General features: G+C 42.0%; 3 protein-coding genes and 1 long non-coding RNA gene across 7 annotated transcripts; 3 read left to right on the top strand and 1 right to left on the bottom strand.

Moving 5' to 3' along the window:
- Positions 1-8,081: 8,081 nt before the first annotated feature.
- On the top strand, positions 8,082-30,312 carry edn3b (endothelin 3b). Of its 2 annotated transcripts, none has more exons than XM_061681708.1 (5): positions 8,082-8,142; positions 8,282-8,456; positions 8,569-8,785; positions 21,297-21,455; positions 27,845-30,312. In XM_061681708.1, exons 2-5 carry the CDS (start codon positions 8,405-8,407, stop codon positions 27,897-27,899), a joined length of 483 nt encoding a protein of 160 aa, XP_061537692.1. In that variant the 5' UTR covers positions 8,082-8,142; positions 8,282-8,404; the 3' UTR covers positions 27,900-30,312. The 2 variants fall into 2 exon arrangements, with proteins under 2 accessions (XP_061537692.1, XP_061537683.1); XM_061681699.1 differs by having other exon boundaries at positions 8,094-8,193.
- A 34,174-nt stretch (positions 30,313-64,486) lies between these two features.
- si:dkey-178k16.1 (protein 4.1) lies at positions 64,487-133,021 on the top strand. Of its 2 annotated transcripts, XM_061681679.1 has the most exons (23): positions 64,487-64,629; positions 91,030-91,106; positions 91,300-91,449; positions 96,412-96,516; positions 97,917-97,959; positions 98,370-98,445; positions 109,314-109,532; positions 111,705-111,792; positions 111,893-112,045; positions 116,149-116,246; positions 116,667-116,842; positions 117,493-117,737; positions 118,157-118,195; positions 119,614-119,643; positions 120,631-120,786; positions 122,957-123,007; positions 124,316-124,720; positions 126,790-127,005; positions 128,299-128,358; positions 130,843-130,932; positions 131,054-131,134; positions 131,259-131,372; positions 132,865-133,021. In XM_061681679.1, exons 2-23 carry the CDS (start codon positions 91,047-91,049, stop codon positions 132,868-132,870), a joined length of 2,661 nt encoding a protein of 886 aa, XP_061537663.1. In that variant the 5' UTR covers positions 64,487-64,629; positions 91,030-91,046; the 3' UTR covers positions 132,871-133,021. The 2 variants fall into 2 exon arrangements, with proteins under 2 accessions (XP_061537663.1, XP_061537671.1); XM_061681687.1 differs by lacking the exons at positions 118,157-118,195; positions 119,614-119,643 and having other exon boundaries at positions 120,634-120,786.
- LOC133407427 (uncharacterized) lies at positions 77,759-81,542 on the top strand. The gene is made up of 2 exons (XR_009769166.1): positions 77,759-77,857; positions 81,160-81,542. It is a non-coding gene; the product is annotated as an uncharacterized LOC133407427 (long non-coding RNA).
- A 1,937-nt stretch (positions 133,022-134,958) lies between the features above and the next one.
- cntn3a.1 (contactin 3a, tandem duplicate 1) lies at positions 134,959-259,190 on the bottom strand. Of its 2 annotated transcripts, XM_061681658.1 has the most exons (23): positions 258,773-259,190; positions 229,798-229,935; positions 215,126-215,258; positions 205,629-205,804; positions 192,748-192,843; positions 179,738-179,941; positions 175,906-176,008; positions 175,206-175,390; positions 168,383-168,522; positions 164,127-164,256; positions 162,561-162,711; positions 155,426-155,553; positions 152,296-152,471; positions 151,004-151,121; positions 149,902-150,060; positions 149,581-149,730; positions 149,049-149,119; positions 148,497-148,731; positions 146,439-146,554; positions 145,987-146,173; positions 144,842-144,954; positions 140,988-141,156; positions 134,959-138,494 (listed from the first exon to the last, which is right to left on the bottom strand). In XM_061681658.1, exons 2-23 carry the CDS (start codon positions 229,850-229,852, stop codon positions 138,406-138,408), a joined length of 3,084 nt encoding a protein of 1,027 aa, XP_061537642.1. In that variant the 5' UTR covers positions 229,853-229,935; positions 258,773-259,190; the 3' UTR covers positions 134,959-138,405. The 2 variants fall into 2 exon arrangements, with proteins under 2 accessions (XP_061537642.1, XP_061537651.1); XM_061681667.1 differs by lacking the exons at positions 215,126-215,258; positions 258,773-259,190 and having other exon boundaries at positions 229,798-229,858.
- Positions 259,191-288,358: the final 29,168 nt, after the last annotated feature.

Raw genomic sequence — 288,358 nt, 5'->3', positions numbered from 1 at the left:
CCAGCTCGACCGTCAGCGCCTCCAGCAGAAGAGTCTCCGAGTGAACCTAAAGCCTCTGCGAGTCAAGTGAGAGCCTCTCCTCCGCCACCAACGCAAGCCTCTTCGCCTCTCTCAGAAGGCAATGTTGATGAATGTTAATTCCTCTATAATAAATGTTAATTACTGTATAAGGTTTTATAATTAAAAAATTAAGTAAATACGTGTACTGTTGTAATCTTTGTCTCAAATATGTAAAGTATAAATACTGTTTACATATTTTAAACATTCTGGTACCCACATACACATACACGGAAATTCCTAGGGGGGACAAAACCTACTTCGCGTTTTTTCACCTTTCGCGGGGGGTTCTGGTCCCATTAACCGCGAAAAACGAGGCACTCTCCAGCCACCGTATATATTCCCTCCCTGAGCCATCATCTTATCGTGGTTGGGTTGGTGGGGTATGTTTGTCCCGATGATCCAAGGAGCTTAGTTGTCTGGGGCTTTTTGCCCCTGGTATGGTCAACCATGTCGAACAGGTCCTAGGTGAGGGACCAGACAAAGCATGGCTCAAATGGCCCCTTATGATGATGAACGTACATGGACCTCAGTATCCCTTGACTGGATGCGCGTCAGCGGGTCCCCCTCTGGAGCCAGGCCTGGAGGTGGGGCTAGAAGGCCAGCACCTAATGGGTGGGCCTGCACACGGGCCGGGCACAGCCCCAAGAGGCAACGTGGGTTGATCTGAGGCCCTGGTCTGATGCCATGGTCCTCAGTCGGAAAAGGTTGGAGTGCCCTATTAGAGTCAGTGAGGAGATCCTGCCCCAAGTGGAGGACATCAAGTATCTCGCAGTCTCGTTCACGAGTAAGGGAAGAATGGAGAGGTAGATCGACAGGCGGATTGGTGCAGCGTCTGCAGTGATGCGGACTCTGTATCGGTCTGTCGTGGTGAAGAAGGAGCTGAGACGAAAGGCAAAGCTCTTGATTTACCGGTCGATCTACATTCCTCAACAATGAGCACGAGCTGTGTGTCGTAAACAAAAGAACAACATCACGGATACAAGTGGGGAAAATGAGTTTCCTTCCGCAGGGTGCCTGGGTTCTCCCGATGGGGTAAGAAGCTTGGTCATCCGGGACAGGCTCAGAGTCCAGCCGCTGCTCTTCTGCATTGAGAAGAGTCAGATGAGGTGGTCATCTGGTTAGGAGCCCTCCCGGACGACTGCTCATCCATAATTAGTCTCCCAATATACGACCCCAATTCCAATGAAGTTGGGACGTTGTGTTAAACATAAATAAAAACAGAATACAATGATTTGCAAATCATGTTCAACCTATAAATTAATGATTATTTGCTAAAAACAATAAAGTTTATCAGTTTGGACTTTAAATATCTTGTCTTTGTAGTGTATTCAATTAAATATATGTTGAACATGATTTGCAAATCATTGTATTCTGTGTGTATTTATGTTTAACACAACATCCCAACTTCATTGGAATTGGGGTTGTATGCCTCACTCTGTTTAAAGCCTTCGTGTGTTCTGCTTGTTACTCATGTGTAGCATTCAGTCTTGTTTTTTTCCTCATACATTTCTCCCAGGGCATGACCTTTTACTTCCTCCTGTTTCCCTCTGCCTTGTTCACTTCACTGTGTGGCTGACCTCCTGTGAACTAAAGTCAGCGAGTAATTACCTTCATTTTGTACTTCTACCTAAACTCCTGTGTGATCCCTTCATTTGTGTTTTCTTGAAAATGACCGTGACAATAGCACGATGGCTTCCACAGGAATTTCTGGCATGCATTTGGCCAAAATAGCTCAGGTCAAATTTGGGTGAAAGGAAAAGATAAGAAAACACTGCGTGTGCTCTAAAAGAGAGGAAAGACCGCTCTCACGTCTTGCTTTGCTCGCATTTTCTTTTTCTTTTTTCTTTTTTTACAAGATAAATTAAATTATAGGAGTGGTCAAAAGTTAATTATCTTGTCATAGAAATGGCATTTTTATGCAGGTGACAGGAATGAAAGACTGAAGAACAAAAGCCTATCATAGGCATAATTCCTTTCGGGGAGGGGGGGGGGCAACATGTATACTATCAATACAGATTTTTTAAGGTCAAAAATGTAATTTTACCTGTGAAAGTTTATTACCACTCCTCAGCACAATGTACTGGTATCCTTGTTCTTTTGGCTATCTTCCCATGTACTGGTATCCTTGTTCTTTTGGCTATCTTCCCATCCACACACATGGAATGGACTGACGACTTTGACCTCCCTAGGTTAGCGTCCCTGTAGCCACGTAGCTCAAAAGGGGCACGTCGTATCTACCTATTACTATCTGTGCGTTAGATTATCAATTTTCCTCACCGGCCAAGACCACTGTGCAACAAGTCCCACTGTGCAACAAATGCAATCATCAAGAAAAAAATCAAGTGTTCTGCAACAAGCAGAACACTTGAGCGTGTGTGAGTGCATTGCCTAAAGACAGGAACGTTTCCAGATCCCTGGAGAAAAATCTCTGACATGTTCGTGAGACAGCCGCCACCCACTCATAATGTTCCCTGCAGTCCTGAGTCCGCTGTGACTGAGAAACAAGGTGGAGGAGCAGCAAGAGCCAAGTATGACAGACTGTGACATGAAACAGTGACAGCCAGGGAGAGGGCAAGGGGAAGTCTGCCAGGGGAAGCTGAAGTAATAGTTCTTAGCAGCGAGTTGATGAGTAGGCACTCATATCTGTAAAATATCTGTCTATGACCTCTTTGTATTTAAAAGCCTTGAGGCACATGTTTCGCAAAGGTTTTACCACAATACCACTTGAAAAAATACCTGGCCCTCCAAGTACCACCATAATGAGCAACATTAAAATACAATAGCATAAAATAAGGCACAGGTTTTATTCCTATAAAGTATATTTAATATTATAATCACTAATTTTATGCACAGTTGGAACATTAATGCTGTGCTGTATTGCACAAAAAAGTTAAATAAAAAAATTGTACATCAATAAATGCTTGAAAACAAACATTTCTAAATTATTAAATGCAAATGTATTGAAGAAGAATCATCTTTTATTGTCATGAACATGCATGCATGCATGCACACGAAACTTGTTCTCTGCATTTAACCCATCACAGTGAACACATACACATATTAGTGGAACACACTGGAGCAGGGGGCAGCTGAAGCACACGGGGAGCATTTCAGGGTATCAGTGTCTCGCTCCAGGACACCACAGCCATGAGTCCGGGGGATGTTGGCGGATGGTCTAGTCGGGGTCTTGAACCTAGGTCCCTCACAGTGGTTAGCGATGATCTTAACCATTGGGCCACGGCTACTGGATTTAAAGAAAAAAAGTTGAAGCCACTGCTAATTCATTCAGTTTGAACATTTCAGTGATACTTTCACATACCACTAGAGCACAGGTGTCAAACTCAAAGCTCAGGGACCAGGTCTGGCCCGTCGCAGGTGTGTCTACTTCAGGTTTCTTGCTAATTGGATTTGTTGTTTTCATGATTTAATTTTCACTATTCACAGATATAATATTTTTGTTTTAAAACGGTGGCCGACTGGTTAGAGCGTCAGTCCCCGGCCCCGCCTGTGTGGAGTTTGCATGTTCTCCCCATGCCTCCATGGGTTTTCTCCGGGCGCTCCGGTTTCCACCCACATCCCAAAAACATGCATTAATTGGAGACTCTAAATTGCCCGTAGGTGTGACTGTAAGTACAAATGGTTGTTTGTTTGTATGTGTCCTGCGATTGGCTGGCAACCAGTTCAGGGTGTACTCTGCCTCCTGCCTGATGACAGCTGGGATAGGCTCCAGCACGCCCGCGACCCTAGTGAGGAGAAGCGGCTCAGAAAATGGATGGATGGATGTTTTACAACAAGAAATAATAATAACAAAACAATTGTTGTACACTCAATATTTGTGTGCCACAATTTTCCATGACGTCCGATTTCAAATTGAATTCATTTTTAACACAATGTGTAACAATCAATTTCCGGGGCAATTGTGTATATGAAATATGTTGACGTGACAATAAATCAATATGGTTTTCATAGTCATAAGGGCGGCGGCACGGTGGACGACTGGTTAGAGCGTCAGCCTCACAGTTCTGAGGACCCGGGTTCAATCCCCGGCCCCGCCTGTGTGGAGTTTGCATGTTCTCCCCGTGCCTGCGTGGTTTTTCTCTGGGCACTCCGGTTTCCTCCCACATCCCAAAAACATGCATTAATTGGAGACTCTAAAAATTGCCCGTAGGCATGACTGTGAGTGCGAATGGTTGTTTGTTTCTATGTGCCCTGCGATTGGCTGGCAACCAGTTCAGGGTGTACCCCGCCTCCTGCCCGATGACAGCTGGAATAGCCTCCAGCACGCCCGCGACCCTAGTGAGGAGAAGCGGCTCAGAAAATGGATGGATGGATAGTCATAAGGGCCCTCTGACAAAAAACATAACTATGATGTGGCCCACGACAAAAATGAGTTTGACACCTCTGCGCTCGATGGAGCCTGCCCCATACCACACTTTGAGAACCATTGCTCGAGGCTGTTGTTTTCGACATAGTTTTTCTCTGCATGTGACCCTCAAGTACACCCAATTGATGCATTTAAAATTGTGGAAAAAAAGTTGTGTACGCCGTTGTAAACTTTAGTGGATACACCTGCCTGAGTAATTCAGCCTATATATAGCACCATAGATGCAGCTTAAGAGGGGTACACACACATCCCGATCTTTTGAAATAAGAGATCCCCCATGATAAAGGGAAATTTGTATTTTTTTCTGCTCTCATAGTGTGTGTGGTTTACTTGACCAACACAGTACACCACCAATATTGGGTTGCAATATTACGGAGATTTTCAAAGTTGGAAACTTCCATTGGAATCATCTGGATATAAGGGGAATATAAGGGGAATAAATCAGGAATTTAACAAAGTGAAGGTTGGCACTTAATAGGGAAGTTAAATATAGTTGGAAAGTATATTTTAGCATAATCCTTACTAAAACAAGCAGATTTCATGCAAGTACAGTTGAATATGTATGCTTTTCCTCTATCACATGCGCTGATGATTTCTTAAATATAGACTTTTTTTTCAAGGGAGGGGGGGCCTTTTCATTTAAGATTTTGAATGACACTGTTGGTATTTTTGGGAAGGGGATGCGTTGTTATACATTTTTGAATGGGTTGGGTTGGGGGGATGAGTAATATTTAACTCAACATTAATATTTTTGCTGTTCAATTAAATAATTGATTGTTCAATAAAATATTTAAAACTTGAAGTAAGTTCTGCTTACAAATACATCTGTTGAAATGTCATACTTTGTAATTGTATTATTTTGCAATGATACCTGCTGATTATGAAACAAATTGTTTATAATTTATGCATGAATAGTATCATACTTTTAAAAATGTTTCCTCCTCTTTATACAACTCCACCAGCAATGGTGCGTCTCCTCTCCCAAACAGATATCTTTTGTAGTACCATAACTGACCTGTGGGAGGTAGAATGGTGCCACTGGGCGTCCAGATTGCCAGGAAAAAAAAGAGCAGGGTTGTAGTAAAAGAAATGGAAGCTCGGCAACATTGCGGTTGCAAGCTTGTTTTTATTGTGGTGAATGACTTGGAAGACATATTATACAAACACTCAACACAGCCAGTTGCTTCTCTAAATGTGTCCACAACAGTATGAGCTTCAGGTCGCATCCTCCTCAGCTATCGTGCCATTTCACGTCAGATTTGTGATCATAAATATTGAACACGTTTAACTTTTACAAGTGTCGGCCCTTACTGTTTTCTGAAAAGATTTGCTGACTTTGAGGAGAAGGCGAGTAAAAACGCAGAATTTCTTCCATATTATTGGTGTGTGGGTACCGCAATCTTGCTCATAGCAGCACCAAGCATACAACATGCGCCCTATTTATGTGAATGACATAAATCTGGCAGACGTGCACAGATCTGTGGGTGGGTGGGCATCACCACTGTGGGAGTGTTTTTAGCCAACTCAGCCTCACATGGAGAAGTCTGTGTGGAAGAGGATGATGCTTAATTGCAGCGATCTGTACGTGAGTGGAGCATTGTCACGATGTCAAATGACACAGGGAAAAGGTATTGAACACATGAAGAAAGGGAGCTGCGAAAAGGCATGGAAAGCCAAGACAACAGCTAAAATCTATCAAGAATCAAACAGCAATCCAGCCCCTTGTCAAATTTCATGTCAATAGCACCTTTGGAAATATACAGTATTTAGTGAGAAAATTGGTGACGTGTTAAATACTTTTTTCAGCCGCTGTATATTACAGTACAGTTAGATATTGCTGTAAATTCTACCGTTGTTTACCACATACCATGCAGTAAAATACTGTAAATTTACTTTAATTAAATATAGCTTCCACTGCCTCATGAAATTTTGGTTGACATCACACACTATAAACAGAGTTACCATCTATATATTTTTTAAATCACTGTTTTTATTCATTGTTGTGCTGATGAATCAGACAAAGAAAATGTGAGCTCCTTTGGCTGGCAGAAGTAGGCCAAATTGAGTAAGCAAAAGGAAGTTCACATTTCTAATGCAATGTGTCTAATGGAGTCGTAAGTCACCAGGTAATGGTTAGCGCTCCTTCACTTAGCATAAAAGAAAAATTCAATAGTTTGCAGTACAAATATGGATTATGCGCAACTAACCAGTCGGCCACAGAGTCAGTCAGGAATAGATTACTGCATTTATAATTAATTAACACCCATGATCAAAAGTGTAAGCACATCTGTCTCACAGTTCTGAGGACCCCGGTTCAAATCCAGCCTCGCCTGTGTGGAGTTTGTATGTTCTCCTTGTGTCTTCATGGGGTTTCTCGGGTTTCCTCCCACATTCCAAACTCATGCGTGGTAGGTTAATTGACGATTCTAAATTGTGCATAGGTATGAATATGAGTGCGAATGGTTGTTTGTTTATATGAGCCTTGCGATTGGCTGGCGACCAGTTCAGGGTGTACCCCACCTTTCACCCAGAGTCAGTTGGGATAGGCTCCAGCACGCCTGCGACCCAAGTGAGGATAAGCGGTATGGAAAATGGATGGATGAATAGTGAAAAGTGTCCTCTAAAATTGTCCATGGGTATGAATGTGAGTGTGAATTTGTTTATATGCCCTGGATAGATGGGAAAATTATTTTGAAATTGGAAGTCAATCAGGGTATTTTTGGAAGACTCTTCTAAAAATGTTTTAAGAATGACTGACTGACTGGTGCTAAGAGGACTGTGCTTTTGAACTCAAGAGACAACACCTCATATTTGCCTGCAGGCACGCTGTGTTATTTCCAGTAAGCCTCTTTTATACATAACACGCCAAGCACTTAAATTGAAAATGTTACATGTGATCGCTCCTAAACCTTTTTTCCACATGGCCCTGGAGGGCGCTAAACCCTGATAACTGAGATTGTGATGGTGTGCAGGTAGGTAACGCATAAACACATCCATCCATTTTCTACATTTTCATTTACATTTTCTGTACCGCTTTATCCTCACTAGGGTCGCGGGCATGCTGGAGCCTATCACAGCTATCTTCGGGCGAGAGGCAGGGTACACCCTCAACTGGTCGCCAGCCAATCGCTGGGCACATATAAACAAACAACCATTTGCGCACACATTCACACCTAAGGGCAATTTAGAGTCCTCAATCAACCTACCATGCATGTTTTTGGGATGTGGGAGGAAACCGGAGTGCCCGGAGAAAAGCCACGCAGGCACGGGGAGAACATGCAAACTCCACACAGGCGGGGCCGGGATTTGAACCCCGGGCCCCAGAACTGTGATGCAGATGTGCTAACCAGTCGTCAACCACGCTGCGCACATAAACAAAATAAAATGAAAAAGACCCTTATCACACAACACTACAGGGCTCATGCTATATTGTGATGACGGTATAAAGTTAGAAAACATACCCCTCATTCCTATGCCACGCATCAACAGCACCTCAAGTGGAGCACTCCCTTTCATGCACATTTGATAGTGGGAGGGAGGATGAGGTGTGTCGGGGGTGTACCCCAGCCTATCCAAAGCCCATGGATCTTTAGTTGGGGTTTTTAGGGGGCGGGCAGGAATGTTGCGCTTTACTTCAGATGATGTGAAACTGAGACACGGAGAAGAGTTTGGGGCACATGCATTTGTTGTCGAGACCAGTAAGGGCAGGACGACACGGCATATTGCTTATATGGATGTATGACATGAAGGTACAAATATGAACGCAACGGAGGAATAAACGTCCTTCTTTTTTGATTTTTTTGTTTGTTTTGTTTTTGTTGTTGTTGTTGTTGTCAGGATCTGCACATGGACATCAGTGGAGTTTTACACGTGTTGGATTAATATGACCACGTCGCCGCATTGCCACCAGGCTCTCTTTCAATTTGGGAATATTTAACATACGAGACAAGGACCTTTCCTATGCAGCCGACAATCATGCTTTACAAAATCCTTGCTTTAATTCTCTTACAAGGTACGTGCGTCATGTCGGTCCTTTCGTCATACAAGCTGCGCTTCGCGGCAAACCTTTCCCGAACACGATGCTCTTTTCTGAACGCTATCATGTGTTTCCTGTGCAATACAAGGTGTCTTGAGATGTGATGCTTGGGTCATATCAGAGGTCAGCCCCGGAGGTGTCTCGGGCCCCAGCACGGAGTTGAACTCCGGCGGAGTCGCGGCTCTAAAGAAGCCTGACGCGACGGAACCGAAGTCCAGATCCAAGCGCTGCACCTGCTATTCCTACAAGGATAAAGAGTGCATCTATTACTGCCATTTGGACATCATCTGGATCAATACACCCGAGTAAGGCAGCCTTTGTTAAGTAACACGTATACTACCAACTAAATATATCTTTTAGGTTAAAAATGTAAAATACAAACTCATGATTACATAATACATAATACCATAATACTGTCATGGAAACAATTATCACAACACCATTGTTTTTTTCAATTTCTTGTTTATTTTAATGCCTGGTACCACTAGAGTTATGTTACCTGAAGAATACAATGAACACGACAAAAAATGCAGCTGATTCCATCATACTTTGTCCTGTTTGGCATGCTTAAAAGCTTAACTGTATTTGCAGTGAGTTTGGTTACTGTCAAGAAACCAAAAAAATACAAAAACAAACAAATAAAAAAGGGGCCAGGTATCAGCTCTTAAAACTTTTATGAGCTATATTTGTTGTCATCATTGTATTTGTCCAAACAAATGGACCTTTACTTGTAACAGGCATTAAAAATGAACAAGAAACGGAAGAAACAAGGGCGGTCTAATACATTTTCCCATGACATATTTAAAAATTGAGGTAATAATCAGATTCCACAAAATTATACTGTACTACAACTATACTACTACATTATACTATAAATAGCAAAAGTAATTAACATATGGTGATACATTAAAGTCATAATATATGCATACCGTTAGCCTAAAAATGCTAGAATAAAAGAACTAAATTGTATTTAATGGAATTTGGCGAACACTGACAATTACGTATACAGTCAGGATAGTAGTACGGCTTGCAGCCGCCAATTATACTATTATGTAACTGGCTTACTTGTATATTGACAAGTGTGCATAAAAGTTTGTAGCTTGCCTTCACTTGTTACTTTCTATGCTTATAATAACAACATTAACAAGTATATCCTATCTATTGTTACTATTTATTGCCTTATACTAAATTGAAAAGCATGCATAGTACTTTGGTATATACCTGGCCCATAGTTGTTAATTATTCTTAACTCAGTATATCTGTAACGACGATACTTAGCTTTACTTGATTGATAGAGATGGAAAAGTAAGATGGAAAGGTATTTATGCACGCTTGATGGAGATTTGCATACGTTTTTCCGAGGGGGTTTCTGACTGTTTTTCACATATTGCAGCGTCTTTGAGATTTATGAACATCTATGTTAAAGGTTCACATATCTGTTAAGCTTTGGTGATACAATGTCTGAAGTTGTACAATGATGGACTTAAATCTTAAACTAAAGGACTTTGGCTCAGGGGATGAAGGTCGTGGCCCAAGTGGGAGAGAAGATTGCTTCTTGAGGGGCCGTTCAGCAATGCACCAACTGCTTCACTCTGCATTATTTCCTTTGAGGTTTAAGAGAATGCAACACACACAAATAAGATATAGGGGTACTTCATACTTAAAGTATACGACTAAAGTTTACAACTGAACGCACACATTTTTTTCATTTTATTTTTGTGGCTCATTAATAGCTGTCAAGCCTGCAAGGCAAACATTTCTGCAAACCACACCAGAATGCACCAAAACAGGTAATTTGTCAAGCGATGGCAAGCCCAACAGAAATACCTAAAGGTCATATAGTTTGACACAAGAGGCGACAGGCATTATTTTAAATAAGCTCTCAACTTAACACAATTTTCTTTCTCTGACCTCCTGAATTTGTACTACTGGGTTGTACCTCAGTGATTAGGGAACATATATTTACTCTGGATATTCAACTATTGACACTTTCTCTCCACCCATTTTTTATAGTTGGAATATGTATTCAAGATATCTGTGAAATAATTGTGGTGGCACTTGGAGCCTGCCCAACCCCCAATCGTTCGTGTGCACCCCCCACAGCTGCAAGGGCCAGTGGGATGAAAAATATAATAATGATGATACTCCTCCTACTTCTACGACTACTACTACTACTAATAATAATACGTCCAATAAATTGATTTCTACAATGTTTCAGAGAGTTTGATGCCTGCTATTCACACATTCATGACTGAAATGCGCCTGCGATCAACCACGTCTGCGGAGCTCCGAATGTGTTTGACTGTACCCTGACCAAATTCACCAAAATATGCAGTTAGTCAACAAAAGCTGGCAGTTAGACGTGGTCTGAGCAGGCATAAGTTTAAACTGACTTTCTGCCACCAACATGTCACTCCACCAGATGCATGTACAAGGGAACACCCTCACTTCGCTCTACTTTGTGCAAACCGCTCCAAGAGGCAAATTGTGCATAGAGCCTTGCGGTTGCATGAAAATCTAAACTCTCAAGTAATTAAAGCAGTATACATCTGTGTTCAGAAGGGGGGAAAAAAAACAGAAAGCGATCAAAAAATATATAAAAGCTTATATTGAACTGAAGTTAATAGGGAGTCAGCCAAATCTTTTTTTCCTGATTGATGATCATTTCATAACACTCCATTAATCATTCAATGAAACTAGATTGTGGCATGTGATGTGTGATTGAGGAATGAAAGTTAATTTGTCTTTCCTCTACAAAATTCCTTCTTATTCCCACAACGCTTTTACAGTATTCACTTTTGAGAAGCAAATCTAACCTGTGGCCTTAAGCATCTTAATTGGGTGTGTGGGTTTTACAGGAAGCACAGTAATAGTGGCAAGGTTTAGATGGCTCCACTGTATGGGCGGATGATGCAGGAATGGATTGTTTGCCTTGTTTGAACCTTAAATCACAGTGTATTTCAGAAAAGGGTGACAGGAAAATGCATTTTGGTTGACAAGTATGGTATAAATCAGCTGCAGTATGTCCACTTATTGCACGAGAGTCTGTATGTTTTGGTGGTTCAGTGAAATATTGTGTTGTGTTGCACTTACACAAGAGTACTTCGAAAAGCCCCTGAATAGAGCGCAATCCTCTGTTAAGGTGGAAAGAATGTGGTCTGCATTAACATGAAAAAATACTGCCAAAAAGACATTGATCATCGGTAGTAGAGTCCTATTATTTGACAAATAGATATTAGAGAAAATAAATGCCCCTATCTGTCTAGCTATCTTTATTCAGACAATGTAATGAGTTTTGCTCATGTTCCAGATGTCTCAAACTCAGCTAACTAGTTAACTAACAGGGGTGAAAGCAATACGTCTTGCCTTCACACTTGGCGGATGTAATACATATTTCATGGGTCCTAGTAGACTCGGAGGGATGGCAGCTATGCGAGGAAGCCTGAATACAAATGCTCACAGCACAGGATTGAAACTATGTCATTCTCGAGATTTGGCAGCACGGCTTAACCACTGTGCTGCCTCTTTAGATTGAGTATGACAATGGAACCTCTGGAGTCAAACAAAGTCTATTCCTGGTTGCTGGTTGGCATCCCGACTTGTTCTACTTTAAAAAAAAAATGTTACCATAGTAAATAATGGCAAAATAAATAATCCATTCCAGGGTCAATCTGTCGCTAATAAGAATGGACATAGTAATTAATTTATTGATTTTTAATAAATCTGTTGATTGCGTGGAAAAGCAGAGGAGCTGTTTATTCAATACTAATTAGTTTGCTGTCTAAAGAAGCACGACATGCCACGAGCTATGGGAAGCTGCGCTTCATCCACGCAGACCTTTTTCTTTGGGCTGCATTATTTCGACCTGATATGCTGACATCATGCACAATGAAGGTTCGAACACCGAAGTTTCGTTCAACTTGAGTGTTGCCCCCCTAAATTGAGTCATTTGGCTTGGGACTTTAGAAGTTCCATTTGAAAAAAACAACTGGAAGGTAATTTCAGTGTTCTCCATCAGAAAGCAAACAGGTTGTTTATGGGGTAATAAATAACCCAAATAATCAGGGCCATCAAGTTTTGACATGAACACATGATAGGAAAAGTTACGTCATTGCTTCTTATAGCCAACAAAGTCACTGGGGCATTAATCATTTGGTCGGCCACAGTTGTCCCAATCTTGAAAATGACTTTGAAACATAACATCTGAATTGGTAGAGGCTGATACCAAGTGATTACAAGCACAAGAAGTTTTTCACTGGGTGTGCTCAGGAGCTTACCCGTTTGGCTGCTTCTTCTCATCCAATTTTGAAACACCTCTTTCAGCAAGAGATTCCCTTTTCTGTGCTCTGTCTTCTTTTGCCAAGACTGCTGTGGGCTATTTCAGCTTAAAAGAACTCTCGCTTACTGCCTAGCAAGTCAGGACAGATTGACATATTTGAATGTCTTCATTGTATACTGACATATAGTGCAACATTCATGAAAAGGCAGTAAGTGTCATCTCTTTGCCCCAAATGGAGGATAATGAAAAAAAAAAGGTATGTGTGTGTGTGTGTGTGGGCTGCGGTTGGTCTGCTTCAAGTCAAGCTTTTAAACCACTAAGAACAGATTTTCTTGGCATCACCTTGTGTCATTTCTCAAGAGGCCTCTTGCTACTTTAAACCTGCAATCTGTAACTTTTTTTGTGTTAAAAGAAACAAGTCATTTTCACCCAAGCCACTACGACAGGAGATGACACAATGCTGATTAGGCCTGCCAGCTCCTTTAACATCTTGCTGTATTTTTCAGTATTTTATTTTTTATATTAATGATTGCCCAATTCATTTTCCGCGCTGGCGCAGTTGGTGGCGCACCGCAAATGACGGCACGGAAATGAGGCATTTTTATCGAGCAATGGGCGGAGCGCAGCCATTGGTCTTTTGTAAAAGGCTCACTATACATATTATTAATTCATTCATTTCCCCTACCGCTTAACCTCACTAGGGTCGCGTGCATGCTGGAGCGTATCCCAGCTATCATCGGGCAAGAGGCGGGGTACACCCTGTGGGCGCTGCAGTGCGTGTGTGAACCAACACTCGTCTCGTCCTTACTTCATCTGTTTTTATTGTGTTTTTTTAAAATCCTGATTTCATTTCTTGTAACATGTATTTAAGTGATCTAGCTAGCGACCAAGCGATCTGGTTGGCAAGAACTTGTATCCAATTGATTATAACTTTGAGCTCCGTAACGTTGCTGCCATACTTCCCAACCTGTCATGGCAAGGAGGGATGGAGGTCTGGGTAGAGTTTCTCTCAGCCGTAACTTCCTTATCTCCCTACGGACATCGGTCGTCGGTGACATACGAGTAGACATCCCAGCTGAGCTCCAGAGATGTGACACACAAAGCAGGAATCGATATTGGAAAGAGGGAGAAGAAGGGAGCTGCGTTTGAGATCAAGACCTCAGGCTGGACTACCGCCACAAACCTCCTCCACTACGCTGCTATCAAGTGTCAAATGACAGCGATGCCTCGCGATCACCACATTGAGCAATGGGCAATATGGACGCTGTGGACGGTGAGCTCGCGTAGGTGTTTGATGCTGAACATACAGTATACAAGTATTTTGTACTCTATCACATTTATGAAACCATAAAATGAAATATTAATTGTTAGAAGACGCTGTTGCTACAGAAACAGGACGTGAGGGTGTGATACAGTATTTTAAAAATGGTTTGCTTATTTAAATGGCCGGTGAAGTACGGCTGTACTGCGCGGGTACATTTTGGCCACGAACTTTGCTTTTTTTTATCTACAGGTACATAATAAATATAGTTAAGTATTGTTGTAAAACACAGCATATGTATACTTTATAATGTACATTATTTGAATGGCTCGGGGGGGGGGGGCACGTAGCAGCTGTTCTGTGTTTCACTTGCTTTAAACCCGGAAATGCACGTGTGTGTGTCTCGACATTAACTAAAGGTACTGTAACACCTCAGTGGTTAGGGAACGTATAGGTACTCTGGATATTGAACTATTGACAGTTTCTCTGCCCATTTTTTTATCATTGGAATATTTATTCAAGATATCTGTAAAGTAATTGTGACTAGAGGAGACATACAATACAGTATATACAGGTATTTACCGAGGACAAATGACGTCACCTTTGCTATTCAGGTGTATGGGGTTTCTCATTACAAATAGTTGCAATTCAGTTGCAGAAGACTTTTAATGAATTATGGCTATCTGCAACTGAAATATAGATAGAGTATCTGTACCTCCAGTTTAAGATATCTATTAAGATACCTGTTTTATATCTGTCTGTCTATCTAGCTATCTCTATCTGTCTGTTTGTGACTTGGTGAAATTTAATTACAGATACCTGCAACACTGCAACCGGTCTGAATGTTAAATGTTAAAAGGGGCTGTCATATACTGTATACAAACATGAATGGGAAAAAGTGACATATTTTCTCCTGGGTGCAATGACGTTGCAGATATCTATGATTCAGTTTTGATGAGACAAAACAGAATTACAGCGCTCTCTATCCACCATTTTGAATATTCACAATTCTGTTACAGATATCCATCCATCCATTTTCAACACCGCTTATCCTAGTTAGGGTCGCGGGACGCTGGAGCCTATCCCAGCTGACTTCGGGCGAAAGGCGGACTACACCCTGAACTGGTCGCCAGTCAGTCGCAGGGCACATATAGACACGGACAACCATTCGCACTCACATTCACAATGTCACTGAGTGGGAACTGAACCCACACTGCCTGCACCAAAGTCAGGCGAGTGTACAACAACACCATCAGTGACTCTGTTACAGATATCTTGAATGAAATTACTATCTATTCAAAATGTAATTATATGTTAAATGTTAAAGTCCGCTTGCTATAGTGGGCCAGTTCTAATGTTTTGTGACGACCCTCCCGTCCCTCAGTCATCCATACTTCAGCACCATTACTTTATGAAACAACACTGCATATATGCAACTTTTCTGACTTTGTGGCTCACTTTTAGTTGTCCAATTATTTGTATTATGCAAGATGGCGGTGAGCTTTTTGGTCTCCCTCTACATGTGCTTGTGAATGTAATAATATAACATTTTGACACAATAAGATTGGCGTTTACAATAATTTCACATTATAACTTTAAATTTAGGGCACACTATATTCATAGTAAAGTAACCCTGAGAAATCACAGTGCATTATATTTAGTAGCAACTCACGTGATCCTGGAGATGGGCAATGAGAAAGGTTACAAGGTGAAATTTTTATCATAGTTTTCTCTCTCTCTCTCTCTCTGTCTCTGTCTCTCTCTCTCTCTGTCTCTCTCTCTTTCTCACTCTCTCTCTCTCTCTCTCTCGCTCTCGGTCGCTCACTCTCTCAATGGTGTGAAAATGGTATGACCCGACTGCACACAAATCCATTGGTGAAGGGAAAACTGTTACTGACATTTACACATCTTGCCTTTCAATATGAACAACATATATTTTTTTAAAAGCCGACATCCATCCATTTTCTTCACACCTACGGGCAATTTAGAGTCTTCAATCAACCTACTACTCATGTTTTTGGGATGTGGGAGGAAACCTGAGTGCCCGGAGAAAACCGGGAGAACATGCAAACTCCACACAAGCGGGGCATGATTTGAACCCCGGATCCCAGAACGGCCGACATCCAATGCATATTAAATCTTTTTAACTTAGTCCACAACACACTGGTTTATTGCACTATTACATAATTCAGCATGAATAAACTGAATTCGGTGGTACGTTGTACGATTGGTTAGCTCATCTGCCTCACAGTTCTAAGGATCCGGGTTCAAATCCGGTCTCGCCTGTGTGGAGTTTGCATTTTCTCCCCGTACCTGCGTTGGTTTTCTCCAGGTGCTCTGGTTCCCTCCCACATCCCCAAAACATGCATGGTTAATTAAAAACTAAATTCCCCATACATGTGAGTTTTTTTTGTTTAGATTTGCTCTGCGATTGGCTAGGGACCAGTTCAGGGTGTAGCCTGCCTCTCGCGCAGAATCAGCTGGGATAGGATCCAGCTGGCCTGCGACCCTGGTGAGGTAAGTGGTTCGAAAAATGGATAGACGGATAAACTGAATTATTTCTAATACAACCGTTTTAAGACAGACCCTTTAGGTTTAGGTGATTAAACCTAATGTAAAGAAACTCATAAGTCCTCTTTTTGTAATGGAGCGGTTTGCCAAATGCCCTTTGTCCCTTTTAGGCCACTGTACTTTCAATTTAAAAAACATGCAGACCTCATGGGCTAAGTGATTAGAATCAATTATACCCTGTATTTTTTCTTTTTAAATTCCTTAATCTGGAACCTGAATGCACACAGACACACAACGGGAAGGGAAAACTAAACCACCAGGATTGAAAATATTGGTTTGTAATGGATTTGTTTGTGAGGGAATTGCTAACTGCAAATACTGGGTCACACATTGTCATGAAGTAGGATTTATTGTCCTTCTCTGGCAGGTCGTACACATTCACCCTCTCATCTATCTTGGTGCTGATGTTTGGACATCGGTTAACAATGAGAATAAATAAAGATTCCAAAATTATTGCCTTACCTGAAGGCATTGAAACATGCTGCAGGAGCTACACATCTTCTTCCGGCAGACATCTTTTATAATCTAAATGATGTCACCCAACTGCAAATATTAAAACTTTGAGGGTTTCTGGTGTTGGGTTTTGGCCTATTTAACTACAACCTCAATTCCAATGAAGTTGGGATGTTGTGTTAAACATAAATCAAAACAGAATACAATGATTTGCAAATCATGTTCAACCTATATTTAATTGAATACACAACAAAGACCAGATATTTAATGTTCAAACTGATAAACCTGAGAAACTTGAGAAATGCTCATCAAACACCTGTTTGGAACATCTCACAGGTGAACAGGATAATTAGGAACAGGTGGGTGCCATAAAAAGAGCTTCCCTGAATTGCTCAGTCATTCACAAGCAAAGATGGGGTGAGGTTGACCTCTTTATGAACAAGTGCGTGAGAAAACAGTTTGAGGACAATGTTCCTCAACGTACAATTGCAAGGAATTTAGGGATTTCATCATCTGCGGTCCATAATATCATCAAAAGGTTCAGAGAATCTGGAGAAATCACTGCATGAAAGCGGCAAGGCCAAAAACCAACATTGAATGCCTGTGACCTTCTACATCCTTCGGCTGGCCTGGGAAAGCCTCGGGATCCCCCCGGAAGAGCTGGATGAAGTGGCTGGGGAGAGGGAAATCTTGGCATCCCTGCTAAAGCTACTGTCCCCGCGAGCCGACCTCGGATAAGCGGTAGAAAATGGATGGATGGATGGACCTTCGATTCCTCAGGCGGCACTGCATAAAAAAACGACATCAATGTATAAAGGATATCACCGCATGGGCTCAGAAACACTTCAGAAAACCAATGTCAGTAAATACAGTTCGGCGCTACAGCCGTAAGTGAAACTTGAAACTCCACTATGCAACGCAAAAGCTATTTATCAACAACACCCAGAAACGCTTCCGGCTTCTCTGGGCCCGAGCTCATCTAAGATGGACTGATGAAAAGTGGAAAAGTGTTCTGTTCTGTGTCAAATTGTTTTTGGAAAATGTGGACGTTGTGACATAAACCCAATTGAGCATCTCTGGAAAGACCTGAAAATGGCAGCCCACCAACGTTCACCATCCAACCTGACAGAACTGGAGAGGATCTGCAAGGAGCAATGGCAGATGATCCCCAAATCCAGGTGTGAATCATTCCCCAAAAGACTCATGGCTGTATTAGCTCAAAGGGGTGCTTCTAATAAATACTGAGCAAAGGGTATGAATATTTATGGCTGTGTGATATTTCAGTTTTTCCTTTTTAATAAATCTGCAAAAATTTCAACAATTCCGTCTTTTTCAGAATCAGAATCAGAATCATCTTTATTTGCCAAGTATGTCCAAAACACACAAGGAATTTGTCTCCGGTAGTTGGAGCCGCTCTAGTACAACAGACAGTCAATTTACAGAACACTTGGGGACATAAAGACATTGACAAAAAACAATTGTGCAAAAAGATGCAGAGTCCTCTAGCTCTTAGAGCAGTTCAAATGACTAATATTGCAATAGTCCGGTGCAATGACCATTGTGCAAAGGGCGCTGAGACTTCAAGGAGTGTATGCGGTTTAAAGTGACGAGTAGTGCGATCATCTGGGACAATGTTGGTTGTGCAAATGTTACAGATACTCCTCAATCAGTGTGCAAATGGAGCAGATGCTACTCTGGCATGAGTGGCCAGTATATGCAAATAGTGCAGCATGGCGAGACAACTACAGTGAGTGCACGAGTAATACGTAATTGGCCCCACAGAAATGTGGCAACGAAATCAAGTCAAAAAATTTCCAGCTTGTTGTAATGGAATTATAGGTTAGGTGTTTAAGAAGTTGATCGCAAGAGGGAAGAAGCTGTTGGAATGTCTACTAGTTCTAGTTTGCGTTGATCGGTAGCGCCTACCTGAGGGAAGGAGCTGGAAGAGCTGGTGACCGGGGTGCAGACGGTCCGAGAGGATTTTGCACGTCAATATGTGGTGCTGTGTGTACATTAATGTGGGGAAAAAAAATAATTTAAATTATTTTAGCAAATGGCTGCAATATAAAAAAGAGTGAAAACTTTAAGGGGGTCTGAATACTTTCCGTACCCACTGTATGTCAGTCAAGTCAAGTGAGCGAATACCTTTGGCAATATAGTGTACCTGTGGAGGTATGGAAGCATCTAGGAGAGGTGGCTGTGGAGAGTTTGACCAGGTTGTTGAACATTATTCTAACGGGTGAGAAGATTCATGAGGAATTGTGGAAAAGTGTGTTGGTGCCCATTGTTAAGAACAAGGGTGACGTGCAGAGTTGTAGGAAGAATCGAGGAATAAAGCTGATAAGCCACACAATGAAGTTATGGGAAAAAGTAGTGGGGGCTAGACCCAGGACAGAAATTACTATATGTGAGCAACAGTATGGTTTCATGCCTTGGAAGAGTACCACAGATGCATTATTTGGCTTGAGGGTGTTGATGGAGAAGTACGGAGAAGGACAAGAAGCTGCATTGTGTCTTTGTATAATTAGAGGAAGCCTATGACAGGATACCCTGAGAGAAACTGTGCTACTGCAGGCAGAAATCTGGAGTGGCAGAGAAGTATGTTAGAATAGTACAGGACACGTATGAGGGCAGCAGTACAGTGGTGAGGTGTGTTGTAGGTGTGACAGAGGAATTTAAGGTGGAGGTGGAACTGCATCAGGGATCAGCCCTGAGCTCCTTCCTGTTTGCAGTGGTGATGGATAGGCTGACAGATGAGGTTAGACTGGAATCCCTGTGGACCATGATGCTCGCAGATGACATTGTGATCTGCAGTGAAAGCAGGGAGCAGGTGGAGGAACATTTAGAAAGGTGGAGGCATGCACAGGAAAGGAGATACATTGAGATTAGCCAAAGTAAATCATTGAACAGGGGGGGGGAAAGGGGATGGCTGTCCCAGGGTCCTAAGCATTTGGGGCCACCTGGCTGTCCGGAAGGCCCCCCAACGCCCACCCCCTTTGACCAAGGTAAACTCCATCAGGTACGACCAGAACCCCCTCGTCCCGCATGGTGACAAATTATTTTCAAAGAGGGCCACTTTGAAGGTGCTGTATGGGGGCCCATATTCTGGTGCTATGCCCCTGGTCAGGTGTGTTATGTGACAGAAGTGACAGTCTCTGCTAGGATGAAGGGCAAAGTTTATAAGACAGTGGTGAGGCCAGCCATGATGTATAGGTTAGAGACAGTTACACTCAAGAGAAAACTGGAAGCAGAGCTATAGGTACTGGAAGAGAAGATGGTGAGGTTCTCTATAGGAGTGACCAGGTTGGATAAAATTATAAATGAGCTCATCAGAGGGAAAGCCAAGGTTCGATGTTTTGGAGACAAAGTTAGAGAGAGCAGACTTCAATGGTTTGGACACATCGAGAGGAGAAATAGTGAGTATATTGGTAGAAGAATGATGAAGATGGAGCTGCCAGGCAAGAGAGCTCGAGGAAGACCAAAGAGAAGGTTGATGGATGCCGTGAGGGAAGACACGAGGGCAGTTGGTGTTAGAGAGGAGGATGGAGGAGATAGGCTTTCATGGAGAAAGATGACACACTGTGGCGACCCCTAACAGGGTAAGCCGAAAGGAAAAGACGAAGAATGGATTAATGGCAATTCAATTCATTTCAATGAGGAAAAATAATTTGAGCTATAAGGGTTTTGAGTTACGAGCATGTTTACAGGTAAAATATTAGGTAAAATAAAAGGTAATGGAGTAAAACAATTTTGGACTGAAACCCAATGTGATGAATGCCATAGCTGTAGTCTAGTCGACATAAAAGGTGACTCACGTCAGTACTGCTTCTGAGGTACGTTCATGAGTGCCACATGATTGCGGGAAGAGGAGAGTCCTCCTGTTGTAAATTCAGTACAGGACGGATGCATTGTGTAGCTTAACCCTTTTTCATCTGGATGTAAATTAATAAATTAAGAAAGGAATTCATACACTCAGACGTGAGCGTATGCACGATGTATTGTTTTCTTTATTTGGCCAGTCCAAGTTTGATTCACCGGTAATTCAACTTTGATTTTACAGAGAAGTTTTCCATTTCTGAGTTCTGTCAGACACTTATCATGAAGCATATGTTGGCAAACTGTATGTGTACAGTAGTCTATAAATCTGCATGCAGTCTCTATCATGTCATTTATCTTATGATATGCTATCAAATATGAAAACACGTTTTGCTGTCGTTGAACAAAACAGCCTTTCTTTTGTGGAAACTTGCAGACGCACGGTACCCTATGGAATGTCGAGTTACCAAGGAGCCCAGCGAATCCGACGTGCTGTTGCTGGACGACTGAGTGAGCAGGAGAAGAGAGACACTCAGCGCTGCATGTGTGCTTCTCTTGATGCAGACCCAGACTGCCATCAGTTTTGTCAGCCGAGGTCAGTTCCATTTTTCTTTTTCACTCTGCGTTGTCCTTCGGAAGTTCTTTCACCAAGGCAGCCATAGAATGACAAGTAAAAGACAATTGGATGTCACCGCTGGAACTGACTGATCGACCTTACAACATTAGACTTGACACTGACCCCAACTGAGAATGATTTCAATAGAAACAAGAATGTAAGCAAACTTTTAAGTCATCCATTCAAAATCCAAATATTTACATACATTGAAACTAAATATGTATGGAAGGTCTGACATCAGGGATCCAGTTTGATGTGCTCAAGGGGGAATGTTTCTCCAGCACTCACATGCGCCAACATGCACTATTTATTGCAACACAAATACTTTGGAAGCCAACTGTGGTCAAGAACAATACCTAGACCTGGATACATTTTTTTGAATGGTGATTTGACCTTCGAAAAAAAGTACACAAAAATGTAAATGTTATGTTAATTTCTTAAAAAAGTCACGAGCACACCACAATTTGTAACTGCTTTGGAAAGAGTCTAGGTATTTACCTTACAACAACAGTCCTATCATACAAATGTTTGCTAACTTTGCTAACACCACGTGCACATTAAATGTGGGATAGATTATATACAGTATTATAAAATTCCATCAGTCATCGTTTTCCAAAGAAATAAATGAGAGCTATAATGTTGGTTAATTCATCATAGTAATCTCCAGTCACGATGCTAATATGCTTCCTGGGGGCTGTGATCAGACGTCAGACATCACAGGAACTTGATATTGAGAATGCACTTTGAGACAATGCCATGACATTATTGCTCTACTTGCTCTGGCCATAATTTGCCCTTTGATCCTCTTGCAGCAAAAATCTAATATCTCAGAATTTAAAACAATAATAATCTGGAATTTGCTTGTTTGAATCGAAAGAGGAATGATGATTCAATCATGAACCATTAAACTTTACACTGCAATACCCTTGGAATGTTGTTACAACAGAAAAGCATCTTATTTGTAATGGAGTGTTACATTTATGCTAAATGCTATCAATTTGAAGTTTTATTTTTTTTAAATACTGCAGGCCTGTGCCTGAAAGCACGCAAAGATGATTGACACCTCGTAAGTTACGCTTTCTGTCTCTGATTGGTAAATTTTCGTCAGCCACGGAGGTTTCTTGTACACCAAATTAGAGGCACAATTAGAGGCTAACCATGCCTGAATTTTTCACGGAGCATATTTACCATGTACCACTTTCATAATGACTGTTTTCACAAATCTGACTAAAGGTGATTATTTATAATTGCAAACTCACCCTTTCATTAAAGGGCTCTAACACTCTTTGGTCAAAATACACCTGGGTCTCCAGTATTGTGGGACAAATGCAGCTATGGGTTATGTTACCATGACGAATGGATACAGAGCTAGGGGGTTATATTGCATTGTGTTTTCACTCATGAGGCCACACTCCCAAGCCACTGATTAACACTTATCAATTAGTTTGAAGATCACATCCCCAAAAACAAATACTCTCCACCAGTGGCGTTGTTACTTTAAGACCGCCTAATTAATTTGGTGTTTGAAAAAGAAATCCCACAATGACCAGTGCTGGGATCGAAGCAACGACCATCGTCCCCACTGGTTGAACACACTAGCTAGTTATTAGTGTTGGGTAGTAGAGATGCTGTTTTCATTATCAAATAGCTTCAGTTGTGAAGCTACTTTTGTGATCACATTACGTACTAGCGTCCACAGAAATTCCCGTATTTTCCGGACTACAAGCCGCTACTTTTTTCCCGCGCTCTGATCCCTGCGGCCTATTTAACGATGCGGCTAAAATACAGATATATTTTCGCTAAGGCTATCAGGGGGCCCAATAAGTGCAAAAACAAGACAGGCCCAACTTGTTTAAACGTACAACAAAAACTTGTTCGAACGTAATGCTTAAAAGATGACAGCTTCCCATAATGCACTAGGGTTTGGGTATGTGCAGATGCCTCCTGCGTGTAGAAGAAGACGACGCTACTTTTTGTCGCGTTCAACACAAAATGCAGCACGACACGCACAAACGCACATTTTTTTTTTCTTTCACACCCTCATCATGGAAAGTACAAAAAGAAAAGCGTATGGTGCAGCTTTTAAGTTGAAAGCGATTGATCTGTCCATCCAGGAGGGAAATAGAGCTGCTGCACATAAGTGCCCACGAGAGAACGCACTTCACGTGTGTTTTAAGCTGCACCGCTTCCGGACAAAAGCTCCCACCAATGGTGATTTTTAAGCGGACGACTATGCCAAAAGAAAAACTCCCAAAAGGCGTAGTTGTTAAAGTTAACAAAAAGGGTGGATGATAGAAAGCTTAATGACTGAATGACTGACGAAGTCTTACAGTAGGAGTCCGGGAGGATTTTTTTCACCGGAAAAAAGCATTGCTTGTTTTGGACAGTATAAGGGCCCATATAACAGATTCTGTGAAAACAGCCATCAGGAGATCAAACTAAATTCCAGCTGTGATTACTGGAGGTACAACAAAGTGTTTGCAGCCACTGGACATCAGTGTGAATCGTGCTTTTAAAGCGACACTCCGAGGTGAGTGGGAGGCTGGGCTGACCAGCGGCGAGAAATCTCTCACAAAAACTGGCCACATGCGAAGATCATCCTTTTCTGAGGTCTGCCAGTGGATCTTAAAAGCGTGGAGCATTGTGAACGAATCTACGATCACAAACGGATTTTGCAAGGCTGGACTGCTATGTGGGGAGAAGAGCGGTAACTGTGTCTCGAGATGCAAATTACATTGAGAGCGACACAGAGACTGAAATGGCGGTTTATAATCCGATGCGCTCTGTAGTCCGGAAAATACGGTACATTTAGCCAGGCAGTTGTAAACCCTACATGCATCTCTTCATTTGACGTCACGTTACTTAAGTATCCTCCTGCTAATGCCTGACAAAGATAGTGCTCTTGAATGGTTTGGTGGTAGCCGTATGGATTATGTTGAGTGCGCAAAAATGGCAGAGGATGAGGCAGAGGTGTGTACATCTCGTGAATCCCCATGGTCATACCTTAATAAATTCATGTAACTTCGTCCTCACAGTCTCCGAACAGTATACATTCCAGTGTTTATTAGCTTTCATATGATGTAATGTAGGCTAAATGCTATTCCAGGCTCCTCCACCTTCCAACCTCGCATGCTTTCTCCTTTATGTATGGCTCAGTCGACCTGCGCGGTGTCCATATATGGGCCTGCCTGTTTGTAGGTAAAATACATAATTTGCCCTACGTCATTTTAGATCGCCTTCAAGTGATCCAGCACGGGAATGTATAGGACAGTCATAAATACATTAAAATATATATATATTGAAAAATATAGCAAGATGTGTCAGAAGCTTATAGGCTTAATCAACATCCTGTCAACTACTCTTGTAGTGGCATGGGTGAAAATTACATTTCTTTTTTTTTTTTTTTTTTTACAAAAAATAGTTGTTGATCATAGTTTTAAGACGACACATTCAGGTATGTCCCGAAGTTAACGTCCCTGTAAAGTGAAAATAAAATGTCTCATCAACTTGAAATACGACAGAGAAGAGTGTTGTTAACAAGCCTGTCAAATTTGAATCAATAAAAAAATTAGGTATATAAAATGAGGCTCCAAAATTATGAAAACGAGAGAACTCCTCCCAGCTTTCGGACGCCGAGTGCATGTCTGTGGAATGCTGCGTTTTTGTTTACGTACATACATATTGTCACACACTAAAGCTAGCTGGCATCTGTCACACGCACACACACACACACACACACACAGATACACACACACACACACACACACACACACACACACACACACAGACACACACACCTTTTTATTTTATTATATTTAAAAAAAAAAATTACACTGTATTGTATGTTTGTTAAATCTGTCCAAAAACGTTGAAAAGCAATTTTCCAGTCTTTCTCCTGGGCACTTAAGCCCCCCCGTCCATAAACCCTAGTGACACCTCTTCTCCCTGCACCATGTCGATAACACCGCAAAACATTCAAGTATGTACCAGTTCTCAGATGTTAACACCATTAAGGCGCCTAACCGTGTGGTAGCCTCGGTTAGGTGCTCTCTAGTACTGTATATATTTTTGTAGTTTCCGTTCGTATTTGGAGACATTACGCGACTCACTAACAGAAGGGAAGACTTGCTAAACATTAGGGAGTCTTCCCCGGACTTTCTTTCACCAACTTTTATAAAGTTGGTGAAAGTCTGAGATACTCACCGGAGCGGCGGCCGCTGTGTATGCCGCATGGAGGCGAAGGCGACGCCACAGTGGGAAACGAGCTGGAATGCATGTCAAGCTCCGTAATAGAGGATTTCGAATGCCGCTCCCTTCGATCCACCTCGCAAATCTATGCTCCCTACCCAACAAAATGGACGTGCTTCCATCCATCCATCCATTTTCTGAGCCGCTTCTCCTCACTAGGGTCGCGGGCATGCTGGAGCCTATCCCAGCTATCATCGGGCAGTAGGCGGGTTACGGCCTGAACTGGTTGACAGCCAATCGCAGGGCACATACAAACAAACAACCAGTCGCACTCACATTCACACCGGGCAAATTGTCCTCTGGCTGATTGGTATACTGCTCGTTCTCTGTTGGGGTAGGGGCAAATGTTTTTTATTGACGTCACCAAAACGACCAAAACTGTCCAGAACACAGGGAGGAAAAAAAAAGGGGGGGGAAATGGGAGAATGACAGGTCAAGTTGTTGCAACTTTTGGGTTGTCCCATTAGCTGTCATAACAGTCATTACTCGCATAATTTGCTTGGCAGTAACGATAGAGTAATCAAATGAACAAAATGTTCTATTTTATATTTTAAATTGTGTGGCATGTTATCTTATAAATGAAAGCCAATGCGAAAAACTATTGGTATTCGGCTTTTTTGAAAGCTTATTGAAATCATTGAAGGAGGTGGGCTCCTCACTAGGGTCGCGGGCGTGCTGGAGCCTATCCCAGGTATCATCGGGCAGGAGGCGGGGTACACTCTGAACTGGTAGCCAACCAATCGCAGGGCACATATAAACAAACAACCACTCGCACTCACATTCACACCTACGGGCAATTTAGAGTCTCCAATTCGTGCATGTTTTTGGGATTGGGAGGAAATCGGAGTGCCCGGAGAAAACCCACCCAGGCACAGGGAGAACATGCAAACTCCACACAGGTGCGGCCGGGGATTGAAACTGCTCCTCAGAACTGTGAGGCAGACGCTCTAACCAGTTGTCCACCGTGCCGCCAATATAAAACATTGTACTTTACAAATCAATAATTATTTTGACACTGAAGCATAAACTGCATACTGACAGAATTTAGTTTGAGGCCGAACTAAATAGGGGCGGTGGAACAACTTTCAAAGTGGGGAGCACAGTACCTTTAGGGAACTTTTGTCCGCTCTGAGGGGCCTTTTTCCCCCTCCAAAAACAGTCGTCGAGGGGGAGAGGAGCTGAAGGAAGGTTTTACCCTCTGAAACCAATTGTCGATGGGGTTGAGGGGTGATGATGGAAGTTTTTCCCCTCCAAATCTAATCGGGGCAGGGGGGGGCACCACATTTTTGGGGGCACATTTGGCTCCTCGGAGGGCACTTTTGCCCATTCCAAGGGCACTTCCCCCCCCCCGCACACGTAGGGCATATAGGGTAAAAAAAAGGGGCACATAAGGTAAAAAGTGCGGGGGGGTTATGAGCCCCCACGCCCCACCCCATTCAGTCGCCTCTGCACATGCCCCAAAATAAGGTATCAAATTCTGCTAATCAGGAAACATGGATAGACTCGCTCTATTCATTTTTAGTGTGGAGGTTTTCAGTTGAGAAATGAAAGTATATACCCATCCATTCTCTGTACAGCTTATCCTTGTTAGGATCGCGGGTGGGCTGGATCCTATCCCGGCTGACTTTGGATGAGAGGAGGGGTCTGGACTGTTTGCCAGCCAATTGCAGGGTACATATAGACAAACAACCACTCACACTGACTTTCACACCTAAAGACAATTTAACATCTTAGTTAACCTACCATGCATGTTTTTGGAATGTGGGAGGAAAACTTAAGCAGGCATGGGGAGAACATACAAACTCCACACACGAATGCAGCAGCCCAGATTTGAACACATCACTTCTGAACTGTGAGGCGGATGTGCTCACCAGTCACCCACCATGCCACATTAACTTCTGCGTTCTTGTCAGCGTCATAATGAGCAGGATAATGCTGCGTAGTTAATTATTCCCAACCCTCGTAAACGACAGCACAATCACACACTCCTTCAGTGATTTGAAGCAACGTCATTCTGTCTTCATTGCATCATTGCTTTTCTGTCCAGAGAGATGTTTAACTTAGTGGGTAGCCAAGCAAATTTTTTGTATTAATTCAATTTTCTGTTTTTCCCGTTAAAGTTCCCTGCAGACTGGGCCAAAACCAAGTCTTCACAGAGTCCCAGTGCCTGGCTGACAGTTCGATGCCTCTGCATCTCCAGCTGTTTTCTTCAAGGAGTGGATCCTTCCTTCGTCTTCAGCCCCATCATTCTCTGTTTGGCACTCTTGCTTCCACAGGTACACTCCCGTTCAAGGAAGGAACTTTGCAGATTGACACTGCCGACATTCCTGAGCATCATAATTCTGGGAGCAAGTTCCATCAAGCCGAGTAGTTTTAAGAACACTTCAGCAAATTTGATACAGATCTCTGAAGGTTATTCTCTTTTTTGTTCTCTCCTGAGCAGCATAAGGATTTCTTTCACCTTGAAAATATCTTGTGACCTTACGCCATGCTTGATCCGACTCCCTCTTTGTACTCATAAATGCTAAGCTATTGTGGACTAGAGTTGAGTTTTTTTTTTTTTTCAAAACAATGAGGTGAGCTGTATTATGTTCAGTCAGCGATGGACGACACTGATGAAAGTTCTGAAGCAAGGCACAAATTCAGAACACATAATAAAGAATAATAATAATTTGATAATGAGGCACTCTATCGCTGTGTTTTCTGATATTACCTTTATTGACAAAATGAATTACTCGTTTTGTACATCATTTTTACAGAAATAATATAAAAGTATATGAATAATATTATGTAAAATGTGCTCTGTTCTGCTCTGTAACACTAACCCTAAACCGAGATAAATGTGATTTTATTTTACCTGTGTACATATTATAACTAAGCTTTATTCGGAGCTCCAATTCGGCCAGGAAGAAATAAGCACCATCTAAAAAAAACACTCACAAGAACACTAAAAGAGGCCTTTCCCCTTTCCAAAATTTTGTATGATTCTTATATACTGCATATATAGTTTAATTAGAAATGGTAAATTAGAATGGGATTGACTTCCATCGATGGGAAAGTGACAACATACTGAGATATCAAGTTGAAGTTTCAGGGTGGAGTTTTCGATACTGAGAAAAACATGGAATAACACCAGTGAGAGCTTGTATGTGCAATGTGTGTTGATTTACTGGAGGGCATTATTAATAATTCCTAACACCTCAGTCGAGATGGAATCTTACTCTGAGGATAGTGAAAAAATGTGTTGCCCAAGGCTTCAACAGACTGTGGTTCTCTAGACTTTTTAAATTATGAGTATTGAGCTTATTCAAGGGAAGTAAAAAACTAACATACAGTGAAAAGCCAAGTGACTTGCCTCTTGCCCCAGAGCCTAAAGGAAAAGCCTTTCTTGCCTCAGGGGCAAGAATTCCTCTTTCACTGACCAATAATTAAATGCTTCCTCTACTGTGCCTTACTACTATGTCTCCCTTGTTCACTTTTCTAAATAGCTCCTTGACAAATACAAAGCAAACAATATTTGCTTATTTATTTTTGACATTCTTTAGTGCAGACAATTCTTTATATATCTATATTAGTCATGGTTACGATAATGTCTTCGTAATGTAGTCTACTGGACAGAGGAAAGGAGCACGACGTCAATTTTTAGTGGGTCCTGACACTCATACTGGGGTTACAGTGTTGTGTATTTATGATAATTTACAAATATCTTGAAACACTTCCCCCCCACTTCCATCCTAACATTTGGGAAAGCATTCAGTGTAATGCAAAAATAAAATAGAGGAAATAAACTAGTTGCTGACTGTTGCTTTTTTGTGTGTCCCTCAACTTGGATCAGAAAGCAGACCTAAACACATTCAAATTCATCTTAAGTGGCAACACTCAAAAGAAAAACAAATCTACAGTGTGAATGAGAAAGTGGAACTATTACCGGTACTCAAAGTTGTAAATTGATGGGAAAAAAGCAGTATTATCAAAAACCTAGATGACCCCCTCAATTTGATCTCCCTCATAAGTCACTCCACAATTTAAAGTTTATTTTTAACTCAGTCACTCCTTTTTATCACCAGAATCACCTCCATCCACCAAATTCACCTGCAGTAACTCCGCTGGCTCCATCCACAATCCCACATCAAATTTAAAACACCAAAGTCATCTTGATTTGTATGGTCATCAAAAACTTTGCCCTGTCAAATCTCTCTAACCTCCTCCATACTGCCAAATCCTCTCACACTTTATATCCTCTTCCTCCCTTCTCCACGCTCCACCCTCAGGAAAAGAGCTGTGATCCACCCTGCCACCAGCCTTTGAAACTCATTAAGACCTTACCTGATCTCCCCAATCCCGATGCATTTACTCTTTTCATGTCCAGGCACAAAACACACATTTTACAAACATCTAACTCCGTTTAACCTCATCCATTTATTGTAGCTCATCCTTGTTGCCTTCCCCTTGTTCATTGATCATTTCAATTGACCTTCTATTTTTCATAATTATTTGTTGTAGTGCTTTTCTTTCTCCCTTGCTTATTGTTTGTATTTTATGTTTTGTATGGTATCCTCATGTGCCCAAGGCACCTATGAATAAAATTAATTATCATTATTATTGTTATTATCCATTTTCCAAACTGCTTATCCTCACTAGGGTTGTGGGTGCGCTGGCACCTATCTCAGCTGACTTTGGGCAGGAGGCAGGGTACACCCTGAACTGGTCGCCAGCCAACTGCAGGGCACAGCCAGACAAACAACCATTAACACTCACTTTCACACCTACAGACAAATTTGTCTTCAGCCAGTTTTTGGAATCCAGAGTACCCAGAAAAAACCCACACACGCACGAGAGGCGAACATGCAAACTCCACACAGGTGAGGCCTGATTTGAACCCAGGTCCTCAGAACTGTGAGGCAGATGTGCTAACCAATCGCCCACCGTGCATGATGATGATGATGATCTATAATTTTCGCAAACAGCAAAACGCCCAATGTTGTTTCACAGAAGCCATCCAGTGTTTTTGTGTCATCATTTTTACTTTTGTGCTCTTCTGGGCTTACCTTCACCCTTGCATGTAAAAAAAACGTGACAGAAACAAATCTGGAAAAAAAAATAACTATTAAACATTTCAATTGATTCTGTGCTCCAAGTGATCCATGGCCTGGTACTGGTCCAAAGCATGGTGAATGTGGACCCCTGCTTCCTGGTTTAAGTACTTAATTCTATTTTGTTTCACCCATGTAGCTCACTTTGGAGACCCTCCCTCCCCACATACATTGAAAAAAAGGTCATTTGAATTTACTTATTTCGAACATGTTGGACATGATAAAAATGTGTTAAACTACGATTATTATTTTATTTTCAAGAAGAAGAAGAGAAAATTACATCGGTTTGCCACATTTTAATCAAGTCCAACTGATGTACATGATCAAATTAAGCACTGTACTTTTTTTCAGTACGTAATCATATACCCTCAGATCTGAATCAGGCCTTGATTGTATGTAAATAAAATCTCAACATTAATGTAGGTATGTGCACTATGAGTGCTCCAAAGTGGATGGATTACTCAATTCAGCTCAGCTAGATACAGCAAGAGCTGGACTTTATCAAAATACACAAATCAATGACATATTTACACACAGAGATTTCTACATGAGCAAGACAATCGTACAGCAAAACCTCAGTGGTGCAAAGACCATTAAAATTGGGTCTAAATGTTGTATATTGGAGGTGCATAGACCATGGAATATGGTCTAAGTATGGTGAATTTGATGTGCATAGACTATTACATAGGGAAAACTATTGCAGACTGTGAGTAATTACAAGGCTAATCTCCTTTTGAAACGATGTAGAGAGTCCAGGCCGAAGTAATCAGTATGTCATGTCAAATATAATGGCAAGTGCTGTCAGGTTGTATGAGGTGTTTCGTAAATGTAAGTACAGTGATATCGGATGTGGGTTATTTGAAGGTAAAGATAAAGGGAAAGGGTAAAATAATGGACATAGGCAATAAATGTCAATTCAGATCTGCAGTGGATATCCAACCAAAACCTATTTTGAATGAGAAAGGTTAAAATGAAACGGAAGCTTTCACATCTTTTGTTATATTTGTAGGGGAAGGGTTGGTGAACATGAGACAGTCTAAAACCATAAATGCTTACTTTTAGATTTGTATCCCTCATTGTGATTAGATTTGACTCTATTTTACTGTCATCTATTTTGAAGAAGTCTCAGACAGAAACAATCAAATTACAAACCAAGCCCAGGGAGGTATGATTTTATCGTACTGTCTGTAAGATAAAAACAAAAGTACCATCACTTGGGAAGGTCCCGTGAGCAGCACAGTTGGCTAGCCAGGTGTTTTGTTCTCTATGATTTTTATATATTTATTTATTTATTTGTCAGCTGCTGGCCTTTAATCTCCTTCTGCGTCCTTTGCATCCTCAGATAACATTATTTAGTTTGCTGAACTCCCTAACATGCCTTCACTTGCAGCCATAAACAACTCTCATGCTAATCTAAACCATCCATCCATCCATTTTCCCTACCGCTTATCCTTACTAGGGTCGTGGGCGTGTTGGAGCCTATCCCAGCTGACTCTGTTTGAGAGGCGGGGTACACCCTGAACTGGTCGCCAGCCAATCGCAGGGCGCATATAAACAAACATGCAAACTCCACACAGGTGAGGTCGGATTTGAAGCCGCGTCGTCAGAACTGTGAGGCAGATGTGCTAACCAGTCGTCGACCGTGCTGCCCGCTAATCTAAACCAAATAAGTGAAGGTCTTTGAGACACAGTGAAATAATTAATGACTGTAACAATTATGGTCAACAGAGGCAAGAGCACAATAAAATAGTTGAACAAATATACCGTACATCGAGCACCAAGGTCAAACACAAACATTCACTTGGTTCAACCACTGATTTGTTTGGATTCGGAAACAATTTTACCAGTTGAAGCACTGGAAACATAGTAGAGGGTCAAACAGTTGTCATCTTAAAGCCTTTAACAGGTAAGTGACAAATAAACATACATCATGTGTTAAAATAAATGAACTAGGGTTATAATAATAAACTGTACAAACAGAAACACTCAGCGCTCAATTTTCGTGGACAGCGCATTCTTCAGTGGGGCCCAAATGCTGGCGTATCTTGATTTTCGTGCAAGTGCAAGGTTCGCTACGCATTTGGCAATTTGGCAGACCAGTCTGCAACAAGCTCGGCATTCCGGCACAGCAAAGGTGTGTTCTTGGAGATGCACGGTGGAGTTACAATTTGGTGGCAGTAAGTTGATCTAAACTTATACCTGCTCAGACCACGTCTAACGTTTGGCGCACCCTCGACTGCTGGTCTAATGCGATTTTGGTGAATTGAATCAGGGTGCAGTCAGACAGAAATAATAAACAGCCATGGGAGTCGGATACCTGACTTGACAACTTGACGAGATAACGAGCGTCGCTGACGTGTGGGGAATGTCAGACGTATTCCATTCATAAATACAGTATGTAAACTGTGGGCATACAACCCTCTGAATCATTGTCAAAATCATTTAATTATATTATTATTATTATTATTCCATCCATTTTCAATACCGCTTACAGTATCCTGTTCAGGGTCACGGGGTGCTGGAACCTATCCCAGATGACTGGGCGAAAGCCAGACTACACCCAGGACTGGTCGGCAGTCAATCAAAGGGGACATGTAGAAACAGACAAGGATTGACCCTCACATTCATAGAGTGGGGACTGAACCCATGCTGCCTGCACCGAAGTCAGGCAAATGTACCACATCAGTGACTCTGTCATCATTAGTATGTTTTTTAAAACATCCTACTGGCCAGCACGACTGTGAGGGTTTGGGGGCCCCGAACGATTGGGGTTGGGGGTCGGTCTCACCTGTCCCAGCTTTTTTGGAACGTGTTGCAGCCATAAAATTCTAAGTTAATGATTATTTGCTAAAACAATAAAGTTGACCAGTTTGAACATTAAATATCTTGTCTTTGTAGTGTATTAAGTTAAATATAGGTTGAACATGATTTGCAAATCATTGTATTCTGTTTTTATTTATGTTTAACACAACGTCCCAACTTCATTGGAATTGGGTTGTATATGTGTGTGCATGCATTGACAGTAACTGCCAACAGCTGTGATTGTGAGGATTTCCCCTTCATTACATCATTTTGAGATAATTATGTTGTTACTACCTGTTTGTATGCAAAGATTACAGCAAAACCGTAAGTGGCAAAACAAGGGATCAACACAATAATTGCCATTAATTACAAATTGTATTTTGGGGGAAAAACAAAACAAAACAAAACATTAAGTATGACGGGACAAAAATGAATTTGTTATGTGTAGCTTCATACAGGATTTTTTGTTGTTGTTTAATGTCCTGCCAATTTCTACAACACAAGGTTAAAGTCAAGCCCCACACATCTTTTCCTGCTAAGAAAGGGTGTGAGGCTGACTGCATCCTTTGAAGCTCAACAACTGTATAACCCATCTTCCTTGGAATGTCACGCTAAGTCTAACAAAGCTCTTCCCCGGAGCTTCAGTCTAAGGCCTGAGCAGAGAGCACCAATAATATCATCCATTCCCATTCCCACACTCAATCCTGGGAAATATTTGTGCACACAGCCGATCCTGCCAGGATCATAGCCCCTACCACGGCTTATGGTTTGTTGTTCATGTTTGGCTTCATTTGACCTCATACATTAGACATTAATTGAAAAGGGACTAAGGGGTGCACCTGTGATAATTATTTCCCAAGACAATAATGTGTTCCTTTTTCCAGTTTGGGTTCACCCAACGACTTCACCCAACGGCTTTCTTTTCGCCTATTGGCCAGTGGCCACACAAATGCTGTATTTTAGGTCATTGAAAAATAACATTTGTGAAAACTTTTCAGAGGATCGTGTGGACACAGAAAGCCAGACCTTTTCTTTTTTGTTGTTGTTATATATTTCCTTTTGCTGTTAGTTAAAAAAAAACAAGTTTGCATTTATTGTTCATTTTTGTTTACATTATAATCAAGTCAAACACACTTTACTATCAGTCCAAATTTATTTATCGGTTTGGTATTGTTGTTATTGAGCCTCTTCCAGAAATAACTTTCTTCAGGCTTGTGATTGGCTAACATGGCCTTCTGGTTAATAACGGTAGTTATAATGCTAGAATCAAGTTTGTAACAAAATGTTTTCATGTGGTTTTAATTTTGTAGTTTTAACGACCCTGTGAAATGATTTCAGTGATTTTTTGATTTGTTTTTAATACGTTGAATATGTTTGAAGATATGCGCTGAAAACGTACAAAGACAGAGAAAAATTTAGTACTGAATATGCGGCACGGTGGCCGACTGGTTAGAGCGTCAGCCTCACAGTTCTGAGGACCCGGGTTCAATCCCCGGACCCGCCTGTGTGGAGTTTGCATGTTCTCCCTGTGCCTGCGTGGGTTTTCTCCGGGCACTCCGGTTTCCTCCCACAACCCAAAAACATGCATTCATTGGAGACTCTAAATTGCCCGTAGGTGTGAATGTGAGTGCGAATGGTTGTTTGTTTGTATGTGCCCTGCGATTGACTGGCAACCAGTTCAGGGTGTAGTCTGCCTCCTGCCCGATGACAGCTGGGATAGGCTCCAGCACGCCCGCAACCCTAGTGAGGAGAAGCGGCTCAGAAATGGATGGATAGTTGAGATATTGAGCCCTTTTTGTCGTGAACGGTCTAAATCCGGCACAGCAGTGTGCCCAGGGGTGTGATCCGAAAGTAGGCGGAGCCCACGATTCTGTGGGAGAGTTTATAGACGACCGCTCATTCCCTCTAAATGCAACGCACTTACAATCTCGATGGAGATATCTCTGTGTGGAAGAGGACGATGCGTAATTGCAGCGATCTGTGCAACGAGTGGAGAATTTATGCTGTAGCAACACACAATACTTGTGGGTATACAGAAAGAGCTGGTGAAAACCGCTGGCAACTTAAATATGTCTGCACAGCTCATTATCTGTCCGCCTGTGCCTCAATCAAATTAACCAAAATCACATCAGAGCAGCAGTCTGGCCTGCACTGACAGTTAAACGCGGTCCGAGCAGGCATACGTTTAGACCGGCTTTCTGCCACCAAACTGTCACTCCGCCAGACGCATCTCCAATGACACACCCTCGCTGTGGGGGAATGCCCAGCTTGGCGCAGACTGGCCTGTCAGATGGCAAACGCACGATGAGCCTTGTGCGTACATGAAAATCAAGATCCAACATGCAGCATTTGCACCCCGTCGCAGATGCGGCGTCTAGATAAAATAGAGCCAATAGCGGTAAAGTCGTTTTCAGCATTTCAGCTGTCCGGATTTTTGGGGCCAAAACCCAGGCACAGTATCAAACACACTTAGGCTTTCTGGCGTGAGTTGGCCCTCCCCCACTATCTAAATACTGAGCGCCGTCATTCCAGACAACCTGGACACCAGTCTGCTCAGTAGCCCCATACACCTCTATGTTATGTGGACCCACACATGATTGAAAACCGAGTGAGGCGGTGACTTATTGAGCTAGCACTCGGGTCGGCGTCAACGTTTTCCAATGATTCACCGCCTCACTCGGTTTTGTGTCGTGTGCGTCCACATAACAGAGACACTTCAGGCAAAGTTAACTGTTTATAAAAAACACAGCAGCACATGTTATTGAGCATTTGGCTCACACTACAGACATGCCCACAGCATCTGGCAGCTGGGAGGAGGTCAGTCTATTTATTTATTCAAATTTGGCAGGCATGTTAACAGCATTCTTTTCGGTTGTGTTTCCAAATTTATAAGATATTTGATTTTTACATTACAGGGACTTTAAGGGATTGTGTTAATATCTCAATTGTTTTTTAGATGCATGATGATGACTACATAATGTTTTAATTTAACTATATATTCTTGTTTAATAACAAGATAATCATTTAGCTGGTATGCTCACAGTGTAGAAGTATATATACATATATATACACACACATACACACATTATTTCATTTTTTACTTATTGAATTTTCCACCTTTGAGATTAACTGTTTCCTGTTAAACCTCCTGTCATTACATAGCAATTAAAAAGAATCTGCCGCACACATTTTAACCTACCTCAAGTCAAGCAAGCGTGCCTGATGGGCATCAACTGTGGGAGGTCTGCTGCTTTGTCTTTAAATGCATGATGAATGCCCTGTCACAATACAATTTGACTGATGCACGTTAGTGAGTTGGGCTGAAGCACATCACGAGTGTGTAAATCACTATTATTGGCTGCAGTAATGTCTTTTTTGAAACACCTAATATTTTCCAACATTGAACGGAACAAGTGGAAAAAAAAAGATAAAAAATACAATAACTAGCCATTTTGAGATTATTCATGCAGAGAAGAAGACTAAAGTTGTTGTTGTTGCTGTTTTTACTACAAATATGGAGTATAGAGAAGGTGTGATTTTTAAGAAAAAGGCTCAATAGGCATGATAGCCAGCAGTGGTGCTCTGAGAGGCTGTTGTAGCGTACTACTCCACAGTAGCAAAAAAGCGAGAGCAGGAGTATTGCATGTTGTTGTTGTATGTCTTTGCACTACGAAAATAAATGTAATTGCCCAGGCCAAACCACTGCCCGAGTGTGTGTCATATTTCAGCATTGTAGGGAAAGGGGGGCGGGGGGATTAGCCCACAAGTAAAAGCACCCCTCCTTAGCCCAAGAGTTTCAGACAGAGCTACTTTGCTACCACCTGGAGCTTTCCAATTTCACAGAATTCAGAGGTCAGTTGTTAACATTTTTTTCCACTTTCAGTCCTCCTAAAACGCACTCCCACAAAATGCATTTTAGCCAAATAGTCTAATTTCACGTCAATTCAACCTTTGTCACTAATAAAAACCAAAAACAACAAAAATTGAACGAAAACAACAATAAATAACATTTATTTTCCTGGGGTGCCCTTGCAACTGCATGTAATGAATTATGGACGACAGAAATTTTCGAGGAATGTTCTAGAAGTGATCATTTGAAAATGTAAACACTTCATAGACATGGTGTAGAAAAAAGATGGGACTATTTCTGTTATCGATTCAGCGGTTGTATAGACAGAATAATGTTGTCATTCTGTATGTATGAGGTCTGTCTGAGAAAGTTGGATTTTCAACCAGCACAAGATTCCAGTATGCTTCAAACCTGGTAACCCCCTTTGACAAAGTACACCCCAGAGACCAGAATCCCACATACCAGGAATCTGGTATATGTGATCAAGTGCAGTAAATAAAACCAAGCAACCCCTGAGCAGGTGCATGTCACAACACAGATGGGCCACCTCCTCAACTCAAGACTGCACTGTTTACCTGCACCTCAAAAAGAAACAACAATCTTTTGAGGACAAAAAAGTGCATATTCTGTGTTTTGGTTTGGATTGTGTTTGGTTTTGTTTCATGTTTTCCTGTTTCCCATGTTTTTCATGTCTTGTGTGCTCATTTAGTTATTGTGTCCACCTGTTCTCATCAACCGTCTACCTTCTATCGACCAATCAGCTCCCTCCAGGCACTTGTCCATGTTTTTCTCGTTGTCTCGTCAATTCATTTGTATTTATTTCCCTGATTTATTTTAGTTCCTGTCGGTTCATTGCCACGTTGTAGTCGCCTGTAGTTTCAGTAGTCATTGTCTTGGTTGAGGTTATTCAAGTGTTTCTTTGTTACTCTGATTATCAGTTTTGGGAATTTGTTTAGTTAGCTTTATCTATGATCCTTGTTTGCCTTTGATTTGGAATTGAATATAATTTTTGAGACTTCTGCCCTGCCTCCCTGCTTCCCTGCACTTGGACCCTTCACGTTTTGCCTTGCCTCCAGCACCTCAAAACCCCGTACGCGACAACAATTGGTGCTGTACAGTATACTGTAAATATAACTGACTTGACTTGAAGTCTTGCATGTTGATTGCTATCTGTTTCCTACATGGTTAAATCAGTTCAAATTATTGTGAGAAATCAATAACGTCATCAAGAATATAATTAATTATTAATAATAACATATATTTAAAAGTATTCTGAACACATTTGTTTCAGAAGTGTGGTCTGTGGTGTGAAGTGTGTCAAACTGGTGGCCCTTTATATTAATCAGTGCCCAAGAAGTATCTGTGTTTCAAAAAAGTTGATGACCCCTGATCTACAGTGACTAAAAAAACAACCGAGTATTTATGTCCTATTATTATTACTATACCAGAAAATGTGTGGTGAATTATATTTACCACAGATCCTCTTCGTTTGGATTAACATAGGTGTTTTTTTCCCCCATCTACTGTATCAGTCTCTCTCTCTCTCTCTCTCTCTCTCTCTCTCTCTCTCTCTCTCTGTCAAGACATCCATCCATACCTTGAGGCATGGATTACTGGGATTCTTCATTGACTTGAAAGGTAAACCACAAAGCCCAAAATGCAAATGGTTTCCATACACTTCTTAGTCTTTGTCTTCTCAAGTCGATATAGAGTAGCGCATACTCGGTGGCAGTGTCTTGCAGCAATGTGTGACAGAAATGTTATCCATCCATCTGTTTTCTATGGGCTCAAAGTTTACCGATTCCCGATTGCCCGGGGCAAGTAAAAAATAGTCACGGGCAGGCTAACAAAACATACAACATTAAGTATGCCATTAACTTTCTGTCAAAATGACGGATGGCCGGACGTGACATCATAGTTTGTTGCGGGAAATAGAGCAGAAGTGACATTATCGTTTGCTGTCGGAACCCTGAGTCAAGTGTGTGACTAAACCTTGTCTTGTTGGCCTGTTTATTGACCACCCAGGTGGCTTGGGAAAAAGGACGCTCCACACAGGCATATAATTTTGTTTTTTTTTGTCAGACGTGAACCCTGGAGATCTCCAGAGAATTTAAAGCGCTATATTTATGATTGTAAGATTGTAAGAACTGAAGAACTAGGATGAAAAAAATATCCTACTGGGGTAAAGTGAGCAGAATAATTGCTTCAGGATTAGTTTATATGAAATTGTGCAGATATATACATTGAGAGCAACAAAAGCAACATCGGTAATTTGTTAAAGAACGTGAACATAAATATGTCTAAATATTGTGTCAGCAGTGTGTTAGGTTAAAGACTGTGCATGCGTAGACACGCCTTTGAGGGCGGTCCTGTAGAAAAAATAATTTTGCTATGCTGTATAAGAAGATGGAATACAAGTATAAAAAGTCACTCAGTCATCACACCTGGAGACAGCCTGTTGATATATTGGTTTAGCCGTATGGCCATGGGTGAGTTTCAAACTCTATCAAAGAATTGATAGAATGTAAACATTATCACGAAATTTCGAGATACATATACTATGGATTAGCCATCAAATGGGGTATTTTTTAAAATTTAAGAGTATGGTCTTTACCAGTTTTATATGAAGAGTACCATCAGAACATGTTGATGTTAATATTTTTCTTGGTTGTGTTTTTTTTTAATTTTTAACACTGTTAAAGCAACAGCTTGATACGAACACAATCATACTGGGAGAACTAAAGAGGCTAAGTTGTTTGCATACATTACCGTGGCAATATTTTGATGATAATCTCCCACTGTAGTAATTAATTGGTCTGAAGAAACTTGTGATCCAATGTTACTAAAGTCAAAATATGACTCTAAAAGAAGTACAGAAATACTTTTAAAGTAATCATTCTATTACAATATAATGTATCAAGTAACAGTAATTCAGAGACACTGCCTGTATAATGGAAATGTATTGATTTGAGTTGAAAGCGATGGACTATGAACTTCATGTTTTGTTTAAATATTGTAAGATCGTACTGTAGTAAAAAAAGAATGGTCTAAATGTAGCAGCAGTCATGTATATGCAGTAAATTGTGTAGAAATATGCATAAAATGTCAAAAGGTCACAACCATAGTTAATTGATTAACATGAAAAATGATGAAATATTGTAATAGCTTGTAAAGTGAATGGATTAAATGGTGCAGCAGTCAAGTAACTCACATTTCATTCCTCCGTTATGGTTAAATAATGTAGTCTAATATCGTACTGGAATAAAGTGATCTTAATAATTGACTCAGGAGTAATGTACAAGAGATTGTGTACATTGAAAGTAGAGAAAGCATAACTTTCTTAACTTGTTAATGAATATGCGAATAACTATAATTAAATACTGTGATATTAGTGCGATAGATCAAGAGTACACATGCGCAGACACACCTTCGAGGGCGGTCCTCTAGAAAAATTAAGATGCTGTATTTGCTGTGGATTATAAGAACACAAAGTACAAGGCTGAAAAGTCACTCAGTCGTGTGCCTGTTGACAAAACGGCCCTCCATATGACCCTGGGTGTATTTCAAATGAATTGATAGATTGTAAACATTATAATGATATTTTGAAATGCATATACTATAACCAGTCGGCCACCGTGCCGCTCTAACCAGTCATTGGATTAAATGCAGCGAGAGTGAAGTAACTCACACCTCATTCATCGGGGTGTGAGTTACTTCACTCTCGCTGCGATTGGCTGGCGACCAGTTCAGGGTGTACCCCGCCTCTCACCCGAAAATAGCTGGGATAGGCTCCAGCACATGAGGATAAGCGGAACGGAATGAATGAATGTAATATCATACTGTAGTCAAGAGTGACTGACAAGAAGACAGTCTTCTTGTCTTGACTGACAAGAAGACTGACTGAGGATGTGCAGACATATCTTTGAAGGTGGTCAGCTAGAACATTTAAGATGATGTATTTGATACTGTTTATAAGAACACAGAGTACATGGCTGAAAAGTATTGTTGTTTCTAAAGGATGACTTCCTATAAACATAAGTAGAGGAATCCCCTGTGTTTATCAGTTTTCTATGGCATGGCAAAAAGCCTCCTGTAATCTTATGGATGCTAACTGGAAATGTGACTAATACGCCCATCATGTGAGAAATGTAGAGGTGCAGGTGTGTGCTCTGTTTCCATGTTTCCATATGCATAGACAATGACATCACTGTGAAGGTTCAGGACAGAACATTTCTAGAGATGTCTTTAGTGGAGTTGAGGTGATTGTATTTACAGTGGCTTCTAAGAATATATGTTTATTGACATAAGCAGACCCCTTTCTGATGTTGTGAAAAAAAAGGACTTTGCACAGGTACAAAATTAATCTTTCTGACACGAATCTTTAGATATACAACCCCAATTCCAATGAAGTTTAACACAACATCCCAAACATAAACATAAATCAAAACAGAATACAATGATTTGCAAATCATGTTCAACCTATATTTAATTGAATACACTACAGAGACAAGATATTTTATGTTCAAAATGATAAACTTTATTGTTTTAGCAAATAAAATAATCATTAACTTGGAATTTTATGGCTGCAACATGTTCCAAAAAGCTGGGACAGGGTCATGTTTACCACTGTGCCACACCTTTTCTTTTAACAACATTCAATAAACGTTTGGGAACTGAGGACACGAATTGTTGAAGCTTTGTAGGTGGAATTCTTTCCCATTCTTGCTTGATGTATAGCTTCAACTGTTCAACAGTCCGGGATCTCCGTTGTCGTATTTTACGCTTCATAATGAGCCATACATTTTCAATGGGAGACAGGTCTGGACTGTGGGCAGGCCAGTCTCGTACCCGCAGTCTTTCACTACGAAGCCACGCTGTTGTAACACGTGCAGAATGTGGTTTGGCATTGTCTTGCTGAAATAAGCAGGGGCCCCATACCATCACAGATGCTGGCTTTTGAACTTTGCGTCCATAAAAGTCCGGATGGTTCTTTTCCTTTTTTGTTTCCCCAAAAAAACTTAAATGTGGACTCGTCGGACCACAGAACACTTTTCCACTTTGCATCAGTCCATCTCAGATGAGCTCGGGCCCAGAGAAGCCGGCGGTGTTTCTGGGTGTTGTTGTTAAATGGATTTTGCTTTGCATAGTTGAGTTTTAAGTTGCACGTACGGATGTAGTGCCGAACTGTATTTACTGACATTGGTTTTCTGAAGTGTTCCTGAGCCCATGTGGTGATATCCTTTAAACATTGATGTCGGTTTTTGATGCAGTACCGCCTGAGGGATCGAAGGTCACGGGCTTCAATGTTGGTATTCGGCCTTGCCGCTTACGTGCAGTGATTGCGCCAGATTTTCTGAACCTTTTGATGATATTATGGACCGTAGATGATGAAATCCCCAAATTCCTTGCAATTGTACGTTGAGGAACATTGTCCTTAAACTGTTTTCTCACGCATTTGTTCACAAAGAGGTAAACCTCGCCCCATCTTTGCTTGTGAATGACTGAGCAATTCAGGGAAGCTCCTTTTATGGCACCCACCTGTTCCCAATTATCCTGTTCACCTGTGGGATGTTCCAAACAGGTGTTTGATGAGCATTCCTCAACTTTCTCAGTCTTTTTTGCCACCTGTCCCAGCTTTTTTGGAATGTGTTGCAGCCATACACTTTTAAGTTAATGATTATTTGCTAAAAACAATAAAGTTTTGCAGTTTGAACATTAAATATCTTGTCTCTGTAGTGTATTCAATTAAATATAGGTTGGACATGTTTTGCAAATCATTGTATTCTGGTATTATTTATGTTTAACCCAACGTCCCAACTTCATTGGAATTGGGGTTGGAAGTTGAGAATGTGTTAGGTTGTGACTGGAAGTGTGGGGGGAGGGGACCCGCTTGGGGGCTCATTTGAAGGGTTGGAGGCAAGAGGGTTGTGGCGTTTATGGTGGGTGGGGGTCAAGAGAAGTCTAGGACTTGTTCTAAACTTGTTTAGAACATGTCTGGACATGTTGAAAAATGGTGGCATCCTTTCTGATTTCCGGTCACAACATTTCACACCTTCCGCACTTCCAGCGGTAACCGGTCACTTTAGACAACAACATAACTACCGGCAACAACCGCAACGTCCTGCAACAACCGGTGTCGTCACACCCGCTAAACCGATTCCCGGTTTAGATTTCCGTCAAAAAACTATGACGTCACTTCAAACACACTTCCGGCAACAAACAATAACGTCACTTCCGGCCTACTTCCGACAGCAAGTGATGACATCACTTCCGTTTATCTCTGACAACAGACGATGACGTCACTTCCATCCTATTTCCAGCAATGAACGATGACGTCACCCCCGCTGTATTTCTGGCAACAAACTATGCCGTCACTTTTGCTCGGTGTCGTCACTTCCGGCCAACTTTTTAACATTCCATGACAATCATATGAAAAAGATTATTGTTGTGTGTAGAGATTTCACAATAGTCACGATTTTGTGAATTTAAAAATGCCTCGATATCGTCCTGGCCTTGTCTCGGCATAAAATAATGAGCTGTTGTGCGCAGACCCACGGATCAGAATCAGTTGTCGTGGACCTCCGCTTCGCGAAGCCAACATCGTGACTCGCGGCAGCTGCCACCGGGAAGCCCTGCGGATCTCCGCGTGTCCTCACCTCCCCCTCTCCTCCGCCGAATTGTTTAAGCATATTGTAACAGTATCACTGTTTAGTGGTGTACTAGTGAATTGAGAGTCATGGGTGAATGAGCATCACACGGACAGGGAATAACGATTCTAACTCCTTTAAAACATATACCTCCACAATTACATTCCATTAGTCCCAAAATGATATAAAATAAATAGGTCCACTCCATATCACTGCACAAATAAATCACATTACATACTTATCTCTCGTCAAATGTAATGTCTACATTTAAAATACAAATCAGAAAAAGCTACTCAGAAAAATACATCATTTTACAATATCACTACGCGGAGGAAAATAAACTATGTCGGAGTCCCATGATTTTTTTACTTGGCTGTGTCTAAACCTGCCTTGCCTTTAAGAGTGTTCCTGCCCTTCTGACTTGATCTGAATGTTTGGACTCAAGCAAATAAATAACTGTTAGTAGCATCCATGATTATTGCTGCAGCAATAATGGAATTTTGGAGGTACTGTATACGAATGTAAACATTGGATTGACAGGGATGGAAGTGCACGGTAGTGGTAATATATGATGTGAAGATGTCTTTTTCACAAAAATCTGGGGGAAAACGCATAGAAACTAGTAAAGCTTATTGAGAAGGACTCTGCGAGCAAGACAAAGATTGGCTTACCTGGATAAATAAAATAGGGTTATGGTTGTGGCGGCACGGTGGACGACTGGTTAGAGCGTCTGCCTCACAGTTCTGAGGACTGGGGTTCAATCCCGGACCCTGCCTGTGTAGAGTTTGCATGTTCTCCTCGTGCCTGCGGGGGTTTTCTCCGAGCACTCCGGTTTCCTCCCACATCCCAAAAACATGCGTGGTAGGTTGATTGAAGACTCTAAATTGCCCGTAGGTGTGAATGTGAGTGCGAATGGTTCTTTGTTTATGTGTGCCCTGCGATTGGATGGCAACCAGTTCAGGGTGTACTCCGCCTTCTGCCCGAAAATAGCTGGGATAGGCTCCAGCACTCCCGCGACCCTAGTGAGGATTAGCGGCTCAAATCAGAAAATGAATGGATGGGTTATGGTTGTGCTGGTATTCCATTAACTTCAGGCATAAGGTGGGTACACCCTGGACCGGTTGCGACCCCAGAAACACCCAGCAATATTATGTTTTAACAAATTTCCAGAGCCTTTCTAATAAGGAGCTTGCATAGCAATGGGTGGCGCTTGGAACTATCTTGCACTTCAACTGTCATTCTGATCTAGATACCAAAGCGCTTGTGCAAGAGAAAAATAATTTCCCAAACTTGCCACCGATGGTCCGTTACATTGAAGCATTTTTTTTCAGGCCTTATGCACCCATGTTACTGTACACCAAAAAAATTATTGTTTGTAGTTTTTTTAAATTGACTAAAATGCCCAGTACTGTTCAAAGTTACACATTTTCACATTTTATCCAAACTTACCACGCCGGTGTGCTTGGTCATGGTGACATTGTTGGCGTACAGCCCTCATCCTAGACGTGTCGCTTTCATGAGCTGCAAGGAATTAGTGTGCTTCCTAGTTCCAAATCGGTTGCCAAAGGCGAATGGCTTGACAAAAACTAATTCTTACTGTACCAAAAATAGCATGTTCCAGACTACAGAGGCTTGTGTTTGTATTCCTAAGTGTTAACACTGCTGCCATGCCGAGTCTGTGTACAGTAGACAATAGATACTGTACTTTCATCATGACATGTCTGCCACATCAATGCCCCGCATTCAACATGGCCGCCACATAGGCACGGCAGGCACGTCTTTTGGAGTTGGATCTATTTTTGTGTTTTATCTGTGACCCGAACATACTGCATGTCAGTCCCATTCTATACCTACCTGCATTGCGCCACAGTATATGCTTGATATTCTAACATTCACTCACAAGATCTCTCAGAAATCTACGCCAACCTTTGGACTGGTCTTAGAATTGCTCTCACTATGTCTGACACTGTGGCCCAAGCAGAGAGGAAGTTTTCAAAGGTCAAGTAAATGAAAACCTACTTTAGGTAAACAATGTCCCAGAAACATTTAACTGGCCTTCACATCACAAGCAACAACCACACAGTTGAGCAGTTATCATGCAAAGACATCATAGACGATTTTGCATCTGTCTCTGTTTGTTTGCTCTGTTTCACGCTTATTCTTTGCCTTTGCTGTATTCTTATTTTTTTATAATATATTTTTTTAAAGAAAATATAAAATAAGGTCCAATCAAGTGTGTTTTTCAACTGTGTGTGTGTGTGTGTGTGTGTCCAATTGCTGTATTTGTATACGAGCAACAAAAAAATTTTTTACACAATGTCCCATTTTGAATAAAGATACTCTCAGCATTACGCAAGTGCTCCCCAGCATAAATCATTCTCTTTATCTGTGCACTATTAATGTATCAAATTTAGACCCTATTTGATGTTCTGTGCTTTTACTGTAGCTTTGATTTGATTCTGGGTAGTATATGATAACAATAGACTCACACTTTGAGTATAACTGCTCTGTCTATTAACCCTGCGGTTATATTGTCAGATATACTATGACTAATATTGGATTTTTATCCACCTATGACCAAATTCTTTGAAAGTGAAGCAAGAAAAGGCAAACTATTAGAAACATTTCTCACCTTCCAAAAGCTTGAATCCAATAATGATAGGATACAAGGTGCTCAGTGAGTCAGTCATGAATGTATCAGGCCCATAGTAAGATGTCATGTTGCAAACCATGAGTTGCCAGCGAACAAGGCAAATAATTTAATTCACATTCTTTGGGAGCTTATCAGTTACTGTTAAGCACATTATGCAGTCAATGTGATGCTACATGCACAAATGGTGTGGCCCTGCAGGCATGTCATAAAGACGGCAGACAAGCCTGTTCAGATTGGTGTGAGTCCCACAGCTGCAACACAAACAAACGAGTACAAACATTTTATTATTACTTTGCTTGTTTTCTTCTGTGATTTCCTTCTATTGCACAACTCCAAATAGGAAAGCATTTTTTGGTTGAAGTTTTGACATAAATAACTTTAAAAAGTGAGTAATTTGAAATCCAATGCACAATGTATAACATAGGCCTATATGGAATTAAGGTGAACTGGATGTACTTAATCTTCCATCCACATAGACACAAACAACCATTCGCACTCACAGTCATGCCTACGGGCAATTTATTGTCTGTACTTAATCTTATTTGATCAAAAAACTGACTGCGGTCTGACCTTATCCATCATAATAAAACACAAATTTGTGTGGTGGCAGTAGAAAATGGTTGCTAGTCAAATGGTTAATACAGCGGTATGGTAACAATATTCATTCAATATTCATTAATTCATTCATCTTCCGTGCCGCTTATCCTCAATAGGGTCGCGGGCGTGCTGGAGCCTATCCCAGCTATCTCCGGGCGAGAGGCGGGGTACACCCTGAACTGGTCACCAGCCAATCACAGGCTAAAAATATTGTTTTTGTTTCCATTATTTTCTATTTCTTAATTGATTGTAGAACAAAAACATGAAAAGATAAAATACATTTATAGTTATTTGTCTTCATTCTTGAAAAAAACATGTTTTAATGGCTGAATGTAATGCTTCATTTAAAATTTGAGGAGAAAAAGTTTGAAATTCCGGATTCCAAGAGCATGTGGACTTAAGATGCATTTGTAGCAGATGTTTTAGTGGCAGTGTGAATGAGCCCTACATAAGACAAGACACAGTGACACAGTACACAAGGTCAGGAAGAGAGCTGATTGGATGAGGATGCTGTGAAAACGAATGACAACGCCTCATATCTCAGACTCATAGGCTGTATTGACACTACAGTATACCCTTCCACTCTGGTGCTTTATTTATTTTATTTAAATGAATTTTAAATAACCTGTATCTGATATCACTGTGTTTACATTTACTAAACACCTTAAAACAACCTCCATGCACATGCGCCCAATATGCATGTAAATAACAACAAGTGATGATCGGGAAGTGACAATGTAGAAGTTAACAATAATAAGTAATAAAAATATAAACGTTAGGCACTATTTAGTTGGCCTTGACCCATTGTTTTAAATGGGTAACCAGCAATTGTTGCATTTATGTAGGTTTACCATTTTTATTGCTTTCGCTGTACTTATGCACTAGTGTACATTATCTGCCATGACAGGGTATATCCTTTTGGTCCATTTTACACTGCAGTCATATTGGCAGATATTTGATTCCAATCAGATTTTTATATCCACATGAGCAGAGGCCTGCTTCCGATCTGAGGCTATTCAATTCCATGTGTAATTTTTGCCCCCTTTGCAATCATTGATCCGAATTGTGGTTGTTTGCTGACTTTTTTTGACGCTGGTATGACATCTGTTTCTATTCGTAAATGCTCTAATCACATTATAATCCTGATGAAAACATGACAGACGGATGACCACTCCAGGGTGTAATGCGCCTTTCATTAGGTGGGATGGAATCCATCCCTTGCCATGATCCTGAACAGGATAAGCAGTCGAAAGTTTAATTCTGGTTCTGAATAAAACTTTTTAACATCCTTTGCTTTGCTTTGGTCGAGGAGTGTGTTGAATTGGATGTGATTAAAAATCATTGACTATCATTGGCCAGTCCAGGATGTACCCTGCCTGTAGCTCAAAGTCAGTCAGAGTACGTTCCAGCTTGCATGAGACCCTAATGAGGACAAAACCTGAGAAACCTTGATCGATAGAAAACATGCATTGTATCACACAAAAAAATTAACCACTTTGCAAAAAACCTCCAAAAGAGTCCTGAGGGTCCTCAAACCCTAAAAAACGATGTCCTATATGACGAATGACAAGGGAGACCACAAAAGAAACAAGTACATCTAAAAATACATACCTCTGCCTGATCATACAACCAGTAATTGTGTCCTGTACTCCTTAGAATGGTACGCAGAAATGACAATACATTCTTATTTTTTGGATCTGGAAACATGTCACTCGTGTAAAGAACCATTATTGAATGGCAATCATGGTAAATGCATGTATTTATAAAGAAATTATGTGCACCGTTCACCTAAAAAGCACAAAGAAAATGTTACTGTTTTGGTTAGGGTAAGTTAAATCACCATGTCCATCACCATGTCCAAATAGCTAATAAAACGTGCCTTACCTCAAAGCCTATACTTCGTTGAAGACAGTGTGAATGAAAAGGCCAAAATACAAAATGCTTGGGGTCACTGATGGTGTAGTGGTACATTCGCCTGACTTTGATGCATGCAGCATGCGTTCAGTTCCCACTCAGTGATGGTGTGAATTAGCGTTTCGATGGTTCTCCGTCGCTGTGCCCTGCAACAGACTGATGACCAGTTCAGGGTGTAGTCGGCTTTTTACCCAAAGTCAGCTGGGTTAGGCTCCAGCACCCCACGACCCTGAACAGGATAAGCAATAAATGTAAACACGGATATATGGTACATGGTCACTTGAAATGTACATTTAACTATGTGGGAAATATATGGGGGGAAAAAAATCTTTGGAAAGCAATGCATTCATCTGCATTAAAAAAAAAGCAGTTTTGCAAAATATAAGTCTGCAGTTTCCTTTGTTTCCTACCCCGTTTTTCAGAATGAATCGTTTCAGACAGAGCACTGAGTTCATAATGTATGTCCCCCGTGTTTCTACGTCAGAGTAAGAGGGAAAAAACATATCACAGATTTTATCCCTTCAAACGTTCCAACTTTCGCACTTTCCAATCTTTAATGCCTTGAGACAATTCAGTAAAAAATGAGAAGATATGTTGTACATACCAGTACTAGCTTTTGACCACAGATAGAATCCAAGTAATAATAAAAGGCAATGGGATGTTGGAAGGCGCTATAACAAAGTTATGCAACAGAATCGAGAGATACAGTAGATTATCACGTGAGGAATTCAATACAAACTGTCAACAGCTCAAATTGACTCCAAACACATTTAAAACAACACGAAATACAGAATATCCAACATGCAAACCGGCATGACCTCCAAAATAGTTAAATTGCCTCAGTTAACTGAAGTAATCCGAGAAACAAGTCAGTCAATTGTATTGTCAACTTGTCAGTGCAACAGAGTGAATGCTGGGAGTTCATCCAACAGGTGAATTTAAGAAGTCGCCTCAGGACACCTGTTTTGTCATGACTAATGGAAGACACAAAAAGCTTTCCATGTTTGTCATTTTCATTATTAATGCATTCCACCGGGGTTTATCATCATCCTTTTTTACATGCAAGTTGTCAGACATGACTTATGAGCATCAACCTAATCGTTGAAAACATTTTCTTTTTAACTGCCGAATTAGAGCCTCAACAGAAGGTGCCACAATTAGCCACCTTTGTGTCTTTTTACTCAGAACCCAGCAAAGGGAGGATATTGGCACAAGTGAGCCAAGATCACAGAGCTTTCTCAGTGTGAAACATCACAACCCTGTCCTGAATTTGTCATTTACACCAATCTCAGGCTGCCTCTGTTACGACCACCGAAAGCAGACGATTACTAGGATAACTTGGTTGCCACCTTCTGTATCTGTGCCATTAATACCGAAGAGTGATGCTGAAGAAAGACAGATGTGATCCCTCCCTCCCAGTGTAAAGGACTTTAGTGACATCATGATCCAGTAAGCAAATGATTTTTAACTCAATGCAGCTGGCCAAAATTGGTGACGCAAGGGCGCGGCACCACCACTCACCAAGAAATTAATTCTAAATGTTCTAAATAAAAATTTAAATATTTCAAAAAACATGTATCTATTTTTAGATGAGCGTGATAAATATTACTCTAGTACTGTGTGTCCCAATGATCCTAGGAGCTAAGTTATTTGGGGATTCACGCCCCTGGTAGGGTCACCCATGGCAAACAGGTCCTAGGTGAGGGACCAGACAAAGCACGGCTAAAAGACGCCTATGATGAAAGATACGAATGGATCTAGGTGTCCCTTGCCCAGACGCGGGTCACCGTGGCGCCCCTCTGGAGCCAGGCCTGGATGTGGGGCTTGAAGGCGAGCGCCTGGTGGCCGGGTACCCATGGGGCCCGGCCGGGCACAGCCCGAAAGGATAATGTGAGTCCCCCTTCTAATGGGCTCCCCACCCGTGGGAGGGGCCGTAGGGGTCGGGTGCAGTGTGAGCTGGGCGGCGGCCGAAGGCACGGACCTTGGCGATCCGATTCCCGGCTACAGAAGCTGGCTCTAGGGACGTGGACGTCGAGAGAGGTTGGACTCTCTTCCACGCTGGAGTTGCCCACGGTGAGAGGCGCCGAGCAGCTATGGGTATACTTATTGCCCCCCGGCTTGGCGCCTGTATGTTGGAGTTCACCCCGGTGGACGACAGGGTAGCATCCCTCCGCCTTCGGGTGGGGGGACTGGGTCTTGACTGTAGTTTGTACCTATGCACCAAACAGCAGTTCAGAGTACCCACCCTTCTTGGAGTCCTTGGAGGGGGTGCTGGAGAGCGCTCCCGCTGGGGACTCCATCATTCTGCTGGGGGACTTCAATGCTCACGTGCGCAATGACAGTGAGACCTGGAAGGACGTGATTGGGAAGAATGGCCCACCCCGATCAGAACCCGAGAGGTGTTCTGTTATTGGATCTCTGTGCTCATCACGGATTGTCCATAACGAACACCATGTTCAAGCATAAGGGTGTGCACTTGGCACCAGGACACCCTAGGTCGCAGTTCGATGATCGACTTTGTGGTCGTGTCAACGGACTTGCCGCCGCATGTCTTGGAGACTCGGGTGAAGAGAGAGGCGGAGCTGTCAACTGATCACCACCTGGTGGTGAGTTGGAAAAGCAGTGCACCATCAACACTGTGTATAGTGGGGATGGGGCGCTGCTGACCTCGACTACGGGATGTTGTGAGCCGGTGGGGATAATACTTCGAAGACCTCCTCAATTCCACCGACATGCCTTCCCATGAGGAAGCAGACTCTGGGTTCTCTGAGGCGGGCTCTCCTATCTAAGGGTTGAGGTCACCGAGGTGGTGAAAAAGGTCCTCGGTGCCAAGGCCCCGGAGGAGGATGAGATTCGCCCAGAATTATGAAAGGCTCTGGATGTTGTGGGGCTCTCCTGTTTGACACGCCTCTGCAACATCGAGTGGACATCGGGGACAGTGCCTCTGGATTGGCAGACTCGGGTGGTGGTCCCCCTTTTTAAGAAGGGGTACCAGAGGGTGTGTTCCAACTACAGGGGGATCACACTCCTCAGCCTCCCTGGCAAGGTCTATTCAGCGGTGCTGGAGAGGATGGTCCGTCGGGAAGTCAAATCTTAATATAATATATCTCAAATAGACCTTAATATTGAAACAAGAACAGTCAAGTTGCCTTGAATCAACCTTTGCAGATTACCATGACCTGGATGACTGAGACTCTACACTGATGTTTTGAACAAAACCCCCACCCCAGTCAAAATCTGACATGAGATAATTATGAAAATCCTGGCAGGACAGAGCTATAGCTCAGTTCTATACCTGAGCAAAAAAGGTGGGGAAATTGAATCGAAGGGGGGAAGAAAGTGAGCCTCTTAAACTGTTCAATTGTAAGATGTACTGTATGACATAAAAATATGTAAAATTGGTTGAGACTGATAGTGAACAGAAAAGGGGAGAAAAACTTTACCTTTATTTAATTTTTCTGAAGCTAAGCAGTGTTTTCACTTTTTATTTACTTGGTCTTATTTTAAATTGCAGCCCCTAGTACTTTTATTTAGTAAATGAGAAAAAAGTACACAGTTGTGCTCATAAATTTGATTACCCTGGCAGAATTTGTAAGATGTTTTATTTTGAATGGGATTAAAATGAAGCTATTTAGGCATCTAAGAAAAGCAAAACTTTTGACCAAAACATAGCATTAAAGAAAAATAATGAGATGGTCCCTGTTCAGTCATATTAAAAACAAAATTGCCAATATTTCACAAATAGGCCAGGTTTATGTAAACGTATGTGCACAACTTTAGATACCGGCAGTAATATGTTCAATTCTGTGTTACTTGACAGTAAAGAAATGCTCAAAGGGTTTTGAATTGTACTGAATTAATTTGATTTGACGAAGATATTGATTATATGCAAATGTACATACAACGACTAGGCTATATACTGTACAGTGTTGGGGAGTAACTAAATACATGTTATGAGATTATGTAGTTAAATATAAAAAAATTGAGATGTAATCAATTACATTACTGGGAGGAAAATCAGTAATTAAATTACAACTGCTTTTCTAAATTTCCATGTTTACAATTACAGTTACATTTGAAAAATAACCGCCAATGCTCTGATTTCTTTTACATATCACTTCCTCCTTCTGAAGCCGACGCTTATAATTGTCTCTCTCTGGACATGTGCCGCTCTGGCATGGTCTCAATCATGACATTCATTAATTCATCTTCCATTCTGCTTATCCTCACCATGGTCGCAGGCGTGCTGGAGCCTATCCCAGCTATCTTTGGGCAAGAGGCGGGGTACACCCTGAACTGGTTGCCAGCCAATCGCAGGACACATATAAACAAACAACCACTCGCACACACATTCACACCTAAGGGCAATTTAGAGTCCTTAATCAACCTACCACGCATGTTTCCGGGATGTGGGAGGAAAGCGGAGTACCTGGAGAAAACCCACCCAGGCACAGGGAGAACATGCAAACTCCACACAGGCGGGGCCGGGATTTGAATCCCTGTCCTCAGAACTGTGAGGCAGATGTGCTAACCAGTCGTCCACCGTGCCGCCCAAACATGACATATTTTTTACAAATATAACCTCAAAGCGCCAATTTATGGCGCAATCTATTAGTTTGACTGAGATTTTGAAAAGGTTAAACTCAGAGTTACACTTGAACACATAAAAGAACACTGACTTTAGAGCAGTTTCATCTTTATAATTTTGGAATTTTTTTTATGGAACATTTTCTAATCTGGGTTGTCATATGAAGTCATATTTGTCATTAGGTCAACATGGTATGGTATGGTGGTTTTCCACATGCTGCACACAACAATGCAACAAAGAAATGGCCAATGGTTTTAATGCACTTTTTAGAGGAAACATCCAAAATTCAAAATTAAGAAGTGATCAAAATGTAATATGTTAGATTGGCTGGCAACCAGTTCAGGGTAAACCCCGCCTCCTGCTCGATGATAGCTGGGATAGGCTCCAGCACACCCGCGATTCTAGTGAGGATAAGCGGCTCAGAAAATGGATGGATGTAATATGTTATATTACTTTGAGAAAGTAATTGAAAGAGTAACACTACTATTACATTTTCTGTGTAACTTGTAATTGTAACCAACTACATTTCCAAAGTAATCTTCCCAACACTGCTTATATAGCACAATAAATAGTTGGACAGACATTTGCTTCAAAAAAATTGGATCTCTTTAAATTTTAGGTGAAGACCCCTGATTTAGGCTAAACCAGAAAATTGAGGGAGTTGTATGATATCTTTCTACTCCATACATAAATTAGGACCAGTTTGGACAGACCAAGCTGACAGCAGAATTAAGGTTGGTGTCAATTTCAGAATTTGACAACAAATGCATTATTCTGTTATAAAGAGAAATGATCATTGGCAGCACAGCACTCTTGCAACATGGCTTATTGAAACTGATAAATGTTTGTTGTTTTGCAAACATTCTCTCATTTTGAATTTGAAGAATAATAATCATCTTTATCGTCATGAACATGCATGCATCCACACAAAATTTGTTCTCTGCATTTTACCCATCACAGTGAACACATACACATTTTAGTGTAACACACTGGAGCAGGGGGGAACTTAAGCACTGGGGAGTAGTGTTATGCTCAAGGACACCATAGCCATGAGTCCAGGAGATGTTGGTGGATGGTCAGGGTCTTGAACCTCAGTCCCCACGGTGGTTGGCGATGATCTTAACCATTGGGCCATGGCTGACCGGCTGATTTGATCCCTTCAGCATGCGCCAAAAACCAGGGACAGGCACATAAAACCGGAACATTCCACAGGTAAAGAGGTTAACTAGAAACAAGCGAGTATCATGATTGAATAAAAAGAGCATCCCCGAAAGCCGCAGTTGTTCAAAAGCAAGGATGGGCGACAGCAAATAGTCCAACAGTTTACGTTTCTCAACCTAAAATTTGAAGGGATTTCATCATTTACTGTCCACAATACCATCAAAAGATTCACAGACTCTGAAGAAATCTCTGCACATATGTGGCAAGGCCAAAAACAGCTTTTTTGTTTTTTTTCCATGAGGCCTTAACCTTCAGTATGGATTCCATTCATGATTTGTTGTATTTTTTTTATGATTCGAACATAAATGGACCAATGCATACCTTTCGGTCTTTTTGTGTTTGAAATCCGTTGGAAAGCTACATGAAAGGAACACGATTACATTCCTCCATTGGACTCATGTTACATAATAGGTTCAGTGGACCCTTTGTAGCATTTTCTGTTCATCAAATGTAAGCTGATTATACCCTGCAGCTGTATATCCTCATATGTCACAACAGTGTTTGGGTTTAACGATCAAACGTATCATCTGCCAAGACTAATAATTCTATCCAGTAGCCCATTTAGTTTGTAAGTTTTCCTAAATCCATCCATCCATCCATTTTCTGAGCCGCTTCTCCTCACTAGGGTCGCGGGCGTGCTGGAGCCTATCCCAGCTATCATCAGGCAGGAAGGTGGGGTACACCCTGAACTGGTTGCCAGCCAATCGCAGGGCACATACAAACAAACAACCATTCACACTCACATTCACAACTGAGGGCAATTTAGAGTAGTCAATTAACCTACCATGCATGTTTTTGGGATGAGGGAGGAAACCAGAGTTCCCGGAGAAAACCCATGTAGGCACGGGGAGAGCATGCAAACTCCACAAAGGTGGTGCTGGGGATTGAACCCCGGTCCTCAGAACTGTGAGGCAGACGCTCTAACCAGTCGCCCACCATGCCACCAGTTTTCCTAAATCTAAATTCATAAATCTGCCTGACCTGGCCACTAAACTTCTAAACCTTTCAACTTGGTTTCAATCAAGAATGTTGACCGAAATTCCCAAATATAGTCACCTTTGATCACAAGAAATTCTACGGTACAAAAGGTATTCTACGGTACATCTACGAAATATGAAAAATGTCTTATGGGAAACCATCATTATGCTTTTCCTAAAAATCTTAAGTGTGATTGACAGAATGTTGGAAGGCTTTAAGTGTTTTAGTAAACAAAGCAGAGTAAACACACCACTTTAATAAGAGGTTAGCAGCTAGTACTTAGGATTTAGAAGCATGATGACCACTCCATTTGTGGCAACAAGTGCAAAGGAAAACAACACACCTCAGTGTTCACTAAACCACTGAGGGATGTCTCACGAGTTGTTATTGACTGGACCCAAGAGCAGGCGGAGGCTGAGAGGTTGTGATGACATGTTTATTGAAAAAAGGGGAATGGGGATGGTCCTTGAGCTGTGCTGGCAGGTTGTTGAGGCAGAGAACGTGTGGCAGGTGGCGACGAGGACAGGCAGATAATTTAATGATAAGTCACTGATGGTGTATTGGTACACTTGCCTGACTTTGGTGCAGCCAGCGTGGGTTCAGTTCCCGCTCAGTGACAATGTGAATGTGACTGCGAATGGTTGTCAGTGTCTATGTGTGCCTGCGACTGACTGGCAACCAGTTCAGGGCGTAGTCCACCTTTCGCCCGAAGTCAGCTGGGATAGGCTCCAGCACCCCGTGACCCTAAACAGGGTAAGCGGTGTTGAGAATGGATGAATTTAATGGTAGCCTGGAATGGCTGACACATTAAACAGATTTTGCTGAAGTCATTAAATGTGTGCATTTGCTTGACTTTAGTGCAGGCATTGTGGGTTCAGCTCCCACTCAGTGATGGTATGAATGTGAGAGTGAATGGTTGTCTGTCTGAAGGTGAGCGCCTGTTGTTTGTTTGTTGTTGTTTGTGACTATGTGCCAAACAGCAGTGCAGAGTACCCGCCCTTTTTAGAGTTTTTGGAGGGGGTGCTGGAGAGCGTTCCCATAGGGGACTCCGTCGTTCTCCTGGGGCACTTCAATGCTCATGTGGGCAATAACAGTGAGACCTGGAAGGGTGTGATTGGGAGGAACGGCCCCCCTGATGAGAACCCGAGCGGTGTACTGTTATTGGACTTCTGTTTTCATCACAGATTGTCCATAACGAACACCATGTTCAAGCATAAGGGTGTCCATACATGCACTTGGCACCAGGACACCCTAGCTCACAGTTTGATGATCGACTTTGCGGTCGTGTCATAGGACTTGCCGCATGTCTGACACTCGAGTGAAGAGAGGGGCGGAGCTGTCAACTGATCACCAGCTGGTGGTGAGTTGGCTCCGATGGTGGGGAAGATGCCGGTCCGACCTGGCAGGCCCAAACGTATCGTGAGTGTACGTATGACAGAATCCCCTGTCAGAAGGAGTTTCAACTCCCACCTCCAGCAGAACTTCAACCACATTCTGGGGGAGGCGGGGACATTGAGTCTTAGTGGACTATGTTCCACGCCTCCATTGCTGAGGCGGTCGGCCGGAGCTGTGGCCGTAAGGTGGTCGGTGGCTGACGTGGCGGCAACCCCTGAACCCGTTGGTGCACAGCAGCGGTGAGGGGTGCCGTCAAGCAGAAGAAGGAGTCTTATTGGGCCTTTTTAGCTTGCGGGACTCATGAGGCAGCTGCCAGGTACCGGCTGGCCAAGCGGAATGCAACTTTGGTCGCCGCTATGGCAAAAACTTGGGTGTGGGAAGAGTTCGGTGAGGCCATGGAGAATGACTTCCGGACAGCTCTGAGGAAATTTTGGTCCACCATGCGGTATCTCAGGAGGGGGAAGCAGTGCACCATCAATACTGTGCATAGTGGGGAGGGGGCGCTGCTGACCTCGACTTGGAACATTGTGAGTCGGTGGGGAGAATACTTTGAAGACCTCTCAATTTACATGATACGCCTTCCCATTAGAAAGAAGAGTCTGAGATCTCTGAGGTGGGCTTTAATATCTCTGGGGTTGAGGTCACCGAAGTAGTTAAAAAGCTCCTTGGTGGCAAGGCCCAGTCGTGGATGAGATCCACCCGGAGTTCCTAAAGGCTCTGGATCTTGTGGGGCTGTTCTAGTTGACACGCCTCTGAAACATTGCGTGGACATTGGGGACCGTGCCTCTATATTGGCAGACTGGGGTGGTGGTCCCTCTTTTTAAGAAGGGGGACCAGAGGATGTGTTCGAACTTCAGGGTGATCACACACCTCAGCCTCCCTGGTAAGACCTACTCAGGGGTGCTGTAGAGGAGGGTCCGTCCGGAAATTGAACTGTCAGAGTCAGGAGGAGCAGTTTGGTTTTCGTCCTGGCTGGGGAACTGTGGACCAGTTCTACACCCTCGGCAGGGTCCTCGAGGGTGCATGGGAGTTCGCTCAACCAGCCTACATGTGTTTTGTGGACTTGGAGAAGGCAGTTTGGTCCGCAGTAAGTCGGATTCGTTTCCAGTGAGGGTTGGAGGGCTATCCCAAGGCTATCCTTTTTCACCAATTCTGTTCATAACGTTTATGGACAGAATTTCTAGGCACAGCCAAGGCATAGAGGAGTCCTGGTTTGGTGGCCTCAGTATTGCATCTCTGCTTTTTGCATACAATGTGGTTCTGTTGGGTTCATCAAGGCATGATCTCCAACTGTCACTGTAGCGGTTCAAAGCCGAGTGTGAAGCGGTTGGGATGAAAATCAGCACCTCTAAATCTGACGAAAAGGGTGGAGTGCCCATTCCGGGTTGGGGATGAGATCCTGCCCCAAGTGGAGGAGTTCAAGTATCGTGTTGTTCATGACTGAGGGAAGAATGAAATGGGAGATCGACAGGCGGATCGGTGCAGCGTTTGCAGTGACGCATACTTTGTATCGGTTCGTTGTGGTGAAGAAGGAGCTAAGCTGAAAGGCGAAGCTCTCAATTTACCGGTCAACCTACGTTCTTACCCTCACCTATGGTCACAAGCTGTGGGTCGAATACAAGAGGCCGAAATCAGATTTCCTCTGCAGGATGTCTGGGCTCTCCCTTAGAGATAGGGTGAGAAGCTCGGTCATCCGGGAGGGCCTCAGAGTAGAGCCACTGCTCCTCCGCAGTGAGAGGGGCCAGATGAGGTGGGTCGGGCATCTGATTAGGATGCCTCCTGGACGCCTCCCTGGTGAGGTATTCCGGGCACATCCCACCGGGAGGAGACCCGAGGGACGACCCACGACACGCTGGACAGACTACAGTATGTCTGGACTGGGAATGCCTCGGGATCCTCCCGGAAGAGCTGCATGAAGTGGCTGGGGAGAGGGAAGTCTGGCCTTCCCTGCTAAAGCTACTGACCTTAGATAAGCGGAAGAAAATCAATGGATGGATGGATGGAAGGCAATGCTGTAAGACCATAAAAGGGCACCCTTGATTGTATGCACATTCCCCTTCTGCCTTTACACTTGCATTTTGATAATACGGCTCAGAAACAGTTGGCACTGCAAATATAAGAACATGCATACAGGAAGAGCCTGTTATGCAATTAATGACAGGAGATAAGTGAATGTACAACATGTGTGTTTTCACCAATTGTGTGTTAATATGGATGCTGTGTGACTGCCACCATGTGGACAAATCTCTGCAAAAGTGACCTCACTTCTGGCTTCATGTGTGTTCTGGTAACCATTCATTGATATAATAATGAATCAGTGAACTTGAGGCACATGCATACCTCAAGAGTTAGTCAATCCACACGAGGGTACTGAATACAAACACACTGCAGTAACAGTGAGTTACATTCCGAAAAGCTTACCAATATGGCAATTAAATCATTTTGGATCTGTCACCCACACCCACTGCATGAACAGGACGTGATTTGAGCTCTAACTTTCCCAGATGCCATTCCATCGTTCAGGCCTTCAGATGGTTAACTAAACCATGAGGAGAAATAAAGTTATGAAATGCAATAATTAGATACAATTGATATTTTTTATTATCCTGTGGGATTTTCAAACAGAAACCCTAACCCAACAACACAACATATAAAACGACATCATGAAAATAGATAAATCACCTCAACACACTGAACCAAGTGATGCGAGACACAAGCCAGTCAATGGTGTTGCGAACTTGTCAATGCAACAGAGGGATTGCTGGGAGTTCATCCAAAGGTGAATTCGATAACAGAAGTTTTTGCATTATTCATGGGAAAAAAACTTTCCACGTTTGCAGTTTTCATTACTAATACATTCCACCATGGAGTTTATTCACTCAGAACAATCAACCTAACCATTGAAGAAGATTTAAAAAAAAAAAAAAAAACTGAATTAGAATCACAACAAAAGGTCCCACCATATAGTAACAATAAGCACCTATTCGTCTTTTTATGCAGAACCCAGAAATGGCAGGACATTGGCAGAATTTGGCTCATGTGAGCATGGATCACATAATCTTTCCTTCCCCTTACGGTGCCCCAGAGTGTCCAGTGTGAAACACTTCCTCTGTTCATATTCTGTTAGTAGCACTGAAAGCAGAGTATTCTAGACCAATATACTACAATACAGTAAAAACCTCAGTCCTGCTCACCATTATTGGTACCCATTAATTTTTTGCATAGCCTGTATATCTTCAGAAACGAATGGAAATGTACTAAACTTATATCATCAAGCTCTTTTTAAATTGAGGTCCAAAGTCATTTAACAAAGAAATTTGTTTTGTTTTTTTAAACTCAGATATTCTATTGTCACAGGACAAAAAATCAGAAAACAGCATGTGCAGCAATACTGGCACCTCTCCTTAACATTTGGTTGCACACTCTTGGCACAGAAGCATACAATTATTGTATGCTTCTATAAGCTTTTTGCAGTTTTAAGGTGGCATTTTCTCCCACTCTTCCTTTGCAATTTGTTCAAGCTCTTGAACATTTGCAGGGTTCTTTTTCCCAATGGCAGATTTCAGTCCCCCCCCCCCCCCAAGGACTCACTGCTGGCCATTTTAAAACAGTCCGTTTTTTTTTTTTCCCTTTTCAACCAATCGTGTGGTTTGCTTCCTTCTCTCGCTGGAGGACTCATGATCTTCACCTCAAGTATTGAACACATGAAGAAAGTGAGGTGCAAAAAGGCATGGAAAGCCACAACAACGCCTAAAATATATCAATAATCAAAGAGCAATCCAGCCCCTTGTCATTGCAAATGAATATCAGTTGGTTCAGTCCTTATTGATGGCCTACAAAAAGGTCTAATTGCCAAGGTGTGAGTCAAGTAACATCTCATGATGGGTAAGAGCAGAGAGCTGCGTCAAGACCATCGCAAACTAATTTCTGCAAAACATAACGATGTCATTGGTTACTGGCGCATATCTGAGCTTCTGAACGTTCCAATGAGCACAGTTGGGGCCATAATACGGAAGTGGAAAGCCAATCATAAATTTGCCTCAATCAGGTGCTGTTTGCAAGATTTCTGACAAAGAATAATCAAAAGAGTTGTCCAAGAGCCAAGGACCACCTGTGGAGAGCTTCAAAAAGACCTGGAATAAGCAGATACTGTTGTCACAAGAAAAACAGTGAGGAATGCACTCTACCACCGTAGCCTGTATGCACGCTCACAACGCAAGACCCCATTGCTGGAAAAAAAAAGCATGTCGAAGCTCATTTAAAGTTTGCTGAACAATATTTTGACATGCCAGTTAAAGACTGGGAGAATATAGTCTGGTCGGATGAGAGCAAAATTGAACTGTTTGGAAGCCATAATGCACACCACATTCGGAAGAGAACTAGCACTGCACATCACCCTGAAAGCATCATATCAACAGTGACGTTCGGAGGTGGGAACATGATGGTGTGGGGCTGCTTTTCAGCAAACGGTACTGGTAAACTTCACATTATTGAAGGAAGGATGAATGGGCAAATGTACCGAGACATTCTTGACAAAAATCTGCTGCCATTTACGAGGATGATGAAAATGAAACGAGGGTGGACATTTCAGCAGGATAGTGATCCAAAACATATTGCAAAGGAAACACTCAATTAGTTTCAAAGAAATAAATAAAGCTGATAGAATGGACCAGCCAATCACGTGACTTGAATCCAATCGAAAATCTATGGAAAGATCTTAAACAAGAGGTCCATAAAAGAAACCCACAGAACCTTCAAGATTTGAGAAGGTTTCCCCCTCCTTGTGTGGAGGAATGGGCCAAAATCACAACAGAGCAATGCATGCGACTAGTTTCTCCATACAGGAGGCGTCTTGAAGCTGTCATTGAAAACAAAGGCTTTTGTACAAAGTATTAAATACCAGTTGGCGTGCTCAATACTCCCCCCCTGTGTCATTTCACATTATTACACAAAACATAATTTCTGATCTTATTTGTTGTACTTTCTTTGTAAGTATGGATTACTTGGGTTGTTCCCAACCTCTGGTGAAAGTTTCATGTCAATAGCACCTTTGGAAATATATTTAATGAGAAAAATGGTGACATGTTAAATACTTGTCTCAGCCCCTGTATATGCAAGCGTAGCTTGAAACATGTCTCATACTTTTTAAGGCAACATAAGCAATATGACCAAGCTTCTCCTGTGTTTGTACCCTAATGTAACGCTAGCTGGACACACGACACTCGAGCGAGTTAAAAAGGTAACACCGGCAAAACTAAATTGCTTTGTCTTTCTTTAACATTTCCAAGATGTCTTAATAACAAGTTTAAAATGACCCAGGATCACTTTTCACCCTCTATTTAGAGACTCGTGGAAATTATCCAGTTATTATTATTTTTTTTTTGGAGGGGGGGGGGTGTCTGTCTCTGCAAATGACCCATTGCTCACTCTCTCTACTCCGAGGTTTGTTTACACCTTAAAGTCCTAAACACGAGTTTGGCCCTGTTGCCAATTTAGCCCCTTCAGACCTCTGTAGTGACTATTTTCTTTTTCCAAAAAGAGAACGGCAGAAATTGGGTGACTATTTCTGGTCTTATTGGAGACTTCTGGAGACTCTTGACACTCCCTCCCAAATGCAGTCAGAGCAGGCGCATATTCATATTCGTTCCCGAACAAAGCTGCCGCTGGCTGTTTTTTATTGATTCTCACTCTTCAGGGCATCACTTCATCACGAAGCCACAGAGCTGTACTTTTAGTGTATTTGGCACACACAGCAGACACATTGGCAAACATTTATCAGCACATTTTCCATAATACTGGAGTCAGTTGCTGGAGTCAAAAGTTATCGTGCTATACCGTGTATAAATGGCAGTAACTTTGATTACATTTTGTGATATTTGAATGTATTTGAAAAAACTGCAGGCGGCACGGTGGGCGACTGGTTAGCACATGTGCTTCACAGTTCTGCGAACCTTGGTTCAAATCTGGCCTCGGCTGTGTGGAGTTTGCATGTTCTCCCCGTGCCTGCGTGGGTTTTCTCCGGGCACGCCGGTTTCCTCCAACATCCCCAAAACATGTGTGGAACATTGACTGAAGACTCGCCCTGCGATTGGCTGGCGACCAGTTCAGGGTATACCCCGCCTCTCGCCCAGAGTCAGCTGGGATAGCCTCCAGCAAGCCCGCGACGCTAGTGAGGATAAGCGGTACAGAAGATGAATGAAAATGAATGAAACAAGTGCTCAGCAAAGATATTCACTCCTGTTTCAAGCCAAGCGTTCCTGAATGTATAACTGCACACACAATGCCTGGTTGTTTAGGATGGGTTTAATTGGTTTCGTTTGTGAACTGACAGCAGTTTGGGTTTGATTTTGGACTGATTAGCTCACAACATATGCTCATTTCCCATTCAAATAAATAGTGCATGCTCGGGCATGTGTTTCATTCATTTAATTGTTGTCATTGTTGACTGTTATTATTTATTTAGATTTTGTTCCAGCAATTATACACGAGCAATACATCGGTAGAAATTTCACTTTTGAGGCCCACAATGAAAATATACAAGTGTTGTGACTTGGGCAGTTTTGTTATGTAAAATGTTACAGCATGTGAAACGTTGCTGAATACGTTTAAAGTAATTAATCAAAGTTAGTAATAATGATTATGACCGCATGTTCATTGAATAAAGGCAACTATTTATTCAACAAAACACCAACTTGTAACTGTTTTTAAAAGATATTGAATGCAATTTGACTTGCTGATAAGAATTTAACGTTCAAATTCAAAACACTTTTTTTTTTCAAGATTTGTGTGTATTTTTAATTGTTACGCCGGACATTTCCAGGTTTTGCGCGCAATGTAAAATTAGTCAGGTTAAAAAAAAAAAAAAAAAAAAGGAAAGGTAAAAAGACGACGTGACGTGCGCGTGAAATGCTGAGTCTGCGCTCACGCACATCGCGCACGACGTTAGGAGTTCCGCTCCTCCTCCTCCTCCTCCTTCTCCTCCGTGGTTCGGCGAAACCCTTCACGCCGACTCGTAGCTGCTTGCTGTCCCCGCCTGCAGGGCTGCATCTCCCGGGTCAGAGGAAGACGCTGTGCGGGGCGGCGCTCTGTATCCTCCCCGCCACCTCCATGTTCCGCATCCGGAACTGACAGCGACGCCTCTGACAACCGAACGTGGCTCCACCACAGGTACGACTTGCGAATTGACTGCTTTTGTTTCGTGCGCTCGCCGAACAGGTGCACGCCGCGTTTGGCCGCCTATCAATGACATGTTCGGGCCAGCTGCGTCCCAGAAGGGAACCAGGCCGTACAAAGGCAGCGCTTTGTCTCATCCCTTGCAAAAGGACAGAGGGCGTTGACACGTTTAATGCGCCCACTTTGCTGTGCATCACGGCGTATCGGTGTAGATGGAACCAGAGCATCATTATATTGCATGCATTTTAGGCCCAGCGTCCAGAAGCCGTCAGCAGGTGCTCATTTCTTATCGTAGCATCGCTCCTCTCCTCCATCTCCATCATCATTCCGAGACGAATCATGTATTTCTCAATCGTGTCACTTCAGGCTTTGAAGCCGGTGATCACGTAATGAGCTCCTTGAAGATGGTGCGATTTATCGTGGGTGTGGCAGAGGGGGCAGGCGTGGGCGCCTGGCAGACATCGGGAGGGCTGTGCACGCTGTGCGTTGCGTGCAAGTGGAAGTGCTGGCTAGTGAAGCAACACGTTTATCTCAATACAATCATCGAAGGACTACGAGTTGAAATGCGACCAGCTCACTTCCATTAAAATCAGTGCATTCGGCTTGTATTGGCTTTGTGATATTCTATATTGCAAGTTTATTTCCCAACGTTTATTGAGCCGCAGTACAGTACAGCAGAAAAGCCCATATTTGACAGGACAAAAATCTCAAGGCACACCACCAAAAAAGAAAAACATGTATAAAAAAGTATGTATTCAGAAATAATAATGATCTTGTCTCAATTCACTTACAAATTTACTTAGGTTGTGTTAAGAATCCTTCGTCCCTAATCGCTATATACAGATTTTTTATATAGTGGACTGTATAGTTGACTCAAATTTCAAATTAAAAAAAAACATTTTTAACACGAATTGGATGCGCCGTTAATTACGTCTTTGCTATCACATAAATACAATGTACCGGGTCAAAGTCAGCCCTTTTACGATAAATATTATTTTCAGCGTACTTATTTATTTCATTTGTTTATTTATTATATGTGACTGTATACTTTCAAATGTCTCCATTTGGGGAGTAATAAAGGTTATCTTATTTACAAAATTAATACAACGTACTTTGTCCATCCGTGTTGTGATGTGTTGCTTTTTCTGTACCGTTTGTGTCGTATGATGTTGTAAAAGATGGTAGTTCGATTCTAGATAGAACTATTTATTCCACATTTTATTGTTGGAGAAACTCAGACATTAGCCAAAGACACTTTTTATAATCTTCATTTACATTAAAGAGATGACAGAATTACACATTTGCAGGCATTGGTGATACTGGCAAAGAGAAATAATATCATAGAGAATACCAATTACTACTTTCCTTTTTAGCCATTTTATTCCGTTTTTGACTCTCATTTCTAAGATACATATAACGCAAACAAATTTAGTCTTTAGTCAAGTACTTATTGAGCTGCTAGCTGGTACCAGCTGACCCACAGTTAACTTCCACCACAGCCAATGGCTAATAGGAAAGTAGTAGTTGGTGGGCTTTATGATATGTTAGTTCCCTTTCTCTGCATCCTTTTGAGAAGTTTAATACCCTGGTTTCTCTGGCGTCAACCACACGTGGAGCCCCATACAGGAGTCTTCCATCAGGCTGCAAATGACCAAGCGCAGCAACTCCTCGAAAAGAAGGAGCAGGGTGTTTGGGCGGCATCTTTGGGCATTACAAAAAGAGTAATGCCCAAAGATGCAGTTCTCTGCAGTCATGCTGGGAGTGTAAACAAATAAAATGGCAAATAGAGGAGGAGAGCTTACTAAAAATAAAATGCAGACTTCCGACTGTCTAAGTTTAGCCATCAAAGTGTCTGTTTCCCATTGGACTATGTTTATGAATTGTGCCATCCAGCAAGTTTTGTATCACCACCTCTGGATTTGTCCGATTATAAGAGTGAAGAGTAGATGTCTGGTTTTGCTTATTTTGTGAATGCCTTTGATGTTCTTGTGGGCTGCAATCATGCCAAAGGCAGCAGTACGTCTCAGCCACTGAGTTTGTGAAGGCCAAGTCAGGAAGGGGGCAAATTAGATCCACGGTCCATCCATCTGTCCACTCATGCATCATCGAGTCTCATTCTCTAATTATCTCCTCCAATCTCAGTTGATCTGGTGTGCATTTGAGGATGTTCTTCAGGCATTCTCCTTTTTGCTTTTTTAAAATGGAAACATTCAACTCTCAATTGCCATACTGGTTAACAGGTTGTTGCCAAATTGTTGGCCTTGGGCTTACTTACAATAATGGAACTGCGTTCTATTTGAGTATTATGACTCCTCAGTTTAAACAAGGTTATCCAGCAGCTTGTAGATGGAGACAAGCAATCACTCCATCAATATAGCCTTCGGGTCAGGCTGTTCTCTGAGACTCACGCCAAGTGTAAACATTAAGTCACATGCAGCTGTGTATATTATGCACCATGCACACTCATGAACAATTTCCCCCTTGAGTCGTATTGAAGATTACTCCTTTGCTTGACTCATAATAGCATATTGATGCAGAGCCAATTGGTGTCGTCCCATCCGACCACAAGATAATCACGTGGAACCGGCTTTTAAAAGGTGGATTAAAGATGCAAGCCTGAAAAGGATAAATTGCCAAACTGCACATACCATTGAATATTCTGGTGTATCTCTCTTCTGACAAGGCTTTAAAGTTATGACTTTACTGTAATCCTTCGGTTTTCACCGGGTAGCATTGACTCATAATGTTGGATTTTATTCAGTTTTGTTTTTGTAGCCCTGGTGTCAACCTGAGTGTTTCAAAACACCAACATTTTGCAACTTTAAACAATAGGCCTACCATAACGAATTTTTTGGGGGGCTTGTTTTCATTGAAAGATTTTGGTCTTGGCGGCACGGACGACAACTCTGGGTAGCACATCTGCCTCACAGTTCTGAGGACCAGGGTTCAAATCCTGGCCCCACCTGTGTGGAGTTTGCATGCTCTCCCCGTGCCTGCGTGGGTTTTCTGCGGGTAGTCCGGCTGTAATGTACAGCTTGGTTGAAAGTCGTTGGAAGGGTCTCGGGTGAAGGAGGAAGGAGCAGAAAACAGAAACGTGTGATTTTAGCATTTTTAACGTATTCAAAATGTAAGCTTAAAATAAAATATACACTGTTGTAGAGCCACAAATACATCAATTATATCACCCTGCTAAAAAATCCAACATCAACCAGCATGCATTTTTGTGCTGGTGTAAGCTGGTTAATGCTGTTTTGTGCTGGTCAGATGTTGGTGTTACTGGTGGACCAGTCAAGTTAATTCGACCAGCATAGGATGTTAGTAGACCAGCATGGGATGCTTGTGGTCAAGTATGGAATGTTGGTGGACCAGCAAGGAATGTTGGTGGATTAGCATGGGATGTATAGTGGAACAGTATGGGATGCTGGTAAAACATATTTACCAGCACAGTTGTTCCCATGTGACCGAATGGGTCTGCATTGCCATCATGGTTAACCAGTTGGGTTTGAGATTTTGATGTCCTGAGGCAATCCTTACCATCAGAGCACGCCTCACAGTTACAAGTGCTCTCCAGGGTAGGCGTGTAGTCAGTGTTGGTAAAATTCATTTTCTATGCGAACTAGTTCAACGTTCAGTTCATCGGTGTACCCCTGCCTCCTGCCCGATGATAGCTGGGATAGGCTCCAGCACGCCCGCGACCCTCGTGAGGAGAAGCGGCTCAGAAAATGGATGGATGGGTGTTGCTGACGGGCTATTCCCCTTAAAATACTGACATTTAATTTTCCCATTGTTGCCACCCATTCAGTCCACACTAGTAGCCAGCTGCAGCTTTCATCCTAGAGTCTCAAAAACATGAGGAAAATCTTTTGTCCTTAATGTGCAAATGTGCAAACAAAAACACGCAACACAGTATGACAGGAACGATGGTGAAAGGAAATTGATAACGTCGCATTCCTCGCAGGTCCGACTGACCATATTAACAAAATATTTGTGAATGTTAGTGCGAATGGTTGTTTGTTTCCATGTGCCCTGCGATTGGCTGGCGACCATTTCAGGGTGTAGCCCGCCTCTCGCCCGAAGATAGCTGGCATAGGCTCCAGCACGCCCGCGACCCGTGTAGGCGGTACAGAAAATGGATGGATCGATATTATTTGATCTATTCTTATATTAGTCACTGATGGTGTAGTGGTACATTCGCCTGACTTTGGTGTGGGCAGCGTGGATTCACTTCCCACTCAGTGATGGTGCGAATGTTTGTCTGTGTCTATATATGCCCTGCTACTGACTGGTGACCACTTCAGGGTGTAGTCTGCCTTTCGCCTGAAGTCAGCCGGGCTAGACTACAGCACTCCGTGCACAGAATAAGCAGTAATGAGTACGGATGGATGGATCTTCTGAAATGACAAAACTAAATAAATTTCATATCATGACAGTGTGATCGTACAGTTTTAACAACATCCTTCTGATACTAATAACTAATAATACTAATAATTTTCCTAGTAATAAATGTACAATTATGGACTGTATTACAAAAGAACCACGAAGAACACATTCACTCCCATTTACGCAGTGTACTTGAACACAACTCGCGTTCTCACACAGCTGCGATGTGCTTACGATGAATGGAGGCTGTGGGTGCACCGAATCGGTTGCCAAATACAGCGTTTATCCGCCGACATATGAAGGCTCGTAAGTAGTGTATTCAGATGGGTTTTTTTGTCCTGGAAGTCCCGAACAAAACCTGCCACTCTAAAATGAAAATGAACTTTCATTCGAAAACCGTTCTTTGACATCAGAATGAGCGTGTTCTCAATTACGTTCATCAGGCAGAAGTGAACTACGTTCAGTTCACGTTCGCACAAAATATGAACTAGTTCATGAACACCTTCGTTCAGGTACAATACTGGGCGAAGCAAAAAATCCCACACATAAGACTCTTGAAGAGTTCTCCCATCCCACCTAATATTTACCTCCACTGCTCCCTATACACACACTGTAGTCTATCCTTTACTTATTATGTTTTGTGACTTGTGTTGTTTTAGGTTTGACCTCACAATATCATATATCAAAAGGCTGGCCCAGCGGCGTGCAAAGGGTGGGGCGAATGGTGTGGCATCCACCTTGAGGGAAAGGGGGGGAGGGGGAGGCATCCAAACGGGTTGGGGTGGGCATCGATGTAACCCCCCGCCAGCCCCGCTGAAATGTATTTTTCAAAGGGGTAAAATCCTCGGTCCGTTCTGTTGAACGTAACTGCTGTGAAATAATCTTTAGAAAACGTTATATTGATCTGCGTCACCGATCGCTCACTTCATTCGCTCTACCACAGCTAACACAACACCATCCTGTATGATAGCTGTTTACCGACAGAGCAAGTTCGTCCCTCCATCTGTCTGGACCTTTTTACACATGATGATGATGCAGAATAGTAGTACTTTCGCATTCAAGGACTCCTGTCTGAGAGCAAAGGAAAGCGTGACGAAAAACGTGGCATCAAAACTGCTTAGTTTTACCCTTCTTTCCTTTTGTCTTCTGGCACCCTGATTTTGTCCATGCAGGGAACATGACACCGCGTGGGGTGGAGACGCTAGGTAAAATTAGCAACCTTTAAAGCACCTTTTTTGCCGGTGTATTATGGACTGAATCATTTTGAATTGTTTTTGTGGGTGTACTTAGTCTCACACAGTCTTAACATGATGCAAGCAACCTCATTGAACCCATCCATCCATTTTCTGCTGGAGGCTATCCCAGTTATCTTCGGGCGAGAGGCGGGGTACACCCTGAACTGGTTGCCAGCCAATCGCAGGTCACATATAAACAAACAACCATTTGCCCTCACATTCACACCTACGGGCAATTTAGAGTCTTCAATCAACCTAGCATGCATGTTTTTGGGATGTGGGAGGAAACCGGAGTACCCAGAGAAAACCCATGCAGTCACGAGGAGTACATGCAAACTCCACACAGGCGGGGCCAGGATTTGAATCCCGGTCCTCAGAACTGTGAGGCAGATGTGCTAACCAGTCGATCACCGTGCCGCCCCTCATTGAACCCTACACGCAAAATGTATTTTATCTTTACATTTACTGTATGTTGTTGTTTTATATTTGACATTTTCTAATATATGAAAAAAAAAATCTTCAAAACTTTACAATTCCCCCCCCCCCCACACACACACTTCGATGGGGCAGAAGCAGGAACTTAGGTCAGCACCACATAGATGCAGGTCTGAGAAAGACAGGTCACCACGTGTGAATAAACAGCCTCAGTCTACAATTACACTTACAATAGTGATCCCTTATTCGGTGTACATTCACACTGTTTAGGAAAAAAGTACTGTACATCTTCTTGTGTTAGTTATTTGTTGCAGACCATGTCTCCTTCAGGCAACACCCAGATGTAACAATTTTTGAGTGAAATCTTTTTTTCAATGCATTTTCAATTCTTTTGTATCGTAGCCACATGTCAGTGTTTTCTAACAAAACAAGCCGGATGAAAATCACTCAGCAAGTTATGTTTTGTGTGTGTGTGTGTGTGTGTGTGTGCCCAAAGTGAATTCCATCCATCCATCCATTTTCTGAGCCGCTTCTCCTCACTAGGGTCGGGGGTGTGCTGGAAACTATCCCAGCTATCATCGGGCAGGAGGCGGGGTACACCCTGAACTGGTTGCCAGCCAATCGCAGGGCACATACAAACAAACAACCATTTGCACTCACATTCACACCTACAGGCAATTTAGAGTTGTCAATAAACCTACCATGCATGTTTTTGGGATGTGGGAGGAAACCGGAGTGCCCGGAGAAAACTCATGCAGACACGTTGAGAACATACAAACTCCACACAGACGGGCTGGGTATTGAACCCCGGTCCTCAGAACTGTGAGGCAGACACTCTAAACAGTCGTCCACCGTGCCACCCAAAAGTTAATTCTCAATTGAAATGAATGGAGTGGAGGGCCGGGAACATAACGGTACTCCCTCATCAAGATGGCGGCCACTCTGCATGTCACTCCAAATCGCTCTCGAATGACAACAGATATCTGTGTATAAAAAAACAGCAAAACTGAAGGTGCGTAAACGAAAACCGGAAGTACATTATACAGATAATATTTTCCTTTAAACTTAAATCATGATTCATCCACACAACTTCTAATCACTTTTTTAAACATAGAAATATTTTAGTCAAACCAATAAAGCTTTTATTTTTCGAGCCTGTAAATTATGCCTTTCGACCCATCCACACTCCAGTCCGGTTCGTGGCGGTAATGCGTCTGACGCAAGTTTGCCTACTGCCAATCAAGAAGGAGAATTCAGAATCAGAATCGTCTTTATTTGCCAAGTATGTCCAAAAACACACAAGGAATTTGTCTCCGGTAATTGGAGCCGCTCTAGTACGACAATAGACAGTCAATTGACAGAGAACACTTTTGAGACCTAAAGACATTGACAAAAAAAAAAAAACATCACTGAGCAATAAAGGTTTGCTAGTTATCTGGTAATGCCGGTAAAAAACATTTTTTGACAATTGTGTAAAAAGATGCAGAGTCCTCTCGTACTTAGAATGACAAATATTGCAATAGTCCGGTGCAATGACCATTGTGCAAAGGGCGCCGAGACTTCAAGCGAGTAGTACAATAATCTGGCACAATGTTGATTGTGCAAATGTTGCAGATACTCCTCAGTCAGTGTGCAAATGGAGCAGATGCTACTCTGGCATGAGTGGCCAGTATTGGTCAACAACAGATATGTAAATAGTGCAGTGTGGTGATACTACTACAGTGAGTGCACGAGTAATATATAATTGGCCCGACAGAAATGTGACAACGAACTCAAGTCAAAGAATTGTCATCATGTTGTAATAGAATTGTAGGTTAGGTGTTTAAGAAGTTGATTGCAAGAGGGAAGAAGCTGTTCGAATGTCTTCTAGTTCTAGTTTGCATTGATCGGTAGCGCCTACCTGAGGGAAGGAGCTGGAAGAGCTGGTGACCGGGATGTGGCGGGTCCGAGAGGATTTTGCACGCTCTTGTCTTAGTTCTGGCAGCGTGCAAGTCCTCAAGGGTGGGTAGGGGGGTACCGACAATCCTTTCAGCAGTTTTGATTGTCCGTTGCAGTCGGAGTTTGTCCTTTTTTGTAGCAGCACCAAACCAGACTGTGATGGAAGAACACAGGACTGATTCGATGTGTAGAACTGCCTCAGCAGCTCCTGTGGCAGGCCGTGCTTTCTCAGATGCCGCAGGAAGTACATTCTCTGCTGGGCCTTTTTGAGGACACAGTTGATGTGGATCGCCATCTGTGCGCGCCAAAGCACCGCTTTTAAAGGAGGATTCACACGGTAAGCCTTTTTCTTGAAATACGAGGCGGTTTTTTTTGTCCAGAAAAAAACAGTTAATTAGGTTAACTGAACTCACTTGCAATTGTGATAAGCTACCGTTAAACCTAAAATAGTCTTTTTTTTTGTCATACAAAAGATTACTACAGTCTACTGGGGTTAGTCTGCTAATTTGTTTCCTCCGTGCTGTTAATATGGGCAGCTAATGTCTTAAACTTAAAACTTGCACGGACTTCTTATCAAAGAAGATAGCTGAGCTAATGTTAGCTGCTAGCGCTAACTAGCAGGCTTTAGGATATTTTTTTTTTATGCTGTTACGTTTTTTGTTGGAGGGTGAGGATTTTTTTTTGTTCCCCCTTGTGATTCTTTTGACTAATGCGATTTGTACCCTGGAGCATTTTATAATCCAGAAAATACAGTACTATACTAGATAAACTGTATTTTCCAAACTATACGTCACACTGTTTCGCAGGTCCTGTGATTTATATAGAGGACAGACTTTCTGACTGGTGACTTATGTTCTGGAGTGCTCCGGAAAATACAGTACATGTGTTTGTGAATGTATGCATATGTGTTAATGTCGTCTATGTGTCTCAGATGACCCCATGCCCAGAAGCTTTCAAGCCGAGGCACCAGAAGTCATCCTTCACATCTTTGACAAGTACCAAACGCCCGACAAAGTTTGTGTGTTACCTTGAGCTCCGTGATTCCTAATTCTTTCCCTCGATATTTTGTTATATATTTAGACATTCTTTTGTGTATCTTTTATTTTTTTTTAATTGTTTTTTGTCAGCGGCACGGTGGGCGACTGGTTAGAGCGTCAGCCTCACAGTTCTGAGGACCCGGGTTCAATCCCTGGCCCCGCCTGTGTGGAGTTTGCATGTTCTCCCCGTGCCTGCGTGGGTTTTCTCCAGGCACTCCGGTTTCCTCCCACATCCCAAAAACATGCATTAATTGGAGACTCTAAATTGTCCATAGGCATGATTGTGAGTGCGAATGGTTGTTTGTTTCTATGTGCCCTGCGATTGGCTGGCAACCAGTTCAGGGTGTACCCCGCCTCCTGCCCGATGACAGCTGGGATAGGCTCCAGCACGTCTGTGACCGTAGTGAGGAGAAGCGGCTCAGAAAATGGATGGATGGATGGATGTTTTTTGTCACCTGTTCTGTAGCTTGCTGACGCAGACTCCAGCACAGCACTCCTGCAGCAATATCCAATGGACAGAATGCCAGTCTTTACTCATGTTATTTCTATGGGTGGGACAAAATTAAACTAATTAATTAGAGGTTTTGTAATCAATTAATCTCGATTCATCACATTTGAATCGTTTAACAATATTTGTCCTAAAAACCAACATTTAATTTAAATGGATTTTAGTGGATGACTGAATCAAATAATTAACACAGACAGGAATTGTTGACTCTGGAAAAATGCCTCTAATTACATTTCAAAACAAAATGTTATAAAAACTAATGGAAAATAAAACCTGGCCAAAATTAAACAGACTTAAGGTTAAAGTGTCATTTTAGAACAGTTGTTTTTTTATTAGAACCGTGTTGCCTTTAAAGGTCAAATGACAAAGATGTTATGGGGTCAGTTAAAATTCATATTTGCATTGTTTATATGTTATGTGATACATGCACGTAACTTCCAGCGAGTTTTCAACCATAGTTTAGCTAAAAATGAGGTTTTTATGATGCATATTGAGCCCTCCCCAAACATAACTGATGCTCAAGACACCGGGATGCTCTATCCACCACAAGGCCTACCAGAAGTGACGTTGCAATTGCCAAACACAGCGCGCTACACACTATACGCAATGGCGAGCAACGTGTTAGAATATGAGGAGGAGGAGGATTCCGACGTACAGGAGCACCCAACTGAACTTGTCATCGTAAAACCGTACATGTTTGAGCCGATCAGGAGGTCGGAACAGTGACGACGACGAGCAGCCAAGTAGCAGCTGTACAACAGAAAAAGAGACTGGCTACTGGCTCGATGTGACGGAGGTCAAAAGCATGTCTTTTTATACAGTTATGGCTTGATCCCAGGGGTACCAATATTATTTAGCACGACTATACATATATATTCGTATATGTTTCAGTGACACGGCACAGGCTTTTACATAGTATGCAGTATTCCTATATATTGTGTGTCCTTCGCTCGAGTAGTGCCGTACAAAGTCTTTGCCGTGTCTGTCGGCTTGTCATATAGGCAAATGTACTGAAAAGTACTGCGTGGGTCTTTTTTTCCTACTCCCCAGTGCATAGTAATCATAATAGAGTCGTAGGTATATACAAGGAAATCCTCACCTCTTGTCTGCACCGCTTCACCGCGGCACCGTGGCGGCTGTGAGATTTAGTTCTCTTGCTGGCGGTTGACATCCCGATGGCCGTAGGAAAAATGGTTGGCACCGCAGTTGGTTTCAGCCTCTTCCTCTGTATCCAATGCTTTCTGCTCAGTCTTTCTCAAAACACGCAAAGTGATCAGCACAGTTTGGAATGCTTGCTAGGCACCCATAGCTGACCATGTTTCTTCCCCTGTCGATTGACTTTCCCTATCCACTGGTCACGTATTCCCTTTTCACTTGGAAAGCCAAAAAAACCTCTTGCCACTGCCTGAACCATTTGTACAACCAAATGCCATACAATAAACCATCATGACATCGCTAAATCATACGACAAGATATACAAGGACGGGAACGACAGCATGGAGCAATAGGGCACAACGCCGAATGAACAGGCTGTTTGGGTGGTGTGACGTCGCAGTGCCGGATAGAGCCTAAGACCGGAAGGCGCTAGATGCAAAAAGCAGAAGACACATTCTGCATCATATTTATTGATTTAACTACTGTATGTCTGCTATATAATCACTTCGAAATGGCAGATGTGGTTTGTATTTTCTGGACCGCTTATCCTCTCTGGGGTCACGGGCGTGCTGGAGCCTATCCCAGCTATCTTATCAAGAAATTTTTTAAAATCTTTGTATACTCAATACTCCAACCACTTTAAATGGTTTTTGCGTGGCAGTTGAAAAGTTAGATAACATGTTGGAGTATTGAAGTGCTTGGTGGTATGAAAACTCTTTTTTGCACAATTTGCACAAAACCACGCTTATCAAGGCGATCATCGGGTGGGTTTTCTTTTTTTTTTTTTTTTTAATTAAATTTGCCTCCCATCAGTCCTCGTAATGCTGTTTGAGCCAAGTCCTCCATTTTGGTAGCTAAGCTGTGACTTGTGCGTCGGTGTAATCGCACTGACAAAGGTTTCACGTTTGGAACACAAAATGTGATTAAAATCTGTTAATCTTTTTCACTATTTAATTTTTTGTAATTAATTAATCAGAATTAATGTGTTGAAGTCCCACCCCTAGTTATTTCTCTCTGTGTTCAGAGGTTTTACGTAGGAATTTAAAACATATAAGTGGAATCCTTAGCTTGATGCAAGTTGATCTACACTATTTTGTCTAATTCAACTACAATGCTTGCTCATTTCAGCTTGTGATGTTATGCATGGGGCTATCAGGAACTAATACCGCTAGACGCCTCATACACTATATTGGTACCTATCGTTTCCTTTGCGTCAAGCACAATTAACTGTGCAAGCATGAATGTGGATTGACAGTCCAATTTGCCAAGCCACAATTCAAGGGGCAGCACTCAGTTTTGGAAGTGAATGCCTTCTTTCAGTTTTATGAATAGTTACATATTTCTATTAGATTCTGTTGTCAGGTGCACAAGTACGTCTCAGAAGGGAGGATCAGGGAGGTTTGGTCATGAAACAGCACCCATACTAAGGATTCACTGCTTGTCAAAGAGTTAGCAGTAGCTATTTGGGATAACCTTGGCTAACAGGAGTCTGACGGGGATGGTGTGCCCCACCACTAACACTTTCAGATAGCCTCTGACTCAATATAAACTGCATTCACTTAAAGGTATGTGGATACTCTGACTATTATTATTACATTATTATTAACATTATTATTACAGCCTACTGCAGTGAAAAATACTAATCCATTGGTCGATGCTTGAAATACTACGCTACTCTACTGACGTTGCAAGGAGACAGTTTCCCTCAATCACTGAGTGATTTCAGTGGAAAAGTATGGAATTTGATTTAATAACCCGCCTCTCGCCCGAAGAGAGCTGGGATAGGCTCCAGCACGCCTGCGGCCCTAGTGAGGATAAGCGGTACAGAAAATGGATGGATGGATGGAAATTTCCAGGTCTGGAAAAGTATGGAAAATGGAAGCTATTATAGTATAGAAACATAGTCATCTTTCCAAACAAAAACTCTTTTCTAAAAAAAACTGTTTTATATATATATATATACTAGACTTTACACCAATTTTATTGGCCTGATCGATATCGGCCGATAATTAGCATTTTATGCTGATCGGCTTTAATGTCATAATTCGCCGATCCGATCAATGACATCATTGATCGGCTCCGCAAAAGACTCTGCATCGCCATCCTGCACAGTATATTAGAATTCAAAAGTTAGTTTATTTTTAGCCTTGTCGTGTGTCTTTTGACATAGTACTGTAAATATCTGACGGCTAATAAAGTTATTAAAAAAACAACAAAAAAAACATGTCGGCGGTGTGGAACAGATGACACGTCTTAGACAGAAAACACGTAATGCCCGGATCAGACTACAAGACAAATTTGCTCTTTCACGATTGCACTGTCAGACTACTGAAATAAAATCTTGTATTGTATTCCGATGAATCGTTTTTTATGATCATTAGGCTTTATCTTGTCAACTCAAATGCGACCGGATACACTCGTTACCATGGCGACAACAACAAGAGTGGATTATAAGGACTAAATGGAGAAAAACGTCTGTTGGTGGTCACCGGTGCTCAGGACAGGAGAGGACGTTCGTTTAAGGCTTGCTTGACGTATGTTCGCGTACCTTTAATACGATACGGCTCGCAAGCAGGCAACAAACATGTTATGTAGCCTAGCAAGCTAGTGCTAGCACTAACGGTTGTACGTAAACATGCCGCCATTCTGTCGAATCATGCTCTAAAGTTTGGGTGTGGGTGAAGTAATTTAATTACAGTAAAGTAATTTAATTACAGTAAATTCGCACCCATTATTTCTGTCACGTTGTAATGTTGGTTTGACCTGACTGATTAGAATACACGATCTGACGAGAGCAGTGATTTCCAACCTTTATGGCACCAAGGAACATATTTTGCAATTGTAAAATCTCACTGCACACCAACAAACAAACATGTCACAAAAAGTGGATACATTAATTACCGTTTGTACTTCCTGCCATCGAATAGAAGACCATTCATTTGTGCTGTTTGTCACTACGCCTCACTGGCATAAATAGATGGACAAAGATACATTATTTATTGTAAATGTAATTTTTTAAGCAATTAAGTGCACAAGTATATGTAGTAAATGAACAGGTCAATTAAATAGACACATTGCTCCATCTTGTGATCGGATCGGTGATCGGTTATCGTTTTTTTAAACTCGGTGATCGGTGATCGGCCCCTGATCGTGTAAAGCCTAATGTATACAGACAGACCCTTTCCAAAAAATTTTAATATCATGGAAAAGTTAATTTATTTCCAGAATTCCATTCAAAAAGTTAAACTTTCACAGATTATAGATTCAGGGCCCACAGTTTAAACAATTTCAAGTATTTATTTGTTAATTTTTGCATTATTTGGGCTTTCAGCTCATAAAACCCACGAAATCAGGAATTCAAAAAGTTAGAATATTGTGAAGAAAGCAGTCCAATTTTTGCAGGCCATAAATGTTTTCAACTGAGTGTCAGACACGAATCACCTACTAAACTCAAGGCACTTGCACAGGTTTCCTCAGGTTCCATTCAATTTCTTCAGTTTGGTTCAATTGTTTCAGTTGGATTCAATATGGGGAAGACTGCAGACTTGACAACTGGCCAGAAGACCATCATTGATACCCTCCATAGGATTGGTAAGCCACAAAGGTTCATAGCTAAGTAGGCTGGCTGGTCACAGAGTGCTGTGTCCAAGCATATCAATGGAAAGTCTAGCGGAAGGACAAAATGTGGCAGGAGAAGATGCACACGAAACAAGATGCACAAGCAAAAGAGATGACCGTGGGCTTCAGCGGATTATCAAACAGAGAAGATTCAAGAATCTAGCAGAGATCCAGAAAGAGTGGAACGAGAGGGGAGTCACAGCTTCAAAAAATACCACATTCAGATCATCCAGGAGCTGGGCTACAACTATCGGGTTCCTCGGGTCAAGCCACTTCTGAGCCTGAGCCAACGTAGGAAGCGTCTCAACTGGGCCAAGGAGAAGAAGGACTGGACTGTTGGCCAGTGGTCCAAGGTCCTCTTTTCCGATGAAAGTAAAGTGTACCTTTCATTTGGGAATCAAGGTCCAAGGGTTTGGAGGAAGACGAGTGAAGAACAGAACCCAAGCTGCTCGATATCCAGTGTGAAATATCCACAGTCAGTCATGATTTGGGGTGCAATGTCCCGTGGTAAACTCTGCTGTCTTAAATCCAAGATCACAGTCTACCAGAATGTTTTAGAGGACTTCAGAATTCCTTCTGCTGAGGATCTGTATGGAGATGCAGATTTCATCTTCCAGCAGGATCTGACCCCTGCCCATACCGCCAGAAGCACCAAAACCTGGTTTATGCCCATGCCATTACAGTGCTTGAATGGCCCTAATGATGTAAAAATAAACAAAGAAATACTTGAAATTGTTTAAATTGTGGGCCCTGAATCTATAATTTATGAAAGTTTAACTTTTTGAATGGAATTATGGAAATAAATAAACCTTTCCATTATAAAGGGTCTGTGTGTGTGTATATATATATATATATATATATATATATATATATATATATATATATATACACACCTATATATATGTATGTGTATATGTATATATATATACTGTAGATTGATTTGTTTTTTATTAAGGCGCTTGGAAGTGCAGCTACAATGTTTGCGTAAGAGCACATACTATTTATACCATGGTCTTGATGAATACTCAATTCTAATTCCATCGGTGTACATTATCAGCTGATATAATATGTACCCTTCTCACATCTCAAGTACTTCCTATCAAATCATCATTACATTGCCCCAAATTCATGCGCAGCACCCTTAGCCATTAGATTATACTAGCAAATATAGCAACCTGACACAGTCAGATTTGCTGATAAGTAAATGTAAAGTACTTTGCAAAAAGAAATGAGCAAATTTAAGACAATAATGAGTGATTAATCATTTACTTTATTTGGTGATTACAACACCTTGGATGACTGGGATGCTGCTGAGAAATTGAGTGAAAAAAATTAAGAGACAGAAGCAGCACAAGGAGTCAATGCCGTAAGAGTTCACTCAACCCACAGAGGAGAAGGATGAAATCAACGCAAAGAAAACAAAATAAGCGATTAAAATGCTGAGACACTTTCTGGCACAAAAACTGACAAATACGAACTCAAAACTGCTGTGGATGTTTTGAATGACACCCTGCTACAATTTTATGCCTCCGTCAAGTCAAATGTGTAATAATAAAAACTGATTTTATCGTCATAGCTGGTAATTTGACACTGTCAAAATATATTTTCTGGATTACTGAATAGCTTTTACATTCCCTTAGAAAGTTATGGTATTGGAATGAGTTTTCATAGTCAAGCCCTCAGGTATTGCAGGGGAAAAAAACATCTATTTATTCAAATGTCACAAAGTATTTGCAATTTGGGTGTGGAAAAAGTATGGAATTTTGAAAACTAATGTGTAGGAAGCCAGACTTTTACCATCTTGGGTTGACTGGGGCAGAGTAGGTTAATTATAACTCAAAATCAGAGATTTTCAAATCATTTCAAAATCAGAGATTCACACTGGAGGCCAATTCTGATTATTTTGCCCAATGTGACATGTATATGATTATTTTTTTCATATCAATGTAAACAGTACAATTTCAATAGTTTTCAAACCTGACCCGGGCTTCCTTAGTAATAAATGAATAAAAAATAAATAAAGTGGCTAATTATCCAAATGCAACAGCAGTATGGACGATCAGGTCACGCTCGTCAAACCTGCGTCTTCAAAAGGCAAAACAGTTTCAACAAAACTGACGCACGAAAAGCAATGGCGGATGAAGGAGCAGAAAACAGTTACAAAAACAGTGCTGAAAATAGTTACAAAATACACTCATTGTGTATTTGTCTTTTTCAGCTTCCTACAAAGAGTGGCTCCAGGACAAAATAATGGACAATGCAGCAGTGGTTGCTCGAGTCGGGAAATGCGGCTGGTACATCATGGAAAAGATCATCATCATAAACTAAAAAATGGACTCTCAGTCAGAGGTTTGCAACCTCTTAGTGTCCCCCGTGACATGTAAAACCCCTACGATATGTTAATTGTTATTTAATGCTGTTATTTTTAATGTTGTTGTATCAGTTTTGTTTGATAAATTTAATCTGCCTTGTTAAATAACGTACTGAAGTAATACTACCTAATTGTTACCAGATATGTATTATAAGTATTAATAAATGTGTAGCCTAAATACGATTATTTTTTTAAATAAATAATTGTTGTCATGGACAAGTGCAATAGTCTCCAACTAGTTCAAAAATGGTTTTTTTGTGTTTATATTACTATCAAGATGGGATGTTGGTCAATGCTGGCTGACAGATAACTATACCAGTTGGGCATTCTGGTCTTGGAGGTGTCACCAGCTACCAGCAGGCTGGAGCCCTGCTGGTAGTTGGTGACCAGCAAGGCCAAGACCAACACCAAAACTCAACAAAAACAGCATATGCTGGTTTTGCTGTTTTTCACCTCTGCTGTTCTATGCTGAATTTTTTTTCTCCCTGTTATAAGCAAAGCCCGGGTGTATCTGTTTCCTTCAGGAAAAGGTACCAGGCAACTTCCTGTTCGGTATCTTAGTAACCAGTGCCAAATGTGGTCAAGCTTGCAAGGCCCGCCATCTTGCGTGCTTTCCCCGTGGGAGGCACCGTGAAAACCAAGGGCAGTGTGTAAGCTGTAAGAGCAATTATATTTTCACTAGAACATAAAAATCTGAGTAGGCACAGAAGTCTTAACAAAAAACAAATAATCAAATACAGCAAGACAAGACAGCTAGGAAACACGCAAGGAGATGATTGGTTGGCACACAAGGAGAATAGAGAATACAACCAATGTCCAGTGCAATGTCAGAGAAACAGAAAGAAAAGCACACAAAAGAAGGAAAATTATTCAAAACATTGTCAACAGTCTGTCCACATCATCCCCAAAAGAGAAGTATAAACTGGCTCCATGTGTGAACTCTCCTTGAGTGAAGGCTTCACTACTTCCACATTTTTCTACTTCTTCCACAGAGCCCAGCTTCCTCCTGGTTGCATTCTCCCAGGGAGGATGATGTTGCAGCCTCACTGCTTCAGTAGTTGAATCATTTATCGCTGTTGCTCTGGGATGTGAATTGCAGCAGACTGAAGCTGTGCTATGCAATCTGTCTCCAACAATGCACAGTGCCAAAGGTCTGAAGCATGTGTGTGTCTATGTGTGAGTGTGTGTGCTTTCTCCCTTGGACAAGGACATCTTGCCACTCTCTTTCACCCAACCCCCACCCATCATCTTGTACTGGTTTTCCAGAGCCACCCTCAGCTCAATTAGGATTGATGGGCTCGCTGGATGCACCATTAGGAGACCAGCACTGATTTCTAAACTAAGAGATGGGAGGAAAGGCATGATGGCAATGATCATTGTAGCTTGTGCAGTGATTGGTTAATAAACAGATTGTGTGGAGAGGTCAGTGACGATACACCAATTTATTTCTTACACAGCATACAGTTTTTCCTCTTAGATACAGGACACGCAAACGTACGGTCACGCAAATGTCATGGAAAGCTGTCCATGACTTAAGACAAAATGCATGTTTGTCATAGTATGTGCATACTCTCCATTTATTTATTTATTTTAACTGTAATTCCTCAAACAGTGGAGCAAGCATTTTTAATTCATTATTCAATGCAGAAAGTACCAGGGGTCTATTTGAAAGAGGCTGTCATTTTTGCAAATGCAAGTGTGGTTACACTCGCTACTGTCCGCTGATTGGTTGATGGAAAATTGTTTCTTCAATGTTAAAAATGGGACAGGAAAGTGTAGGCGCCTCACAGAAGGCAAGTGAAAAGGCTGTAGTGAAGTCATTCCAGTTTGTACAGCTGCAGGACTGTAAGACCACGCTGATTTGTACTTTGTTTCATATTGTTGCTGTTGGGGGAAATCCTCACATCTTCAAAATCAATACTTTTTCCATCCATCCATCCATTTTCTGTACCGCTTATCCTCACTAGGGTCGCGGGCCTGCTTGAGCCTATCAAAGCCATCTTCGGGTGAGAGATGGGGACACCCTGAACTGGTCGACAGCCAATCACAGGGCACATATAAACAAACAACCATTCGCACTCACATTCACACCTACGGGCAATTTAGAGTCTTCAATCAACCTACCATGCATGTTTTTGGGATGTGGGAGGAAACCGGAGTGCTCAGAGAAAACCCACGCAGGCACGGGGAGAACATGCCAACTCCACACAGGTGGGGCCGGGGATTGAACCCCGGTTTTCAGAACTGTGAGGCAGACGCTCTAACCAGTCAGTCACCGTGCCGCCGGTCGCTGTATTTTTATTACTATTACTATGGTTACCAGGTCCCTGACTGGCAACCATTATCCCTGTACCGTGTTCGTGTGTGGTGGGGTTTCGTGCATGAGAGGGTGACAAGTGGGGGTGAAGCGAGACAGTGACGGGGCAATGATGACCCGCCACCGTCACCCCTACTCAGGCCAACCCGCTCCCCAAAGGATGTGCGAATGTATCTGGTGCATTAATTGTACTTTTCTATTTCTGTACTCACACCTTTCGTCAGTGCCCCAAATCCTGGCGTACTGCTTGAGGACTAACCAACAGAGCCAACTTATTTGTCGTTTTTGTGCAGTGTGTATGCCCCATACCTATTGAGCATGTGCTCACCTCAGGCAGTGCTGACAGCTATAACTTTACTCTATTTAATCGGCACAATGTTAAGACACCGTTGAATACAAACAGATGTGACCCTTTGGCTCAGAGGTGTGTTGATTTGGAGTTTCCACGCCCAAGTGACAAACCATTCACTAGTGATGTTACAAATTATGCCGAGGCTTCGAAGGGTGTGTCGAGAACTCCAGGAAGTCAGTCATGAAGTCACCGATGATGTATGAAGACTGTTTTGAGAAGTGGTTCACATGTTGGTGTGTTCTTCCACCATCGGGCCAAATCTCACTTGTTTTGTCACACCCACAGCTATACTTCCTTCACATAGTACCTTACTCAAGGGCACCTCAACACTACTCAGGAAGCAGACTAGCATCTTTCCAGCAATGAGTTGCTTTTTTGTTTTTTTGTCAGAAACAGATATTGAGCTGTGACTCTCCAATGCCAAACCTCAAGTCCTTGCAGACCATGACTGCCCAAGTTGACAAATAATCATTTTAAAGCTTGCATACAGCCAACTGTAATTCATGAGTTAGAGCGTATATGTCAAACTCAGGCCCGGGGCCAAATTTACCCCATGTTGTAATTATATTTGGCCCGCAAGACCATATCAAATATGCATTAGAGCAAGCCCGCCAGTATATAGCACATGTGCCTCGAATATTACAAATCCCAGAATGCTTTGCTAGTGTGTTGGCCCATCAGTCTCGACCGGCGAGCGCCCCTTCCCTTTCTGTTCAGAATCAGAATCATCTTTATTTGCCAAGTATGTCCAAAAAAAACACACAAGGAATTTGTCTCCGGTAGTTGGAGCCGCTCTAGTACGACAACAGACAGTCAATTGACAGAGAACACTTTGAGACATAAAGACATTGACAAAAAACAGTCACTGAGCAATAAAGGGTGAATAGTTATCTGGTAATCTGTTGCTGCTATGCTACCAGTCTCCTCAGGCAAATTTACACTTCCCCTTCCCAAAAATGGCCAAATGAACGATGGAAAACAGTTAACTTCCAAGACAGGTGGGAGGCAGATCATCTGTTCACTAAAGTAAAAGACAGACCTGTTTGTCGTGTGCGGAGCAACGTGGCTATAACAAAGAATATAACATGATTGAATTAATGTTTTTTTTTAAATGCCCTTTATTAACTCTTAGGCAGGGACTGTCAATAGTTTGAAGTTTGGCTTTTTGGGGTTGTTTTGCTGTTGGCCTTTGAAGAAAGATTTACATAAAAAAGAAAGGTAGTTGAAGATTGATAAATAGAAAATAGAGAGACAGACGAATTCATGTTATCTATTTAAATACAAAACAACAAACAAATACCACTGATGTATTTTATCGCAAATTTGATTTCTCGTGTTTATAATATTAAAATTTGTTTATTCCAGATTCAGTGTTTAAGCAAAATTTAAGTTTGTTGTCATATGATAAACTTTAACGCTACATTTCTGCAGAGAAGGGAAAGATGCACATCACAGTGATTTTTCATTAAATATTGAGTTTAGCCCGGGACGTTGTCCCAGTTTTTAATTTTGGCCTACCGTGAATTTTAGTTTGACACCCCTGTGTTAGTGCCTCCTGGTTATCGTCAGCTCAAAATTAAGCTGGAAATCATATTCATTTGATCGCATTTAAAAATTGCACTAATCTGATTTCATTTGGGCGGCACGGTTGACGACTGGTTAGAGCGTCAGCCTCACAGTTCTGAGGTGCGGGGTTCAATCCCCGTCCCCGCCTGTGTGGAGTTTGCATGTTCTCCCCGTGCCTGCGTGGGTTTTCTCCGGGCACTCCGGTTTCCTCCCACATCCCAAAAACATGCATTAATTGGAGACTCTAAATTGCCCGTAGGCATGACTGAGAGTGCGAATGGTTGTTTGTTCCTATGTGCCCTGCGATTGGCTGGCAACCAGTTCAGAGTGTATCCCGCCTCCTGCCCGATGACAGCTGGGATAGGCTCCAGCACGCCCGCGACCCTAGTGAGGAGAAGCGGCTCAGAAAATGGATGGATGATTTCATTTGATGTAGCCTAATGGAAAATAAACATTTGTGATTAAATCATACTGTATTTGTTTGTCAACCAAAATGATAACTGAAAAACATTGTTTATTTTGTCATGCATTTGTATTATTGATTAAAATGTGATTATTACAATGCAAAATAAGCCTTTAATATTTTTTTTTTTTTCCAATTGAGTCCCACAACAAATTCAAATGATCAAAGTCAAATTCAAACAAGGCCCAACAGTACACCATCTTGCATACATTGTAAACCCAGATTTGTACTGAACTCAAACAGACGAGTATATATAATTTAAATGTATCTAATTTGTTGACATTACTTGTTAATTGAGATTAAACTGAACTTTGTCATGTGGAATTATTGGAATTGTGTTTTAAGTCCAATCAACAGTTTTTACTCAAACCAACTGATTTTGTATTACTAATTTACCAAAAATGCATTTGATTAAATTGTACTTTTTGTAATTATGTGTTTGAGTTTAAACGATGCAGGTACTGTACATTAGGCCACGCACCCGCCCATACACAGATCTGCCAAAAATCTAGTTTAAGCCAGTTTTGACAAAGTGGCATCAATCAATGAGATCGGATTTTGAATTTTGTGAGACGGAGCACACTCTTAGACATTTCTATGAACTACTTTTTTTACCACATACTGCACCTGACAGGGAAATATTTCAAAGTGATTGTACAGTAGTGGTGGTCCTGTACCGAATGGTCCCCAGTGCGATGCCTCGCAGGTTACCTGAGTTAATAAACGCTACTTATCCGGGTTTATAGTGTAGCATTGCATGGTAAACAAAAGTTACATTCAGCTGGCCAGGATAAAACAAAATAGTAAAAATATGAATATAAAGAGAATCTCATCAAAGTTGCTAATGAGATTCAATACATCAACTTTAACATTTTACTGGTTTTAGTCTATGGTAGGTAAAATAATAGAAACAATTCTCAGTATGATGTGGTGCAGTTCCACACCACCGCAAACTATAACCAGAGAAATAAACCTTCAGGACCACTTTTGAATATTTTAACGAGGTTTTTTTTCTTCATACAGTTCTTTTATGGCATCTTATTATATTGTACAGTACATTCTGTATATACATACCTGGTTTCAAACAAAGACTGTTTTGACTGCAGCATAGCTTTGCAACAACTTTGATTCTTATAACAAAACAGAGCGAGAGAAGCTGCAGAATCTTGTTTTTTTTTTTTGTTTTTTTTTACATGGACAGTCTGGTTACAAAGACGACAGCACAACATAAGCCACATTTAAATACGATAGTGGGGGTTGCTTGAGCGGATGATGGTGCTGTTTTTAGTTTTGACAGGATCTGCCAAAAGCTATCAGCTCAGTTCTACCTCTTTACTTGATTAGAAGGAGGCTGCGCTGTGATCTGAGAGATGTGAAATAGAACAATCAGCAGAATCAGAAAGCAGAAAGTGGCGGGCTTATTTTTAGGTTTCCGCTGGCAGGTTTGGAGGGACAGTGTTTGGTGACAGGTCTTAAGAACATCACCCATTGTTTCCCTCAGTTATTCAGTCATTCCAAAATCAGGAGTTCTGCCTCACTTGAAATTGGGATTTCTTCACAGTTTTTCTTTTTTCTTTTTTTTTTTTTTTTTTTTTTGCGTCCCCTTGTGGAAGAAAAAAAACCCAAACACTTGTTGCTGATAGCACAATGCACCACAACTTGCACACAAGCATTGAGAGACATTCTCAAGTTGTGTCTCCTCTGCACTGATATCTTTTTGTGACATTTCTGTTGGACACATATTTCCTGCCAACTCGTTGAAACAAAGTGGGATATCTGAAATATACTCATTGAGAGATGCTATTAAAAAAATATAATGAGCGCAAGCATGGTTAATAGACTCCCCATCAGCTTTGGTATTTATCATATATGTGCTGCCTTTGGTCGAGGAAAACTGTTCAGGGGATCACATTTTACGTCCTTTTGTTGGATTCCAGTTTGACATATGTTTCCACTTTAGTGTGTGTGGTTTCAGAGTCTTGCAGTTGGACTCACACCAGCTCGTGGTGCTCAGTGTAATGATTCCTGGGGGAGATATCACTGAGGTTGAGAGCAAACCCAGGGTCTATTGGAAGGCCTGACCAAATCCCAAGTGACACCGAACAGGAAATCTTTCGCTGAACTACTAACAGCAGAACATGAACCTTGATGCCATTGCAGCATTTTGTAGTGATTATTTCCACAATGTTGGGCGCTACTATGGCTACAAAGGGTACGGACCTGTACTCTATATTCACATCCATCTTCAGTAGGGAGCCCTGGTATCCAATTCTTATGTTTGTATAGGGCATGGTAAAGTATATATACTTTATCAAGTGTAAGAGCATTTGGTCCAGCCCACCACCAACAAATAATTCTGCAGATAAACTGTTATAGAAAACTCAAAAACATTAAACCCACAAAGTTCCAAAAAAACAAAAGATTTGTTTCAATTGTTGCATCATATTTTTCATATATAATAGCACATCTGCCTCACAGGTCTGATTCAAATACGGCCTCACCTGTGTGGAGTTTGCATGTTCTCCCCGTGCCTGCGTGGTAGGCCTACATCCTCCCACATCCCAAAAACATGCATGGTAGGTTAATTGAAGACTCTAAATTGCCCGTAGATTTGAATGTGAGTGCGAATGGTTGTTTGTCTATATGCGCCCTGCGATTGGCTGGCAACCAGTTCAGGGTGTACCCCGCCTCCCGCCCGAAGTCAGCTGACATAGGCGCCAGCAGACCCGCAACCCTAGTGAGGATAAGCGGTACCGAAAATGGATGGATGGCTGAATAAGACTGCTGAGGATTTAGGAAAAAGGTTCCCCTCCCTTGGTATTAACTTCACTTCATGGTAAAGTAATTAGGTTTTCTCTTGTTAGGCTTCTGATATGGCATTAACTGCATGCAGCGGAGCATAAAAAACAATTAGTTGCTGAATTTATCGTTGAGTGTTTGATGAATTGGATCTTGAGGCCAGGGAAGCAACTGATAGCTCAGTTTTTACTGTGATGCTGTTTTTTGTTTTTTTTTCAACTCAGGCTACGCTGTTTACCTTTTCAGTTGCTTAACTAAAAGACAGAACCTTCTATCCAATCTCTATCCAAGTATTTCTTTCTTTTAATTTCTAAACAGCTTCTTCTTCTCCCATTGGGAGTCATCACAGTGAACCACCCTCTTAGCGTAAAAATTGTTGTTCATCTGGGCTTTGGACCAGTACTGGAGATTTTTGCCACTAAACATCTGACATGTTGGGATGTTAAGTCTTCCATGCAGTCCAAGAGCTCATTTACTGTCTTCCAATTTTAACCACAGAAAATACAATCGTAAAGATATTTATTAATCTGTGTGTGAATGAGGCATAAGTGGAAAGCACTTTCAGTGTGGTTGATGTGGAAAAGTGCCATGGAAAACTCGCCCATTTACCCCCCCACTCACATATCTGGCAAATAAGCATTGTGTTAAGATAAACAGATTTGGGATTCTGAGCAGTATCTTTCCTAACTGAGGCGAATGGACTGCAAAGCATCCCGTTTATCAACATGAGTTCGACCATCAGTGTCTCAGCAATACTGAAGAAAGATCTTGCAGAAATGGTAAATTACTTGTTTCAGCTGTTAGCTTTGTGACTAACTGCAATGCAAAAGCTAAAACAGAGAAAACAGTTGAGGAAGAGAAGCAACTAACAAGGCAATGAATCCAGTGCTTTAATTGTTTGTTTGTTGACATATGAATATCAACAAGGTTTCGAATTAACATCCTACGAGTGCTAAGAATGGCACAACTGTAGTACACAAAGATTTAATCTCTTTAGGATTCTTGAAAAGCAGAGCTCCACGTTGTAAGAAATCAAAATTGAATAAAAAGAAGAAAGATCAATAATAGAATAATTGTAGAAGATAACATGTCTTTTTGGTCTTTATATTTATCTTGCATAGGTAAGTCCAGAAGTGATGTCGAAGGGGTACAGTCGTGCCTAAGTGAATCAAACTATATCATTGTTGATTGGTCACCATTAGAGTGAGCTGAACCATACAATTCTACTGCCTCTTAGTGATGTCTTCAATTGTAGTGTTCCTGACCCTTACAAGGGGGGGGGGGGGGGGGGGGGTCATTCCAAAAAACAAAAACAAAAAAAGCAGCCAACTTGGAAAATGGAATACCGAATAATAATTAATAATTCCCTTTAATTTTCAACGGAGTGTGAAATGTTGCACATATATTTACAGAGAATTTCAATGCTTCTTTTTAGTGACATGCAATATTTGTACTATGTGCCAATTCACACACCGCAGTTCAAAAGAATAGTTCCAGTGTTATCTTGGGCAAGTTCAGCTGACATATGAAGAAAATGTTAAAACTCTGACCCTGTGCTCTCTTTTTAGAGCAAAGCCACTGACTGACTCGGGGTTTTATCTCAGATAATTCGTTTCTCTTTGCCATGACGCCTAATGTGAATTTCAGCTCTTTAGAGAAAGAGCACAGATAGGGTTTGACCAGAGTGGAGGGCTCACCTTCAAATGACATGAAAGTCTCATCCGTCACCAGTATATTGCATTATTGCTTTTATGTCCATCACCCACCTTGTTGTCATTCTCTTCATAACCCCTTTTACTTGTGTTCTATCAGCTCTCTTCATAACCTCCCTCCACATCTTTAGATAACCAGCCCCTTCCTACGTCCTTCCCTCTATCTGGGTTGTCTGCTGCGAGGCTGGCCTGCTGATAGATTTTACGCTATCTGCTTGAGAAGACAGGATACTGTAGCCTGCACTCTGCACTCCTCTTTCTCAGTTTCAACATCCTTTCTGTGCATATAAAGCCTACTGGATGTGAATGGCAGCTGAGATTAATAGAGCATGCCATGACTCAATTAATGTGAGGATAGCAACAGAATGAGCGAGTTTTGTTAAAACAATCAGGACTTTTTTTTGCCATAGTTGACATTTAGGGCCAATAATTATTCCAGCCGCACTGTTCTTTTGAGCAAGCAGGATAAGACTTGATGTGAAATGACTGTGTTTATGTGTGCTTGCAGGTCTTTAATCTGTTTCTATGACAACAGAGAAGGCTTTGGCAGAGGAAATGGAGGGTGACTCCAGGGGAACCAATCAGGTGGGTGTACTGGGGAAGTCGCAGCAACTCATTTTACTCGGGCATCTCAATCATTCTGCCCACCTCGACGAAGCATCTTTAGATCGTACTCCAGTGCTTCAACCAATTGGACAATTAATCATGTAGTGTGACCAGCAAACACATCTGAATAAGAATAGTAGGACAAAGAGACAATCTGACTTTCTCTGTCCAGGTTCCAGAGGACCACCGTGATGCGGATGAAAGCTCGGACAAGACTCCGAGCAAGTCTTCCAAATCGCCCCAGAAGAGCAACAAGAGGCCCAAGACCGTCCCTGTTAAAGTCAGTTTGCTTGACGGCTCCGACTACGAGACTGCCGTTGAGGTACGCTGTTCTATTCTGTGGCCAAGGATCCATTCACATGGTAGACTGTAATTACGTGTTGGAGCGAAGTAAGAGTGGAACTTTTCGGAGTTGCACTTATTCACCCTGTCATTTGTTGACATCTGAACCATTAATAAAATGGACCAGACTATTGCGGGTGACCCCAGTGGTGACCAATTCGATGAGCATAAAGAGCCAAAAGAACATCCTACGTTTTTCTGAGTTTAATTGGAACATGTTCACTTCACATCACATCAGTCATCCTTCTCAATATTAAATGATGCTCCATTTTGAAGCAGAGAAGTCTGGCATAGTAATCCTAATCCGATAATTGTTTGTACTTTGCTTTATGGTTTTCATGACGCCGTCTTTGTGGTTCCCACAGTGGTGATGGCAGGCAGCTAATGGAAATACAAGTCATGTCAGAGCTTGGGCTGGCTACCAATATGCCTGAAAATGTACTAATCACACTGAGAGAAAATTCTGTTTTCTTTGGAAATGTTTAACAGTCAACTGTTTGTTGACCCATACATACTGCTTCAATGCACTATGGGATGATGGGAGTGAGACATTGCAATAGTGTTGTAAATAGTTAATAGTAAATAGTTAATAGTAAATAGTCTCTTTCTCTCTCTGTCTCTCTCTCTCTCTCTCTCTCTCTCTCTCTCTCTTTCTCTCTCTCTCTCTCTCTCTCTCTCTCTCTAACCAGTAGCCGACTGGTTCGAGCATCTGCCTCACAGTTCTGAGGACTGGGGTTCAATCCCTGGCTCCGCCTGTGTGGAGTTTGCGTGTTCTCCCTGTGCCTGCGTGGGTTTTCTCCGGGCACTCCGGTTTCCTCCCACATCCCAAAAACATGCGTGGTAGATTAATTGACAACTCTAAATTGCCTGTAGGTGTGAGTGTCAATGGTTGTTTGTTTGTATGTGCCCCGCGATTGGCTGGCAACCAGTTCAGGGTGTACCCCGCGTCCTGCCCGATGATAGCTGGGATAGGCTCCAGCACGCCCGCGACCCTAGTGAGGAGAAACGGCTCAGAAAATGGATGGATGGATGGATATATATATATATATATATATATATATATATATATAGTCTATGCTCTCAAAGGATCAGCCTAGCGGATGGAAGGAGGATCTTCCCACACGTGTTTTTTTTTTCAACTTGAAACTGCGTTACATTTGTCTCAAAAATAAATGCGCGTTCCAGCATATCCACAAATGCACCTCCAACAATTCACAAGCAAAATTGACTATTTATAAATGATAAGTAATGATAAATACACACACAACATTAAAAAAAAAAAAACACGTGTCAATCACGGATATATTTGTGGATTTGAAAAACACGTGTGAATGGCGGATATATTTGTGGATTTGAAAAATATGCGCAAATAATTTTGAGACGTAATTCTCCCCATAGGAGTCCTAAAGCTTTAGAACTGGGTTTGTAACCATCTCTGTTCTTGAATTTCTTTAGATCGTGGCATTTTGTTGCAGCTTTTTGAGATGTTTTGGTCAATTTCATTTTGTCAGACAGGTTCTATTCAAGTGATTTCTTGATTGAACAGGTCTGGACAAGGTAATCAAGATTGGGTGTGGTCAGAAAATTTAACTGAGCTTTCCAAAAAAATTTAATAGCCACAATTCATGATTTCATGACAAGGGGGACAATTACTTAATTAAGGCCCGGTAGCTTTGAATAATCCCCAACCCCCAATAAATAAAAGCACCATTTAAAAACTGCATTTTATGTTTACTTGGGTTATCTTTGTCTCATGTTTACATTTGTTTGATGATCTTAAACATTAAATTGGAGAAACTATACAAAAGAAAGTTGACACACTCTATACAGTATACTGTATTTTCAGTACATAAATACATACATACATGTATGCATGAATACATCCATCCATACATACATGCATACATACCAGTACATACAGTACAAAGCACATTACACACACAATTACAACCTAGATGAATTAGTAGTAATGAGTAATTCTTGTACTGTACTTCTAAAAAATAACATCCGTATATGTATTATGCATTGTTTTAGGTAATTTTATAATTTCACCCCATCCATCACTTGCTGCCTGCTCACATGCGCGCACATCCATTCCTTCATGGCACCTGGCCCACGACATAAGAGGTATTTGCACTTTGACAAGAAATCCATAGAGGGCATTTGACAGATGAGCATGTTGATGACGTTTGACCGGAGAGAAAATAGAATGTGAGGGCGAGAAAGGGGGAGGAAACAATAAAGATAGGCAGGGGGAGGAGGTGCAGAGACATACAGTATAGTAGTAGAAGTGAGTCACTGTTCAGACACAATGATGAATGCTGTAAAGTCCCAACTGTAATTCCAGTCATAAAGTGCACTGAGCAAGCAGCTTTGAAGCTAAAAACACAGAAGAGAAGTCTTAGCCTACCATTGAGGTTTGCTTGGTAAATAGGATATTGATCGAGCCACACAGTCAAAGCAGGGATTCCATTACCTTTGTACTGGGTTCAAGCTTCCACAGGAACTATTTTTTGTTGTTGTTTTCAAATTAGTCATAGATTTCACAATGTTTTTTTTTTAAAATCTTATCGTTTTGAGCCAATTATTGTACCTGTGTTTGAATGAGGAGAACTTTGGTTGAACTTTTCTGTTCAGCTCATGAAATGCTAAATGATCGTTTCTTCACCTCGACTGGTTAACCACATTTCAGTGTTAATGTTTCATGATGCTGTTTTAGATGTCCCTTCTATGTCCGGTGGGTTTTGAGCCTGAAACATGTATTACCATAGAAACAACCAAAAACAATGCAAAATTGGTTTCTTCAGATCAGTTTAAAAATGTATTTCTATTCTATTTATTTCAAACAAATTAGAAAGAAGGTGGAAAAAATAAGCCACTTTATTCACATGCGTTTTCAGTCTCCACACTCATTTCATTTAACAAAAAAAGGATTAACTTTTGCTCTCTGAACACATGTACCATTAAGGGTCAGATTGTTACAAGTAACATTTTAGAGTAGTTTATTATTTTTTGTTAAAAAAAGGCATCAAAGCCACGTTGATGGGACACTGCTGATTTACTGCTGTTGCCATGGCGACCCGGTATCCTCTTAGTTTAGTGGTCTGTAATACTGGTGGATCAGCCAGGACACACCTTATGCGTTAAGCACATGTTGTCGCTGTTAAGTGATCCAAAAATGTTTCTTGATTATTTTTTTTCCCTTTAATTTAATACTGGATAATTTAGCTTTTTTTCATTTCATGTTCATTTAAATAGGTATACAACCACAGACGATTGAGGAAAAAAATCTCTAATGTACAGCATCACAACATTTGTAGCTAATGCAAATTTCCAATGCCTTTCCCTAGAAGATATTTTTGAACAGTCATTAAAAAATTATTGAAATATAGTCACAATAGAAATACAGGTATTGTATACGTATTTAAAAACAAAAGGACACAAACACATGCACCATTCCCCCACCGTACCTCTATGTGCCTGAGTCTTAGTTAGCCATTTTATCAATTTAGATTTAAAAAGTTCATGATTGTATTGTTTCTAGTTGAGTGGGCAGCTCATTCCATGTCTTTGCTCCCCGAACTGTAAAAGATGTCTGGCCAAAGGAGGTTTTTCTATAGGATATTTTGCAGTTCTCTGCAGCTGTATTTCTTGAGCCATACAAGTTTTTACTTCAGTAGTAGGTGCGAGAACATATTTTGGAACTGCTGTTCTGTTTTTTTTTTTAAATAATAATTTTGCATTTAGCACGAGTTAATAGTGCTGTAATACTGACTCCTCGGTTAGAGCGGCATATTTATTCATTCATTAATCTTCCGTACCGCTTATCCTCACTAGGGTCGCAGGCATACTGGAGCATATCCCAGCTGACTCCAGGCAAGAACTGGTTGCCAGCCAATCGCAGGGCACATATAAAGAAACAACCATTTGCACTCGCATTCACACCTACGGGCAGTTTAGAGTCTTCAATTTACCTACCATGCGTGTTTTGGGGATGTGGGAGGAAACCGGAGTACCCGGAGAAAACCCACGCAGGCACGGTGAGAATATGCAAACTCCACACAGGCAGGGCTGGGTTTGAATCCGGGTCCTCAGAACTGTGAGGCAGACGTGCTAACCAGTCGTCACCGTGCACTGCATATTTACTGCTGTCAAATTGTCGCTTCAAAATAATGACATTTTAAAACTGCTGGGGAAGCCCAAGAGCAATGAAGCCCATACTTCACTGCTGCTTTGATTCAAAATATAAGACACACATTTTCAGCTTCTTTTTCATTGTATTCACTGCTTTAGTCTTTTCGTACCAAAGAGAGAAGGATGGAGTGGGAGAGGGCACAAGGGACCAAGTACTTCTGTTTCTATGGTAACAGCTGCTTGGTTGCTTTGTCACCATAGGAGCTGGATTGCCCAAGGAGATGCATTTGTGTGTGTGCGTGCGTGCGTGCGTGTGTGTGTGTGTGTGTGTGTGTGTGTGTGCACCCAACAGCGCGCCTGTTTTCACCCCCCAAGGGATGCAGTAATAAAAGGTGTGGCCTGTTGTTTCGCCACTGATGTGTGTTTCCTCGCTTGGACCCATACAGCGTCAGTCTTCCCACTCAACAGGGGGCTGTCGTTGCTTGGGACTTTTATGGTTTTAAGCATTGGTTTTTACTCCTTTGTGTTGTGAGATGTCAACGATGACTAAAAATCTGTAAATGACAATCTTATATTTAAATTTGACGTATTGAGAAACAACCATTCGACAAAGTGGGGACCATCTTATATTTTTTATGGGTGTTACTGTTACCTAGTGGATATTTCACAGACTGTTTACTCCCTTTTTAGTTTATTTTTTGCCATAAGATAATCATATTTAGCCAGTTGCATCTGCATTGCATCACCTACCCACTCACTGTGTGTTATTGTACAGTTATTTATAGCTATGTGTGTGTGTGTTTGATAGAAATTTGCCAAAGGCCAAACACTGCTGGACATGGTGTGTGGCCATCTGAACCTACTGGAGAGGGACTACTTTGGCTTGACGTTCCACGACCCCGACAACGCCAAGGTCTCGCCATCACATTCATGCACAATTTTGGAAAGATTTGGAAAGACTTGCCTAGCGCATTTCCCTCACGATCAATAGGTTCTCCATTTGAATCTTGACTCTGTTTGCTCTGGCTTCCTCCCACATTCCAAAAACATCCAATTTAGGTTAATTGAAGACTTTAAATTATCCAAAAGTGTGAAAGTAAATGTTAACGGTTGTCTTTCTCACTATGTGCCTTGCAATTAAATAACCAACAGTCTGGGTGTGCCCCACCTCTCGCCCAAAGTCAGCTGGGATAGGCTGCAGCTCACCCACAACCCTGAACAGAGGGTAGAAAATTCAGTATATGAATTTTAGGACTATGCAATACTACAATTTGTGTGAGCTTATAAATGATTTGTTGTTGTTGTAAATTATGTTGTTCTGGAGTCGTTAACTAAATAAACAAAAAACAATTTATTTGTTTGTTGTTAATCTGTCAATGCTGTGAAACACATGCCCTCACCCTAAACCAGGGCTTTCCAAACCCATCCATCCATCCGTCCATCCATCCATCCAGCCAGCCAGCCAGCCAGCCGGCCCATTTCCTGTCACGTTTGTCCTCATTTGGGTTGCAGTTAACCTGGAGCCTATCCGAGCTGATTTTGAGCGAGACGCAAGGTATACCCTTGACTGGTCACCAGTCAATCGCAGGGCACATACTGTATAGACAAACAACCAATCTTATGTGTCACTCACATTCATACTTATGATCTCAAATTAACCTAACATGCATATTTTTGGAATGTGGGAGGAAGCTGGACTACCCGGAGAAAACCCACGCAAGACCACAGAGAACCTGAAATTTGAACTAAATCTACTGTAATGAGGCAGTGCTTGAGATTGCAATATATTTTTGTGACAGCAAACATTGGTATGTGTACTAAGATGTTAACATGATTGATTATGCATGGCATAGTCTATAAAATAGAGATAGAGTTCATGTAAAGACCCTGATCCAAATCCGATCTCGATTAGAACAAGATCAATAGTCAGGTTCGTGCTGTCCATTAAAATTTTCAATCAAGTTGTTTTTTCTTTAACACAATTTAAAGTGATTAACAACCTAAAGTAAATTATGTAGACTTCAGACTTAACAATACAGCCTCTTTGAAATAACATGCTCGGACTCTACAGAGACCAATAAAAGCTGACGGTGACATTAAACAGAACAAGCTGCATTCAACTAGCCTTCATAGCCCCAATATTGATGCTTCCTGTTAATTATTGAGACCATATTTTGCACTTCAACTGGGGAAGGTATAGGCAGTCAGCAAGGAGCAGCACTTAATAAAGCTCTTAAAAATAAGGCTGTGAAGGATTATGCTGAGGTCAAATCTCTCAAAAAGGCATTGTCTCTTTTTTTCCATTTTTATTAGCATTGGATGGATCCGTCCAAGGAGATTAAAAAGCAAATTCGGGGTAAGTGCACAAGACAGAGACTACATGTACACATTATGTGTGCGTGTGTGTGTGTGTGTGTGTGTGTGCATGTGCGTGTGTGTGTGTGTGTGTGTGTGCACGTGTGTCCGTGTGTGTAATATCTGACTTATACTTAATTATCAAACAACACAGACTTACTGGCAAAGAAAACAAAGGACTGATAGGAAGATGAGGGGTGACAGGGTCAATTCACTTAAGTGGAGGTGAACAGAGGGCTAAGCATGCAATGCTGATTTCTCAACAAGTGTTAAAGTTCTGTTCAGTTTATATTAGGGATGGGCATTTATGTATCATGGGGATGTTTATACTGTAAATGCAGTGCTTTTTGGAAATTGTCTCTGCTGCATTTAAAAAATTGAAAAAATGATTCGGTGCTAATCTGTTCACAGTTGGCTCCTGGATTTTGGGATTCTCTGTTAAATTCTACCCTCCAGATCCATCAGTACTCATTGAGGACATCACCAGGTGGGTCTGAATTCTACAGCAGGTCTTTTATGGCTAAGTCCATTAATAATAGTTGAGTAGGACAGTTGCACAAGACAGTTTAAGACTGTACAGCACATGGAAAGGATGATCATCTCACATTGTGGAACCACATCTACTGAAAAATATTAGCATAAATTCAAAACATGGACAAAACCTAATCTTCAGTTCCAATGATCATAGTTGATCTTGAATCCAATTCTCTTCAGATGAGGACAGTCAAATGAATGATCGAGCCAAAGCTTGATTGAGACATTTCCTCTGTTGGTGTTTCACGTTGACCAGCGCATGATTTTTGGGTTCTGCAAAGCAGAGGTTTTAGGATTTGAATTGGTTTCAGAGAGGTGTTACTTGTTTCAATCCAATTCTGCAGAGATAATTTACAATATTTTGGATCACACAACTTGCAGAAATATTTACATTGCTGATTTGATGTACAGCAACATGTGTGGCTAAATTTCACATTCTCTGTAACACTTTCTAATTGCACAGTTAAGCATATTTGGTGTTCAAAACTGACCTTACATGCTTAATTAATCATGTGCAACTCGAAATATGTGCTGAAGTAATTAAACAATTTTTGAATGAAACACGGTCAATATATTGTACTATAGTACAATTAAATTTTGAAACAATACAATGTTGTCATCTACAGTGAAAACTTGAAAGTCAAATGCCTGTGAAGTCATACGACTTTAAATCGGACCAAGATTTCCTGGAAAAATATGTCACAGAATAGGTTGAACCACTGTCATGAGACCTCTACATATCTCACAGGACTTGAGCTCAGTGACCATCTCAATCAACTTCACACGTTTTTCTTGCTCTTGGTTTTATTGTGTCTGTGATGATAAGCATATGGGAAATGGAACTTGGAGAGCAGTGCATGCACATCTCTGCCCTGGCTGCTTAGTACAAACATTGACAATAAGTCATCAATAATAGCCCCCCCCCTCCCCCCACCTCTGCAAAAAAACAAATCCAGCATCAACCAGCAAGGCTTTTTTTCTGACGTAAACTGGCGCATGCTGGTTTGTGCTGGTCAGATGTTGGTGTTACTGGTGAACCAGCATGAAAATGCCGGTCAAGTTAGTGGACCAGCATAGGATGTTAGTAGACCAGCATGGGATGTTCGTGGACAGGCATGGAATCTTGGTGGATCAACATCTCCTGCTGGTGGACCAGCACGATATGTTGGTGGACGAGTACGGGATGCTGGTGGGATGTATCGTGGAACAGTATGGGTTGCTGGGAAAGTCGATTTAGCAGCACAGTTGTTCCCATGTTACTGAATGGGTCCGCATTACCATTATGGTCAACCAATTGGGTCATCTTAATGGTTTGAGATTTTGATGGGGCAATCCCTACCATAAAAGCACATCTCACAGGTCGACCTACGAGTGCTCTCCAGGGAAGGGGCGTAGCACGAAATCCTTGGCCGCCATACATAAGACTCTTGAAGGGTTCCCCCACCACACCTAAAATTCACTTTCACTGTGCCCTGTACACACACTGTAGTCTATCCTTTTCTTGTTTTATTCTGTTTCGTGACTTGTATTTTAAAGGTTTGGGCATAAGCACACACTTTTTTTCAAAGTGAAGTCTCAATAGAAAGGAATGGAGTGGAGGAGTGGGAACGTCGCGGGACTACCTCATCAAGATGGCGGTCACTCTGCACGTCGCACCAAATTGCTCTCGAATGACAACAGATATCTGTGTATAAAAACAAACAGCGAAACCAAAAGTCTGTAAACAAAAACTGCGAGTACATGATACAGATATTTTCCTTTAAACTTAAAATAAATTGTCATTATCCACACAACTTGCAATCACTTTTAAAACGTATTTTTTAGTCCAACCGATGAATCTTTTGCTTTAGCGCCTGTAAATAATACCTTTCGACCGATCCACACTCCAGTCCGGTAGGTGGCGGTAATGCGTCTGACGCTAGTTTGCCAACCGGCAATCAGACTCAAGAAGGAGAATTCGAATTTGTTTCCGGTCCAAAGCTGCCAGCTGTGCGCCAAAGCGCCACTTTTCAAGGAGGATTCTAAGGGTAAGCCATTTTATTGAAATACACGGCCGTTTTTTCATCTAGAAAAAAAAAGTTAATTAGGTTAACTGAACTCACTCACTATTGTGATAAGCTAACGTTAAACCTAAAATTGTCATTTTTTTGTCATACAAAAGAATACTACAGTCTACTGGGGTTAGTCTGCTAGCATGTTTCCTCCGTGCTGTTAATATGGGCAGCTAATGTCTTAAACTTAAAACTTGCATGGCCTTCTTATCAAATAAGATAGCTCAGCTATCGTTAGCTGCTAGCGCGAACGAGCAAGCTTTAGGGTAATTTATTATCCAGGTTTTTTTTTTTTTTTTGGCTGCATGTCATGTTTTCTTTTCTTTCTGCTTCGTGACTCTTTTTTTGACTAATGCAATTTATATTCTGAAAAATACAGTACGATACTATGTAAACACTATTTTCCAGACTATAAATCACACTTTTTAACTGGTCCTTGCGACTTATAGTCAGGTGTGATTTTTTTTTTTTTTTTCCCTTTTCATTATGTATTTTTTGTCTGGTATAAAATTGTCGACTGGTTAGCACATCTGCCTTACAGTTCTGAGGACCGGGGTTCAAATCCTGGCCTCACCTTTGTGGAGTTTGCATGTTCTCCCCGTGCATGTGTGGGCTTTCTCCGGGTACTCCGGTTTCCTCCCACATCCCAAAAACATGCGTGGGAGGTTGATTGAAGACTCTAAATTGCCCTTGGTGTGAATGTGAGTGCGAATGGTTGTTTGTTTCTATGTGCCCTGCGATTGGCTGGCGACCGGTTCGAGGTGTACCCCGCCTCCCACCCGAAGATAGCTGGGATAGGCTCCAGCAGCCCGCGACCCTAGTGAGGATAAGCCGTAAAGAAGATGGATGGATGGATGACTTATATTGTGGAGTGGTCCGGAAAGTACATTACGTGTTTGTGAATGTGCAGATATGTATTAACACCCTGTGTGTCTCAGATGATCCCATGCCCAGAGGCGCTCAAGCCGAGGCAGCAGAAGACATCCTTAACAAGTACCAAACGTCTGACAAGGTTTGTGTGTTGTCTTTAGCTGTTCGATTTATCATTCCCCCCCCCCCCCCAAGATACCGTTTTTGGGGTCATGTCTGTTTTTTTCTCAGTATATTTAAAAAATTAAAATAAAATTCACCTCAGTGCCTTCCGTAGCTTCTGATGAGATACTTGAACTCCTCAACTCTCTCATCCCTGACCTGGAGATGCAATACTGAGGCCATCAAACCGGACCCCCTCTACGTCTCGGCTGGGCCTACAACTTCTGTCCATAAAGTTTATGAACAGAATCGGTGACAAAGGGCAGCCTTGGTGGAGTTCAACCCTCTGGAGTTCAACCCTAACATTCATGCATTATATCTTAATTCACCGGTTAGGGTTAGCGGACCAAACACTGACACTTGTCGTACAGGGACTAAACAGCCCATAGCAGGGCGCCGCCATCTTCAAACAGGAGGTTCGGTACCCCATACTCCCGAAGCACCTCCCACAGGATTCCCTGAGGGACATGGTCGAACGCCTTCTCCAAGTCCACAAAACACATGTAGACTGGTTGGGCGAACTCCCATGCACCCTACACCCACCCGGCCGCACCCCCGACCACAATCACACCTCTGACTTGTGAGTTAACCATCCATGAACAGGATGTGAGACGCATCTTCAAACAATAAAAGATTAACAAAGCGGCAGGCCCAGACCATGTTTCCCCATCCTGCCTCAAAGTCTGTGCGAACTAGCTCGCTCCAGTCTTCACACAGATCTTCAATAGATCTCGGGAACTGTGCGAAGTACCATCCTGTTTCAAACGCTCCACCATCATTCCAGTCCCCAAGAAACCTGCAATCTCGGGTCTAAATGACTACAGGCCTGTCGCCTTGACATCTGTCGTCATAAAGTCCTTTGAACGTCTCGTGCTGGACCACCTCAAGAGTGTGACAGGTCCCCTGCTGGACCCCTTGCAGTTTGCCTACCAAGCGAACAGGTCTGCGGATGATGCAGTCAACATGGGACTGCACTTCATCCTAGAACACCTCAACAGTGCAGGGACCTACGCGAGGATCCTGTTCGTGGACTTCAGCTCAGCGTTCAACACCATCATCCCTGAACTCCTTTCATCCAAGCTTCTCCAGCTCAGCGTCTCACCTGCCATCTGCCAGTGGATTTACAGATTTCTGACGGGCAGGACACAGCAGGTCAGGCTGGGGGAGGCCACCTCATCCACACGTAGCATCAGCACTGGGGCGCCCCAAGGTTGTGTCCTCTCTCCGCTGCTCTTCTCTCTCTACATGAACGACTGCACCTCAGCGCACCCGACTGTCAAACTCCTGAAGTTTGCAGATGACACCACTGTCATCTGCCTCATCAAGGACGGTGACGAGTCTGCATATCGACAGGAAGCGGAACGGCTGGAGCTGTGGTGCGGCCGACACAACCTGGGGCTGAACACGCTCAAGACTGTAGAGATGATCGTGGACTTCAGGAGGCATCCTTCGCCACAGCTGCCCCTCACATTGTCCAGCTGCCTTGTGTCAACCGTCAAGACCTTCAAGTTCCTGGGAATTACAGTCTCTCAGGACCTGAAGTGGGCGACCAACATCAACTCCGTCCTCAAAAAGGCCCAGCAGAGGATGTACTTCTTGCGGCTTCTGAGAAAGCACGGCGTGCCACCGGAGCTGCTGAGGCAGTTCTACACAGCGGTCATCGAATCAGTCCTGTGTTCTTCCATCACAGTCTGGTTTGGTGCTGCTACAAAAAAGGACAAACTCCGACTGCAACGGAAAATCAAAACTGCTGAAAGGATTGTCGGTACCCCCCTACACACCCTTGAGGACTTGTCCGCTGCCAGAACTAAGACAAGAGCGTGCAAAATCCTCTCTGACCCTCCACATCCCGGTCACCAGCTCTTTCAGCTCCTTCCCTCAGGTAGGCGCTACCGGTCAATGCAAACTAGAACTAGCAGACATTCCAACAGCTTCTTCCCTCTTGCGATCAACTTCTTAAACACCTAACTTACAATTCCATTACAACATGCTGGCAATTTTTTTACTTGAGTTCGTTGTCACATTTCTGTGGGGCCAATTATATGTTACTCGTGCACTCACTGTAGTTGTCTCGCCACGCTGCACTATTTGCATATCTGTTGTTGACCAATACTGGCCACTCATGCCAGAGTAGTATCTGCTCCATTTTCACACTGATTGAGGAGTATCTGCAACATTTGCACAGCCAACATTGTCCCAGATTATCGCACTCGTCACTTTAAACCGCATACACTCCTTGAAGTCTCGGCGCCCTTTCCACAATGGTCATTGCACCGGACTGCTGCAATATTAGTCATTCGAACTGCTCTAGGTGCTAAAGGACTCTGTATCTTTTTGCACAATTGTCAAAAATAAATAAATAAATGTACCAGCATTATCAGATAACTAGCAACCCTTTACTGCTCAGTGACTGTTTTTTTTTTTTTGTCAATGTCTTTATGTCTCAAAAGTGTTCTCTGTCAATTGACTGTCTGTTGTCGTACTAGAGCGGCTCCAACTACCAGAGACAAATTCCTTGTGTTTTTTGGACATACTTGGCAAATAAAGATGATTCTGATTCTGACCCTCGACAACCCTACCGAGGGTGTAGAGCTGGTCCACTTTTCCACGGCAAGGATGAAAACCACACTGCTCCTCCTGAATCTGAGATTCGACTTCCTGACGGACCCTCCAGTACAATTTCAAATGTTTTAAAATCTGACCCAGGCTTCTTTATTAATAAATAAATAAATAAATCAGATAAGTATCCGATGCAAATGCACTATGGACGATGAGGTCATGCTCATGCGACCTGTTATCAAAAGGCAAAACAGTCACAATTGTTCAGCAAAACTGATGCGAGAAGAGCAATGGCAGACAGAGGAGCAGAAAACAGTGTTGAAAATATTTTTTTTTTGTTTTTTTTGTTGAAAGCCTTGCACTCATTGTGTATTTGTCTTTTTCAGCTTCCTACAAAGAGTGGCTTGAGAAGAAAATCCTGGACAAGGCACCGGTGGATGCTCGAGTGGGGAAGTGCCCATGTTACATCACGCAAAAGATGATGAACATAAACCAAAAATTGAACTCTCAGTCAGAGGTTCGCAACCTCTCAATGCTCCCCTGTGCCATGTAAAACCATTACAATTTTGTAATTGTTATTTAATGATGTTATTTGTGTTATGCTATTAGGTTTGTTTGATATATTTTATCTGCCTTGTTAAATAAAGTACTAAAGTAAAACACAACAAAAACAGCATATGCTGGTTTTTGCTTGTTTTCACCTATGGTGGTCTATGCTGGGTTTTTTAGCATACCTGTGTGCTGGCCAGTGGGGTGATTTAAGAAATCAAAATGGGGTGATAATAATGATTATGCGTTCAATGAACTGGTTTCTACAATTATTCATAGGGTTCGATGCCCGATGTTCACATGCATGAAATAGGTCTGATCCACCCCACACGTCCGTGAGCTTTTGTATCAACTGTATATGTCCACTCTGCAGGGGTGGAGCTACGTGATGGCCAGGAGTGGCCGGTGACCATCCAGACAGAAATTCAACCACTGGCGGCCAGTGTGTTTTTCAACGTGGAAAAGTTCGATCAGCAATTCCAAATCATCATATGTAATACAAAATAATGTTGAGAGATAAGATTTTGTTGTTGTTACCAAACCCCTTTTTTCAATAACTTTGAACAAAAGTTGAACAAACTGTTATCCCTGACTTCTGATTTAAAAGCTAGTTATCCATCAATTTGCATATATGTAGTACTACGATGAGGGAATGAAACATATGGTCTATTGTAGTGGTATTAGATTACAGTTGACAGTTGAGCGCGGCGTGATTTCAGCACATTCGGCGGACACGCCCACAGCACTTAGGAACTAAGGCTTGATTTATTTATTTTTTTTACGATTCTAAAGGCTCATTTTACAAGGTCTTTTTAATAATTCCAATTTGGCAGGGTTGTTAAGAACACTTCTTTTGATTACTTGATTGTAAATTACTTGAGTTAGGCAATCCTCTGTGATGTAGCAAAAAAACTAAACGTTATTCTTGTAACGTTATGACTAACTTTGAATATATATAACCTTTTAAGTTGAAGGTGTTTTGTTTCTATATGTACCCTGCAAGTGACTAGCGACCAGTCCAGGGTGTAGTTTTCCTTTTGCCCAGTCACATTGGATGATTCCATGTACATGGCTCAAGCTCACCCATGACCCTGAATTGGATAAGAGATAAAGAACATGGAGGGATGCATGGAATTGAGAGTTGTCCGCTGGCCCTATAATAAAGTGAATCTACTTTCTCTGTAGTTTATTCAGTAATAATTAAATGTAAATACAGTACCTGCAGCAGGAGCAATTCAGGTTTGGAATTTATGCAGGCTCTAACCTCATCTGTGTGTTTGTGTGTGCATGTTCAATCAAGTGCATACCATAAATCTAATATGCAATCCATATGTAGAGTTGTGCATCAATCCAAAAACATCTCATGAGTGTGTGTGATCCAGAGGCGTGAAGGGTAAAGATCAGATCAGCTTGTTTGTGGCCACCAATCATGTAGGCCCAAGTAAGAGCAACTTTTTGGCATAAAACCACAAGACTCCAAATTCTCCATTGGATTGATGGAGCAGAAAACAGTCAGTGTTGAAATGTATTTATTTATTTATTTGTTTGTGTTTTTGTTTTCAGTATTGAATCAAAACACAGAACAAGACTGAAATGAGGAGCATCCGAATGATTAGTCATAATAAATGATAAACTGCTTAAATGACTGGTTATTCAAAAAGGGAATAAGTGAGACATTTCTGAAATGCTCTAACACCATGCTGCTTGAATTAACGACTGTGTTTATAAAAGATCGTTTTTCCAAGTGACCCAGAGAGCACGTTGGTTATTTGAACACACAGGAAATCTCACTGGAGTTGTTTCAAACCCAAAGCAAAGGTTGGTTAGGATTTTTTTCCCCCTGAGCTGAAAGCTTTCTTGTCACCAAGACAATCAGTATGAATTACTGTGAAATTGTTTTTGGACAGACATTTTATTAAAAACTTCACAGACAAATCAACCACTAGCTGTAAGTCCTATAAAAGTGTTCCGGTATACTGTCCCAGATGATCGCACTACTCGTCACTTTAAACCGCATACACTCCTTGAAGTCTCAGTCATTGCACCGGACTATTGCAATATTAGTCGTTCGAACTGCTCTAAGTGCTAGAGGACTCTGCATCTTTTTGCACAATTGTTTTTTGTCAATGTCTTTATGTCCCCAAAGTGTTCTGTAAATTGACTGTTTGTTGTACTAGAGCGGCTCCAACTACCGGAGACAAATTCCTTGTGTGTTTTGGACATACTTGGCAAATAAAGATGATTCTGATTCTGATTCTGATTCTGATCTAATTAATATTATTGAAACCAGTTACTTGTGTTTTTTCGTTTGCGGCACAAGGAATCAGTAATTGTCTTTGAGGCAATTTCTATGGGGCCGAACACCAATGTTTGCAATAGTCCATGCCTAACAATTTGGTTTTAATTTACAACCCCAATTTCAATGAAGTTGGGACATCGTGTTAAACATAAATAAAAAGAGAATACAATGATTTGCAAATCATGTTCAACCCATATTTAATTGAATACACTACAAAGACAATATATTTATTGTTCAAACTGATAATCTTTATTGTTTTTAGCAAATAATCATTAACTTACAATTTTATGGCTGCAACACGTTCCAAAAAAGCTGGGACAGGTGGCAAAAAAAGACTGAGAAGGCAGCGTGGGTTCAGTTCCCACTCAGTGACGGTGTGAATGTGAGTGCGAATGCTTGTCCGTGTCTATATGTTCCCCGCGACTGATTGGCGACCAGTTCAGGGTGTAGTCCGCCTTTCGCCCAGTCAGCTGGGATAGGCTCCAGCGTCCCGCGACCCGAACCAGGATAAGCGGTGTTTAAAATGGATGGATGGAGCGTTGAGGAATGCTCATCAAACACCTGTTTGGAACATCCCACAGGTGAACAGGCTAATTGGGAACAGGTGGGTACCATGATTGGGTACAAAAGGAGTTTCCCTGAATTGCTCAGTCATTCACAAGCAAAGATGGGGCGAGGTTCACCTCTTTATGAACAAGTGCGTTAGAAAACAGTTGAACAGTTTAAGGACAATGTTCCTCAACGTACAATTGCAAAGAATTTGGGGATTTCATCATCTACGGTCCATAATATCATCAAAAGGTTCAGAGAATCTGGAGAAATCACTGCATGTAAGTGGAAAGGCCGAAAACCAACATTGAATGCCTGTGACCTTCGATCCCTCAGGTGGGACTGCATCAAAAACTGACATCAATGTGTAAAGGATATCACTACATGGGCTCAGGAACACTTCAGAAAACCAATGTGAGTATATACAGTTCGGCGCTACATCCGTAAGTGAAACTTGAAACTCTACTATGCAAAGCAAAAGCCATTTCTCAACAACACCCAGAAACGCCACCGGCTTCTCAGAGCCCGAGCTCATCTAAGATGGACTGATGCAAAGTGGAAAAGTGTTCTGTGGTCCGACGAGTCCACATTTCAAATTGTTTTTAGAAATTGTGGACGTCGTGTCCTCCGGACCAAAGAGGAAGAGAACCATCTGGACTGTTATGGACGCAAAGTTCAAAAGCCAGCATCTGTGATGGTATGAGGCTGTGTTATTGCCAATGGCATGGGTAACTTACACATCTGTGAAGGCACCATTAATGCTGAACGGTACATACAGGTTTTGGAGAAATCCATCCAAGCAACGTCTTTTTCATGGACGCCCCTGCTTATTTCAGCAAGACAATGCCAAACCACCTTCTGCACGTGTTACAACAGCGTGGCTTCGTAGTAAAAGAGTGCGGGTACTCGACTGGCCTGCCTGCAGTCCGGACCTGTCTCCCGTTGAAAATGTGTGGCGCATTATGAAGCGTAAAATACGACAACGGAGACCCCGGACTGTTTTCCACCTACAAAAGCTTCAACAATTAGTGTCATCAGTTCCCAAACGTTCATCGAATGTTGTTCAAAGAAAAGGTGATGTAACAGAGTGGTAAACATGACCCTTTCCCAGCTTTTTTGGAATGTGTTAGCGCCATAAAATTCAAAGTTAATGATTATTTGCTAAAAACAATAAAGTTTATCAATTTGAACATTAAATATCTTGTTTTTGTAGTGTATTCAATTAAATATCGGTTGATCATGAGATTTGCAAATCATTGTATTCTGTTTTTATTTATGTTTAACACAACGTCCCAACTTCATTGGAATTGGGGTTGTACTTGATCATGACATACAGTGGACACTCTAAAGGCCACATTATGCTGAGATTCAGCTGGTGAAGCTCTGATTTAAAAAAAAAAAAAAAAAAAAAGAAAAAGAAAAGCATCCCGAACAAACATCTGTGTCATTGGCCGCTATTGCGATAGTGGGCTCATGGAAAGCTGGCAGACCAGCACACCTTTGCCCTTTGTGACCCTAAAAAAAAGTTTTTATCACACACTGGAAGTTTTTATCACACTTTCCTCATTGGCATTACTTGTGGTTGCATCACACATCCCACAAATATCAATTTATTAAATTAGCAAAAAAAGGTTAATCCTTTTAGCTTCAGTCTAAAGTCTCCTGAGATTTGCTACAATGACAGTAAAGGATGATGTGTAGCACCAGTTTTATTTGTGACGTCACGCTAGAATTAAAAAAAAAGACTAAACCTAACAGGTGTTCGTATGTTTTACTCTTCAGGTATTACCTGTGCCTGCAGTTGAGGGATGACATCCTGTCTGGCCGTCTGCCCTGTTCTTTTGTTACGCACGCCCTCCTGGGCTCCTACACTGTTCAAGCTGAACTGGGTGACTATGAGCCTGAGGAACATGGGCCGGACTATGTCGCTGACTTTCGCTTTGCACCTAACCAGACACGGGAGCTGGAAGAAAGGGTGATGGAGCTGCATCGTAACTATAGGTCGGCACACAAATTTACCTAATTGCCAGTGATACTTTGTAGGGTATGGAAGAGTCTTTTTTTTTTTTTTAAACTGTCCTATTGAGCTGCATGGGCTTGCAGGCTTGCAGAATGGTGGGTCTGTCGGCCTTTTGTGCTGGAACAGTTTTGCTGCGCAACAGGGGAGTTTGAAATACTCCCTCTGCTTATTTTTTTAAATGTTTTTATTATTCTGATGTTTATTGAAAATGCAGCCAGACAGAGAGAGGGACAGAGTGGACAAGGGGAATAGGGGTGCGAACCACAACAGAACAATTGTTAGACAGTCTAGATATTTGAGCACAAGTAACGTTACAACAGTCAAATCGCGTTCTTATTTGTGGATAGGGGAGGGGGCACCTGGTGAGGACATGCAATAACTAACCAAGAGAACAAGATGAGAGAGGACAGAAAAGGGCAGGACAGGAGAGGATGTGGGAAATGGCCAAGGCAGTGCTACTGACGAGTGGTGCGGTGGGATTCTTTTTTTAGTGTCTAAACACCTGTAAGAACCTGTGAGTTGATATTTAAGTATAACCTCTGTTGTTATTAGTGGTCCCAGCACAAGTAATTAAAGCCTATAGCGTGTCTATGGAATTTATTAGTGAATGAACACCATATCACATGCATGTTAGTCAGCTGGTGTACCGAGTTGCTCAGCTGGCACATTGAAGAAGGGTGGGCCTGGCCCCCTCCACCCACAAGGGGGGGGGGGGGGGGGGGGGGGGGCAAGCCAGCAAGCCCATCCAGAGGGGGAACCCAACCAGGGGGACCCCACCGACCCCCCCCAGGACCCAGGGACGTCCCGAGCCCAACCGAAGCACCCTGACCAGTCCCAAAGGGAGGGGTACGGGCATACTTATGCATACTTATATTGCATAATGTGTGATCTATGGAGTACTTTCAACTGGATTAGCTATAAATTACTTTTTTTTTTTTTTGTTATTGAGAATGTATTTCTACAGATGTGTGCCCAGTAATCAATGTCAGTAGACACTGAGAGGTATTTTTCCCATTTTGCTATTGGTAAGTGTATTGAATTAGTACTTGAGATTAATTGTGTACTTTTGAAAGGAGTTTTTTTGTTTTGTGGGAGTAGTTCTACTATTTTCTGAACAAAAAAGGGTAGTTCTAAAGGATCCACGTGTGTTGAGAATCTTTTTAGGATTGTTGTTCTTACTTTATCGTATTGAAGGAAGTTACCACCTCTAATATGCAATTCTTGGAATAAGCTTTCATGTGACATGAATACATTTTTTTTGAATAGGTGATGTAGGCGGTCAATTCCACATTGTTCCCAGGTGCTGCAGTAAAGGGATATTTTGTTAATCGCAAAATCGGGCTTGTGCAAGATTGGGCAGGAATGATATGGTGCTGACCGAGATTGCGTGGTTTTTAGACTTTTCCACCAAGCCGATAAAGTGGATGCAATAATCGGACTCTTAAAACATTTGTGGCATTGGAGAATTGTGCTGATAAATGGGAGGTTTGGTGCTATTGCAGTCTATCTGTTCCTTTTCCAGCCAAGATTGTTGTTCAACATTTGGATGTAACCATTTCATGAGGCACTGTATTTGGCTAGCTAAGTAATAGTATTTGAAATTGGGTGCGTCAAGTCCCCCTTCTGTTTTACCTTTCTGAAGGGTAGCTAGGGTAATTATATTTTTGTTATTTTTTCGAGTAAAATTTTAAAATGGCGAAGTCCAGCATTTGGAACCATTTTAATGTGAGTTTGAAAGGGATGGTTGAAAATGAATAGTTAATTTGTGGTAACGTTTTCATTTTTACTGTAGCTATACGCCCTAAAAGTGAGATAAGTAGGCTGTTCCAACGTTTTAAATCATCACCATTTTTTTCCAATAGAGGTACGTGATTTAAATTATTTAACTCTGTATGTTTTGCTGATATATTAATGCCTAGATACTTTATACTGCCTGTCGGAATAGGAAAGTCTGGATTTTGGTCTGCAAGATTCCATGAGTTAGTTGTTATAGGGAATATTATTGATTTTGACCAATTGATAGCATATTATGGTAATTGTGAAAATGTCTTAATGAGGTTAAAAACTGTTGGAAGTGATGCTTTGGGTTCTGCATAAAGATTGATTTTGATTTTTGATTCAATGATGTGTCATTTGTGATTATCGCACCATAGGGGAATGAGTCCAGCAGAGGCCGAAGTGAGTTTTCTAGAAAATGCCAAGAAGCTCTCAATGTATGGTGTGGACCTTCATCACGCTAAGGTACAGAGACAAACTATTAGGGCTGTTACATGTACAGTACATGTAGCAGCATACTCTTAATACAGGGATCTTTCCACGCACTGTTGCCCATGCTGATTAGGATTCTGAGGGGATTGACATAATGCTGGGTGTCAGCGCCAACGGTCTGCTCATTTACCGAGACCGTCTAAGGATCAACCGCTTTGCCTGGCCAAAGATCCTCAAGATCTCCTACAAGAGGAGCAACTTTTACATCAAGATTCGTCCTGGAGAGGTAGATAAAAACAACCCTTTGGATGTCTTTTTGCGAGATGTTTGGATAACAAGGTTAGATTCCAATTTTTCATTTAAAGGCCCAGTGAACTGACCAAAAAATGTCTGCCAAATTTGAATTAATTAAAAAAGTATATAAAATAAGGCTGCCAAATGCTGAAAAAGAGAGCCCACCCTCCAGTTGCAGGATTGTGTAGTCATGTATACTGAGTCCACTCCGCGGAATCTTCAGCTGTCAATCACATAGGCGTCTGTGGCTCTTTGTGGCTCACACAGCCACACGCATCCACTTTGTCGATTAAACAGTTAACTTTCCCTGATACATCGCTGTTATGTGGATGCATATATGATACAAAACCTAGTGAGGCGGTAACTTATTGGACGAGCCGACGCCGTACTGCCAAGCTCGCTGCCTCATAAGCTTGCTAGCCAGTTAGCTCGTTATCTCGTGAGCTAGCGCAAAGTTATATTTCCCGAAAGTGTCCCATTTGTGAGGGGCTTGTCTGGGGAGCGGCTGTGGCAATTTGGAGGGGCCTCAACACCAGTGCACCGGACTCTGGTAGGCTGCTCTAGCCACTGGTGGGCTGGCGTGGTGCAGGGAGCCGTTCCGTTTACCTGCTGCCTCGCTATCCGCCACATGTGGGGGCACACAACAGAGACACTGTGGCCCAAATAAGACATAACACTTCAGGAAATATGTATTTTTTTTGGGTAGTAGGCATAGCTTGATGGCCCATTGTACACTGTAGTGGTAGAAAAATGTCATGTTATTGTCATGAACATGCATGCATGCACACAAAATTAGTTCTCTGCATTTAATCCATCACAGTGAACAGATACACAAGTTAGTGGAACACACTGGAGCAGGGGGCAGCTGAAGCGCCCAGGGAGCATTTCGGGGTATCAGTGTCTTGCTCAAGGACACCACAGCCGTGAGCCCGGGAGATGTTGGCAGATGGTCCAGTCGGGGTCTTGAACCACGGTGGCAGGCGATGATCTTAACCATTGGGCCACGGCTGCCCAAAAAAGAAAAAGAGTTTAATCCAATATGTCGGCAATCCGGTACTATATTCTCAGTATTTGCACGTTTTCAGCATTTATCTTCAAACATATTTAATCTATTTAGAAAAAAAAACATGAACATGACTTTACTGGGTCTTGAATGGTTTCCCTGCTGGCAGCACATTGAAAGACAGGATAGCACGTCTGTCCCAGCATCATGTTTTCCACATGCTCGTTTGGCTTTTGTCAGGGGTGAATGTGAGTGTGAGTGGTTGTTTGTCTATTGCGTGCCCTCCGATTGACTGGTGAGCAGTCCATGGTGAACCCTGCCTTTCGTCAGGATAAGCTTCAGTTATAGAACATGCCCGGATGGTTGGAATAATGGAGTATGATCCACTATTTTGCCAAAGGTATTCGCACACATACTGCACCTTGACTCACATATGAATCAAAGTGACATCCCATTCCTAATCCATAGGGTTCAATATGACGTTGGTCCACCCTTTGCAGCTACACTATAACAGCTTCAACTCTTCTGGGAAGGCTGTCCACAATGTTTGGGAGTGTGTTTATTGGAATTCTTTACCATTCTTCCAGAAGCGCATTTGTGAGGTCACACACTGATGTTAGACGGGAAGGCCTGGCTGTCAGTCTCTGCTCTAATTTATCACAAAGGGGTTCTATCGGGTTGAGATCAGGACTCTGTGCAGACCATTCAAGTTCATCTACACCAGACTCTGTCATCATGTCTTTATAGACCTTGCTTCATTTTGGAAGAGGGAGGAACTAGCTCCAAACTGTTCCCACAAAGTTGGAAGCATGGAATTGTCCAAAATCTCTTGGTATGCTGAAGCAGTCAGAGGTCCTTTCACCGGAACTAAGGGGCTCAGCCCAGCTCCTGAAAAAAAGCCCACACCATATTAACCCCCTCCACCAAACCTTACACTTGCCACAATGCAGTCAGACAAGTACCATTCCCCCGGCAACCGCCAAACCCAGAATTGACCATCATTCGTCATTCTAGAGAACCCATCTCCACTGCTCTATAGTCCAGTGGCGGTGTGCTTTACACCACTGCATCTGACGGTTTGTATTACACTTGGTGATGTATGCCTTGGATGCAGCTGCTCGGCCCTGGAAACCCATTCCACGTAGCTCTCTGCGCACTGTTCTTGAGCTAATCTGAAGGCCACAGGAAGTTTGGAGGTCTGTAGCGATTGACTTGGCAGAAAATTGGCGATCTCTTCGCACTCTGCGCCTCGCATCTGCTGACCCCACTCGGTCAGTTGACTTGGCCTACCGCGTCGTGGCTGAGTTGCTGTTGTTCACAAACGCTTCCACGCTCATACAATACCGCTGACAGTCAACTGTGGAATATTTAGGAGCAAGAAAATTTCATGACTGGACAAGTTGCACAGGTGGCACCCTATCACAGTTCCACGCTGGAATTCACTTAGCTCCGGAGCGTGACCCATTCTTTCACAAATGTTTGTAAAAACAGTCTGCATGCCTCTGTGTGTGATTTTATACACCTGTGGCCATGGAAGTGATTGGAACACCTGATTCCGATTATTTGGATGGGTGAGCAGAAAACTTTGGCAATTTAGTGTATGATGCCCAAAGAAGTGCCAAAATCAGAGATGATATTGAAATAAAATATATCTTTTTCTTTTTCCCCTTTTTGAATTTCCTGTAACACTATTAGCCAGTTATGGATCTATAATTATTATATATAACTAACCAAGGATGATAGCTGTGACACAGTTGCTTCCTGTTTGCTTTTTTTCAGTCTAAAAGCAAAGCAAATGTATTTATATTGTACATTTCATACACAAGATAACTCCATGTGCTTTAGCTGATTAAAAGCATTAAACAATAAAGGAAGAAAAAAAACCTCAAAAACATTTAAAGACAGTGGAAGAAAAGATCATTAAAAAGTGGAAATGCTCTATAAGTCATGAGGAAAAAAAGAATAGTTTTTTAACCTGGACTTAAAGACATTGACACTTGGGGCTGACTTCAATTCTATTTGCAATTTATTAGATTTGCATGCAGCATAGCACCTAAAAGCTGCTTCGTCATGTTTGCTTTGGACTCTGTTTCCAGTTGTCAGATCTGAGTTGGCAGATCTCAGAGCCCTACTGGGTTTATAGTCAGGGCCTAAACCATTTAGTGATTTATAGACCAGTAGCAGAACTTTACAATCTATTCTAAAGCTGACTGGGAGCCAGTGTAGAGACTTTAGAATTGGTGTAATATGTTCTAAAGTCTTAGTTCTGGTCAGAACCCGAGGTGCCGCATTCTGAATGATCTGCAGCTGTTTAATGCTCTTTTGGGGCAGTCCCTTACAATAGTAAATTCTACTTGAGATAAAATCATGGATGAGCTTCTCCTGGTCTGCTTGGCACATGCAAGGCTTCATACTCTAGATATGTTCTTCAGATGGTAGAAGGCAGTTTTAGTAATTGATTTGATATGACTGTTGAAAGTCAGGTCGGAATCTATCAGTACACCAAGGTTTTGGACTTGGTCTGTGGTGTTTAAAGAATGTGACTCCAGGTATTTACTAACAGCAATCCTCTTCAAGCCTACTTCAATAATGACATTCTGTTTTATCTTCAGTCTACATCCTTAAGGGCATTTATAGTGTTTAATGCCCATTATATTAATATTTCTTGATATCATCATAGTGAATATCATGCCATCTTGTGAATTTTCTTCCGAAACTGTATATCCTCAGGTCAGTGGTAATTTTCCTGGACAGTCAGGGTTCTGTTTTGTGATAGGACTGTCAGTGTGTTGATTAAAGACCTATGATATTGCGAATAACCTATTGATTGGACAGATGCTACATCTGTTCACATCACTGAACATCTGTTGCAGTGAATGTTTATTTGGAGGTCGGTTGGAGTTGTACCATACGTGTCAACAAATAAAATATGTTTGAGGGAACAAAAAAGATATTGATTCTTCCATTGCTCTGGAGTGAACACAGCTCACCCTCACACTGTGTCTTCGTCTTTCCCCGCACTTGCTCCTCTCACCCTTGTTTTCTTTTTTCCAACCTCCACAATCCATCACTCTTTCCCTATCACGGCTCAGTATGAACAGTTTGAGAGCACCATTGGCTTCAAGTTGCCCAACCATCGGGCCTCGAAGCGACTGTGGAAGGTTTGCATTGAGCACCACACCTTCTTCAGGTAGGACTTGGTCACTCACCTATTCTGCACTGTAGCATGGAACAATACAAGTTTTGTAGAGATGGGCCTGATCATAGATTATTAAATCATTTAAATGGTTAAGAGTCCTGCTGATTGTGTGGAATCGATTGTTGATTAATTGTGTTTAGAAGCAACTGAAGCAAAACAGAGTGTACTATGACTATAACAAGCAGAGGTGCTGTTGATTCAGTCTCAAACCATACCTTTAGCTGCTCCGTCTACTCTTTAAAAGATATTGATTGGTTCATTCATGGTTTGATTGGCCACAATCAAAAGACAAATCTTGACAGTATGGATTAGGGAGCTAATTGTATCCTCTGGAATCCAGGACTAAAAGACGGACATCCACTTCTTTATTCTCTCCTCATTTTCAACATTATATATGAACCGCTTTTACAGGTTGGTTTCTCCAGAGCCGCCTCCAAAGGGCTTCCTGGTGATTGGATCCAAATTCCGCTACAGTGGGCGAACTCAAGCCCAAACCAGACAGGCCAGTGCTCTGATTGACCGGCCCGGCCCTCTGTTTGACCGCTCTGTTAGCAAGAGGTACCTGCTGTCCCGAAGTATTGACGGCTGTAAGTATGCAAATTAGTTCTCAATTCCTCCAGAGTGTACCCATGTATTTATGGTCTTGTGAAGAAAATAATCTACTGTTTTACGGCTTTATCCTTGCCCTTAAATAGGGTTCCAAAGTTGTAAGAGACTACTTTGCATGTAATTGCTGTACTGGCATTTTCGGTGGTGCACCTATCACCTATAGGTAGGCTATTGAAAAAGGAAAACTGCACTTGTATCTTAGAGAACTTTAAATTTCTTACAACTGCAATGATATAAACCACACCAATGAGAAAAGTAATTTGTGACAAAGTATAGAAATGTATCAAAAAGATCAATCAAATTGCTCAATTTCCCCCCCCAGTCAGATCATGTTTGTGAGACAGAGTTCACAGGTCTCAGAAACAATGCCCTTTTGGTGAGTGTAAAAATGCCAGCTGCAGTACACCACACAGCATGGTCAGAGAACTGGCAGGAGCAGGAATTTAGAAAGATGTACACTAAAGGAATAAATATACCCTCCCACTCCTAATTACTTTATTTCACAGAATATCTGGCATGAATGCCTTCAAATCCAGATTCATTCAATGCCAAATAGATTTTTGTTATGTGTGATTATTAAAACTAAAGACTGCATTTTTTTTTTTTACCTCCACTGGCACCAAACCAGCTTCAGCTTTAGGTAACAGTATGGACCAGTTGTCTCAGCGGAGCTCGAGTGAACGAACACAGTTCATGTCCAGAGAAGACCTGGACCAAGAAGGCAGCCTGGACCTAGACCATGATCACTACCACTATCCGTACCAGGACCAAGACCAGGGTCATGACACTGACGAGGACTTAGAGCTGAACCGGGGTCCAGAACACATTCATGGTGCAAGCAGCTCAACATGCAGCAAAACTTTGGAACTCAAGGTACACGGCAAGGGGAGACATTGCTTCTCTGGCATTGATGAGTGACTGCTGATCAAAACGGATGAAACTTGTACATTTCATTTGATACAATACCCACAGTCTTGTACTGAGCCACATCCTTGACTTTAACAAACATAAAAAAAAGGATAAAATAATCATATCTCCACTTCACCTTCCTTTGCTTTTGACATTGGTATTCACAATGCCTTCTTTCCCAATCGTTTCACCCAATTGCCTCCGTTTTCAGCTTCTCTCAAGACATTTAAGACTTGCTCCTTAATCTCCTTATATATATATTTTTAAAGCCTGTAAACCGTTTCCAGCCTGCCGCTGCTCTAATGCCATCATTCCCTCTCGCTAACCACCCCCTTTCCTCTTCTCTAACCTTTTTTTGCCCTCCGGCCTGTGCTGTCCTGCAGGCGGAGGAAGCAGCCTCGCCTGTAGACTCAAAACCAGAGGTATTTTGGCCACTTTGTGTGCGTGTGGTTGGAGTTGTTGGTCTAGTACCGCACCTCGTGTAAACTCCCTGTGAAAATGCAAATGCCTGCAAATAGTTAATGTTCAATTCCGATTATGTCTGTAAATAAGATTCTATGCAATGCAAAAAACCTCACCTCAAGTAGTGCTGTATGGTGGTTTTGACCTCCAAATATTTCCCCCCCCCAAAATGTTTTGTCTGTTTTTGATTTTTTTTACAACTTTGGCAAAGTTTCAGTCTTAAGGTCCCACTATGGATACATTGACAGACAGCCAATACACATACTTTAAATCAGAATTCTCAAGGATGCTAGGCATCCTAACTTTTGCTGCTTTGAAAAGAATGGCAAACAAATAATTCAATGCATTTAACACATAAAAACGTATATAAAAGTATATTTCAGTGGTTATGAAACTTTTTACACCAAGTACTGCCTAAAAAATACTTGGCTCTCAAAAGTGCCACAATCATGACCAATATGAAAATACAGTAGTATAGCAGGTCAATGTGTTAATCAAATTGAGACAGAGGTTTTATTCCAAAAATGTATGAAAAAAAAACAAGATTTAAACTTATTATTGTTAGCCACTGTAAGTTTATGCACAGTTTGAACATTAACACTGCGCTTAAGTATAAGAAATTGAAAACAAGTACTTAACTAATGATTTAATTAAAATGTGTTACACAGAAGAGTAAAAAACAAAACCTAATTAAAAGTTTAAAAACAAGTTAAAATTAATTAATTAAAGTAATTAATTAAAACAGTTCAAAATTAAATGCAAATGTATTGTACTAAAAAGTTAAATACAACTGATCAGCACTCAGGCAGTGATTCTTTTGCGGATCACGACAGGGAGCCGGCATACCACACTTTGAGAATCACTGTTGTAGAGACCAGGTGCATACATTCAATTATATTAAAGGGGCTGATTTTTTTTTTAAATTAGCAATAGAAATTGATGGCCATCAATTACTGCTGATCATCCAAAAATTTTCCCTAATTGACTAATCTCTTGATGCTCCACTTTCCAACAGCTAAGCGTTAAATATGATAATATTTGATCATCAACATTTATTTTAATTGAACCCACTACACAAGACACACTTATTTAAAATGCCTCATCCACTCAGTGATGCGCAGATACAATCATTTATCATGTGGTTAAGTAGACCTCACTGCTCATGTTGTCTGGTAATTAGTCCATTAATATTCAATTGGCCAATCTTGGAAAGCATTGCTTGATGACAGTGTGAATGTTTGAGTGCTTCCCTTCCTCTTTTCCCTGAGCTTTTGCATCTTTGCATGAAAATTAACCAAACTAATGAAATAAAATCACACCATCTTCTGCTTTGCTTAAAACGCCTCATCTCACTTGGCTCACTCCCCACTCGGACAAGGATCTGGCCACGGCTCGGCCCAAGCAGGAGGTATTGGCCTGTCTTGTTTACTTTGACGTCCATCACTTACTCTCGTGCAAGAACACAACATGAAAACAGTCTATTTTTACTTCAGTCTACAATATTCACAAATACATGCCACTGTAAAGTGTGTCAAACAGCTTATTTTACTGTTGCTACTGACTCATATTTAGAGCTTCTGGTACTCTACCCTCCAAGATGATGATATTCACCCTCACAGAGTAATGTCTATCAGAGTCTACTCTTTGGGAGTAGAAAAAGTGGAGTGGCCTGCGAACAGTCCTGACCACTTGTAGCATTGGCTTGGACATGCTAGAATGACCAACACAACCAAAATGACTGACTTGTGATGACTCCCGGTTGAGGAGTGAAATACCATCCCGAAGCAATGTGAGACCAAGATGGTGACCAGCTTGAGGAGGAGGTACAGTTCTATGCTGTTGGTGCTGTGTATGCTACTGAGGCTCTTTGAATGTTCATCAAATGAATACATAGGAAAACTGCCAATGTCTTATATATTTTAATGTGACAATATGAGATTTAATTCATCCAACCCACCAAAGAATATCAGACAGTCAACAGCAACAACAAAATAAGGTGTTTGGTATAGGCAGTGATGATGTGTCCCATTTTACATGGGCACAATGCACATACTCGGCTGTGCTACTCATCCCACAAATGCATGTTCCTTTAAAAGAGGCTTCCTATTGGTGTAACATTATTGCGAGAAGCATTTTTTGAACTGTCTAACAGAGGAACACCCGCTTCCAAACATTTTGTTAAATGTTTAACTGCAGGTTTGTTAATGTTGTGACGAGATAGTATAAACAAAGCCAAAAGAGACCAGTGTAATGTAGCATGGGGAGAAGTATTAATGCCTGAGAGAGTACAACGAGATCCTGTTTAATTTGGACCTTTTTTGAAGATGACATATCTGGAAAGTATCTATTTTTATTGGTGTTTGTAACTCTGCCTTGACCTCCACTGTGTCATCAGCAGTTCTTAGACAAGCCAGAAGATGTTCTACAGAAACACCAGGCTAGCATCAATGAGCTGAAAAGGGCTTTGAGGCAGCCCAATAGTAAGATGACACAGCGGGAGAAACGTGCTGGCTCTGCTACTTCTCTTGGAGGAACCCCAGAGCGGAAACCAGTAAGAATGAGATTTGATTCCTGGGTAATGACATCGTTATTTTCCCTTTGTCTGATCTGTTTGGCTTGGCCAGATGTCTCGTAATGTCTTGTGCAGCCATTCCAAATTTTACTTACTGAGATGGAACAAAAAAGTGAGAAAAACAGATCTTGACGTATGAGAGAGGAATGACATGATTTGCATTTCCTCTTTGACTTGTCTTGAAAAATCCATTTTAGTGTTTCGTACGGTAACATCGGATTGTCACGCTAGGCTAACGAAACTGTTTACTCTATGTCAACATAGGCGACTGGTGAAGCCAAACTGATTGACAAGCAGGATGCTAATGGACGAGCGCTGGATTGTGACTCTAATGTGGCTAGAGCCACATTGACGGTCACACCTTGGGCAATGGAAAATGGGGGAACGTGGAACTCTCCAACTGGGATATCTCCTAAAAACTATTTAAGAGCAATAGGGCTAACAGTTAGAAGCCCCATCGATGCTCCTTTAACCACTAACAATGGAAATGATTCTGTATTAACAAGGAGTTACAGTCATGAAAATGGATTCAGCTCCTCTAAGGAAAAACAAAGGAACGGAACACAGAGCAGAGATGTGAAGCTTTGCCAATATGACCAAAACATGCCTCAAGCACTAACAAAGAACTTTAAAACGGTCTCAAAGGGAGAAGGAGGCAGAGCGTCGAGTGACACACAGAAAACCGAGGGCCCGACTCTTCAAGATTTGCCGAACGATATCGGCAAAACTTTGAGCTCTGAATATGCTGAAGTCAGCAAAGTAGTTCCTCTCAAGCCACAGAGATCAAAAAAATATTTGACTAAAGATACCATAGTTTGTGTGCAGTCTCCAAACCAGTCTGCGTGGAGCATTGTTGGGGATGCAGTATTGATACAATCAGAAGGTGGATCTGGTGAAGCAACAAGGAGAGTGGGGGATGATAATAGACTGCACTCTTCCACAGATAGAGTCAGTGATAACTCAGCAGCTAGAAAATACCACAGCGGTGCTGGTCCGTCACATCATCATCAACAAGAACAACAACAGTACTTTAGAGAATTCAGGGAGGCAGGAAATTCAATGACCAGTGACGAGCAACAGGAAGATGCTCAAAATAATGCAAACTTGAACGCAGAAAGACTCCTGTCTAGGTTTCCAACAGTTCCCCCACGAACACTTCCTCTGAAAAAGCAATGGTCAAGAGACCGCCACAGCAACACCGACTGCAGCCACATCCACTACAGAACCAACCATGACACCACCAAGAGGAAGCAAGCGGTAAACCACCCATGCGTCCTGCCAAAATCTGTCTGTCCATCATGGGGAAGTAAAACATTGCATGAGCTTGACGCAATGACTTGCAAATCTTGTGTTTGCCATCTGAAAAGTAAACCGAAAATCACACGCTCATTCTTCAGAACTCATGTGATTGAGAAAGCAAAAGCCATTGATCGACTTAACTCTTGTCCACAGTCCAGCGAGCTTTTTGCTTTCCTTTTGTTGCCCTCTGCAAAGCTTGACATCTGCTTGGCCATTTCAGAACGTCACTGACCTTTACATTAAGGTCTCCTTTTTCCTTTCAACATCCTCACATGAATAAGGTGGCCGCTGTTGCAAGGAGCGCAAGGCCTTTTCCAACCATTCTTTCGTCAAAATCAGTTAGTAAGTGGCTAAGTACGGCTCTGAGACTAAATGTCCTGCCTTGGCACTTCTGTAGCAACATTAGACAATCTAAAAACATCAATTAATCACAGTCAGAGGCTGCAGAGCTGCCAAATCTTTCAGGGTTCAGGCATTCATACATCCCATTTGCAAATGAATACCTTTCACCTGAAAATTGTTTTTGTTTTTTTGTTTTTTAAAAGTGCAATGGTCGAGTGCATGGCATTACAGTTAATTTTGAAGTGAAATACAGCATGCTTCTGACTAAAGCTTTAGTTAGGAATTCTGTTGTTTGTTTTTCAGCCTGAGTAAGAAACCCCAATGGATGACTTGTCATGCATTACATTGAGAACTTCAACTGTCAAAACTAATGTTTGAGTTCATTTTTCTAATGAAATCCCATTATTTGGATACCATTAGGTACAATGTCATCTGGGTGAATTTTAAGATTTGATTCATTATTGGCTTCATAATAATGTACATTTGTGCTTTGTTTGTTCTTCTGTAGGAGACACCTTCGACACCTGCCATTCATGAGGAACCTCTCAGCGATTCCGTGGTGAGTAATCACTCAGCTTCATACTGGATGGTGTTTCTATTACAGGGGTACCTTGAAGTTGTGTTCACTGTGTTTTAAAACTACATTTCAATTTTATTTGGAAGATTTATTTCCGGAGTCCAAGCTGTCGTCATCATAAAATCTTTAGAAACTGTACAGGCAATGTAAGTTAAGCATTTTAACATCTTATATGATTATGTTTGTCTGCGTAGTTTCTCAATCATCATCTACAAAGGTTGAATGAAGGCAACTGGACTGTTCTTGTTTGTTGAAGACGTTTCACCTTCTTCTGATCATTTTAATAATTGTAACCAATTTTTTATTAATGGACTGTATTTTTTTTAATTTCTTCTCAGTAACACTTAGATCATTGAATGTAAAGTATAATACAAATAAAACATATTATTTTTATTATTATTATTATTATTATTATTACGGGTGATCATCTCAGACACCTAAACACTTGCTAATTTCATGCTAATTTTTGCGAGCTTCTCATTTTCTTGCCTTCTTCATCATCCATTTGGAAAAAGTGTCAGAAAAAGTCACACAAATTTAAAGAAAAAGAAAAATCACACTCAGTTAATCATTTAATGCTGGCTAAAATGAGATCTGCTGGCACGAAGGACGACTGGTTAGCACATCTGCCTCACAGTTCTGTGTGGAGTTTGCATATTCTCCCCGTGCCTGGGTGGGTTTTCTCCGGGCACTCCGGTTTCCTTCCACATCCCAAAAACATGCGTGGTAGGTTGATTGAAGACTCTAAATTACCCGTAGGTGTGAATTTGAGTGCGAATGGTTGTTTGTTTATATGTGCCCTGCGATTGGCCGGCGCCCGATTCAGGGTGTAACCTGCCTCCCGCCTGAAGATAGCTGTGATAGGCTCCAGCAGCCCGCGACCATAGTGAGGTTAAGCGTCAAGAAAATTGATGGATGGATGGAAATGAGATCTAATTAAGTGCATAATGTTGTGTTTTTAAGATTGAAAAACTCAAAATGCTATTTGTAGTATTTCACCTGAAAATGTTTTTAATATTTTGACAATAAATACATACGTTTACAGGAATAACAGTAACTGTCAAGTAATTACAATTACATACTAGTAATATAATTCCAACAACTGTTTTATAGGCCCTAATATTATAACAGGAATAGATAGCAAATGATGTGTGTTTGTGAAACTTATACTAAAGCGTAAATTCATCCACAGTCTTCACCTAAGAACAGGTATACTTTATGCTCAGAGGTTAGGCTAGTAGTTAGGCTGGTTATTTTTTCTCAACTGATATCATAGATCCTCTCTTGTAGCGGGAGCCTTGGGAGCGACGTCTGGGGTCAGTGTCCGAGGACGATCAAGACCACGAGATCTTGTACTTGAAGGAAACCCACTTGGGCATCGAGCGCAAATGTTCCAGTATCACAGTCAGCTCCACTTCCAGCCTGGAGGCCGAGGTTGACTTCACCGTCCTCACCGACCTGCACACGGGGATGGAGGAGTTCTCCCGGGGCATGTCCGAGCTGGGCGAGCGGGACTTGTCGCCCGACGGGGGTTTGCGGTTCGGGATTGACTTCCTGCAGCAGCAAGGGCCCTCAGAGTTATGGCCTCCTTTGGTGTCTGCGCCTCCTGTGTCCGGAGGCGTGAGCAGCAGTCCTCCAGCTAAGCACATCCAAGCTGAAGAAGTCCGGACAGAACCCAAGCGGAATGATGTACAGGTACATCACAAGTGTTCTTCTGGTTCTTTTGGGTTTGGTCAGGCTGTTCGCTATTTTTGGACTGGTCTTTCCTTTAAATCAGTGATTCTCAACTGGTGGATTGGTACCCAAAATTACAGACCCTTTCCAAAAAAAAATTAATATGATGGAAAGGTTTATTTCCCATAATTCCATTCAAAAAGTTAAGCTTTCATAGGTTATAGATTCAGGGCCCACAATTTAAATAATTTCAAGTATTTATTTGTTTACTGATTTGGGGTGCAATGTCCAGTGCAGGTGTTGGTAAACTCTGCTTTCTTAAATCCAAGGTCACCGCAACAGTCTACCAGAATGTTTTAGAGGACTTCATGATTACTTCTGCTAAGGATCTGTATAATGCAGATTTCATCATCCAGCAGGACCTGGCCCCTGCTCATACTGCCAGAACCTGGTTTGATGCCCATGCCATCACAGTGCTTGACTGACCAGCCAACTCGCCAGATCTAAAACCATTGAGAATCTATGCGGTATTATCAGGAAATTAGGTGTACCAGATCCATTCTAATTTTTTGAATACCTGATTTGGTGGTTTGTATGAGCTGGAAGCCCAAATTATGTAAACATAAAGAAATACTTTAAATTGTTTAACTTGTGGTGCCTCAATCTATAAACTATGAAAGTTCAACTTTTTGAATGGAATTATGGAGATAAATAAACTTTTCCATGATATTTTTTTTTGGAAAGGGTCTGTAGGTATCGGACATGAAAAATATGAGGTAAGGGACTTTTCTAGAAAGAAGAGATCAGTGCCAAACTATAAGTGAAAATGTGTGGTTGTATTTTGCACAATTCTATCCACTCATTCATCTCTTCATCGCTCCATCGCTTATCCTCACTTGGGTTGCGGTTGTGCTGGAGCCTATCCCAGCTTTCTCCAGGCAAGAAGCTGGGTACGCTTTGGACTGTAGCCAGCCAATTGCAGTATTTTGTGCAAATGTAATATTTAATTTTATTTTCTCAAATTAGCAACCATCAGAAAATGCCAGCCTTGTGACAACAATTGCGTGCCAATGGTTTCAACCATATCGATGCTTGCTGATTACATAAAATGACAAATTTAGTGGTGTTATGCAAATAGAATTAATCAAAAACAGAATCAGAATACTTGAAATATGCATTAGCACATTAGCATGTTAGCACTAAATGCTAACATTATTACCACATAGAGCACATCAGACAGCGGACAAAACAAATCATCAATTAATTTGAGTAACAAATCAATGCATCACATTACTACTTTAATGATAAAAGATCAGCATCAAAACCGTTCAAAAATAAATACAACAGGAGGTACGTTTTCATCGCTCTTAGTTAATTTCAATTGCTAAGCCTAAAGTGCTCATTACTGCCAACTTTAGGACTGGAGTGGAACAGTATTACCCGGAAGAAAATGACTTTTGGCTATGGTGAAGGACAAATGGTATTATGAAATGACACTTTCACGAACATGCTATTTTTGCTGGATCTTTGGCAATTAGTCATCATAGTCACCTGTCACTCAATATTAACTGGACAGACCAAAACAGGTATGACTAAATAAATACCTGTAAATAGACAGCAAAATAGTAAAAAGCACACATGCCTTACAGTTCTGAGGTTTGGAGTTTAGATTTGTCTGCGGCCTTCCTGTGTGCATTGTTCACCCTGTGTTTCCCTGAGTTTTCTGCGGCTACCGATACTCCAGTTTCATCATACATTCCAAAACATACATGTTAGGTGAATCAAATATTCTAACTTGTCCATTGGTGTCAATGTGAGTGTAAATAGTTTTTTTATTTAGACGCGGCTGCGATGGGCTGGCCACCAGTCCAGGGTGTACCCTGCCCCTTGCCGAAAGTTAGCTGGGATAGGTTCCATCTTACCCGCATCCCCAATGAGGACAAGCAATAGGCCTAGAGAATATAAATGGATCAATATATTAAGGTGATATTTGCATAAACTGAGGGGTGATTGACATGTGCTTGTGGCTTCCGTGATCTGTTTTTTTTTTGTACGGCAGCAACAATTTTGCCTCGTGTTTTCCTCTCAAGCCTGTAGTGCCTAAAAAGCCCAAGAGGTCGGTACCAGTGTCAGCTTCAGTGGACCGGGAGCAAGCACACAGGGAAGCCATTCGGGTCACCAGCGGCGCGCCTCTGAGTCGGGAAGCCAGTGATGTCATCGCCGCAGTGAGGAAGACAGACGTCAGGATGGAGACCCAGCCTAATGGGTCAGAGGTCACGACGACCATAGTGGAGTTCACAGATCAGGTTGGTTCAGAACTGTGTTTTGGTGAATGATATTGTAGATCAGGAACAATTCGTAGCATTCCGCATAGCAGGTGCAGCCGCAATGCACCATGGGACTGGCTAATAGTGGTTTTAATGGTCCTTAATCCTCCTTACCCTTTAGTATTGCTCGGACACAATTAAAAAAACCAAATCAAATTTATTAGAGTCTAGGGCTGCAGAGTGCACTAGTGGTTAGCACGTCTGCCTCACAGTTCTGAGGTTGGGTGTTTGAATCTCGGCTCCGGCGTTCATGTGCTCACGATCTCCCCGTGCTTGTGTGGAATTTTTCCAGGTACTCCAGCTTCCTCCCAAATTCACAAAACATGCATTCTTTCATTCGTTTATTGAAGACTGCTCATCGATGTGAATTTATTTGTCTGTTCCCTGCGTTTGGCTGGCGACCAGTCCACGGTCCACTCCACCTCTCGCCCATTAAGCTGGGATAAGCGTTTTTGGAAATGGATGAATGGACCATGAAAGCTTTTGTAATTAATTGATCATATTTCAGTGAAATACAAATATTTAACACAGTAAGCAATGTTTTTCAATTAAAATTGATGAGTGTAATTAAATGTGTTTTTTATGTAGTATACCTTAATATAGCATCACCAGTTGTCAAATGCTTTGTTACTTTTTTGATTATCAAGCAGCCACACTTTGTTCATGAGTCATGATTATTGCAGTAAATAAATGTGTTCTTTATCAAAACGTCATCCATTATCCATTTCCTATAGCGCCTCATTACTGCCGCCAGTGAGCTGGCGCCTAACCCGATCCCAACTGACTTCGGGCAAGAGGCAGGGTACACCCTGGACCGGACACCAGCTACTGTAATCCTAGGGCTCATATAGACAAACAACCATTCACGCTCGCATTCACAACCATGAACAATTAATTCTTCTATGAACCTGACATGCATGAGAGGAAGCAGAAGTACCCACATAAAATCCACACAAGCACAGGGAGAACGTGCAAAGAGATTTAAAACCCACCCTCAAAACTGTGAGGTAGACGTGCTAACCTTACGCCATTATGCTGCCCTTATTATTACTACATGTAATAATAAATACAGGAGGAGCCCTATCAAGTTGCAGGAAAACACACGTCGGATTAGAGAATATTACTAGAATTCTTAGCCACCGCAACAGAAAACAACAGGAGCGATGCTACAATATTTTTACATTATGGCAATACATATATTTTAGCAAGTTTGAGTCCTGAGGAGGAAGCAAATTTCTAATTTGGGTCTTGAACCTAATCTTGTTGTTGCAGGATCACGGTATGACTGGCCTGAGCGAGGTGTCTTACTCCACAAGACAGAGCGTGTCCCCTGTGAGTATGAACAGCAGACCTCTCCAAATCCATCTAATCAGATCCATTACAAGAGTTCCAAACTGTATTAATAATTGATCATTTTCAACAAGATAGTGACCATTTTATTTAGCTTTGATGATGAAATTGTATGTTGGGACCTGATCGTTGTTTGAAGACATATATTACACATACAGGATCAAACACAAATGCGGTACAATGAGCTGGTTTACAACCATGCATTTCTAGTTCGCACGCACGCACGCACACACACACACACACATCACACAAGTCATGGTAACTGACACACTCTGCAGTCGAGTGGTACGGCAAGCAGTGGCTCATTTGCATGTGATTGGACAGCCAACCCTAAAACTGTGAAATCCAGCATAAGGTCCACGTACTAGTACGCTCATTGTCCATACTAGTAAAACAATTCAGCGCAATAGTAGAATGACTGTGTCTTACTAGTGCCACTTTTGACCTATTAGTATGCAAATAAACCTTACTAATGTATTAATTTTAATTAATTTGTGAAAGTGTCCTTTTCAAATCTGCAGTAAAAGGTGTCCAAGTCGTCGGCTAGTCGTTTATTGTTCTCAGCTTGGGGGGATGGTCGCTTGTAATTGGTTAGCGATTGGAAGGCATGCCAGACTGATTTAGAGTCATTAGCGGTAAACTGTTTTTCTAACTTTACTGCATAGTTTCTCTTTGCAATGGTAACTTCTTCAGACAGCTGGTTTCTAGCGCGATTATACATGGCCCTATCTCCACTTCGATATGCATCCTCTTTAGCCTGGCAAAGTTGCTTAAGTTTGGCAGTGAACCAAGGCTTGTTGTTATTGAACGTGCGAAATGACTTTGTTGGTACACACACACCTCTTCACAGAAACTGATATAGGACGTGACAGTGTCCGTATATTCATCCAGGCTGCCAGCTGAATTTTCAAAGACACTCCAGTCTGTGCAGTCTCGACAGCTTTGAAGTTCTATCTTTGCTACGTAGGTCCACTTTTTCACTGTTTTCACCATAGGCTTTGCGCATTTAAGTTCTTGCCTCTATCTTGGTGTAGCGTATATGAGGGTTAAATAAAAATGTATGTATATGTATGTCGCTGTTGGTCGAACGAAGAGCCCACAACAAAGGGGGCTCCGGCCTTTATGGTTAGCCGCCAAGGGGGTTCCCTCCCGACCCCCGCTTTCCTAGCTAGTGCTCCATCCATTGTCCCAGCCAGGAGGAGCAAGTGTCACTGAACACAGCAGGAAAGAAGTCTTTGTTGGTGAGCCTCTTCAGGCTGGCTGGCGGTGGAAGTTAATTAATTTAGCGTCCGGGTGAGGAACCAGATGTCTGTGTCTCAGCTTTTATGCTACTTGGGACTGGTTTGTAATTCATTTAGCGTCCCTGTACGACGTTAAATCTGGCATCCCCGTGGTCATCAGTCTCGGCAGGGAAGCAGAGACAGTGATGCAGCTCGGTCTGGAGTTTGGGGGTCACGGTGCCATCGGACGAGAGCGTGTCCGTTACATTGGTATTAAGTGAATTAAGCAGTGATCAGACGAGCCCAGAGCTGCGCCAGGTATGGCACGGTATGTGTTATTTAGTGCAGTATAGCAGTGGTCTAAAATGTTATTTTCCCTGGTAGGACAGTCGATGATGTGCAGCTTGTATTTAGGGAGTTCGTGGTTGAGTTTAGCTTTGTTAAAGTCCCCAAGAATAATGAGGGGTGAGTCTGGGTGTTTTTTTTCCATTTCATTTACTTGTTCAGCGAGCGTTATCAGTGCAGCATTCGTGTTAGCTTGAGGCAGAATGTAAACACTGACGAGAATGAAAAATGCAAACTCATGCGGCGAGTAGAATGCAGACTCTAAATGCGGTCTGCAGTGTGTGCTGAGCTCTGTGACTTCAGTACACCATTTTTCGTTGATATAGAAGCATATCCCGCCGCCTTTTGTTTACCCCGATAACTCCATGACGCGGTCTTCCCTGTGAAGATCGAAGCCCAGAAGCATTACGGCGCCATCGGGGACAGCCTCACAAAGCCAAGTCTCCGTAAAGCACAGGGCGGCGGAACGTACAAAGTCTTTACTGGTCTTTGTCAGAACATAAAGCTCGTCCATTTTGTTGGGTTGGCAGCGTAGATTCCCGAGAAGGATCGACGGAAACGCCAATCTGTAGTCTCTCTTGTGGAGCTTCACTTGGATGCCGGCGCGCTTCCCCCTTCGTCGCCTACGTCTCCATGTGCCATAGACCGCAGATGGATATTTTGATATCCAGCTTAAGGTTGTACTAGTAGACCAATAGTGGCTACTTTACTCGTATGACACAGCCATTGTACTATTTTGCCCTAGTCATTGTACTAGTGAGCTGCATTGTCTTACTAGTGAAGATAAAGTGTGTGCTAGTACATGGACCTTAAGATGGATATTGAGGATACAGAATAAACAGCTTTCCATAGTGGCAAGTGGGCGAACATCTACAGCAAGTACAACTGCTTTCCCCCACAGGTGCATATGGGCAGTCTTGGAAGAGAGACGACAGGGTCTCCCATCCTTGTCACTGAAAATGTTACATCGGCGACCACGCAGGTTACCAAGGTAGACATTAAAAATGGACAAAGCACATTAAATCATATATTGTGGAATGTGCTGTTTAACTTGAGGACACACAGTGGTGTGTTGTATTTTTGTGTGTGTAATGCCCATATATGTACTGCAGACGGTGAAAGGGGGCTACTCAGAGACCAGAATTGAAAAGAGAATCATCATCACAGGAGACGATGATGTGGACCAGGAACAGGTAAACTGCACACTTCCATCCAAACAAGGTCACACTGGATCTTTGCTGCCATCATTGAGCTGAGTGACATGATCGTTCAAGACAGCTGATGCGCGGCTGTGACTCTTTCTCTCTGATCTGGCAGGCTCTGGCCATTGCAATCCAAGAGGCCAAGCAGCAGCATCCTGACATGCAGGTGACCAAGGCGGTGGTTGTCAGGGAAACAGAATCATCCACTGAGGAACGTCATGCATCAGCGGTAACTGTGTGTGTGTGTGTGTGTGTTTTTTTTTTTTAAGCCACTGTGGTTCAAATCAACAGACGTAAACTTGCATTTGTTGGGTACATCTGTTAGACATTCGCTCAAATCGTCACCTCCTTCAAATAAATCAAAAGCATGGTACTTTCTGCAGTTGCGTAAATGCCGATGGGAAAATGTTAACCATTGAGTAAGACAACAGACAGGAGAAGCACTTTTCAGAATAATGGGAGATAAAATTAAATACAAACTTGCATGCAAGGACATTTTAAATACAATCTGATGGCTGGTCTGGGAAGTGTCTGACAGTTTTTCCTTAGGCGAGGTCATGTACTGTATATATTTCGCTAATATTAAATAAATGGTCCCTATTCACAGAAAATATGCTATCTAATTTAAAGGTGACATATTTGAGAAATTAAGTTTTTATTGTTTGTATACAAATAATTGGGTCTGGAGTGGCTGCCTACCCATCGAATGTGAAATTACACAACTATGTAAATCTTAAATAACCTGCCTACTTTTGCAAATATGAGCAAGCAGCCATGCACTTCCACCTAATTTACATAATAACCACCTCCACACTGAGGTTCTCGGCCAATGACATTGCAACTCGGCTGGACGAAGTTCCAGAGTGAAAAAAAACACTTTGACGCAGCAGCCAAAGCACTATCATAGCAAAGCCAAAAGGTAAGCAGAGCTGCAGTGTTGGCACGGATTACCATCAGCTAATAATGAGGGCTGGCTCGTTGCATGAGAAAGATCCCCCCCTACGGATTCAAATTCATAATGGTAACAAATATGCTGTAGAACTAATCTATAATTGTAGACCCTTGGGGTATTTTGATGAAAGCAAGGCACAGACATGGTTTGAAGACACCTGACAACCGTTTTGAATGGCGAAAAAATGCATACAGCACTTAAACTAAGGGCAGCCATCTTGCGGTGGTGTATCTGAAGCTTGCTTGTACCTCAAATTTTGGCTAACAACACAGAAAAATGAAAAACATTGACAGAGCGCTGGTTCAGTATTTGGAAAATTTGTTAGTTGGTGCACACAATTAAGTCCAGGTACCACAATACAGGTACATCTCAATGAATTAGAATAGTATCAAATGTTTAATTGAGTTAGGTTTACTTAGGTTTAGTTCAACTCAAAAAGTGAACCTCGTATTATCGAGATGCACGACACACACTCCGATATTAAACAAAAGTGTTTTACGAATCTACAGTATATAATGTACGAGGACTGAAAGAAATGGACTTTTCTACCATATTCTAATTTATTGAAATGCACCTGTATGTACAATCACAAGCTAGCGCTAATACAATTTCAGAGGTGTCCTGGCAGGTCCGCCAATATTATCTACTGCTAATGCCAGTGATGTAAGGCAACTGTGGCAACAACAGGTATGCTAGTTCAGTTGTTTGGAAGTCACGCCATTATATACTGTTGCTTTAAAATGACTCCTCCATTCTGTTCCCCCTACAGTCGTGATTTCCTGACATTAGAAGCTGTCACGTTTCATCCCAGATGACAGCCCTTCCCCCCGAAAGAAAAACGGAACTCTTTTTGAATCTAATGTCTTCTATTCTTATTTCTGTTGAAACATATCTTTATTCTTGTGACACAGAATGCTTTGGGGGCGATGCTGCAAAAAAAAAAAAAAAAAAGTGGGGGGGGGGGGGGGGAAGAAAAGATTGGTGGATATCTTGCTCTAGAAGAAGCCAACAATGTTCCCTATTTCAAAGGGATTTTGTTCATTTTTGTGCTATGGTTGCACCCTTGTCCACACTGTCATTTTACAAAAGGGACTAAGAAATGGTTATGTAGTAGTAGAACGCCTAGTTCACAAACTCCTGCCGTGTATGCTTCTCAATTAGTAATGCATTTAATAACTTACAATGACTACTGAAATGGACAATTACATTAGTTTATGTCCTATCCGCATTGCACTGTCTGATGAGGATAGACTTGAATAGAAAAGAACAACAGCGCCCTCTGATGGTGTGTTCAAGACCCGACGTCTGAGTTGAGTTTTAGGGATTGTACTGTAGTAGTGTATGAATGTGAGTTGCTACAACGTGATGAATTGTACATTTCAACAATTTCTGCCTTTGGGTCGAGAAATCATGAGAAATCTATCCAAATAGTAGTCCAGCATGTTTAAAAAGGGCCCAGTTCCTCACCTCCTTTCCCAGCCTCACGAGCTCAACTGCATATTTGTGTAGTGAATAGATTTATTAAGCTCATCACTGGGTTTCTCTAACAGTATTCGAGATCATGTTTCCATGGCAATGTCTTTGCATTATTGGGCTTTAATTGAGAAATGCATTGAAGCCACAGTGAATGGTAATGATTGCAGATTGTAATGACAGAAACAACAAAGGCCAAGTTGTGATGTATAAAAAGAGGAAATTTAACTTCCTGACGGGAAATGAAAAATGCTCACTGAAATAAGGTGCAGACTTGCCCAGGGTACGCAAAAATGATATACTGTATACTTTCCACCACAACAGACCCTGCCCTGTATGTTTTTACAAGTAATGTGCTTCATAAAAATACACATTTTTCTCCCCTCCAGAATGAAAAACAGAGTATACTCTGTTGCAGTTCCACTTTTTATGTATGCTTCTTTCAGATCAGTGCTATTTATCTTGCAATGTGCAGCAATCTGATTTGAATTTATTTCGACATTGCAGACATGTCATGTGCCACTTATCAGTTAGATGGGATGAAGTTTGTGAAACTTTTTTTTGTATCAACTAGAAATGTAATTACTGAAGTGCCAGAGTGTTGACAAGGTTTCAGGACTTGTGTCCTTATTTGCAGAACTTGTGTAAAGGTTGTATTATGTGATTGATGAGAATTGTTATATATGTTTTTTTTTTTTTTTTTTTTTAACTCAAGAGGTAAGAGACATTTCCATGTGTAGTGTCGCTCAGTTGTTTCGTGTGAATGGAACGGAAGATGAACGAAACAAAACAAAGCAAAGTACCTTCATTGTAGTTGTAGCTACTGTATCTGGTGCGAGGTCATTGAAGATGTGACGTGGTTGCCATGGTCTCACAGGACACTAGAGGGCAGAAAGAGAGCCTTGCATCAGCACTGCGTAGCTTGCCTTTACCGTCAATCATCTTGGAGCTTCCTGTACACGTGACAGAAACGTGCCTGTCCTACCCGAGAGCAACTGCAGATGCTGTGGACCTTTGAACTTCACTTGAGCCCTAATCGTGGCCCTCTGCACTCCTCCTCCTCATTCTGCAGCTTCACCTCTACTGCAGTGCTTCTCCGTCAAATCGTGCCGTGTCTTTGCTGTACATTGTACTTGCATTCCTCTCAAACAAATAAACAACAAGAGAAAAACTTGGCTGTCCCTTTCCTAACGGTGGGTAGTCACTGTAGAACGGTGCCTTGAGATACGAGCTGAATTTGTTCCGTGACCACAATCGTAACGCTATACACGTATCTCAAATGATCTTCCCTCGCTGAAACGAATGGGAGTGCCATTCATCTTTTCCAGCCGCACTTAAAACAACAACAACAATTTTTGTAATATGTTTTTTAATAGGGAAAATAGGACTCTACACTTTATGAAAACAAAGTCATAACATAATTAAATAGAATGTAAAGAATTCATCAGTTTGTACATCAGGATTTAATAATTCGATCATGTATAAATGCACAACCTACTTCCGCATTCGGCAAACCAGGTAAAAGCACTTCCTCCTCCCTCGGGTGAATGGGGAAGGAGACGGTTTCAAACCACCTGTTGGAACTTTAAACATCGACGTCAACTAAAGATGTCACCACAGAGCCACCAAAGATGACAATAGACCAAGTTTAGACTTCATTCAAGTTTACGGCTCATATTTGTATAGATAAATGATATGTATGTATTTAACTTTTGTTTGACAACACCAGCCATAAAGAAATACATTTTAACAAGTTTGGCTTCAAACGATCATAGTATCAATCCACGTTATGCTCGTTAGCATGGTATACAAAGGAAGTCAGCTATTCCGTGTTCCACGCTGGTCATTCATTATGACGCACCTTCCAGTGTGCCTGCATTGGCCACCGGGGGCAGTATAATGCAGTCCTACAGACACAAACTAAAAAGCGTCACCACTACTCAGTGACTCAGTAATGTACAATAATATTGGGCATTTTTTGCAGTGTAAAAATATTTTATGGCCATGAGCATTGTTACACTGTCTGTCTACATGTATTGCTCCACCATTTGAGTTCAAACATCCGTTGCTTAACGGGTTAACAGGCCAAGACTATCGATGCTAATTGTTAGGCCGTCTACAGCGTTTTACATTATACGTTAGCATTAAGCTAGCGGGTTGTTCCTTAAGCAAAGTTGTTTGGTTGTTTTGAATGCAATGCGTAAATGTCTGTTTTATGTTTCGTTTGAAAATCCACTTCAACTGGGACTGGCAGTGAAAAGCTTGAAGCGTCATTTTTGAAGAATTGTTGACTATCTGCCAAATTTCTGATTGTTGTGGAGTTGAGTTTGCAGATATGGCCCCCTGCATCATTTTAGCTGGCCTGTGAAGGCTTTCCACAATTCTTCTTCGAAACTTGCCATAAAAGTATGATAAATTGATCAAATATGTTGGGGTGATAATTACCATTCCCACACAACATACTTAAGTGACAGAGGGGGGCCGCACACTCCAGTCACACGCCCATTCTGTAAACAAACAGTGCAGCTCCGTTTCTGGCTAGCAAACATCATGGCTAGCCATGTTTAAAAAAATAACTCACATACAAAGCCAACTCCCAATAACATTTAAATCTCTCCCAGTGTCTTCAGATGGAGCCAAAGCAATAAAACATTTTTAGAGCATAATAATTTACTTGTCTGTATCTTTCATCGAAAAGAAAACACTTAAGGTGTTTATCATTCATTTTAAATGTCATTAAATATGTTCCTGCTCAAACAAAACATTAGCATTTTTTTCTTCTTTCCCCTAACTTTGCCCAATGTGAACCGAACCGAATCATCATTTTTGGTGTACAGTTACACTCTGATTGATTATCCATTAATGTGTTTTCACAGTTATAACTGGCTGCCTGAAGACAATTATAACCACTACATTAGACACTCCTGCTGTACAGCAATGGTGGGCAACTTTTTTTCTATTTTTAGAATTGCATGGTTGGGTGAATCAAAGGTTCTCGTGGCCGGAATACGAAACACGCGCCATAGGTTTGCTATAGTATTCTTTGAGGGTGTGAAATGCGATTCAAAATTACATTCCTGATCATGTAAATGCATTGCCCAAGGCTATATATTAAAATATGATCACTGACTCAAAACAATACTGCATATGTAAATACCACGTCCAATTACATTCAGAAATGGCACAAAACACACCACTTTCTTGCGATTAAATTGCAATTTAAAGTTGTTATAATACGAAATAGGATAATAATTAAATAAATATATTAAATATAAAAAATCAAATAAAATAGGACAGGTGTCAAAATATACACAGAAAACTGAAAAAATACTTTCCCTTTGAGAAAAAGTGGCGTACCAAAGAAATAAAAATAAATATTTAAAAAAAATACATTATAAAACAGGTCTACAGATTACATGAATCAGTACTAGAGATTGATCACATGGCCTGTTGGATGTTGTATGAAAAGAAATACAGAGTATCATTAAAATACACATTTTGGGGATATTTGGAAAATGTTCATTTCTATTAATTATGTTTTAAGCAAACGTCCAGAAAATATTGCACATTCATGCAGGACTCTCCAATTAGTCTAGTTCAAGAAGAGATTTATTTCCATTTAAGGTCCTGTGCAGAGAAAAGAGTTGAAGGTCTTGAATGCAGCTTCAAGACAGTTCTGGCTATATAAAGAACAGGACAGCATCGCTTACATTTTGAGACCATTCTCATTAGTTAAGAAGCAGCAACTAAGGAGGAAAACGGCATCATGTTTATTAAAAGCTTGTTGAACCATCCAAACATCTGGCAAATTTGCCAATCCCAATCCGATAACAGCAAATGACAAATAATCCATCCTCTCGAAGTAAATCAGAAAGATCTGTTTCTCACGATGAAAGACAGGAGAAAGCTGTATTGTTTGAGCCCACATTGCCCCAAAGTACGCAGAACATACATACGACGTGAAAAAACGAGGGAGTATAAATGAACGGAAATGTTGACTAATCACAACAGCACAGATCCTAATTAGAAGACTTAAGGCTCAATTGGGACCTGAGGATTCCATACATCGAGTGTACAACTCTCAGCGTGCCACCATTATGCACTTGGTGAGGAGGAAACATGGATGAGGAAGGTAAGACATTGATTCACTAGCGCTCACAACATCAGCAGGTTTGGCCTTGTCATGTCTATGAATCACAACTTTGGTTACAGTCTGTTTTATGGCTGATGGGATGCAGACTGAAAACATAAAAGCATCAATAAGATCCAGGTAAAGTCACAGAGGTCCCAAATTGGAGTTAATGGCAAAGCAAAGCAATAGGCTCACTTGTTTCGCCCGGAATCAGCAACTATTCTTTTTTTTTTTGTGTGTGTGTTCCAAAACACAGTCTACATGGAGCAAGAGGAATTTTGTCTTCAACAGCGCTTAACTAGAACGTCACTTGTTTCTGTATTTCTTATAAAAGCGCTTCTTGTCCCCATACGCCAGAAAGAAAATTTGGGAAAAGTCCACAAGTACACAACCTCCGATCCATGACACTATCCATATATTAGAAGTGAGGAAACAACAACAACAAAACAAAAAAAATCCAGGAAGACTGCAGGTCAATTCCTGTCACATAAGCGCCACTTCTTAAAGGACCAGTTCCTTTAAATAACTTCTTAACAAGGGATGAAGTGCTTTCTTCACAAGGCAATCTTCGCAGCTAGAAGAGAACAAACGGCACAGCCAGGTGGGAAGCAGGTGAAAATGAAGACAAGGCTCCCTGGCCTCTCGCCTTTGCCCTGCTCATTCTCTTGATGTTAGACTGCAGCGCTGACTTCCTGCAAACGTCGGTCATAGCACGGTCCTGGCTGTGAGGATGAGCACGGCAAGGTTGGCCACAGGAAGTGATGAAGACACTGAGGCCCCCGTGGCGATGGAGCCTTAATAAAAAAAACACAAACACATATAGGATGGAACATTTGTCCACTCAACATTAGGAGCACCTCTACATCAAATAAATCTAATACAGGAGTTATAACAAGAGATGTTCAAAGATAAAAATCCTCAGTTTTGATTAGGGGCACCTCTACATCAAATAAATCTAATACAGGAGTTATAACAAGAGATGTTCAAAGATAAAAATCCTCTGTTTTGATTTATACTGTAAGAGGTTTTGTTTAGTTTGCTGGTTGGAGTTTACATCAAACTGAGAGTTCTTACTAAAAGTTTGCCCCTTGTAGATAAATAACTTGATAAAACATTTAGAAACAGCTCTAAATATACCATGAATTTTCATAGTTGGAATGTTTCCATGAGAATTAATTGGACTTAATGGTAATAAATTAGGAATTTACAGAATTGAAGTTTGACTCGTAATACCAAACTTAAATGTTGCTGGGAATGGGAGGAATACATTTTTGCATCATTCATATTTTAAAACAACCAGATTCCATGCTATTTGATTTCTCAATCAAATACACGTAGCGCACTGCTTAATGCACTACTGCACACTCCCTCCATACATCGTGCATTCCTCCATCACATGCACAATTTGTCGAACCCAGACTTTAAACAGAGGGGGTCTTTTATCATTTAACATTTCGATTGGGACTTTGTTGGTAATTTTGGATGGGGCGAGGAGGGAGGGGTGCATTTTCACTAATGTTTGAATGGGTTGGGTCGGGGGGGATCAGTAACATTTAACTCAACTTACATGTTTTGGTTCTTCAATGACGGAATTGACTGTACATTAAAATATTTATTATAAAATGTGAAAAGTCTCTACTTACAAAAAATGTGTTGTATTATTTTGCATGGAACCCGCATGGTGTTAGCACATCTCCCTCACAGTTCTGAGAACCAGGGATCAAATCCGGCCTCACCTGTGTGGAGTTTGCATGTTCTCCCTGTGCCTGCGTGGGTTTTCTCCACGTACTCCGGTTTCCTCCCACATCCCACAAACATCCGTGGTAGGTTAATTAAAGACTCTAAGACTCTTGCTTGTTTATATGTGCCCTGCAATTGGCTGGCGACCAGTTCAGGCTGTACCCCGCCTCTCGCCCAGACTCAGCTGGGATAAACTCAAGCACGCTCGCGACCCTAGTGAGGATAAGCAGTACGGAAAATGGATGGATGGATTTTGAATGGATGTCTACTAATGACAAAACAAAATGTTGCTATTGACGCTTTAGTATATCTTTTCAAAATTACCCAGCTGAATTTCCAAAGGACATTTACAAGAAATGCCGGCACAATGGAGGACTGGTTAGCACATCTGCGTCACAGTTCTGGGGACTGGGGTTCAAATCCCGGCCCCGCCTGTGTGGAGTTTGCATGTTCTCCCCGTGCCTGCTTGGGTTTTGGCCGGGCACTCCGGTTTCCTCCCACATCCCAAAAACATGCGTGGTCGGTTGATTGAAGACTCTAAAATTGCCCGTCAGTGTGAATGTGTGTGCGAATGGTTGTTTGTTTCTATGTGCCCTGCGATTGGCTGGCGACCGATTCAGGGTGTACCCAGCCTCTCGCCCGAAGATAGCTGGGATAGGCTCCAGCAGCCCGCGACCCAAGTGAGGATAAGCGGTAAAGAAAACGGATGCATGGATGAATTTACAAGAAATCTTCTACTCTTTTAAAATCCCAACAGGACTACGCCTCCCTGATAAATGGGAGTGAGCATTATTATGTTTTTAAAATTTGTTAAAAAATAAATAAATAATAATAATACATTCAGCCCTTCCCCTTGTACTGGATGTTATTTGAGGGTGCAAGTATTAGAAAGCCTATAGATGCAAATTGTTACTTGAGCCACTGGGTGTCACTAGTGTGACACGTACAATTTTTGAGCACCCAGACATCAAAGAGTTAAAGTTGCAAAAAAAAAAAAAAAGAAAAGTTAAAAAGCAATAACGCTCTCCAAGTAAAGCCCATTATTTACACAGCAAGTTCTCAATCTGCAAATAATATTTCTACTGCTGGCTGTTGACATGTAACGAGATGAACTTGAACTTACTTACTGTATATTATCTTAAAGAGCATTTTGTTTTGTGAAACAGTTAAAGATACCTGGGATACCTGAATTTTCTTTGGAATCAATACAGTGTTCATCATTAACCTGACTAGATAGGATGCAGTCAAATCAAAAACCTGACCCCTGCACCTCTTCTCTCTGCAATATTCCAAACTGATCCACTTTTAAGGCCTCTTGTCATGTTTTGTTTAAAAAAAAAAAGAATCTGTCAAGCATCCATTACAGATCAACAGCCACACACACTGCAAAGCTCTCTTATGAGCACTTAACATTTGTAACTCTCACTACACACTCAGATCTCATGTTTCCAGTTAAAGGATTACAAGAGAAGCACGAAAACAGCAACAGTGACAGGAAATGTTCTGTTAGCATGTTTTACGTATCATGTATCGGGTCACTGTCCAACCTGCTATTTTGGGGATTGTAATCTGCTGACTGCTGATGCCCTCCCCGCCTTCGCTGAAAGGTTTAATCTGGATGACGTAGTCCTCGTTGACCGGCAGTGACAACTCTAAGGATGTGGTGTTTGTCTCCACCACACTGGGGCGGCTGTGTTTGTCCTGGCTGTACATCACCTATTGGACGAACACAATATCAGTTTGCTTCCTGCACAATGAAACATAGAGACACAGGAGAAAGTTATAGTGATGATCACTGGAAACCTTGTCAGGCACACCTGCAAAACCTTTATTGGGTCATATTTGACATGAGAAAAATGTCTAGACACACCTCCAAACAAAAATTGCACAAATTGTTTATACAGTAGACTGAAATAATGATAATCTAGTAGTCTCAATTTACTCACTAATTTGCTTAGTGTAAAGTCTGGAGCTGGTTAGTTGAACACAATATTATTACGAAAAATTCACAGATCCATGTAGTATGTACGCTTTCTGTAACACCTTAAAATGTCAAATGATGCCGCCAAATCCCTCCCTAAACAGGAAAGTAGTACAGTTTGGTGTCCAGAAAGTATGTACAAGTGATTCATCTCGACAGAGAGACAAGCATTGTACCGTATGTCAGGGAGGAGATAGGTTTAAACTGGGTTCTTCTTTGTGTCTTTGTCTTTGTGCATTTGCCTGCACAGGCGGACTTCTGCTGCATTTAAAAAAAAAAAAAATAAATCTGTAATTTATTTTAAAGGGGGAATGTTGTACAGTTTTGGGCTACTAGTTTATCGTATCTTTAGAGTGTAAACTATTAATATCCGCAATTGTAAAATAAATTTAGTGGGGCATCAATAAGTCACATTTTTTTGCTATTCACGGGGATTACTGTATTTTGTTGTATGAATGGTAACTGGTGGATGCACAGCTGGACTGTACATTCTGCCATCTAGTGGACGAGTGTTTAACAATTCTGCCTGTCAATATATACCACTGGCATAGATAGATGAACAAATACACATTATATGTAGTAACTAGACTTTACACCGATCTGATCGGCCTGATCGGTATCGGCCGATAATTAGCATTTTATGCTGATCGGCTCTAATGTCATAACTCGCCGATCCGATCAATGATGTCATTGATCGGCTCTGCAAAAGACATTTACTCCGCGTCGCCATCATGTACAGTATATTTGAATCCAAAAGATAGTTTATTTTTAGCCTTTTCGCGTGTCTTTTGACGTAGTACTGTAAATATCTGACCACTGCTGGCGGCGGTGTGGGACAGACAACACGTCTGAGACAGACACGTAATGTCTGGATAAGACTACAAAACAAAAATGTCAGACAACTGCAATAAAATATTGTATTACAATACTACGCCATCCCATTTTTTTTACGATCACTGGGCTTCATCTTGTCAACTCAAACATGACCAGATACACTCGTTACCATGGTGACGACAACAACAATGGATCGCGCCATGTGTTTATAAGAACAAAATGGGGAAAAACGTGTGTTGGTGGCCACCGGTGCTCGGGAGAGGACATTCGTTTAAGGCTTGCTTGACGTATGTTCACGTACCTTTCATACGATACGGCTCGCAAGCAGGCAACAAAACGTTATGTAGCCTAGTAAGCTAGTGCTAGGACGAACCATTGTAAGCGAACATGGAGGCATTGTGTCGAATCATGCTCTAACGTTTTGGTGTGTGTGAAGTAATTTAATTACAATAAAGTAATTTAATTACAGTAAAGTAATTTAAACTCGCTGATTGGCCCCAAAAATCCTGATCCTGTAAAGCCAAGTAGTAACTAAATAATCTTCAAACTGATTAAGTGACATTGGACAATTTCTCACAGCTCACCTGATGGTCTCTCATGGCACACTAATGCGCCGCAGTACACTGGTTTGGAATTGCTTGTCTAATGTGGTTTAATACAAGAGCTGTGTCCAAAAACATGCCCTTACAAAGATTAAGCAATTTTGTCAGAGAGGTAGTCATTGAATATGTTATTAAAGGTGCCATGCCATTTTTTTTTCATCATCTTTGATGTCCTTTTATTGGGTTTAAAATGCCCAGGGTGCCATTTTTCAAGCTATTCTAGTTGTTGTTTTTTTACGTCTGGCAATTAAGATGGCCAGATTTCTCATTAATATCCATCCATCCATTTTCTGAGCCTCTTATCCTCACTAGGGTTGCGGGAGTGCTGGAGCCTATCCCAGCTATCATTGGGCAGGAGGCGGGGTACACCCTGAACTGGTTGCCAGCCAATTGCAGGGCACACATAAACAAACAACCATTCACACTCACATTCACACCTAGGGGCAATTTAGAGACTTCAATTCACCTACCATGCATGTTTTTGGGATGTGGGAGGAAACCGGAGTGCGCGGAGAAAACCCACGAAGGCACGGGGAGAACATGCAAACTCCACACAGGCGGGGCCGGGGACTGAAGCCCGGTCCTCAGAACTGTGATAATTTTTAAATAATTAGTAAATAACTACATCACAAACACACAGCAATTTGATCCGGTCATTTTGCAAGCCTTATGCCGTTCATTGCCTTCTGCATTTAATTGAGAAATCACATAATGTCAAACTTAAACCATGTCACAACCATGTTTTGACCTATGTTATGCATAAAACAGTAGAAAAAAAGGAATTTGGATGTCATGGGACCTTTAAGGTATTTGCAGAACTGCCCATTGGGAGCTCACACCACTGAAAACTACAACCACAATTAGGCCTGTCACGAGAAAAAATTTTCAAGACGATATATCTTCCCAAAAACTATCACGATAAATGATAATGTTGTTGTTTTATAATGCCTCTGAAATCATGAAACATAAGGCTCGCCCTTATTATTTTGTATTATTTTATTGCTTTAAAATCAGTGTTGCTGTTATTATTATTGTTGTTGTTGTTATGATTCTAATTTCCTTTCTTGTTTCTCTATTAAACTGTTTTTCTTTAGTCTGTGATATGGATCTCCCTGGGTCTGAAATAAAGAATAAAGAGCTGCAAGACTAGTCTGCTTTACATGGAGCCTTCTATACCAATAATAATTGGTTTAAAAGCCCAAACTGGATAAAAATGCTCCATATAAAAACCTCAATTGGAATAAACAAGACAAATCCAAATGGAATTTCATTCGGTTTCACAGGGGTGGAATATTCCTTTTGCGAAAACGTTCAGAAGTAAATTTTCGCCATTCGGAATAGAGCCATGAAAAGCTAATGTCTCTGTTGTGTGAATCTACGCGCTGCGCACGGAGCAAGGTTGTGGAGTTTGGAGCATTGGACGGAGCCAACACCGACCGGCAAGATTGTACCGTTCTGCCGGTGTTCCATGAGCTAACTAGCGGCGAATGACTCAGCCGTCCAACTCTGTCGGCCCACTGCGTGATCCGCACGCTGGCTCGCCACAATAACGACAATATATCGAGTCCGGAAAAACTATCGTGTTCATTTTATTTATTGAATGACAGGTCGATACAGTAATTATCGTGACAGGCCTAACCACAATCATAGCAAAATATTCAGCATATATGTCACAGTGAGTCACCTGACAATGTGTTGTCCTTCTCATATTCAACTAATATAATCATATGAATAGGAAAAAATTGTATCCCCCTTGTTAGTGTTTTATTTGCTGTCTGTCATTGGTTTCACTTGCTGCTCTCAGGCCCGCCCCCTCCCTCTGTGCCAGCTAATCAACTCTTTACCTGCCCTTGCGTTACACTGAGATGTCTCTTGACTGTTTTTTTTGTTTGTTTGTTTTTACGCTTCTGCCTGCATTGAGTTACCATTGAAGTAATGTTGAGTTTATTCTTGTTGGTAAAGTGCAAGGCTTTACACTCATTACCTTGTAACCCGTAACTTCAGACTCATTGTCCAGAGCGTGTACTTGGTCCCAGCGCAGGATGACCTTGGAGTTGGAAGTGTTCCACATGATTTTGTTGGGGGCCTGACTGGGTGCTAGAGTGGGAGGGAGAAAGTTGGAGAGGGGAGGAGAAGAGGCGGTAGTGAGAGGATAAAAACAACAAGGCAGCCAATCAATAAACATTAAAGTCAAGAAGCAACTCAGCATGAAGGATATTTCCAATTAACAGCTGAACAGTGACTCAAGGGGTGTGGAAGTGGTGGGCTTTGATTTTGAGAGGGATGAGGTGACGAGACACATTGTGTGACAAATGTCAAAACCATTGTGATATTTGTTTGAGCTTTTTGACAAAAATACACATTGAGTACCATCCAACTATCTATTCCAAATGTAAAGTATAAACTAAACAGCTGTTAAACGCACTAGGCTTAAGAGTAATGGCTTAGTTGTAATGTAGGTCATCATTTTAGAATAGAAATTGGTGGATGGTACAAGATTTTCACTCCTGTTAGCTGGAAAACTAATACGGTCGAACAAGCTGTAGAAAGGGTTCAAGCAGGGTATAACAAATACATCTATGAATGAACAATGAACTGGTTTTAATTGTGGAAGGCGATCATTGTTAATATGCTGATCATCTAAACGCTGACAACGTTAGCATGTCAATAACTCCTCTTCCCTTCAGCCACTAACCTTCGGAGTAAATTGTTTCAGCTCTTTCACTAATTGTCACGGTCTATTTGTTATCTGATAAGACTTGGGAGGCTGGCTTTATTTAATGACAGAATTATAAAGGTTGAGACTCATACTCTGTTTCACCTTTCCAGTAGGCTCTTGCTGGTGTAACTTCTTCTATTTTATTCTGGGAAGGAAATATGTACGGTATCTAATATTGTCTGTCATCTAAAATAGAATTTAAAAAAAAAAAAAAAAAAAGGGAACTGCTCCTACTCTCCACATAAAACATGACATTCATTACCTGGAAACAGAGGGGGGGAATAAATAAATAAATTAATAAAAAAAAATATACATATACATGTATACATCACACACACACACGCAGGCACGCACGCACACACCAAATGGACAGAACTTTTCGCCAGTTACATTATAAAAGGGGTTCTTACGAGGTTTCTTGGTGGTGACATTGACAATGTTGCTCTGTGGACCCACTCCAGCACTGTTATAACCTCGGAGGGATATCAAATAGGTACTACTGCCCTCCAGATCCCTGATGTGCACTGAAGTCTTATTTCCCACCGTCCTAATCACACTGGCTGCCTCCTGCTTCTCCTTTACACCCCAGTACTGCAACTAAAAACACACATCACAACAAAAACTACACAATATTGCATCTATAACCCGCATGTAGACAGAAGAGCCATACCGTATATTGTGCTATAAACAGTATATACAGGTAAAGTGTATTAAATAAATACAATTAATTAATTAAGTATGGCTGTCCTCATCAATATACCAATGCACAAATAGTATTCTAATAAAAGCTAGAAAAAGTTAGGAGTTGTTCATTTTGCTTGTACAATTGCTTTTGTGTTTGTGGGCATGTGCTGTTTTTGACCTCATAGCCCAAGATGCGTCTGCGATTATTGGTCCAGGCCAGAGGCTTCCAGCTGACCTCCACCGTAGATGCTGAGACGCTCTTCGCCCTCAGCCTCCCTGGTGCTCTGCTGGGCTCTGAAATGTACACAAGACAGTCCAGATCGGAAAGAAGACATATATATTCTTTGCACCATTTTTACAATTTTTTTTATTTATTTATTTTTTATTTATAAAACTGCATATTGAATGGTTACTATGACGTTGACAACTGGAAGGGCACTGTGACATTTGAAGCTTTTCTAACTTTGCTAGTTTGCATAAAAGCACAGCAGCATGAATAAGATAAAGCATTATAATATATTACATTATAATAATGCAGCGTTGTGCATCGTAGTGAATTATATAATAATAGCCTTTTAAAATTGAGATCCTTTTAGTAGGGCTATTTTTAAGTTGTTGTAAATGTTAAATAAGGTTATCAGTAGTCCACAATTTAAGCGAGGATGCAGTGAACCTCTGTATCCCGGGTATATATTCCAGACCCAATAGATGACAATCCGCAAAAGACAGATCGTATTGAAAAAGTTTTCTTTATATAATTTTAACACAAGCACACATTTTAAACACATTTAAACTTATTAAAACACACTTTTAAACACAATGTAAATTGGAATGCAAAACACAACGCGTTTAGACAAACAAATCTTTTGAGTACCGAATGGAATCACTTTATGAAATGATTCGTTCTTTTCTCAGTTCAATTGAGCTGAGCGGCGAGAGAAACTCGGTCGCAAACGGCGCAACTTGCAGGGAGGCGATGGTGGCTAAACTCAGAGCGGGTACCAACGAGATGGCGTGCTCGTGGCCGTCTCAATCTAGCTGTGCAGCGGCTACGACAGTCGGTAAAAATGTCTTTTAGGGCTGGGCGATAAAACGATAAAGATACATATCGTAAAATAACTTTTCCTCAATAGACATACGAGACGCAGTTGACAGACTTCGATAGATTGCATTCGTCCGTGTCTTGACAGTTATTTTGGTTTTGTAAAGTCTCATTGCAAGCATTCACTGCAAATTATGTCTAGCGTACGTTCACACAAGACAGAGAATGCCACCAATCTATTTTACCACCAGCAAAAGTGCCACCCGCTAGAGCATGCTCAATGCAAGACTGCTATCCCAGACCCAAGTAAGGGCTAATCCCCCCCCGCCCCACCTCCCACCAAAAACAACATCTGTGCAGACCATAGAGTCCACTTTCTCTAGCACCATGCATTATGATGAAAAATCGAACACACACAGAAGTATGACAAATGCAGTAGCTTATTATATCACAAAATACATGCTACCAGTAGGCACAGTTGAAAATAAGGGACTCAAGTGGATGACAAAATTAATAGACCCTCGTTACCAACTCCCTGTGCATAAATTGGAACTGGAAAACTTGGAAACCAAGCTTTTTGCATGGTCAGATTATACATGTTTATGAATATACAGTCCACATTGTATTTGTTTGTCACAGTTGTATAATGTTCCATGTCATGTTCAACGTTTGACAGACAAATATTTAAATCAAAAGGTTCAGAGGATTGAAAACAATAGTGATTTGTTTTATATCATATCAATATACTGATATGAAAAATATGATCACGATATAATTTTCCCCCCATATCGCCCAGCTCTTTTGTGTTTACAAGAAACTGGCCCATTGTCCAGAAAAGATTGAGGACCGCTACCCTAGAAGAACAGCGCCAAATCAGCTGATTGCACAGTCCCTTTCCGTATTTAAGTTCATCCAGCGAGGTCGGTGGGTCAAAAAAAAAAGAGCACCAAGCAACAACCTCTGGTGCTCTCTTTTTCCCCTTTCTCTTTTTTTCCCCCGACCACAATTGTTATGTGCACCCCGGTCGATAAGAAAAAAAGGTATAGTCTGTGTTTCGTGGGTAAAAGGGGGGGCCTCAGTTTTACTGTATGTTCTGAGGCGAGACTCACTGTTACACACTACGCAGCACTAATCAGATGCGAAATGCTGCGTAGTTGCATGTGTGCGTGTTCATTTCACTACACTTGTACACACCTTCCTCTGCTGAGTAGATGGTAACCACTGGACTAAAAGGCCCTTCTCCATTGTTGTTGTAAACCCCAACTTTGATATAGTAAGATGAATAAGGGGGGATGCTCTCATTCTTGAAGACATATCTGGAGGCGTCAGGGGATGTGACAGCAGCCTGCATCCAACCCTGCGCGCCGAGTGGGCGGAAGGCTACCACATAGCCAAAACCGGGGCCGCTCTGGAGCTCCTCTGGAACAGGCTAAGAGAAGGATAAGATGAGTCCAGAGGGATGACTCAAGAAAGTGATCTATAAGCTATTAATACCAAACGAAATGCACCACTGGAATTTAGAGGAATACATCTGAGGTTGATGCTGAAAATGCAAGTACTTATCACCACGCACAAGTAGCTTTACACTGAGAAGTAAAAAATAATGTGACTATTCGAACAGAGCTTGCGTGTTCATCTTTATGTTACAATTCAGAGAGAGAAAAAAAGTGGAGAAAGTACAAAATGGGCAGAAATGTGTTTTCCTGAAACATTTTCCAATCACTCAGAAAAAAACTTCATGATTACCTCCCAAGTGATGACCAGTTCTGAACGTCCACCACCACCGCCATTCACTCTAGCCGGAGTCACCCTGGGAACTAAAATAATATAAACAGACACAATTAGATGCCTTGTGGCGTAAGATAACTTCTACACACACAGGACTATGGAGGGTGTGTGCAGAAGAAAACGTCACATTGACTCCAGTCTACTCAATGTGATGTTTTCATCAGTACAATCAGAGTAAGGCATTTCAGGCATTTCCTATTTGCAAACATATACAGTAAATGTAGCTGAAAAAAATTATGGGAAAATGCACACAATATAACCATCAATAAAATTCCAATTCATTCACTATTTATGCTTTATATTTTTTTCTTCTCAAAGGCAAGTGAAGCTGCCGAAGGTGGCCGACATCAGCATACGTATCTGTGGTAAACTTGTGTATAGTCTGCATGAGTGAGCAAGTTGCATAATAGATAGATTCAGGATATCTATTGCTGTGCTTAATGCATTGAGTCTTGAGACTAATTGATTAAGAGTAAGTAGTGGTACGTACTTGTGTCCTTGGTGCGGGCCTTTCTAGAGGCTTTGCTGGGCTCTCCTGTTCCAATGCTGTTGGTTGCCAGTACTCTGAACTCGTACTCCACCCAGGGATTCAAGTCAATTACAGTGGCCGACAGCTGCTTTCCGTCGAGCAGCTCAGGAACTACAAGACATTACACCACATTACCTTTCATCAAAACCCTTAAGGATCCGCCCCTGAGCTGTCAGTGAGGTATTTACTCTTTTCATATGTGACTTTTCAAAATGAGACCTGTCCTGCCTCCTCCTCCTTTATTTATTTATTTATTTAATGATTTAGATGAAAGCAACCTACCAGTGGTAATTGCTTGCCACCCAAGAGAGAAGGGCGACCTGGCCTGGATGGTATATCTTAGAATGGGGCTGTGGTTGTCCATTCCAGGTCCCCAGGTCAAAAGTGCTGTGGTCTCTGTCATCTCACTCACTTGACAGTCCACAGGGGGGCCTGGAGGACCTTCAGGAAAACAGGGTGTGAATTTAATTTCCAAAGGGGCAACATGAGAAACTGGAATGATTGTCAAGGGGCACAGCAACATGCTAACCTCAATTGTGTTCCATATTAACTTAATGAATGTATTAGATAAAGCATTAAATTGTATTGTTTCAAAAAGCTGCTACTTGGTATATGTTGTTAAAATTTGAAACAAATATATCATTGATTAACATTACATCACTACTGAATCAACATATATATATATATTTTCTTTTTTTTTTACTTTTTTTTTTTTTAATTTTTTTTACAGTCTGCATCATTTTTTTTCTATAGGTTGAAAGTGTGCTGACCAACCACTAACTCATATATAAGCCATGCCCAATTGGGACTCCAAAATCATTATCAGTTCAAATCCCCCTCTTCCTTCCACCAAGCACTAAATAAGAATGTTGTTAACTTGAGGACCACTGTCGGCATTGTTGCTGGTCAGTTTTTTGAAATAGTTGTTAGAAGCACCAGAAAAGTTGCAAAATATAGGGACAATGTCGCTAAGTCGGCAACGCTGAAGATACAAGTCGTTGCTTTTGCCCGCTTGTACTGTCCACACACGTGCACATTACAAATAAAAGAAAGCAACAATTTCAGAATAACATTTTTGAATACGGTTTTCATTTTATTTTGACTTCATAAAGACTGCGAGGGCTGATCATAAAATTTGGACGGGCCGGATGTGGCCCGCTTGCTGTACTTTGTACAAAAGTGAGTAACTGAGTCAATTGATGCACGTTTTTCAAGATGTAGAGATGATATAACATAACATCATTCAAAGTAATAAGGAAAATACTTGAATGAGATTTTTTCTTACTCAAAAGTTTTCTCTCTCTTGTGCAATACTGTATATCTATATGCTTTTAAATTACAAACAATTTGATTAGATTGACATTTAGTAAGAGGGGCATCTTACCTCTAACCACTACATCAGTGGCAATAGACACACTGTCCACCTTGGTCTGAACTGCACATGTATATTTCCCAGCATGCCTCAGCTGAATATTCCGGATCATTATGTCCCCGGCAGAGCGCTGTCAAAACATTTCAGGTCAGTTACTTTAATTCTAACTTTAACTTTAAATATTACTGTTTTGGGGGATTTTTGGTTTTCAATTTGTGAAATTCTGGTAGTGAAAGCAATGTGGTGGGCGCTCAGAACTGGTCATCACTTGGGAGGTAATCATGAAGTTCTTTTTGTGCGTGATTGGAAAATCTTGTGTTTTCCTGAAATAAAATTTCTGCGCATTCTGTACTTTCTCCACTTTTTTTTTCCTCTGAACTCTAACATTAAGATTAACGCTCAAGCGCTGTTCGAATAGTCACATTCACACAAAGGGTATTTATTTCTCTTATTGTAAATAACAAGCTCAGACACTGAAACATACAGTAGCATATTGCATATCGTATATGGCATGTTTTCATTTTCAAGTAGCAGCTGCACCTTTTAGAAGTTGAGGTATTTTGCATTACAGTTTTAATAATACTTAATGAAAAATTGACATAATTTTATCCATCTGATATAATTTATTATTATATTCTTGACTATGAACAATTATTAACTTCTCAGGGAGCTTGCCCCTTGTCTTCTCACCGTGTGACCCTACTCACTATGCGGTATTTCCCACAGCATGTTATTGAGCCGAATGCAGTGGGGTCAAGGGTTTAAATGAAGAGCAGGGCAACACAGATTACTCGGCTATTATTGACTATGATCATGTTGAATGCAAAAAAAAAAATAATCTAATGAATAAAGAGGGAATGATAAAGATGCCAGCAAATCATAATTGCTTATCCTTTTAGAGACAAACATTGTTATTTGATAATCAAGTGTTAGGCCTGGCTGTACACTGCATAATGAATTAACTGGCTGTTGCTCTATTACCAACTGAACAGACAAGCAGAGAGCCCTAAACACTTTTCTGTATTCTTCTACTTGTAATAAGCAAACCATGAATACGTTGCTCGCTGATGTATGAGATAAAATAATCTGTAAAATGATAGAGATGGAATCAATAGATCTTTTTATCTTAATAGAAACGAGCTTCCTCAAGAGTCAAACTACTGTACATACTGTTGAGTGCATATATATATATATATATATATTTATTTTTGGTTTTGGGGGGGGGGGGGGGGTGTCACATATATTCGGCTATATTCAGTAGGTCAACCCTCAGCATTTATTGTATGTGTGTGTGTTCCACTTACACCCCCGACTCTTTCAAAATAAGCCCCAGCACTGCCAAAGTGGATGAGCTGCTCGTTGAAGAACCATGTGAACTTGAGATCCAGTGAGGGGTCATGATACACCTGGCATGGCAGCACAATGCTTTCCCCCACCGTCACGTCCAGATGACCAGCTGGGCTTGTGATCACTGTTGGCTCTGGAAACATGGCGCACTGGTTAAGAAAAATGCTCAAAAAGATGTTTTCCCACAATCATGATTTGCACACTTTTTTGCCCGACTTTTCGAGTATGGATCTAAATCCTCATCTTTTTGATGCCTACTTTTTTTTGTTATGCTCCATAAACATTTGACTGTAACTGTAAGAAACACCACCACCCTTTACCTGCTCCCTCCACCACCCCCAAAAAAGTATTATTTATTTTATTCCTGTGCCAGATATTCAGTCAACCCAGAATAAATTATATTTGGTTTGCCAGTGAGTAAATATTGTACCTCTTATGCGAGTTGCATAACTTAAGGCGTGTTCCTACATAGTGGCACGGTGGCCGACTGGTTAGAGCGTCAGCCTCACAGTTCTGAGGACCCGGGTTCAATCCCTGGCCCCGCCTGTGTGGAGTTTGCATGTTCTCCCCGTGCCTGCGTGGGTTTTCTCCGGGCACTCCGGTTTCCTCCCACATCCCAAAAACATGCATTAATTGGAGACTCTAAATTGCCCGTAGGCATGATTGTGAGTGCGAATGGTTGTTTGTTTCTATGTGCCCAGCGATTGGCTGGCAACCAGTTCAGGGTGTACCCTGCCTCCTGCCCGATGACAGCTAGGATAGGCTCCAGCACGTCCGCGACCCTAGTGAGGAGAAGCGGCTCAGAAAATGGATGGATGAATGTTCCTACATATGTGTCACTATTCTACTGGAGTAGAAAGAAGAAAAGAAGAAAAATAAACTCGCTCTGCACTGCAATTCAAGTCTGTGTCACTACTTTCTTTAATCTTTATTCTGTCTCATATGGACTTCTCACTTAACTGCACCGAGAAGATAATAGAGCCTAGGCTGAGAGTCCGGTGAGCAGTGAATCATGCATATATGTCATAAGTATCTAATAGACATAGGAGCCAATGCAGCATGTCAGGGGGAGTAAAGGTCTATATGCAGCTCTGTCAAAACAAGGCGAGTTGTTTATCTGGGTGCAGCTAAGGAGAACTGGCTGGTTGTGGTGGTACATTCTAGGTGAGTCCGGACAAAGTTTCAGCACAGGATGCAAAATAAGAAAAACTTTCTACCGTTGATAGCAGAGGTGTCACGCTCGTTTCCTGTTACGAAATCACAAATTGGCTTCCTTATTCACAACACACAACATTCTTCTGCACACCATAATCCTCATCTAGTACAGTTCTGTTTTTATTGCTCTGAACGTCTTTTACAACCTAGATTTTCATACTTGCTATAGAATTAGCATAGAAATTATTGCAAATTTTGCGCTTATGCCTCAGTATGATCATTCTGATCATAGCCTCAATGCTATGTCTGCAGTTTAATTTCTCATTTGGGAGGAACACAGAGCATGACATGAACTCCAGACGGTAGAATGATTTACACTACACAAAGGCTCTCAGAAAGGCTTAAAAGAAAGTGTTTAGGTTTTTTTTTTTTTAAATCATCCTTTTACTAATTTAACGATTGGATCAAAAAGTCACAATCTGATTAGAATAAAGTCATAATTTTAACAAGTGAATGTCAAAATTCTCACTCAAATAAACACAACAGTCTAGAAACAGCAGGTACTATCTCTACAGCAGAGGCGTGCCACCCAGTACACAAAACAGGTATATTATAGCTTTACATATTAAAAACCATTCTGGTTGATGTGTGAACAAGCCCAACAAAAGAAGTGATTCCAGTCTGTGTAGTTTACTCACCATGTAACACAGGTAGACATTTTGCAAATTTGCAAGCTTATAATACACTTTTATAAATATACACGCATACAGATGATCTATTTGTTACCCAATTTCACATGTAAAGAGAGGAACTGGGGGTGTAGGGAGGAATAGTTGGGCTTCTGTGCAAGCGTATTTGCAATTCAAAGTGAATGTGAAGAGGAATCACCAAAGGGCACGCTAATAGACCACTGTTGTCGACTCTGCTCTTTATAACGACCCAGAGATCTTATTGCACACCAGAGATGTGTTTATTTAGAAGGTTGAAAAAAACTGTCATTGTCCGGAAAAAATAATTAAACATTTAGGCAAATAAAATGCAATCAGCCTTTGGCTTCCTGCACCCTTTGCCCATCAACTAATTGAAACCTATATGTGTCATTTAAGAGGCCAGAGTGTACCTGCACACTTTGTCTGATGTGTGCGATTTTGGTGTCATTTGAAACACAACATTGGCTGATTGTCAAGCAGGTCTTGCACATATGACAAGCTGTTTTGATCTGAGTTCTCCTTGAATAATTATAACTCACTGATACAGTATGTGATGTTTTGCTGCAGCTTCTCAATCGTAAAACAGAAATACTCAATGAAAACAAGTAGTCACTTTTAATTAGACTGTATATCGTTTCGTGGCTACGATCTGGCGCAATGAAATGTGCCGTTCCAGTCTGCAAACCAACCACAGAAGTAACGGCAAGGACTTTCTTTTTTGTGAGAGTTTTTGATTTGATCAGTTTAGAATTGTGTCGTAAATGTGTTTTTATGCAAATATTTACTTTAATTATGGCTTCACTCCTGCATTAGCACAGTTTAGTGATAAAGACTATGCTGTGTTCTGACTTACAGGTACGTACAAACTCAGATTACGTTGGTGTAGTACTAATGAAAACTCAGTCGCAAGCCAAGGACACCCTACCCTGTATGTATGGTATGGTCGTGTCATTTGGGCACAGGGTTGAAGTATTTTTACTTGGAATTATTATCTAATTCCTTGTTAATGTTCAAAGCGAAGGAAGATTAATCCATTCATGATCCATTCATTCATCCATCCATCCATCCACCGTTCCAATTTCTACAGCGCTTGCCCTCATTGGGGTCACAGGTGAGCTGGAGCCTATCCAGCTGACTTTGGCTTTGGGCAGGAGGCAGGGTACACCCTGGACTGGTTGTCAGTCATTCTATTTTATCAGTCTCATAAAATAGAAGTTTTTACCTTTAACCAAAAGGCTGCCGGCGCTGCTGGCGACGCCAAACTGGTTTCTGGCTACGCATGTGTACAGACCAGCATCAATTTTCGACACATTGGAAATACGAAGGTTCCCATTATCCAAGACAGTAACTCTGTGAGAAATCATAAACACAGACACATATACACACAGTTAATACAACGTTTATAAGGCATATCTCATTAAGCCCATTGACAGCATCAGTGTTGGTTTAGGGAACTTTAACTGAAATTTAGCCATGCTTGGGCTAACGTGCATGGTCATGCCGCTGCAATGAACAAGCCCACGGTCCTAAAGGATTTTAAATTGAGCCTGGAGTTTATCTCAGTAAATTTTAATTGGCTCCCTGTGCTGCAGTGTGACAGAAGTAGGACCTCAGCAATAAGTGTTACGGTTTGATTTTGCTGCACTGACTTGATAAGAACAGCGCACTTCACGGGAAGATGTACTCACACCATGTAACTCCACTTAAATTGCTAATACAGTATGTAGATTTTTGCTCCATAAGTCATATATACACAAAGTGATGTAGAATGTGTGCACTCACCCTGTATGCAGTATGATATTCATAAATTAAACTTGTTCCAGTCCAACAGTTGCACTGTATACTCTCACTGTACCGTTAAGGACAGAAATAAATAGTCCATCCTTATTTTGTAATGTCATGAATAAAAAAATTCCCTGGGTAAAATTCACTCAATTACTGTTTATTGTGGTACCACAGCATTTATGAATATTAACGACTTAAAGCTGAGATAAACACAGAAAGACAAAAGAGAAAAATCACCTTCACCAGTTATTGAAATTGATTCAATTATTCCTAATAAATGTCAGTGAACTCTCAGGAGGAACAAAGTCAACCTGCTTGGCTGCGTGGCAATAAAAGAAGGGTTAGCCTTTACAACAGATTGTCCCAGCAAGTGACAACAAAGAATCTCATTTCAACTGTCGGCATCATCAGTCAAGCCTGGCGGATTTCATCTGACGCAGCGAGTGTGCTTGTGCCGGTTTACATGTCAATGAGCTGCTGTAGTGAAATGTAACTTTTAATGTTTTCCATGGGACATCTTTGGGATTTTAATAAAGTATTCAAACACTGGTTGATTGCAACTCACACTACACCATTCACGTAACACAATTCATATTTCCCAGGGGAAAACGCTAAATGGTATGTAACATTTAACAGTGGTATTACTGTAATTTCTCCTGTATAATCCGTACCCCCCCCCCCCCAAAAAAAAAATTGTCAAAAGTCAATAGTGCGCATTATACAGCGGTATAGGGGCAAATGGAAAAAAACTTTCAGCATTTTATAAATGTATGCCGCCATCTAGTGGTTATGAAAAAGGTGTAGCCTATACTTTCATGCCAATATGACAGGGGTATGTACATATGAATGCATATATGTAGAGTTGTGCTCATAAATCTACATACCCTGGCAGAATTTGTGAAATGTTTTTTTTTTTTTTTTTAAATATGACTGATAACTGAACATCAATCCATCCATCCAGCCATCCATTTTCTACCGCTTATTCGGGTCGGGTCGCGGGGGCAGTAGCTTTAGCAGGGACGCCCAGACTTCCCTCTCCCCAGCCAATTAATCCAGCTCTTCCGGGGGGATCCCGAGGCGTTCCCAGGGCAGCCGAAGGACGTAGTCTCTCCAGCGTGTCCTGGGTCGTCACCGGGGTCTCCTCCCGGTGGGACGTGCCCGGAACACCTCACCAGGGAGGCGTCCGGGAGGCATCTCAGATTTGGAGGTGATGATTCTCATCCCAGCCGCTTCACACTCGGCTGCGAACTGCTCCAGTGAGTGTTGGAGGTCACGGCTTGATGAAGCCAACAGAACCACATCATTTGCAAAAAGCAGAGATGCAATACTGAGGCCACCAAACTGGACCCCCTCTAAGCCTCGGCTGTGCCTAGAAATTCTGTCCATAAAAGTTATGAACAGAATCGGTGACAAAGGGCAGCCTTGGCGGAGTCCAACCCTCACCGGGAACGAGTCCGACTTACTGCCGGATATGCGGACCAAACTCTGATTCCGGTCGTACAGGGACCGAACAGTCCGTATCAGGGGGTTCAGTACCCCATACTCCCGAAGCACCCTCCACAGGACAGGACACAGGTCGAACGCCTTCTCCAAGTCCACAAAACACATGTAGACTGGTTGGGCGAACTCCCATGCACCCTCGTGGACCCTGCCGAGGGTGTAGAGCTGGTCCACTGTTCCACGGCCAGGACGAAAACCACACTGCTCCTCCTGAATCTGAGATTCGACTTCCCGACGGACCCTCCTCTCCAGCACCCCTGAATAGACCTTACCAGGGAGGCTGAGGAGTGTGATCCCCCTGTAGTTGGAACACACCCTCCGGTCCCCCTTCTTAAAAAGGGGAACCACCACCCCAGTCTGCCAATTCAGAGGTACTGTCCCCGATGTCCACGCGATGTTGCAGAGGCATGTCAACCAGGACAGCCCCACAACATCCAGAGCCTTTAGGAACTCCGGGCGAATCTCATCGAACTCCGGGCGAATCTCATCGTGGAGCTTTTTAACTACCTTGGTGACCTCAAACTAAGAGATAGGAGAGCCCGCCTCAGAGAACCCACACTCTGCTTCCTCATGGGAAGGCGTGTCGGTAGAATTGAGGAGGTCTTCGAAGTATTCTCCCCACCGACTCACAACGTCCAGAGTCGAGATCAGCAGGGCCCTATTCCCACTATACACAGTGTTGGTGGTGCACTGCTTTCCTCTCCTGAGACGCCGGATGGTGGACCAGAATTTCTTCGAAGCCGTCCGGAAGTCTTTCTCCATAGCCTCACCGAAGTCTTCCCATACCCGAGTTTTTGCATCAGCGAACACCAAAGCTGCATTCCGCATGGCCAGCCGGTACCCATTAGCTGCCTCAGGAGTCCCACAGGCCAAAAAGGCCTGATAGGACTCCTTCTTCAGCTTGACAGTATCCCTCACCGTTGGTGTCCACCAACGGGTTCGGGGATTGCCGCCACGACAAGCACCGACCACCTTACGGCCACAGCTCCGGTCGGCCGCCTCAGCAATGGAGGCGCGGAACATGGTCCACTCGGACTCGATGTCCCCCGCCTCCCCCGGAACATGAGCAAAGTTCTGTCGGAGGTGGGAGTTGAAACTCCTTCTGACAGGGGATTCTGCCAGACGTTCCCAGCAGACCCTCACAATACGTTTGGGCCTGCCAACGTCGGACCGGTATCGTCCCCCACCATCGGAGCCAACTCACCACCAGGTGGTGATCAGTTGACAGCTCCGCCCCTCTCTTCACCTGAGTGTCCAAGATAACTGAACAACAACCATCATTAATTTCTTTATGGTTATGTTTTGTTTTGTTTTATGATAATGCTTTTCTGAAATGCTTGACCGTTTAATGTGAATCCCATTAAAATAAAATTAAATATCTCTCGCCTGGGCCTTTATGTTTTCTATAAAGAATTGTACCCATCTTACAAATTCTGCCTTTTGATATATGGGTGGAAGCAAAATCATGCATTGTAAATATGCATCATACATACGTAGAAGGGTTTTACAGAATTTTTAGGTCAACTTTGGGGGTGCGTATAATACATGGGTGCGCATTATACACAAGAAATTAAGGTACTTGTTTTGTACACATTATGTATGTTTATTTCCGTGTTGCTGAATCCCAAATTGTTGTTTGTGTAACTGTTTATGTACATGTTGGCCGTGTACGCACGCAGGTTGTTTCAGTTGATCAGTAAATGTAAACATCTGAAAATACATACAGTACAAATAGACTAAAAATGACCTTCAAAGTACTGTTGTGATGTTACAAATAAAACTGACCAATGCGCTGTACCCACAAAAAGATCTCTATGGCAGATGCAGTGGACAAATAACAATAAATCTAGTGTATCATTGTGGAATCCAATAACTGAGATGCTGCTTCCAATAACCTAGCTTGTAGCAGGAGCAGCTTTTTTAAGCATTGTGGTGTCAATATGGTCTTGAATTGAATTGAATGTGTGCTGCAAACACCTTTTGGTAAAACTTTAAAATGTGTTTATTTCCCTCAAGATTGAGCAAAAAGACTTGAGTAGGATATATTTGGTTATCTTCAAACATGTAAGGGAAAGTAAACAAAGGAGAATTGGTTTGGAAATTAAGAGTCATTGCAAAATCATTGTGTTAGCATCACTGAAAAACAGGCTGTTATCCACTGCAGAAAAATCAAAAATCACTGAGGGAACGATCATGCTCACTTATCGTGTAATAGCTGATAATAATAATTTACAGAGAATGAAAAAAAAACAAAAAAACGATGGCTGGTCCCTAAACTCTGATCTCCAAAGAGTAGAGAAAAATCCTTGACAGGCATTAATAACATAAAACCTTGTTCAGGATGAACTGCCTCAGCTAAGTAATCGCCTCTTTTTGAATTTTTTAATTGACTAGCTATTATTTTTATCTCAGATATTACAAAGAAGCTGCAACCGTTAATTCCTCTGAGCACAGATTTGAATATAAATATGTGTTCCTTAGTGAGTAAATTATCAGGGAGCTAAACAACACGTGTGCCATTGGCATGTTCGATGGGAGCAGACAAAGTTCGCTTTTAATCTACAAGCCATTTCTTCAGTAAGAGGTTGTGCCAACTTCATCAAATTCTATCCCATCAATTTTTGATACTGCCTCTCCACCCTGATTGTACAGCAATTTCCTGAACACATTTGGATTCATTGAAATTAATTACCCGGCTCAAGCTGCCATTTTATGCTCGAAACTGCATATGAGACAGTAATGGGGTTAAGCTAATATTTCAAACATAACTTGCTTAAAAATAAGACGCTGAACACGCCTCTTTAATATATACCTTGAAGGCAGGTTTTCTCCTCAGCAAGCTTGAAATGATGATTCAAGAGAGAGATATGATGAGCATTATCTATCTGGAAGGCTTTCACTTTGTTCTTCCTCCTGTCAAATATTGCACTACAGCAATTAACAGGAGCGGGGAAATTTGTGACGCACATAAAAGACTAAGTAGTGTGATACAGTAAATGGGCACTTTTCGACCTTATTGGTGGGTGTTAAAGTGAGCTACAGGGTGCAATCTAAAAGCTCAGTCTGTCTCTCCATGGTGCAACAAAAAATTATCATGCTATAGATAAAAAAAAAAAAAAAAAATTAATTTGAACCGCTTAAGAAAGATTGCCTAGTTAAACACTTTACTACTGGGATATTCCGGCATGATTTCCTGTTTATTATAGGCAGGGCATGTGAGAACATGTGAGCAGGCGTTATATCTGCTGAGGTACAGGATATTTAGCAAAACATTCTTAAATATAGTGGTGCAATTTAGAATGTACTGATATATTCCTGAGCGCTATTGCCAATATTGCTTTACGAATCGAGGCAGTGATCAGCAGTGAAATCAAATTAGGTAGGTACTTTCACATTAACCTCACAACTCTCCACATATAGTAAATGCCAAGACTATCTTGTTATATATGCATGCCATAAAAGTGGAGGATTATTATTTACTCATCAGATTTTACCTTATTCTTAGCTAGTTTGTACCTCTCTGCTCCACATCCTTGAAAACATTATCCCTGGAAGATTAGAAGGAATTATGGGTATTTTAGTTCAGCCAGTGGGATGGATTACTGATGTGCCGCTGCTGTAATAGCATTGGTAGCAGACTCATTTCTGTGCAGTGGAAACTAAATTCTAACGAGCGAGGAAGCAGGGAATAGGCTTGCAAGGGATGCTGCAATAATGTCAAAGTCTACATTTGGTATGCATCTCACCCACTTGAGTATAAGGCTGTAATGTTCAAACTGGAATGGCAAATGTCGCCATTTGGGTGCCGTTGCACATAGCCATATGTCTGCATTTTCCTTTGAATGTTTAAGAAGATAATAAAGCTGCAAGGTCGGTCGATCATTTCACAGCACACGAAATAATCTTGGTGCTGATGTTGCTGCTCCGCCTCAAAATAAAACATCTTACAGCTGTAACCGCAGCGTCTTTGGCTGGCATCGGTATTTATTATCAGATCAGCCTTTCAGTTTTCTCAACAATCAGTTTAACTGCAGGTGAGATATGACTACAACTGCACCCACACTATGGAGAGGATGGATACCTCAGTCAAGAAAAGATGCTGAGCCAGCTGAGCAATTAATCCCGCATAGAATGAGAAATGTGAATCAGTGCAAGTTGCAGCAGGTGTCCTTTACTTCTTGCTGGCAAATTCCTGCACATGCACCAATATTTCCTAAACATGGAAATGCATCACTGACTGATTTGCACATTTTTTATGAATAAGGAGGAGGAACAATAGGATAGGATGAGAACGATAGGCCTCCTTAGGCCCCTTGAAGGTGCAAAAAAAGTTATTATTATTATTACTACATAAATACCATAAATTACGAGCCATACAGTCTTGTATTGTTTCCTGTCTACTTCCTACCTCAAATAGTTAGAAGTTTAAAGCCATCCTCCACTGCAGCTTTAATAGCGAGGAAATTCAAGGAATCCTGAACATTTACCACATGGAACTTCGATAATTGTCTCCTCCTTGGGAGCAATGTCTGATTAACACTTTATCTTCCTGTCTTTCCCTGCGTACTGAAGTATTGCATTGATCTGCACAACCTGATTTCTAATAAAACAAGGTGTCCGGCGAGCTCCCTCGGTAGGTTATTCCGCAGCTTGTCATCGATCGGCACCTTTTGGGGATTTTTGTATTTCGTACATGTCTCACTGGTTGCCTACATCATCGTCTGCCTTGTGTTCAAATAACCCTGCAGATCTTACATACTGCTAATGAGTTGATGGATCAGCAGTCTAAGAATGGCCAATTACCTTTTGTAAACTGTAGAAGTTTGCTCTTAAGGGCTCCTGGCTGCACTATCAAGTTAAATAGAAAATGTGGAATGCAAAAGAGAAAGGAATAGCGTGCAAAATGTGTTAAGATATTCAAATGGCACTGTGTTTGCTGTGGTTCTGTTCTTTGCAGTTTGTCAACATGAATATAAAGTACACAACAATAAAATAACATGTTGATGAAATGTGGTTCTACAAGGAAAGCAGCCAACTGCTGCTCAACACACATTCACATGGAACCCCGGTACCTGTGGCTCTCTCTTAAGGCTTCTTTTCCTTTCTTCCATGAAATCACACCCCAGGGAGACATCCTGGGCTTGCATTCAATCAGGACATCACCGCTCTGTCGGGCCAGAGTTTGGGCCTTCAACAAATTCTGTGCGAAGTCTGGGGCGATGGCTAGAAAAGAAAGTAAAAACAGTGTAGTCCAGTGAAATAAACTAAAGAGGAAAAAAAGACTCAGAAGGTTTGGATTACTGTTGCAATGAAGTAAGGAGTAGAGAGTATGTGAGAGAGCTACGACATTAGTGTGAAGGAGCAACTAAAAAAATCTATTATGTAGGCCGGGTGTCACATCCCTTTCTTTTAATACTTACTGTATATACTCTTGCTTGCCCACAAGACGCATTCACACATGCTCACACAGCCACAATCATTTTAAGATGATATTAATGACAAAGAGAGTGGGTTTTCCGATTCCATGTACAGTATTCCCTTGAAATGGACATTATACATGAAGAATGAGGGCTGTGAGGCAAAAATAAAAGAAAGCAAAATAAGAGGGAGCTTTCCTTGCTGCTCTTTAGGCCTAAATTACTGAGGTGCCGTCATATCACACTGTTTGGTATGCGTTCAAGCTCTGCAGAAATCACTTCAAAATCCGCACAAAACCTGGTGCCACAGACATATGAGGTATGTCAGGAAGGTTCCAGGATTGGTGTCACAAAAGATATATTTTAAACTACAAACTATGAGTTTTCCCCTTCAGTGCGTGCCAGACCATCAACCAGCAGGTCTACAGCGAGCCTGCTACATTTGCTTCGTCCATTGCACGAGAAGAGGCGAGAGTTGAGGAAGGATCACTCGTGGCTACGTCACGATGACAACTCACAATGCCCTCAGCATCCGACAGTTCCTGACCAAGACAAACATTGCTGTGCTGGAGCAATCTCCCTACTCACCCGACCTGGCTCCAGGTAATTTTTTTTCATCTTTCCTTTTTTCAAAAGGGTCGTCAAAACGACCTGTTTTGAAGACTGGATGAAATCAAAATGGCTGTGACAAAAGAGCTACAGAGGATCTCTGAAGATTCCTTCCAGGAGTGCATGAAGACATGTCAGAGCAAGCTGGGAAAGTGCGTTAGACTCCAGGGGCATTACTTCAAAATGGGAAAACTTGTAGTTTGTATTTAGAATATATCTTTTGTGACGGCACTCCTGGAACTTTTCTGACACACCTTGTAGTTGAGCACCTGCCAATGCGGTGTGTGCCATACACAATAACATACACCATAAGACAGGTTTTGCACTGCATCGGTGCAAAATACCTGCATTTGGTCCCCAAAATGACAGATTGTGCCTGTATCTGACAAGGATGCAAAAGGTGTTCCTAACACAGTACAATATTATTAAAGCTGTAGACACGCATGTGATTGATTCAAATTCTCACAACAAACATTAAATGATGATGATGATGCAATATTGTATAAAATTCCTACCAAATTTTTAGTAGAACTGGATAAGGAGTTACAGTTACTTTGAGACCATGAGAGCAATTTTTCTGAATATATTCTGAGTGATCGATCGCCTTCTTACCTATGACTCGAAGCTCAGCATTGGTGAAGACTCTCCCATGCTTGTTCTCAGCCACACACTGGTAGGTTCCAATGTCAGCCAGATTTAAGTTTCTGATGGTCAACACTCCGTTATTCACCTGAATTCGGTCCTACTCAACACATATACACAAAAGGCATTTACTTACAGATATGAAGGAAATTTCATGTACCGGTACAATAGTATTATTTGAATTAAAAGGTCAATTGTCTTGGCCTAAAATTAAACCTGGAACTTTGCTGCTCTCAAAGATATATCTGTAAACACAGTCTTGCCTTCTGGTATCAACATTTCACAACTACATTTTTTGTAGTTGGACATTTTGAATGTAACTAAGGTGGTCACATACATAGACACACTGGCAATTAGTTGATATACTGATATACTGCTTTGCTGACTGACCTTTGAATTTATGTAAACCATCCAGAGAGGAAACTTATAAACAGCCCAATTAGTGCCACATTGGCATCACAAAATAAAGTAGTTGCTTATCCGAGAGCACATATTACCGCAAGGTAGGTAATTAGTGCTATATTTAGACAGTTTTGTTTCATTCTGATGAATAACCTGATTTAATTCAAGTGTTAGCGATATTTTTCCACACCTAGTGGGTGGTAATTGAAAAGAGTGCTAATTTTCTTCAGTCTTAATAGCCCCATGGTGGATTGATGTAACCCCCCACTGTCTAACAAAGCACTGACATTATCAAACAGGAGTTGACATCACACCTCAAAGGAATTTAACTTTCCTACTGGGGATTGAGGTACTTCATTTAAAATAATTCCAAAAATGTCAACACAACAAAGGTCACTTCCACCTTACACTTTGTAACTCCAACTCAGTATGCCGTTGTTGTAATTGCTTTTGTCCCAGTGAATATTCCCGGACTCGCTAAAGTCGCACAAAAACTAGACTTTACACCGATCTGATTGGCTTGATCGGTACTGGCCGATAATTAGCATTTTATGGTGATCGCCATGTCATAATTCACCGATCCAATCTGTGACGTCATTGATCAGCACCGCAAAAGACATTTACTCCGCGTTGCCATCGTGTACATTCATTCATTCATTCATTTTCTTCCGCTTATCCTGTATGTACTTCCTGCCATCTAATAGAAGAACATTTATTTGTTCTGTCTGTCACTATGCCTCACTGGCATAAATAGAGGAACAAAGATACATTAGTTCTTGTAAATGAATCATTTTCTAGCAGTTAAGTAACAGACAGAGATTAAAGAGATCTGTGTAAGTGCATGAGCTGGTGTCACAATGCCATTGTGAACCACTGCCCTGATTAAAAAAAAAAAAAAAAAAAATCACAGACTCGGTTGAGGCCCTATTACAATCTCTTTAATGGTAGAGAAACATGTCATTCGTTTGCTTTATTGGCAACATTAATTCTGCTCAACTCTCTTCTTCTCTTCTGATACTTCAAGTTGAACTATGAAAAAGCAAAGGGGGCACTGGGTGTACCCTGATTTTGGTAAGCGGACTGGATGTGTGCTCAGACACTTCGCAGACTGAAGGTCTACTACATACTGAAGTAAGAGTTGGTGGTTAACACAAAACAGTACAGAGTGAGTGGGTCCTTGTTTTGCCAAGGTGACCTTTTGAAGTGACAGCCCTCCTTGGAGTCATTTCATTCTCTCTGCCAGAAAGACAGAGAAGGAATGGAGATGTGGGGAGAGCTTCAATAGAGATTCACAGAAAAAGTCAACCCAAGAGAGCGTGAGATAAAAGACAGGAAAATGGGGAGTTGAGGACTGATCCATTCTAATCAGAAATAACAAATGTTCATCCTGGCCCCCCTCTCTCTCTCTCTCTCTCTCTCTCTCTCACTTTCTCTCTCTCTCCATGACTAACCTTTGGGTTTGGAAATTGATTTAATGCTGCACCTGTTGACGGTGGCATTTTGAAAATGATAACACTTCACCTCATTAATTCAGTCACATGTACAGAGAATATGTTACCCGGGCAGACTGCCAGAGGTAGTTTTACAATGGTATTTACAAATCAATCGTTTGGGATTCTTTTGATTAAGGGTGCCTGACGGAGAAGTGACCTTTGATAAGACTAACAAAAAACGTCTAATAATTGACACAGCTGTAAAAATTTAATATAATCCCGACAGTAGTATCAATTGCATAATATGTGTGTTTGCTGAACATTATTTCAAAAGTGGGGTATTGAGCAAGTTTTGTTTATTTATTCTTACACACATTATTCAGATCCACCGTGAAGACAACTACAGGTGGGAGTAAGTGATATCAGCCAGTTAATGCCTTGACTATAGGCTAGCATACATGATGTGAGAGGTCGTAGAAGTTTAAGGAATTACATTTGCAAGTTAACATCCCATTGGTGAAATGAACTGATGCAGAACATTCTTGTTTAATGTGTGATCATGTGATTAAGCTCTAAATAAAGTGTCTCTGGTTTCCAAATATCCTCTCAGTTCTCAATCCAAGTTTCTCGATCCAAATTACAAGATAGCTGAATTCATTGGTCATTTCAAAGACAGAAACATTGGCCAATCAGCTGGAGGTTCCCAGTGCTCACTTGGGCAATTTAACAACAAAGTAAAAATGGGCGAATTTGGAATGGAGATCAGATAATAAGGTATTGTGTCCCTGTCTAACGGAAAGAAGACACTGAGTAGTATGAACAATAGAGGAGAGAATTGTTGGCAGAGTCTTTGGTAGATGAAAAATATCTCATTGGATTCTTTGCAAACACGCACACAATGGGTGGCTCTCTTGAAGTGAAACTTAGTCTCCGGGAAATTCATCTATTTCAAAGTGACACTTTCTTCAAGTACAACGTACAAGCAACAATTCTTTCATATCAAAATGAGATTGTGCTCCATTTTGAGCCAACAGAAACATTGACCATCTTAAAACTAGGCTTTACACGATCAGGATTTTTGGGGCCGATAAGCAAGTTTAAAAAAAAAAACAATGGAGCAATGTGTCTATTTATATGACTGGTTCATTCATTTATTTCATTTATTGTATATACTATGTATACTGTATACTGTATTGTTGTATACTATGTATACTGTATCCATCCATCCATTTTCTGTACAGCTTATCCTCACAAGGGTTGTGGGCGTCCTGGAGCCCGTCCGTACCAGCTCAAATTATTCTCTAGCATTTTAGACAAAAGTTAAAACACCAATGACCTCTACGGGGCATTCAAGGGTTGGCCACTGACATAAGTTTAGGTCAACTCAACATTACATGACAGAAATAATGGGTGCTGACTTAAATTAAATTACTTTATTGCAATTAAATTACTTTAATAAATACTATTGATGACATGCTTACTCTTACTTTCTAACTATCCCAGCTATATGGACGGGTGTTCTCCAGAGTTCGAGTCTGTTTAACCCCCCCACGCTGTGTTGCTTGAACCCGGCATGCTCCTCGTGTACATTCTTCAGGTGCTCGATCAAATTTGTTGTGTTTAACCATTTAGATGACATTCCCCACGACGTACTTCAGTTGTGCACAGACTGCTAATAACTTACGTGTTGTTTGTCTGAGACACCACAAAATAGTCCCACACCGATTATGTGTTTTTTCACCGACAAGATTGATAAAACTTCATTGGCCGTCAGATAGTTACAGTACTGCGCAACAAGACACGTGACAAGGCTAAAAATAAACCAGCTTTTGGATTCATACGTGTCGAAGACGCAGAGTTTAAATGTCTTGTACGGAGCAGATTGATGACGTCATTGATCGGATCGACGACTTATGAAATGAAAGCCGATCAGCATAAAATGCAAATTATCGGCCAATACTGATAAGACCGATCAGATCGGCGTGCAGTCTACTTAAAACAGATCAATCACATTTAATACAGACTTGTCCTTGGACAAATAAGGAAGCAGAGTTTAAAGTTCACCATGCGTCTGCAGATATAGTGCATACAGAGGAATACATACAGTATTTGGCTTCTGGCTGTAGAGTTTTTCAACTGTGTTCTAATGAAATACGCTGTGCTAGAGCTGTGAATCACAGCAGTTGGTACACAGCGAAACTTGGAATACGTCTTGTTTTGAGTCATTGGCAATATTTTGTCAAGCATTGTGCATATTTGGACTGATTATACGGCTACATCTGGTATCCTTGACTACTTGTCCTTATTTCATTTCATCTTTGTGGCGTTTGTGTGTGTGCAGAACCAAGCAATAAAGAGCATCCAAATCACTCCTCAGGAGAAGTCCATTACCTCCTTCAGGTCCAGGGGCTCTCCATTCTTCAGCCAACGGTAGGAGGGTTTAGGCTTGGCACTGGCTTTGCACTCCCACACCAGAGTGTCATCAATAGTCTTCTGAGCATCTGGGGGCTTCTCAGTCAAATGAGGTGCAGCTGTCACAAGCCATATACAGTAAATACACAAACTAACCACATACAGTTTAACTGACAAAGCAGGCAATTAAACACATAAAATGTGAATCCATTTCCAGTTCACCCCGTAGTTGACCTTACTTGACAAAAATAGATAAATAAAAACAATAGCGAAAAGCATCAACATTTTGCACCTCAAATACAAAAAATAATAATGTTATTTTTCCCTTTAATGTTATTTTTCCCTTTAAGGTCAAATTATTCCACTGATATACAACCCCAATTCCAATGAAGTTGGGACGTTGTGTTGAACATAAATAAAAACAGAATACAATGATTTGCAAATCATGTTCCACCTATATTTAATTGAATTTAATTTAATACACTACAAAGACAATAGATTTAATGTTCAAACTGATGAACGTTAGTGTTTTTAGCAAATAATCATTAGCTTAGAATTTTATGGCTGCAACACGTTCCAAAAATCTGGGACAGGTGGCCAAAAAGACTGAGAAAGTTGAGGAATGCTCATCAAACACCTATTTGGAACATCCCACAGGTGAACAGGCTAATTGGGAACAGGTGGGTGCCATGATTGGGTATAAAAGGAGCTTCCCTGAATTGCTCAGTCATTCGCAAGCAAATATGGGCTAAGGTTCACCTCTTTGTGAACAAGGTCGTGAGAAAATAGTCGAACAATTTAAGGACAATGTTCCTCAATGTACAATTGCAGGAATTTTGGGATTTCATCATCTATGGTCCATAATATCATCAAAAGGTTCAGAGAATCTGGAGAAATCACTGCGTGTAAGCGGCGAGGTCGAAAACCAACATTTGTCATGTGTGTGTGTGTGTGTGTGTCTGTGTGTGTGTGTGTTCCAGGTTTTGTCTTCCCCTTCCTCGTTTCTCACACACCTGCTCCTGTGAGCATCTTCACCACCTGTGCCTCGTTCATACCTAATTACCGATTGTATTTAACCTCGGGTCTCATTCCCTCTCGTCGCCAGTTCGTTGTACCTTGTCGTCACGTTCCAGCATTCCTTGTCACAGACTCACAGTAAGACTTTGACCCTGTTCAGATTATCAACCTTGGCTTTTTGCCTCATGTTCTTGGATACTGTTGCCTTTCTTGGATTGCCTGCCTGTGTACCGACCTATGCCCGTCTATTAAACCTCTCTTTTTGTAAACTGTCCATTTGTTTTGGAGTCGTGCATTTTTGGGTCCTGTCCTCTGTTTCGTTCATGACAACATTGAATGCCTGTGACCTTCGATCCCTCAGGCGGCACTGCATCAAAAACCGATATCAATGTGTAAAGGATATCACCACATGGGCTCAGGAACACTTCAGAAAACTAATGTCAGTAAATACAGTTCAGCGCTACATCCATAAGTGCAACTTGAAACTCTACAATGCAAAGCAAAAGCCATTTATCAACAACACCCAGAAACGCCGCCGGCAAGAACACTTCAGAAAACCCATCCATCCATCCATCGATTTTCTGAGCCGCTTATCCTCACAAGTGTCGCGGGAGCGCTGGAGCCTATCCCAGCTATCATCGGGCAGGAGGCGGGGTTCACCCTGAACTGGTTGCCAGCCAATCGCAGGGCACATATAAACAAACAAACAATCGCACTCACATTCACACCTACGGGCAATTTAGAGTGTTCAATTAACCTACCATGCATGTTTTTGGGATGTGGGAGGAAACCAGAGTGCCCGGAGAAAACCCACGCAGGCATGGGGATAAAATGCAAACTCCACACAGGCGGGGCCGGGGATTGAACCCCGGTCCTCAGAACTGTGAGGTCGAGGCTCTAAACAGTCGTCCATCGTGCCGCCACTTCAGAAAACCAATGTCAGCAATACAGTTTGGCGCTACATCCGTAAGTGCAACTTGAAGCTCTATTATGCCAAGCAAAAGCCATTTATCAACAACACCCAGAAACGCCGCTGGCTTCTCTGGGCCCGAGCTAATCTAATATGGACTGATGCAAAGTGGAAAAGTGTTCTGTGGTCCGACGATTCACATTTCAAATTGTTTTTGGAAATTGTGGACGTCGTGTCCTCCGGGCCAAAGAGGAAAAGAACCATCCGGACTGTTGTGGACCCAACGTTCAAAAGCCAGCATCTGTGATGGTATGGGGGTGTGTTAGTGCTGATGGCATGGGTAACTTACACATTTGTGAAGGCACCATTTATGCTGAAAGGTACATACAGGTTTTGGAGACACATATGCTGCCATCCAAGCAACGTCTTTTTCATGGACGCCCCTGCTTATTTCAGCAAGACATTGCCAAGCCACATTCCGCACGTGTTACACCAGTGTGGCTTCGTGGTAAAAGAGTGCGGGTACGAGGCCTGCCTGCTGTCCAGATCTGTCTCCCATTGAAAATGTGTGGTGCATTATGAAGCGTAAAATACGACAACGGAGACCCCGGACTGTTGAACAGCTGAAGTTGTACATCAAGCAAGAATGGGAAAGAATTCCACCAACAAAGCTTCAACAATTAGTGTCCTCAGTTCCCAAACGTTTATTGAATGTTGTTAAAAGAAAAGGTGATGTAACACAGTGGTAAACATGACCCTGTCCCAGCTTTTTTGTAACGTGTTGCAGCCATATGAAATTATAAGTTAACGATTATTTGCTAAAAACACGAAAGTTCATCAGTTTGAACATTAAATATCTTGTCTTTGTAGTGTATTAAATTAAATATAGGTCAAACATGATTTGCAAATCATTGTATTCTGTTTTTATTTATGTTTAACACAACGTCCCAACTTCATTGGAATTGGGGTTGTAAATGAATTAAAACTGCTTTCAATTTCTTTTAGCTTTAGCAAGGTGAAAGTCATCTTGTACGCGTGCAGTGGTACCTTGAAGTTCGAAAGCCTCAAAGTCATACAATCTGAAGAACTGGCAACATATGTGACATCATATGATACTTAAGTAAATCAAGCGCGACTTTAGACATCCATTTAGGGCCAATCCCAATTCTACCCCTTAGCCCTTGTTTCACCCCTTCGTCCTTGGTTTTGCGCATTGAAAGAAGAACTAAGGGGTGTCGCAATTCTCCGTAAGGGCTAAGACGGGTGTGTAGACCTTGAAACCAAGTAAGGTCTGGGACCTCACTTGAACGCGAAGGTTATAGGACTCGGTGCCCGCTGACTGACAAAGAACTTGCTTACAAGACGCTGGAAGGGACAAGGAAGGACATAAATTTATGGAAGTATAATTATTGATATTCATACTAATGACACTCATGTTTTTAATCAATGTGAATTTTAGCCATGTTTTAAAACGTTGGTAAACGGCTCGTTATAACGAGCTTGCGCATCACTAGTCTACTGTCAGACTATGGTGACAAATTTACAGCAAATGGACTTCACTACAATGTACTACATTTTATGAACAATTAGAATTACAATTATTATTCAAGACCCCGACTGGACCATCCGCCAACATCCCCCAGACTCACGGCTGTGGTGTCCTTTAGCAAGACACTGATACTCCGAAATGCTCCCCGGGCGCTTCAGCTGCCCCCTGCTCCAGTGTGTTCCACTAACGTGTATGTGTTCACTATGATGGGTTAAATGCAGAGAATGAATTTTGTGTGCATGCACGCATGTTCATGACAATAAAAGGTGATTCTTCTTCTTCTTCTTCTTACAGTATGTTTGATACTTTTCAAATCAAAAAATTCCCAAATGTAAATAACAATAAAAATAATAATAAGTGTATGTTCTGTAAATGTGTCTTTTTTTTTATTTTATTTTTTTTATATAAAAGCATTCTTGGTTAATCTCAACACTGCAAACTGTGAGATGCCTAACTGAGTTTTATTGTTCCTGTGACAATTTTTTTTTTTTTTCTATTTTATTCTGTTAGCGGCGGCACGGTGGACAACTGCTTAGCACATCTGCCTGACAGTTCTGAGGACTGGGGTTCAAAGCCCAGCCTCGCCTGTGTGGAGTTTGCATGCTCTCCCCGTGCCTGCGTGCATTTTCTCCAGGTACTTCGGTTTCCTCCCGCAACCCAAAAACATGTGTGGTAGGTTAATTGAAGACTCTAAATTGCCCATAGGTGTGAATGTGAGTGTGAATGGTTCTTTGTTTAAATGTGCCTTGCAATTGTTTGGCGACCAGTTCAGGGTATACTCCGCCTCTCGCCCGAAAATAGCTGGGATAGTCTCTAGCACGGCCGCGACCCTAGTGAGGATAGGCGTAAAATGGATGGATATTCTGTTTGAGATATTTACTTGTTTTATTCTCATTTCTTTTTCTTCTTCTTCTTCTTATTATTATTTAGTTTGTTTCTTTTTTTACAAATGTTTGGTCATGTGTATTTTGTGCTGGTTGTTGTTGGTGTTCATTGGCCAACGTTAGGCCATAAAAGTCAGTTTGTCAAAATATGTTCCTTCAATAAAAATGTGTTCCTCGAGTAGATAAAATATGAAATATACCTGACTATGTGGTAGGAAAAACAAATTAAACAAATTCAAAACCCCAGTCATCTTTAAAAACTGCTCATACCCATAAATAGCCAAACAAATTAAATTAAAAAAGCTAATTATAATAGTATCATTCATTTTACAGTAGATAGCATCTTGGAAATGTAAACAAATGTTGTGTCTTCCTACAACACAACCAGCAGGAGTCGAGGGTTGATAACGTGGCGGTATTCAAGTGTCGTCCCTTTTCCTCCCATTTCCTTTGGGGCATTATCTTAACCCTTCATTTTGGCCCTCCAAATCTAGGATACTTGACACGTGAGATGCAGCCATTCAACATGTTGAGAAAGGGTAAAACAAAGGGGAAGGGCTAAGGGCTAGAATTGGGATTGGCCCTTACACTTGTGCTCAGTAGTAAGCAGCGAAAGGATTAACTTTGTGTGAGTAATTTGCTTTTTCCCTAGGCTGTTTGTGACATGTTTTGAAAGGACAACTGTAGTATGAGAAGAAAAAGATGTTCAAAGAGAAGCATATGCAACAGAAGTTACCATTAAATAAGAAGGCACATTCTATGAAGAGAAAAAACACTCCAGCAGTGTTCAAGTACGTTATGTTCAGCATTGTTTATTGATTCAAACTGGCTATTAGACTCGTTGGCTCTGCTTATGAAAATTAATAATGTTAAAATGTTACTTAAATATTTGCTGAACAGTTTTTATGAAGGTGAGAGTTGGATTGTGGTCAAACTTAAAGTTACCACTGTCTTCCTTTTTTTTTGCTATTTGGGACATCTAAAATTCCAAGAATCACTCTATATTTATGCCAGTGTCACATAAATAATTTGTACCTAATCTCCGGTGACAGAATAGAAAGATTGATGGCCCTTTTGGAGAAGACACATTAATACATGACACCCTGCCTGGTTCAAGGGGAGAGAGGAATATAAGTCAATCCATCTCCTTGACGTGCTGTGTTGCAAAGAGAGCTCAATGATGTTTTTGCTATTAATTGTGGTCTAATCAATGCCAACTCTGCTGAGTACCGTTTCATGTATTTGTCCTCTTTTGTAAATAGAGTGCATGTGTGTATGTGTGTGTTATACTTTCGCAGCACAAAGTATTTAGACAGAGATGATTTTGCATCTAAAACTCATTTGTCATTGTTTTATGGAAACAAAATGGGAAAGAAAAATGAAATAAAAAAATAAACAATTTCCTATAAATCAAACCGACCAAGATAAAATAGTAGGAAGAACTTATTTTACCCAAACTCAAGATAGTATCTGCTCTAATCCCATTTAGATGGATTTTACTGCTAACCCATGATCTAATTTTATTAGCGACAAAACAAAAACTGTGTTGTAAACTGAGAGGATGCCTGTTATTTCTCCTGTTCCTCCATTGGCGGCATTTTTCAAAGACCCCATTCCTCTATTGATTACAGATATTTCCCACCCAGCAAGTGACACAACTAAATAGGTGTTCCTGCGCATATACCACAGTCACAGCTAAAGGTTGTTGGATTTAAGAGCAACACAATTACATCATTACCTCTTGATTTAGAACCTCCAATTAAATTACATCTGATTCCATGATAGGCAACTTCTCTATGGATATTCTTGTTGTCTGAACAGCATTTCTAATGCTCACCTCAGATATTCTGAGCAACCACATGTGCCATCCAGTCCTCTTTTATCATATCAAAAGCACCCCTCTTACAGGAAGGACATGTAAATATGATAATAAATAATGAGAAGAACAACTATAAAATATTTCTTCAAGGGTCATTAAACCTTACTTAGAATATAGCCATAAGTGCTTTGTTGGTGAGGGGAAAATAACCTCTGTGTGAAAGGTGATATAAATCTGTGTGTGTGCTGCACTCAATGTTAGCTGCCGATACAATAAAGGGCTTCACAGAAATGAGCAATTGGGAACAGTTTAATTTAGTGCCACATGCCAAAATATGATGCAGTTATTTATTTACAGGATATAATAAAAGATACACGTTTCATGACAACAAATCAAACCTTTTGCTTGACTCTCCCAGACTACACTGCTTTGCTGAACCAATTTCAATCTTGCTCAGTAACAGCGAATCCTTGAGGTTTTTAACAGCCTCTATAAATCATTGGGTTGAGTATTTGATGAAAAAAAAGACTATAACTGTACATATTTTTGGACAAGAAGTGCAAGGAAGGGAAGAGGTGTAAAGAGTTACACCAAAGCCACTGCTTCCCACAGAATGAACTTACCATAGAAGGACAGCTTTCCTTTTACAGAGTTTCTTCCTCTGCTGTTTTCAGCCGAACATTCATACAGCCCTGCATCCTCCTGCTGAAAGTAAGGGATTTCTAACACTCCGTTGGCTTTATTGATGTCCACTTTTCTTCCAGAAGAGGCTCCATCGACTCTCCTCCAGCTGATGGTTGGCACTGGGCTACAGGGAAGTCAGCAACAGGATACTGTCAGTATTTTAGTAGGGGTAGATCAAAACATTGTTATGACAATATATTGCAGTGTTTTTCTCACAGTAGAGTTTTGATACACCAGCATCATGTTATAGAGATATATAGATACTGATACTGTTGTTGTCAGTAATGATATGATAATAATGAATAATGTGCAGGTCCCCACTAAATGATACATTTGATTTAAAAACTAATGTTTACAATTTGTGAAACTAAAAAAATAAAAAAAAACAATAAAATAAAATTTAAAAAAAAGTGAAATTCTACAAAGTTCACAAACATGGTGCACCCCCTACCACCACCACCACTTCGGTAAATGTTATTTGCTTGTAATTACAGCACAAGAAGACGTCATTAGCATGTGATATAATTTGTTCTCCTAATCGCTTCATGGGGTTTTCCACACATTACCATGCAGATTCTATTGGTGCAGTAAATTATTGTGCGTAATCACTATGGAGGAATAATACACAGGGGAACGTACTTTCCAAGTGAAAAACATTCCAGCGTGACAGTTGAGCTCTTGGCGACAGGAACAACTTCAGGGAACTGTACCTCAATCTTTGGCTCATATTCACCCATTACACCTGGTGTTCCAAAGACAAATTGAGAGTAGATTTCATACAATTTTATCCAATTTAAGACCGCACATAGTTTTCACATAGAAAACAAGAAGATGCTTTAGAACTGATAAATGTAAAAAAATTTTTGCTCCGGTTGCACAAAGTCCTTGAAAATGCCACAAATGCGTTAAAACTGAGACCTACAAATGGCTCTACAGTGCGACCCATTTGGTGGTACATGCGCTCTAATTTTTTAATGATGCGCCTAAGCAAAAAAAAAAAATAAAAAGATAGGAAGAGGTTGCACGTGTACGCCCAGCCATTTGAGGAAGAAGAAAAAATGTCAGCGACTTTGAAAGAAGAAACACGTTAAACCCATTGTTGTATTTAAACCAATCAGAAATAGTGAAAGGCGGGACCCCCCTCTGATTGGCCGTGGTCCAGATAAACGCAGCCCTCCCGCTAACACCAATGAGCTGGTATGTCAAATTTGTATGAAGTTGCAGAAAAACAACACAATATAAATCTCAAAGGGACAAAATCCATTTTCAAACACAACCTTCCCACCCACTTACTTCAGCTGGGAACATTTCCCGTTTCTTGTCAGCTTGTAATTAAGGAAGCCTTTGCTGAACATTGCAAAAACAAACGTGACAGTGCATACGGCGCACGTACGCTGACACATAAAGTATAGCGATACTTGAGACATGAGATGCAGTGTTGTTTCGTTTGCGAACGTTTCGTTCATAAGAACTTTTTAGCTAACAAACTGAACTGTATCAGTTTATGAAATGATTCATTCTTTTAGCTTGGTTGCCACCATGAGGTAAGCGAGTCGTCTGGGAGCGGAAACGGAACTGCTGAAAGCGTTCGGTCACTCACTTCTGAATCTTCGGGGCATGACCAATGACCAGCTAGCGTGCAGGCGGGGGGGAACTTCGTTAAACGTACTACCATGTGATTTGCAATTCGCCATGGTTGTCACTCACTTCGGCGAATAACCAACGATCTGCCAGCGTCAGGCAGTGCCGTGCAGTCGAGGGAGGGACTTAAGTGAACTGAATGATTTCTTCAGTGAACTGGTGTACTGAGGAACTGAAGAGTGATTCGTTAGTTTGTGATCCGCTAAGGAGCAATGTACTAGTACGATGAGTGATTTGTTTGCGCAAGGGACGGCGTACTACGCAGTGAACGTACTCATGAGTCATTTTAACCGCAAGTCCTGACGTCTTCGCGGGGATAGCTTTCATTAGCAGCTGTTTCTTCAAGCTAATGGCTAATGTTGAGTCAGTCAAGCACATGAAAACAAGCAGACATGTTTAAAATAAATGTAAATTAATAATACATGTATGTACGTACACATACATACTCATTCCCTCTGTCTCTAATGCGATTATTAAAGCCTTTTTTATTTCCTAATTATAATAATAATAAGAATAAGAATACATTAAACTTATATAGCGCTTCACAAGACACTAAAAGATGCTTTCTACTAATCAGATGACAATAACAGTAAGGTGAGTGAGCAGGAAGTCCGGGTTGCGGGGGCTGGTGTCAGCGATGCTTTCCACCGCGGTGGAATGCAAAAAAGTCACGCCGGCCAGTGAGAGCCTAGCTGGACGTCAGGGGACGCGGAAGGATGTTCGGTGGCTGAGCTCGCTGCGCACATGTTCACGAGAGATAGGTAGGTGATAATTTAGCTTAAGTTAGTTTTTTTAAATTATTATTATTTTATTATTTTTTAATCTCCCTGCCTTTCCTAGTTTACAATACATGACAACAACGCATAGTCCTTCGGTGAACGTGTGGAGTGAAGATGAACCTCAGGGATGGATCATTAATTGAATGAGGAAGCAGTTGAATGATTTTGTGAAAAAGAACTGAACAATTTGGTGAACGAATCTTTTTAACAAATGTTTTTAAAGAACTGATTCGAATGATTCAGTACACTCAAAAGAACTGTCGTGCCCATCACTAATGAGATGCAGCCATTCAACATGTTGAGAAAGCAGCGTTGAAAGAAATGCTGCAGACATTTGATAGACAGCTCGAATCTTGATGCAAAACAGGTTGCTTTGATCTACTTGTTGTGCTGTTATAATGTTGTTACTTTGCACTTTTTCTTAACCAACTGTAAACTTCATTGGCAGTAGATTGCCTATTAAGGTATTAATGACTATACCTCAGTGCCGAATGTTTAATATTTGTTTAAGGGCAATTTTTGTGTTATTTTTAATTTAGTTTTAAAAAATTTTTTTTTATCTCAGATATTTTATTTTTTCTACATTTAAATGCCAATGTTTAATATTCTTCAGAATTAATATTAAAAAGGAGGAACTTGATTTATTGTGCTCTAATATCATGATAGCAGCTGCATAAAAAATAAAAAAACATCAACAATACTGTTGTTTTTTGTGACAGTTGCTGGGAAAATATGTCATCCTAAAGAGTTTGTCATAGAGACACGCTTAGGTGAGTGGCCTTGGCCCATCAGATTTGAGTGGAAATAGGCATGGCTGATCGGCATGGTGAATGACTGGTTAGCACATCTGCCTCACAGTTCTGGGGACCGGGGTTCAAATCCCGGCCCCGCCTGTGTGGAGTTTGCATGTTCTCCCCGTGCCTGGGTGGGTTTTCGCCGGGTACTCCGGTTTCATCCCACATCCCAAAAACATGCATGGTAGGTGGATTGAGGACTCTAAATTTCTCATAGGTGTGAATGTGAGTGCGAATGGTTGTTTGTTTCTACGTGCCCTGCGATTGGCTGGCAACCGGTTCAGGGTGTACCCCGCCTCCCGCCCGAAGATAGCTGGGATAGGCTCCAGTAGCCCCCGACCCTAGTGAGGATAAGCGGTAAAGAAAATGGATAGGCATGGATTATAAAATGAAAAGAATGATTGACTTTGTGAAGAATGTTAAATTAAAGCCTAATTCGTCCAAAAGTCCTAACCAAAGCTCTGACATGGAGCACTTAAAGCGCCAACACTTTTCAGTAAGTTACCCATCTTGTGGAATTGTACTTCAAATTAAGAAACTTTCTTGACCAGATTGTTATTTCATCATTTACCAGTCAATATTGCCTAAAAAGACAGGCACCTATTTATTTTTTCTGTGAACTTGTAAAACTGCAGTGTCGAATGCAATGGGGTCGAAAATGTGGTGCACCTTTTATGCTGGTGCAGCCAACGAAGAAAAGTTGTGGGTACACCAGTGCAACTAGTGCAAAAAGTTAGTCTAGAGCCCTGCTACACGCGGGGCTGTATTTAATTCCATAAATTCTCGCGCCTCGCGTTTGTGTGCATGCACGTGACGTCCTGTTTTGTACGCACGCATGTCACTTCATGGATGCATTCCCGCTCACAGAAGAAGTAGCATTTGTTTTTGTATTGTGAACAACTACATAAAAAGATTGAAGAGAAAATTGAGATTGAGAGAAAAATTGAATTGGGCATCATGCCCTGCAGTATGAACATAGCCAAATCGTTTTTAAAAATGTTTCTCATAAAACGGATGGCAAAATGGAAATTTGACATCAATCCTTCCAGATTTTAAATTAAATTTGAAACAATTCTGCTATACTTTGATAAGCTAGAATGCATTGCAATAAATAACTGAAAACAAGTAGCTATTCTTTTCAAATGCCATTAAATCAAGCTTGAAAGAAAATGTAATTGAACCAATCACACCGAAGATGTGATTGGTTCTTTATGCAGTTTCAACATATGCAACTTCTTCCTTTGGCGTTGCTCTTACCGTCTACTCGAAGGACAAGGGGTGTGGGTGGTCCCTGAACACTGCTTTTGGTGACTGTGTTGGTGACTACACAAGTGTAGTTGCCCACGTCGGAGGGCTCAACTTTGGCAATGTAGAGGTTGCCTGTCTTCTGGGACACGAATCGCCGCGTGTCCTGGATGACGAACGACGGGTACTCGTTGAAGATCCATGTGAAGGTAAGCTCTGTAAAGCAGATGTAAGGTGCACAATTCAAATATGCGCTCTCTCTAAATACCCCAGAGAGAATGCGATTCATCAGCAGCCATTTTAGGTTGAGGGGATGCCTTTAGAGATAAAGCAATTAGTGGATTGAACAGGGCCAGCCTTCTGTGATTAAAAAGTGAAATGAATAACCAAGATGCAATTACTCTTCTAATCCTGAATGCATGATTTAATGCATCGGATTCACTATGCTATAGTGATAATTCGCATGAAGACGTTACAATATTTACACACGCAATACTAACAACTACATCTTATTCATTATATTGTTCATTGTAATCATTAGACCATACTAAATGTTAAGAGTAGTAAAACCAATTGCATTCTGTGGCTGGCGAGTACCTGTGGTAGACAATAAATCCACTTTTAAACAATAGATGCTTCATGAAAAATTATATGATTCCCAATAAAAATGACCCCTTTCTGATTTCTGATTAAACTGCATATTTATCGCACTTAAATGTTTCAGATCATGAAGACAATTTTAATCGCTCATAAATGTGACCAAAGAAAATACAAAATGCAATTTGTAAATAATTTAATCATGATTTGGCTCTATGTCCCAAAGTGTAATGCATCACATCATGATCCATAGAAATTCAAGAACAAATGTCAAATAACAAAAATTGAAATCCATCAGTCTGGAAAAGGTTACAAAGCCATTTCCTAAAGCTTTGGTACTCCAGTGAACCACGGTCAGAGCATTATCTGCGAACAGTGCTGAACCTTCCCAGGAGTGGTTGGCCAACCAAAATCATTCCAAGAGTGCAATGGCGACTCATCCAGGAGGTCACACAAGAACACAGAAAGACATCCAAAGAGCTGCAGGCCTCAGTTAAGGTCAGTGTTTGCGACACAACCAGTGAGAAAGACACAGGGCAAAATTCTGCTATCTACCAGAAAATCCTGCCGGCAAACATCTATCCATCAGTTTGTGCCCTCAAATTCAAGCGCTCTTGAGTTATGCTACAAGACAACACCCCAAAACATACCACTAAGTCCACCTCTGAATGGCTACAAAAACAAAAACAAAGTTTGGATTTAAATGGAATTGAGATGCTGCTGTATGACCTTAAACTGGCAGCTCATGCTTGAAAACCCTTCAATTTGTCTGAGTTAAAATAACTCTGCAAAATACAGTCGGTACGGAAAGTATCCGTACCCCCTTACATTTTTCAATCTTTGTTTTATTGCAGCCATTTGCCAAAATAATTTGTTATTTTTTTCCTCATTAACATTAAACACACACAGCACCCACACAGAAAAAAAACAGAATTGTTGAAATTTTTGCAGATTTATTAAGAAAAGAAAAACTGAAATATCACACAGCCATAAGTATTCAGACCCTTTGCTCAGTATTTACTAGAAGCACCCTTTTGAGCAAATACAGCCAGGTGTCTTTTGGGGAACAACACAACAAGTTATTCACACCTGGATTTGGGTATCCTCTGCCATTCCTCCTTGCAGATCCTCTCCAGTTCTGTCAGGTTGGATGGTGAACGTTTGTGGGCAGCCATTTTCAGGTCTCTCCAGTGATGCTCAATTGGGTTTAAGCCAGGGCTCTGGCTGGGCCATTCAAGAAGAGTCATGGAGTTCTTCTGAAGCCACTCCTTTGTTTTTTTACCTGTGTGCTTAGGGTCATTCTCTTGTTGGAAGGTGAACCTTTAGCCCAGTTTGAGGTCCTGAGCACTCTTTAGAAGGTTATCATCCAGGATATCCCTGCCGCTGTAGTCCTGTCCCTGCAGCTGAAAAACACCCCCACAGCATGATGCTGCCACCACCATGCTTCACTGCTGGGACTGTATTGGACAGGTGATGAGCAGTGCCTGTTTTTTTCCACACATCTATCTTGGTCTCATCAGACCAGAGAATCTTATTTTTCACCATCTTGGAGTCCTTCCTACCTTGTGTCAACCGTCAAGACCTTCAAGTTCCTGAGAAATACAGGCTCTCAGGACCTAAAGTGGGCGATCAACATCAACTCTGTCCTCAAAAAGGCCCAGCAGAGGATGTACTTCCTGCGGCTTCTGAGAAAGCACGGCCTACCACTGGAGCTGCTGAGGCAGTTCTACACAGCGGTCATTGAATCAGTCCTGTGTTCTTCCATCACAGTCTGGTTTGGTGCTGCTACAAAAAAGGACAAACTCCGACTGCAACGGACAATCAAAACTGCTGAAAGGATTGTCGGTACCCCCCTACCCACCCTTGAGGACTTGCACGCTGCCAGAACTAAGCATGCAAAATCCTCTCTGACCCTCCACATCCCGGTCACCGGCTCTTCCAGCTCCTTCCCTCAGGTAGGCGCTACCGATCAATACAAACTAGAACTAGTAGACATTCCAACAGCTTCTTCCCTCTTGCAATCAACTTCTTAAACACCTAACCTACAATTCCATTGCAACATGCTGGCAATTTTTTGTCTTTTTGTCTTGAGTTTGTTGTCACATTTCTGTCGGACTAATTATATATTACTCGTGCAGTCACTGTAGTAGTCTCACCACGCTGCACTAGTTGCATATCTGTTGTTGACCAATACTGGCCACTCATGCCAGAGTAGCATCTGCTCCATTTGCACACTGACTGAGGAGTATCTGCAACATTTGCACAATCAACATTGTCCCAGACTATCGTACTACTCGCTTGAAGTCTCGGCGCACTTTGCACAGTGGTCAGTGCACCGGAATATTGTAATATTAGTCATTCGAACTGCTCTAAGTGCTAGAGGACTCTGCATCTTTTTGCACAATTGTAAAAAAGAAAAAAATATTATAATTTACCGGCATTACCAGATAACTAGCAACCCTTTATTGCTCAGTGACTGTTTTTCTCAAATGTTTTTCTTTAAGTCTCAAAAGTGTTCTCTGTCAATTGACTGTCTGTTGTCGTACTAGAGCGGCTCCAATTACCGGACACAAATTCCTTGTGTGTTTTTGGACATACTTGGCAAATAAAGATGATGCACACGCTTCCACAGGCCGCAGAGTCATTCTCTCTGTTGGTTTCCGTTAAAATTTCTTTCACATGCAGGGAGCGGAGAAGCCACGACCCACGCAATCGATCGGTAAAGAGAACGCGAGTGGAGTGCAGCTAGCGGGCAAGCTGCCTTCTTAATCAAAGCACAAGCAAGTGAGCCACCGTTAAGCTGTCATTGTTTGTTTATGTGAGCTGGCAGTCTCTGGCTAAGCACAGGCCAAAGCAAACCCAGTCGCAGTTTTAGCCTTGCCCACAAAGGACTGGTTAGCACATCGGCCTCACAGTTCTGAGGAACCGGGTTTAAATCCGTCCTCGCCTGTGTTGAGTTTGCATGTTCTCCCTCTGCCTGCGTGGGTTTTCTCCAGGTACTCCACTTTTCTCCCACATCCCAAAAACATGCATGGTAGGTTAATCGAAGACTCAAAATTGCACATCGGTTTGATTCACCGACGGGCACCAGTTCCCGCCCGAAGATACGTAGCTGGGATAGGCTCCAGCACGCCCGCGACCCTAGTGAGGATAAGCGGTACGGAAAATGAATGAATGAATTAAGTACTATATTGTTATTGTATATTAGTTTGTCCTGCCTTGACGTTCACCCTTGCCTCTGTGACATATCAATAGTACTGTAACTTCCTCACTTTATCCAACAGATTCACAGTGGAAGCTGTTGTCATATCCTCCCTGTGCCTAAATAATTCATCCCAGAGCTTGTTCTAACTGGATCATGAACATTAATGCCTCTTTTGAAACATCCTCCAAAAGGTGTAGGAAATGACAAAAGCAACAAAACAACAAAGAAGAAGTCCCTAATTGGTTGGTGAAAGATTTATTGTAAGAAATAGGAAATGGCAAATTGAAAACTGATAATCTGAAGATTTTTCATTCTGTGAGAAGGCTGTAATGGAAGAATGCAAAAATATATGGCAGTGACTGGCAGATTTTCATTGCGATTCCGTTTAGTTTATGTATAAGGAACAGGCAGCATTAATTCCCCTGTAAAGACATTAGAGGAAGGAAGAAAAATAGAACATGACAGGGTAAGGACATAATGAATCAAGACTGGCTTTATACACGTGTGTACTGTATCAGAGGAAAGTATGCGCACAACTTGTTTCAACGTGTTTACAGTGAATCCTTGCGGAGTCACGGTTCACCATTCACAAATTCACCTGTTCAAGTTATTGTTATGTGGAATATAATCTCAGCCAGGCGGCACGGTGACCGACTGGTTAGAGCGTCAGCCTCACAGTTCTGAGGAGTGGGGTTCAATCTGCCTCTGTAATCTGTTACCTGTGTGGAGTTTGCATGTTCTCCCCGTGCCAGCGTGGGTTTTCTCCGGGCACTCCGGTTTCCTCCCGCATCCCAAAAACATGCATGAATTGGAGACTCTAAATTGCCCGTAGGTGTGAATGTGAGTGCGAATGGTTGTTTGTATGTATGTGCCCTGCAATTGGCTGGCAACCAGTTCAGGGTGTACCCCGCCTCCTGCCCGATGATAGTTGGTATAGGCTCCAGCACGCCCACGACCCTAGTGAGGAGAAGCGGCTCAGAAAATGGATGGATGGATGGATGGATGGATAATCTCAATCACTGGTGGAAAACAGCTATTTTTTTTTTTGTACTCTTTCTGCAACGCCCTAAGATGCCACAAGATATCAACAAAACACTTGCTAATAAGAAAGTACTAATTGGTATTTTTATGGGTCGCCTACGCAATATCCACGCCATCATACTCGCACTTCCAGTACTTTTAAAAACAATAAGTTATTTGTAAACCATTTCTTTTTAAGAGAAATGTATTGCGTCTTGGCTGATGTCCAGTTCGGGTGTACCCCGCCTCTCGCCCGAGGATAGCTGGGATAGGCTCCAGCACGCCCGCGCCCCTAATGAGGATAAGCGGAACGGAGGATGAATGAATGAATGAATGTATTGAGTCAAAAAAGATATGAATGTGTTTTGGGGTATATTTAGGGTTTAATCTCCATATAATTATAAATATATTGAGGTGGGATGTCAATTACTCGTGGATTTTCGGCATTCGAGCCAGGTCTTGGGTTCACTGTACTCCACATTTTGTTCCCATACCTATCTGTATTCATAACACACAAGTCCCCTCCACGAAATGGCTTAGGTCACGCACTTAGAAATCCCTGCAAGCTATATGTGTTGTTAGTCACCAACAAACATCCTATTTAAGGGTAGCTGCAATCCAAAAGGAGAACAAGTGATTTCAGCTTTGAGTAAATATAAAAAGCCTACTTCCATTAGTGAAAAGCGGTCAGATGCATTAGGTTCTGTCTGACCACACATATTCAGACCTTCTAAAAAGAAAAGGATGGCACAAATAACATGTAACCTAAATGCAGAAAAGCATGTTTGAAGAATATTTTTCCATTTTATACAATATTGAACATCTTTTAAATTCAGTACTTACAGCTCACAGATTTACAGCATTGTGACTGCATCCAACTACTTTCTGTCAAAAGGGCTTTGAAGCATCGTGAAAGTGAAATAATGGCACTCTGAATCATGCATGGGATACTGAAATCTTTTAAAGGGGAAATGAGGCAGATCCCTGTTTTGTGATCATGAATTATGTCCTTCCGGCCTTTAGGAGAGCTTGTTTCTCACGTTTACAGAACTTTGAGTCAAATGTCTTTTCTGTTTCAAATACGCATATGGCTATTGTTGTCATGAATTGTGAAGCAATTACTTATGAGCATGTCCACTCCATCGTACTGTAATTGCTATAAAAGCTGCATGCATTTAACACATTTTTAATTACTATTATTCTCATTATTAGGTCTTTCTTTGATAAACCTACAGAATATAATTCATTCATCTTCCGTACCGCTTATCCTTACTTGGATCACGGGCGTGCTAGAGCCTATCCAAGCTGACTCTGGGCAAGCGACGGGTTACACCCCGAACTGGTCGACAGCCAATCGCAGGGCACATATAAACAAACAACCATTCGCACTCACATTCACACCTACGGGCAATTTAGAGTTGTCAATTAACCTAGCATGCATGTTTTTGGGATGTGGGAGGAAACCGGAGTGCCCGGAAAAAACCCACCCAGGCACGGGGAGAACATGCAAACTCCACACTGGCAAGGGCATTTGCTTTTGGTACCACTGTGTGTGTGTTTGATGTGTGTGTGCGCGTGAAACTGTCAATGTTTACAAAGGCAAACACATTATCTGATACATCATTATGATTGTAGATATTTGTAGGCTTTCAGCAAAGACGGTAAATATTGAGAACCTAAATCATGTCTGATCCTAAACCTTTCCATCACTAGTCATAAACTTTGATGACAGCCGCTGATAATATTGGTAGACAATGGCTCATTTCAATTTCTGTGCTCAGTCTCAAGAGAAAAGCTATGATCCATCACAACAAGGCGTGAAGGCACTTATGGGGTAAATAAAAGCAATCTACTTGCTTGTCTAAAAGCAGTCTTGAGCTGGAATTTATGTGATATGTCAAAAAAATCAAATGTACCGGCATTACCAGATAACTAGCAACCCTTGACTGCTCAGTGACTGTTTTTTTTTTTTTTGTCAATGTCTTTAGGTCTCAAAAGTGTTCTCTGTCAATTGACTGTCTGTTGTCGTACTAGAGTGGCTCCAACTACCGGAGACAAACTCCCTGTGTGTTTTTTGGACATACTTGGCAAATAAAGATGATTCTGATCCTGATGATGAAATCATAAAGAAAGTGACCCTTTTTATAATCACATTTGCATTAAATGAATATTTATTCAATATGTCAAATTATACAGGACTTCATGCTAGAATGTGCAGCTATAATAGAAGTAAAATATAATTAGTATTTTTTTTTTTTTTTACACCAGGTAAATAGACGCTCTTTTTGCTTGCAGCAGAAGGTAACGCTTATCTTGTCACTCTGTTGCGCATAACCCAAAGTCAGGATTTGATGATAAAAAAGAAAAAAAAGTGCAACATACATGTAATGCGAGCATTAAATAAGAAACACATTCAACGAACTAAGGCGGCACGGTGGGCGACTGGTTAGAGCGTCAGCCTCACAGTTCTGAGGACCCGGGTTCAATCCCCGGTCCCGCCTGTGTGGAGTTTGCATGTTCTCCCCGTGCCTGCGTGGGTTTTCCGGTTTCCTCCCACATCCCAAAAACATGCATTAATTGGAGACTCTAAATTGCCCGTAGGTATGACTGTGAGTGCGAATGGTTGTTTGTTTCTATGTTCCCTGCGATTGGCTGGCAACCAGTGCAGAGTGTACCCCGCCTCCTGTCCGATGACAGCTGGGATAGGCTCCAGCATGCCCGCGACCCTGGTGAGGATAAGCGGCTCGGAAAATGGATGGATGGATTCAACGAACTATGGGTAACATAAACACACACAATCAATGTTATGTTAAACCCTTATCGTTCATGAACATTGAGGATTAACGTCTTTATTACAGCAACAGTTCAACATTTTATCACGCAAGGCATGCTGGGACCACACGGCTTTACAATTCTGCTGGAAAATAGTAACTTTCTGCGTGAAGCGCGCGACAAGTTGTGCGGGGTGAGGAGGGTGCGGAGGAACGGCACAAGCGGCCGGCCCCGGGATGGGGGCGCGCGGCGACAGACCGAGCGCGCGGGTCCGGAAGCAGAGCCCTCTGCGTGACATCAACCAAAATCCCATGATGCAGGGGAAACTGTCGGTAATTACTGCAAAATCACTTTAAAGTATTTTACTGAAATGTATGTGGTAAAAAACTGTAACATTTACAGGAATATAAGGAATGAATATTTGGTGCCAAGTAGGAGAATTTCTAACAACCATTTCCTGACAGTGAGCTTTTTTTTTTTTTTTTTTTCAGAAAATGTTTTCACTTGACAATTCACTGGTAATTGGAGGTTATCATTTGAAGATATGTCCTTAACTTTGAAAAGAAAATCATTGATCAATTGTTAATTTCTTGTCTTTTTATTGCTCTTAAATTATTCTTATCATGTGGATATTATCCTCTATAAAATAGTAAGTGAATGAGAGAAAGTCTTTGTGAGCTACAGGCGCAAACTATACCATCCATCCTTCAAACAAAACAAAAACAAAAACAAAAAAGCTGAGAAGACAGACTGTACGGGTCAGATATTTTAGGACCTTTTCTAAATGGAAAATCCCGAAACTAACAACCAGTAACGCTGCTTAATCAACTTTGGCCGTATGTCCTTTGCGCATCCTGAACACAGCCCAGGTGTTGTAATGAGTAGGGCAGGCTAACTACTAAAAGCAGAAAATTCAAAATTTGTGTTCCAAGAGATATGAAAAAGCCTGAGGCTTAGATAAATGCCTCTTTGCATTCAAATGCACAAGTTCCTTTTTTATTAAATAATGCATTCTAACCATAATCCATCCATCCATTTTCCGTACCCCTTATCCTCACTGAGGTCGCGGGCGTGCTGGAGCCTATCCCAGCTATCCTCGGGCGAGAGGCGGGGTACACCCTGAACTGGTTGCCAGCCAATCGCATGGCAGATACAGTACAAACAAACAACCATTCACACTCAAATTCAAAACTACGGGCAATTTAGAACCTTCAGTCAATCTACCACACATGTTCTTGGGATGTGGGAAGAAACTAGAGTACCTGGAGAAAACCCGCGCAGGCATGGGGAAAACATGCAAACTCCACACAGGCGGGACCGGGGATTGTACCCGGGTCCTCAGAACTGTGAGGTTGACGCTCTAACCAGTCAGCCACCGTGCCGCCACTCCACACATAATGTAGATTTTAAATGGAACTGTACATACATGCTGAAAATTTCTTCAAAATTCCTTTCCAAACACTTTGTACAGGTGCTTTCCCAGTTGAATTTGTGGAACATAAAATGTAGTTTGTCAGATCTAATTGACATCAACAAAAAACGTTTTCTCAAATACATGGTGATAAAATTCAGATTATAACTATGTATCAGCATTAACTAAAATAGCTGATAAACTTGAAGGCAAATCATTTCAAACAATGCAGAACAGCTGATTCTTAATAAACATTTCACTACTATGTATTTCAGGAGGATAGATGGAGAGTAAATGAAGTGCAAGCCTGTTTGTACATGGTTTTCAAATAACCCTCAAAGGGATTTGGCACATGCAATCAATCAAAAGTGAAATCAGTAAAAGTCGGCTCACTTATGGGCCCATCACATTTGTGAATCTGTTACCTTACCCCCTCACAGTATTAGATAGATATGACAAATATTTTCTTATATGGTATATTTATCATCCTGATATGGGGTCAATGTTGGGGGTCAGTGTTGAAGGCTCAAAAAAAAATAGGGGTGCGTGGTTTATGCGGTAGATCAGGGATGGGTCACGCTACGAGGGGGCCACATAGGACAGTGTACTTCCTCATCAGATGTATGGCAAATTGCCAATTTTAAATATGATCAAAATATGTGCATATGTCTGTGTTTTATTGAACCAATGTAAATCAGTGTCTTAATTAATAAAATGTACAAAAGATCCACTCTTCAACAACAAAGGATTTGAAGCAATCAAGAGTTTTTTTTCAGTGCAAAGGGCTCTCTTACATACAAACATTACCGTTCAAACACGGCACAAAACTGCTGAAAAGCAGTTTTCAGCAGTTAAGTGCAATAACTCATTTTGTGCATGTTTTTCACAAAAATCAACATAGTCTAAATTGTAATATTATACTATGTTTGTCCTACATGTTATTCAACATTCCAAAAGTATTTCGCCTTCTCACTTTACAGTATAGGGCAGTTCACTCTGCTTTGCTGAAGGAGCCCAGGTGCATCTCCTGTTCTCCTGCTTGTTTTAGTAACTCTTCATGCACTTTAAAAGGTCTGTCAATGATTCTTGTGACGAAAAAACACTTTTGTTTGTGTACTTTTGATTTGAAAGATCGGCAGCTTCGGTATACAGTGGTCCCTTGCGATACGAGTTTAATTTGCTCTGTGACCATACTCTTATCTCAAAACATAATTCCCTATTAAAATGAATGGAAATGCAATTAATCTGTTCCATTCTCCCCAAAAGCACCACCATTTTGCATTTTTTAAAAAGTGTCATTATATTGTAAAATACAGTCATTTAACTGGTTTTATGAAGTGTAAACAAACCAAACGTGTCATACACACGCAGACACAATTTCTGGTTTTCATTTGCGTTCTGTCTTTAAATGCTCTCTCTCTCTCTCTCTCGCCACACTCGCTCGATCCCCGCCTATTGTGCAGTGCTACCAACTTGCCGACTTTCTCGCTAAATCTAGCGACTTTGGAACTCCTCTAAGAGACTGTTTTTCTAGCGACTAGCGACTTTTTCGGATGTTTTGGAGACATGAAAGCACATATCAGGCGGCACGCAGTTAATGTTCTCAAGGAGCTGCCATTAGCCGCTCCGCCATCGCAAAGCACTCACAGGTTCACAGTCCCAATCCCATCATTCATTTTAATGAGCCATTCAATGGATTCGGTTTCTTCGTGAATGTCACAACAATCCAGTCTTTTGATCAAATTTGATACTGTAACATTTAACAATGCAGAACAAAATTGATCCAAATGTAAAGAAAACAAACTAAGAATCAGCAGAAGTTAATCTGCAGTTGTAATTGTACTTGGTATTTTTTTTATTAAAAGTCTGTCGTCAACAGTTACGTTACCAAAAACTTTAAAATGTCTCTTAATAAGAACACTTGCACTCAACAGTTCGGTATTGTGTACAGAAACACAGTAACAATATTTGCATCCCCACCTGACCTTCAATTCATCTTTCATAATGTTATGCAATAGCCAACCTGCTGTTGTCCAAACCCTCCACATCCCATCAGTGTGAATGGCTCGCATCTTCTGCAGACATATCTGCGCAAGTTCTCTGGGGTAAAGTGGATCTCTTGTCCACAGCTTCAAATAAAAATATTTTTAAACGCCCTTGGCTATTATTATTTTGTGTGTGTGTGTTGTTTGCCCATGTGGCTGGCAGTGATGTTTTCCATTGTACACAGTGTATGCTTAATGGAGGCTATGTGGTTGTTTCAAATACACGTGTAATTCTCTTTATTTTATGGTTAGCTTGACACTAAACTGAATCCTGATGCCCTGCGGTGGGGAAGGGTCCGATGTGTCCTCGCCACCTCGTGGTGCGAGGTGTGGCGTCCTGGGATTTTATGACCAGCCTCCAAGGGGGTGGTTCCCCCCCCCCTTCTCTTTCTCACCACCAAAAGGGAAACTGGACCGCCTCTGAATGTTACTTTTTCCATTTTAGGATTATTTTGTGGTTTAAACCCATTGGAATAAAATATTAATAGTTGGATTTAAGATGACGAGACCATTTTCCAACTTTGCTTTGTCTCGTGCATAAACTCTTTAATCCCTGTAACGAATGTTTCAATTGTATGTGGTTGTTGAGAACACTAATATTTGCAATCTGGCATTTGTGTTGTGTGGGGTAAAACATTTTATCCGCTTCAGTTGGCAAACAGACTTGACATCAGACATTCAAATTTGCAGAAATACAATCACTAGTGGCATTCATGTAAAGTTCTTAAAATATTATATCACATTCAAATCCAGTGAAGATTGTGATTAGTTAATCCGGGGTTACAGTGGCTTTCCATACCTGTGGGTGTCGCTAGTGCTGCGTCAATTGTCCCAGCCAGGAGTGGCAAGTCACTGAACACAGCAGGAAAGAGAAATCTTTGTTGGGGAGACTCTTCAGGCTGGCTGGTGGTGGAGGTTAATTAATTTAGCACCCGGGTGAGAAACCACGTGTGTGCCTCAGCTTTGATGCTACTTCGGACGCTCTGTAATTCATTTAGCACCCCTGTGCGAAGTTGAATCTCGCATCCCCGTGGTCGTCTCCCTTGGCGGGGGAGCGGCGACAGCGCTGCAGCTTGGTCTGGAGTTTGGGGTCACGGTGCCATTGGACGAGAGCATGTCCGTTACAGTCTATTACATTCAACTATATTTTCTGCTATTGATGGAAGACCTTTTGACTTGTGTGAAGAGTCATTCCCATGCATGAGGTCTCAGATTTTAAAGAGTGATTTACAATCCTGGAATCTTACAAATCCTGCCACAGACAGTTTTGCTCCAATCTTCTTGCCAAAGGTTTCCTTACACTTAATGAAAATCCATGTGCCTTACAAAAGCATTCCACAGCAAAATGGCTCAGGTGGTAAAGTAGTTGTCTCCCAAGCCAAAGGTTATGGGTTCCATTCTGAGCCCCTGTGACCATGACGGTGTCCTTGAGCTAGATAGTCAACTACTGTATGTGTGGGACTTGACAGTGAACCACTGAATACTAAAGCAGTGCCACACAGTGTATCTGGCCAATTCAACTTAGAAGACCCACTGAAAAAAAGGTAACCGTGAAAGACATCAAGCATTTTGTGTGCCTTTTGTTAGGCATTGGGCTTACAAGGAGAAGATGAGGTTTTGTTCTTCCCATTGTCACATGAAAGTGACTACCATACTACTGATGTTCCTGACTGAAAGGTACCAATAGTTGGTGTAGTATGGATCATTTATCTTTATACCAAACTTTTGATCATGTAATTTAACTGAATTTAATTGTTCTGCTTGTTGGGGTTATGGGAGCATCATTCTGTTCAGTACGACACTGACATTGAAAGAATAGTTCAGAATATTGAGTATCCCATAAACAAGAATAACAATTAAAGAATAATTTATTTTGTATGTATTTGATCATGGAAATGTTGTCAAATGGCTAGGTTACTGATTAATTCAAGTAATGCATAGTTTTTAATTATAAAATAAAAAGCCATCTTACCTCCAGAGTGGAGGGGTGTGCCACACAGTAAGACCACGCCTTGACCTTCACGGACCCTCACTGGATTTCTTCTTTGACTCTTGAAATTCTCCAAGTCTGTTTATGCAAAGAAAAAGCAATAAAGGGGAATAATCATTTCATTTCTCACAAAAAGAAACAAGAAAACAAGAAAAGTTGTTCAAAAAAACCCACAAAAACAACTTTTCTTGTTTTCTTGCAAAAAAAAACAACAAAAAAAACAAAAAACAACTTTTCTTGTTTTCTTGGACAGCACCGTCAGTCATATCTTTGGTTTCTCCATGAATTTATATTTGATTCTTAGACTACCGCTTAAGACTGTGCATCAATCCATAATGTTTTAATATTTGTATGAGACACAAATGTTTGCATAGAAGCAGACACGGCCTTCTAAAGTGCTTAAATACTTCTGACCGTGGCAGAATGCATTTCCTTTAGTATAAGTCACACTAGAGTGAATTTAATTGCAATTGCACATTGTTATCACTTTCTGTTTCATCCACTGACTGCACACAGACCAGTAGCCATTAAATGACTACGACTGAAAGAACAATTACATGTTAACAACCTGCTGAGACCAGAACATTGAGGCAGTAATCTTTGCCTCTTCTTGCCTGTATCTCAATGATATTGCATGTAGTGCAGAGAGAAACCATGAGGCAGCTGCACAGGCAGATGAAAAAAACAAAGAAAATTGTCTCTGCATTTCTAATACTTTAATTAAGTTGTTTTTCTATTTTGTACTGGCAGATTGTTGATATGCATCCATAGCAAATGGAACCTCTATGGCTGATCCATGTTGATTTTCTTCAAGAAATATTATTTATAGGAACTGATACAGCACAATTAAGGTTCCACTAGAGTCTTAAGCGGCATAAACTGTAGAGCCCTCTATCTGGGCTGAAGCTCAAGAGACTATGTGGTATTTATTTTGTCCCTTTCTTGTTGTCATGGCACAACTGCTTTAGAAAGTGACAAACCTGAGGAGACAGGTGGAAGTCAATGCAAACAATTCGCAGCACAAGTCAGACAACAAACTGATAGAAAGAAATTGTTTGACAGGAAAGAAGTAGAAACTGCACCAGAAATAATTAAGAAGTAAAACACAACACAAAAACTGCAAGGAAAAAAACTGACAAACATTAAGCTCAAATAAAGAGCAAATGATCCAGCACAGGTGGCACGGTGGATGACCGGTTAGAGCGTCTGCCTCACAGTTCTGAGGACCGGGGTTCAATCCCCGGCCCCGCCTGTGTGGAGTTTGCATGTTCTCCCCGTGCCTACATGGGTTTTCTCCGTGCACTCCGGTTTCCTCCCACATCCCAAAAACATGCATGGTAGGTTAATTGAAGTCTCTAAATTGCTCGTAGGTGTGAATCTGAGTGCGGATGGTTGTTTGTTTGTATGTGCCCTGCGATTGACTGGCAACCAGTCCAGGGTGTAACCCGCCTCCCGCCCGATGATAGCTGGGATAGGCTCCAGCACTCCCGCGGCTCAGAAAATGGATGAATGGATGATCCAGCACAATTGCAAAGAAACTGAAGACTGACATATACTCTGCACTGTTAAGACAAGACACCGGTGGGAGATACAATGTCAGGTGGTGCATGGTGATTGAGTAGAGGAAATAGACTGAAAACAAATGAGATACAGATGACAATAAAGTTGGCCAATATGTCATGTGGATGGTATTTATTTGTCCGCCATGATGGAGGTCATTCGAAGGATAAGCTAGACTTGAAAAAGAAAGACTAGTAGGTCAACTCGTGTTCGTTTTCATTCCTTTTTGTTTCTGTATAACCCTAACATATCAGCTATGTTATAAATGTTCCTGTATCCTTAGGTGTGCAAAGATCAAGGTTAAAAAGTTGACAAAAGTATTGAGAAACTTTGGATGCAGTGGCAAAGACAACACAATGACAAAGTAGCCATCACAAACAACTATGAACCTTACATAATTCACACATCTCTCACCTCTTAACTATGTGTGCAGACAAGCAGAAATAAAACCGAGGCTGTTTCAATTAATGACCTAGAATAGATAAAAGCCTAGCTTACTTCAGCTAAAACAGCACTGACTTTGCCTAACATTGGCCTCAATGCTACATAGCGGTTAGCATGGTGCGAGTCAGCCGCAATTCCGGTAATCAAAGAATCCAACATTTCTGACATGTATGTACGTTTAATATAATACCACAGAAACAATCGACCAATATCCAGTGTAAGACATATATTTTATCAAATTTAACTAAAATTTAACCATTTAAAAACTGGAGATACAGCGGCTGAAATAAATATTTACCACATCACCATTTTTCTCACTATTCCAAAGGTGCTATTGACCTGTAAATGTTACCAGATGTTGGGAACAACCCAAGTAATCCACACATGCAAAGAAACAAATAAGCTCAGAAATTAAGTTGTGTAGGTGGCACGGTTGACGATTGGTTAGAGCGTCTGCGTCACAGTTCTGAGGACCGGGGTTCAATCCCCGGCCCCGCCTGTGTGGAGTTTACATGTTCTCCCCATGCCTGCGTGGGTTTTCTCCGAGCACTCTGGTTTCCTCCCACATCCCAAAAACATGCATGGTGGGTTGATTTAGGACTCTAGATTGCCTGTAGGTGTGAATGTGTGTGCAAACGGTTGTTTGTTTCTCTGTGCCCTGCGATTGACTGCCGACCAGTTCGGGGTATACCCCGCCTCCTGCCCAATGATAGCTGGGATAGGCTCCAGCACTCCCATGACCCTTGTGAGGATAAGTGGCTCAGAAAATTGATGGATGGATGGATGGATTAAGTTGTATAAAAATTTAAGTATTGAACACATGAAGAAAGGGAGGTGCAAAAGGCATGGATATCAAAGACAACACCTAAAATCTATCAATAATCAAACAGCAAACCAGCTGATTGAATATCAGATATTCAATCAGCTGGTGCAGTATTAATTGATGGCCTACAAAAAGGTCTCATTGCCAAGGTGTGTCAAGACACATCTCATGAGCAGAGAGCTGTCTCTAGACCATCGCAAACTAATTGCTGCAAAACAGAACGATGGCATTGATTCCAGGTGCATAGCTGAACGTTCCACTGAGCACGGTTGGGGCCATAATACGTAAGTGGAAAGCCAATCATACCACCATAAATTTGCCTCGATCAGGTGCTTCTCGCAAGATTTCTGACAGAGGAGTGCAAAGAATAATCAGAAGAGTTGTTCAAGAGCCAAGGACCCGGAATTAGCAGGTACTGTTGTCACAAGGAAAACTGTGAGTAATGCACTCCGCCGCCATGGCCTGTATGCACGCTCACCACGCACGAGCCCATTGCTGGGGAAAAAAAGCATGTCAAAGCTCGTTTAAAGTTTGCTGGACAACATTTGGACAAGCCAGTTAAATACTGGGAGACTATAGTCTGGTCGGATGAGAGCAAAATTGAACTGTTTGGATGCCATAATGCAGACGACGTTTGGACGAGAAATGGCGCTGCACATCACCCTAAAAACACCATACCAACAGTGAAGTTCGGAGGTGGGAACATGATGGGGTGGGGCTTCTTTTCAGCAAATGGTACTGGTAAACTTCACATTATTGAAGGAAGGATGAATGGGCAAATGCACCGAGACATTCTTGACAAAAATCTGCTGTCATTTACGAGGATGATGATAATGAAACGAGGGTGGACATTTCACCAGGATAATGATCCAAACATACTGCCAGGGAAACTCTCAATTGGTATCTTTTTTTGTTTTCAAAGAACAGGCAGAGACATGAGAAAAATATGAGACTCCTTAAACTCTGAGACTGCAACTCCACTGATTAATATTCACCTTGCATATGCTGGGGTGTAAATGAGCTTGATACACTAAAAGTCATCAATGCCTGACAAGCCAAGCTGTTCTGCACCCCTGGATCATTTTATCAAGCCTATCACAGCTCTGCACCTCCATGTGCTTCTCCATGGCGCTGCTTGGGCTATTTTGAGTGCTTTCAGATCCATGAAATTGAATGTGAATTAGCTGTTTTGGGCTAGCTACTCCAATGTGACCCACTGTAATGAATGAAATTACACAAAAGAAAAATCGAAGGACTTCTCTCGGGGGGTAAAGAAGAGAAGAAGCCAATGTCATTGATGACTTAACTGAGACTCACCAGCCAACCAAATGTCACATACAATTTCCTCCCACATTAAAGATGCCATATTTTACCAAACCAAATTTTCTAGAATTTGAGATGTAATATTGGCTAATTGGTGCCTCAGTAAACATGTGAAATATGAATTAAAGTTGTTCAGGCATTCCTGAGTTCCAGAAATCTTTCTGCCGAGAGGCCTGAAATCAGCTCATTACAATTTCTCGAGCTTATCTATGTCAGTAGCAAAGATCTCCGCCTAGTTCTCCGCTCCCAAGCCAGCACTGTCAACATAACAAACACGTGTGCTCTCACAAGTGTGTCCTCTACACGGAGGCAACCAATCAAAGGAAAGGGGGATGTCTCAACCAAATGTAGACAAAGCGGATACAAAACTGAGTCAAACAGAAGTAGCTTTACTTGTATGACAAAACCAAGGTGTTTTTTGACATGAAATTGGCACTTTTATACTAAATCCATGTTAGAGAGTCACTCTATGGAGGTCTAAATAGCCACAAATATGGGACATTTAATTTCTAAATAACTCAAAGGTGAGCAGAGATTACCAATCGCTGTGTCACAGCACTTTCGTGATCTGTGAGAGATTATGAGGTGTGAAATGATCTAATTTAACTTAATTTGTCTGAATTATCTGCGATTGGCTGGCAACCAGTTCAGGGTGTACCCTGCCTCCTGCCCGATGATAGCTGGGATAGGGTCCAGCACGCCCGTGACCGGAGTGAGGAGAAGCGGCTCATATATTGGATGGATGGATGTCTGAATTATTTATTTACTACTTACTTTGTTCATCAATCTATTGCAGCGACATATAGTGACAGGCAAAACAAGGCAAAATAAGCCTTTATGTTTTTTTTTTTTTGTTTTTTTTTTATAAAGGATATGCATACACAAACTTGTTTTGAATGTTATCATGAGAGTCTTGTGGAGGGCTAGCCATTAGTTTGATCAATAACTACCAAATACTTTTTCAGCAATATGTCAAACTGTAAATGTCTGACCTTGGGGGTAAGATGTCCCCGACCCATATGGGGTAAGAGACACCCCCATGATTTAGAATATCTTGCCTTGCTATTGTTATATTTCATCTAACATATCAACGTATTAGCTAAGCAACTGTAAGAAGTAAGAAGTGTACTGTATACATATTATAAATGTGTATACACTATACTTCCAAAAGTATTCGCTAACCTGCCTTGAATCAAAGATGATTTTAAGTGATATGCCATTCTAAATCGATGTGATTTCATGATGTTGGTCTAGCCTTTGCACCTTCAACTCTTGTGGGAAGGCTTATGGGAATTTTTGCCCATTCTTCCTGGAGCATATTTGTGAGGTCACACACTGATGTTGGACGAGAAGGCCTGGCTCACGGTGCACTCGAAATCAACCCAAAAGTGTTCTATCGGGTTGAGGGCAGGATTTTGCGCAGGCCACTCATGTTCATCCATACCAAATTCTCCCAAACTTGTATTTATGGACCTTGCTTTGTGCACTGGTGCACAGACATGTTGGAATAGGAAGGGGTGATCCCCAAACTGTTTGACTGTCCAAAATCTCTTGGTCTCTGGGAGAGCTGGCAAAAAAATATTTTAAAAAATATTTATTATTTTAAAAATATTTTTTTTCAATATCGTCCGATGTCGAATATTATCACAATTATTAATTTTTGTTTATAATCTTTACAAATCTTTTTTAAATAGCTGTTTTTTAAGCATCTGCACTGAAAGAGAGTAGTTCTACATTTTCTTTAACGCCTTTTGTTAACAGCACTCCTTATAGTCAAAATTTAAAACAGTAACCCCAACATGATATTGGCATACTAAGCAAATAAGGCAAAAAAAAATTCCCTCAACAGCGCAACGAATGTAGAAAAATATAACAACAGTGTACTAGTTTGAAGTCCTGAGTATTTTTGGAGGTACAAGATTCAAAATAAACAAACTGCCCCCTCTGTGATAATGAAGACACTTTGGGTTGTAAATAGTGTCATTCTCCAGTTATGATGCTATTGTTATTGTTGATTCTATTATTGCTACTTTCAAATGTGGATCATCTTTAATAGTAATACAGATTAAGTAGTTTTGCCATTTTACCCCACCTGAATAATGATGACATGATTGATTGTTGCTTTGGTCTGGTGATCACCGCTAGCTAACTGGTGATGCTATGTGTGCTGTGCAGTGAGTGATAGGCCATAGTTAATAGCATTGCTCCACATTACTTTGGAGACGCCACCACACAACCGACTGGCTGCTCTGTGAGTTTCCATCGCCGGTCAGGAGCATGGACAAAGAGTGGACGCTGAGGACGCAGCGTGCTCTGTGTGACAATGGCTGAGTTGGAACTGGAGTTTTGATTTTACCAGCCAAGGAGGCGCGTTTTCTGTTTCCTCCCACAACCGGCAACTGGAAGTTGAGCAGGAAAAGGATGACTCTGATAGGCTGTTATCACGCACATTCCCGCCGTGTTAGGTCGAGGAAATACGTAAACAGTTGATAATTGAGATTGATGGGAAATTTATCACAATCTTCGATATCGATCATATAGTCGTCCAGCCCTAATTCAGAGTTTCTTTCACTGGAGCTCGGGGGCTAATAATTTGGACATTACTAACTCTGTGGGTACAGTTTGGAGATGGCCCCTTCCTGTTCCAACATGACTGTGCATCAGTGCACAAATCAAGGTTGATAAAGCCACGGATGAGAGAGTTTGATGCGGATGAACTTGACTGCCCTGCACAATCCTGACCTCAACCCTATAGAACACTTTTGGATGAATTAGAGCAGAGACTGGCTTCTCGTCCAACATCAGTGTGTAACCTCATGAACGTGTGTGCGTGTGTGTGTGTACATGTGCATGCAAGTGTGTGTGTGTGAAGTGTGTGTTCCTGTCAACTTTTTATTTGATTTAAAATAACATACGTTACTCATCTTTTAAAAAAATCTTTGCAATTGTGATTTTTCACAGGCCTATGTGTTATAAATTTGCAATAATCAAACTTTTGTTAATGTAGTAATATATAATAATAAATAAATAAAAATAATAATTTCTGTTCTGGTGGCATGGTGGATGACTGGTTAGAGCGTCAGCCTCACAGTTCTGAGGACCCGGGTTCAATCCCCGGCCCCGCCTGTGTGGAGTTTGCATGTTCTCCCCGTGCCTGCGTGGGTTTTCTCCGGGCACTCCGGTTTCCTCCCACATCCCAAAAACATGCATTAATTGGAGACTCTAAATTGCCCATAGGTGTGAATGTGAGTGCGAATGGTTGTCTGTTTGTATATGCCCTGCGATTGGCTGGCAACCAGTTCAGGGTGTACCCTGCCTCTTGCCCAATGACAGCTGGGATAGGCTCCAGCACGCCCGCGACCCTAGTGAGGAGAAAATGGATGGATGGATGAATTTCTGTTCTAACATTTGTGTTTTAGTTTAACTAAGATCAATGTCAAAATTTTAAAATAAAGTTTAAAATTATGCACATAACAAATTTGGTAGTTTTGGTCAAGACATATTTTGTCGGACCATTGTAGATGCAGTACAGCAAGACAAAGATGCCCACACCCCACAGAGGCCCCCGTGGCGCCACCTCGTCGCCCGTCACTTAGCCACCATTGCAAGTGTCGCTGTTTGCTGGGCGCTTTCTTGTGTGCCACAGGCTCGCAGCTGAACTCAATTATACTGAGAAAGGAAAGAATCAGTTCATCAAATGATTCCAGTACCCTCAAAAGATTGGTTCATTTGAATGAGGTCTTCTTCAACAACAACACTACTCGACACTAGCGCTGTGCTCCCCCCAAAAAAGAAAAGAAAAAAAAAAGCACACTGATACAATCGAATTACGTGCGTATTTAACACATTCAGTGCACATGAGCACTTACGCTTCACTTATGTGCACCCCTGATTATGCATAAATACCAAGTTTGCATCGATCAAAATGCAGGGGGTGTCTTACCTCAGTAGGGGGGGCATCTTCCACAAGGCCCTCAAAATGCAGTAGGCGTCTTACCTCAGTAGGGCGGGCATCTTCCACAGGCCCTCGGTGGCTGCAACCTTTACAACATTTTATATTTTGTTTTATTAAAAACAATGTTGTAGTCTGGTGTGATTTCATTACCCTCTAAATGTGTTTACTTAGGCATAATTATAGTGTACATATTATGTTGATCTTCAAATTACTTATCTTTTCTAGGAAAATAGATATCTTTTTCACTTCCCTATATAGGACAGGAAGAATTCTGCATACTGTTCAATTTCAAAACATAATCATTACTCTTTAGTCATAATTGTTAATAAATTATGGCATCAACATTTGTTATTTTAATGTACTCTAATTTCTCGTGTATAATGCTCATTTCCCCCCCCCAAAAATTGTCAAAAGTCGATTATGCATGGGTATGAGGTAAATGAAAAAAATTCTTTCACATTTTATATAAGTTTATCTATTCCTAGGAGTTGCAAAAAATGTGTACTTTCATTCCAATATATGTCATGTCTAATGTTAAAAATGGATATCAGATTAATCAGATCTCAAAAGTCAAAATGAAAAATCAGCACTCTATTTTGTAAACAAACAAATAACATTGTTGATAGAGTGGATTGGATAGTTCATGCACGGACATTAATTTTGTGCAATGTACTTCTTCTACAAATGTATTCTACTGCGTGCTCTTTTTGTATTGGCTGTATCCACTATCGCTGCTGAAACAATGCAAATGTCCCCATTGTGGGACTAATAAAGGTTATCTTATAAATATTTATTAATATAATTGTAGTGACTCTGACCCAGTTGCCAGAACCACCACTGCTCAGCCTCCGGAACAGTGGATGCTGAGCTACCCAGATACGCTGAGTTTTCCGAACGTGCTAGCGGACCCCAGACCCAAGGTGGGGAGAGAGACAGTCATATTCTCCCAAGGAGGCATGACGAAAAAACATTTTTCGTCTTCCGCCTCTTTTTTTTTTTTTTTTTTTTTTTTTATTTATTAATTTTTTTTCTACGTTTTTCTTTTTCAACCAAATCGGTCTCCGTGGTTCCTGACACGCACCCAGAGAGAGACCACTCCCAGAGGCCAGCTGATGTACGGTCATGAGTAGACATGGCAAGTGCTTGCCAAGACTGTACAATATTAGTACCTAATAATTTCAGGGAAATTACTATCTTCAGACAAAATCTCAACTTTGTCCTCTCTCGCTCTCTCTCTCTCTCTCTCTCTCTCTCTCGTCCGGAATGGACGTGTTAAACGCTCGCGTTTCCCACTTGAGACCAACACACAATGTTCTATTTCCCTTTTCGTAAGCCTATTTTCCTTCTTTTTGCCATTATTAGTGTTATTTTCTTTCTTTAGTTAGACCCCTTTGTGTGTTTCCCTCTAGATCCATTGTAGATGTTATTAAATATACTATAAAATTCCACTCTTGGTTGTATTTTGTGTGTGTTCTGAGTTTAAGTAAGCCTCTGTCATGTAGAACTCAAAATTTCATAAAGTAGCAACCTTAGCATTATGAGACTGATAAAAAGGTTAAAAAGGTTTCTCATAGGTTGAAAATGATTTGTAAATCATTGTATTCTGTTTTTATTTATGTTTAACACAACGTCCCAACTTCATTGGAATTGGGGTTGTATAAAATAATCTCTAAATCGAATAATTGCTCTAAATGTGTATTGAGATTTTGGTCTCTACACTGTACAGATTCAACCAATATAAAGTCAGCATCTCTATTTCATTTTTGTAATAGGAAACACCCCCCGACCCACACAAAAGAGAAAAAAAAAGCATTAAATGCAAAAGTGATGAACTCAATGTGTTCTGCAAATGTGTGCTGAAAATTTTATTTTTGTGCAAGGGTTATTTATCCTGACTGCATTGAAGACTGTCTTTGTCTGCACGGAATACAGTATATTAAGTGTGCACATTATATTTCACTAATGCAAATAAAAAAATTCTCACCTCAACAGGGTGACTAATAACCACACAAAAACAGATCTTTATGATGTTTGAAATGTGTCAGTTGCTTGGTGAACTGCAGTCAATCAATCAAGCCAGCCATCTCTTTGCATAATGCATTCAAACTGTTCTATTCACACTGTGTGTACTTTTGCTTTCTTCTCAAAATAACAACACTGCAGAGTATAGCTACATTTACAGTACTGCTTTCTTCTGTGAATCTTGGGCTAAAAATTCAGGCTTTTCATTCAGATTTCAAGAAACACTGGCTCCCTCATCGATACAGTTCAAAAGACGCCTGATTTTAAGGTAGAAACATTGAATAATGAGTACACAGCTCATGGAGTTGACCTCAGAAAGAAGAAGTGATAAATATCTTACACTTTTAAGATAGCTGGATAAGACAGGAAGAATGCAAAGGAGGAGTAATTACAGGACTTAATTTGATAGAAGAAATCACGAGCAGCTATATACAAGGGAGTCACGTCCTGCTTTGCTTTTATATATACAGCCATTTCATCCTTCATTGAACACAGTGTTACACCCTTGTGGATTTATATACAGCTCACTAACTCAGCTATGCATTTCTCCTTATTAGAACATTGACCCAATGCAGCATGCCTGTATTGCAGACATTGCAATCGTTGATGTAATTTTACAAAACCCTTCCATTTAGAACCAAAATAACAGGCAGATTATGAAAGTCAATCTGGATAGACAAACGTCTAGATTAGTCAATCCAGCACTTGTAAGAGTGAAATAGAGCCCTCTATTTAAAAGATTAAGTCATTGTTGTCATCTGGATCAAGAATCTTTATACTTGTCAGGGTTTAAGGCTGTACCAGATGGTAAGAGAAACTGTTATATCATCCATCTGGCAGAGGATTACAAATGTTCCGAACTCGTACATATGAACTACACATCCATGGGATTGGAGCTGCAGAGATATCATTGGCTGAGGCAAATCTAAGAAATTAATAGAGTCAGCAGGGAGTCACATAACACAAAGACATTGTTGAAGTGTTGTTTTTAGAAATAATGTCTGTCCTCTGTTCTCAAGAAACCAGTCCTGATTATATTATCAGATACGGACGAAGATACAAGCCCTGGCTTCATTGGGGGGACTTTGTCTTTGTCGAACACAACATGTAGCCGATGGAAATGTCAGTCTCGAGGTGTTTGAAAAAGCATATTGTCCTACAGTCTCTTACAAATGACCGGGACTGACTGTCATAAAAGGCTGCTGATCTGTGAGTTATTTCCTTGGCTGGAGACATGCCCAATCACACAACACACTTAATTAAGTTAAACCTGGAGCAATAAATATGATGTATGACATATCAGCACTAAAACTTGTCCCCATCTGTTGACAAAAGCTGTGAGTCCCAGGTCTGGCCCAGGAGATGGATGGGAACCATCACAATGAAATGCATTTTAGGTCATGGCTGAAAATTGACAGGGGGTATGAATATGACAAACAATCTGATAGAACATCAGCCCAACAATCTGTACTGTACTCTGGGGACAAGGACGCACCAAACCTAGCCAAGATGGGTACATGTGGTACCCCAGCATGTACCTGGAAATCACTTGCACGTCTTCTGTATGGCAGAGAGACAGACATCAGCATCCTGTCTTTTAATCGATAGGAGGACTGTTTGTCATTTGATATGGGCTCCCCATCAAGAGTGCAGACCCCAAGCTCACCTTGCCATCAGAGATGCCTCAGATGCTAATAAAATGTGACGGATGAGTCCTGTAAAGCAGCAACTATACTGGGTCTGTCAAGGCCGTGTCGCACAATCACACAGGCTTCATCAAATGGATCGCAAGTTTAGAAACACCAGGCAGCGTGAAACACCTGAGTGAAGCACTAGAGCGGTAATGTGATTTATATAAACATGAAAAGCTGATTTGCGTTTTCTTCTTACTAACTCAATGGAGGATGTTATTGTTGGAAGATCACATCTAACATTTCTTACAGAATCCCGTTGGGTCATTATATTTTCAGCAAAATGCTAGGTCTGTTCGAATGAAAGCTTAAATCAGGCAAAAAACAGGCTGAGCGAAAAACATCTGCAGTTCATTTGAAGAGACCTACATTTTAAATATGTGAAATTAAAACAAAAATCAACACAAATAGAATAAGCAAAAAAAAAGAAAGCTTGTGTAAAAGATTTAGATTTAAAGTAGGACAATACCTGTTACTATAATCAAGGGTTACTTAAAACCATCCAACCATCCATTCTCAACACCGCTTACCCTGGTTAGGGTCACGGGGTGCTGGAGCCTATCCCAGCTAGCTTCGGGCAAAAGGCGGACTACACCCTGAACTGGTCGCCAGTCAGTCGCAGGGCATATATAGACACGGACAACCATTCGCAGTCACATTCACACCATCACTGAGGGGGAACTGAACCCACGCTGCCCGCACCAAAGTCAGGCGAGTGTACCACTAAACCATCAGTGACTTACTTACACCCTCTTATCTCAATTCATCAATTTTATAAAAGAAATGGACTTCATCTTAAACCCCTTTTATCCACAATTTGTGGCAAAATATCAGCAGAAAAATACATTTCGATAGCCTTTTCTGGTTGAGTTTTTGCATAAGCACACAGCTCACAAAGGCAAATTTGGAAAAATGTAACTCATTATGAAATTTTCAAATATTTCCTTCTAAATTCTCATGAGATTGTATTGCTTTTCTGTTAATAAATATATTTTTATATTTTTTTGTTTCCTAAACAATAAATAGTTTCCCAATGTGAACTTACAGGCAATGTGAAGACTAGCCTCTCTGCTGACAATGGTGCCAAATGAGTTTGATGCCAGACATTGAAATATGCCAGCATCGTCTGCCTTACTCAGTTGGGTAATATGCAAGTTTCCTCCCATGAGGGAATATCGTGACCTTGGTGTCGGAATGATGAAAGTGTCATTTAGCCTCCACCTGTGAAAATAAGACACAGAGGGAAATGAGAGAGTGAGCTGTAATACAGAATATTTTTAAAGAATGAAGAAATACGGTAACTGAGATTCTCCTAATATAGTATCTGGATTGCTTACCATTATGCAATCCGTGAGAGATTTTAGCTTCAACAACTTCTGACCCTGCTGAGAACTTTTATGGTAAACTTACATGCATGCTCCACAAAAACCCATGAAATGACGTGGTGTTCCTAATATAGTAACTGAATAATTTACCGTTATGCAATCTGTAAGAGATTTTAGCTTTAACTACTTCTGACCCTTCTGAGAACTTTTAAGGTAAGCTGACATACATGCTCCACATAAAACCCATTAAATATGTGGTGGGCCGCAGGGATCAATTTTAGGCCCTGTCCTTTTTAATCTCTATATGCTACCTCTTGACAGTGTAATCAGGAGGCATGGAGTGAATTTCCACAGCTATGCTGATGAAACGCAGCTGTACATCTCCATGTCTTCTGATGACACCAGTACAATGGATGAGATTTTTATCTCCATTTTAGACATCAAATCCTGGATAGGAGAGAACCTTCTCCACCTCAACCAGTACAAAACCTAAGTTTGTTTTAGTCATCGGCCCTGAAGCCCAAAGAGGGACATATGACTTAATTACAAGTAATGTGCTTAAAACCTTCCTTAAAACTAAAAAACCTTGGAGTTATTTTAGAGTCTGGGCTCACTTTTATTCCACACATTCAAAATATAACATAAATAGGATTTTATCACTTAAAGAACATAGCAATAGTCCTCTCCATTCTCTCTCGGGCCAACACAGAGATGAGAATGCACACTGTTATCTCCAGTCAGACTGACTATCGTAATGCCCTGCTTTTCTGACTATTGTAAGGCCCTGCTTTTTGGTCTTCCAAAAAAGAACTTTTCAGACTTAGAATTATTACAAAGCTTAACAGCACCTGTCCTGAAGACCAGAGGGTGGGAGCAAATTACGACAATTTGGGATGCCGTCAAGCTGAAGAAGGAGTCCTATTCGGCCTTTTTGGCCTGTGGGATTCCTGAGGCAGCTGATGGGTACCGGCTGGCCAAGCGGGATGCAGCTTTGGTGGTCGCTGAAGCAAAAATCACTACATTGCCTCCCTGTGTTTTTCAGGGTTGATTTTTAAGGTTATTTTGCTGGGTTTTAGGTGCGTTAATGATCTTGGGGCCTTCTTATCTCTCAGAAACCCCCATCTGTGCAACAGCCTCCCGGCTAAGAACTACATTTTTAATTGAGATTTACATTAATATTTAATTTAGCTTTTAACTAACATTTACATTTTTCTTTTTTCCTTTTTTTAATTTTCATTTTATTTTCATTGTTTATTATTATTTATTGTCTTTTGTCTTGATGCATATTTTATAGTTATAGGTTGTTTATTTGGAGTTTTATTAATAAATACACAAACATACAGACCCTTTCCAATAAATTAGAATACCATGGAAATGTTTTTTTATTTCCATAATTCCATTCAAAAAGTTTAACTTTCATAGGTTATAGATTCAGGGCCCACAATGTAAACAATTTAAAGTATTTATTTGTTATTTTTACATAACTTTATGCTGATCGGCTTTAATGTCATAATTCGCCGGTCCGATCAATGATGTCATTGATCGGCTCCGCAAAAGACATTTACTTATTACGGAGTACTGTAAATATCTGACGGCCAATGAAGTTATTTAAAAAATTAAAATTAAAAAATACCTTGTCGGCGGTGTGGGACAGACAACAAGTCTGAGACAGGCAACACGTAATGCCCGGCCGGATCAGACTACAAGACAAATTTGCTCTTTCACGATTGCACTGTCAGACTACTGCAATAAAATCTTGTATTCCGATACCACCGCATACTGTTTTTTATGATCATTGGGCTTTATCTTCCATCCATCCATTTTCTGAGCCACTTCTCCTCACGAGGGTTGCGGGAGTGCTGGAGCCTATCCCAGCTATCTTCGGGCACCCTGAACTGGTTGCCAGCCAATCGCAAGGCACATACAAACAAACAACCATTCGCACTCACATTCACACCTACTGGCAATTTAGAGTTGCCAATTAACCTACCACGCATGTTTTTGTGATGTGGGAGGACACCGGAGTGCCCGGAGAAAACCCACACGGGCACGGGGAGAACATGCAAACTCCACACAGGCGGGGCAGGGGATTGAACCCCGCTCCTCAGAACTGTGAGGGAGACGCTCTAACCAGTCGACCACTGTGCCGCCGGGCTTTATCTTGTCAACTCAAATGCGATCGGATACACTCGTTACCGTGGCGACCACAACAAGAGTGGAGCGCGCCGACGGTATTACAAGGACAATATGGGGGAAAACGTGTGTTGGTGGTCACCGGTGCTCAGGACAAGAGAGGACGTTCGTTTAAGGCTTGCTTGAGGTATGTTCACATACTTTTAATACGACACAAGCAGCAATAAAATGTTACATAGCCTAGCAAGCTACTGCTAGCACGATGGGTTGGACTTAAACATGCCGCCGTTCTGTCGAATCATGCTCTAAAGTTTCGGTGTGGGTGAAGTCATTTAATTACAAATAAAGTAATTTAATTACAGTAAGTTAGCACCCATTATTTATGTCATGTAACGTTAGTTTGACCTGACTGATTAGAATACACGATCTGACTAGAGCAGTGATTTCCAACCTTTATGGACCTAAAGAACATATTTTACAATTGAAAAGTCTCACAGCACACCAATAAACAAAAATTTCACAAAAAGTGGACACATTAATTACTGTATTTACTTCCTGCCATCAAATAGAAGACCATTCATTTGTTCTGTCTGTCACTATGCCTCACTGGCATAAATAGAGGAACAAAGACACATTATTTATTGTAAATATAATTTTTTGAGCAATTAAGTACACAAGTATTTACAGTAAATGAACAGGTCATTTAAATAGACACATTCCTCCATCTTGTGATCGGATCAGTGATTGGTTGTCGTTTTTTTAAACTCGCTGATCGGTGATCGGCCCCAAAAATCCTGATCGTGTAAAGTCTTATACATATATATATATATATACATATATATATATATATATATACATATATATATATATATATATATACATATATATACATATATATATATATATATATATATATATATATATATATATATATATATATATATATATATATATATATATATATATATATATATAGCAAATAGCAAATACGCCCTGACGGAACAAGGTGCCAGCATTAACCCCCACAGCTGTGAAACTCTGCATTCCTTCCTGCTGCCCTGCTGAGCCAGACGGTCTTTGGAAGCCTGGTTTATGTCACCAGGACCTTAATATAATTAACAGCTCCCCTAGAAACCTGGGTTTCCACCCATCAAAACCCCTTTTGGCGTGCAGCACTAAGATACTGACCAAAAGTTTGGCAAACCCGCTGTTCAAAGCAACTCAAAATAAAGTTCAAAGAACCATTTGCTCCTTTGAAATGCATGCAAGGCGCTGCGCCAAGCGCTCGATCTGGGACAATTGATGGAACACCAGCAACACCCACTGGCGGTGGAGAGTTACTGCAAGTCGCGAGCTGTGCCATAGATTTCACCGAATTTAAATGTTTGTTTTGTATTTTACGAACTTTGTATGAATGCTCCCATTATAAATCATGCCACCAATGTCACTAATGATTGTTTGCCACAGATCTGATGTCAAATCTGTTTGTCAACTGAATCAGATGAGATGTTTCACCTCACAATACAAATGACACATCCCAAATATTAAGTGCTGTCAGCCACCACCGATTTCTTTATCTTATATCCAATAATTAATTTCCTATTGCACTGGTTTTTAAAACCACAAATAACCCTAGGATGAAAATTAATACAAAGACGTGCGGTCTGTCTTCCTTTAGGTCCCTGGCGAGCCCCTCTCTCCTGTGCATAAAAGGCCAGAACCCCTTTGTTCTGGGCTCTTGTTTTTTTTCCAACCTGCCGAAGACCCTGGCAGAGCCAGGGAGCCCTGCATCTCACCACAAGGCGGCAGAGACGCACTCAACCTTCCTCGCCGCGCTGAGCGCAGAGGGCAGAAGCACTCTGTCCGCGCCCCGAAACCACAGTTTTGTGTCTGTGGGGTAGCTCGCGGATAAAAGATCCATCCAGAAGGAATTGCGGCGCAAGTTTCTGAGTCCGTGACAAACACTGTCACCAAGGCGCTTCGGCAACCCTACCCTTGCTGTTTCTCTGTTTTTCCTTTTTTTCTCTCTTTTTTCTTCAAATACACCTGTTCGGCAACCCGGCCCATCCATCTGGATGGCCGACCAGCCTGTCTAAATTCTTTTCAACACAACGGAGCCTATCCCAGCTGTCATCGGGCAGGAGGCGGGGTACACCCTGAACTAGTTGCCAGCCAATCGCAGGGCACATACAAACAAACAACCATTTGCACTCACAGTCACACCTACGGGCAATTTAGAGTTGCCAATTAACCTACCACACATGTTTTTGGGATGTGGGAGGGAACCGGAGTGCCCGGAGAAAACCCACGCAGGCATGGGGAGAACATGCAAACTCCACACAGGTGGGGCTGGGTATTGAACCCGGGTCCTCAGAACTGTGAGGCTGATGCTCTAACCAGTCGTCCACCGAGCCGCCGCTATAATTACATTTCCTAAAAAATTACACTTCCTGTGTCGTTTTTGTGTGTTTGAGTGCAACAATAAACACTTATTTCGTCCATGTAGCAAAGCTTCCACAAAAGAGAGATTCATTACAGGTACTTTACCTAAAGTTTATGAATACAAAAAGAGATGTGGTCCCCCTTTACGAGACAAAAATAGTTTGATTATAACGTTAAACGTAAACTCTGGCTAAACCGGAAGTTGCTTCCGGCGTAATCTTTTCCTAAATAAATTACGTTTTTATCCAAAACCAAATTACTCTACAAAAAAATTATATATATATATATATATATATGTATATATATATATATATATATATACATACACACACACACAACACACACACACACACACACAGAGAGATCTCGTTTTATGTGCCTCCCACGTCTCAGACGCACAAAAATTAGCGATCAATCTGTGTCTTCGGACACATGGCTTAGTACTCTGGCATGGTGATGGAAATCCTGCGTATGATTTTTTTGGGAAGACTAATTTGGCTGCATATGCACCGAAATTTCTGAATGGTGCAGCAAAAACAAAAAAACAAAAAACAAAACAAAAAAACAGAATGAGCACCTGCATGCATTCATTTGAGGAAGAAAAAAGAAAAAAAAATCTGAAAGCAGACACACGATGAGTTTCATCCCGAAAGCCCGGCACAGCCCTAAAGGGTAACGTGTGTGTCCCTTCTCATGGGCTCACCACCTGTGGGAGGGGCCATAGGGGTCGGGTGCAGTGCGAGCTGGGTGGTGGCCTAAGGCGGGGACCTTGGCGATCCGATCCTCGGTTACAGAAGCTGGCTCTAGGGACGTGGAATGTCACCTCTCTGGCAGGGAATGAGCCCGAGCTGGTGTGTGAGGTCGAGAAGTTCTGACTAGATATAGTCGGACTCGCCTCCACGCACAGCTTGGGCTCTGGTACCAGTCAATGACAGTGAGACCTGGAAGGGCTTAATTGGGAGGAACGGCCCCCCCGATCAGAACCCGAGGGGTGTTCTGTTATTGGACTTCTTCTCATCATGGATTGTCCATAACGAACACCATGTTCAAGCATAAGGGTGTCCACACGTGCACTTGGCACCAGGACACCCTAGGTCGCAGTTTGATGATCGACTTTGTGGTCATGTCATCGGACTTGTGGCCGCATGTCTTGGACACTCGGGTGAAGAGAGGGGCGGAGCTGTCAACTGATCACCACCTGGTGGTGAGTTGGCTCATGTTCCGCGCCTCGATTGCTGAGGCGGCCGACCGGAGCTGTGGCCGTAAGGTGGTTGGTGCCTGTCGTGGCGGCAATCCCCGAACCCGTTGGTGGACACCAACGGAGAGGGATGCCGTCAAGCTGAAGAAGGAGTCCTATTTGGCCTTTTTGGCCTGTGGGATTCCTGAGGCAGCTGATGGGTACCGGCTGGCCAAGCGGGATGCAGCTTTGGTGGTCGCTGAAGCAAAAACTCGGGCATGGGAAGAGTTCGGTGAGGCCATGGAGAAAGACTTCTGGACGGCTTTGAGGAAATTCTGGTCCACCATCCGGGGTCTCAGGAGGGGAAGCAGTACACCATCAACACTGTGTATAGTGGGGATGGGGCGCTGCTGACCTCGACTCGGAACATTGTGAGCCGGTGGCGAGAATACTTCGAAGACCTCCTCAATTCCACCAACACGCCTTCCCATGAGGGAGCAGAGTCTGGGTTCTCTGAGGCGGGCTCTCCTATCTCTGGGGTTGAGGTCACCGAGGTGGTTAAAAAGCTCCTCGGTGGCCGCGGGGGTGGATGAGATTCGCCCGGAGTTCCTCAATGCTCTGGATGTTGTAGGGCTGTCCTGGTTAACACGCCTCTGCAACATCTCGTGGACATTGGGGACAGTGCCTCTGGATTGGCAGACTGGGGTGGTGGTCCCCCTTTTTAAGAAGGGGGACCGGAGGGTGTGTTCCAACTACAGGGGGATCACACTACTCAGCCTCCCTGGTAAGGTCTATTCAGGGGTCCTGGAGAGGAGGGCCCATCGGGAAGTTGAATCTCAGATTCAGGAGGAGCAGTGTGGTTTTCGTCCTGGCCGTGGAACAGTGGACCAGCTATACACCCGTGGCAGGGTCCTCGAGGGTGCATGGGAGTTCGCCCAACCAGTCTACATGTGTTTTGTGGACTTGGAGAAGGCGTTCGACCGTGTCCCGAAGTGGTCGCCAGCCAATCCCAGGGCATATGTAAGAAAACAACTATTCGCAGTCACATTCACACCTACATACAATTTAGAGGCTTCACCTAACCTACCAGGCATATTTTTCGGATGTGGGAGGAAATCAGAGTACCTGGAGAAAACCCACGCAGGCATGGGGAGAACATGCAAACTCCACACAGGCGAGCCAGATTTTGAACACAAAACATACACACTACTCCTATATTTTGCAAAACCCTTATTCAAATAAATGTCTTTAATACCTTCTCAAAAAGCGTCCAACTCATTTCGAAAAAAAACTTTGATTCTCAATTACTAAGAAAAGATAGGAATGAAGAAAAACACAGTTAAGACAAGTCTCTATTTAGCACCACAATTACTATTCGGTCTTAATTAGTTCTCAAAAACAGAGCCTTCTATTTCTGACTCTATTTTACAATTGCAATGGTTTAAAAAAAAACAGTGGGCAGCACTGCAAAAGGGCAGGATTAAAGAGACATACAGGTATGCAGTAGAGCAAGACTCAATGGCAGATAAGATGATTAGATTTTGTGATTTGGTACTGCTGGAGCACCTCCACATGAAACAAATCATGGGGTGGTGGTGAGGAGTTGAGGCAAGCGAGGGCTCTATATACAGTACAGTACAGTGGGTATAAAAAGTCTATACTCGTTCAAATGCCAGAGACAGAAAAAAATAAAATAAATAACACCAAGATTTTTCTGTCACTGATGGTGTTGTGGTACACTTGCCTGACTTTGGTGCGGGCAGTGTGGGTTCAGTTCCCACTCAGTGACAGTGTGAATGTGAGTGCAAATGGTCTGTGAACTGGCGACCAGTTCAGGGTGTAGTCTGCCTTTTGCCCGAAGTCAACTGGGATAGGCTCCAGCGCCCCGCGACCCTAACCAGGATAAGCGGTGGGGGGTGCTTGGTCTGGTGGCCATGCCCCTCCCTTTAGGACTGGTCTGGCGCTTCAGTTGGGCTGGAGACCGCCCTGGGTCCTGGGGAGTGGGTGGTGTCCCCCTGGTTGGGTTCCCCACCGGACGGGCTTGCTGGCTTGCCCCCCCCTTGCGGGTGGAGGGATGACGGGCCCACCCTTCCTCAATGTGCCGGCTCAGCAACTCCGGTTGACTAACATGAATCCATCTATCCATCAATTTTCTGAGCCGCTTCTCCTCACTAGGGTCACGGTCGTCCATCCATCCATCCATTTTCTGAGCCGCTTCTCCTCACTAGGGTCGCAGGCGTGCTGGAGCCTATCCCAGCTATCATCGGGCAGGAGGCGGGGTACACCCTGAACTGGTTGCCAGCCAATCGCAGGGCACATACAAACAAACAACCATTCACACTCACATTCACACCTACGGGCAATTTAGAGTTGCCAATTAACCTAGCATGGATGTTTTTTGGATGTGGGAGGAAACCGGAGTGCCCGGAGAAAACCCACGCAGGCACGGGGAGAACATGCAAGCTCCACACAGGCGGGGCCGGGGATTGAACTGTCCTCAGAACTGTGAGGGAGACCCTCTAACCAGTCGGTCACCGTGCCGCGGCACTGGTGATTTATTTATTTATTTATTTTTCAATGGATGGAAACAAATGCTATGAAACGCTGATTCCCGATTTTCACAGATGAGGCACAAGGTTAGTGTTTGTGATACTGTGAGACATTGTTTGTGTGAATTTTGTCCCAATTCCTTGTGATGTAAAGTTGCTATGGTGAGGTTATGTTGGTTTAGACTAAAATAAACGCTAAAAACTGTCAGTGCAAAAGTGCAACCAACCGTTTATCTTGTTAGCTGCCTCAATGTTGGCATAGACGTATTTTATTGTTTCACTCACCCAGTTGACTCAGAGTTAACTTCTCTGAAGGTCCGCGCGGTGTATGCTGAGGCTCGCAGCACGTGAGATGCTACACATCGAGAAAGCCTCCTTTGCACAAAATAATCTTATTCCAAGTGTTGCACTGATGCGACTGATGTGACTGGTCATTAATTTTAACAAAATTAAAACTTTTGTTCACCGCCGCCGTTGGGCACAAGCACGTCTTCGTATGCGTTCTTCTCTGGCACACGTAAGAGGGAAAGTGTTTCCGTCGATGGAAGAATACGCACAGATACAGATGTGACAGGGAATGCCTACCTTTTATGATCACACCACCCAAAGTGCATATTTGGGATGAAGGTGAGTAAATAACAGACTTAAGTTGATGGGAAAATTTGTGTAGCCAGAAAAGTGCACAGTTCCGCACCTTTTCCCTCTTATGCACACTGGAGAATATGGCCCTGAGTACCTTGTCAAAAGTACTTGACGGTGGTCAAGACATTGTCTTCTCTTTAGTAACCAACCCCAAATTCCATATTTGTTCTGCAGCAGGTCTTAAACACAGAGTATAGCCCTTTGGTCTAAAGCACAAGTCCTTTCAGACTGGCTGCTACAACCCAGGACACTAAGTGATGCCTATAGGCGTTACCTGTAGGACGGCAGGGGATGGCCCTGGGCCTCACAGCTAAACACCACCTCTCTCTGATTCTCTCCGGGCTGAAGGGGAAACACCACGCTGCCGGGTTGTTTGGTGAACACAGGCCTAAGCAAAAATCTGTTACCTATGCGGAGACACAACAAAAATATATCAGTACTGATGCCTCGAGTAAGTCTGGAAAAAAAATAGCCATGCAAGCAAGCAGGTTGAGCAGAAGGAAGGAAATGGAAATTGATGCTGTACAAGAAAAGCCAGAATCACACAGAAATGTATTTCTTTCAGGAATAGGATCCACAAAGAACATAAGGTGACAGTAATTTTCTTGGGAAAATGTATCTGTGAAAATGAAATTAACTATTTAAAACTACCAGAAGATTACATTGTGCCACTTTTTCTCTATTGTTATAGAGAGTCTTTCCAGAATAGTGGAAGCTTTTATTGCTGCAAATGGGGGACCACTACATATTTTTACATTCTCACTTCCCATCGTTTGGCCAGGTCCGAGCGGGATTCCAATACATTTGTCGAAAAAGTCTACGCTGTCTGTTACAACATCAAGTACATTATTTTTTAAGAAAAGCTGATGAAACCTGGAAACAAAAAAAACAAAAAACAAAAGCAGTGTAATTTCTCTTGCAAAATTCACTTTCCACTTAATTAGACATATACAACAGTGAATACAATAGTCAGCAAGGCTCATGGTAATTGCATCGCAAACAATAGATGCTTGGGGTAATTGTGAAGGGAACTCATTAGACTTTTTGAGAATACATTTGTATTACGTAATGACAGAGAAATGTGAAAGCTCTGTAGGTAAGACAACTTATTTGTATGAAAGGCAGGTTTCCCTTAAGTCTCCGGAGCACTGAGAGTACAAGGTTTATGCACAAAAATAACTCTGAGAAGGTGGAGATGTTTGACAAGGAGTCCTGTGTGCTGATTGCGCACCTCCACAAGGAAAAGCCCCCCAGAAAGTTACACTGGCTAAAAGGCTGCTCACTGTGGTCTTTGTTAGAAGAAGCATGTCTGTCAAAGTATCGTGAGAGAGGACATTTTAACAAGGAGGTGTGCAAATTATAGTGTAAAATGCTGTAGAGATCAGTATTTATTTTATTTTTTTACCTCAACATCTGACAACAATGTTTTTACTTTATCTTTAGTCCATAATAATAGGCTACATAGATTGCGTACTTGATTATGTGTGTGTTTTCTCTGGGTGCTCCAGCTTCCTCCCAAATTCCAAAAATGTTAATTGTTAGGTTAACTGAACACTCTAAATTGCCCATACTGTATGCGTGACTGTGAGCCCTGTGATTGACTGGCGACCAGTCCAGAGTATACACTGCCTCATGCTCAAAGTCAGACAGGATAGGCTGAAGCTCACCCATGACCATAATTTGGACAAGCGGTACAAAAAAATTGATGGATACCAGATTAGATTGTTTCCTCTTTAAAGTAATCAATAGTAGACTTCAATGCACGACTCAATATATATTCAATGAATAGAAATACACTTAAGCTATTTGGTCACACCACCAAGCCCCCATGAAGGCAGTTTTTAAATGACCTGCCAGTTGGGAGCGCCATTGCAACTTTCTGCACAAATAATGGTCAGAATAATGAGAAGGAATCGAGTTCTGTGGCTGCAATTGAAGGCTCTGTTCACACTGACCCAAACACCCTGAAACGTTTTTGTTTCCCTCATGGGATGCGATAGGAAGATTCAGAAAAGCTGCAGGCTTGCCAACCTGTATTCAAACATTAAATGTATATCTGCTGCATGTGGTGAATCAGTCTGAAACCAACAAACGATAGACTTCTTTTTTTTTGCCCCAGAGAATTTCATTTTGGCAGCCAGGTGCAATGTAGAAATACATCTGACAAGTAACGGAAGTTGGCAGATTGTCACCTATTTGAAGCTCTAAATTGGGGTTAAACCAGAATCTCATGGCTCGATCAGCCACGAGCACCTCAGGGCTGAGAAAGCAAAATGATGAAAACTCACTCTATCAGACAAGTGCACTGATCCAAAATCCTGACAGAAAGTTCGCCATACATTACAGCAGGACAAAGATGGAGGTCATTATGAAAGCGTCTTTAAAGAAAATAGGTCGCCTCCACTCTTATCTGTCACCTGCTGCCAGATTGTGATAATATGCAGTCTTTTCATAAGGCTTCTCAAACAACGCAAAACTCAGCTTGCGATAGAAGGCGGAAGGAAGGAAGGAAGGAAGGAAGGAAGGACGGAAAGGAGGCAAGCTGTTTTGGGGTCTAAAATAAAAACTAATCTCAAATTCAATACTAGCTGACAGCAAATGAATACCTCCAGCTTACCTCAGCATGAATAAACAGGCGCATGGGGAGTCAGCTGTGGGGGAGTTATCGGCTGTTTGAGAGTTCCCAAATCCATTCGTTTCAGCTCAAGGTTTTATGCATCAAATACAAAAAGCCAATCTTACTTTGAGAAGCATCTTTCCCCTCTGTCCAGGCCGATAACGGACACCTTTGGGATCTCTCATTGAGGGACAAATATTATTTCAAGAATTAGGTGGTTTCAGGCGATATACTGTATGTTCAACTGCATCTAATCAAAATACTTGAAATATTGAATTATTTTCTCTCATATTTGTTAAGCTCATAACAGTAGCACTATTGGTAAAACAGGGGAAAAAATGAGCACACATAAAAAGACAATGGCCAAGAGTGAAAACCTTGGTTTTGGAGTATTGGCACCTCTTACTATATTGTCTGTAAAGAGAGTAATAGGATCAATATTCTCAGACAATATCCAAGCATGTCACACTATATTAGCACATATCAAAACTAGTGCATACGAGATGCAATATCACCTTTTATGAAGGGTGTCCAATGGCATACACACTGGGGAAAGATATCATTGATTTTGTTTAACTCTATATGTGGGACTGGCAAATTAAAGCTATTTCTTGGTTGTTGTTATTTCCATCGACTGTGTACATAAGCAGAGAAACATGATGCTGTTTAAGCAAGGACCATTTGTCATCAAGTTAAAGCAATATGCCTTGCTTTTATTTCCTTGACAATGGAGAGGAGGTTATTAGCTGTCAGATACAAGCAAGTAGGGTCTACTTTAATAGAAACATCAATCAAGGGGTTATAATTTTTTTTTAAAGCCACTATCATTATTTTTGGAAGGTTGGTGAGTTTTGGAGTCTTCTTTATGTGAGTTTGTTTTCTCACACACAGATTTTACACAAATGAGATGAAATCCAGTATTAGCGGTTCATTTGGATCTCAAGAAAAAGTGACATTCTTTCAAAGACAACAATGTCCAAATTCTGGAGACTGCTGGTTTGAAAGAGGTGTAAAAGAAGCTCTCTATGCCAAACCAGAAAATCAGTCTCTCAACAGAGGAGTAGGTTTGAGGAATCGCCTATTGTCTGCCTATAACCCATGTCCTGACTTCTCTCCCCCTAAAGATTATCCAATTCAAATGGAAGAGTGGCCCTAATGAGCTGCTTTGCCACAAGACGAGTGAACAAATTATTGGTATGCAGGACGGTCTTTCACTAACCACGCCGGGCAACGACAACAGCAGTTGTATTGTTGACCACCCACAGGGGACACACCCACCGAGGCATCAATAGGGAGACTCCACACCTAGATTTAAAAGCATTTTGTATTAAGGGTGAAATAATAATAATAATAATAATAATGACAATAATAATAGGCGGCAAGGTGAGCAACTGGTTAGCACATTTCCTAAAATCCCGGCCTCGCCTGTGCGGAGTTTGCATGTTCTCGCCCGTAGGTGTGAATGTGAGTGTGAATGGTTGTTTCTTTATGTGACCTGCAATTGGCTGGCGACCAGTTCAGGGTGTACAACGCCTCTCCCCCGAAGATAGCTAGGTTAGGCTCCAGCACACCCGCGACCCTAGTGAGGATAAGCGGTACAGAAAATGGATGGCTGGATGGATAATAATAACAATAATAATAATAACAATAATAATAATAGCGTGGGTTTTCTCCGGGTACTCTGGTTTCTACTTACATCCTCAAAACATGCATGGTAGATTAACTGAAAATTTGCTGTAGGTGTGAATGTGAGTGTGAATGGTTGTTTGTTTCTATGTGCCCTGCGATTGGCTGGTGATCAGTGCAGGGCGTACCCCGCCTCTCGCCCGAAGATTGCTGGGATAGGCTCCAGCACACCCGCGACCCTAGTGAGGATAATCGGAACGGAAGATGAATGAATGAATGAATGAATAATAATAATAATAATAATAGGTCGCACGGTGGTCAGCTGGTTAGCACATCCGTCTCACAGTTCTAAGGAGCTTGGTTCAAATCCGGCCTCGCCTGTGAGGAGTTTGCATGTTCTCCCCGTGCCTGTGTGGGTTTTCTCCAGGTACTTCTGTTTCCTCCCACATCCCAAAAACATGCACGGTAGGTTAATTGAAGATTCTAAATTGTCCGTAGGTGTGAATGTGAGTGTGAATGATTGTTTGTTTCAATGTGCCCTGCGATTGGCTGGTAACCAGTTCAGGGTATACCCTACGTCCTGCCCGCAGTTAGCTGGGATAGGCTCCTGCAAGCCCGTGACCCTCGTGAATAGAAGACGTTGTGTGAGGTCATGTCACTATCTTGTGCCGTTTGATTGGTGAACTAGACTTAAACGTCACTAGCGCTTAAACTGGATTGGAGCAAACAGCGCCAATGCGGAAGTTGAAGTCGTAGTCTCGCTCACGAAATAGTTGATAAATTAGCAATAATTGATCAATAAAAGTAGCGACCGACATTAAGATCATTGTAATGGAGTAAAAGTACCGTTACTTCTTAAAGTGAACTCGGATTGTAATGACATGTTTGGTATGTATGATCTCTTTCAACTTGAGTAACATAACAATAAGATACAACTTTCGATAATCATTTCCAGATTTATATATTTTTACATATCGTAATTTCAACATAGGCCGCCATTGTTTTTTCATCGCAGTGCATTCTGGGTAGTGACGTCCAATAGGGATGTTCCCGACGCCCAGAGTTTTTAGCAGTAGCCACAGTAGCAGGTCCTGGCAGCGCTGAACGGTGTTCAGCCATTTCAGTTCGTGCCAGAGTGTGATCAGGGAAATGAGGAGAGTGAGGAAGAGACAAGAAATGAGGATGAAGATGACGGATGTGAAGAAACTCAAGTTGGTCATATTCAGTGGTGTATTTGTAGCTACTACTTGCCAATGCCGACTGAGAAAGAGAGTATCTGTTGTAAAGAGCTCCGTTTCATTTCTGCCGCTGCTCATGGCACTTGTTCGTTTTGCCTGATGTTATAAATGTATTCAGTGATAACTGAGAGTAAAGTTACATGCATACCTATTTTACTATTTCTCACTGCTAACTCAGCGTCCGGTGCCGATGGTTTGTTTACAACCGCTGCTGCTGCTAAAGTGAGTCTTTCGCGTCTTTTTGCTCGACTTTCGCTTGTCACCCGTGCCCGTTTAGGCTCCTTGTGAGGAAAGATAGTCGGCACTGCATTGAATTTAAGCCATCGTTTACACCCAGACACACCAGTGATCTCTCCCATGAGCTGGAGGCGATCAAAGGCTTAGAACAACCGCGGCTCTTTCAGCAGTTCAACTCTTCCTGCCCCATCCTCCCACCGTTTCCTCAACTTGATCTTTTTGGGAAAGCTATGAATGCTTACCTCCTTTTTTGCATTCCGTCCTGATTGGAAATTGCATCCCAAAGCTGCGCAGTATGGCATTTCACTAAGGATAGAAGTTGTTCGCAAGTGGCTAGCTTAACGTAACGTAACAATTTTACAACAATTTTTTTTTTTTGTCATCATTCCCAGAATTATTTGCGCATGCTAAACATGGCGGTGACAGTGTATCAAATTATGGTCTAACCAAAATTGTTTTTGTTAACTTATAGGAATAATTTATAAATATATACCATTGTTTTTCAGTAGTAGAGGTCAGTAGTTGTAAAATTAAATGTATTTGCCATTTCAATCAGAGTTTACTTTAACAGCAGAAGTGTTTTTTCTGGTCTCGTCAATTCCTGTGATTTATCCAAAGCCGGTCCCTTGCGCACAGGCGGAACCTCAGGCTGATGCGCCAGCGTATTAGTCCGCCACGGAGCAATATTACATCTGTGTGTGGATGGTGGATGTGTGGAATGGATCTAGCTGCCAGCGCTGAAGGAGTACGAAACAGTCTATGACAGCGACGGCGACCCCTCCCCCACCATCCTCAGAAAAACTCATCGGATCTGTACGATTCACGGAAATGACCTATTTTGAGTTCAAAATGGCGAATTTCGCCGAAAGGGAACTGATTTGCATGTCACAAAAAGTAGATACAAAGTAATTACTGTATTTACTTCCTGCCATGAGTCACTGATGGTGTAGTGGTACACTCGCCTGACTTTGGTGCAGGCAGCGTGGGTTCAGTTCGCACTCAGTGACGGTGTGAATGTGAGTGGGAATGGTTGTCCGTGTCTATATGTGCCCTGTGACTGACTGGCGACCAGTTCAGGGTGTAGTCCGCCTTTCGCCCGGAGTCAGCTGGGATAGGCTCCAGCTTCCCGCGACCCTAACCAGGATAAGCAGTGTTGAAAATGGATGGATGGACTTCCTGCCATCTAATAGAAGAGCATTTATTTGTTCTGTCTGTCACTATGCCTCACTGGCATAAATAAAGGAAAAAAGTAAATGAATAATTTTTTGAGCAGTTAAGTAAAATTATTGATATATTGATATATATATATTGATAATTTCCCACGGCACACCTGAAGATTGCTCATAGCAGACTATGTGCCACGCACACTGGTTGGGAATCACTGGACTAGAGAATGATTACTATTGAAGATACTCAGTATACAGTACACAAGTATATCCAGTAAATGAACAAGTCATTTAAATAGCCACATTACTCCATTTTGTGATTGGATCGGTGATCGGTTCTTGTTTTTTTCAACTCGGTGATCGGCCTCAAAAATCCCGATCGTGAAAACCCTAATTACATGTTTACAAGGCTTGACGTTAAATCAATCAGTCAATATTCTACTGTGATGGAAGGTTTTTCATTTTACAATTCAAAAGTAAAATATAGATTTATTATTTACATCCATTAATCAAAACATTTAAAGCCTACCCTACAGGAAAGAGTTGTTTATATGTTAGCTGTAGCCAGTGTCGGGTTGCTCATACTATTGATTTATTTACCGCATTTTGTGAATAATGTGATAAAATTCCACCCAAAAACTGCATGCTAAATCCCAATCACAATTAAAATAAATATATCAATCAATAAATCACCATTAGAATATTTTTTAAAACCTTTCAGCCATAGTCCTGATTAATCACTTCCTTTCCTTTCGGCTTGTCCCGTTAGTGGTAGCCACAGTGCGTTATACTTTTCCATGTACTGAAAGCCTATCTTCTGCATTCTCATCTCTAACACAAACTGCACTCATGTCTTCCCTCACTGTCTTCTATCAGCCTTCTCTAAGGTCTTCCTCTGGCTGTCTTTCCTGGCAGCTCCATCCTCATCATCCTCCTAACTATATACTCAAAGTCACTCCTCTTGATGTGTCCAAACCATAAAAGCTCTGCTCTCTCCAACTACGTCTCCAAAATATATAACCTTGGCTGTTCCTCTGATGAGCTAATTTCTAATCCTATCCAACCTAGAGAGAACCACATCTTAATTTCCGCCACCTCAAACTCTGCTTCCTGTTCTCTCTTCAGCGGCACTGTCTCTAATTTGTACATCATGGCTGGCCTCACCACAGTGGTCTTATATACCTTACCCTTCATCATGAAATGTATATTTATTGTGGAATCTCAGGGTAAATTAAGAAATGTCAAAATAGTGTGGATTTTAGCTTTTCATAACTCAATGCAAACATTTAATATTTTTTTATGTTCGTACATCATAATGTTCATAATGTGTATAAAGTTAATTTTATTAATGTATTGCTAATACGTTACTAAGATTTAAAAGTAATTAATATATATGAAATAGTGGTAGAACATTTACAAATTCAAGACATGTTAAAAGGCATTAAAAAATAGACTACGAATAAATATTAAAAAGTGAGATTCATACTTGACAAACAGGCTGAAAGAATTGACAGCAGTGGGTTCCTGGATTTGCACTTAATTTTTTATTGAATTTAAGAGGCCAGGTGTCACAGGATGTTTTTTCTCAGATGTTTATATTGTAGTTTGTATATAGCAGTTGGAAATATTAATGACATTACGTACATGCTTCAAATAATGTTTCTTTGATTTGAAGGTTTTTCACCTACAGGCTGGGGCTAGAGGCTAAAGCCTAGAGGCTAACGGCTAATGGCTTGTTGAGATGTCTTAAAACGGCACACAAATAAAAGGAAGAAAATCAAAGCTGCTTGGTCATTTTTGAGTGAATTCCAGTGAAATCTCTGAGTAGACGATTCTATCCTTTTCAAGCGGGGATGTTGCATGACAAAATGTGAGGAGCTTGACATTACCACACTCACCATTGCTCTGGACTGCTGACCTGAAGTATTTAAAGTCCTCCATCCTCACTTTCTTTCCTCCCTGTAGCCTCACTCTTCCCCCTCCACCCATCTCATTCATACACATACTGTATGTTCTGTTCCACTTCGGCTAATCTTCATTCCTCTCCTTTCCAGCGTATGCAATATAGTCCAAGGGGATTCCAGTCTAACATCGTCTGTCAGCCTATCCATCACCACTGCAAACAAGGGGCTCAGAGCTGATCCCTGATGCAGTCCCACCTCCACCTTGAACTCCTCTGTCACACCTACAGCACCACCTCACCACTGTTCTGCTGCCCTCATATATGTCCTGACCTATTCTGATATACTTCTCTGCCACTCCAGACTTCCTCAAAAAGTACCACAGTTCCTCTCTGGGTACCTGTGATAGGCTTTCTCTAGATGTACAATGACATTGTGCAGCTCCTTCTGACCTTCCCTGTACTTCTCCAACACCCTCAAGGCAAATAATGCATCTGTGGTACTCTTCCGTGGCAACAAACCATACCGTTGCCCGCAAATGCTCACATCTGTCCTGAGTCTAGCCTCCACTACTCTTTCCCATAACTTCATTGTGTGACTCAGCAACTTTATTCCTCTATAGTTCCCACAGCTCTGCACATCACCCTTGTTCTTAAAAATGGGCACCAGCACACTTTTTCTCCATTCTTCAGGCATGTTCTCATCCTCTAGAATTCTGTTGAACAACATTGGTCAAAAACTCCACAGCCACCTCTTCTAAATGCTGCCATACCTCCACAGGTATGTCATCAGGACCAACTGTCTTTCCATTTTTCTTCCTCCTTAATGCCTTTCTAACATACTCCTTACTTTTTTTTTTGGTCCTGTTTGGTTGTTAGGTCAAGCAGCAAGGAGGATCTGTACCCCTTTTATGCCGGAACAGTTTTACAGTCACAGTGGACTTTTTAAGCTGCCACTGTGATGTCTTTGTCTTTTAATGGATTTTTATTGATAATCAGTCGATCAGTCAAACAGAACAAGCCAACCTCCACCCGCCCCACGCGCCTTCTTCCTGCCTCTTCTGGAAGCTAGTGACCACTATAGCCATTACCATCCTTTTGGCAAAGTCCACCATCTGTCCCTCCAAGTTCCTTTCCTATTAGCCAAATTTATCCATCACAGCTTCATCATCCCTGTTTCCTTCACCGACATGTCCATTACAATCTGCACAAATCACAACTCTCTCTCAGCCTGCGATGCTCTGAACTACTTTGTCTTGCTCCTTCCAGAATTTCTCTTTCACCTCTAGTTCACGTCTTACCTGTGGGGCATAACCACTAATCACATTAAACATAACACCATCAATTTCAAGTTTCAGCCTCATCACTCGATCTGACACTCTTTTCACCTCCAAGACATTCTTAACTAACGCTTCCTTCAAAATAACTCTTACTCCATTTTTCTTCCCATCTACACCATAGTAAAATAAGTTGAACTCTGCCCTTAAACTTCTAGCCTGACTCCCTTTCCACCTGCTCTCCTGGACACACAATATATCTACCTTCCTCCTAATCATCATGTCAACCAACTCCCTAGCTTTTCCTGTCACAGCCCCAACATTCAAAATCCCCACATTCAGTTCTAGGCTCTGTGCTTTCCTCTTCTCTTTCTGCCAAAAACCCACTTTACACCTCTCCTTCGTTTCCAACTCACAGCAGCTGAATTTCCAATGTCCAACCCAAACCTCGACCGATCCAGTTTGGAAATCTTTAGATGAACGCTCATATTTGTTTGGCAAAGTTTTAAGCCGGATTCCCTTCCTGACGCAACTCTATAAGTCTGATTGATGACTCGGTCATTTTAATTGGCCCATATCCCTCAAGGCTTCCCAGTGATGAGGAGTTTTAGTCTAAGTTTTAGCCTCATAAACACACGTGATGTTGCTGCTGCAACATTTCATGACCCAGTGACAACCCTGGGTTGTACTAAAACTTTGCCTAATGCTATTGGTATCTTGGTTAACAATACAGTACAACCGCGGGCTGTAAACAAGTAAAAAAAAATATACATATGTTAAGTATGTCAACTTCCTTCCTCACCGTTCTCTAGGGCTGCTCTTTTTTCGTATGATCCCAGTATTGGTTGCAGGAGTCATCAAAAAGTTTCAGGTGCCCACAAACAGCAATGACACTTTTATTCTCCATTGTTCTGCTCAACAACTCCAAGATGTTGTGTGTGACATATCATATTCTCGATGGGCAAAATACTCGACTGCAGCTCAACGCTTTATTTAACGAATCGATTGGTTGATCATTTGTGTGGAGTTCACTGTTTATTAGCGTCAACACAATTAAAGCAAAATGGAGTGCACCACATAAATGCAACCAGCAGAGGTGCTATTGATTCAGTCTCAATTAGATGCAGCCTAAAAACACAAACAAGACATCAACTCGGTTGGAAGTTGAGCTACATCCTCACTATAACTTTGGCTCAATATAACACTGGCATGGAAACAGAAGTTTAGAATATTCAGGCATATGTTCTTCCATCCAATTCAAAATAGAGGGATGTAACAAAAAAAATATTTTTAATTTTCCCTCTTGTGCTCAAGGTCAACTTGTCAAATACCCATCCCTAGTTGGTAAACTGCAGGCTTCACCGCTCATTGTTTTGTGTTCAGTGTTTTTCCTCTTGTGATAACATTGCTGTAACAATTTTCACTTGATGAGTTTTTCAGTTAGCCTTCACTGTATAGGTCAAAACGCATCTGCCAATCTACTCCAACGTCCCCTCTTTGCTCCCTGACATACAGTACACAAATACACATCCAGCAAGCGCCCCTGGGGAGAGAGAATGAGCAAGGATCTGGTTAACTCCCGATTAACTTTCTATGGGAATGACTTCCTCATGGCTCATCTGCTCGCCCACATAGCCGACTGTCTGGTGGATAACTTTCTTCGAAGCAGATACCTGACATTATGACACTGCTCTCTCTACCCAGTATTGTGCTCATGCATTCTATAATACTTTTTGTCTTTCTCAGAAGACCAAGGCTTTGAGGGTCTGAAACCACATCAATTAAAATGACAGGTCTTTTGTCATTGGTAAGAAGAGATTTTTTTCCCCCTTTCCATTGAATATTTCCTGAAAGAAGTAGAATAAGGATTAAAACTGAAATGCAGTTGAACACATTTCCATACACAACCACCATAAGCAGCAGCACTTTTAAGTGACTTTTTGAGTAATCAATGTTGATCCACGCAAATTAAATGTGCATTTCTTTGCTGTATTGACCCCAAAAGATTTCGCATAATTCGATCATAATCTGTTATTAGAAACAAGGCAGAGGTATTCATCGTATACGGTTTATAAAGAATGCGTGTAAATAAAAGGCCCAGCTTGGACATGAAAAGGCTTTCAAGAAGTCATTTGACATAAAGTGAAAGTCTGGAGGTCAAAACCTCCTGTTATATTGTAAATGTCAATATTGTCTTTATCTGATGCAAGTTACTACTCTACTATATAGTAAGTACTTATTCTAAAAACACTTTTTAAACACTGCATCCTAAGACGGCATTTTTACGTCATTCCACAAAGAAAAGTCGCGAGAATGTTACGCAAGACCGTCCCTCCTTCGGACGAAAGGGAGGAAGTGATGCCATAGCTAATTTCGCTACTAGGTAGTGCATTCCCTTACATTTGAGCAAGTCTATCCATCCATCCATTTTCTGAGCCGCTTATCCTCACTAGGGTCCCGGGCGTGCTGGAGCCTATCCCAGCTATCATCAGGCAGTAGGCAGGGTAAACCCTGAACTGGTCGCCAGCCAATCGCAGGGCACATATAAACAAACAACCATTCGCGCTCACATTCACACCTACGGGAAATTTAGAGTTGTCAATTAACCTACCATGCATGTGTTTGGGATGTGGGAGGAAACTAGAGTGCCCGGAGAAAACCCACGCAGGCACGGGGAGAACATGCAAACTCCACACAGGCGGGGCCGGGGATTGAATCCCGGCCCTCAGAAATGTGAGGCAGACACTCTAACCAGTCAGCTACCGTGCCACCGTGGTAGTTCCAGTCTTGTTTAATTAATACAAAAATAACATGGAATATTTGAGCTGTACACCAGATAGCAGCAGAAAACCACTTTGGCAAGAGGTATCACGTCGCTTTTATTTACACGGATTACAGTACATATTGTAGCTTGTAGCCACCGTCAGTGTGTCAGGGTAAATTAAGAAGAAATGTGACAGAAATCGGAGTCCACTTAATTAAAAATGGATCGGTAGGAACTGTGTCAGGTTGTCAGCATCAAACGCGTTAATTTTCGCCTATTAAACTGCAGAGGAAAAGTAGTCCGCCGGCTGCCGCAAACCTACCGGGCACTCAGGTAGCTAGCTGATAGCGGCTAACGCTGGCAAACTGGTGACGTATCCTACTATTTAATCAATGACAGCGTGATAAATTTAGCATATTAAATTAAGGTTTAAACATGATTTTCGGGATGGTGTTGTGTTGATGTCGGTGGCAACAGTATATGATGGTAATATAAACTGCAGTCAGAACAGCATCCCATCGAGGTCCGGCAGCAGGAAGGCTTTAAAGTCCTGAGGAGGAGCTTCTAAATAAAAGCCTAACAATTCTCAGGGCATTGAATCCATCGCAACTGGACTGCTCTGTTTGTCCAGTTGCGATCGATGCCGGGAGAATTACCTGGCTGAATGAATATTCACAGGCAAAAGCCTGACAAGGAATTGATGTCCAATGGTGGAGCTTTTATTTTGAAGTTTGCAGTTGGCTTTCGCGGGTGTTGTTGTGGTGCTTCTTTTAATACCATGGTGCATAATATGAACAATCGGCCAGCTTGACTTCGACTCTTTCACGAGAGGTTGAGGTTGATTACATGATGGTTTGAACTCAAACTTGCTAGAATATTGTCCAGACTGTCATGTAATCAACCTGTAGTTCTGCAAGTTATCGCAGCATACAGGAGAACCCGATATCCTGAGTTCCGGGTTTGGTCACGTGACGTATGGGAGGCCACCTTTGACGTTAATTTCAGCTGAGAGCAGAGTGCGATATTACCCAACATGTGTGCCTCTTGGAATAGGTGAAAATTGATGAATTTAGCTTTTTAATTCTTATTCCACAAACATAACATTAATTAGAATACCGTGTTTAGACAAGTGAGGGCACACACAACATATTCTTGCCCCAAAATGTCTTTCCTTTCCCTTTAACAAGGAAAAAACAAATGCTATAATTTGTACTTTATTTGCGAGAGCTTTTTGGTTATGGTCCACAGCATTGAAATGAATGCTCTCATTCAAGCTGGACCTCTGGGATAAAATCTCTTAATTCTTCACTGTGTCTGGATTTGTATTTAAATAAATGCCTGTGTATATATAATACAGCGATCCAGAGCAATGGTGCAGATTCTAATCCCATACTGACAAACTGTTCATTAAAGACACATCATCTAACGTATCATATTTAAAAATAAACCGTGCCATAACTGCCATGACGGTGAATATATGTGTGGATATGCAGCACAAGTACACAAAATGATAGAGTAAGACGCACAGATGCTAATTGTTTTACGCCCAGCTGCTTTGAGGGAGCGGGTAATCTTGAACAAGACAACATGAAACATGAGTAATTCTTTAATAGACCATGCTCATGCTGCAAATCCCTAATTTATCTTGCTCTCATCCTCAAACTCCGACATTAGAAGAACTCACATTTGACCCTGAACATTTTGTAAGAGATGTAAATTAGGTCTCTCATTAAAAGCAATATCCGTGGAAAGATTTCTGTACTACTACCCATGCGATCTCAATTAAGGTAATGATTGAAGTGCCCTTTGAAATGAATGACCACATGATCAACTGTAAGACAGGGAGGATGTACTTTCAGAGAGGAAAATCTGGCTATTTTTCCCAGTTTTTCCCCAAAACTGATGTAATGCTGCTTGAAGATGCCACTGACAAGAAATTCACATCGACTTCAAATGAGGAGGATTTCTAAAAAGTCACTGGTTGTCATAAAACCTAGTTTCCTCTTACTTCCAAGTGCCATCTATACAGCAGTTTCAAGAACTGTCACCAATCTATAAATAACAATTCATAGTCAATATCATAACAATATAAAATAAAAATTGGACGTTCAGGAGGCTTACCTGCTAGGCCGTCGAGCAACGACAGCAGCAATGCCAGTTTCCACAGCAACTCCATTGTAATGGTCTCAGGTGGATGCAAGCTCCAATCCAATGATGAATGTATGAAATTCTTTCTATGTCCTTTCTTACATTTGTCCCCTGTTAAATAGACGAAAAGGAGGGGAATACATTAGAAGTTAATTCAGAATATGGATGGGGATTGGGTGACATTTTATTAATTGCGTATATGGAAAATGAATGATCAATTAATCAATGTGAAAGAAGTAACTTTTTTGAAACACGAGTTGTTTTGTACAAATTGTCTTGAGTGTCCTAAATAGTAATAGTCTATTTGGGAAGGGCACAATACTCAGTTAATTGACCATACTGAACTGATCGAATTTGTGTAATTGATTGTTAATACAATTGAGTTATAGTATATATAAATATATATTTATATATATCCATCCAACCATCCATTTTCTGAGCCGCTTCTCCTCACTAAGGTCGCGGGCGTGCCTATCCCAGCTGTCATCGGGCAGGAGGTGGGGTACACCATGAACTGGTTGCCAGCCAATCGCAAGCCACATAGAAACAAACAACCATCCGCACTCACATTCACACCTACGGGCAATTTAGAGTCTCCAATTAATGCATGTTTTTGGGATGTGGGAGGAAACCGGAGTGCCCGGAGAAATATATATATATTTATAGAGAGGCTCTGAATATATATATATATATATATATATATATATATATATATATATATATATATAATACAGGTGTATACCCTGAACTGGTCACCAGCCAATCGCAGATATATATATTTGTTCTCCCTGTGCCTGGGTGGGTTTTTTCCAGGCACTGCGGCTTCCTCCCACATCCCAAAAACAGGCGTGGTAGGTTGATTGAGGACTCTAAATGGCCCGTAGGTGTGAATGTGAGTGCGAATGGTTGCTTGTTTCTATGTGCCCTGCGATTTGCTGGCGACCGGTTCAGAGCCCCGCCTCCCACCCGAAGATAGCTGGGATAGGCTCCAGCAGCCCGCGACCCTAGTGAGGATAAGCGGTAAAGAAACTAGATGGATGTATGGATGTGTGTGTGTGTGTGTGTGTGTGTGTATATATATATATATATATATATATATACATATAATATTCAACACAGACACACAAAATAGCACCTTCAAATGATACAAAAAAGTATTCGTATAGCAGGCAAAAATCTTACGGCTGAAACTACAAGCTCGTAAATGCTCTATGACCAAAGAAGATGCTCAAAAAGGAAACCAAATAATATGACATGTACTATTTTAAGATTACAGCAGGGTGGTCTGTACACAGAAACAAAAAGGATTTGTCAAAGCAAAGACTACATAGACAAAAACAAGGTGCAAGTCTGCTTAATGTTGCATAGGAGGGATCATGTCTACAAAATAAAAACAAAAGGGATTTCAAGATAGTACTGACTGACTTTGTAATGTTACTTGGAGTCAAATATCTAGACTGTCTAACTATCGTTTTGCTGTGGTTCACACCCCTAGTCTCCTTGTCTGTCCTTCTAAATGTCATATACTGCCCTGCAGTTCCATTATTGGAGCCGGGAGGGCGCTTTGTGTCCTGTCTCTCACCCCTCCCCTCTCTGTTTTCAGCACCTGTCTTCAATCAGCCTCATCACCACTGGTGTTTATCAGCCTGCCTGTTCCCGGAAGACCGGAATTCCCGGAAAAAGTATTGTAGCCTCTCCTAGTGGTACCACGGCCCACCTCATGTCAAGTAAGCAATATTGTTCCTCGCTTCCCCCTTTAACGCTTGTGTCTCCTCGTTCCCAGTGCTCCCCTATGTTCCTGACCCACGTCATTCCTGCCACCAAGCCAGCCGCCTGTTCTGTCCACTGCCTGCCACCTGTCCACGCCGCCGCCTGCCAACACATCCAGGACCATCTCCATAACCTTTCCTCAATAAACTGTTAATCATTATATATCTGCCGCCGCCTGCTCTTGGGTCCAGCTACTCCCCAAACGTGACAGAATACTGAGGCCACTATGGACCCAGCAACTCCAGAGGCTCTGAAGAACCCACTAACCCTCCAAGGCGCCCACATTGGACGACAGGACAAAAACCTGCAAGAAATCACAGAAACGCTCCACTCCCTTTCGCAACATGTCTCCCTCCTTTCTCAACAGATGCAATCCATTCAACCCCCTGTAAGTACTCTTCCCGAGCCGCTTCCCGTACAAAGAACTTCATGTCCCTCCGCCTGAGGGTGGGGCAACGCGGCGCTTGGGGGGATTTTTTCAAATGGCCTCTCCGACCAACTCAAGGATGAGCTAGCGGTCCGGGACGAGCCCTCCTCTCTCGATGATCTCATCGCCCTTTCCATTCGGCTTGATAACCGACTGAGCGCACAAGAGAGGAGGTTCCGCTTATGTAAGAATCCTCCCACTCAGAGCACCACGCCGTCGGCTTCTCACCCGCCTCCCGCACCGTCTCCCGTAGCTACCACAGAGACCATGCAAATTGGTAAAACGCGTCTTGACCCACAGGAGCGTCAGCATTGAGTCATCCAGCGGCTGCGTATCTACTGCAGTCAATTAGGTCACTTTATTTCCTCATGCCCGCTCCGGTCAAAAGACCAGGCTCACTGCGACCCGAGAGAGTCATGGGGAGCCAAACCTCCATTCCCTCAAGCTCTCCCTCTCGCATGACCGTTCCCACTTGCATTATAGTTTCTGCTCAGAACACCCCCATTACTGCCCTTATAGATTCTGGTGCCGATGAGAACTTCATTCATGAAGCAATAATTCACCAGCTCCAAATCCCTCTCCAACCACTTACATCCCCAAAGAAAGTCACAGCCCTGGATGGCCGAATCATCTCCCCCGTTACCCACCAAACAGTGCCATTAACCTTGTTCATTTCGGGTAATCACTGTGAGAACATCTCACTTTTTGTTATCCCTTCCCCTGATACCCCATTAGTGCTCGGAACTCCCTAGCTCAAAAAACACAACCCCACCATCGACTGGACACACTTAACCATCACGGGATGGAGCCCTCACTGCCACTCACACTGCCTGCTCTCCGCTATACCGCCCTCTGATAAATCGCCACCCTCTTCCACGCCTGTTGACCTCTCCCGAGTCCCTGAAGAATACCATGATCTCTCTCCAGTGTTCATCAAAGCTCCAAAAACAGCAAACCAGATGCCCTGTCTCGACTTTACTCACCCCCCTCTAGCCCTGACGAACCGGAACCCATCCACTTCACAGATCAAACAGGTGGTTCAGGAGGCCCAAAAGACTCCTCCGGATCCCAAGACCGGGCCTCCAAACCGCCTGTTCGTACCTGATTCCGCATGCTCTGATGTTCTTCAGTGGGCTCACACCTCCAAAACTCACCTGCCATCCTGGCATAAGCTGCACCATTCAATTCATCCAGCAGCATTTCTGGTGGCCCAGCCTTGTTAAAGACATCAAGCAGTTCATCCAAGCCTGCTCCATCTGTGCTCGAGGGAAGTCTTCACACCTGCCCCCAGCTGGGCTGCTGCATCCATTGCCTATCACTAGCCTCCCTTGGTCCCATATTGCTCTGGACTTTGTTACCGGTTGAAGGTAACTATCATTCTCACTATTGTGATCACTTTTCCAAATCTGTCCATTACGTACCCCTCCCCACACTACCATCCACCTTCGATACTGCTAACCTCCTTGTCCAGCATGTCGTTAGACTCCACGGTATTCCCATCGATATTGTCTCTGACAGAGGTCCTCAGTTCTCATCCCTGGTATGGAAGGAATTCTGTAAAGCAGTGGGCACAGCACCCAGCTTGTCGTCAGGATATCATCCGCAGACGAACGCCCAGACGGAGCGGGCAAACCAATACCTTGAATCGGCCCTCCGTTGTGTTGCCGCATGCAACCTCTCCTCCTAGAGCTCATTCCTCCCGTGGATTGAGTACACCCACAAATCCTTCACCAGTTCCGCTACCAGTATGTCCCCATTCATGGCTTGGTATGGTTACCAACTCCCGTTATTCAAAGAACAGGAGCAGGCAGTGCCATTCGCCACCGTCAAGGATCATCTCCGGAGAATCCAGGCAGTGTGGAAAGACGTCCGAGCGGCGTTGACCCGATCCGCTGCACCCAATAAACAGCTCGCGGACCGTCATCGCTCCTCGACGCCCGAATACAGGGTGGGCCAATCTGTCTGGCTTTCTTCTTATAACCTCCCGCTTTAGATAGGGTCCCGGAAACTCACTCCGCATTTCATTGGTCCCTTCCCCATTACCAAGATCATAAATCCTACTTCCGTCCAATTGAAGCTTCCACAGTCTGTCATGAACGGAACAGAGGCTAGGACCCAAAAATGCAAGACTCCAAAACAAATGGACAGTTTCCAAAAAGAGAGGTTTAATAGACGGGCATAGGTTGGTACACGGGCAGGCAATCCAAGAAGGGCAACAGTATCCAAGAACATGAGGCAAAGAGGCAAGGTCGATAATCGGAACAGGGTCAAAGTCTTACTGTGAGTCTGTGACAAGGAATGCTGGAACGTGACGACAAGGTACAACGAACTGGCAACGAGTGGGAATGAGACACGAGGTTAAATACAATTGGTAATTAGGTATGAACGAGGCACAGGTGGTGAAGATGCTCACAGGAGCAGGTGTGTGAGAAACGAGAGCGAGGAAGACAAAACCTGGAACACACGCACACACACACACACACACACACACACACATGACAGTACCCCCCCCCCTTAACGGCCGGCCCCAGACGGCCCTGGGGCCCCTGGATGCGCAACGTGGAAGTCCCGAATGAGCGAATCATCCATGAATGCAGACGGTACCCATGAACGTTCCTCAGGCCCATAGCCCTCTCAGTCCACCAGATATTGAAACCCCCTCCCCCTCCGACGAGACGACAACAGCCGCTTCACAGCGAAGACCGGGCCCCCATCCACAAACCGGGGGGGAGGAGGGGGCCTGGAAGGCGGGACCAGAGGGGACTCCCGGGCTGGTTTGAGCAGGCTGACATGAAAAGCAGGGTGGACCCGCATCGACCTTGGGAGCCTCAGCTTCACGGTGACAGGGTTGATGATCTTTGTGATGGGGAAGGACCCAACGAACCTGGGAGCGAGCTTCTTGGACTACACCCGGAGTGGAATATGTTTGGTCGAGAGCCAAACTCGCTGACCCACTTTGTAGTTCGGGGCCGGTGTCCTCCGACGGTCAGCAGCGGCTTTGTAGGACCGTCCCTGGCGCAGCAGCATCTGTCGGGCTCGCTCCCAGGTCCTCCTGCAGCGTCTCACCAAGGTTAATGCCGCTGGAACTGTGGACTCAGGGGCTATGGCAGGAAACAGAGATGGTTGGTAACCATGCACAACGTGAAAAGGCGATAGACCAGTGGATGCAGAGGGGAGGGAATTGTGGGAGAATTCGACCCAAACCAATTTCTGAGACCAGGATCGCGGATCCTGTGAAGCGAGACATCGGAGCCCCGTCTCCAGGTCCTGGTTCAGCCTCTCGGTTTGGCCGTTGGTTTCAGGATGAAACCCAGATGACAGACTGACGGTAGCACCTATGAGATTGCAAAACTCCTTCCAAAATTGCGAAATGAATTGGGGACCCCGATCAGACACCAGATTCTTGGGGAAACCATGGAACTTGAAAACCTGATTAATCATCAGCTCGGCAGTGTCTTTAGCTGAGGGGAGTTTTGGAAGTGCAATGAAGTGTGCCATCTTAGAGAACCCGTCAACAACTGTAAGAATGGTGGTATTGCCTTTAGAGGCCGGTAATCCTGTCACAAAGTCTACGGAAATGTCTGACCAAGGACGTTGTGGTATTGGCAGGGGTCGCAACTCCCCAGAAGGACGTTGATGAGAGGGCTTGGAGAGGCTATAGAACTGAAATTCCTGATGAATTTTCTGTAGAAGTTTGCGAACCCTAAGAACCTTTGTACATCTTTGCGTGACGTGGGAGTAGGCCAATTAATTACTGCATCGACTTTGCAAGGGTCCATTTTGACTTCATCTTGAGCCAGGACAAAACCCCGAAAAGAAACTGACGCCTTGTGGAACTCACATTTCTCAGCCTTAACATATAGTTGGTTCTGCAGTAACTGCTGCAAAACAGAGCGGACATGAATAATGTGAGTCTCCTCATCCGGGGAGAAAATCAAAATGTCATCCAAATAAACAAAAACATAAACATTCAGCATGTCACGCAGGACATCATTGACGAGGTTCTGGAAAACAGCTGGAGCGTTAGTAAGCCCAAAAGGCATTACCAAATATTCATAATGTCCTGTTGGTGTGTTAAATGCTGTTTTCCATTCATCCCCCTCCCTTATTCTGACTAGATGATATGCATTTCTTAAGTCCAGTTTGGTGAAAACCTTGGCTCCCTCCAGGAACTCAAAGGCGGTGGAGATGAGAGGAAGAGGGTACCTGTTTTTTACAGTGATCTCGTTGAGACCCCGGTAATCGATACAGGGTCGCAGGGTCTTGTCTTTCTTGTCCACAAAGAAAAATCCTGCTCCCGCAGGGGATGAAGATGGGCGAATGATCCCGGCTGCCAGTGATTCCTCCACGTACTCCTTCATGGCCTTGTATTCCGGCCCTGAAAGAGAGAACAACCTGCCTCGTGGGGGTGTGGTTCCAGGCAGCAAGTCAATAGCACAGTCATAAGGTCTGTGGGGTGGAAGGGATTTGGCCTTGGACTTGGAAAAAACGTCTTTAATATCCTGGTAACAGGTGGGCACTTGAGATAAATCAGGATCCCCAGATGGGGTCTGTGGATTGTCCTTAGAAACATGACCCTGAACATCACATGGCGGCTTGAAACAGTTCCGGGCGCAATTGCTGCCCCATGACATAACCTGCCCAGAGGACCAGTCAATGTGGGGGTTATGTAATCTCAACCATGGGTTCCCTAAGATAAGGTCATGATTCATGGCGTCAAAAACATGAAAACTAATGCGTTCCGAGTGAGAATCGGGAAATGTCAATGTGAGTGTTTGAGTGCGGTGAGTGATTTTGCCCATAAAACTGCCGTCTGCAGCATAGGTGTTGCGGTGGCGTTTTATTTCAAAGGTTCTAAGGTGCATACGTTTAACGAGGATGGAGTTGAGTAAGTTTGCGTCAGAACCAGAGTCAATTAATACAGGTGTATGAATTTCTTGATCAGGAGAGCATAGTGTCACTTTAGGAAGAACCCGTGTAGGGTCTTCCTTCATCAAATTCAGACTCACCTCTCCCGTGCCCTTGCTACCGGCACCGGCAACTTTGACGTGACAGTTGCTCACGGGATGACCCAACTGACCGCAGTAGAAGCACCGCCCTTCCCTCAGCCGGCGTTGACGTTCCTCAGGGGAGAGACGGAACCTGCCCAGTTGCATGGGTTCCTCCGTGGGGACGTTAGCCAGTGGGTTGAGACCGGAACCAGGGGATCTGCCTTGGTTTGGCTGGTCACCGAGGCTTGTCCTCAAAGTGATCGCGATCCAAAAGCCTCTTGTCGATTTTTACGGCGAGAGCGATGAGAGTGTCCAAGTCGGTCGGCAGGTCTAGCGGCACTAAATGATCCTTGACGGCGGGGGATAGTCCTTGAAAAAAGGCATCGAGTAGCGCCCGATTATTCCAATGACTCTCAGCTGCTAGAATGCGAAACTCAATCGCGTAATCTGACACCCTGCGCATGCCTTGTCGTAAGGTGACAAGGGAGCGAGCTGCCTCACGATCAGGAGTGGAAAATTGAAAAATTTGCTCCATAGTCTTTACGAAAAAAGCCCATGAATGACACGTGGCGGAATTGCGGCTCCATTCAGCAGTAGCCCACGCCTCCGCACGACCAGTCAGGTGGGAAATGACGAAAGCGATCTTTGCCCGCTCGGTGGGGAAGTCAGCTGCCTGGAGCTCAAAGTGGAGTTCGCACTGCGTGATGAACGGCTTAATGTTCCCAGAATTTCCCGAGAACCTCTCCGGTCGAGAGAGCTGTGGGCAGACAGCAGCGGAGGTGGCTGCATGTTGACTGTTTCACATGGAAATACCGTGGCGGTATTGGGTGTGGTGCCAACTGGTTCCTTTTCTTGGATAATTTTCATAAGAAGTTCAAACTGTGAGGCCACCTGTCTCATCATATTGTCCTGATGCCTTGACAGTCCCTCTAGATGAAGGTGGAGGGCAGCAAGCTGCTCATCCTGCTTCGAGAGGCGTTGACCCTGCGCTTGAAGGGCTTTGCGCACCGGGTCTGAGTCTGCTGGGTCCATGTTATGGCCAGTTCGTTCTGTCATGAACGGAACAGAGGCTAGGATCCAAAAATGCAAGACTCCAAAACAAATGGACAGTTTCCAAAAAGAGAGGTTTAATAGACGGGCATAGGTCGGTACACGGGCAGGCAATCCAAGAAGGGCAACAGTATCCAAGAACATGAGGCAAAGAGGCAAGGTCGATAATCGGAACAGGGTCAAAGTCTTACTGTGAGTCTGTGACAAGGAATGCTGGAACGTGACGACAAGGTACAACGAACTGGCAACGAGTGGGAATGAGACACGAGGTTAAATACAATTGGTAATTAGGTATGAACGAGGCACAGGTGGTGCAGATGCTCACAGGAGCAGGTGTGTGAGAAACGAGAGAGGAAGACAAAACCTGGCACACACGCACACACACACACACACACACACACACACACACATGACACAGTCCCTGAAAATTCAACCCACATTCCACGTCTCTTTGCTAAAGCCTGTCTCCACCTGCGCCCTAAGCCCTCCGGCCGAACCCCCTCCACCCCCCTGGGTTATTGACGACCATCCGGCCTTCACAGTGTCGCACATCCTCGACGTGAGGCCTAGGGGGAGGTGGTTCCAGTACCTTGTCGACTGGGAAGGGTACGGGCCGGACTAGCGTTCTTGGATTTCCCGGAAGCTCATTCTCGATCCTACTCTTTTGGACGACCTTTTCGCGGCTCACCCAGGGAAGCCTGGCAGGATGCCAGGAGGCGTCAGTTGAGAGGGGGGTACCGCCATATACTGCTCTGCAGTTCCATTATTGGAGCCGGGAGGGCGCTTTGTGTCCTCTCTATCCCCCCTCTCCTCTCTGTTTTCAGCACCTGTCTTCAATCCTCATCACCACCGGTGTATATAAGCTTGCCTGTTCCCGGAAATCCTCGCCAAAGTATCTCCTAGCGGTACCACGGCCCACCTTATGTCAAATAAGCTACACTGTTCCTCGCTAACTCTTGTCTCCTCGTTCCCAGTGCTCCCCTGTGTTCCTGACCCACGTCATTCCTGCCACCAAGCCAGCCGCCTGTTCTGTCCACTGCCTGCCACCTGTCCACGCCGCCGCCTGCCAACACATCCAGGACCACCTCCATAACCTTTCCTCAATAAACTGTTCATCATTTTACATCTGCCTCCGCTTGCTCTTGGGTCCAGCTACTCCCCACACATGACACTAAAAAGCTTTTCTGTCCGGCTGATTTTTCAATAAACATCATAATAGTTACCAAATATAATTAAAAAAATAAACAGAGGGAGAATTTCAAACTCCCCTTTTACACAGCAAAACTGTTCGAGCACAAAAGGCATTCACATCCAACATTGCCATGCAGCTGAACAGGACAGGTTAAAAAAATAAAGCTCACACTGAAACTTGCTGAGACAAAACAAAAGGGAGGCTGGTTGTCAGACATGTAATGCAGGACTGGAACGCAGAGATGGGGGGGGGACTCGAGTCAATTGACTTTACTTGGAAATCTGCATTTTAATTGAGAGTTTTTGCCTTTTCTTTTAAAGAGAAACATTTTGGGGGAAGCGGGGGGGGGGGGGGGGGGTCATTCACGCCAACCTGGCAACCCAGTTTGCATTGTTGTGACGTAGCCACATGCATGAACAGCGATGGAAGGAGCTCCAAAGATAATAAAATTTGGATTTAAGGATTATTTTGTCGATCAAGTCTGCAAAAAGACTGCATGGCTTTTGCAACTCGCGTATTTAAGTCACATCGACGATGACGTTGTGCTTCATCTGTCACTACAAAACTCTCAAAGACAGGTAAGCTAATTTAACAGTTTAGCTAGCTGATCAAACATTAAGTCTCATAGACTGCTTTGGGACCACAAAAAAATGAAAATGTGATGGTGAACGTTTTAGTACAGCTAAGTAGGGGTGGGACGGTTTACAATAATTGAACCTTTGGTTTCGCTTTATAAGCACGCAAAACTCTCTTCCCTTTCTTTCTCTCTCTCTCATTTACTAAAGAGCCAAGAGCAAAGTAGAAAGTAGCGTCTAAAATATAATGCCAACCGCTGAATGCAGAAGAAGTGAAGCGGTGTTGCTAGCGATCAGTTGTGGAAATAAATGTAAAAAAAAAAAAAGATGTGGAGACGTTTCCGGGCATGGCAAAATTAAGAGCCTGCGCGAGAAGATGCCAGGTGCGTTATAGGTCTGCTGTATCCGATCACCTTGCATTACAATCACGGTGATTAAAAAGTAATTGACAGAAGTCCATTCCACTTAGTAAGTACAGTACAAATTGTGAGTAGCTATGCGTGAATATAATTTTTGTACTACTGAATCTTTTTATTGAAGTGTCACCATTAAAATGTCATTTTTCTGTCGGCTCTGTGATAAAGCTGTCTGCACTATGTTTTTAAAATTGACACCACAGCATTTGAAACATAACCTTGAATCTAATGACAATTGTCAGTTGTCCAGAGTCCAAATGAGATTGTTTACTTCTAAACACAGCCACCCTAAGTTATGAGAGGATGTGTTATTCTGTTTATTTTTTACTCATCTCAAAGATTTCCTTTTTTTTTTTTAATGAGTTGCACAGGTTATGTGTCACATTGAAGGTGAAAAAAGCTGTGAAAATATTTATTCTATATAGCTTTTGTTTAATGGTGTTCTTTTAAGAACCGTAGGAGGTACTAGGCTGTCACCACAAAGTAAACAGAATTGTTTGTTCATGGTGTTCCCTTAAGAACCGTAGGAGGTACTAGGCTGTCACCACGAAGTAAACAGAATTGTTTGTTCAGAAATAAAATTGAGTCAAATTGAGTTTAGAATAAAACTTTAAAACAATTCAGTGCAATAAATTCAGTCAACCAGAATCTCAGTTGTTGTTCATTTAACTTGGATAAGGTGTCAATACTCTTTTTAGTGTTATGATTTGTGAAAAAATGTATCATTCCAATATATGTTGCGACTGGAGCAAGATTGTATGACTTGACTTGCAACTTGCTTAAACCAAGTAATGACTTGACTTGAAATTTAGTGGCGAATCGACTTGACTTGATTTTTATCCCGCAGGTACTTGAAGGTTAAGACTTGCGACTTGTTTGTGACTTGCACATATTTGACTTACTCCCACCTCAGCAGGAATGTCTCCTCAAATTTGTTCAAGCTGCAGCGATTATATCTCTGATACAAATCGCTGACTCTGTGCAGCACTAAACTGTTCCTCGTTCCTGAGTAGAGTCACATTTTCTTGGGGACTATTCTGTGACACATCCCGCATTAGGGTCTAAAAAAAAAAAGCCATCATGATAATGAGACGGATTCCTGCTGTCACTGATAGCAATGCTTTATTTATTTATACAACGCAACCCAAACATGTTGACTGCTATGATCATTTTTGATAAAGCAGTAGATTAAATATATGCATGTGACAGGCTGGTGATAAAGTGAGAAAAGATTAAATTAAATGAGAAACTTTGCGAAACTGACTCTCCCCGCTACATAGAACCGAATGATGGCAAAGTTTTCTTTGACTGTAAACAATCAGTGCGTAGAAATAACGAGAGATGAAAACAATAATGTTCTGTCAAGTTTATCAAAAAGCAAGCAGTGAAAAACAGATGCAACTTAAAAATTACACTTTCAGAATTATCTTGGAAAAGCAGAACCAAGCGTACTGATTCAAGTCTGACTACATCAGCTGCATTCCCTAAACATTCACATACATTATAATACTCTCTTCTGAGTCTACAAAACCATTAAAATGCAACACATTTACCCTATAAATCTCATTTTGGAGATTGGCTTTAGAGTGTCATCTTTGCTCCAACATATCCTGCGGTTATTACAATGCCAATGTCATGAGTAAATGTTAGCTTTAAATAATAAAACACAGAGACTTCAAATCACTTTTTATGCTCTTGGATATTTTTGCAGTGCTTCTCCTTCAAGGGGGAATTACAAGAGCTTCTCTGAATACATATTCCATATATTGTAATAAAGATAGAAGAACTTGAAATTCACCAGAACCTGGCACTGCAACCTCTTCCATTTTCTGTACAACTTGTCCTCATTAGGGTCGAGGAAGAGCTGGGACCAATCCCAGCAGGCTTTGGGCGAGCGTCAAGGTAACCCTTGTTCGTACTGATATCCTTAAATTTAATGTTCTGGACATGTTAATGATCAAATGTGGCTGTAATACATAAAAATTCTGTTTGTTGACCACCAATGAATCCTATGAGCAAATGAGTGCTTCCAAACTATTTCCATTCAAAAAGCATTCTCATTTAACAGCAATCTTTTGATCTCCATTACTCAACAGGCTGGCAAACACGAGACATCCGTTAGTCAGTGGATAAAAGACACCTTTTGATCCAAAAACACTGAACAATGGCGGATGGCAGGTCAGGTACTGTAGTGTACAGCAGTTGCTTAACATCATTTTCAGTGCACATAAATTACTCTTACTAACTTGGTAGCGGCAAGATCAATGACTTAATTTAATCTCAAATTGATTACGCGTGTGTGTGCGTGTATGCGTGTGTGTGTGTTTGCTGTATGAGATGCAGGAGAATCGACTTTTATACTGTACTTTTCAAGTGTCACTCGCTTTCAAGCCTGAGCCCTCACTGAGTCTGTGACGACAGCCATATTTGTCTTTGAGAAATACCAATGATTTTAAAACGATTCCTGCTGGTGTGACATCTCAGTACTAAAGTATTCTGACCCAATTAAGGCCTCTTCTGTTTGTTAATTCACTCGGCCTGCTACGAAGTGACATATATATGAATGAAATTAGGTGTTAATCAAATAGGTTATATTTATAAAGCTATTCATTTAGTCCTGATTACTAAAGGTAGTGGAATCCAATCTTTTCCATTGATCTCACTCATTTACCTCAGTAGAAACACTTTGTTATGACAATAACTAAAAACAAAGCTGTATGTTAAATGGTAAAAATGTGCAATACATCAATAAAGGAGGTTCTCTTTGACCTGACCATCCATCCATCCATTTTCTGAGCCGCTTCTCCTCACCAGGGTCACGGGCGTGCTGGAGCCTATCCCAGCTGTCATCGGGCAGGAGGCGGGGTACACCCTGAACTGGTTGCCAGCCAATCGCAGGGCACATACAAACAAACAACCATTCGCACTCTAATTCGCACCTACGGGCAATTTAGAGTCTCCAATTAATGCATGTTTTTGGGATGTGGGAGGAAACCGGAGTGCCCGGAGAAAACCCACGCAGGTACGGGGAGAACATGCAAACTCCACACAGGCGGGGACCGGGGATTGAACCCGGGTCCTCAGAACTGTGAGGCTGACGCTCTAACCAGTCGGCAACCGTGCCGCCCTGGAACAAATCATCCATCCATCCATTTTCTGAGCCGCTTATCCTCACTAGGGTCGCAGGCGTGCTGGAGCCTATCCCAGCTGTCATCGGGCCAATGCAATAAAATTCTAAAAGGGATTAAAAGCAAGTAATTGAAGAACAGTAGAACTTCAAAAAAGGAATGCCCCAAACATCATTCGATTATATTTACAAATAGATGTCTTAAATAGGTGGATCCCCACATATACCGGTTCCGCACCCGCAGATTCGCCGATTGGCAGATTTTTTTCTTTTGGGTGGCACCGTGGACAACTGGTTAGCACATTTGGCTCAACAGTTCTGAGGACCTGTGTGGAGTTTACATGTTCTCCCTGTGCCTGCGTGGGTTTTCTCCAGGTACTCCGGTCTTTCCAAAAAACATGCATGTTAGGTTAATTGAAGACTCTGGCCAAAGGTGTGAATGTGAGTGTAAATGATTGTTTGTCTATATGTGCTCTGCAATCAGAGGTGGGTAGAGTAGCCAAATAGTGTACTCAAGTAGGAGTACTGTTACTTTAGAATAATATGACTCAAATAAAAGTAAAAAGTAGTCATCCAAATATTTACTTGAGTAAGTAAAAGTTATTCAAGAGTAACTTGTGAGTAGCCTCTGATTATTATTTTTTCTAAATCAGAACATGAACATCAAATAAAATTTTAAAATATTATATATGGGAGTCAACACTGACCTGCCACCATTTAAATTTTTAACTGCCCAAAAACCAACAACACATGCATTGGGCCCTACAGAAACATTATTTGCTTTATTCACTGAAATGACTTGATGAAGAAGCTGTTTGCTGAACAGACTTGGTGATTGTGTGTGTATGTGTGCATGTGCACCACCATATGATAGGGCTAATTTTGCCATATCACTGCCAAAACAACAATAGAAACATCTGCAACGTGTTTTCTCAAGTTAGAAGTGGGCTGAAATATCGAAGTTTGGGCTGTCACAATTGAAGAGCTGTTGGTTTTTTTTGGAGTCTGTCAAGTAAAGACGCTTGCGCTGCTGTTTTGTTTTTTTTCCCAAAATGAGTCTGAGCAGTGTCTCAGACAAACAACACGTAAGTTATTCACAGTTTGTGCATAACTGAAGTACATTGTGGGGAACGTCATCTAAATGTTTCAACACAAAAATGTACACAAGGAGGAGCATGCCGCATTCAAGCAACACAGCGTGAAAAAAAAAAAAAAAAAAAAAAGGGGAAAGCCAAACTCAAAAGCCAAAAGGGGAAAGCAAACTCTGGTCAACACCCGTCCATATAGCCGGGACAGTGAGACAGCAAGAGTAAGCATGTCATTAACAGTATTTATTAAAGTAATTTAAGTGCAACAAAGTAATTTAATGACAGTAAGTTAGCACCCATTATTTCTGTCATGTTGTAATGTTGATCTGACCTAAACTTATGTCAGTGGCAAATCCTTGAATGCCCCCTAGAGGTCATTGATGTTTTAACTTTTGTCTAAAATGCTAGAGAATAATTTTGAGCTGGGATGGGCTCCAGCATGCCCGCGACCCTACTGAGGATAAGTGGTACAGAAAATGGATGGATACAGTACTCAGTATATAGTACACAAGTATATACAATAAATGAACACGTCATAAAGTACACAAGTATATACAATAAATGAACAAGTCATGTAAATGGACACATTGCTCCATCTTGTGATCGGATCGGTGACCGGTTATCGATTTTTTAAACTTGCTTATCGGTTATCGGTGATCGGCCCCAAAAATCCTGATCGTGTAAAGCCTACTTATTGGCATATCCTTGATTAGTCAATAATTTTTGGGGAGGGGCTGAAAAAAAATATATATATTATTTTTTAATTCAATTTACACTCTCCTACATATTCTTAGCACCTCACACAACAAACCAGAGCACATACAGTACATGTACGCACGAAAGGTGAGATGTAAGCGTGATGGGGTACGCAAAAAGCGACTGCATCCCTGAGCATGCTCAAGGAAACAGACTACCATCTCTTCAACAAGTTAGTTTTATTTTGCCTCCAGCGGTACTCGGGCCGTGACCCCCCGATTGCAAACCCAAGTCCTTGAGCTATGTCAACCTTGTTCAGTTGGCCAACCCTGATCTAAAGGACGAATTTGTGTGTTTTGCTTTTTCGTTGCTTTTCTTGTGTTTTTTGTTGTTGTTGTTCATAGTTTAGCATACCATAGCATCGCGCCAGAAATGGACATTACCACAACAAAGTAGTACCGCAGTGTAGCAAATAAAGTGGTGCACACCTATCAGTCCAACTGCTCAGTATAACATGGTGCAAGTGACAACATTTCATCACCAACAAAATAAGAAGTCAGCTATGTTTATGTCTGTGTTTTGGTCAGCCAAATCTTTTCAGATGAAATTAATCTCTCAGGCACATGCAGTAATCTCCCTCTGCACGTTCTTCACCACATTCACATATGGTGAGTACAAAATGTATTATTTATATTAGATACTGAGGGTTTTTTTTTTGTACATTTGTCTAACATTAAGAAGGTTAAAATGATGAAGAAGTCTGCATGATGCACTTGAACTGCACTTAAACCAGTGTTACGTCATTGAAGGGGGAGCAATTTTATAATTTTTTTGCTGATAGTTGCATTATACAGTAGTTCTTTTTACACTTGAATGACGTTGAGTTACGAGTGTTGAAATGCAACTATTGTTTCCTACGGGCGAAAACCTGAGAAAATATATGCAAATCGGAGGTCCCCCAGATAGTTACACCTTCAATGATCCAGGTAAGTGATTTTCGTGTTTTGTTTTCTGTTTTTTGTTTTTTTATATGTTTGACAGCAAGTGCTGAAAACATGTACAAAGACTGGGAACAATATAGTACTGAATACATCTTGAAACTCTTTTCCGCCATCTCAGCTGGCCGGATTTTTTGGGCGGGGCTAAAAACTAGCTCTGTGACGAAAGTGGGTTGGGGAGTTTACTTTCAGGCATGAGACAGCTATGTATACACCAAGGCCCCTTATTCCATGCAGTGGTCATTCGACGGAATTGCCACTTCCTCATTCCTTTTTACCTGAACCCGTTACTATGAGTTTAGCGTGCAATTGACCATCAAACTATGCCTGCAACTCGCAAAAATACATCTTCCCTGAAGTGTAATGTGTTTTGTGTTATGTGGACTACAGTTTATCTGCCGTGGTGTGCACCCATGCATGGCGCGTAGCGAGGCAGCGGCAAACCGTATGGAATACACCGCCCCAGCGGCCAATTACCAGCCCGTCGGTGACTACGGAACGGTGTTATGGCCGTCAGCCTCACAGTTGCTAATCGTGACGTGGGGCAAGGAGGAGGGGAAAAATATCATCCGGTGAGACAGCAGTCCATCGCACTGCCGTGGCCGCATATGGTCCATCATTTGGGGGCAAAGGAGGAAAAATTGTCCTGGCAAGGGGCTCAGGGGCTGCCTGGCCACCACAGAGTGCCTCTCTGCGGTACCCATACCTACCCCCATACATCCTTTAACACAGAAGAAACATGGTATTCGTATTCCTATGTTCATACACCAGACTCCACGTTCTTGTTTGTCTGTTATTTTTTTTCTTTGTACCTTATCTGTGTGCTCTTTTTAGAAAGTAACAACGTTATGTAGTGTTCAGACTGAGACACTGAAATACCTTGTGTTACAGGCTGCATTTAAGTGAAATATTTAGCAATACTGTGAGAAAAACATCCAGTTGGAGGGTAAATGTCAGTAATGACAAGTTGTTACTCTTAAGTGTTATACTATTTGAGCGACATTTGTGCCATGTTCAAGAAAATTGTGTTTTGTGTTATTTTAACAATACATGGTTAAAATAAAACTATCACAATTGCAAGACGTATTGGCGCTATCAAGTATCGGTACTCGGTATAAGCAATTACTGCAATGTACAGTAAGTACTTGTACTCGTACAAAGTCTCAAAAAATGGGGTATCGGTGCATCCCTAATAGATAACATTGTGATAGACTGCAATATTGTTGTTTTTTTTCCATCCCTGACAGGCGGGTAGGATGTAAGTCTTTTATTTGACTTTGGAATACATTCTTTCCTGTTGATGAAAAGCCTCCCATTTCCAGAGACAAACGCTCTCAGGAGTTTGAGCATTGTCAGAGTGCTACCTCTTTTACTCCTTTCATCTGACGGCAGCAGCTGAGCTGACAAACTGCAAATTGTAGTTCAGTCAGACAGTGATGCCAGGTGGTTTGACCCTCTCCACTATAACTGATCACTCGGCTTATATCATTTTTTCAGGGCTCAAAAGTGTGTTAATAGAAATGTGCTGTTAAAAATCCACACTGAAATACTGGCACATAACACAGACACACACTGTAGGTCTAGCACACACCCTGAAGCACTGAATCATGAATGAGACCAGACACCCACTAGCTGCAGAAACGAGACAAGACTAGTAAAAATGGCATAAGATACTGCATCTTTTATCACCTGAGCTGTGAGTTCACTTGATCTGCAGACACCCGCTTGATCAGTGTTTTCCTCCATCCCACAGCTCTGAGTGCCTGCAGGTTATTTAAAATGTTTTTTTTTTTTTTTTTTTTTGCCCCTGCTCCCATTGAGATTACTAGTAAAGGGGACATTTCCCTTCCTAACCCCACACACATGAATCAAAGCAGTACAGCAGCAGCTCCTGGTCCAGATAGTGTCATCCTATCAGATTATTGTGTCTGGCAGTTTTGAGGTGCTGTGAAACTTAAATGTCCAAAAATGACAGCACTTGAGTTTCATCTGTCTTTCAATATTTTAGATCACTTCACAACATCACAATAATAACTTTATTTATATAGCACCTTTAAAAACACATTTACAAAGTGCTTTGACAGATCAAGTAGAACACAAAGCATAAACACCTTACAATAATAATGTTGTAATCATATAAAAACAACAACTAAAACAACAATGGTAGAGAAGCCCCAGACAGTGCAGGAAACCAAGAAACCCAACTGAGAGCAAGAGGGTTGATGAGGAATGATAAAAATAGTGAGGTAAATACATTTTAAAACACACAAAGTCCAAAAATAAAATGAGGTCGATTGATATTAGTCTTCTTCTTTTCCTTTCGGCTCGTCCCGTTAGGGGTCGCCACAGCGTGTCATCCTCTACAAAGACACAATGTAGCTCCTTCTGACTTTCTCTGTACTTTTCCATCAACACCCGCAAGGCCAATAATGCATCTGTGGTATTCTTTGTAGGGATGAAACCATACTGTTGCTCGCAAATACTCACATCTGTCCTGAGTCTAGCCTCCACTACTCTTTCCCATAACTTCATTGTGTGGCTCATCAACTTTATTCCTCTATAGTTCCCACAGCTCTGCTCATCACCCTTATTCTTAAAAATGGGCACCAACACACTTTTTCTCCATTCCTCAGGGATTTTCTTACCCGTTAGAATTCTGTTGAACAAGCTGGTCAAAAACTCCACAGCCACCTCTCCTAGATGGGTGATTCTCACGAAATCCAGATTTAGAAGGTGTCCAGCACGAGGACTTTTAAAATGCCCTTGAAGAAAATCTTGCTCTTGTACATACACAATTAGGGTCTGAACTAACTATAAAACATATTTTTAGAAGATGTTTTAAATATTTCCTGTGGGGGGGGGTTGGACTGGGGTACAAGTGTTGGTCAACCTAACCCAAGTTATATTTTCCCCTATAAACACCCTAACCTCTCTCGCTCTTTTCTTTTGTATTCCTCATGTGAAATTGGATCGCTGTAAATGGCTGCCCTATGCTTTGCCAGCCTCTCTTTAGCTAATGCCTTCTTCTTTTCAACTGAAGCTTGCCTGCAACAAAATTCTATACTTACGTAACATTTCAGTAAAAAGACATAAATACAGATAGAAAGATAGAAATAGATTTTACTACTAAAAAACTATTTAATCAGTCAAATTACAGTAGTTTGCATCTCCTCGATCCACACTTTTTTTTTTACAGCCCAGCAGGCTGGCTGGGTTGTAATAGCGGAATTAATACACAATCTGTTCAAAAGGTGTTAAATGTGATACATATCATGTTATATATGGGAATGAGCAAGCAATATTATGCATTTCCCTCCCTTATTACTCTGTTTCTCATCACAGAAACATTGAGTCTCTCCACCGCAACAGGCCCAAAATTGTTGAGGTGAATGATAATGGTGTTGCGGTGGATGAGTGACATTGAAGTTTAATGCTAACTGTGGAAGCACCATGTGGGTAAAACTTGTCTTTCCTGTTTGTGTTAAGACCACAATAGGGTATATACTAATAAAAAAATAAAAACTGCAATTTTTTTTTCAGTAATGACAGCTAAAAAGTTTTGTCGGCACTAATACAATCAAACTTTTAACTTTTATCTGGAGAGACAAGAAATGAACTCCTTACCTGGTTGCCATCTTGAGTGTTACAGTCAATACTGTCCCATCCAACAAAATTCCTTGCAAATGTAAGTTCCTTCAGGAGTTAAACAATGATTGAAATTTGTTGCGGAGAATGAGAAAATTGTTCTTGGACACATTTCTATTCCTCATTATTTTCACTACATTTGCCAATGATCACTAAATACGACACGTTTCTTCACTGTAACTATTTATACTATAACAGTGCATACAATTTAATTCTTTTTTATCTTTCTTAATTAATAGTATTTCGATCTCATAGAACCAAATCTAGCTATGGACATGTTGCGGTAATGAGAAATGTCACCTTAAAAGTGAAAAAAATAAAATAAATGTGTATTGATGATGGTCATTTGATATCATGAGCAAAATAGTAAATAAAGATGTGTTTATAATGTTATCCTTATTATTTTGATAGCATCAACTTTCATAAAAATGCTTCATGACATCTCATGAATCTAATTTCGGGAGAATTACCCACATGCTTCCATACCTCCACAGGTATGTCATCAAGACTACCTGTCTTTCCATTTTTCATCCTCTTTAATGCCTTTTAAGCTTCCACCTTACTAATCTTTGCCACTTCCTGGCCCACCACGCTTGCTACTTCTACTCTTCTTTTTCTCTCATTTTTGTCATTCATCAATTCCTCAAAGTATTCTTTCCATCTATCCAGCCCACCACTGGCACCAGTCAACACATTTCCATCTCTATCCTTCATCACCCTAACCCGCTGCGCATGCTTACCATCTCTACCCCTGTGTCTGGCCAACGTGTAGAGATCCTTTCCTCCTCCTTTAGTGTCCAACCTGGCACACGTCATCATATGTCTTATATTTGGCCTTTGCCACCTCTACCTTCGCCCTATACGTCACATCTCCATGTATTCCTATGTCCTCTCCTTCATCCTCTCAGTATCCCACTTCTTCTGAGCTAGCCTCTACCCTTGTATGAGTTCCTGTACTTTGAGGCTTTCTTTGTACGATTTCCTGGACTTTGAGGTAATTAAAATGAGTGATAATCATTAAAATAAAATAAAATAAATGAATAAAGGGCAGGCGGCACGGTGGGCGACTGGTTAGCACATCTGCCTCACAGTCATGAGGACCTTGGTTAAAATCCGGCCTTGCCTGTGTGGAGCTTGCATGTTCTACCCGTGGCTGTGTTTTCTCCAGGTACTCCGGTTTCCTCCCACATCCCGAAAACATGCATGGTAGGTTAATTGAGGACTCTACATTGACGTAGGTGTGAATTTGAGTGCAAATGGTTGTTAGTTTATGTGTGCCCTGCGATTGGCTGGCGGCCAGTTCAGGGTGTACCCGGCCTCTCGCCCGAAGATAGGCTCCAGCACCCCCGCGACCCTTGTGAGGATAAAGCAGTACAGAAAATGGATGGATGGATACAATCAAAAGATAAAAATATATAAAAATGGGGGAGAAGATGCTGTCACATTAAAGCCAGTCTTAAAAACGGGCATTTTAAGAAGTGATTTAAAAGATGCCATTGATTTTGCATGTCTCACATCCACAGGCAGGTCGTTCCAAAGTCAAGGTGCACTGATGGAAAATGCTCTATCACCTTTACTTTTAAGCCTCGACTTTGGAACAACCAGTAGGCCTTCACCTGAGGATCTGAGGCCATGGGAGGGTATACATATTCAAAAGGTTCAGTTATGTAGCTCTGAGCCCGGCCCATCCGTGCTTTTAAGGTAATCTGTAAAATCTTAAAATCAATTCTAAACACACTTGAAGCCAATGAAGTGATGTTAAAATGGGTTGCCTTTTTGAATCAGTGAAAAGCCTAGCTGCTGCATTCTGAATCAGCTGGAGGAAGAGCGTGATTTTTGATTGATGCCGGAGAGGAGTGAGTTGCAATAATCTAACCTAGAGAAAATTAGGGTACGATTCAGGTTTTCTCCGGGCACGCTGGTTTCCTTGCCTGTGTGGAGCTTGCATGTTCTACCCGTGGCTGTGTTTTCTCCAGGTACTTCGGTTTCCTCCCACATCCCAAAAACATGCATGGTAGGTTAATTGAAAACTCTAAATTGCCCATAGGTGTAAATGTGAGTGCAAATGGTTGTTTGTTGATATGTGCCCTGTGATTCGCTGGTGACCAGTTCAGGGTCGACCCCCCCGCTCGCCCAAAGATAGCTGGGATAGGCTACAGCACGCCCGTGACCCAAGTGAGGAGAAGCAGAACGGAAGATGAATGAATGAATGTCAGTGGTATTTTGCGAATTGAATAGAATTTCTTTCAGACTTGGAGATATCCCTCAATTTGTTGTGTAATGGTAATAATATGTTTTGGTGATGATTAAACATTTATATGAATGAATGGTTTCACTGTTTTAAAGGCCCTCTGAGGGAAATCGTAACTACAAAAACGAGTTTGACACCCCTGCTCTATAGGTAATGATATGCATGTACTGTACTTTCACTGGCCACCACACTGGATATACTTTACCTTCACAATCATATCAGATCCTTAACCATGTATCTGTTGATAGTCCAAGAAGATTTACAGATCATAACACGCATTGCGGCGGCACGGTGGCCGACTGGTTAGAGCGTCTGCCTCACAGATCTGAGGACCGGGGTTCAATCCCCGGCCCCGCCTGTGTGGAGTTTGCATGTTCTCCCCGTGCCTGCGTGGGTTTTCTCCGGGCACTCCGGTTTCCTACCACATCCCAAAAACATGCATGGTAGGTTAATTGACAACTCTAAATTGCCCGTAGGTGTGAAGGATGCGCGGATGGTTGTTTGTTTGTATGTGCCCTGCGATTGTCTGGCAACCAGTTCAGGGTGTACCCCGCCTTCTGCCCAATGATAGCTGGGATAGGCTCCGACATGCCTGCGACCCTAGTGAGGAGAAGCGGCTCAGAAAATGGATGGATGGATGGAACACCCATTGCATCAGACCATAACACATTTGGCAACCCACATGCATTTGGGAGACCTATTATTTATTTTTTTTTTTGGGACAAATTGAGTCAACCTGTATTATTTTTCTTTGTAAGAAAAGGCTGGTGCAGCAACACAGCGGATCACCAAAGAACACCATACAAAACGGACACAGTGAAATATGATTATGACAGCATCATGCTTCGGGCTTGTTTTTCTGCAGCTGGAACTGGTGTTTCAGTCAAGGTACACAGTTCCAAACAGCATTCAATTTTCAGACCTACCGTAATTTCTCGTCTATAATGTGCATTTCCCCCTCCCCCCCAAAAAATATGTCAATAATCAATGGTGCGAATTATACATAGGTATAGGGGAAAATGCTCTGCAGTTCATCCAATCCATCAATCGATTTTCAACACCTCTTATCCTGGTTAGGGTCGCGGGGTGCTGAAGCCTATCCCAACTGACTTCGGAAAAAGGCGGACTACACCCTGAACTGGTCGCCAGTCAGTCACAGGGCACGTAGAGACATGGATTCGCACTCACATTCACACCAACACTGAGTGGGACCAGAACCCACGCTGCCCGCACCAAAGTCAGGCGACTGTACCACTACACCATCAGTGACTAGTTCTGCAGTCTTAGCCATAAATCCAATTTTACTAGTGGCATAGTTTCAGAATTAATAATTGGCGGGTTTGATTTATTTTTATACTTTGATTAATGTAAAGCGCTTTGTATTGGATTTTGTGAATGATGATTTTCTTGTAAGTGCTTGAAAATTGATTGATCATTTCTTGCAGTGTTTCGGCCTTAGGGTTTTCGGTTTCGGTCAAGTTACAGATAACTTAACAAGTTGTTACAGATATTGTTGTGGGGGGAAATGCATTCAGCTACTACTGCTAATAAAAAAATTTCTCCAACTACTGTTTCAAAGTGTTGAGCTGCTGAAGCAACAATATTTTATCGTACAATAGTCATGTGAAATGCAACGTCCTTGTTAGTGAGCCGAGCGCTGCCTGCCATCATTCCGTCTTTGCAGGGGAGAAATGTAGAAAGAGGGAGCAGGCACAGTGAGCTGTTCGATGAAAAGCTGCAGGAGACAAGCTGCAACTTCAACGTCTCCGTGAGGGAGCAGCTCCTTTCACTGGTGTACTCACAGGAGCCATGTGCAGCATCAGATCAGAGCTTACTTTTTCACCAAATACTGGAAAAGGGGCCAATTACTGTCTGCTCCTATGCAAACGGAAATATGTTTCTTTGATGTCACTCCAGAATTAATGGACGTGTTTTCCATTTCCACTCCACCGAATTGTATTGGAAGTTACAAGGCAGGAAATCTGCTGATATTTTCACCAAACAATTTAAATGCACTACATCTTTGCATGATCCTTGTTAGTGCGGAAAAATGAGAAAGCTCTACCCATCCATGTTTTATTGTTCCATGCTTTATGTTGCTGAAGTGAAAGCTAGTAATATTGCAGAAAACACAAAAATAATAGTGCAAAATTGTCTGTAACATTTTAGTCGATTAGGGTGGCACAGTGGGCGCCTTGTTAGCATATCTGCCTCCCAGTTGTGAGGTCCTGTGTTCAATTCCAGCCTTCCTGTGTTGAGTTTGCATGTTCTCCCTGTGCCTGTGTGGGTTTTCTCTGGGTACTCCGGTTTCCTCCTACATTACAAAAACATGCGTGGTAGATTAATTGAGGACTCTAAATTCTCCGTAGGTGTGAATGTGAGTGTGAATTATTGTTTGTCTATATGTGCCCTGCAGCTGGCTCGCGACCAGTTCAGGGTGCACGCTGCCTCTCGCCCGCGGTCAGCTTGGATAGGCTCCGGCACGCCCACGACCTTGGTGAGCATAAATTGTGTTGATAATGCATGGTTTGATTTTAGTAGATTGCTTTGAAGAGGGTACTAATCTCAAGACAGGATTTTTTTGCTACAGGTAATTTTAGGGCGGCACGGTGGCCTCACAGTTCTGTGGACCCGGGTTCAATCCCCGGCCCCGCCTGTGTGGAGTTTGCACGTTCTCCCCGTGCTTGCGTGGGTTTTCTCCGGGCACTCCGGTTTCCTCCCACATCCCAAAAACATGCATTAATTGGTGACTCTAAATTGCCCGTAGGTGTGACTGTGAGTGCGAATGGTTGTTTGTTTGTATGTGCTCTGCGATTGGCTGGCAAACAGTTCAGGGTGTACCCCGCCTCCTGCTCGATGACAGCAGTGATAGACTCCAGCATGCCCGCGACCCTAGTGAGGAGAAGCAGCTCAGAAAATGGATGGATGGAGGTAATTTTAGTTCTAGGAACTAAAAGGTACTAAAATATTCCTGTGGCTCATTGTGTCTACCTATACACAGTTGCCCAAGTTCCTAGAAACATTTTAATGCAGGGATAAGCAACAGACTTAACTGCACTACACTTCCAATCCAGTTGTCTGCACTAAAACAACTACGACATTATTGTCAGTCAGAGACTACAGTTAACCATTTTCCCAGTCAGAATGGAGAATGTTCTGCTTGTGCGGTTCTTGAGCATGCTTTATTAAATTGTCAACTAATTCATGGAGTCAATGCTAGAAATGTGACAACCATTTTTCTTGATTGAAGCACATCCAAGAGTGTCATCCTCAATGCAAAGATTTTGCAGGGATCCACAAGGAGCTGGCTGAGAAGAACGTGCACCGCCGGGCTCAAGAAGCCAGCTGTTTCGAAAGAAACGTGCCAAGCTGTAGTTATATCATGCCAATCACATGTATGATGTTATCGAAGGCAACATCAATTATTTTGAAACCCGTGTGGGTCTCAAATATGCGACGAGTAAAGATTATGTCACGTTTTGCCTTTAGTATGGTTATAGTCCAATATACATCAGTGGATCCAAAACTTCAGAATGACATGCGACAAAAACGGCTGTTGAGTGTTTATTTACTCCAAAAGCATCTCTCATTTGTTTGGAGTCAGCTTTACAAGGGTAACTTACAGTATGTGATGAACAGTACCGTTACAGCAGTTACTTGTTATTGACGTATTGGGACCACATTTGCCTTGAGTCAATCGGCTATGCTGTACAGTGCCCGTCTCCTTCGTGTGTGCCCAACCAAAAATGCTGGCCGGTGTCCCAAAAGTACGTTGAGCCAAACGGACAGTTTGCTCAATTTGCAATTTGACATTTACCATATATCTGTATATTTTCCCTACCATATATTGTATTAATAGTTGTTTATATATGTATAAGTTAATGTTGCATTTAGGGCTGCAAAATTAATTTAATTTTAATTCGTGATTGCGATTTTGGCTGCCATGACCGTCGGCGATTTTTTACAACGCGGGCACTGCTGCATATGAAAAGTGCTTCATTTGCAGCAGTGCCCACAACCTAGTCAGCCAGCCACCAGGGGGTGAACGCAGGGTTAAGGCTTCATTAAGCTCCGGCACTGCGCTCAGGTGCCAACTTCAAAATAAAAGCCTCAGATGTTATTGATGTCCCATTTACTGATATATTAAGCTTTTATTTTGAAGTTTGACCTCTCAGCACGTTGGCCGAGAGGCGGCATGTCACGGTAAGACACTACTAACAATCGTTGTTGCAGCTGCCTTGACTTTTCAGATGGCCTGACCGCAATGAAAAACGCTCGGGAGTAAATAGAGAGGGAAATCACAACTGTCAAGTTCTTTGCAGTTTGTGACCAAGCACGACTGACAAATTGTAAAGCAGAACAACGGAGACGTACCGTCCATGACAATTCACTATCTTGCCGACGGGGATTTTCAAATGAAAAGTCGGTGCTTGCTGCCTAATGCCTAAAGCCGAATTTACTCTATTTGCTTCTATTAAGTTGCAATTTGTGATTGCGCTTTGTAATGGCACATTTCTTCAGTTAGTTATGATGATGATGAGGATGATGATTATTATACTTATTCAGTCATTTTTTGGTACATTTATGTTTTTAATTATTGTCTATCATTTATTCTTATTTAAAGATTTATTTTGAACTGAAAATTGTTACATATTGTTTGTTAAAAAGTAGTGCAATTGAAATAAAGATTTTTCTCTAAAATGAGGAGCGATCGTAATTAATAATCGTGATTACAACATTGATCAAAATAATCGGGATTATTATTTTGGCCATAATTGTGCAGCCCTAATTGCATTTAAAATAATTATGTTTTTCCTGGAAAGCTGTTTGTATAGGTCTGCCTTTTTTCCTGTTTTTAATTTAAATTTCAATTCACATTTGATGTGCAGCTACATATTTTTCAAATGGGTAAGGAAGGTGTCTTTGGCCTTCCCTTTTAAGTTAAAAAAAAAATCACTGTTTCAATAAAAGTGTTTGTCATATCTTGACTTTAATACTGTCCAACTTTGAGAAAATACCAGGCTATATTATTGTCTGTCACCATTCAGACATAAAATATTGAAATATGACCTATGGCCCATATTGCCTGGCCTGAGCAGATAGCTTATTGATCCTGTAGGAAATTCTGCAGTACTAAGCTTGCTTCACCATGTGTTATATCTCTCACCCCAACAACTAAACAGATCTTTAAATCAACTTTTTCATTTTGGATAGTGGTTTCAAGTTCTTTTTTGGATGTCTTCCATGTGAATCAATCATAGAGTTCCTTGTCTCATATTTCATAGCGTGACAAACGTGTGTGTGCAAACAGTTGTGCAAATGGCATTGGGAAATAAAAATGAATGAGCCGTAATCACATAGGATATGTCCAAAGAAATAGACCCTGCCCCAGAATAACCAGAATATTTTCAAAGCACCACCCCAGAGCAGAGACTCTCTGTCGGGTAGTAAATGACTTTAAGCTAAATTTAGACAATAATCGCTGCAGTCCAAATTCGCGGTGGTCCTCCAAACGTTCCTAGGCACCTTAGAACAGGAGGAATAGAAACATCTTATTCAGAGTTTTTAGCATTTATTTATTTAATAATGCTATTTGTTCCACTTTCCCTGCTCTGCTCTGTATTATATATGTTGTTCCATCCGCCTCCTATTTCAGACTGTGACATTGTCAATAAGGGAGATGCCCAAGGAGAAGTAAAGCAGCTCTATTTTTCTGTAAAAAGTGGGATGAATGACGAATGCATCTAAGACAAAAATGAATGGATTTAAAACTTAGCATGTGTATACTACAAAAAGCAAGACAAAACAAAACATTGCTACAACTTGTTATTTGTCCTAATAATCAACTCTTAGCTACATTGAATACAATTAAAATCACCATTTATAATATGTACAAGCCTTCTTGAGGATTTCATGAGAATAACTTGCAATGAAGTTGCTGACATACGGGTTTTGGACAATCTTAACTGCAATCAAGCTCGGAGCTCAGTGCAATTAAAGGCTGGGGGAGATGATGAGCACAGACTCGGTTAAATCCCCCTCTGATTACTGACAGCAAATGAGTTCTGCCTGCACTACTTTGGTCGGTGGATTTGTGACCTCTCACAGAAAGCATGATATACACACAACCAGCATATGATACAGGATACAATAAATGTCAACATATCCCCAATCACTACGAGTGTAGAGTGTACCTATTACTGTCTAATTATGCATGGTTGCCAAGGCATGAAATTAAAGATGCATGCATTTATACAGTATGCACAGCCTTTCATTATTTCCTGTGGGAAATAAAAGGTATTTTCTAAAATACTCAATACTGCCCGCACTCCTTTTTCTTTTCTTTTCTTTTTTGTTGTTGTTGTTGCAAGGACCATTAATTACGTGTGCGCAGAGGGGAAACTTGTGTCTGTATTGAGCACATACTGTAAGTGATAAGCCTTTTTTCTTGAATTAGACTAAATTACTTAAAGTGTGAATGTGAGTGCAAATGGTTGTTTGTCTATGTTTATCATAAATCATCATTTATGTGTCCTACGATTGGCTGGCGACCAGTCCAAGGTGTACACCCTCTTTAAATCAACTGGGAAAGCCTCCCGCACACCCGCAATCCTCATGAGGATAAGCAGTATAGAAGATGTATAGCGATAGTCGATAAACACAAACAAATGGTGGCTTGATTAAAACTGATACAGTATTTATATGTGGTTGAAATGATTTACCCGAGTAGGTGATGTTGAAGTTTTATCCCTCCTCGGACATCCAGATTACGCCGCACATCTCCTCTCAGCCTCGCAGCAGCACCGAGCGTGGAAACAAACTCTTCTCGCGCTTCTTCTCTTTATCCTCCACACAACGTCCAAATGCTCCCTCTTCTTCCTCTCCCTCTTCTCCCCCCCGCCCTGCTCACTCCAGGCTCGGACACTGGGAACAAGCGCCCGACTCGTCCGTCGACTCGAGACGGAGGCCAGCAACGAGTTGCTGGAGGTTGGTCCTCCCGACCGAGCGCGTCTCGCGTGGTCGTTTGCGGTTGGAGGCGTGTGTTCGTGGGTGTGTGATCTGCTCAGCTCGCTAGCCGTCTGACGTAAAGCACGAGAGTCCAAGCGCGTGTAGAGCTGGAGGAAGGACTGTCACTTCCTGTGCGCACGCGGGGCACCAGCGATGTCGTGCTGCATGTTAACAGTATTTGTACATACAGTATTCATCCCCCACCCAGGCTGCGTCTCAAACCTTTGTCCTCATATTATAAACTATTTGAAGTTTCTGGAGAGGGGTTTCTATCGATGCCATACTAAATAGCATTGCAGGCATTATTTAAAAGACTGCAAAAAGTACCGTCGACAGGCATCGATCATCAATGAGCTGACCGCTTTCAAACTTAGCCTAGCATTTGCCACCCCAGCAATAATGCAAGAAACCATCCTCCACATTGTCAGACCACAGGCGTACAATGCTACGTAAAATAAAAGGCCCAGTTGGTTCAGCTGTCACTGAAGCGACTGGAAGGACTTCGCATAGGGCTGGGCAATTATATGATCACGATTTATGATCGGGATACATTTTCCATCGATCACGGTGATCAGCTGTGTGCATATTTCTTCGATCAAATATGTCGAAATGTGCATGGCAACAGCCAATCAGAGTCGTCCTTTTCCTGCTCCACTTTCGTTTGCAGGTTGAGGGAGTAAATAGTAACCGCGCCTCCTCTGTTGGCCTACTCGTAGCGAGATCGAGATACCACGTCCCACTCAGCCGTCCTCGCATGGCCCCCTCCTTGCCCCAAATTGGGAACGGAGGCGAGTGCTCGGCTACGCGAGTACCCAACGTCGGTTGTGTGGCAGTGTCTCCAAAGTGACGTGGAGCAGTGCTTTTAAGGTTTGTCGGCGCATTGTATTTATTCATATGAAAAAGTACCATTCAAGTGATTATGTGGAAAGCATAAAAATGCGAGTATAGTCAGCACAGCCTGGTCACTCACTGCTGCCAGCACACATAGCATTAGCAGTTAGCCACTGCTAGCGGTGAACCCACCAGACCAAAGCAGCAATCAATCGTGTCATCATCATTATTTGGGTGGTTTTTTTAAATGGTAAAACTAGTTCATCTATATTGTTAATACAGATGATACACATTTGAAAGTAGCAATAATAATAATTTGTTTATTTAGTACAGTATCTTGTATACCTCCAAAGATACTCAGGACGTCAAACTATTGCACTTTAGCGTTATATTTTTCTACATTAGTTGCACTGTTGAATGAAAATTGTTCTTATATTTTACCATATTTTATTTAATTTGTCCATGAAGAGTGTTGTTACCAAAAGGTATTAATGACATTTTGAACTACTCTCCAGCTTTGTTTAGTTTTCTGTACAGATGCTTTAAAACTGGTTGTTTAAAAAAGTTTTAAACCAAAGTAAAAATTGTGAAAATGATCAAGATCGGACAATATATAAACAGTCGTGATAATCTTTTTCCCCCAGATCGCCCAGCCCTACCGTCGCATATAGAAAAATGCCCACACTTACCATTCAATCTCATTTTTAGTTTTTCATCCTCTTGGTAGTTTTCCTTCTTTTTGCATACTCAGACACATTCCCAACAAGCCTGCTAGTAGTGGGTCCTATTAGAGAGCTCTCCGACCCACACCGTGTCATTGCAATGTCTGTTTATTAGATGTTGTCGTTGATATGGACCAGTATCAGCTGTCTGTCGGAAGTGAGGCCCACCAGCCAGCACCTATTCAGAGGCCCCATTGCAGCTACAGTGTTGCTGACAGCCATGTTGTCGTTGCACTGCTAAAGCAGTTCTGAATCCGCCTTTTGTTGCCATACTGAGAGTGTCCCTACTCGCTTGCCGTACAGTGTGTGTGTGTGTGCGTGTGTGTGAGTCTACTGCAACGTACTCCTTCGGCACCCAGCTATTTACAAATACATACTGTACATATCTTAAAGATATGGCATGCCATTACACGATGCCATTTTTTATAGCATTTTTTTGTGGCCGGTCATGCCACCCTGTGCGACCGACCGCACACTTGCGAATGCCTATTATCACCACTCTGTGTGTGTGTGTGTGTGTGTGTGTGTGCATGCGTGTGTCTGTGCGTGCTTGTTTGTATGTAGTTCCACTGCTGCTGGGAACAGCAGAAGTGATCTCCGAGTGGGGGAGGGGAGGGTCGTGTCTGTCGCGAGCAGGCCACATATAAATGTATGTATGGAAACATTGCGGTGGATGTGACAACAACTGCGCAAAAATGTTATATTTTTCACTCCAGCCGTACTGTCCCACCGGGACAACTCTCGGTACTACCAGTGGGCAGTGCGCTCCTGATACTGGGGCACGAGCCCCATTAAAGGGGGTCTGGCAACGCCCCTGGCATTAGCTAACAGCATGGGCAACTATGGCTCAGTTTCAGTTGGTGGAGCGAGTTGTCCAGTGACTGAAGGGTCGCCGATTCGAATCCCAGCTTCGACTGTCAGGATGTCAACGTGTCCTTGGGCAAGATACTGTACCTTAGTTTGTTCCCAGGGGGCCTGGCATGGCACCAGCCGTGCATTGGTGTATGAATGTGTGTGTGAATGGGTGACTGTGAGGCTTTCCAAAATGCTGGGCACTGTGATGGTATAGATAAAGTGCTACTGTATATACAGTGCTGCTTGAAAGTTTGTGAACCCTCCTGAATTGGTCACTCTTGTAAAAAAAAAAAAACAACAACCTTTCTAAATATATTGTACATCCAAAGATACAGATACTGTAAATATCATTATTCTAATCCAACAAACACGTTTTTTTCCCCCACAAAAGCTGATAATTGTATGTGGGTAAAAATATGTGAACCCTTCTATTAGTAGCTCTTAGTAGACTTTGGGTGAAAGGTGGGGACAACCCTGTATGGACCAGTCACCAGTCACTACTAGCAGGAGACGTACAATAACCATTCACACCCACGTTCACACCTCTTCAATTAACCCAACATTATTAGGTTTTGGTTACATTTGTTCATGATGCAATAATAAAATCTTATGTGTTGTCATTGTCTTAAATTTGCAAATCTCCAAGCCCTGACAGGATTACTCAATCAATGAGTCTTGCTAGCTTGTATTTCTCTTTCTCTTGGGATTCATATACAGGTATCCATCTTCCATATTTAATGTGCATTCCGTGATTATTCAATATTAAAACCTAAGGATGTGGCCCAAAGGGAATGGATACAGAGAACAAAGTATAGGCCCCTGGATTGAACTCCAGAAGGACATCACACACCTGAGGGCAGGGATGGCAACATGAAGGCTTGTATTATTTTCTGTCATCGAGATCATACAAAACAGTCCAATAGTATTTATTCCTATTTCTGAAAGGTAGCGTTTACAATTGAAAAAAAGAAACGTTTTGTCATATATGTTAAAACCATCTTTATGCCCATCTGTCCATCCATTTTCCATACTGCTTATCCTCACTAGGGTCGCGGACGTGCTGGCACCTAGCTTTTGAAAAATCATCCCTCTCTGGTCCTATTTTATGCCTCTAATTTAATCTTAATTGCAGTGTAAACTCGATTTACCCGACCCCGATTTAACAAATATTGGAAGTAACGGGGCGGCACGGTGGCCGACTGGTTAGAGCGTCAGCCTCACAGTTCTGAGGACCCGGGTTCAATCCCCGGCCCCGCCTGTGTGGAGTTTGCATGTTCTCCCCGTGCCTGCGTGGGTTTTCTCCGGGCACTCCGGTTTCCTCCCACATCCCAAAAAACATGCATAAATTGGAGACTCTAAATTGCCTGTAGGTGTGACTGTGAGTGCGAATGGTTGTCTGTTTGTATGTGCCCTGCAATTGGCTGGCAACCAGTTCAGGGTGTACCCCGCCTCCTGCCTGATGACAGCTGGGATAGGCTCCAGCACGCCCGCGACCCGAGTGAGGATAAGCGGCTCAGAAAATGGATGGATGGATGGATGGAAGTACGGGAACGTCTGGACAGTACATGTCCAGAAATAGTTTCCAGTTGTCATTTAAACCTGCGTTGACAAAGTCTGTTATTTCCAGAATTTGCCGCTGTTGTTTACTGGCATAATATAGGCCGAGAATGGGACACACGTATTTCCAGGTCACAGATATACAATATGACAAGATCCAACCAACAGACGTGTCTCCCTTACCTACGTGGCAGCCATGTTGAAAGTGGCAATGTTCCATCAAAGACAATGCATTGACATTTGGTGGCCATGTTGAATGGGGCACATTTCCAGGCCATTTATTGACGTGGCAGCTATGGTGGCAGCAGTTCTATCTATTGTATATAGAGCTCTGCGCAGACAGCGCACACATGGCGACAGTGTTTAAGAGGAATACAACACACAAGTCTCTGGAGTCTGAAAAATACAATTTTTGGTATAGTAACAGTTTTTTTTGTCAAGCCGTTCGTCTACGGCAACTGATTTAGAACTACAAAGCACACAAATATCTCGCGGCTCATGAAAGCAACCAGCCTTGACTCGCCTATCAGTACGTCAACAATTTCACCATCAAGCACGCCGGTGTGACAGACTTTGGCAACCGCAGTTTAATTGACAACTGTAGGGCCGCCATCAGGGGGGCCATTGCCACCCCTATGAATTTGTTGGCCACCCCACTGGCCACCCGATTCGCCAGCCAGTCACGTAGATCCTAGCGTCAGTTGTATTAAACAATGGATGACCCCTTCGACGATAGATTATGCGGCTTTAAAAGCGATTAGCATCCCCTTGTCGATGATTGGTTGCGGCCACTCAACCAACCATCGATGAATGCCTGTAGCCATCCCACCAAACAATTTCTGGAGGCGCCCCTGGACAACTGCAAACTATTTATGGACACATGTAGTGTCCATACTTCTGATATCCGTTAAATCGAGGTTCTACTGTGCAGTAATAAATGTTTTTTTTCCCCCTACATGTTCAAAATAGACATGGTTAAAAAAACATCAAAAAGCACAGAGCAACCACTCTACACATCTTAACAGGAAATAAAATACAGCGCTTTCTGAAATTTGTCTTTTAGTTAATGAGTCATGCCAGATACATCATTATGACTTCAACAAATCTTTACAAACTCACAAACTGCTTTGCTTAAGTAGCCAACACTCCCAAGTCTCTGGCCCATAATTCATCCATCGTGAGTGGGATTTAAGAGAATCAACTTTTGCTCCAGGCAGGAGATGATAATTACAGGAGAACTTAATTAATGCCCTGCTGAGCCTTAGAAAGAGGAAAAGAAAGGAAAAAGAGCATTTGAATTAAACTAACAAATGAGTACAATATTCCTTAAGCATTCAAGCACCCTGCTAATTATGGTACCCCAAGGAACTTTTGATAGTACAGGCAACCTTAAACCAAACATCTGGAACTGTTTGAATATTTACATGCAGAAATTTGTAGGGAACATTTGTTATCTCTTAACTATGATGTTTTTTGTCAAAGAAAAACAATAATTTAGCCTTGTGCAGTTTACTTATATCCTAGGAGTGTCACGATTCATTCATTATATCGATGTATCGCTTTATAGTCCTACGATCCAATTGGATCGATCTGTCCTTGGCTGGTTAGCCTTGAGGACAAAAATACATCGATTTAAATCATTTTAAAAGGTAATCAATTGATTGTATCGACACTAGGAAATATGGATCATGGGAGATGAGCATGCGCAAGATGAGCGTGCGCAGTGCAAGAAATATGACAGAGCCACTGAGCAGAGCGCTAAACTTAACGAGTGGAATCCGCAAAGGTTGAATCAAGGCAACTGGACTGTTCTTGGTTGTTGAAGCTATTGGGGAACGTCCGCCAATGCTTAAATTAGAAGTATGGAGGCATTTTGGTTTAGCAGTAATAAAAACTGATTGAGGAAAAAACATGACTCACATGGAATAAACTGTTTGCTGACCTCCGGCGCTGACAATTCCTGGAAAATAAGTAATATGAAAAGCCAAAATCACCTGGAAGCAAGAAGCAAGCGAGGCCAAACATCAATTCGTGAGACATTTCAATGTGGTTTTCTTCATGATAGCACGAAAAAATGCTTGCAATGTCTCAACATTATTGTTTTTGGTACAGATTTGAGCAAGAATCATGTAAGTTGATGCACATGATTTGCTTTCACGGGCCACATTAACTGATGTGGCGAGTCAGATCGGATCTCTTGCTTTGTGTTCAATAACGATAAGATTTTAATTATTTCTATGTTGAAAAACAACATCAGAAGTAACAGGTAAACCTAACGTTAATCCAACCTGAAGAGATGTTAGTTGCACTTTATTCAAATAAAGTGTGAATTATTATTATTGTTATTATTATTGTTTGTCAAAATGGTTTCTTATTGTTTGTTTATTATATCCATAATTAATAACAGTAATATAGGAATTTTCACCTGGACTGTCTAGTATCCAGGTATTTATTTATTGTTTGAATTTTTGACTTCAAAGTTACTGAATTGATATCCAAACACTGAATTGTTTCAGATCATATCGTTCTAGATGAACCAATATTGCCTTTGAATTGAATAGGCAGCACGAATTGTGACATGAATCGAATCGCTGCCAAAATTAATAGTTACACCCCTATTATTTCTCCTTGCTCTCCATGGGGGGGGAAACTAATGTCTGTCTCTTTCTTAATGTGACTACGAGCATTTCATTGTTGTTTGGAGGATGTACTTTTCTTACTTGGATTAGATATTTCCTCAGGCAATAATTGAAATGTTAAAACGAGTCACCACTGCCAGAGTCAGACAGACATGTATTTCCAAGGCCACCTCTCTGAGAGCACAAAAATACATCTTATTTTTTGTGCAATTCAAACTGCAACTCTTCTTGCATAATTGCAGTAAAAACATTTTTCTTTAAGATCACAACACCCCATGTACAATTCATCACACATTTATAAAACTAGTGTGATTTGTGAGCAGAAAAACAAGCAACTGAGGATTTTGTACTGGGCCAGTTCTATTCTATTTGGAATATGGCCCAACTGGGCATTGGCAGAGTTAGGTCAGCGCGCTGTACAGCTGCCTCTGTGTGATATCCTTCAATTTTAATGAAGTGAAGGACACTTGACAGCCAATTTACCTCTGTGACACATTTACACTAGTGCATATCCTTAGGTCAGGAGGACATGGACCTCAAATGCAGTCTAATAATCACCTCACCATATTATTACATACACACAACAAATTGATGGCTAACTAGTTTTTAATTGATTCGTCAAGGATAATAGTTTGTTCAGCTATTGCTCAAGTTACTGTAAAAAGGGGTTTGATAACAAAAAAAATCTTGCAATATCTCAACATTATTATTTTTGGTAAGGATTTTAGCAAGAATCAGGAAGTTGACGCACATGATGCATTAAATGATGCATATAACCAGCCCGCACTGGTGCTTTGGATTTATTTTATGTGTTATCATCTGAGTTTTAGGCTAACTGCTGAGGCCACACACCTCTGTATATTTGAAGTTAGGATGTACAATTCTTCTTGGTCTTTTCCTTTTTCCTTGAAAACAATTCCCCATTTGTCAGGAAAGTACAGGATAACTGAATAGTACCTGTTTAAAATGTGTCTGCCCTTCACTGCTTATGCCAATCATCTTTACATAGCTATTGTTCCACAGTGTTTTGAGCCTTCATTACCTCACCCCGGGTGCTGACAATCAACATCTGAATACATGTAGAAACGTTATGTTCAGCGATGAGCCTAGATTCTGCCATTGAATGGATGGATCGGAGCATGGAGAAGATGGGAGGATGCTATGCTGATTGCTAACGCCTTTTGTCAGTGGTAGTGTGATTCTTTGGGGTGGTTTGTTCATCACTGGAAAAACTAGGCTTGTCATCTCACGCAGAGGGATATTGGAATCAGATTCTTAACTATTTTCAACCTTTGTGGCTGGCCTAGGACCCCTCGGAATTCCCCCGGAAGAGCTGGATGAAGTGGCTTGGGAAAGAGAAGTCTGGGCGTCCCTGCTAAAGCTACTGCCCCCACGACCCGATCTTGGATAAGCGGTAGAAAATGGATGGATGGATGGATGGATGGAGGGCACCTTTGTCGGAAGAATCGAAGTCGTACCAGAAGCAGGGTGTCGCCTGCGAGCATCTCGAATGCCAGGACTGGCGTGTGAGCTTCAACACCTGACACTCACCTCTCCTGCTCTATTGTGGTGGGGGAAAAAAAACATCACTTTATACTTCAAACCAGATGTAGAAACAGTCTCACATTTAATTATATGACTGCATGATATAGTCTCCCTGCTTGGGTTCTGTATTGAAGGCATGGGCAGACGAATTCTGGATCCTCTGATGCGTCTATTTTGCAAGATCCTGTGTGAAAGTGGTTGTTCATTGAAGCACTGCTCATACAAGGGAAGTTAGGAAAACTAATCTCTCCACTACACCTATGCTTTCTGGCTTTGATTGACAAGAAGGTCCAATAGGTCTGTCAGGGTGTCTTATATCCAACAAATCGTCATGAGAGCAATGTGCTGTTGTAAGAGCACATCCACGATGATGCTGTCAAGCACTAACATGAAGTGCCACAGAACTTGACAGTTGTAGAAGCTTAAAACTGCTTCTACTTCACATCATGTCTCCATGCTTGAAACAAAGGGCTAAAGAGAGCAGATATGTAATAAATAAATAAATAAATAAACAAATAAATAAATAAAAACGCAACGGCAGACTTCATTGTGACTTTTGTGCGTGCCAGCAGCCGGAAGTCATTATTGCCGATAAGAATGTCCTTGTGTAAAATAACAGCAACTTTCTGCTGAGAGCAGGACTTTGAATAGGGCCAGATGTCTTTTTAAATTATGGACAAAAAGTACTTAAAGCTGCAGTTATAGCAGAAATTAAAATATTTGCAACCACCATACATCATCTTCTACAGGCTAAAATTATGTTTATGGGACTTTTTGCATTGGCTTATTTCCACATCATAGAAGAAGTATAAGGTATAATATCAAATGTAAAAGAAGCTTGTCACAATAATCCAAGGGTGTGTCATCCACTTTAAAAATGAACACCTTTCCCCAAATAGAGGGCGTCAATAAATAATTAAAAAACATGTTTACCATAGCCATACAAGATTTGGTTAGCATTCAATGAGAGATCAGCATTGCGGATAAACTCTTTAAATAGTGTGACACCATTGCACCAGGGTAGCGTGTAACACACCAGTGAATTCAACAATGAGGCAAACAGGGAACACAAATATCTAAATGATTTCCCCACCCCTAATTGCACTGCAGTATTGATAGGAACCAAGATTAAAATGACAAACAACTAATGTGAAGCAGTTACACACTCCATTGCCATTGTAACAAGTAGCAATCAACAGACATCAGCATGACTACCTCCACTCTTACAGAAGCATTTGTACAAACAAAGACTGCCTTTGAAATAGATGCCTTCTTTAAAAACAAAAAACAAAAACAAAAAAAAACAACTGTCTGGCACTGTCTGCAGTAGAGTAATTAAACTCTAAATTACATCTGTCTCATAGTTCTGAGGAGCCGGGTTCAAATCCGTCCTCGTCTGTGTGGAGTTTGCATGTTCTCCCTGTGCCTGCTTGGGTTTTCTCCAGGTAGTCTGGTTTCCTCCCACATCCCAAAAACATGCATGGTAGGTTAATTGAAGACTCTAAATTGCCCATAGGTGTGAATGTGAGTGCGAATGGTTGTTTGTTTGAATGTGCCCTGCGATTGGCTGGCGACCAATTGAGGGCATACCCCGCCTTTCGCCCGAAGATAGATGGCATAGGCTCCAGCACCCTAGTGAGGATAAGCGGTACGGAAAATGAATGAATGAATATTCAAGTTCCACTTCAGCTGTTTGTGGCTAAACATCTAAAATGGAACTTGAATAACTTCCAATCATATTTAACCAAACAGGAATATGCTCTGTTTTTCTTGTTGTTTGGTTTGTGATCTTGTTCTATGATAATTTTGTCTTTTTTCTTTATAAAACATTGGCCGATCATCTTTGAGAGCATAACTCCTTTATCTTTCAAGCATTGTCTTACCCAAAAGAAGTCAATAAAAAGATCATCAAATTAATTATTGGCTGGATTAATGCTGTAGGGCCTGATGGTCTCATTGATGCATTACATTGGAAACCATTTATATAAAAGTTTATCTCTCATACTTGGATGTGTTCTATAGAGTGTGAGATGAATATCACGGTGCAAAGCTCATAATAGACACACAAGAAAAGTTTATTATTTTCTAGCTTGAAATGGTAAGAACTTTAATATTGACTTGAGACCTCTTGCTCTGCAGGTCAAATTGTGTGAGTGTGAGATATCTTGAAGAAAATCAAGACAGAGTTTTTTTTTTCTCTCTCTCTCTCTCTCTCTCTCTCTCACTCTCATTCTCTCTCTCTCTCTTTTCCTCTTACCACCAGCCTTCACGTGCTGCACACTAATGACTGCCATGCCAAAGCATTTAACCTTGAGCCAATCTGTCTTCTTAAAGCAAAAAAGCTGAGCTCTTGAACCATGAAAGAGAAGTTGCTGTTCTGCTAACAGAATACTACAACCCAGACTACTTCAAGATTAATCAATGCATGCTATTTCAAATGGCATGAACTCATTGCCTGCAATCACATGAAAGTGACTTAATGGTCAGACCCTCGTATCTATTGGTGACTTATGACATTTTTAAAATTATCGACATGATTGTTATTAAAACTAACATTATTTCAGGCCAGTAGAGTTCCTAATCAAACATACTGTAGCATATGCATGAGCTGAATTCATTATTGTTACACATATCCTGATGCAGCTGTCTCATTTGACACATTGTTAAGACATTGTGAGGGTACAGTATATGCATTGCAATGTAAGCAGCTGTCTCAATGCACCCCAAGCCTGCAGTTACTGTAGTAGAAAACGCTGCAGCAAGACTTTTGACGAGGACGAGAAGGTTTGATCATATTAACCCGATATTGGCCAACCTGCATTGGCTCCCAGTCCACTTGAGATGTGATTTTAAGGTATTTTAAGATATTACATCCGTTAGCACCCTCTTATCTCGCTGATTTAGCTGTACCGTATGTTCCGTCCCGAAAACTACAGTCTTTTGGTGACTCTGAGATCCAGCAAGAAGTCTGCAGGCTCTAGAGCATTTTCTATTCGGGCTCCAGTACTCTAAAATGCCCTACCCGGGAATATTAGAGCTGCTACCTCAGTAGAAAGGTTTAACTCAGAATCAGAATCATCTTTATTTGCCAAGTATGTCCAAAACACACAAGGAATTTGTCTCCGGTAGTTGGAGCCGCTCTAGTACAACAGACAGTCAATTTACAGAACACTTTGGAGACATAAAGACATTGACAAAAAACAATTGTGCAAAAAGATGCAGAGTCCTCTAGCACTTAGAGCAGTTCGAATGACTAATATTGCAATAGTCCGGTGCAATGACCATTGTGCAAAGGGCGCTGAGACTTCAAGGAGTGTATGCGGTTTAAAGTGACGAGTAGTGCGATAATCTGGGACAATGTTAGTTGTGCAATGTTACAGATACTCCTCAATCAGTGTGCAAATGGAGCAGATGCTACTCTGGCATGAGTGGCCAGTATATGCAAATAGTGCAGCATGGCGAGACAACTACAGTGAGTGCACGAGTAATACATAATTGGCCCCACAGAAATGTGACAACGAACTCAAGTCAAAAAATTGCCATCTTATTGTAATGGAATTATAGGTTAGGTGTTTAAGAAGTTGATCGCAAGAGGGAAGAAGCTGTTGGAATGTCTACTAGTTCTAGTTTGCATTGATCGGTAGCGCCTACCTGAGGGAAGGAGCTGGAAGAGCTGGTGACCGGGGTGCGGAGGGTCCGAGAGGATTTTGCACGCCCTTGTCTTAGTTCTGGCAGCGTGCAAGTCCTCAATGGTGGGTAGGGGGGTACCGACAATCCTTTCAGCAGTTTTGATTGTCCGTTGCAGTCAGAGTTTGTCCTTTTTTGTAGCAGCACCAAACCAGACTGTGATGGAAGAACACAGGACTGATTCGATGACCGCTGTGTAGAACTGTCTCAGCAGCTCCGGTAGCAGGCCGTGCTTTCTCAGAAGCCGCAGGAAGTACATCCTCTGCTGGGCCTTTTTGAGGACGGAGTTGATGTTGGTCGCCCACTTCAGGTCCTGAGAGATTGTAATTCCCAGGAACTTGAAGGTCTCGACGGTTGACACAAGGCAGCTGGACAACGTGAGGGGCAGCTGTGGCGAAGGATGCCTCCTGAAGTCCACGATCAACTCTATAGTCTTGAGCGTGTTCAGCTCCAGGTTGTGTCGGCCTCACCACAGCTCCAGCCGCTCCGCTTCCTGTCGATATGCAGACTCGTCACCGTCCTTGATGAGGTCGATGACAGTGGTGTCATCTGCAAACTTCAGGAGTTTGACAGTTGGGTTCGCTGAGGTGCAGTCGTTCGTGTAGAGAGAGAAGAGCAGCGGAGAGAGGACACAGCCTTGGGGCGCCCCAGTGCTGATGCTGCGTGTGGATGAGGTAACCTCCCCCAGCCTGACCTGCTGTGTCCTGCCCGTCAGAAAGCTGTAAATCCACTGGCAGATGGCAGGTGAGACGCTGAGCTGGAGAAGCTTGGTTGAAAGGAGTTCAGGGATGATGGTGTTGAACGCTGAGCTGAAGTCCACGAACAGGATCCTCACGTAGGTCCCTGCACTGTCGAGGTGTTCTAGGATGAAGTGCAGTCCCATGTTGACTGCATCATCCGCAGACCTGTTCGCTTGGTAGGCAAACTGCAGGGGGTCCAGCAGGGGACCTGTGACACTCATGAGGTGGTCCAGCACGAGACGTTCAAAGGACTTCATGACCACAGATGTCAAAGCGACAGGCCTGTAGTCATTCAGACCAGAGATTGCAGGTTTCTTGGGGACTGGAATGATGGTGGAGCGTTTGAAACAGGATGGAACTTCGCACATTTCCAAAGATCTGTTGAAGATCTGAGTGAAGACTGGAGCGAGCTGGTCCGCGCCGACTTTGAGGCAGGATGGGGACACATGGTCCGGGCCTGCCGCTTTGTTAATCTTCTTTTGTTTGAAGATGCGTCTCACATCCTGTTCATGGATGGTTAACGCAGAAGTCAGAGGTGTGGTTGTGGTCGCGGGTGCGGCCGGGTGTGTGTGTGGTGTGAAACTGTCCTTTTTAAATCTGCGTCTATTCAAGTCGTTGGCTAGTGTGCTATTGTTCTCAGCTTGGGGGGATCGTCGCTTGTAATTAGTCAGCGATTGGAATGCATGCCAGAGTGATTTAGAGTCGTTTGCGCTTAACTGTTTTTCCAATTTTGCTGCATAGATCCTCTTTGCAATGTTAATTTCTTTAGTAATCTGGTTTCTAGCTCGATTATACAGGGCCCTGTCCCCGCTCTGATATGCGTTCTCCTTAGCTTGGCGAAGCTGCTTAAGTTTAGCAGTGAACCACGGCTTGTTGTTGTTGAATGTGCGAAATGATTTTGTTGGTACACAAACCTCTTCCCAGAAACTGATATAGGATGTGACAGTGTCCGTATATTCATCCAGCTGAATTTTCAAAGACACTCCAGTCTGTGCAGTCTAATCAGCTTTGAAGTTCCATCTTGGCTTCATTGGTCCACTTTTTGACTGTTTTCACTGTAGGCTTCGCACATTTAAGTTCTTGCCTGTACGTCAGTTTTAAGTGAATTAAGCAGTGATCGGACGAGCCCAGGGCTGCACGAGGTATAGCACGGTATGCGTTTTTTACCGTAGTGTAGCAGTGGTCTAAAGTATTATTTTCCCTGGTAGGACAGTCGATGTGCTGCTTGTATTTAGGGAGTTCGTGGTTGAGTTTAGCTTTGTTAAAGTCCCCGAGAATAATGAGGGGTGAGTCCGGGTCTTTTTTTAAAATTTCGTTGAAACACCGACTGCCGCCATGCCGCAGAATTGTTTAAAATTTCTTTTTTGGCGAGCGTTAGCAATGCGGCGTTCGTGTTAGCTTGAGGCGTAATATAGAGTCCAGCCAGTATGAACGATGTAAACTCACGTGGCGAGTAGAATGGTTTACAGTTTAAGAATAGCGACTCCAAATGCGGGCTGCAGTGTGTGCTGAGCACCGTGACGTCCGTACACCATTTTTCGTTGATATGGAGGCATATCCCGCCGCCCTTTGTTTTCAGAATCAGAATCAGAATCAGAATCATCTTTATTTGCCAAGTATGTCCAAAACACACAAGGAATTTGTCTCCGGTAGTTGGAGCCGCTCTAGTACAACAAACAGTCAATTTACAGAATGAATGAACGATGAATGTTGAAGCCGGGAAGCATGACGCCGCCATCGGGTACAGCGTCGCAAAGCCAGGTCTCCGTGAAGCACATGGCCGCGGAACGTCCGAAGTCTTTACTGGTCTTTAACAGAAGATGAAGCTCGTCCATTTTGTTGGGTAGGGAGCGTACATTTGCGAGGTGGATCGACAGGAACGCCAATCTGTGTCCTCTCTTGCGGAGTTTCACCTGAATGCTGGCTCGCTTCCCTCTGTGGCGCCGAAAACCGCGGACACCGCTCCGGTGAGTAACTCGGGGAAAAAACTGAGCGGATATTCTAAAGTTGGTGACAGAAAGTCCGGAGTAGCCTCCTTGATGGTTAGCAGGTCTCCCCTTGTGTAAGTGAGTCGTGTAAGGTCTCCAAAGACGGACGAAAAACACAAAAACAAAGACAATGCTAGAGAGCGCATTACTGAGGCGACCACACTGACTTGAGAATTATTTTTACACTTAGGCATTTAGTTAAAGTACACATAGGCCTGTTTTACTGCCGCTTGTCTCATCTCCTGCCCCTTCCTTTCCTGTTCAGAGAGGGGCTCGGCGGCGATGACCGAATCTGAGGCTGTTGCTGTATGGCTTCTGCAGTGACCAACGAGGACAAAATCTGGGGTTTACCACTTCCCTGGAGGCGTTTCTGTGGAGGATTCTGCTCTGACCGACCGGGCGAGGTCCTCTTTAAATTGACTTATGCCATCTTAATTAACATTGTACAGCATCATACTATGTGATAATCATTGACCACTCGACATCCATTGCAATCTGGTCATCCTGAAAGGGGGATCCCCCCATCTGCGGTTCCTTCTCGAGGTCGCTTTTTTCCCCAAAAGGGGTTTTGAATTTTTCCTTGAGCTACTGGGGGCTTAGATTTGGGAATGTCATCAATCTTTGCCACTTTTCGTGACTGGCTTTGTGTATTGGTGACCAAGTGGTTTACATGTCTGCCTCACAGTTCTGAGGTCCGGGGATCAAATCTGGGCTGTGGCCTTCCAGTGTGGAGTTCGCAAGTTCTCGCTGTCCTTTCGTGGAATTTCTCTGGGCACTATGGCTTCCTCCCACATTAAAAAAAACATGCATGTTGAGTTAACTAAAGACAGATGTGAATGTGAGTGTGAATAGTTGTTTGTCTGTGCTCGAATAAGAGAATGTTTAAAGGGGTCATGTTTTACCCAACCAACTTTCTCTAGTATTTGGTATATAATATTGGCTCTATGGTGCCTCAGTAAACATGTCAAATATGAATTCAAATCGTCCACGCATTCCTGAGTTCCAGACATTTTTTCTGCTGAGAGGCCTGAAATCAGGTCATTCGAATTTCTCGAGCTTATCTACAATACGTTTATTAGTGAAGTTCTCCGCATACCTCTCCGCTCCTGAGCCAGCACTGTTAATATAACAAACGTGTGCTCTCACAAGTGGGTCTTCTATATGGAAGGGGTTGGTTTAAGCCAAATTTGGACAAAGCAGATGCAAAACTGGATCAAACAGAAGTAACTGTCAGAGGTGGCTTTTGTGGACACTCGTATGACAAAACCAAGGTGTTTTTTGACATGGAATTGTCACTTTTATACTTAGTACATGTTAGAGAGTCACTCTATGGAGGTCTAAATAGCCAAAATATGGGACCTTTAATGAGTGTTTTGTTGTTTCTAATGAATTAGTAATGTAATGGTTATATTGTGCTTATACTGTATGTGTATGACAATCAATAATGTTAAAATGTTACTTTAAACATCGCCGGTACAGTTAACCAAAGTTTTTTGATGGTGACAGTTTGGCCTCTGGAACTAAATATTCAATGTAATTGATTGAATAAAAATGACCAAGTTTTGACCAATGTCTCCGATTGTGGCTGCATTGGAAGGTATCATACAGTAATGGCAACTTCAATATCTGTTGGGCGTCGTCTCTGACAATGTTGTTGCAAAGATATCTGCATCAGCACATTGTACTGTCAGACATATCCTGGAGGTGTTTTCGCTAGTACATAGGTGACAAGTGAGCGTAATGTGTTTTTGTTGAGTCTATGTGAACAGTATTCAACACACACTATTCAATCAAAGGCCATAAACATGCCGGAACACTGCATGTAAGTTAAACATTTTGAAAATGTAGTGAATTTGAACCAGCATATTGTATTACTTGGTTGTGAGGATGATCGTTGAGAGTAGTAGAATGCTGCTTTGGGTAAGTTTTAACTTTTTCACAAAGCATTCTTTCAGTTGTAAAATTTTTGATGAAGCGTTCCCTCACTAGAGCATGTGGTCTCCCTTGAAAAGCAATTGTCCAATTGTCTTTGTTTGCTCACTTGATAAGTCAGTACACCTTAGTTATTAACACTGGAATAAATGTTTGCTTAAGTAACGTCTTCCAGCTTGCTAAATTATAGGACCTTCAGGGCGAGCTTGCACTCAATTTGTTCAGAAGGTTTTACAACACCAGAAGCCACCATATACTGAGGTTTACTGATTTCTTTTGCTTTAATGTTATTTGTCTTCAGGTTACCTGTGCTCTGGCAGTAATTGTGACTTTCCCTATTTTCTCAAATGAATAATGCACATGAAGTTATGCAAAACAAGTCCCTCTTTTCCCAGTTTGAGTGCATTGATTTGTAACAACTCACCAGCATCTGTTCAAAGGAGACTTGAAGTCTGCCTCTACAATATATGTGTGAGTGTGTGGGAGGATAAATAAACGACTACAAGGAAGCATCCAACAAAAAGTGCACTTTAGAGGGGCACCACAACCATCATCCAAGCTCTGTTCAAACAACTTAATAAATCCTGGTCAGAAAATAATTTATTTGACATCTGTATGGATGTAGGTGGTGTTATAGTACTGACATCAACCTAAAAAAAAGAAAAAACGTTTCAAATAATTTGGGGGTCTTGTTGATGTGGTTGTAGAGTGGTTCAGATTGAGGTGTCCATTTTTATATGGCGACAAAAGACAATACGTGTAACAGTGGAGATATCATTCTCTTAACCAGAGATGCCGGTAACGCATTTGTCACGAACGTTTGTTAGGGCGAGGGCGAGTAACACAAGGTAAGAACATGGTGGACCCAATTGCAGGAAAGCAGGGAGGCAAGGCAGGAGTGCGGGAGTCTCAAAATAATATTTAATCTTCAAAAAGGGAAAACTAAACAAAGTCCCACAACAGATACCAATCAAATCAAAGTAACACAGAAACACTCGAATATCTAAAACTGGAAACAAACTATGACCTGTGAGTAAGACGTGGAATAGAAAGGGAGAATGACACCTGACAATAACATACCACAATGATAAAGACAACTGACGACTATGACATGGCAGAGACATGTGACAACGACAATGAACCGACAAGAACTGAAAGAAACCAGGGAACTAAATACAAACAGATAGACGAGACAACGAGGAACACCTGGACAAGACATGAGTGGCTGGAGAGAGCTGATTGGTTGACACAAAGCAGACGAGAACAGGTGGACACAACAACTTAATGAGCACACGACAAACATGGAACACAGGAAAACATGGAACAAAACTAAACACAACCCAAACCAAAACACAGACCATGACAGTACCCCCCCTCTAAAGGAACGGATCCCAGACGTTCCCCAAATAAAAACCAAAAAGTCACCAACCCAGGGTGGGCGGAAGGGGGCCTGGAGGAGGGTACAGAGTCCACCCCTCAGGTCAGTCTGGTGGCCATCCAGGCCACCCAGGGTGAGGTGCTTGGCTGAGCGGTTCAGGAGGTTGTCCAGGACGCCAAGCACCAGGGTCTTTACAGGGCCATTCAGGCGGACGGCCACGGTGACGAAGCCAATGGTAATGCAGGGGCCAGGCAATAGGGTTGGGTGGCGGCCGCTGGACGAACGCCGCCGGAGCGAGGACGGGTGGCGGCCGCTGGGCGAGCGCCGCCGGAGCGAGGACGGGTGGCGGCCGCTGGACGAGCGCCGCCGGAGCGAGGACGGGTGGCGGCCGCTGGACGAGCGCCGCCGGAGCGAGGACGGGTGGCGGCCGCTGGACGAGCGCCGCCGGAGCGGGGTCGGGTGGCGGCCGCTGGACGAGCGCCGCCGGAGCGGGGTCGGGTGGCGGCCGCTGGACGAGCGCCGCCGGAGCGGGGTCGGGTGGCGGCCGCTGGACGAGCGCCGCCGGAGCGGGGTCGGGTGGCGGCCGCTGGACGAGAGCGGCCGGAGCGGGGTCGGGTGGCGGCCGCTGGACGAGCGCCGCCGGAGCATGGTACGGGTGGCGGCCGCTGGACGAGCGCCGCCGGAGCGAGGACGGGTGGCGGCCGCTGGACGAGCGCCGCCGGAGCGAGGACGGGTGGCGGCCGCTGGACGAGCGCCGCCGGAGCGAGGACGGGTGGCGGCCGCTGGACGAGCGCCGCCGGAGCGAGGACGGGTGGCGGCCGCTGGACGAGCGCCGCCGGAGCGAGGACGGGTGGACGAGCGCCGCCGGAGCGAGGACGGGTGGACGAGCGCCGCCGGAGCGAGGACGGGCTGGACGAGCGCCGCCGGAGCGAGGACGGGTGGCGGCCGCTGGACGAGCGCCGCCGGAGCGAGGACGGGTGGCGGCCGCTGGACGAGCGCCGCTGGAGCGAGGACGGGTGGCTGGCGCAGCTGCCGAGGAGCAGGAACGGGAGCCTGGCGCAGCTGCCGAGGAGCAGGAACGGGAGCCTGGCGCAGCTGCCGAGGAGCAGGAACGGGAGCCTGGCGCAGCTGCCGAGGAGCAGGAACGGGAGCCTGGCGCAGCTGCCGAGGAGCAGGAACGGGAGCCTGCCGCAGCTGCCGAGGAGCAGGAACGGGAGCCTGCCGCAGCTGGAGAGGAGCGGGAACGGGGCCTGCAGTCGCTTCCTCAGCCTGCCGCCATTGAGGTTTGGGAGTAGAGGGTACGGGAGTGGAAGAGTGCACAAGGTCTCGGGAAGGTGAACTAGGAAAAATGGCTGGTACTGAACATGGTGGTTTGGGGGCAGGTTTGACTGGACGTGACTTAATTGGAGCCGTGGAACAACGTGTGGGAACAGGTGAAAAATTAAGTGACTTGTGAACAGGGAAAAAACGAGGGGGCAAAATTTTACCTTTACTTGGGCGCCTCCGTTGGCCACCACGCGGCGGTCCCGGGTAGATGGCCAAACGGGTGCCCAAGAAAAGGTCCGAGGGAAAGGTTTTGGACTCACTGGGGTTGGAAATGGGGAGACGTGACAAAAACTGACGAGGACGGGATAAACTAGGGAAGGAACCAGAAAAATCTAAGTCTGTGTCAGAGTCAGAATCAGACAGAAGGTTAACTAAATCGGGGCCATCTTCACAATCAGAAAAATCAGAATCTAAAGAAACGTGAATGTAAAATAGTAGGGCATGGTGAATAACTAGGACAAGTGGGGGGACCCGATGAAAAGGACAGAAAAGACTGAACGATAGGGCTTACTGGAGGAGGGTAGGTATGGATGGCAGGCTGAGGACGGTGGGAGGCAGTTTGGTGGTGTCCAGGGTGACGCCATTTTCTTCCCGCTGGGTCCTGTTCTGGTCGGTTCATTCTGTCACGAACGTGGTTAGGGCGAGGGCGAGTAACACAAGGTAAGAACATGGTGGACCCAATTGCAGGGAAGCAGGGAGGCAAGGCAGGAGTGCGGGAGTCTCAAAATAATATTTAATCTTCAAAAAGGGAAAACTAAACAAAGTCCCACAACAGACACCAATCAAATCAAAGTAACACAGAAACACTCGAATATCTAAAACTGGAAACAAACTATGACCTGTGAGTAAGACGTGGAATAGAAAGGGAGAATGACACCTGACAATAACATACCACAATGATAAAGACAACTGACGACTATGACATGGCAGAGACATGTGACAACGACAATGAACCGACAAGAACTGAAAGAAACCAGGGAACTAAATACAAACAGATAGACGAGACAACGAGGAACACCTGGACAAGACATGAGTGGCTGGAGAGAGCTGATTGGTTGACACAAAGCAGACGAGAACAGGTGGACACAACAACTTAATGAGCACACGACAAACATGGAACACAGGAAAACATGGAACAAAACTAAACACAACCCAAACCAAAACACAGACCATGACAGCATTACAAAGTTATTAAAATGTATATTACTAACTGTAGTCTAATTACTTTCCCGGGGAACGAGCAACTCTTCTGTGTCTGTCCTCATGGTGTGTTTCCACGCCCCTGCCCGCTTTCCTCAGTCTATCTAGCACTGCTATTAGGCCAACAGCCTTAAATCATTACAATGGGATTGCTTGGTTTTAAGAATTGGACCGTAGTCTATTGATTACGCACGTTGACAAACTGCTGCTCTGTCCTCCTTCTTTGATTTAATAATACTAAGGTTGTATTTTACTAGAGCTCTCTCTCTCTCTGTCTTGCTGTCTCTTATTCGCTCTCTCTCTCGCTCGCTCTCTCTCACCTATTTATCAATCGACCCCTCTGTGTATGTGTGTGTGTGTGTGTGTTGTTAACGCAGTGTTTAGTATCTTGCTTTCAATGTGTAATATGTTACATAATTATTACTCGTTACTTTCGTCATGTGAAATTATTAGTTGATTAGCTGAATTGTAATGTGTTATACAACTTCGAGTAAGAGAAGAATGGTGCGGGAGAGCACCAGCCAGATCGGTCCAGCATCTACTGTGATGTGGACTCTGTATCGGTCTGTCGTGGTGAAGAAGGAGTTGAGCCAAAAGGCAACGCTTTTGATTTACCGGTCGCTCTACATTCCTACCCTTACCCATGGTCACGAGCTGTGGGTTGTGACCGAAAGAGCAAGATCGTGGATACAAGCGGCCAAAATGAGTTTTCTCCGCAGGGTGTCCGGGCTCTCCCTTACAGAGAGGGTGAGAACTTCGGTCATCCGGGAGGGCCTCAGAGTTGAGCCACTGCTCCTCCGCATCGAGAGGAGCCAGATGAGGTGGCTCGGGCATCTGTTTAGGATGCTTCCCTACACGTCCACGTCCCACAGTTAGGAGGCACCCCAGGTCACACAGGAGAGACTGTATCTCATGGCTGGCCTGGGAACGCCTCGCCATCCTCCCAGAAGAGCTGGAGGAAGTGGCTGGGTAGAGGGAAGTCTGAGTTTCCCTGCTTAAGCTGCTGCCCCTGCGACCTGACCTCAGATAAGCGGAGGAAAATGGATGGATGGAAGGATGCACTACTTCTGCATTAGTTAATAAAGTATGACATTTAACTATTAATACAGTGATGGCCTTTAACAAGATAACAAAGCCAAAACAAACGACAAACAATCAAAAATTTTATAACTCTACTTTCCATTGAACTTTCTCAACAAATCATTTATTAAGTACTTGTTTTATGCTTTTATTTTTAGTTGCTAAAGCAACAAAAAAAATTACTTTGTGCTGTTTTGCTTTTCCATGCCTTCAGAAGTTTCATTTTGTTGAAAGAATTGTAAAATTAACTCAGTGGAACTTACAAGTCATGCTCTCACACAGGTGACTGACATTCAGTCATAATGACACACATAGTAGCACATCCTTTGTAATTACAAATGGAGAATAAGAGAGTTTTGAAGGAGCCGGGGTTAAGTATGCTGATGAAGCTGCCGTCCTACAGTTGAAACCCATCCATCCATCCATTTTCTGAACCGCTTCTCCTCACTAGGGTCGCGGGCGTGCTGGAGCCTATCCCAGCTATCATCGGGCAGGAGGCTGGGTACACCCTGAACTGGTTGCCAGCCAATCGCAGGGCACATACAAACAAACAAACAACCATTCGCACTCACAGTCACACCTACGGGCAATTTAGAGTCTCCAATTAATGCATGTTTTTGGGATGTGGGATGAAACCGGAGTGCCCGGAGAAAACCCACGCAGGCACGGGGAGAACATGCAAACTCCACACAGGCGGGGCCGGGGATTGAACCCGGGTCCTCAGAACTGTGAGGCTGACGCTCTAACCAGTCGTCCACCGTGCCGTCACAGTTGAAACCAATTCTCATTATTCACAATCAGTAAAATCCCTCACCCAAGGGAAATGATTAAATGCAACATCTATTGTAATCATGGCGCCATGATGTCGAGGATAAAAGCAGCTTCGGTTTATTAATTTTCTGAAATATTAAGGGTAGGGATAAAAACGAGTATCGTATTCACATATTCAATTATTATATTCTGCATGGAAGTGTTATTTTGTTCGTGGTGCTTAGAAAAGTGAAGAGTAAATGATGGATTTTAAAGCACGGTGGAGGACTCAAATCCCGGCCCTGCCTGTGCAGAGTTAGCGTGTTCTCCCCGTGCCTGCGTGGGTTTTCTCCGGGTACTCTGGTTTCCTCCCACATCCCCAAAAAGCATGTGTGGTAGGTTGATTGAAGACTCTAAATTGCCCGCAGGTGTGAATGTGAGTGCAAATGATTGTTTGTTTATATGTGGCCTGCGATTGGCTGGCGACCAGTTCAAGGTGTACCCCACCTCTCAGCCAAAGATGGCTGGGATAGGCTCAAGGTCGCCCGCAACCCGAGTGAAGATAAGCGGTACAGAAAATGAATGGTTGGATGGATTTTAAAGCATGAAAGCAATGCAGAGACAATGTGTCTATATACACAGCCTTCTATTACCTTTGACAGTTTTTAGATCGTATTTTCCATTTTCATTTTAATAAACCATTCCAATAAGATAAAAAGGCAGACTGTTTGAATAACTGGACTAATGTAATGAAATTTCTGTTGGACCTACATTTCTTGAAAAATAAATGTAGTGAAAGGTCCTCGGAGAAAAGCTTGCTGATTATTCAGCTTGAATATTGAGAAGCCACGAGAGAAATGAATGTGGTAAAGTCTCCTCTTGGAACAAACTGTTAGAATCAGGAAAATGATGAGTGGCCTCCAGGAACGCCCCATACTGTATAATCTAACTCAAGGGAACATTTTTCACTATGTTCAAATTGTATAGAGATCAATATTTAATCAGCACCAAATATTGGACAATACATAAAGAAATCCCGAGATATTCGATGCTAGACACAGTGTGTTGCTGTCAGCGGATGAATAAGCTTTTAGGAATGTTTTTCGATTTTATGCGTGGAAAAGCATCACAATTGTGAACCTGAACGGTCGGCGAGCTCTTTCAACCCTTAATCCTCGTGATGGAGGCACAGACATTTTACAGTACTTTTTGTGGCAAGAACAAAGAATCACAGTTGTAATTACCCCAACGACATGCACTTGCTGTCATGTTGAAGGTGACTTGCAGGTTAGAACAGAACAATATGCTTGCATGACACTGCGATGACTGTGGGTGTGATCAACATGCCAACTGATGCTGCCAATGTGGCCTATCTTCTCTGTCTTGGATGGGAAATGTAAGTGTGTGTTTGTGTGTGTGTGTGTGTGTGTGTGCGCGCATGCGTGCGCATGTGTGCGCATGTGTGTGCATGTGTGTGTGTTTTACAGTCAGTCTGAGGGAAATCGGGAAAAAGCTTTTGCTTTTGCGAGTGCATTACTTACAGGTAGTAGTGCTTCATGCATACACATAAACACAAACAAATCTATGGCCTGTTCTGAGCATTTCCCCAAAAAAATTGGTTAATTAAAATGTATATATTTTATTATATTGTATTTTATTCACTTTTTATTCATTGTCATTGAATAATTTGTTAATTGATTTCATACACTAAAAAATGGTGAAATAAACATTTGCATTTAATCAAATATTTTTAAATGATCATTAAAGATATTTAAAAATTAAATGAAAACTGAAACGTATTCCTGTTTCAATAGTAAAATAAATAATTTAAGATGCAATACAAAAATATTTATACAATTAAATATGTAACACTGAATTGTATTAAATCGTTGGTTAATTAAATATTATGAGTTATCAAGAATAAAATGTAAACATGATATATACTTTATTAATAAAATAAAAATTTTTAGATAGCATACCAAACTATGAGTATAATAAACTCTAAACACATTTTTATTGTATTAAAAAAACATTTCAATCCATTATAAATACATTAATTATTAACAATACAATTGTGAAATGGAATTATTATTTTATTTTAAACAATTCAATCATTTACATAAATTACAAATTCGTAAATCGATTTCATTGTTTAAAATAACGGGTTAATTAAATTTAAATACAATTAATACAACATTAACAAATGTGAATAAATAATTATATTAAAACAAATTTGACAAATTTTACCTCCATATTTGATCTTCTTTACATTCATTGTTTTTTTAAATTACTTTTTTTTTTTTTTTTTTTTTTTTACCTCATCTACAAATGACCTGGCCCATCAGTTTGTTTTAAAAATATAATCTGTTTGCCCATTCCTGCAATTGATATACATGCTTACATTACTAAATATTTAAAACTATCTGAGGATGCTGAGATGTAACTAGTGGCGTCGTAATGCGACCAACAAACGTTATGTAATGGGATATGTTATATCTGCTGGCTGGACACTATTCATATGCAAAAGTGCATCCAAAAACGACCAATTAATTTGTATTGTGCTTGCTTGCAGTAATATCAGTTTTCAGATTCAAGATAAACCCCAAACATATTGTGCTGCTCGCTCATGACAGTTGTGCTATGATTTCACCATTTGAAAGCTATCGATTCCAATATATTATGTTTTTACGCAGGAAGGAAACAAGCAAGATCATAGCATGGCAATGCGATAATGTACGCTACTAACCAATGTTACAGTCCTTAATTCATCCATCCATCCATCCATCCATCCATTTTGTACACCGTTCATTCTAACTAGAGTTGCGGGTATGCCGGAGCCTATCCCAGCTAACTGCGGACGAGAGGCGGGGTACACCCTGAACTGGCCGCCAACCCATCACAGGGCACATATAAACAAACATCCATTGCGCTCACATTCACACCTACGTGCAATCAGTTAACCTACCATGCGTGTTTTGTGTATGTGGGAGGAAACCGGAGTACCTGGAGAAAACCGACGCAGGCACGGGGAGAACATGCAAACTCCACACAGGTGAGGCCGGACGTGCTAACCAGTTGTCCACCGTGCCGCCCAATCCTTAATTTATTTATACAACCCCAATTCCGATGAACTTGGGACATTGTGTTAAACATAAATAAAAACAGAATACAATGATTTGCAAATCATATTCAACCTATATTTAATTGAATACAATACAAAGACAATATTTTTAATATTCAAACTGATAAACTTTATTGTTCTTAGCAAATAATCATTAACTTAGAATTTTTCCAAAAAAGATGGGACAGGTGGCAAAAAAGACTGAGAAAGTTGAGGAATGCTCATCAAACACCTGTTTGGAACATCCCACAGCTGAACAGACTAATTGGGAACAGGTGGGTGCCATGATTGGCTATAAAAGGTGCTGAATTACTCAGCCATTCACAAGCAAAGATGGGGCAATGTTCACCTCTTTGTGTCATAAACGGAACAGAGGACAGGACTCAAAATGCACGACTCCAATACAAATGGACAGTTTCAAAAGAGAGAGGTTTAATAAAAGAGGAGAGGTCGGTACACAGGCAGGCAATCCGAAAAGGCAACAGTATCCAAAAAGCGTGAGGCAAAGAGGCAGTGGATGACTCGTCCCCTTAAGGTCGGAACCACATAAAGCCTGTTTTCAGGGCAATCTTCAGGGCTGAGAGTGTTATTCAGAGCCTGTTTTACCACAGTTTCAACATCCCAAACAAAAGCAGAAATAAAACATGACCTGGTAAAAATAGTCTTAGGGTCGGACAAAGAATTCTCTTCGCAGAAAATACGTGACAAAGCATCCAGCTTACCATTTTCAGAACCAGGTCGGTAGGATACCATGAAATTAAATCTTGAGAAGAACAGAGCCCATCTAGCCTCCCTCGCATTTAATATTTTAGCAGACTTAAAATACTCAAGGTTCTTGTGATCTGTTCATACTAAAAACGGAGTCTGTGCCCCCTCGAGCCAGTGCCTCCACTCCACCAAAGCTACCTTGACCGCCAACAGTTCACGGTCACCTATGTCATAATTTCTCTCGGCTGGAGTAATTTTTTTAGAGAGATAAGCACAAAGATTTAACTTACCATCCTTGAGACATTTCTGGGAGAGCACTGCTCCTATACCAGCATCAGACGCATCAACTTCTACCACAAACTGCTGTTTGGGATCTGGCAAAGTGAGGATGGGAGTGGAGGTAAAGCTCGATTTTAGTTTCTGTAAAGCTGACTGACAAACCGGGTTCCACACAAAGGGTCTGTGTGGCAAGGTAAGATCATGCAAAGGCGAGGCTATAGAATTGAAATTTCTGTAGAAATTTGCGAACCCTAAGAACCTTTGTACATCCTTGCATGACGTGGGAGTGGGCCAATTAATCACGGCATCAACTTTGCAAGGATCCATTTTGACTTCACCTTGAGCCAGCACGAAACCCAGAAAAGAAACGGACGCCTTGTGGAAGTCACATTTCTCAGCCTTGACATAAAGTTAATTCTGCAGTAACCGCTGCAACACAGAGCGGACATGAAAATGTGAGTCTCCTCATCTGGGGAGAATATCAAAATATCGTCCAAATAGACAAAAACATACACATTCAACATGTCACGCAATACATCATTGACAAGGTTTTGGAAAACAGCTGGAGCGTTAGTGAGTCCAAAAGGCATTACCAAATACTCATAATGTCCCGTTGGTGTGTTGAATGCTGTTTTCCATTCATCCCCCTCCCTCATCCTGACTAGATGATAGGCATTTCTTAAGTCCAGTTCGGTGAAAACCTTGGCTCCCTCGAGAAACTCAAAGGCGGTGGAGATGAGAGGAAGAGGGTACCTGTTTTTCACAGTTATCTCGTTGAGATCCCGGTAATCGATATAGGGTCGCAGGGTCCTTTTTGTCCACAAAGAAAAATCCTGCCCCCACAGGGGATGAAGATGGACGAATAATCCCGGCTGCCAGTGATTCTTCCACATACTCCTTCATAGCCTTGTGTTCTGGCCCTGAAAGAGAGAACAACCTCCCCATGGAGGTGTGGTTCCAGGCAGCAAGTCAACTGTCATAAGCTCTGTGGGGTGGAAGGGATTTGGCTCTGGACTTGGAAAAAAACGTCTTTAATGTCATGGTAATAGGTGGGCACTTGAGATAAATCAGGATCCCCAGATGGGGTCTTTGGAATGTCATTAGAAACATATCCCTGAACATTACATGGAGGCTTGAAACATTTCTGGGCGCAATTGCTGCCCCATGACATAACATGCCCAGAGGACCAGTCAATATGGGGGTTATGGAATTTCAACCAAGGGTTCCCTAAAATAAGGTCATAATTCATAGCGTCAAAAACATGAAAACTAATGCGTTCCGAGTGAGAATCAGGAAATGTCAATGTGAGTGTTTGGGTGCGGTGAGTGATCTTGCCCATAAAACTGCCATCTGCAGCATAGGTGTTGCGGTGGCGTTGTACTTGAAAGGTTCTAAGGTGCATACGTCTAATGAGGAGGGAGTTGAGTAATTTTGCGTCAGAACCAGAGTCAATCAAAACAGATGTATGAATCTCTTGATCTGGAGAGCATAGTGTGACTTTAGGAAGAACCCAGGTAGGGTCTTCCTTAATGAAATTAAGACTCACCGCTCTTGTACCCTTGTTACCGGCGCCGGCAACCTTTACGTGACAGTTGCTCACGGAATGACCCAACTGACCGCAGTAGAAGCACCGCCCTTCCCTCAGCTGGCTTTGACATTCCTCAGGGGAGAGACGGAACCTGCCCAGTTGCATAGGTTCATCCGTGGTGACGCTAGCCAGTGGATTGAGACCGGCAACATGGGATCTGTCTTGGTTTGGCTGGTCACTGAGGCTTGTCCTACAGGTGCGCGGTGAGGCATCCCTCCGCCGATCTCCGTCCCGCTCCCGATCCAAAAGGATATCACCACGTGGGCTCAGGAACACTTCAGAAAACATCCGTAAGTGCAACCTGAAACTATACTATGCAAAGAAAAAGCCATGCATCAACAACACCCAGAAACGCCACCGGCTTCTCTGGGTCCGAGCTCATCTAAGATGGACTGATGCAAAGTGGAAAAGTGTTCTGTGGTCCGACGAGTCCACACTTCAAATTGTTTTTGGAAATTGTGGACGTCGTGTCTTCCGGGCCAAAGGGGAAAAGAAACATCCGGACTGTTATGGATGCAAAGTTCAAAAGCCAGCATCTGTGATGGCATGGGGCTGTGTTAGTGCCAAGGGCATGGGTAACTTAAACATCTGTGAAGGCACCATTAATGGTGAAAGGTATATACAGGTTTTGGAGAAACATATGCTGCCATCCAAGCAATGTCTTTTTCTTGGACGCCCCTGCTTATTACAGGAAGACAATGGCAAACCACCTTCTGCACAGTTGTTACAACAGCGTGGCTTCGTAGTAAAAGAGTGCGGGTACTTGACTGGCCTGCCTGCAGTCCAGACGTGTCTCCCATTGAAAATGTGTGTCGCATTATGAAGCGTAAAATATGACAACGGAGACCCTGGACTGTTGAACAGCTGAAGCTGTACATCAAGCAAGAATGGGAAAGAATTTCACCTACAAAGCTTCAACAATTAGTGTCCTCAGTTCCCAAACTGAATGTTGTTGTTGTTTATTGAATGTTGCTAAAAGAAAAGGTGATGTAACACAGTGGTAAACATGACCCTGTCCCAGCTTTTTTTAAACGTGTTGCAGCCATAAAATTAAAAGTTAAATGATTATTTGCTAAAAACAATACATTTAATCAGTTTGAACATTAAATATCTTCCTTTGTAGTGTATTCAATTAAATATAGGTTGAATATGATTTGCAAATCATTGTATTCTGTTTTTATTTATGTTTAACACAACGTCCCAACTTCATTGAAATTGGGGTTGTATGTATATTATCGTGTTTATCTTGTTCAGGATTGAAGTTGAGTTGTAGAAGCTTGAAAGTCAACTATGTGAACCGCAATTTCCCACACAAGATGTGAAAATATGCTAGTTTTGTAAAGGTTTGCTATTTTAAGATCTGCAAAGTCTTTA

The sequence above is a fragment of the Phycodurus eques genome, chromosome 1, assembly GCF_024500275.1.
Source record: "Phycodurus eques isolate BA_2022a chromosome 1, UOR_Pequ_1.1, whole genome shotgun sequence".
NCBI lineage: Eukaryota > Metazoa > Chordata > Actinopteri > Syngnathiformes > Syngnathidae > Phycodurus > Phycodurus eques.
Note: the sequence above shows the minus strand (reverse complement) of the source record. Positions and strands in the feature narration are given on the sequence as shown.

Coding starts and splice junctions, on each gene's coding strand:
- edn3b (XM_061681708.1), top strand. CDS start 8,405: ATGCAGCCGACAATCATGCTTTACAAAATCCTTGCTTTAATTCTCTTA. Junction 8,786..21,296: donor ATCTGGATCAATACACCCGA/GTAAGGCAGCCT, acceptor GGAAACTTGCAG/ACGCACGGTACCCTATGGAA. Junction 21,456..27,844: donor CATCAGTTTTGTCAGCCGAG/GTCAGTTCCATT, acceptor TTCCCGTTAAAG/TTCCCTGCAGACTGGGCCAA.
- si:dkey-178k16.1 (XM_061681679.1), top strand. CDS start 91,047: ATGACAACAGAGAAGGCTTTGGCAGAGGAAATGGAGGGTGACTCCAGG. Junction 96,517..97,916: donor ACGACCCCGACAACGCCAAG/GTCTCGCCATCA, acceptor CATTTTTATTAG/CATTGGATGGATCCGTCCAA. Junction 123,008..124,315: donor AACCTCTCAGCGATTCCGTG/GTGAGTAATCAC, acceptor CCTCTCTTGTAG/CGGGAGCCTTGGGAGCGACG.
- cntn3a.1 (XM_061681658.1), bottom strand. CDS start 229,852: ATGGAGTTGCTGTGGAAACTGGCATTGCTGCTGTCGTTGCTCGACGGC. Junction 215,259..229,797: donor GTTGCTCGACGGCCTAGCAG/GTAAGCCTCCTG, acceptor GTCTCCGCATAG/GTAACAGATTTTTGCTTAGG. Junction 141,157..144,841: donor CTGAAGTTACGGGTTACAAG/GTAATGAGTGTA, acceptor TTCGTCCAATAG/GTGATGTACAGCCAGGACAA.